Source organism: Lissotriton vulgaris, chromosome 7 (assembly GCF_964263255.1).
Source record: "Lissotriton vulgaris chromosome 7, aLisVul1.2, whole genome shotgun sequence".
Taxonomy (NCBI): Eukaryota; Metazoa; Chordata; class Amphibia; order Caudata; family Salamandridae; genus Lissotriton; species Lissotriton vulgaris.
This window is the reverse complement of record NC_141695.1, coordinates 771,967,527-772,255,884: the sequence shown is the minus strand read 5'-3', so window position 1 is coordinate 772,255,884 and position 288,358 is coordinate 771,967,527. Positions and strand designations below refer to the sequence as shown.

Sequence of the window (288,358 nt, the reverse complement as noted above, 5' to 3'; positions counted from 1 at the left end):
TGTCCCTTGCTGCACCAAAACAATCCTGACCACAACACAGGCTCCTTCGCACCATGTTACAAAGGTGCCTGCATTGGCACTAGGCAGTCCAAACTGCACCAGCACTACTAGAGAGCAGAAGTATGCCATATCTTTGTAAATATGGTGCAGTTCTGCTCTCTCCCTTTCATGCAGTGTATGGCAGCAACTTCTCTTGCTGCATTGCATGAAGTTAATCTCCCCCTGAATGTCGGGCCAACAGGTAGAATACAATGAAGTTTTGACCCCAATCAATTAATTAAGAGGGGGTATTCATCCGGACAACAAAGTGAAAGCATCCTATAATATAATAAAACACTTATTTCCAATTTGTAGATAACCAGATGTCTGTCTCCTGCTGTTTTCCTTTTCAGCTGCTAGTTCATCCCCCGACTCAGTAACTGCTATTTCTTGTGTGTTCTGTCTGTTCTATCTGCCCCTGTCTCTGTTTATCTTCTCCTTTTTGCTTCCTTTGTTCTTCTTAACTGCCCCTTTTTGCATACTTTTCTCCTCTCACTGCTCTATTTTGCATCTTGGTCTCTTCTGTCAGTTTTTGCCCCCGACTTGCTCCGCCAATCACGTTTTCCCACCTTGCCACTCCTGCTGGACTTTCCCACTCTCCTTGCCAGACTTTTTCACTCTTGATGAGCCTGCCCTGAGCTCCTCCCACTCCACTCCAATCTACCCCACTCCACTCTTCCCCAATCTATCTTGACTCCATCCAATCTACCCAACTCCACTCCACCCACTCCACTCTACCACAATATACACTACTCCAATCTACCCACACCAATCCACCGTATCTACCAACTCTACTCCACTCCACTCCATTCCACTCTACCCAATCTACTCCCTCCACTTCACTCTAATGTACTACACAACACTCACATCGACCACACTCCTGTCCAATCTAAACCACTCCACTCCAATCCACCAACTCCATCCCACTAACATCTACTTCACCCACCTCACTCCACCCAAACCTACCCTACCTAAATATACCTCACTCCAAATACCTCAATACTATAATCACCCAATATATCCCACTCCGCTCTAATCTACCCCACTCCACTGTACCCTAACCCACCCAACTCTTCCCAAATCCACTTCAGTCTACCCCAATATATCCCACTCCACTCTACCCCCAATACATCCCACTTCACTCTACCCAAACTACCCCAGCTTACCCTACCCCTATCTACCCCACTCTGATCTACCCCACTCTAATCTACTCCACGCTACGCCTCTCCATTCTACCCCACTCCACTCCAATCTACCCCACTCCACCCCAATCTACCCCAATGCACTCTACCACTTTAATCTACCCAACTCCCCCACTCCAATCAACCCTACTCCAATCTACCACAATCTATCCCGATTCACCCACTCCAATATACCACATCTACCCAACTCCATTCTACCTCCACTCCATTCTAAGACAATATATCCCACTCCACTCTACCCTAATCTACCCCATTCCACTCTACCCCAATCTACCCCACCCCACTCCACGCCATGCCACTAACTTTTAGTCATACTAGAACACCTTGCCAATTCCAATAGCTCCCGCATAGGTGAGACCTATTGGCTTTGCCAATGGTTGTTGATTGTAGTAAATGTACACTTGTAAATTTGACTCCCCCTCCTGTTTCAGGGGATAGAGACATGTAAGTCTACACAATTGAGTAACTTTATACTCATTAATGGTGAATAGCTCAAAGGAGTAAAAGTACTCAAAAGTGTAAAGGTAAATGTACACATGTGGATTAAGTCACGGGCAAGTTTTCCGTAGTGATTAGGACCCTTTGTGTGCAGCGAAAGCCTCAGGGGTAGGGCTGAGGTAGCACTGGCAGGTGTGGTGCCTGGAGCCGACTCACTCACCCTAGGTCCATGTAGACAAGGTTTGGGGCCAAGCATGCTCTTTCAATAAATCCTGTCGGCCCCACTGCCTGGGCCTCGGTACCATATCTGAAGACAGGATGTGCGGATCCGGTTTTATGTGAAGGGGAAGGAGGTCGCATCCATCCAGAGAGCAGCCGATCTGTCAGGGGCTGAGTTATGTTTGAAGCTTCTGTTCCCTGCGAGGGCCACGGACTTTGGTGTTGAAAATACAGTCAGAGCGGAAACGGGCGCGAAATCAGAGATGTGGGAAAAAGACGGACATTGGCGTGGAGGGAAACGAGCTGTGTGCCATTACAGACAGATTGTGCCTGGGAGAAGGAGTTACGAGTGGTATTATTCTAACTTTCATACTGTCGCTACTCAGCTCGTGCAAAAATATATGCCAGACATAAGAATAAATGCAAGCTCATAAAGTAGCTCAGTTGGTTAATAAGTCTGCTGCTGACAGCCTGTAGATTAGCAGCTCGAACTTTGACAGCCTTGGCTCAGCCGTCCAGCTTTCAAGGTCAATAAAATGAGTACTATAGAATGTATTAATAGAAACATATAAAAGTTAAAGAGATATGAAGCTGCAAGTACGTACATGAATCAATGGAGTGGTTCTGCAACATGTGACCGCAAAGATAAGATAGCAGGGTTGTATTCTCCTTTAGGGCTCTGGGGCTGCGCCCCCTGAAATTCCTTCACATTCCAGTACAATTATAAAATAGATTGATTTATTTAGCGATTTGATCGCCTCCAATGTGGAGTAGAGGTGAAATGGGCGCACACACACACACACACACTCTCTCCTACACACATGCACACACATACTGATAGCCCTCCACGTAACACTCACCCACACCCATCCATTCAGAAGTACCCACGCACACAACCACAGTTCAAACGCACATACACAGGCACACACCCCTTCACATCGTGCATACACAAATACACAAACATTCATGTATACATGCACCCAACATTAAAAAAAAGTACCAAGCTGGGAGGTGTTTTCTGGATGGCAGGAGGGAAGCCTTGGTGGTTCCTGAAGGCTATGAGGAAGGGAAAATAGGAAGATACGCCCCCCTCCTCTCATTGGCTGACCTTGTCATGCATCAGCCAATGAGAGGAGACCCATCTCTTTCACGTCGCTGAGTTGGATGGAGTCAAGAGACTTTCTGACCCGAGTCCACTCAGTGATGATGTGTCACGGATGGAAAGTCGGCCCTGGGTACTTTAGGGCTTAAAACTGAAGGGTCCAGGCCCGAGTCTTTTGGCTACATGGCCCCTTGTCATGGTGGGCGGACCTCGCTACATTGTGGTGTGATGAGGAGGTGTAAAGCCTTCAGCCCGACAAATGAGCAGATAGGTGTCTGCTCATTTAGTGCATGTGCAGCACCTGACTGCCTGACCTGAACATGAAGAGTGTCTTCTGGCGACACTATACCGGTTGTGGACCCAGCCATGATTGGGCACCCTTCTGGGCAAACTCAGTTTTGAACATAGAGCTGCATCTGCTTTATCACGGTGCGGAGGATCTTCTGGCTCTGCGTTTGGATACTTGGAGCCTCTTGTACAATTTGACAGTCTCCTGAAGGTGCTCCCCTGACCCCAGATGGAAGAAGTTAGCCCATTGGCCTTAACTTTTTTGTTATAATCCAGAGGTTTTAGCCCCCATTCATGGCTACCTGTGTCCTCTCCAGGGGAGTGTATACTGCCTTGGACTACAAATATTGGTATCACTAGCTTTGTCTCGTGAGTACATTGGCATAGACATTCTGCAAATACTTTAGACAGCCCCCCATCCTCTGCCATGCCTTACTACCGCACCCTGAAGAAGGTGGTGTGTAGTTTAGTATTTCACAGAAACACGCATCTGCGCTATAGCAACCTGGAATTCAACCAGGCAAAATGACTACAAATTATGTGAATGATTATAGGCATATTAAAGTGACCACAAAAAGTCTAAATTGTGTTGTAATGACTAAATATAATCTCTTTTCCTGTTCAGTTGGGTATCTATATTCCACTATGCAAATCACAAGGCATTCCATCCTGAAGTCAAGGATTTGATTTGGTGTGTTAAAGTGCTGTGTTTTTAATGGGTTATGATGTGATTGAGGTAGCGTGAATGAAGTATGACAGATCACAGTATGGGAGTGCATTTTTAGTATGAGTGGAATGTTGGGTGTCCTGGTATGAATTTATTTATATTTGAAGTATCTTAAAATATGTTTTGATAAATTGAATTTGTGATGTATACTGTTGTGAGATGAACTATGATAATGTCCTTATGCTTTATAAAATATAAAAACAAAGTGTTATATAAAAAGAAACATTTCTTTAACAATAAAAGCATTTTTTATGAATATCTTATTCATGAATACATATAATTGAATGAAATAGCAGGAGTTATACCAACGCTTTTGTGTTAAGTTGGCATTTTTTGTTCTTCTGTTTTTCTTCTTTCTCCTGGCACTGCCTCCTCCAGATTCTCTTTTCAGGGGCCCTTGTATGTTTAGAAGTTGTCTGCCAGACTGACCTTTACTCATCCTAACAGACACTCTTCATGCGTTGGAAAAAGGTAGGTGGTGCACAGCCCCACTGCCCTCAATGACAGGCCGTGCCTGACCCGCACCAGGGGTTGGTGCTGCAGCTCATTTCCAAGGCTGATTTTGCAGCATGCACAACATGTAAAGCATATATACAGGTGAGGAAGCTGGTTCTGTATCTCATATTCTTAGGCCAAGTGCTTAATTCTACTTCACTGATACAGATCATGGTGTTGTAACTCATGCAGCACATGAAACAGTCACGGAATAGCACTACAGTACATGCAATCACGTGGAGACCATGGCAATGGTAAGGGTGTTAGATCTTCTGCTCATGACCACAGGGAAAGGGGCTGGTTCTGATAGATGTCCACAGGCAGGATCTGGATTCTCAAATATGTGACCCCCCGGCATAGTTCGGAGGGGCAGGTTTTTCAGCCTGTGCATAGCCTAGGAGGTTGGTTCTGAAGCTTATGCTCAAGGATTGGAGGGGAAGCTCATGCATTCCATGCAACACAGTGATTGGTTCTGCAGCTCTTATTAACAGTAGGGGTCGTGGAGGTAGCCGAATTGCACTATGTGAAATAGTGCCCACACCGCCATCCGCTCCCCCTCCACGTTTTACATTTGCCCATATAATGATTACACTGGACACATTGTTTATGGGAAAAGAACTGCTGCAGGTTTATTTTCATAGAACAAAAGTATGCCGTTTTGTGGGTTATCTTACGGGCGATCCAGGGCAGGCAGCCCCTTGCTGCCCCGCCCGCCTAATGAGCCAGCCGGCACGGTGGGTCGACGCCCGGACAGTGCAGCACCTTTGTAGATCCCCTTCTGGATCACGTGATCATGTCTTATACTCCTGCCCCTTTTCAGGGTGGAGCGTGGTATGGCACACCCCCTGTTGGTCAGGCTCCCCAACCACCCAAAGGACTAACGGGGCGCCGTCGCGGTTTTCCCGGAACCTCCCTGCGGCTCCAGGTCTTTGGCTCTGGCAGCCTTACTGTGCCAGGCAGAGGTACCCTTACTGTACTCGTCTGCCGCAGAGGTACCCTTACTGTACCCGTCTGCCTCCAGATCGCCCTGTAACTATGCCACAGCTCTGGAGGAGTCTGCCGTCGATGACAGAGCCCCCCACTACAGAGTTCCCTACTTACATCCCGCAGCTTCCAGTGCCTTCCACACATCAAGGAGAAACTTATCCATCCCGACTTTGCCACATTGACCATACAACTTCATAGTTATGTTCAAATTATCCCTGGTGCCCACAGCAATGGTGTCACAACAGGTATGATGGAATAAGTGTAGAGTGTCCATCCTTAGACACTGCACATATCACGAAGTGCCAACCTACAGATGGCCGGACCCTGTTATCCACCTGTGACCCTTGATACTTATACCGGTGTCGAACTACTAGATAGTGGGTCACATGTTTAGCTATAGTCCTTTTTGGTGGATTCGCTGGGGACCCATCTGTGTCCCTGCCAAAGCTGTTTCACCCACTTCAGCCCTATAATGCCCTAGCCCGTCCCTTAAAGACACCTTACCCTGACTTTGTGAGGGGATTTTGGGCCCAGCACCCCCAGTCTATGTTTCTAACCTTTATCTCCCTTAAAGGCTCCAGCTAGTGTGAGCGGCTATCCCTATACTGGCGAGGCACAACAATGGCCATTTCCCACCTTGGGGACTATCCTGCCATGGGATAAGTGACTTAGAAACGGGTGTCCATGTGTCCTTGTCATATAAAAGGGGGAAGCACCTGAACGCAAAACACTCGTCCCTTTTTGGGCAGTCGGAACACCAAAACAACCTTCTTCAATCATTGTAGCCAAATTATATTGACCCCACGTTCTCCACAGGTTATTGCACCGCAACCCACAATTAACTGGCAGCTACCACCACTGCCTAGCTCCTGGCTCTAGCGCAGGTGTTATTGTCTGTCTTGGATGGGCTTGAGCCTCCATCTCTTGGTGCATGCTTGCAACCTTATTGTAATCACCTTAGTTGTGCAAGCCCCTGCCTGGCCGCAAGATTAGCTAAGCCCCTGCTCAAATCTCCTGCCTGTGTATGCCGACCAAGCTATCTACCTAGGCGTCCTGTCCCTAACACAAGGCTTACCTTTATAGGCATGTCACTAATTGTCTCCATCCTGCGTTTAACGCTATTTTGAGACCTACTTAGACAATCACCCTTCCAGTACACCGTGCAGAGTAACTATTATGTCTGTCTCGTGACCAGTCACCCCTATTGGGCATTCGTTGGACCCCAGGCGGCTATTTAACAAGCACCCTATCCAAATGAAAATCAAGTTGGGGAACTTGGAACACTATTACTTTCTCACTATGCACTTTTGGGCATGGAAATACTGCCTAAGATCTCCCCACCTTAGAACCTGAATAACTACTAAATAAATCTGACTCAGGCCGCACGCTTACTAGTGCACCTATCCCAGGGCCCTCCACTGCGTGTGAACCCTGCAGTTTGAATTAAGACTGTTGTTATTACCTTCCCACATCTACAAAAGGAGCACTACATCTTCAACCAAGCCAACTGTTGGCTTAGTCCATGCTTCGTAGTTGCATAAAATAAATAAGCTACCATATAGCTTCCTTGCCTAGCCAACTGAGAGCTAGCCACCCCCATCCATGTCTGCCCAGGTCTCAACTGCCCTGTGTGACATTTCCATCCTTTCGATGCACTATGAGTGACATTAAGACTAAGAATGACACTTTATCGCTGGCACTAAAACAATGAGGATGAGGGAGACCCATTACAGTAATTACTCCCATTTGACCAGCAAGAAACTCTAAGAAGACCATGGTTTGGGGCAGCCTTTGTGAGATAATCCCGATCTTGGAGTGTGCATGCGTGAGACAGACATATATACAATATTTTGGGAGACAAAATGCCTGGTAAGGTATGAGACTGACGTAGCTCAGATGGAGCAGAGTATCACAAATATTCCACAGTCAGTCCGAAAAGCCTGGCACCGTAAGTACAGGAGATGAGTGCATGCAAACTACTCCTTGCGCGATGCACAATCCTTCACGCCTTCGCCTCCTACTGAGCATGCCAATCACTGACACATGGTGTCATCAAAAGGTGCCCGAAAGGCCTCCCACGCAGCAGCTGTACCTAGAGAGAGGCCTGCCCTCCCCTACCCAGGGACGGGATGCCCGGAACTGCCCCTCTTGCGCAACGGACAACAGCCGGGCGACCAGCCCCAATATGCCTTTGGTGTAGTAGTAAAATCAAAACACAACGGATCTGGGGTGGTGGCACATCTGCTTGCGAAAAAACCCAGTCCCTTATCAAACTGGCGCCCCCAGTCCAAGTCTCTTTATTCTTCTCAACCTATGAGAGCAAAACAAACACCAATGGTCGCCCTAACGACCCACAGCGGTCTGGTTACCAAGCCCAGTAAGCCTCCCTGCAACACTTCCCCTTGCACCCTGTGTTCCACCCTTACAACATCACTGAAAGGTTTCTTTTGGATCAAAACAAAACCTCCTATCTGCTAGTTGGTAGAGTCACTTACTAATTTCATTACTATTAGTGCGCTGCTGCTGTGTTAAGGCATTGCAAACACGTCACCATCCCCGAATATTGTATGTAAACACATTTAGAAATTGGAAGTGTATGCCCATGCACTGTCAATAACTCTTGCCAAAGTGGGCATGAAAGAGCTGGACTGTATCAAATCAAAGCTGATCCAACTTAGGGGCCCCAATTAAGTTTCTACAAAGGGCAACTGATAGTCATACTGCCTGTGCTGAGGTGCACGAGAATGCATTCCTCACCTCAAACCTTACGAAATGCATTGTTAAAACGTGCCAGAGCCCCCCAAACATACTGAAGGTGGCAGTACATTGCCAACGGAGAGGAGGTAATAATCAACATGCGCCCAGGCAACACCAGTCACGTCTGCATCGCCAGCCGGCCCATGGCATTTTCTGTTCAAAAAAGGCCTGGAGTGAATCAGAACAAGTGCATCCCTGTGACTGTTTGGGCAGGGTGGAATACATGAATGTATCCCTCCCTCTGCAAAATTCCAATCCCCCTTGAATATCAGCAAAAGGTCTGACGGTGACAACTGCGATAGTCATCTTTGTACCTCTCAATGCAGAATTAAGGGGCAGGCGACTGAGGATGAAGTCATGGCACATTTGTCCTCTGTCCCCCTATTCGTAGAAAACCCCCTGTATTTTCGTGAACTTCACTGCCCTGGTCATGCCGGTCGTAATACCTTGAAACGTGCCATGCATTGTCGACCGAGACCTCTCGTGTGTACTTGCACACCGTGACTCCACATGAGTAAAGCACCCGGTGTTCCCTCTTGTGTACTTGCAACGATACACCTGGTGTAAACTTGCCCCAGTGACACACCCTGGATACCTGCACCCTGTTCCCCTTGTGCCTGAGGGAGCCAATCTGCCGCCTGACTGGCATTTTGCTGTTTTTGTCATTGTCCCCGGGTATGTGATGCAGTAAGAACATCATTGACAAGGTCGAGGGAGTTGGCTTAGTCAATGTTAGTTGCAGAGTGACAAAGTAGCAACTGAGCTTGTACAAAGTATTGCAAACTATCCCTTGAGCGCGCTGACACAGACCATATTGCTTGTGATGCAGCAAACACACCCGCACGCACACCCTCCTGACGTGAACATACTGCCCCCGTGTGCTATGAAAACGGCTGTTGACTGTGTCAGACACAATCATAGATAGTCCTTCACTGTGGATAACCGGATATGAGAACAAACGCAATGATGATAGATACCCAAGAGTGGATTGCTATAAGTGACATTTACATGATGTCTGTGTGCCAAGTGTAATTTACTGATTCGAGAGACACTTACTTGTGAGCATATTCGAGGAAAGAAGGAGATGAAATCATGGAGCTATCAGACGATGCCCCTAATGGAGAATAAAACCCTTACGGGAATCGTAAACTGCTAGAAAGCACCACCACAGGAGGGCCCTTAGTGCTGCACGTTTGCAGGGATAAACTCACCTCAGCCTTAAACTCAGCCCAATGCTGACCTGAAAGACTTTTAAAACAAAACTTTATTGGCCGGGCCTATCACAGACATGAGCGTTCCCTGAATATAGCTCAACCTGTAGCGCAGCCTCTGAGAAATAGGCCCACGAGAAGTGACGGACTAAATAACCAGTAAGGAAAAGTATCAGCTATGGAAGCCTATGGGAAATGCACAGCACTCCAACAATGTTCCTCCCCTGTCCCAGAGTGATGTATGCATGGTGCACGTTACTGTCTGTTGGAGTTAGGCCTCATTCCATGTGAATCATTGATATAAATGTTTAATTTATGGCTTCCCTACAAAATGCCCCAGAGGTACAGAAATGAGGGCGAATGAGGAAACTGTTCCCCAACGTGAATGTTGTGGTTCAGGAGTCAATCATCACAGATTTAGACAAAAGCTAGCGGAGGCATTGCACTCGCCCCCACCATGTGCATTTGCAAGGGGGTGCCAGATAATGTACTACGGAACGGCAGGGGTTGAGCGAAACCCAGCCTTTACCATGAGAGAGAATAGCATAATAGGAACGGCCTCATACAGAAATACAAGAATAGAACCACAAGGGGTTAAAAAGAACCCTCACATTTTCTATTTTTGCATACTGGCAGTGTGGCTGCTGAAGAAGTTTGGCAACAGTCATGACGTAGTTCAAACAGTAGCTTGTACGCTGTTTTGCGGATTACATTTATTTGTAGGAGTATGCTCGTCAAGCTTGGAATGGATTAGGACTTATCGACACTGTCCGCCACAAATCACAAACTGAAGCTTTCCCTGCTTCCAAGAAATGCTCACCGCTGAGATGGAGGTGCAGGAGTGGAAGGGGCAAGAGGACACGGGCCGTTACTGGCTGGAGCGGGGTGAATGCGGTCAGCAACCAAACCATGGGAGAGAATATAATAAACAGGAACGGCCCACACTTCCAAATAGGCCCCCTTTTTTATTTATTTGTATTTTATTTTATTTTGAAAGTTTTATATAGCGCGAACAAGATCTTTGCAGATATCAGAGCGCTTTACAAAGCAGGGTCAAGGATTGCAGTGCGTTGGCCCCTATGGGGGACTCTGTGGCCCCCGGGCAGAGTGCGTACAAGGTCATTTGCGCTGCTTCGCCATGTTTGCCCTCGCTTATAAAATTACCATCTCCTGCCCCTTGGAACGACGATAGTGTAACACCGGGATAGAACCCTTCATTGAACTGAGAGTCCGATCTCTATCCCCAGGCCAAAATGACTCGAGACAATCATTGCCTCCTGCGTGCACCGATGGATGATCGATCTCCCGTCTAACCCCCTGGTGCACTGCCCCTCGAGGAGAGCCTGGGCCGGTCCTCCTCCTAACAGTCTTGATATCATGCTTACAGCACTCCCAGCACAATATCAGCACTCCCTTTATAGCCGTTGGAAAGCGCTGCCCATTAAGGGCCAAAAGACGATGTATCTGATGCCTCGCTCCCCCAAAGAGGGCCGCAACATAGCCAACAAATGAGGTGTGCACAAGGGCTAAAAAATTAGCGTTAACCCTCAGATAAAATGCTACCATAGCGGCCCCACAGCTACCCTGGTTGCACGCTGTCCCCGGGGCTCCTGCACGGAGGGTGTGCCAGAGATAACAATCGTCCCTTCATGGCCCTAAAGAACACGCTATGTCTGCCAGGGCCTGTTGTACGCCACAAGACACACTCCCTGCGACCGCTCGAGAGCGGGGGGGGGAGTACCCGTTGCCCTAAAACTCCCTACTCCCCTGCCCGTGGTCGCTGCTTGTCTAGATGAAAGGGCGCTGCAATAATCGGCAGAGTGCAGCACAATCACCCTTTGTTGCCACCCGCCTCATGCCGGGCAGGTGGCTATCTAATATCCCACATGCCGCCATCATTGGATAAGCGAGTGGGGGGGGGGGTCGGTGGTGGAAAGCACAGCCTCGTCACCTACACACGACCCCGAGGCCCCGCCTCCAAGTGCTGGAACTCCGGGCACAGAGAGAAAGGCCCGTACAACGTAGTTACCCCCACGGAGCACCGAGGGCGCTGAGGGATCAAAAGGAGAACGAAAGGCACTGATTGTCTCCCCCACATTAAGGCCCGGACAAATAAAAACGCTGTGATATATCCAGGCCCAGTGCACACGGTCCCTGATTACCAGACCCAGTGGCGCGTGTTCCGTCCGCCCCACCACCGCTGGAGAAGAGGAGCGCCCAAGTCCCCGGCACCAGAGACTAGTGTGCAGGACAAGTGGACCAAAAAAGCCACTTGTGTCCCTGGGAACCCACAGCAGGTGCCCCCGCCGACCGGGGGCAGCTCGGAGAGATACTATTCGTGAATGAAGGGTGCTGCTCTCCCCCCACCCCGACGACCTCGAGGCCTGGCCGGTCGCCATGCCCATGCTGCAGCCAATGGGCGCTCGGGCAAAGGGGGGGGGCTCGGGGCATTGACGCACTCCCCGTACACCGTACCTTATACAGCAGCATGTGAGTGCGGCTGGGGGCGACGGATGACAGAGGCCGAATCTTTTGTGAGGCGAGCATAGGCCAGCCGCCCCCGCTCCCACCCTTGGACAAATTAAAATGGCGTCAAGCCGGTTTTGAACCGCTGGCACCGGGAAACTGCTTGAACGCCTCCGCGTGTGGGGGGGTAAGGGGGGTATGTGCCCTCCGGCCGGTATGCAGCGCTGACCCCGCGAGTGCACCGGCTGATCATGTGGAGGGAGAGGGGGGCTCCCGGATCTCCCAGTGCAGCCCCCTGACCACGTTCCCCATCCACCCGCCCCGGGCAACTCGCCTGCCTCCCCGAGGGGCCCGCCTGCCTGCGCTCACCGAGCTCTTCCCTATCTGGCCACACCCTGCATCCCCCCCCATGGCAACTCGTACCTTAGGCCCCTTTACAACCTGGGCTTAACCCAGGGACGGGGCAGGGGGGGTGAGAAGTGGCGGCACTCACCAGGTTCTGACGGACCCGGACTAAACAAAGATGGCCACGATGCAGTGCAGTGAGGCAGGCAGGCAGGCAGAAGGACGACAGAGGTCGATCTGAAAGCGGCAGGGGCCTAAGTATCCGGCCCGCCCCCAGGCGTCCCCTCCCCTGGATGCAAGTCACTGGTGCACCCACCCACGGGGAGGGGCTGGTGAGGCAGACGAGAGCCTCCCCCTCCTAGGGGACCCGAGGGGGGGGGGCTCTGACTAGTCGGCATTAGAGGGCTGCCCTAGCTGATGTCCGCCTGAGGGGGATGCTGGCAGCTGCATTCCGAGGAGTTGCATAAATACTCAGTGGAATTCAGCGGAGTTCTGCGAGCGGATGGGGTTGATCCACTTGCCCGTTGCCCACTCCTAAAATGTGCTGATACATGGGCCAGGACTGGTAGAGCTGGTAACAAGTTTAGAGGCGGGTACTGTAGGAACAACGTTTCGCCCACAAATTGAGACCACTCGCTTTCTCATAGCAGAAAAGGCCACTTTATTCAGGATATGTATATTCATAAATTTCCCAACAGATCATCAAACATGTAAATTTGGCAATTGAACCGAAACCATTTCTTTATTTATTTATTTAATTTCATTATCAATTTATACTTTATACCAAAACCATCAAATAATCTCTTTTCTTGTATTGAACTCATCATAACTTCCCCAACATTTCTTTCCATTTTTCCCCTCCATTTTTCTGTATAATTCCACCTATCTAACTAATAACTGGAGGAGCCCGCTCTAGACTCCTCCTCCCTGGGAATTTTATGCCATCCAGGAAAACCAAGGAGTTTTCCTGGCCCCACCCAAAAGAAAACAGACTTTCTTAATAGTCTCGAATTGCACCATAGATTTACCTGTAATTCTTGTGCTAGCATGTCTCTGATTTCCACCAAATAATATGCCATGCCTAATTGAGACAAATGGACTCCGTCATCCCGAAAAAGATGACTCTCGTTACTCGAGATGTTTTCATGTTGCAAAACCCCAATCTGCATCACTTTACAAAATACCCTCATAGCCTTGTTTAGTTTCCGTCTGGCCTTTTCAACTGCTGTATGAGACCTGGGATGTCGCCAAGATTGTCTGTAGATGAACTGTCCAAAACAGGCGAGTGGTCGACCAATTCATTCTCAGCACCGTCAAATCAAGTTGCATCTGCTTGATAAGCGCTAGTCCTGACATCTTAACCAAATCGTTCTCACCTACATGAATGATAAGTTGATCCGGACAACCTCGCATGTGAAACATCTGAGTTAATGTTGAAAATAGATCGTTCCACTTCATGCCTCCTTTACCCTTCCAAACTACTTCGTGTTGCGCACTAGGAATACCCAGTGATTGTCCATGGATCTGCTCCTCTGCAAACAGGGCTGCCCACTTTACAAACGAATGGCCTACTATCCAGGTCTGCCGTTTCAACTTTGAATTTGCACCCCGTTCAGTACCTGAAATGAAACGAGAATTAGACCAACGCACCCCAACGAGGTACCCAAACAGCAAAGTCATTTTCGCACATAACGTTTGTAACTGTTAGACTTCCATCTGCCAATGTGTTTTAGTACATCCAGCATCAATCCCAACCTGCCGGCCTCCGTGGCCGCCCCTATACGAAAAGAGTGTGTGGCAAAAAGGTTTGGATTTTCCCCCAAGCCTGTCAGAGCCCTTCTCAAAACCGCTAAAAATTGTGAACTAGTAATCTTCTCCCCAGATTCATGAAGGACAATATGTCCTGTTGTAAGCGATTCCCTGGATACAAAACGAATCCACTCCTGCACAGGGCAACAGTGTGCCATCCCACTACTATTCAGAAAGACCCACGTACCTCGGCCTAGCTGATCGGTTTTAGACTTTCTCACCCATATCCCCAATCTATTGTCTTTTAAGGAAACCTCTGCACTAGATAAACCTGTCACTTCCCACACCCAACACCTCAGAGACCCTGAAAGCCCCAAAGAACATCCAAATCATAGCTAACCTAACACGCCCAACCTCCCACAGATTATAACAACACAAATCTAACTGTTCTAATAACGTCTGCAACAACTCAAATGTGATAGGAGCTCGTGGCCGCTGTAAAACCAGTGACTCCCTTTGCAAACCCCTCAACATTTTCTTTACTAGCTGGCCATCCACCAGGTCAAAACCCCACAACAATTGACCATAGAAAGATAAACCAGACCATTTTCCTGCAATTGTGGTGTGAGACAAACCTTTATCTATTAGAGTCAAAACAAAATCGCAAATACTACCTTCGACCTTCCCCACTGACTCTGATCCGCCCAAACTCTGTTTGTAATGTAAAAACTCCTGCCATGCTTGCACATAACTTCTCCTAGTCGAAAGGGGCAATGGACTGCTCGACTAGCTGAACGATCCTCACTCCCCTAGGGCCCAAAGTTCTTGTGGCACTTCTGTTTTGTGGAGATCCGCCCCTGGCGCCAATTCGCGGAACTTCTGCCACTGAAATCGGGAAAGAGCATCAGCAATGCAATTATTAACCCCTGGGACGTGTCTAGCTTTGAACAGCATGTTGAATCGTAAACTTAACAGCATGAACATTCTCAGCAATTGTAAAACTCTAACATCCTTCGCCTTCTGGTGATTGATCAAGTTCACTACTGCCATGTTATCAACATTAAATAACACCGACCTGTTCTGAAATTCTTGGCCCCACACTAGTAATGCCACAAGAAGCGGAAACAGCTCTAGAAAAGCGATGCTTCTTCCATGCCTGTTCCAATGGTCTGGCCAACTCTCCGCGCACCACCTCCCTTCCCAAAAGATACCAAAACCACTGGATCCCGCAGCATCAGAATATATTTGCACTTGCCAAACAAACTTGTCATCCACAAAACGTAAAGGAATGCCATTGAAATCATCCAGAAAACACAACCACACTCGCAAATCCTCTTTGATGCTCTTGGTCTCTCGAACTCTGTGATGTGGGAGATATGCACCAGATAAAGCCATGCCTAGACGCCTGCAAAACGTCCTTCCCCCCTCACAACTCTACATGCGAAGTTCAAATAACCCAACAATCGCTGCACCTGTCTCACTTCGATCTTATTTGAGCTCATGACTGTGAGGAGAAAAGCCTTAATCTCATCAAGTTTACTCTGTGGAAGGCGTGCTGTCATTTGAGAGGTATCTAATTCAATGCCCAGAAAAATGATGACTGTATCAGGGCCTTCGGTCTTGTCTGGTGCTAAAGGGACCCCCAGAACCTCAGCAAGCCTCTGGAATTGTGTCAGTGCTGTTCTACATTGTCCTGTATTCGCCTTCCCTATGAACAGGAAATCGTCCAAGTAATGACAACTGACACCCTCTGTACACATCTGAGAAAAGATCCATTGTAGGAAGGTGCTGAACATTTCGAAGAGCGCACAAGAGGCCACACAGCCCATTGGCAAAACCCTGTCAACAAAATAATGTCCTTGAAAGAACATCCCCAATAATTCAAAATCAGTAGGGTGAATGAGCAGCAAACGGAAAGCAGATTGAATATCACATTTAGCCGTTTCACCTCCTTTCCCCACCTTTATCACTAGCTCCATGGCTTCATCCACTGTTGTGTAAGAGACCGATGTGTCCAATTCAGATATAAAGCCATTTATAGATCCCCCTTCCGGCCAGGATAGATGCTGAATCATACGATATTCACCAACAGCTTTCATGGGAATGACTCCAATAAGGGACACAATCAAATTCGGTAAAGGACAATGTTTGAAAGGGCCTGCTATTCTACCTGCTTCGATTTCAGCTCCCAGTATTTTACTTACCACCTCCGGCATTTCCTTAGCCGAACGCAGGTTGTCAGCCCACCTCTCATGTCGTGGTCCCTGATATCCCAGTTTGAAACCTTCCCGAAACCCCCAGAACAAACGAGATGCTGACTCAGTATCGTGATATTTATTCAACCAGGGCACCAAACTATTCAGCTTAATTGGAGTAGGCGCCTTTTGGGAAAGTAGGGAAAGGTCCACCTCTACCTCTCGCTGCCCACCCACCCTGCTCTGGAAATCTCTGTTGATCCCCGACTCTGTGCCCACTGAAACCCCCCGCTGAGGAATTACAGTGTGTGAGCGGATGACGCTCCCCACAATTGGAATAGTCATGCTTGAAACGGCACAATGGTCTGTTGCACATTCCTCTGTTATAATTCCAACAGGCTCCCGTACCTGACGAAAAACCTCTTCCCCATGTACCCGCTCCAAAGTGAGCGGGACGCCATAGAAAGGGCCGGTAGGGTACTGGCAAGCCACTAGCCGTGTGTGTCGTAGCCGCTGGATGCGATGTGGACATCCACTGAAGCCAAAGCTCCGAATCTACGTCCCCCCAAGGTTTCTCCACACAAAGACTGATACGGGCTCGAAACTCCTCATCATAGTTAAGCCAGGAGTATCCCCCGAAATGTAACTGAGCCTTCCTAACTATGTCCATGTACTTGTACAGCGCCACAGACCTTTCCGGATACTTCTCGTAATAAATGCTTGCGTAAATCAGGAAGGCCGAAGTCCAGTTCTCAATCATACGAGGCACCCTGGGACGTCGCGCTAACTCCCATTCCTCCTCTTTTGAACCCTCTTTGGCCTGTACATCTCTATGCAGCAACTTAAATATGTCCACGAACTCGTGATTCCATATCCGCTGCTTAGTTTTTTCTGACAAGTGGGACCCCAACGGCATCGCTAAACCCATATAAGGAAGCCGCTGCCGAACATTAACCGCTACCCTCTGCTCCGATGCTGCCTCTAAAGCCTTCCCTCCTGTGATAACCTGTAACTCCTGAGGTAAAATTCCAGTATTCAATGCATTAATCGGAAGCAGCGTACCAGAAACCGTCGAGGTACCTGGCGCAACCTTTCTCCCGCTTTCCCCTCCCCCAACAACATTCACCACAGGTAGCTCTCGAATATTCACCCTGTCCTCTCTTCTGTCATCCCACACCGCCCACCATTGCTGCTTACCGCATGGTAGCTGACCCGCATGTTGCTGCAATTCGGTCGGAGACATCCGCTCTTGATAGTCCCTCGGGGTCACATTCACTACAGAAGAGTCCGCACTTGACCTCTGAAACAACAAAGAAGAATTTGTTGCCCCCCCCAACCTTGCCCCCTGTCCCCACCTTTGCCACAACACTCTGTTTGGAATGGACACTCTTTTTGCCTTTCTTTGAATTTCCAACCTGACCCCCTGCCTTCTGACTAAAATCACCCCTCACTTGAACTCCGCCACTAGTCCCTGGACAAGCTCCATCCCCCACTCCCCTATCCAAATTTGACCAAAGCAGCTCAGAACTCCGCTCCTGAGGCCTGTCTGCTCGCAAAAAATTTGCTCTAGATTCGCTGGAATATACCTTACCAAGCTCCGCAGTATACCTTGACACAGTATGGGCAGCCGCCGGAACAGCTGGCGCGTTCTGAAAACTAACCAACAGCGCCTCAGCCATACCGCGTGGTACTCGTGAGGTAGTAACAACATCCATGGAATCATGGCGCAGAACTGGATTGTCAGTGAACACGGGGCGCTCGACCCAATGCGACTGACCGTCTCCGCTGCCGACCTGTGCACGCCCTGGTCGTGGTGCTTCATATGGTGAAGGGCGAGCCTGTGGAAACAGGTATTGTGTGTCCCACCGCCTGGCCCCTTGCGCCAGCATCAATAGTTCCAGTCAGCATAACACTATTCTGATGTAATTGTAAAGGAATCCTGTGGAGAGGGGGGGCATGTGTGGGCTGCGTATCATAAACCACTTCGTCATCACTGTCACTAGAATAAGCCACCAACGATCCGGTCCCCCCTCTCATAATGAACTGCTGACTGACATTGCTCTGTCTATTGTCCACACCCGTTGCATCATGGACAGGAATACAATTTGCGTGATGAGGAGGTAATGGAAACCCCTGCCCACCTACACTTTCCTGAGTAAAGGCCACCTTCTTCACAGCCTTTTCTTTCCCCTTTCTCTTCAGGGCCGCCTGCGTACCCTTCTTAGTGACTCCCAAAGGATTTCCCGCCACTAGCATATTTACCTCAGCAGCGTTCGGACCGTGGTCGAAATCGCTCACTGGCTTCTGACGTGTGAGGGAAGACGCTCTTCGGACTGTCACGACCTTACTTGTCTCGCCGGGACGCAAAGACGCCTCTAAACCCGTACTCGAAGAACGGGCGCGCCCATTCCGTTTTCTGACAGAAGCCAGTTGACAGGCTTCAATGGCATACTTCACTTCTTTTGCCGCTTGTCTCTGTGGTGGGCGCCTCGGAGGAAGCATTTCGTCGAGCGCTGCTTGTGTCAGCATGTCTTCTCTGCCTTCCCGTTGTATCACCCTCAACGCCGCGACCAGCTGTTCACTCATCTCCATGTTGAGTAAATAAACTTTCTCTGACTAAACTATCCTTCTCTCGTATATCACCAAAGTGATTAACCTCCTGAAACTCCAATTTCGCTAAAGAAAGAATAAACCCCTTCTCTAACTACCTGCGCCTAATCTCCTCAGAAACTACGCACTGACACCTGCCCTGACGCTCCCTCTATACCACGCTCCTGGACCCTACCATTATGCGCGAAATCCGCAGGGGGAGACGCCTCGCGCCGCTCACCCCTGCGGAGCCATTCCCCTCACAGAACATGTGCCAAATTTCTGTTCAACTGTCTACTTGCTGCCCTGTGACTCAGTCCCTCGTGGATGCAGAAGAAGCACCTTCTGCTATCTAACCTTTCCAAAGTATCTGGAATTGAAAACAGCAGCGCTCACATGCGGTGTGAGAGCATCATAATATTGACCCAGTTTAGAAACATCTGCCTGTTTTTTTTCTTAAAGTGATAGTGGCAACGAATAGGCCTCAGTCTAATTCTATGCTCTTTCTCCCCTACATTTCTTTCACCAGTGTGGCGATGCCTTTTACCTTTTTTGACTTCCTACACCATTGTAAACAGTCATGTGATGCAGAGGCTCCGTGGGCACGTAAATGCAACCTGAGTGGAATTTGACAAATTAAATTGCCTGGCACTGATATTTCTCTGAGAGCTCAAACCGCTGAGATTCACGTTGCTGCTGGCTGGGGCGTTAGCAGGCACACCTTTAATATGTATATAAAGTGATAGAAATGTTGGCAGCATGTCAAATTTCTACTGCTCTGGCGAAGAGTGTTGTGTCTCTTTATCAGTGATCGGTGCTCTGCTAGCAGAGTGGAAAACAAAATATTAATAAAATAGGAAAAACATTAGCAGTGTGGGAAATACAAAAAAGTGTTCGATTTTCCTTCTTCCTCACACACTTAGCTTCAAGTTTCCCTTGCAGTTAATATGGGTGGGAAGATCTGCATTTGAGCCTCACTCTGAAATATCTCAAAGTCTTGCAAAAAAGCTGACTGACAGTAAGATAAATGCATAACTTAACCTATCAGGCCCATTTCTTCACTTAAATTGACAGCATGTGTGCTCCCTGCTCAGAGTAAAATCCTGATTCAAATTGAGAGCTGGATTCCATATTAACTCACTTTAAAAAACAAGCATTGGAAATGCAATAGGTCTCGCATTAGGAAAGTTTGAGCTATTGGTCTTATAAATGAATTTTTTTTTATTTATGTGTTGTTTTTTAAAATAGCTAAATTAATAGCTTTGTCATTTACAATGCCAATAGTTATAACATTCGCAAATGTGACACCTATAGCATTTGTAAAGCAACATGTTTTGTATTTATGGGACTTAGATGTATTGATATTACAAATAGCAATGGCTTTTAACTTTTTAAAATAATTAATACTTAAATAAAAGTGATTGTAATTTATAATGGCAATAGCTTAAACTTTTGTAAATAACTTTAGTGAAGATTATGTTCAGTGTATTTTATTGTGACGAAAATCCAAGAACAGAAGTGAAATATTAACATCTTTTTTGACATTTGTAATAAAGCTTGAAACATTGAGAGAACATATTTGAACCAGTGATGCTGTGGTGATGCTGAGTGATGCTGTGGTTGCGCTGAGTGATGCAGTGGTTGAGCTGAGTGATGCTGTGGTTGCGCTGAGTGATGCTGTGGTTGGGCTGAGTGATGCTGTGGTTGTGTTGAGTGATGCTGTGGTTGTGCTGAGTGATGCTGTGGTTGCGCTGAGTGGTGCTGTGGTTGCGCTGAGTGGTGCTGTGGTGGTGCTGAGTGGTGCTGTGTGGTGCTGAGTGATGCTGTGGTGGTGCTGACTGGTGCTGTGTGGTGGTGCTGAGTGATGCTGTGGTGGTGCTGAGTGGTGCTGTGGTGGTGCCGAGTGGTGCTGTGGTTGTGCCGAGTGGTGCTGTGGGGGTGCCGAGTGATACTGTGGTGGTGCTGGGTGGTGCTGAGTGATAATGTGGTGGTGCTGAGTGATAATGTGGTGGTGCTGAGTGGTGCTGTGGCGGTGCTGAGTGGTGCTGTGGTGGTGCTGTGGTGGTGCTGAGTGGTGCTGTGGTGGTGCTGGGTGGTGCTGTGGTGGTGCTGAGTGGTGCTGTGGTGGTGCTGAATGATGCTGTGGTGGTGCAGAGTGGCACGTGGAATCTGGGAGTACAACTGACCTTCTAAAGGGACGTTTTAGTTGATTCAAGTGCTCCTCGATGCTTGTTAATTATGACTCGTGGTATCTGTTGATTACAATAGGTAATTAACAGCAAAGTTTCAGACTTTTTTACTTTAACTATGAGGAACGTACATGAGCCAGCATCCAAAGCCTGTATGCCACAACTGGATGTCAGAGACCCTTTGTAACTGGCGAACTGGGCATGTACTTACTTGGGTTAGCGTCATAAGCCTGGTATGTTTTGGAGCTAACAGCCTGGTGCCTCGAACTCCCCCTAAGTGGTGTTAATTAACTCCCACCATGAAATGTGTGAGGTGCTGCTCGATTTTTTAAAAAAAATAGACGAGACTGGAAACGAATTCTGAAGTGTTGGGGAGGGCTGTCGACTTTGAAACAGATAAACAAGCCTGGAGTTTAGGCGCCGGCTCAACATTCAGCGATTCTAGGGAAACCACTTAATCCCCGTGCCTAAATATGAATGTGACTTGTGTAATGTAACTGATGCTCAACTATGAGGAACGTACATGAGCCAGCATCCAAAGCCTGTATGCCACAACTGGATGTCAGAGACCCTTTGTAACTGGTGAACTGGGCATGTACTTGCTTGGGTTAGCGTCATAAGCCTGGTGTGTTTTGGAGCTAACAGCCTGGTGCTTCGAACTCCCCCTAAGTGGTGTTAATTAACTCCCACCATGAAATGTGTGGGGTGCTGCTCGATTTTGTTTTTTAAAAAGACCTGACTGGAAACGAATTCTGAAGTGTTGGGGAGGGCTGTCGACTTTGAAACAGATGAACAAGCCTGGAGTTTAGGCGTCAGCTCAACATTCGGCGATTCTGGGGAAACCACTTAATCTCCCGTGCCTAAATATGAATGTGACTTGTGTAATGTAACTGATGCTCAACTATGAGGAACGTACATGAGCCAGCATCCAAAGCCTGTATGCCACAACTGGATGTCAGAGACCCTTTGTAACTGGTGAACTGGGCATGTACTTGCTTGGGTTAGCGTCATAAGCCTGGTGTGTTTTGGAGCTAACAGCCTGGTGCTTCGAACTCCCCCTAAGTGGTGTTAATTAACTCCCACCATGAAATGTGTGGGGTGCTGCTCGATTTTGTTTTTTAAAAAGACCTGACTGGAAACGAATTCTGAAGTGTTGGGGAGGGCTGTCGACTTTGAAACAGATGAACAAGCCTGGAGTTTAGGCGTCGGCTCAACATTCGGCGATTCTGGGGAAACCACTTAATCTCCCGTGCCTAAATATGAATGTGACTTGTGTAATGTAACTGATGCTCAACTATGAGGAACGTACATGAGCCAGCATCCAAAGCCTGTATGCCACAACTGGATGTCAGAGACCCTTTGTAACTGGTGAACTGGGCATGTACTTGCTTGGGTTAGCGTCATAAGCCTGGTGTGTTTTGGAGCTAACAGCCTGGTGCTTCGAACTCCCCCTAAGTGGTGTTAATTAACTCCCACCATGAAATGTGTGGGGTGCTGCTCGATTTTGTTTTTTAAAAAGACCTGACTGGAAACGAATTCTGAAGTGTTGGGGAGGGCTGTCGACTTTGAAACAGATGAACAAGCCTGGAGTTTAGGCGTCGGCTCAACATTCGGCGATTCTGGGGAAACCACTTAATCTCCCGTGCCTAAATATGAATGTGACTTGTGTAATGTAACTGATGCTCATGTAAAGGCTCCAATACCTCTGGGTCGAGTTTGCGCTATATAAAACTGGGAAAGAAAGTTATTTTGTAATTTCGGTCTAAATGTGCACACAGTTGCAGTAACTCTCATTATTTCAACCCAACATCCTACATTTACTATTCGCGACATTTAAGAATAAAAATATATTAACACTTTGGTTATTTATCATTCAAAGGACCATCTGTACTCGTTATGCAGTTTTCAAAATCTTTGATAATGAAACGTATTTACCCCACACCGAGCCAACCTATACTTTATCAACACGTTTGCAGTATTGTTTATTAAGAAAAAACTAAGAAACAAATGCGAAGTACACGATGATGTTATTACCTAAAACACAGAAATAAAAGATAAACGCATTTCATAAACACCGAGCTGCTCATTCCGAGTCTACTCAAACCCATTACACCATTTATAGGTTATATTACATGTATAAACAAAGTGAACTTTTTCCGAGGTTACTCCAAACAATGTCATTAAACTGTACCGGAAGCCATCATTCTTGGCAGGCCACAGTGCACAGAGCATTAATCCACCGCATCTAGAAGTTACTGCTGCAGCTTAAAGGGGGTCTCTGTGATATAAAGGGCTGTTTTACATCAAAGTTCTCTGAAACGCATTAGGTCAACCCGGCCAGCTAGTGGCTCTAATATCTAATGTGGACCCCGTACTATCGAAATGAATACCACATGCCGTGTGCGTGCTTACATACAAATACATTATACCGCCCACATATATCTTCATTATTTCCAGAGTGATTACAAACTGGTGTAAACTACAAGGCACACGAAATGCGGCTGGGACTGGATGCTGTACAGAAACAGGCTATCGCGGTTCAAGCTCTAAGTGTGTTTTTCACACCCGTTGATAGCAACAAAGCCGTCGAGTGTGTGTTTAGATTGCCCAAACTCCGCCGGGCAGAGTGCCTAAGTGCATTTTTTAGGTTACAAAATATGATTACATGTTGCATCTGTCAGCTGTATAAGTTATGTGCACTTGGGCGGGACATGTTTTTTAAACCAAAAGGCGCATTTAAAGTGTGCTGTTTTACAATGCCTCCCAGGCCTTTCCTACCGAGCTTGTACTAACTAGAAGTGTCACACGGCACATGAAAAGCATCACAAGGTACATGAAAGGAGAGCGAGTTGTGATCCGTGTGTTTCTTGGAAGAACTGAGTTTCAGTAAATTGAAGGGAAATCAACATGGAAATATAGGATAGAAAACATACATGTAGTCTTATTAGTAGCGGCTTCGAGAGACGATGGGGCCTCGTTTACTGTCTTCCTGGCTCGATGCTGTTTGGGAGGTGGAAACCATGGCGATCATGGCCTTTCCCACCCTAATTGCAATCACATCTCATTTTGACATTAACTAGGCCACCAACAAGTACAATTTTCGCATGGAATCCCTTACAAATGTGCACACCGGAAGTGCAAATTATCCTGGCCAAAACCCTCTAGGCCCTGGTTCTCAAAAGAGCTTTATGAATAAAGAAATCTTATCAGAAAATGCGAGGAAGAATGGAGACCAACACTATCTCACCTGAGTATGATCAAACTTCGCAAAGCGAGAAAACAATACAAAGACCAAATCCTCCATATCAGTGCCCTCATGAATTCTGAAAAGAATAGGCCGAAGAGACTGTTTGAGGTCATTGCACAGTCTACTATCCCCTCTATTGCTTTGCCTCCTAATGCACCCGTAGCCTGTTGCAACACCTTGATGGATTTCTTTAAGAAAAAAGTTAGAGATATCCATATTTTGCTTCCCATTACCGACCCCCTTGAAACGGTTAAGTCTATACCATGCAAGGCACTAAAGTCATGGTCATTCTTTTCGCCAATCTCTGAGCAGAACCAACAACAAACTATCCCCAAAGTAAAACCTCAAAACATCATCCGAGCGCCATTCCAGGCACGATCAGCAAATCTCTTGCCACAAGCCTACTCTTCATATGGACGACCATGGTCAATTCCTCTCTCAAACAGGGCCTCTTCCCAGAATGACAAAAAATGTGTCAAATAATTTCACTCTTAAAAAAACAATCTCTCGATCCAGAGAACCTGAACACCTGAACAATCACCCAACATTCTCCAGGCTCCCATTTTTTAGGCAAAGTCATCGAAAGGTGTGTAGCGTCCCAACTAACCTCACACATTCGTACAAACAATCTCCCGAACACTCTCCAATCAGGTTTCTGCCAGGGTCACAGCACAGAAACTGCGATCCTCTAGATAGTCGATGACTCCCTTAGAATCCTCGACTCCGTCAACTCCTGCCTCCTGATCCTCCTAGATTTAACTGCCACATTCGACATGTCAACCACCTTAACCTCCTTCTTATTCTTGAACTACGCATGGGATGGGGAGGCCCTGTCCTTAACTGGTTCTCCTCTTACCTATCCAAACATTCCCAAATTGTGAAAATTGGCAACTCGTTCTCTAGACCAGACAGCTTTCACCAAGAGGTTCCTCAAGGTCCGATCCTCTCCCCGTCCCTCTTCAATCTCTACCTAGAACCACTATATGTGATTCTCAGAAACCCTGAGATTTTCTTTCATCTCAATGCAGACAATACCTAAATGTACTTGAAAATCCCAGCCCCGGAGGACGTGCCCTGCTTTCAAATACAGTCTTAAAGATTCAAAACTGGATGTCCATGCACGATTTAAAACTCAACCCAACTAAAACAGAATTTCTTTTGATCTCACCTCCGTAAGCAAAAATTCCAGTACAAGAATGGATGGACAACATTCTCACCTTTGGTGGCTACCCGCCATTGTTACGAGTGCCAGATCACTTGTCATCACCCTTGATAATCATCTCAATCTTCACAGCCACATAGCTGCCATGGCCAACAGCGCACGCTCCCAACTTAGCCAGCTTTGGGCATCACCCAATTGATTCTGGATCAAGACCTCAAAACAGTGGTTCAATCTCTCCTTCTCTCTAGAATATACTATGGAATTCCCATTCTCTCAGACATTCCCAAAGTTCACCTACGCCCACTGAGAGCAACACTACATGCCGCAGCACGCTTCGTCTTAGGTCTCAAGAAATTTGACCACATTTCCCCTGCCTAGCCAGCTCTCCAATAGCTCCCCACTGAAGTGCGCCCAATTCAAAATCAATTGCACTATGCACAGAGTGCTACACTATTCCTCACCTATCTATCAAAATGAGAAATTGAAAATCTCCAGAGCAAATAGGGGTTTCAGAAATGCCAAATCCCTACTCATGGAACCTTCAGTTGAGAACGATACATGAACCAGTCTTTCTCGGATAGCGCCACTAGAATCTTGAACTCCATCTAACCACCTGCGTATCAACCTTCAAAGAGGTTCTAAGCTCCTCCTATTTGGTAGATATCTTGGTTAATAAACCCTCAACCAGACCTAATTACTTTTTCTACTGCCCTCGATCTTACTTTGTGTAAATGTGTATGTCCTCTGCCCAATTGTTGTAACTGTCTCTTGTGGTAGCTCTTGCACACTGATGTAAACATTTGAGTTTAACAAGTGCGGTAACCAGCTGTATCCCTGTATCCTGTTTGTTGCAAAGCACTCTGATGCCTTCGGCCATGTCCACACTATATAAAGCTGAACAAATAAAAGAAATACAATATTGCACTGCTGTCTACGTATCCTGTGCATGATGGAAAGCTTGCCCTGGCCTGCCTTTCCTTCTCTCTGCAAGCAGGGGAAGTTTGCCCTGATGCTTTGTACGCTGTTCCTGTTCTGTACGAACGAATCATTTACTGCAGATGCCCACGTGCTTCCTGTTCTGTGTCTTCTTGAGGCTGCTGAAAACCTTTTCACTATACAAAAGCCAAAACTGTTGACTTTCTCCTGCCTCCAATATACTGAACTGTCAGGGCATTTTTGACTAAGTGTAGACGCTTTTCAGAAACAGTAAATGGTGCCACTTCTGGAGTGGAAGCATATTTTGCAAAGGCTGTGCCGTTCTAAGGGAACAACTTGCAAAGGCACTAGGTACAAAAATGGATGCCAATGGATCCAAAGGCAAGGAAAAGCTTGAACTCTGACCTAGAAGATGAAGGCCCTGGGACATTAAAAAGGACGCAATGCGAATAAACAAAGATCCGAATGAATGCATTAGTCCTTGACATAAAAACAAAACCAATTGCTTTGCACATCGATTATGTTGTTCATAAAAGATAGCCCCCGCTCTCCTTCCATACCCCCTTAAAAGAGATGTTCCTTTAAATGAGCCAATACTACTCTGCTGGGTGGTAGTGATGTGATGCAAACCTGCCCTACAGGACTTGCGCTTCTTGGAAATCATCTGCTCCTTTCAATTTTCTTAAAAAACGTAAGTCTCAGATTTGTTCAAAATTACGCCATGACTTCGCTCACTTGAAGTTCGCAATGAAAACATAACAACATCTTTATTAGACTTCGGAGTGACCAAGCCTTCTTCCAACAAGTGTTATCGTTTTCAGATGATCCGCCAGAGAAGAATGAGTAGTTTACTAATGATAATGGAACCCCTCTCGAACTGCTGGTTTGTCTTCTGACCGGATAGAAAGCGAGCCCCACAGAGGAATTCCTGCACCAGGGTCTGTTGTTTTTGTCTGACCTCGCCGGACCCGCTTCGCGGGTCCCGCAGAGCCTTGTGCCCCAGAGCCTGCAGTCACTGTGGAAGCTGAGAACCGGAGGCGCGGGCAGGTAAGAGAGCCGGCGGGGCTGCGAGCACGCAGGCAGGGACTCCAGTGTCCAGGAGCCCCTGCGCGCCCATTTTACACACCTGGGCTGCTCTCCCCTCTGGCCACGCCCCCCGCCTGTTAGCCTGAAAAGCCGGTTACCTGCACAGACCCACGGAACCCCTCTCGAACTGCTGGTTTGTCTTCTGACCGGATAGAAAGCGAGCCCCACAGAGGTATTCCTGCACCAGGGACTGTTGTTTTTGTCTGACCTCGCCGGACCCGCTTCGCGGGTCCCGCAGCGCCTTGTGCCCCAGAGCCTGCAGTCACTGTGGAAGCTGAGAACCGGAGGCGCGGGCAGGTAAGAGAGCCGGCGGGGCTGCGAGCACGCAGGCAGGGACTCCAGTGTCCAGGAGCCCCTGCGCGCCCATTCTACACACCTGGGCTGCTCTCCCCGCTGGCCACACCCCCCTGTCCGTCAGCCAATTAGCAAACATCTTCAGAGTTTAAAACAGTCCATTGTCCCCGCTCCGCGGGAGCGTGCCGGGAGAAGCCCGGGACAAGGGCGGGACCGTCTGTGGCCGTCAGGGGCCGAAGGAGACCGGGCTGGGCCAGTCCTCTGATATTCACCTTAACAGATCGTATTGCATTAAGTGATAGCCAAGTGCTATTCATTGTTGGTGACCACAATAACAATGTCTGCCTCCCCAAGTAGTACTATTCCGACGGCCCAAACTGTTGAGACTGGATCACCGGTAATCGGACCGCTGGATAAATTCTTCTTTAACCGCCCGTCCCAAAACATTGACAAAGAGATAACACTTGCAGAGAGGCGCGCTGAGCGCAGATTGTCTATTGAACTACTTAAAAACTCTACAGACAAGCACCCTGCTCAAATCTATCCTGCATTGGTAACACCGTTATCCTCAGTAAATCTCCCTGTTGTAATTGAACAATATGATGTACCCCCAAAGGAAACAAGCAAGGACAGTGTAACTGAACTCATTTCTCGAGGTGTGAGTCACATTGATCCTATGATCCTTCCAGAACCAGGTGCCCAGGTTACTTTGATCCAACCCAAGCACGGATCAAAAAGGAAAAGGTCTACTGTACCAAGAAAATGTCAATTTGTTAAACCCCCACAAAAACATAGAAAGGTACTCAAAAGTACGTGTACTAGAAAGGTTGTCACTGAAGCAAGTTGCAGTATAGGAAGTGTTCAGGATGGGGATGTTGTTATATTAAGCAGCCTAGATCCCGGAAGCAATAATTCCCCAGTGAAAGGTTTACCAATGGATGACAAGCTATCACCCCTCCATAACTTGATCCCTGAGGTAGAAAAGCTGCTTAGATTAATTCTTTCCCCGATAGAGGAACGAATTGGTAAGCTCTCTGACCGACTAGACCATTTTGAACAGGTAACGCTAGACAATTTTTACTCTACAAAAGTGTTGATTAAAACTCATGTAAGGGTAGATGTAAGCAGTAAGTCCCAGAGCAATACCCATTGTGCTACTCAGGAAAAGGGAAGAAGGCAACAAACTAACCCTTCACAGCCACCTAAGCCAGGTAGTGCGGTTGAAAAAAGACCTTCCAAGCCTGTTGAATTAGCTCTACCAGGTCCTGCTGTAAATCCCACTAACACTGTAATTCCAGCTCAGACTGAGGCGCAGCAACCGCCTCCAATACCAAATCCTCCTTCTACCACTGGACTAGGGGGTAACGTGTGCTCTACAGTAGGCAATGCTCCAGTACCTACCCAACTAACTAATACCCAGTTAGCAGCAAATAAACCTGCACCCCGCCCTGTTCCTATAGTTACCAAACCAATCCCAACACCCTTGATAAAGCCACCACATAGGAAACCCCCCATGAACCTTACCCCAGATTCTTTCCCGTATGTGGCAGTCCTCATAAATGTTCCACCATTACCAGTAGGACAGAGGGAAACCTTCCAGATGCTTAAAAATAAGATCATGCACTGGTTAAGGGTGGATCGGCCTCTACCAGGAGACGTCGATGGTTTAATCCTGGGGGTAAGGAGAATAGACTGGATAGGCTATACAACCAAAAGCCTGGGAGGGGATTGTATTGTGGTTAACGTCCAAGATCCAAGGGTGGCAGGTTGGATAACTAGACAGGGATGGGGCATAAACAAGGGAGGAATTGGAATTGTCGACCTTACCTTCTTTTATCCCCGTCCAACCAGTGTATCGACTAGCCTGCTCAATGAACACATAATCCCTCCCAATCTACCATGGCCGATGATTCCCACACCAGCTCCACCACCACAGTGTCAAAATTACATCACCGGCACGAATTATAACCCTCCGGTTGGATGGCAAGAGCAAGGGTGGGGATGTTGACAAACACCTCAATATTTGTGCGGTAGTAGAGGAGGAAGTACTAGTGATTTACAAGGGAGTTTTGAAGAATTTGATGTCAATGCCGGTCCAATCTCAAATGCTAGGAACACTGGAAATGGGAGTTTGATTGTGGGGGAAGGAGGTGGGGTAGCAAATATTAATGCTGGAGCAGGGGAACCATCCACACCCACAGTAAACGAGGATGATGACACCGATGGTGGTTTTGTGAGGGGTATTGATAGTGTTGCAAACCCAATGATTCCTCAACCATGTCTCAATAATAATAAACTTAGTGGGGGCGAACTTAGTCTTGGTATGTTTCTATCTTGGAATATTGCTGGGCTGGGAAGTAAGCTAGACTCACAAACTTGGGTAGAATTCATTAATGGGTTTGATGTGTGTTGCTTCCAAGAAACTTGGGCTTGTGACCCCGTTTTCCATTGTGGCTACTTAAACTTTTCTATACCGGCCGCCAGAGGAGGTAGAGGTCGGCCAATGGGAGGGCTCACTGTATGGATAAAGCAGGACCTGGATATTTCTATCAAAGTGTTGGATTTGGGAATTAGTGATTTACAATTGTTAAGAATTTCATCAAAAAAGGGGGTCGTAATCGACCTGTATAACGTCTATGCAAGAGGCAGTAATTCAGCTAATTCTCCCACCCTAGAGGTGCTGTCCTCCTCCCTAGAAACCAAGTCCCAAGACAGTAGGGTATTAGTAGCCGGGGAACTAAACAGGACCTTTGAACCTCTTGACAGTACAAACGATCCCTTAGGGAAGGAAGAGGACACTCTCTGGGGAGTACCATCTCTATGCTTAAATCCTGTCAAGCGGTGGACGAAGGATATTCTGCTACTAAATGCCATCTGTATGGAGTATGGCCTAAGAGCCCTGAACGAGAGAACACCAGAGGATAAGGAGGGCAGTTGTACTTTTGATAATGGCCATAGCAGGAGTAGAATAGATTATGTAATATGTAGTCTCCCGCTGTGGCAGGGAGTTCTTGATATGGTCATTAAGCCCAGATTAGAAAGTGATCACAACCCCCTTTGTGTGACCCATAGGTGGTGGAATGTTGGATCCCAAAATATGCATTCAAGAAATGACCAGATCCCAGTAATGGCTAATGACGCACGAAGGCTAAAATGGCCAAGGGTATTGGCAAATGAAGTAGCAATGACCTACATTAATCTTGAGGTGGATTAGGCAATTTCCACTATGGAAGCGGCAGAATCTATAACCCCCGGGTCTAGGGATATTACAGACATCCATGATAAGCTATTTTCCCTCCTTAAACCATGTTTCATTCAGCCAAAAAACAATAAAGGGAAAAAAAACCCGGAAGTTGCTAGGTGGTTTAATTGCCAGTGCAGATCTCCCCTATTGAAATTGGGCCAAGCCATTAGAGAAAGGGACAGTGCTGCAATCAGAGCAGCTAGGAAATTGTACAAAATAGCCATCTCCCAAGCAAAGAGGAAATGGGATGAAGACCACTGGGTAGAGTTAAAGGAGGCTTCTAGTAGCAAGGACTCTAGGCTTTTTTGGAAAATCATTAAGTGGGGCAGAGGAGGTACCCCCGCAAGGCCCGATAACAATGTAGCCGAAGAAGCCTGGGTTGAGTACTTCAGACCACAATACGCGGAAGCAAAGTATCCTGGGATGGGGGAGGTCATACTGCCAGTCTTTGCTACTGACAATTTGTTTTCCCTCAAAGATGTAGAGAATGCAATTAGTAATGTCCAATGTGGGAGGGCACCGGGGCTAGACGGGATACCCTCGGATGTCTTCAAGCACGACATGAAGAGATGGGCGAGGTATATTTTTTTGCTGGGAAATGCTCTTGCCAAGGGTGGGGTGGTCCCTAAGCTATGGCAAGGAGCAATTATCATACCCATTTACAAAAAAGGAGATCGGTCTCTCCCAGCCAACTACAGGCCCATAAGTCTGATAGCAACCATACAAAAAGTAATGGGGAAAATGGTTACAAATCAGCTTATGGATTGGGTGGATGATAACAACGCTCTTTCCCCCTATCAGGCAGGATTCAGGCGGGCAACCAGCACAATTGACCAGGTCTTCCATTTTACTATATTGAGGTGGAGGACGGTTTTGCTTGGCAGGGGCTGCCTGTATGTCGCATTTGTTGACCTACGGGCAGCATTTGATTTGGTCCCTAGGTTCAAGTTATGGCTGGTCCTGCAAAAGCTAGGCATTCCGGTTGAATTGCTCACCCTAATCATGCGACTGCATGAATGCAATTTCGCAAGGGTTCAGTGGGGTGGGAATGGTGAGTCAACATCGGACTTCCCGGTGGAAAGGGGGGTCCGCCAAGGCTGCGCCATGGCACCCTTACTCTTCTCATTATTCATTAATGGGATTGTCGAGCGAATGTTAGACGTGAGCATAGATGCACCATCGTTAGCGGGTGCCAGGGTCCCGATCCTGATGTTCGCTGACGACACCCTAATCATGTCAAAGACTCCTGCAGGGTTACAACGTGCATTAAACATATTTGATGTATTTTGCAAAGAGCACGGCTTAGAAGTAAATGTGGGTAAGACGAAACTAATGGTCTTTTCCCCACGCCGTAAAATTCATCCCAAGGTATCTCTGAATAAAACTAAGCTAGAGGTGGTCAAGGAGTTTACGTACTTAGGGGTCCAAATAGCAGAGGGCTCGGGTTGGTCCCATCACCTGGAAAAAACGGCCCTAAAACAACAACAATTATCAGGGGTATTGCGGGGGGAACACAGAAAATCCAAGACTAAACCGATTAAACCTGCCCTTATTGTATACGATGCAAAGGTCCTAGGTGCGACCTTATATGGTGCAGAGTTATGGGCTTGGGAGAACCTTTCGACCTTACAGATATCTGAAAATAGGTTCCTCAGAGGTATCACATGTCTCCCACAGAGTACCCCCTTAATACCATTATTCCTGGAGCTGGGTAGACGGTCAATTAGTGATAGAGCGCGACTGCGCCCTGTTCTCTATTGGAGACGTCTTTGGACAACCCCAGAGATTAGGCATTATGCCGATGGTTTCTTGGCAATAATCAAGGAAGACAATTTTCACAAGATAAAGTGGCTAAAAAATCTAAGGGCCATGTTAATTAATTTGGGGCTTTCTAACCTTTGGACCAACCCGCAGGGGGAAGTCTTCCCAAGTAAGGAAGCCCTCAAGTCCCAATATTGGGATTGGGTGGATAACAACCTTCTGAGAGGCACTAGGTCTGATTCTATGGCGGGTCGCTTCTTGGAAGTCAAAATCTGCCCTGTCTTAGAAAATTATTGGGACAACATCACATCCCCACTGGACAGGAAGTTAGTCTGCCAGTTGAGATCTGGATCCCTCCCGCTAAAAAAACTAACTGCGGGATGGCAGAGGCCGACCACTATGTTATGTCCAGTGTGTGAAGCAGCTGTTGAAAGCCTAGGCCACTTTTTATTTGTCTGCAAAGCCTATTCGTCACCTAGGAGGGTATGGCTTACCCCAGTATGTAAAAATCTTGGGACACGACATAGTGCAGTGGCAATGAGAATTTTATGTACATCCACCCAGGAGTCGATAGTTCTAGGGGTAGCCAAATATCTGGGCTGGGCTTGGGCAATCAGGCGGAGGTTGATGGGTGGGCTTAGTTAATCTGGTTTATATTCGTTTTACAAATCCCAATGTAATTTGTTATATATGTGTATTTTTATATGTTGTTATTGTATGAGCTTGCACAAACTGTTTTACAAGAATATGTATATGTCAAACGATCTGTTTTCTTTATATGTTAAACGATCTGTTTTTTATCTGTTATGTTTGATTTTATGCTGTGCTTTTATGAGAAAATATCTCGAATAAAGCTTGTTCAATCAATCAATCTAATGATAATCACTGTCTGTTAAATAAAGCAACATATTTCCCTTAAAGCAGACTGCTTATAGGACCCCGAGACAGTTTCTTGATAAATTGTTTCAAGTAAATTTGTGATTTGCAAAAACTATGGAAAAGACTGTAAACAATGTGTTTTTTTTAGCCAGAATAATAGATATGTTTGACCCGTGTGTAAACTTGTTTCGTAAGATTTCTAGCTTACTCAAAGCTTTCAGTTGAGATGTGTTCCTGTACAGCTTCAATTTCCAAGTGTTGGCAAAGGATTGAGGAAGGAATGTGTTTCTAAGGAGAGTAGTGACGTAGATGCAGGGGAGTGATGAATTTAATACCACTTGCTCTTGTTCAATGTGAGGTTGTTGCGGGTCGAAGGTCACGTCCCGGTTAGAGGACGATGCTGGGAATGCAGACGTTCTGCCACAGTCATCCTATGTGACCTCAAACCGTTCTTTTTTACTGAAGCCCTCCTTCTTTACGATTTTTTTCCACTTTTCGGATGACTGTGCGCAGGACCAAATGATAATATACTGTTTCCTTTCCTCAGCATCGATTTCCTCTGGCAGTGAAATTCAGTTGTGGGAATAGGAATGTTTGGGAAAGAGACAATGTGTCCTTGGATAGCTATGTCCTCTCCTATAAGCACGTTGAAGCTGTAAAAACTGGTTCCAGAAGAGGATCCATCTGCAGTGCTTCGTGCAGTTCTGAAGATCAAGTGCAAAGTTATGTTCATGTTTTTTATTACACTATTGTGTTGATTCTGGTGACATCCTCTGGAGCCCTGGAGCCTGGTTCTGGGGGGATTCACCTGAAGTATTGTGTCCAGTTCTGCTACTACACCAAAATGATATGAAAGGATCCACCCCACAAATCATAGCGTGTTTTGCTAAAAAAATAAAAGTGGACCAGTTTTTTAAGAAAATCAGGGCTCAAGAAAAAAATCTCTTCACTAGGGTACCACTCATGCTCTGAAAAGGTCCAATAACGCTGCACTTTGCTTTACTGCCAGATCGCAGATATCCACGATAGCTTCAATGCCACAACTGCCCGACAAACACTGAGATCTCCGCCCCCACGACCATCTTCCGCACCAACTGCCTGCTCTCCTGGACCAACATCAACGATGACGACACCATCAAGATCATTAACGCTATCCACTCCGGATCTCCGTCAGACCCATACCCACACCACATCTTCAACAAAGCCAGCACATCCATCGCTCCCCATCTACGGAAAGTCATCAACACCTCCTTCGAGACAGCAACCTTCCCGGAGAGCTGGAAGCACGCCGAGATCAATGTCTTACTCAAGAAACCCAAGGGGGACCTCAAGGATCTCAAGAACTTCCGGCCCACCTCCCTGCTTCCATTCCCGGCAAAGGTCTTCGAGAAGACCGTCAACGAACAACTGACCCGCTACCTTGAGGAGAACAACATCCTGGACCCTTCCCAGTCTGGGTTCCGCAGCAACCACAGCACTGAGAATGCCCTCATTGCCGCCACCGATGACATCAAGTCCCTGCTGGACAATGGAGAATCGGCGGCCCTCATCCTCCTGGACCTGTCAGCCACCTTCAACATGGTCTGCCACCACACACTACAAACATCCCTCCACAGCGCCGGTAACCAAGAGAAGTCCCTGGGCTGGATCACCTCCTTCCTCTCTGGCAGAACACAGAGCGTCCACCTTCCCCCCTTCTGCTCCGAAGTCACCGAGATCATCTGCGGTGTACCCCAGGGTTCATCCCTCTGCCCGACTCTGTTTAACATCTACATGGCACCACTCACCCACGTCACCCGTCTGCACGACCTCAACATCATCTCCTACGTCGATGACACCCAGTTGATCCTCTCCCTCACCAAGGACCCCCACACCACCAAAACCAACCTTCACGAAGGAATAAAGGCCGTCGCTGAATGGATGAGGAACAGCCGACTGAAGCTGAACTCGGCCAAGACGGAGGTCCTCATCCTCGGATCTACCCCTTTGGCCTTGGACGACTCCTGGTGGCCGACCTCTCTAGGAACCGCTCCAACACCCACCGACCATGCACGCAACCTAGGGGTCATCCTCAACTCCACCCTCTCCATGACTAACCAGGTCAACGCCGTCTCTTCCTCCTGCTTCAACATCCTCTGCATGCTCCGCAGGATCTACAAGTAGATCCCCACTGAAACCAGAAGAATGGTCACCCAGGCCCTCGTAAGCAGCAGGTTGGACTACGGAAACGCCCTCTACGCAATAGCCTCGGCCAAACTCCTGAGACGGCTCCAACGCATCCAGAACGCCTCTGCACGCCTGATCCTCAACATCCCTCACCACAGCCACATCACACCCCACCTGAGAGACCTGCACTGACTCCCGGTCCACAAGAGGATAACCTTCAGGCTCCTCACCCACGCACACAAGACACTCCACAACACCGGATCAACGTACCTCAACAGACGACTCAGCCTCTACACCGCCACCCGCCAGCTCCGCTCCGCCGACCTTGCCCTCACCACAGTCCCCCGCTTCCGAAGAGCAACCTCCGGCAGCAGATCGTTCTCCCACCTCGCCCCCAAGACTCGGAACACCCTCCTCATCCACCTACGGCAGACCCAAGACCAGCTGACCTTCAGAAAACTCCTCAAGACCTGGCTTTTCGAGCAGTAGCAGCATTCCCCACCCCAGCGCCTTGAGACCCTCATGTGTGAGTAGTGCGCTTTACAAATGATATGATTGATTGATTGATTAACTGGTGCGGGCTCTACGGAGTGGACCAAACGAACAAGACTCCAGAAGGAACAGTTTGTACATATGCCCAAAACTGCTAGTTGCTGTGAATAGACCAAATGACAAGAAACATGTTGATTAGCAATTCTTCCTATTTATAGCATTTATATAATCCCAGACAACGCAGTCGGAAGGGGGAGAAAAATCTTCAAAGCAAACCTTCAAGCTCTACCAGTCTGGGGTCCTCAAACTTGCTTTAATTGGGAACATTGGTCTATTGTTGAACTTTAAATTGCCCTGCAGATGATACTGATTTTTCTTTTTAATCTTTTTAATCTTTTTTATCTTTTTTTCACTGTAATAGTCTTTTTAACTATTACAGTGATTACACAATGTCTTAAGTAAGAAATGTCTTCCAAGTGAATGTTAGGTTTTACTAGCTTGTATTGCTGAAACTTACCCTACTGAGAACACCTTTACATCTATGCACTTTAACTTTAGCTGCACAAAAATAACCTCATAGATGGTTCAGATATAGATTTTATCCTTGTCGTTTAACATTTTTGCTACGGTTATACAAATGTTGGAATATTGAAGAATTAACAATGCTTGTCGCTTTCACCTTACAATTCCAATTGTATTTATTAACTTTGCAAATAAATAAAGAACACAATCGGACTAAACCAAAATGAATGTGTCAAGTGCTTGAGGCATGCTCTGGAGTATTGCGCTTAGTTCTTATGACCATATCTGGATCACTGTGACACCTTCAGGTCATTTTCACGCTATATAAAATCGCAATAAATAAATAAATTAAACGGTGCCCTTTTCTGGTGGTAATGTGTGGAGTATTGTGCACAGTTCTGGAGGTCCATTTTTAGCATCAGATCCAGTGTCAGTTAACCTTGTGGAGCGCTTCTATTGAGTTTTGTGTCCAGCCTTTATGTCGATTAGTGTGACAATTCTGAAGGCCTCCTGTGTTGCTTGTGGTCAGTCTGGTGACCTCACTGGAGTACAGACCCAGATCTGATGGCCACAATTGGGTTAATATATCCATTTACTTGACATTCAAGTTGTTTCTGGTGTCTTTGGAGTTGTGAAAGACTCCTCCCTCTCTCAATTATATTTATTTTGGCTTTCGATTTTACTCATGTACAAATGAAAAAACATACTATTCTGGTTGTATAGGGATACAGGATCCTGATTTCAGGGTTGACTGATTGCAATCAATGATTAATTGAGTGATAATGTCTTTAAATTTAACAAAGACACATTTATTTCAAAACAATTTATTTATGCTTAGTTACTAAAATCCATTGCATAAAATTCGCAATAAAAGTCATCATTGCAATCCCAATAAAAATCAGTGTGAAAAGTCGCATGAGTGGATGCACTAGCGGTCACAGGCAAAATTCCTCAGAGGGCATAGGATGCATAAATTACAATAAAGTTCATGGAAAATTCACGTGTCTAAATAAGCAGGGTACATTCTCTGAATTTTTGATTCAGTTTTTCCATGGCTTGTGTCAGAAATCTAATTGTCTGCACATTTACATTTAGAGCTAGATGTACAAACAATACTAATAGCGTTTTTTTGCAAATCGTTATTTGGTAATCGCTATCACTAATGTACAAAAGGGCTATTTAAACCCTATTCATTTAATAGCGATTCGAAGTGGGTCCAAGATAGTCCTATCTCATGGACAATAATGAGGTAGGTTCCAATTTGTGATCAACTACGATTCGCTGCCATCAAAGTAATGGTAGCCTGCTGCAGTCAGCAGACCACCATGTTTGTGATTGCTTTTAAATAAGGAAATCTTTTTTTTTCAATGCAGGATGTGTTTAAAAAGAAAAAAAAAAGAAACATTTAAGTTTAATTTTTTAAGGGCAAGCACTGCCTGCTCTAAAATATTTTTTCAACCATTATCAAAGGGGAAGAGGTCCCTTGGGCCGCATTTTGGAAGCAAAACATTCATGCATATCAATGCGACTCTGTATTTGGAAGGGACTCCCTAAACACGTCCCTTCCAAATTGTGATTCGGTAACAGGTTACCGAATCGTAATTAGGGCTTTGTATATTTGAAAATGCCTTTTTGCGTTCCATTTGCAACCACAATGAAGCTTTGTACATCTAGTCCTCTGTCTTATGTTTCCTCCATTAAGGCCTGCTATTACTGCTTGCCGACATGTTTGCATGTTTGCACTCCTAGTGTATTGAAGCAGCAGCACAATAAATATTAATGCTGAGTCAGGAGTGCTGGAGCCTGATAGTTTCGGGGGGTTTTTAGCAGCCTCTGCAGGAGCTTTTGTTTCCTGTCATTAGTCATTTTGGCATAATTCATGTGTTGGAAAATGTCCCAGGCACAGATACATTCGTTTTGTTTTCATGTGGAAGGAGTAACAAGAACCCAAGTATGCCTGCTATGCTAGCGTTTTGTAGGAGTGCAGGATGATCCAAGAATGAGCTTGCTTTGAAAAAGCATCCTGATCCTCCAATAAGGATAGTTCATGCATGACTTTGTTTACATGTTTCTTGAAAGCTTGAAAAAACATTGGGGGATCCCACAGCTCATTAATTTGTAAATTCTCTGTGCAAGACTGTATGTAGTCTTTATGTGGGCAGTGTCCTTTATCGGATGAAAATTCAGTCCAAAGCCTTTGATCTAGTGTGGTTTCCTTGGTGAAACTCAATGTGTGACAGAATTTGATGAAGGCACCTAACTCTAGAGCAATTTGGGCTAGAGGAGCATTACTGAGTAAATGGAAAAGCAGCTTATAAATGTTGAGGTTTAACGTTTTTAACCATTTTGATTCACAACCACAGAGTGCTTCACAGGCACAGGCCATGGTTGGCAGGAGTTTTGTTCTAATGACCTCTAAAATTGGGAGGAGCGAGTAACCTCCTTTCCTTTTCTGTAGAGATAAAAAGGCAGCGAAAAGGGGCCTTGCTTTCCGGTTCATTTGTTCCTTTTGTCATAGGAATGCACCTTTGTGTCCATTTTAATACCCTGATACCTGTAGACTTGTTTTTCAATAATTTGTGATCATTAAAGGTACCAAGGTTGGGTTCCAACAAATAGTGACACGCCCCACACACAAAGCAGGACACACCCTGGGCCTAAACTTAGAAGAGAACTCCCACTACCCATTACGTGGTTGGATCACTATTTGATCAAACTACAAATCCCAAGAGACAATTAATTTGCCAAGCCCAGTAAAGAGGCCAGCAGAGTGAGGAGAAAATGAAAAGTGGTGTCACCCGACTCCTTCTCAGAAATCTCTGCGACCACACCGCACACTGATATGAACCCTGCCTTAGCAGTGTACCACGATTCCCTTACGCAAGTTTTCAATAAGATTGCACCATTTAAACGGAATACTTTCACCTTAGCTAGAGACCAAGCCCCCTGGTACTAAGATGAACTGCGCTTGGAAAAATCCAAGTGCAAACGCCTGGAACGTAGTTGGTGTCTGACCAAATCCCTCCCCTGACAGAGAAGCTTATAAGGTAATCCTCTACAGTTATCATGAAAAGAGTAAATCAGCCCATAAACACCATATAACAGGAAAGTAAATGAAGCAAGAAATTCTGCAAAAGAACGCTTTAAAGCCCTAAATGAATTTGTGAATATTTAACCTTGCAACCATGCCATCCTGGCCTCACATATACTATGCGACTCTGGCAGACTTTTTTTTAAGGAAAAATCAATACCATCTATGAGAACTTTCCTGTCAACCATGGACAGCGCGAGGATGAAGTCAACTTCAATCTGCCTCCCCCGAATATTATCTCTGCCTTAGACAAATTTGAGACATGCTATCAGGGACAGGTACAGGAGATGTTGGCCTGTGCCAAATCTGGCTCCCCACTGGACTTATTCCCCCCCACTATCACTTCCTGCCTATCCCAAATAATTGCTACAACTATTACAACTAACTATAACCTCTCTCTAGATTTAGTTAAACTTTCGGGACAATGAAAGTTTTCCAACATGTCTCCTATTCTAAACAAGCATTGGCAAAGCCAATAGGTCTCGCCTTTGGGATCTTATAAGTGTTTAGTTATCCAGCACAATATCCTTGGTGCAACAACATCACTGTTGCATGACTAAACAATTATAACGTACTGAAAGGGAAGACCTATTGGCTATGCCAATGCTTGTTAAATCTGGGGATTGACAGCGCAGTTGTCAAGCAACACTATTGCTAAAATAGATAGGGGTTGGCTTGGGTCTCCCCCATTCAACTTTTCTTTCTTTTTGACCAGTCTCTTTCAGCCATTTGCGTGAGACTTTTATCAATCACGTCTTGACTCCGCCCATTAGAGTATTCATCTCTCACCTAAATCTATTGTCAGATCGGTTGTATCCTTCCACCTCTACTCCAATGTTTGCATTGAACTATATGAGGGGCGGTTTTACAACTATATCCCCTCTCTGTCCTTTCCATGTGTATCACTCTAATTGCTCAAGTCACATGCGTAAGCACAATAAACCCAGAATATTGGCTTCATCAATACTGATTTTTTTTTGTTTTTTAGTGCAGTAGGCTTTTCTGATGTTTTAGTCAGGACTCAGATTGCAAGCCAGGCTTATTGGCTTTACCAACTTTTGTTGATCTTCTAGCATTAGGTAGGCTACTCTTCCTTCCCCAAAACTAACAAACTAGGTGAATAGTGGAATGTAAACCTGGCTACCAATTGACCCTGCACCATTTTCTTGTGTAGTGTGACTTGATCCAAAATCTATAGCTGAAGTAGTGGCAACATAAGTCATTGCCTACCGGCTGATGTGCCAATGCAGACTAAGTCTGTCCCTATGGGCTCCTCTTAAAAGGGGTGAAATGTGTATTAGGACTTTGTAATTTCCTGGTAATTCTGCACTCCTGTTCCAATTGCAAGACCCCTCAAGGGTATCCACGCACTGAACACATTGAGGGGGACATATCTGCAGAGACGCAGGGAGAAAGGCAACAGCTTAATGCTCTTGTTAAGATCTGTTTGAAAAAGACAATGTGTAAGAAAAGATGATGGTCTACCTTTCCAAACAGTCCCCAGTTTCTAGTGATGAGTGGGGAGTGGGGAGACTGGCCACATTTATAAAAAGCAAAGAAAGCTTGGTAAATCAGATTTTAATCTTTTTCGAATTCTGCATCAAGTACATGTACACAAAACCACTCTTCTTCCCCACAAAAGCACCAGTAGACTTTCCTAGGACAATTTTCAATCTGTCTTTATCATTTTTGAAAAAGGGTCTTCAGAACTAGTCACGGAATCCCACATTTAACCTCATATCTTCTCTTGTTCCTTGGGGTTCTGTGCTCTACCTGCGTTGCTTTGCACCTGGTCGTATGAACTCAAGTTAACACCTACACGCCCGTTTCACAGCTCTTCCGGAGGGCACCTCATTGAATGGATTCCCTTTTAGGAGTGACAATAAGTGTTCCTACTTTAGATATTTGTCAGGGGCATGGGCCTGTACATGAAACTTTCATGTGGCATTGAATAGCCACCAGAGCTGTCACAAACATTTTGAACATGTGCAACACAGATGATTCTCCCTCACAAATGTATAGTATTTTCCAATCCAACGGCTGAGTGCATGCTGTTTTGATTTCAATTATTTCCAGTCTCTAAATAATAGCATCTGCATGTGACAGTAATGTACAGGTGTATTCCTAACTCGAAGACATTGAAAATTATTTCGCACTATTCCCAAGCTTTTAAAACACAAACAGTGGGTGACTTAAACAGAGTCTGGTGTATCTTTCCTTTAGCGTCTGCATATATTTTGTCAGAACCACGAGTACTATCTGATATCGCCGACACCTTAAAAAAAATGTTTAATTCAAAGATGTGATTTATGACCCAACATTGTCTTCACACATCCTGCCCATAAGTCCAGCATTACTTTGCTAGACCGGAAGCAACGGGACCTGCAGCCTCTGCGCTGCGGTAATTTAAACGTAATACCTGCTTTCTGGAGCATGGGCCTTTCAACTTGGGGCACCCATTCCACTGAGGGAAAAGCTTACAGTGTCCAGTGAAATATTATTGCGGGACCGCGAAAAGTTCTGCACTGTACAGCGGCACCTAAACCTTAACAAAAACATATGCTTGCGTGTGAGAACGTAAAAAAACTGCCGGAAAACAAAGCGCAGGCTGGGTGTTATTAACAGAAAGCTACAAACAGGGTAACAGGGCTGTGGCCAAGTCATGCAGGGGAATGGACTCTATTTACAGCGCACCGTCTGCTTTTGCCATACCTTGTACAAATCCTGCAATAATCAAGACCCATGAGTTCCGGTCGGGTCCAGGGCTGTCATCCCAGGGGAGTTAGAGTCTGGGTCTGTATCTGCCATGTTAGAAGCCGCAGTGCACTGAGAGAGTTAGAGTCGGCGAGGCCCGAACCGCGCTCTCACAATGACGACCGGAGGAGTGGCCACAAAGGTAGGGGAGGTTAGCGTGGCCCTGCTTGAGTGCCCAGCTGTACTTGTGAGGAGAGAAGACCACTGGCTGCCACAATACTCTAGAATGCATGATGGCGGCCGGCAACACGACTAAAAAGCCAGCGGAGGCTGACACTGCCAGCACAGGGAAGATATGAGCATCCAGATGGCTGGGCTCCGCCAACATGACCAGCAGTGCTGTTGAGCGCTGCGAGACCTGGGTGGGGCACTCAAAATGATGGCCGAGGGAACGCCGAGAGGAGGTGAGCGACTCGGTGAGTGCGGCCAGTACTGATAAAGCTCAGGGGTGTATGGCTAATTAAAAAAAGCTTTCGCCATTGCGCAAAGGCAGCCACTTGCTTATATTTGCATCACGCTTTCACTTTAAGTGTAAGCGCAATGCAAAAATAAACTCGCGGCTGACTTTCCCAACACAGAATGAGAAGAAAAAAGTGCATACCGAATAATGAAGGAGAGAGTGTCACGCCGCCAGAAAAGCATCCAGTCCAGATGGGTGGGGCTAAAACTGGACAGGGTGGTAACTAGGAGGGACTAAAAAACATCCCAAACAATGGGAAGCCGGGGTTTAGCATGCACAATGACGCTAGCGAATAGAAACAGGGGGCGGAGCCTACACTCCACTTCCAAAACTGTATCGATTACAAGAACGCTCGCATGGCGAGAGCAGCGCATGCGTGCTGCTAACGCCAGGCGAGACCTAAAAAGTTCACATTCGATCCCGAAATTCTTTCCAACTACCAAACTATTGTGCTGCTTCCTTTGTTAGGAAAATGTTTAGAAAGCCATATAAATAAACAACTTGCCTCCTTCCTTGAAGATCATAAGATCCTGGACTCCTCACAATCGGGATTTAGAGGGATGCATAGCAGTGAGAATGCACTAGTGGCAGTCACTAACACCATCATACTGTCACTAGATGTAGGCACACTAGTGAGGCTGGTACTGCTGGATTTATCAGCGGCTTTCAATACGGTCTCTCTTTGGATCCTAATTGCCAGACTACTTGATGAAGGCATACATGGCAGAGCACTGCACTGGCTCATGGACCTTCTCAACAACCGGACCCAACCAAACTCTCTAGACTCCCTCAAGTCTCGAACAATGCTAGTCAACAGGGTTCTTCCCTGAGCCAGACATCATTTATTATCTGTGTGACTCCCCCTTGTGCAAATTGTCAGATCATGCAGACTTGAGATCGTATCATACACTGATGATACCTAAATAGTTATTTCCTTATTGCAGGATCCAGATAAGGTTAAATCTCAGTTTACAAACTAAGTGAGACAATTGCTGATTGGATGACTAAAAACCGCCTCCAATTAGTCGGTGAAAAAACAAGATAGTGTTGTTTGGTAAGGCTCAGTAGCTCTGGTCCGTGGACTGGTGGCCTGCTGAATTACGCCCAGCCCCATGCCCAAAACATGTGTCGAAAAACCTTGGCATCAAACTGGATCAGACTTCATCCATGAAAAACCGGGTAAGCGCAAACTCCAGCACTTGCTTTGCCACAATGCGCCTACTAAGAAAAGTCTTTCCATGACTTCCCTCCACGCCAAGAAAAATCCTAGTCCAAGCATTGATCACGAGTCACCTGGACTGTGGGAATTCACTGTTAGTGGCAGCAAATGATACACTGCTGTCTAAGCTTCAAATTATGCAGAATACGGAGGCTCGTCTGACTTGCAACCTCCCTTCACGTTCTTTCTCCGCACCCATTTTAAAAGCCCTACTTTGGCTGCCAGTCAAAAAAAGTGCCATCTTTAAACTATGATGCTTGACTCAGAAGGCACTAATTAACTCATTACCAACTTACCTGCACACCAGACTTTGCCACTACCAGCCCACTAAATTGCTCAGGTTTGCAAATAAAGTTTTATTAAGGACCTCTTGTATCCACATTTCCATATCCAGAGGTAGATCCTTTTCATGTCTTGCACCACTTTACTGGAATAAACTTCCTCAGCAAAGTTGGATGTGCCCAGATCCTTCCAAGTTTAAAAGATATTTTAAAAAGTGGATGTTCTAACTGCACTGTATCGATTCCGAGCAGCAAATCACAGAGTTACACCTTTGGGTGTGAGTCGCTGGGATATAGCAAGTGCCCATAACATAATATAACATAACATAACATGACATAACATGATAAAGCATTAGATAACATAACAGAACAGAACATGATATAACTGTTAGATCTCTAGTTGGCAGAAGTATGCACCCTGTCCAAGTAGGGACCACAATCCTAGTCAGTGTAAGCTAGATACACAATAAATGATGAAATTGTGCTTACCCTCTGGTAGCTTGTCACACAACAGTCAGGCTAATCCAAAGAGGCAGAGTGTATGATATGTGTGAAAAACACACACACACACACACACACACACACACACACACACACACACACACACACACACACACACACACACACACACACACACACACACACACACACACACACACACACACACACACACACACACACACACACACACACACACACACACACACACACACACACACACACACACACACACACACACACACACACACACACACACACACACACACACACACACACACACACACACACACACACACACACACACACACACACACACACACACACACACACACACACACACACACACACACACACACACACACATCCAATAAGTAGAACCAGGCAGCCCTATCTGCTAGGATACCAGTAGGGGTTAATACCTATGTGTGGGACACAGGACACTTTCTATTCAGGTGTAAGGGCCAGCTCTCTCTCCCTCTCCCTTGCACAGGAAACGCTATCAGAATGTAGATGAATGCAGACAATTTCTCTGTCACACCCACCCTTCCTATTTTTTTTGTCTGTATAGAGGGAATGCACAAAGTATAGTGTCACCCATCCCAGAAGTATATTGGAGGCAGGCTGCAAGGCACACAGAGCAGATAAATATCCACTTTCTAAAAGTGGCATTTCTAAAACAGTAATGTTAAATCCAACTTTACCAGTAAAGCTGATTTATCATTACTATTCCAAAGATGTGAAACATGATGCAGCCACTCCTTTCTAATCAGGAATTACATCTTTAAAGTGTTTTAAGGAGTTCCCACTGCTAGCCTATAGGAGGAGTAGGCCTCTTAGCAGTGAAAAATGAATTTAGCTGCCTGTCGTTACCAGAAGATGTAAAACTTAAAAGTACATGTCCTTCTTATTAGTTCCACAGCACCCTGCCCCCAGGGCTACCTAGGGTCTACCTGAGGGGTGACTTATGTGTAACAAAATTGGAGTTTAAGGCTTGGCAAGTGGTTTTAAATGCCAAGTCAAAGTGGCAGTAAACTAACTACACATATAGGCCTTGCAATGGCAGGCCTGGGCAGGCTTGAAATGCTACTTATGTGGGTGGTGCAACCAGTGGCGTAACAAAACCTAAGGGGCCCCCCTGCAAAGTACATGGAGGGGGGCCCCCATTCTCCGCTTCAGTCAAGAGCTCTCAGACCAGCGACCCGCCATACTGCAGGGGCTCACCTCAGCCATAAAAAAGGATTCTGGTTCATCTATTGGTCACATCGACACTTTCATCGGGCGATTTACATACATCAGTAAATACTGCTGCTGCGCCCTCTAGCAAAGTTACATAACACTGCCTTCAGCCGGCCCACCAAACACATTCTCCTACTTGATGACCCACCTTCAAGCGAGGCCCACTTAGTTGACCACCTCCAAACATAGACAACTGCCTTCGTGCCTGCTACTAACGCATCCATTACAATCTACTCTCACCCGAACAAAACCCGCAGTTATGCTTTTTGGCCCACCTTTAAAACCACCCCTCGGATGTCACTGTGAACCTGTGACCGCCGCCCACTGCTCCCCTGTCCACCTCCGACAGAAAAACTGATGGCCGGTCCCCATCTAACCACTGCCTACCAGTAAAGACAGAGCCTTTCAGTTGCTGCCCTCCCCAATGCCACTGTAGTAGTTTAAAACATGTTAAACAATCTCTTCAACTGGCCACCCCAAAACATTTCTTCCTGCTAGCCTCTATGGCATCAAAGCTGTTCCTAGTACTTTTCATCCTCTGCAGGCTGCACACAATAATATTAGATGTACTAAGCGTCCGATTTTAGTTTCCTCACTCCAACATTAATTTACACTACGTATTCCACTAAACCTTACCTCCTGTCAAACCCAAACCTGATTCCATGTGTAGCACCAGTCAGCAAGTACACCAAGGACAAACACCAGAGAGAACGCGCGGTTCTTGTAATTAAACCTACAGTGACCCGATTTGGGATTTATCGGGACTAGCGTCACAAGAAGCAAACACGGTAAAAAGAGTCTTGCTAGATGAAGGTATCACACAGTGGGGCGATCTCCTGGTGGAAAAATCAATCATAGATTGGGAAATTTTTAACTTCAAGGTAACATCATCATTCTCTTGGTTAGTATACTTGCAATTAAGTAGTTGGCTTCGGATTCAATCTAAGAAGAAAGCAATGATGGGAGAGTCTATTAGAAAATATTCTTGTCGAAAGACCTCCCGGGAAAAAGGAAGTAGCACTCTTCTACTGGCATATCATAGAGGATGGAGAGAGGGAGCTCAACCCCCCGGAAAAAACTTTGAGGTCAGGAGGGAGAACCACATATGGAGGACATATGGGAGGAATCTTTTACCCTGCTCTATAAAATTATCAAGCCAGCATGGCTGAGGCGCAACCACCTTTTTACACTTCACAGAGCGTACTATTCCCCTAAACGCCTGTCGAAATTTCAACCCGCGAAGTGTTGTTGCAAATGTTCTCTTCTAGCTGCCTCAGATCTTCACATGTTCTGTGAGTGCCCGGGTATTGCTACCTTCTGGAACGAAGTTAGAATAACACTTGAATCCATTCTTGGTTCATCTATCCCGTGCTCATGGCTTTTAATTATTTTTGGAGTAAATGACAATATCAAGGGATTAGAGAGAGAATTTCTGTTTTACGCCATTTTATTGGCAAGAAGAGAGATCTGTAAAAACCGGATCAACATAAACCCCCCAACACATGCAGAGTGGCTGTCTTCACTATATGCAACGTCAAAGCAGGATCTATCTAGAACATGTAGTCCTCGTTCTTTGAGATTTTGGGACCTTTTGATTAATTGGAAAAGGGACAGTTAGTCAACCCGGGTTTTTTTTTTTTTTTTTTTTTCCCGGGTCCGATGATTAAGCCTAAAATCTCTCTGTCCAAAGGGAGGCACCCCACAGCTATTGGACAACTGGCTGAATTGGTCTGAAGCAAGAATGTTCGTCCATGCTCTGCTAGCGACATGGGGACTGACTCTCTGAGTACTTGGAGCTTAGTATTGGGCTTCTTGGTGCTATAGGGGGGTCGGGCCTCTTGTCTGTGCGGAAATGAGCACAGTTGGATCGACTAAATGGCTAATGAGGACACAAAAAAAAAAAATTAAACCTACAGTGACAACATAGCATTTCGCCACCCACTGTCAGCCTAGCGAAGCCTGCAACCACACAGTAGCCATCAATACCGACAACATCTAAAGCGCATTTTGACTTCCATTCAATGGCAGCTTCTGATACATATACCTATGACTTCTGGGTGGCATCTACCACAGACCACAGCATTCTTTGTCTCCCTAAGACTAACCGAATGCTGTTGGTGAACGCTTCTCTTTGCCTTGCTTACTAATAACTAATGGAGGATAACAAAAAAAATATATAGTATTTTCTTCTGCAAATAGCGTATCAAACACTTGCTGCCAGCAGTCCTTACCTGCTCCACACGTATTAATATTCTGCTATCGCACCATCCTGTCAACCTTATTATTATCTGGAGATGTCTTTTATTTCTTCTGTGAACTGGGAAAAGCAATATCTTGCATGAAAACAAGTCCTTTTAAAACCTTTGCGACTTATAAAGGCTCGCAAAGCACTTACTTCTTTTACTAATTGTTGTAAAGCCAACAGGTAACTCATTCTAGGATTGGAATTACTGCTTAGAAGTGTGGATGTCAATACTAAGACGTAGGATGCTTTTTTGCATGTCTGCCAGACACTTATTCTTTCCTGCATGCGCACACAATTCTGCAATACAATTTAGCTTAACAAATTGTTCAGAAATGTCCCGGAAGGTAAAGAAACAGCCCATGACATTTTTACAAAGTAAAATAGACAAATGTCCACTTTATACTTCTTGACATAAAAGCCGTAGCGTGCACAGCTTGCCCAAATTCCCGCCACCTAATTCAGCCCTGCCAAGTACTACGCATCTGGCGTTAGACTTACCCATTTCAGTGTGGTGATCCGCCTCACCGCACTGAAATACAAAATCAAGCATTACAGGCATTGCGCCTCCTCGGGTACCAGTGCTGCTAATCAATGCTGGTGTAGTATTATTTCCATGTGGCCGCCGTCTGCTTTCTGCTGCTTCCGCTGTCTCCTAAACGCAATGCAGTAAATTTTGTTATGCAGTATAGCTGCCTGTGTGGTAGTCCTGTAATGAATGCCCCTTTTCTATGCTCACATCAGTTTGCCGTATTTCCATAGTGTGTTCATAAAGTTAGTTTTCAAGAGGATCTGTTGCAGGCGAGCGAGCGCCATGCACTGGCAGCCCTATGATGTCAGCCGCATCGAGTGCGACATCTGCAAGGACTGGTTTCTGACGGGAGCTAGGGGCTTGAGAGGGGCACCAGAGCTCTGGGGTGGGTGATGTGAGCTGGGATAAACTCTGCCTCCCTGAGGGGAACGATGTGCAAAAATGGCCACTCTGCATGGAGGAGCTGGGATCTAAGATTCCAACACGATGACACTACAGCGCTGAAGTGCCCAATTTCATTGCTGTTTTGTTGTTAGGGAATGGAAATAATGATGAGTAAGTATTAAAGGAATGCTATACAGGAGTCTGTTTCCAGGCTGATTCCTACTTGTTTTCTTCTAAACTTTCACATGGCGGTAATAACTACTTTCAGCGGCAGACATACCGGAATGAAAAACAAAAACGTTAATTGTGAAGGTCCTGTAACTCCTGTGACCTAGGTTTATTGGTAACTCTTACCTGTGTCAAAGCGTTGATTTCTTCAGATGCAAGATAGATATAGACACACTGATTAGGGGTGTTACATTGAGTAATTGCTAAATGCGTGACAATGGTTTCCAAAAGCGTTACTGTACCCAGGTGACATTGTATTGATATCGCACATTACACTCTCAAAGTGCATAGACATAACCTCCCCTTCCCTTATTGCTATGAATTATTGCTCCTCAGAGGGTTAGCGCCTCCAGTAATCTCTCGTAGTTCCACCTGTTACTGTGGTCAGTCACCTCGTAGCCATCCAACGCCTGTTTGCCCTCCCAAGGTCCTCAATGCTCCTCTTTTGACTAGAATCCATCGAGAGGCATACTCTAACAGTCTACTATATTGCCTCATCCAGCCTCTCAAGTTCGGGCCTCTGCCTGCTGGTTGCAGGGCCATGAGGCCCAATTTACACACACACACACAGAAGAGGCATCTGGTTCCCCTCGATCCAGCAGGTGTTTTATTAATGCCCCTACAGACCTTGCTCCGCAGACGAGCTGCTTGCGCCGAGGGTCTAGGTACCTACCGTGGTGCTGGGAGATGTGGCCTAGCTCTAGTCTGGGAGCATCAGAGGCACCACTGCACATACTGCTTCAGGCTCAGATCTCCCCTCCTCTCACACTCCCAGCTAACTGGACGAAACACTCCAGCCCAGGGCAGTCTAGACCGCATAGTCCTAAAACATGTTAGATCCCAGTCCCCCCACCTCAGACAGAAGATCACTGAGGAGGCACTAGAGATAGGTCACTGGGTCTTACTGTGATTTTAGCATCTCAGAAACTGACTGATTACTCATAGATGAAAGCAATTCTTTTTGGAAGGTTTAATCTGACCATTAAACAAAACTTTGCTGCATTTCTACGCAGAGTAACCAGACATTATGGGAGGCCTGATTGGACCTCGAATGAACTGCCACTTTCAAAGTGATGGAGTAAGTTTAACCTGGTGCAGGCAAACCTCTGATTTCTGAAGAGAACATCCTTTGTATTTATTTTGTAGAGTTACATTAACATGTAGCTGATGAAAACTACTTGGCACTTGCACGTTTGCAAAGACACCTGGCAGGCTGGTCACCTTGAGGGTGCAGAGGAATACACCTCAATTAGAGCACATTTTCACACTGAGTCACTCATAGATGCCAAGGTTTCAGATTGGTAAGAGTGACGTTTTCATAATTTAACTGTAATAATGGGTGACATTCATGCAATCTGACTCTGCTCAGTTTTCAGTAGCCTGCTGTTAGCACAATTTAGTTCTGTGACTTTCTTAGAGTTTCTAGTTGCTCAAATGGGTGTAATTTCTGATATTTATATTTTTCCCTCCTATTCATTGCTTGATTTTCCTCACGAGAATGTGTCACTCATAGTCGTTGAAATGTCACTCATAATTGCACTGAAATTATGAAAATGTCACATATAGAAATCTGAAACCTTGGCAGCTATGCTAATTCTACCACACACAGCACATTTGAACATCTCATAATTCCATGCCACACAAATTAACTATAACTAATGTAACCCTGCAACATTCCATACCTCATAATTACAATCCTACAAATTTAAAAAACACATATATCCACTTCACTCCATGCCACATAATTCCACAACACATAATAACATTCCACAAAACTTAATACCACTCCAAACCACATAATTACACTCCACATAACACAATTCAACTACACATATTTCCACTTCAACCTATATATTTATACTTCATACAACATATTTACACTCAACTTCAAAACACACAATTACCCTCCACAAAATACAACTCTACAACATGCTGCATAATTCCACTTTGCACGAGTATACACCTCACCATGCCACATAATTCCACATGTCACACAAGTCCACAATTCATCCCCACACAATTCATCACACATAATACCACTCAGCACCACATAATTTACCTCCACATAATTATGCTCTACTCCATATTGCATAAATACACTCCACATAAACCCAGTCTATGCCACGTAGCAACATTCTACATAACTACACTTAAAACCATGCCTCATAATACCACTCAACACAATTTTTTTCACTCAACAGTGCACACTTCCACATTGCACACATTCAATTCTACACATTTCCATTCAAGACCACATAATTCAACAACAAACTACATAATTCAAACCAACAACAAAATTACACAACACACCACATACATCCAATATACCCCACAACATTCCACATCATGCTACAATATTTAACAGCACATCACACAAGTAAACTCCACTACATACCACTCCACAACACAAAATGCCATTCCAGATAATCTCCCTCCAAGACACACAAACCCACTTCATGACACACAATCCCACTCCACATAAATACAGCACACTCAATACTACACAATTACTATCCACATAATTACACTGCACACCATGCCACATTTTTTCACTACACAGATCCAATCCACAAAACACAATTCCACAACTAAAAATTCCAATCCAAACCATATATGTCCACTTGACACCACACACATTCACTCCGCTCCAAACAGAAAAGGCATAGGTAAAATACATTGTCCTTTACAACGTCAATAGCTCTAACTCTCACAAATGCGAGACCAATTGCATTGCAAACGCTTGTTTACCTTCCAATGCGTCCCAGCATATCCTGTTCTTGGGGCTGCAATCCTTCTCCTGCCCCTGTCAGCTCTGGGCTGCCTCCTCGCTTCTCAGAGAGCAGTGCCCTGTGGAGAATGCTCTCTCTGAGGGCCCCCACCCTCATCCTTTTTCCAGGCCTCAACCCCATCCTTTTTCCGGGCCTTGCTCTGACTGAAGAGAAACAATGTAACTTGTTACTTTGTTTCTCTTCAGCCCTGGGTCAGCGGAGGAGCTCAAAGCAGGCTACACCCTGCAGCTGCTTTAGAGCAAGCCTCTCACAGCTCTCTACAGATGAGCTGAGAGGGCCCCTTCATATACTGAAGACTGCCCCCCGCACCGCGGGAGCTGTAGGGGTGTATGTTACTCCCCTGGGTACAACTAGTGCTGTAGGCCCACTAGTCGCATTTAGATTACAGGCTCTCGGTATACGATAAACCACTGTACAAGAGTCTTATAAGTGAGCTGAATATGTCAATCAGATATAAACCAATTTCACCCTGGTTAGGGGAGAAAAACATACATGATAGCACTTGTTAGCAGTAGTAAAGTGCTCTGAGTCCTAAGGCCAAAAAAAAGATACTGCAAAGAGAGGAGGTAAGCAGGCAAAGCGTTTGGGAGAAGGCCACCCTAAGGATGTCTTTAGTTTTTTGCTGAACATTAGCACCATTGTTTTGTAATGCCTGATTTCCAGCCTTTTAGTCGTGGTATGAGCTTAACCTCATCCGTGCGGTGCAGATTTACCGCCGGTGCTGGGCCCTAATGAAAATGGGTGTGGTCATGACGTAACGGTTCCGTCATGAGCACAGCTCGACCGATGCTCATGACGGAACCGTTCCGTCATGAGCATCGAAGGGGTTAATATATGCAACAGCCTTTGTAGGCCCACCTTGGTTCTATTGAAGAGAACAATGTCGTCTGCATATAACATGCTTGTCAGTTATTTTTTTCCCAGCTTTGGTGCATGGGCATTCGTCTGGTCCAGATTTTGTGTAAGGTCCACTAGGAACGGATTACACAGCACTGGGACAAGCACACATCCATTTTTGAGGCCTCTTATTTTCAGGATCCTACAGGAGATCCTTGTTTCATATCCTGTTTTTATCCGAATCCAGGTGTCTGTTTTTACTAGCCGGATTTGCCTCCAGTAATTTCACCGGTATCCCTTAACTGGTGAGTTTGGACCAGAGCTTTATCCTATCAACATGATCACAGGCGGCCTTCAGGTCCACAAAATAAACATGCAGGGGGCTTTTGAGTCCTGAGTCTTTTTTATGGTCAGGGCTAAAACCGTCAGGTTGGTCAAGAAAGTTCACAGGGAGGATCAATGGACTATGTGCTATCGGTGAAAAATCCAATGTTGTGCCTCAAACTCTCTATATGAACTGTTGTTTTGCATAAAGAAGTATTCTTGGTACAGAGAATTTTTGTTACCCACTGCAATTCCGTTCCTGTGATATTCTGTATCAGTGCTATTTCCAAATGCCATTTTTGTGGGTGTCCCCATAAATGACAGTTGTCCTACAAACAAGGTTGCCCTAATGGTATTCCCTAAGGCAGTGGCGCAACAATAGCCCCCGCAGCCCTGCGGTGCAGGGAATCCCCCTCCGGCACTGTGCACGGGCAGTGGGTCCCTGGCCAGAGAGATCCTGACTGGGTCCAGAGCCTGGGCGGCCCCCTCCATTTGCAGAAGGACTCTTCAAGTTTCATTATGCCACTGCCCTGCGGGGGTGGGTGCTCTCTGAAGCATGTCTCATGCTTGCATCTCTTCAGACTTAAAAGGGACAGCTGAAACCAAACCCAGAAAAGGCTAAGAGGCTGTGATATTTCATTTTAGTAGAAGTCTTACAACTGACTATGATATGCAGGGCCGTAGCTTGGTCAGTAAGACTGGAGGAGTGTAAGCTTCAGATTTTCTGACAATCACACTGGCATATCATGTTCATCATTATATGAGAAACAGTGCATGGAGGGGGGGCTCAGCGGCCAATGGAAAGGGAAAGGACTGCAGATTGTGAGGTGTACTTAAAACACTTACCCCCACATGCATCAAAAAAGGCAATAACGATCCTTTATTGCGATTTTTAAGGAATCGCAATTAAAGATTCGCTATTGGCTATGCCTGGAGGAATTGCTAATATATTAGCGATTCCTACAAATTCCTTAATTCCCTTTAAGGAATTGCTTCCCATTTATTCCTATGGGCCTAGAGGCCCATAGGAATGAATGGAAATTGCATGCGCAATTTGTGAGTACCCAATAGATACTCGAAAATTGCGCATGCAATTTCAAGAGTGCTAGGATGCCAAGATGACACCCTGTAGCACCCCTGAAATTGGTAAGTGAACCCATGTTGCACACACACATGTGTAACCTTGAACTTTGAAAAATGTACTTTAGTGCATTTTTCAAAGTTTTCAGTAATTTCCATCAAGTTTCATTTGGCGGTAGTTAGCGTCCCCTAATAGTAAAATCGCTATTTTAAATATCATCATGCATTGCATTTGAGGCATTGCAATTTGCGATTCCTTAAATGAGATCTCAATTTAAGTAATCGCAAACTTGCAATTACTTAAATTGCGATTTATGCATTTGGCATCCCAAATGCAAAAATACCGGTCGCAAAGGGGCAGATTCTGTGAATCTGCCCGTGTGCGACCAGTTTTTTTGTTTGATGCATGGGGCCCAGTATTTTGTAAAATACCCATGTTTTAAAACCGACAAAACAGAAAAGTGCATGTATGTGTTTTTTCCTGAGTGAGTATTTAAAAATCCCAGGTGGAATCTGACAGACACCTTACCATAGACAAATGAAACTTCTTGTACCCAACTATTTGCTACATGATACATTTATTAGGGGCGTGTAACACCCCCCTGAAGCCACGCCCCTGATGATATGCAACTACCTGTGGGCCTCTCTTCTGGCTTTCTTTCGAAATGTCTTGTTGCCTTCTGCGGGGGCAACAAGACATGGGCGTTTTTAGTATGGAAAATGCAGCACTCTGTCCACTGCACCCATCCAAGGCCATCAGCAATCCTGTACGACATAATATACACTTTTGCTTTTACATTTTGGCCATACCTGCTGCTCGCCAGTAAATTCAGGGTCACCCCTACCTTCATGCACAACACATTCATATAGCTCCATCTCTCACACAGGGGCGGCTGGTGGAATTTTAAACTGGTGTGGCGTAAGCAGAACAAATCAACGTATACGAGCGAGCCCAGAGAGCGAGCCTGACGGCAATAAGGGGATTCAGAGATCTGTTCACCCCCATCCCCCCTCTCAGTATTCCTGAGCCACCCTCTTTCGGTCTGCACCCCACAGCCCCAGTTGGTATCTCTATGTCCTACATCTGAGCCTGTAACCCTCATGGCCTCTCTGTCAATGTCCGTATGCACTCTTCACAGCATCTGTCAGTGTTAATTTGCACTCTTCATGGCCTCTCTGTCACTATGCATTCCTCATGGCCTCTGTCAGTGTCTTCAGTCGGATGATTTCAGCTTCCTGCTAATACAATATTATAATTCCTGTGTCACTACAATCAGCTGACTCGCCGATTCAGAGGGCTGCCCAGCCTACAGGAGCACCGGGCAAGCCTCAGGAGAGCCACCTTCACGACTTAGCTACACTTTTTTAGTCCATCATTGTGTCCCTCAGCAACCATACGATCACCCACTGAACCCCCTCCCCCAACACTGCCCTTTGCTTTTCTTCATATCTTGTCAGTCTACCATTAAGTCTCCAGCCTCCTGTAATACTGTGCAGCCATGTAGTTTACTGTGCATCTCTCTACCCTAAACCTGCACTGCTAGTCGAAAGAAGGCAGGGAGACTGGTACTGGAAAGCGCACACAAAAGCACCCCCTGGTCCCCCTCCCTTCCTGATTGAAACTGTCCCATTTGACAAACAGCGCGTGACTGCTCATCACACATTGTAGTGAGAGCCATGGGTTTGGGAACTATTTATCTGTGCGCACGTGTGCCTGGCAGAAAACACTGGTACAAAAGGGGGGGGACAAAAGGGGGTGGTGATGGACGGAGCATCTGAATCAATCAAACACTCACACCCAGTCAAAAGATCTGGGTTTAATCCATCACCGTTCTTTAGCCCACTATGCCACCCCAGTACAGACATGGCTATATGCAAATCAGTCTGACCCTGTGCCTCATGGGAACAGTACAGCCCGAACTGCCAAGCCATGTCTTCCCTGGACCGGAACCAAGCTTCTGAGGACCGGTTTCTGGCATTCCAGCCGTCTTCAGCCCGGCTTGCTTGAATCCAGTGGCAAAGTGAGCAAGAGACTCACGTCTGGCAGAAAACACTGGCGTAGTTCACACCCTCATCTCAAATCTTTCAAGGGGAAGAAAACCGCGGTTCCAGGGGCGTAAGTAACCCCTCCCCCACCCACTCGCGCGGCTTAAGCGTGCGCTGCCACCAGGCTCTATCTGCGGGTCAAATGGGTCCCCCTAAAACGTTAATTCGTTTTTTATTGGTCTCTTCTATTTGCAAGTCTGCCACAAAATACTCAAATAAGACTGTTAATAAATACCATGACAAAGGGTGTTTATAGGTGACCTGACATGCACAACAGAGGAAACAGAGAAAAGAGAGGTGCGCAAATTATGAAAAGAGGGGGAAATACAGAGAACAAATAGAAAAAGTCAACATGAGAGAAAAAGGTAAGAAGGAAAAAGTAAGGATGGCAGGCAACAAACTAAGCGGAAGAGGAATGAGGATGGATACAGTTTTAGGTAGGATTGAAAAATAAAAGAATGAAGGGATGGAAGGGTGAACGGTCCAGGTACAAAACAGTGAAAACTATGGTGTTGATTAAACTGGGCCAGATGAATAGGATATCCGCGCGACGCTATTCACTACCGGTCTCCACATTACACTGAACGGAAGACTGAAGCGGTAAAAAGGCATTTACTGTATGAGCAGTGCTGGTCACGGTACGGGTCAGATTCAGTTGCGGCTCGCGGGTGGGGGGGGGGTAATCACGCGGTGCTGGGTGGCAGGATATTAAATATAATATTAATATAAATATAAAAGAAAACTGTAAAACTTACCTTCCTCAGCCGGTCGCGTCACCTCTCTGCTGCTCCCCTTGGCGCCTTGTTAACGAACGGCCCTGGAGTGGCCCCTCTCAGCCAATCCTGGCGCTGCCAGCAGCGCCAGGTGAGGCTTAGGGGCACGGCTAATTTTCGCCTGTAGCACGCTCATTAGGAGGCCGAAGGGCTCCTAATGGGCATGCGCAGACAAAGGCAAACAAGTGCGCATGAGTGGGCATGGTGCAAAAATTCACCCTCCGTCCCCACTCATGCGCACTTGTGTTGTGCTGCTGCTCCTGGTGACAGTCATGTCAGTCAACATGACGCCAGACCGCCCACCCCATTCGTGGGCGGTCCGACATCATGCTGACTAGTTCTCCCTCGGCGTCTTTGAACTTAAGTAAACTGAAGTTTACTTAAGTTCAAACGCCGAGGGAGCTGCTCACACACTACAGGTGCGGCCAGCTCCTACACACATGCATCAATGCTCTTTTCTGCCTCTAGTCTCGTCAAAAACAAATGCATTACATCCATGTATCCATGCTTTATGCGATGTGAAGCGAGCTGCAACACAACTGGAGCTCCATTGCAGTGCTCCGCAACCACTCTTCAGTCGGCATGCAGGTCTCTTTGAGGATGAGGTGACAGCATGTCTAAGCTGCACTCGGGGTAGGAGTGCAGTATGAGTGTGACAATGGCAATTACATCATTCCACAATTTAGACCAAGCACAGCCGAGTTCTTTCCTAGCAGTGGAGGGAGAACCTTGTCATCCGAGAGACTTACTATTCCCGAGAGATGAATAAACTGCTACAAACTTTTTTTAATGGATTAAGCACCATGGTCATCGGTATCAACTAATTATGGTGCTTGGGGCATTCGTGTATATGCAAACAAAATGAGCAGAGGTGGTGAAAAACGTTATCAGTGTGATAATGAATTATATAGCGAAGGTATAACAGCAGGGCCTCTGATGGAGTCCCAAAAAGTATTGTAACCTGTGATGACTGAAGGGCTGATTCAGCCATGCCACACTCTAACCTGCAATTTGCTTTTTAGGTCGAGCCTAGAGCAGCACATGCGCTGCTTGCTCGACTTTTAGCAAGGGGGTTTTCAAAGTGCTGTGCTACCACTGGCCTCAAGCTTGCGTGCACGCGCGCAGCCGCCGTGTGGGTTTCTTTCAAGGCTCATTAAGCCTTGCATGCCTCTCTCCGCGCTTCAATTCCCTCCCCCTCCCCCACCACAGATCATGTCACTCTGCTTTTTCTGCTTTGCTCATCCTTGTTGCTAAGAACTGTCAGATGGTTGGGTAGAGGGGGCGCGTGGGGAGCAAGGCATGCTTTTTCCCATTGAGAGCAGAAACTCTGTGCTGACATTATGTATGCAACCCATGTTATTTCTAAAGTCATTATCAGCTGTAAGCTAACAAATGCCAAAGTAAAATATACTCCTCCCCTTGTGTGTTCTGTTCACATCAATCTCCTTTGTGTTGATGGAAATATTTAAATAATGGATAGGGTGGAAAGATATAGCTCCCCCCACGCCCCCAAGAGCATTTCTAGACTGAGACCACCTATTATCTCCTTTGCTGAGTGTACCTTCCTTGTGTTGGGAGTGACAAATTAGTGAAAATGCCTGATGTTTGAGCTGTCTTGGCTGGACCAAACCGACTGGACCTTTCACTCTCACCAGAACTGATCCTGTAGTCTCAATAAGAGAGGTTGGCCTGTCCGTTAAATGTCAGTCGAGGAAAGGACATGGCAGTTGTTTCTTCCTCAAATTTAGCCAGTATCTTCTTCAGATGTCCCAGCAGCATTAGCAAAAGCTCCTTCTGTGCTTCTAGGGGCTTCAAAAGCCAGTGTGTGCGTGCAGTTGATACAGCGCTTCCACTCACACACATCTTTGCAATTTGCATTAATACCAAGTTATTCTTCACATAGTTTTGCAGTTATCCTTGCAATTCATGCCTCAGTTGCCTTCATTGACTCCAGTGACTGCACTGGTTCCTGTATATCTAAAGCCTTATTGCTAACATCTCTCCTCAGCCCAAAAATAGCTGTGGGCCAGATGTATTTGCTGTCCCAAAGCTGCAGTAATTTTCTGAGATGTGATCCTGTGACTACAAGAGATGAAATGCCATAAACCGGAAATCTAGAGTCCAGTTTGTTGCTCTATCCTGCTTCGCCAATACAGATGCATACGTTTGGCACTTGGATAACTTCATGTTATTTGAGCCATACATGCTCTGAAGGTGCATGGCTAAACAATTATGAGGTCCCAAAGGTTAGACCTATTGGCTATGCCAAAGCTTGTTTTCCCTGTACTGTGCTTCCAGCGAAATTTGCATGGTGTGCGGGTCCACATGGTTTTTTTTATGCCATTTTTAAAGCGCACTGCAACCCTACGGGCATCCTGGCGCTGTGAAAGTGCGACTAAGAACTGTGCATCATGGGGCAGGATGGGGGAAGTGGGCAAATTACTCTTGGGGCAGTTAGACTTTGGGGAAGAGCCATGTCTTTACCTTTTTGCAGAAAGGCATCAGTTTGTTTGTTTTCCTGATTGCAATAGGGAGGCTATTCCAGAGGTGGGCTGCTGCTATGCTAAAGGCTCTGCCACTGTGAGTAGCTTTCCTGATCCTAGGTATACTAATGAGATTAGTGGATGAAGAGCGGAGGGTCCGTGTGGGCTCATACCATTTGAATTTGTTTTGTAGAGGTTTGGGACCCAGACCATGGGCTGCCTTAAAGACAGTGCATAGAGATTTGAAAAGGATCCTCTGATGCACGGGCAGCCAGTGTAGCTCGGCCAGTGCTAGAGTGGTGGAGGATCGTCGTCCTTGAGAGAGTGCCATTTTTCGCTGCTGCCGCCTGGATGCTCTGGAGTCTGGAAATCAAATATGCAGGAGATTCCAGTAGCAGAGCGTTACAGTAATCCAGGCGGCTAAGAATAGTGCTCCTGACTACGGTTGCTCTAGTCTGTGCTGGGAGGAGGGGCAGCAGCTTTCGAAGGCCTCGCATTAGGGCGAAGCAGCTGCTCACCTGTTTGTTGACGTTGGTCTCCAGATTCAGGTTGTCATTAAAGCTGACCCCCAAATTCCGCACCGTTTTTACTGGTCTCAGTGGCTCACCTGAATGCAAGGGCCAAAAGTCAACAGGCAGGTTTCTGGCAATTCTTCCCACTTTGCATTGCATTATCTCAGTTTTGCCGCTGTTAAACTGTAGTGAGTTACTTTTTAGCCAAGTTGCCATTTCCAGCATGCAGGTGTGGAATGTCTCAAGTGATTCTGCATGGGCACCATCAAGAGAAATCATCAGCTGCGTGTCATCCGCATAGTTGATTACGCTAATGCCGTGAGCCTTGATGATGCCCATCAGGGGTTGCATATAGACATTAAAAAGGATCAGACTGATCGCAGACCCCTGTGGAACCCCATGTGGAACTATGGCAAACTCAGACTGGTATGGAAGGAGTGCCACTGCCTGCCATCTATCTGTCAGGTAAGAATGAAGCCAGTCAAGCGCCGCTCCCTCTACTCCAAAGGTTTTCAGCCTTGTCAGCAGGATGTCATGACTCACCGTGTCGAACGCGGCGGACAGGTCCAGCAGGATTAGAATTGCTGATTCTCCCCTGTCCGCCCTCATTCGTAGGTTGTCCAGGACCATCAGCAAAGCTGACTCGATCCCATGGGCTGGTCTAAACCCAAATTGCTCCTCTTCAAGGATGTTATTTGTTTCCAGGAAGAGGGACAGTGACCTACTGACCAGCCGTTCCAAGATCTTAATTGGATACGGCAGGAGCGAGATGGGTCGGTAGTTTTTGTGGCAACTGAGGGCCAAAAATCGATTTCTTTAGCAGGGGTGTGACAACTGCCTGTTTCCATTCTCTCTGTAAAATACCTGTGCCGAGGGATTGATCGCATAGCTGACGGAATACAGGGAAGAATTCAGCCCCAAATTCCTTTACTACTTTGTGGGGTAGAGGAGCCAATGGGGATCCAGATGTTATGTTAAGGGCTGTTTGCGCAAACTCTTGTTCTGCGGGAGTATCAAATTTGTCCAGGATAGCCTTTGGCATTAGGTGTCCCTCCATTCCTTCTCTCTTCTTCCCATTCCCCATGCTGCTCTTGTGCTGCGCTAGGGAAGTGGGGGCATCCTCCATGCTCTCTATTAGTTTGGTAATTTTTTCCTGAAAGAAGGAGGCCAAACCATCACATAATTCCTGTGAAGGTTTGATACTGCTATTGGCACACTCAGGGTGGGACAATTCTTTTACTATCTTAAAGATGTCACGTGACTTATTAGAGCTTTTTACATGTAATCGGCACATGTGTGCCGATTACATGTAGTACTTTTAGAGGATTTCGAGCCAGGGCGGTTTCCAATTCCTTACTTACCTCTACTCAATTGGAAGTGACTGAAATGAAAGTAAGGTCTAGTGATTAAGTTGATGGCAGTGTATCCAGGAGACCTGGGCTCTAATAGCAACTTGATCAAAGACATTTTATCATTTTAAGTAACACACTTTATCTCGCTAGGACTCAAATTGTAATTCTGGAAATATGTAAAAGCCAACTTCTAGGGGGCAGCTGACTATCTGACTCTGGCTTACCCGAAAGAGTCGAGCCTAGCATTTCAACGCTGTACTTTGCTTAATGAAATTTTAAAAGACAAAAAAAACAGACGTGGGATAGCAGAGAACGAGAAATTGTGCAATAACTGTATTCAGAGGTCATACTCTACAGGAAGTCAGAGTAGCCTTTGTTTTGTAAATCTACGTAAGTGCCTCAATAAGGTGGTGACCCTCTCTACTATTAGTTATGTCATCACAAGACAGTGAGATTGACTTAATATAGTCTCCTTCCTCATCTGACTCTTACCTTTATACTTTTTTCAAAAAGACATATGACTTCTCGTATTTCTATACTTTCAGGTTGAATAAACAAGAAAAACGTGTATTTATTGAACATACTGAACTAATTATGTCTTGAAATGAATAAGGACAAAGCATAGTCCTTTGGTTAGAAAGAGTGAAGGATATTTCCATCTATTGGTTGAACTGCACACTGCGTAACTAGTAAATGTGGGTTCAAATCATGGCCTTACTAACTTGACCAAATTGTTTGATCCAGCGCAAATCACAGCACCTTACTGTGTATATTTTGTCAAATCTGAGACCATCTTGAATAGAAGCAGTTCAGGATTTGTGATACATGAGAACCAAATGTTTTAATGTTTAATACAAGATAATGTTGCTCCACACACAGTAATTGTTGGACTTGGCCCTTCTGGCAGGTTCACCCCTAAACTTTTTGCTTTTTATGGTCACCCAGTGTTAGTGATTTTTGGCTTCTGCGCACTTTACCACTGTGTCCCAGGGTAAAGTGCGTGCGTGTATTGAGGTTAGCCTGCCCTCTCATAGGAATGCATGGGGAATGTATGTGTCCCTGGTAGTGCCTGATGCGTGGGGAGTGCAGGTACAAGTTTGGTATGTGCCGACTTGTGTGATTAAATGCTGCGCGATGATGTGTGCGGCATGATTGTGTCTAGTGTGGAAGTGCCACTTCTAGAAGTTGGCCTGTCTGTGTAAATTATGTGAATTGGCTGTCTGGCTTGTGATTGGCTGGAGCTGGCTGGTGAGGCTGGCTCCAGGAGTCAGGATGGGTCTGCCCCGGTGGTGAGTGGAGAGATCTGCATGAGTGTTGTTAGGGAGGAGTGCACCTGGGACCTGAATAGGGCTGGGCTTTGTTATGTTATGTTATGTTATAACGTTTTATTGAGCGCGAACAGCTGCCCCAGCAACGAGGCGTCCCGGCGCTAAACTATAACAAAACCAAAAGGGGGAGATGGAGCGGAGAGGGCAATAAGAAGTTAGGATGGGGAGAAAAGGAATGTTTTGATCGCTTTGCGGAAGGCGAGCAGATTAGTTATGGAGCGAATGTGAAATGGGAGGGAGTTCCAGAGCCTTGCCCCCAGGACTCTGAAAGAGCGACCGCCCATTCTGCTTAGCCTTATACGTGGGGTGACAACCAAGTTTTGACCCGAGGAGCGTAGGGCCCGCTGAGGGGTGTAGGGCTCTAGGAGTGGACGCAAGAGGCCAGGACAGTCAGTCTTGAGAATTTTGAAGACCGTAGTGAGGGCTTTAAACTGGACTCTGGCTTCTATTCGTAGCCAATGTAGTTTCTGGATGGTGTTTCTTGCGGAACACCTTCGGGGGAGGCCTACAATTGCCCTGGCGGCAGAGTTTTGAATACGTTGAAGCCGCATCATCTCAGCTTTATTAAGGCCGAGGAAAAGGACATTGGCGTAGTCCAGTCGAGCCAGGATGGTGGATTGGACTATTAGTTGACGCGTATGGCGATCAAAAAAGCCAAGAATAGGATGAAGGTTCCTCAACAGGCCCACACAGGTGGCAGCCAATTTCTTAGTGTGGGTCTGGAAGGTAAGGGATGCATCCACCCAGACACCAAGGTTTTTTACCACGGTTTTGGGGGGGGGGGGGTCGGGCCCAATGCGGACGGCCACCAGTGATCAGTCCAGTAGTCAGGGTTTTTGCCCAAAAGCAACACCTCTGTTTTGCCAGCGTTCAGCTGGAGGCAGTTGTGTGACATCCAGCGAGCAACTGCCTCTAACCCGTTCTTGAATCTCGCCGCTGAGATCGAGGGGCCCTCAGTCAGGGAAATGACGAGCTGGGTGTCGTCGGCGTACGACACTAGTGTCAGGTCCCATTCTTTTGCTATTTCGGCGAGAGGCTGGACATAAAGATTGAATAGGGACGGGCTGAGCGCCGATCCCTGGGGGACGCCTTGCTCTATAGGGTGAGGCTCTGATGTAAACGGGGGGGCAGAGACCCGGAAGGACCTGTCAGTTAGAAATGAACGGAACCACTCTAGTGCAAGGTCTTTAAAACCAATGGCTTCGAGACGTTTTAATAAGATGGAGTGGGAGACCGTATCAAAGGCTGCGCTGAGATCGAGTAAAATCAGCGCAGCACTTTGACCGGCGTCCAAAATGTTCCGTAAGTTTTCAATGGTGGTCAGCAGGGCGGATTCGGTGCTGAATCCTGGCCTAAAGCCATTTTGTGAAGGGTCTAGAATTTGGTGTTGCGTCATGTAGTTGGCTAAGACCTTGTTCACATGGGCTTCTGCCAGTTTGGAAACCCATGGAAGCAATGAAATTGGTCTGAAGTTTCCTGGTTGTAATGGGTCTAGGTTAGGTTTTTTTATAATTGGAGAGACCCAGGCCTGCTTCCAACACGTGGGGACCACTGCTGAGGAGAATGATAGGTTAAGTAGGGTAGTCAACGAAGGAAGGAAGAACTCGAGAGATTCTAGAAATTTGGCGGGTCTCATGGCGTCTGTGGGCGAGCCGGATTTGACTTTGGCGCACAGTTTGGCGAGTTCGTCAGAAGTTAAGCTGGGGATAAGAGACAGACTGGGACTGTCTGACGAGGGCTCACGTGGCTTGGAGGTATCCGGAAGGATCTGAGGGAAGGAAGTGTAGATTTTCTTAACCTTTTCCGTAAAGAAGGTGGCAAGTTCCTCGCATTGTTGTGCGGAGGTTATGCCCGAGGTAGGAGTAGGACTGTCTTTAAGTTTTTGAACAAGTTCAAAGATAGTTTTTGAAGGATTCTTACTGGAGCTAATTGCTTCCGCATAGAAGGAAGCACGGGTGGTGCGCACCGCCTTGTGGTATAACCTCAATTTTAGCAGGTAGGCAGCTTTATCGGTGTCCTTGTAATCTCTCCTCCACTGGCGTTCAGCCCTTTTGCAGTCTTTCCGCATGGTTAGAAGATTTTCGTTATACCATGGGTTAGATGGCGTATTGCGGGTTTTAGTCCATTTTGCTGGTATGAGGGAGTCTAGTCCTAGGTTAATCCAATGTTGAAAGGCCGCGTATGCGGAGTTAATATCTCCGTCTGAGAGGTTAAGGTGGAGGTTACCTAGTTTGCTGGTAAGGTCACTAGGAGCCAGTTTATGCCACGGCCTCTTATATCGGGAACTGGAGGTGTTTTTCGCAATCGAGTCTCTGGTCTTCAGGGTGAATTTGATAAGGGAATGGTCAGTCCACCCCATGGGTTTAGGGGGGGCAGCTGAGGCATCTGGAAGATTGGAAAACACAGGGTCCAGTAAATGCCCGGCCGAGTGAGTGGGAGTTAGAATGAGTGGGTTTAGCTGAAGGGCCGTGAGGTCCGCCTGAAGGTTCTTAATGGTATGGTCAGTCAGGGAGTCGAAATGTAAATTAAGGTCTCCCAGGATGGTAAAATTGGGAGAGGATATCACTAGAGTGTGAGCGGCATCTAAGAGTTCCTCAATGAACCTGGCAGTGGGGCCAGGGGGCCGATAGATATATAGTCCGGAGAGGGTGAACTGGGGATTGGTGGAGATTTTAAATCTTGCACTTTCACAGCCCCAAATGGCTTCCTTTTCAAAAGTGCAGTTGTAAGACGATTTGTAGACAACAGCTATCCCCCCCCCCCCCTGGAGTCTCTATTGATGGTTTTTATGGAGAAACCCTCGGGCAGCGAGAGATTTAGGATGCTGTTTTGGTCATCGTGGAGCCAGGTTTCACAGATAAACATAATGTCCGGATGTTCCTCTGTTATGAGAGTGAACACCTCGGCGTGGTGTTTCACAAGAGATCTGACATTAAGTTGGAGAATGGAAAGAGAGTGTTGCTTATAAGCAGTGGTATTGTGGCTAACTAGCCCGGGTGAGGGTATCTGAAAACAACATGACTTACAGTACAGACCTGTTTGTCCCAGGCAGCCTTCAAGTTTGTTGCATCTTGAGTCTGGTTTAAGTGCAAGGAGGGATTTGCTATCGTACTGGAGTTTAGATGGTGCGAGTTGAGCAGGGGGTCTGGCGAGAGGCGATGGTCTGGCGATGACAGGCGCAGACGGGCTTGCCTTAGGCGCGCCTTCGGCGCGCAAACGGCGCTCCCGCTGCGCTCGTCCGCTGCGCTTGCGTGGGAAGCACATTTTAGGGAAGAGGAGAGGTGGGCGTGGCCTATCAGGTGGGCGTGGCCTCGCGGCTGGCGATGGCGGCAGAAGTCAACAAACACCACAAAACAGCGCTAAAATCCGCTGCAAGTGGAATGCTTTAGTGGCAGGCAGCCCAGCACAGAGCTCAGGGCAGGAAACAAAGTTTTAAAATATGTGAAACAAAAGATAACAGATTAAAACAATTTGCGTGTATTTCCTCCGGCTTCCGCCTCAGAGGTGAAGTTATAGAGAGCGCACACGTGAATCAGCGCGTTCTTATTGGCTGGAGAGGTGGGCGTGGCCTATCAGGTGGGCGTGGCCTCGCGGCTGGCGATGGCGGCAGAAGTCAACAAACACCACAAAACAGCGCTAAAATCCGCTGCAAGTGGAATGCTTTAGTGGCAGGCAGCCCAGCACGGAGCTCAGGGCAGGAAACAAAGTTTTAAAATATGTGAAACAAAAGATAACAGATTAAAACAATTTGCGTGTATTTCCTCCGGCTTCCGCCTCAGAGGTGAAGTTATAGAGCACACAATGCTGGCTCCGCCCCCTGTGGTGCGACTGATGACCCTAGCCTGGCCAGTGAATAGTGAGAGGTGCTGAGCTCAACAAGGTGCTCCAGAGCAGTACTTAACTTGCACAATGCTGGCTCCGCCTCCTGTAGAGTTTCTGAGGTCCCTACCCTGCAGCCTAGACAAAGGATTTGAGTGTATAAAAGAGGGGCTGTGACCCCATGAAAATGTTCTTCTCTTGCTGATACTAACTTGCTGCTGCTGGGCACCAGGAGGAACCGCCACTGGGACTGCTGCCTCCCTGACTAGGAGGACCCTGTGAGCTGGCCCCTGGGCCCAGCCCTTGCCCCCCCTCTCCTGCCTTACCTCTTGGATCTTGTCCCTGCACCTTTGGGGCTTTTGTGGCCTGCCAGCGCCTAGGGAGTGCTGCCTCCCCCCCCAAGAATAGCGCGTGGCGCCTCTGGTGCTGGGAGCCCTATCCCGAGGGATTCCCCGGCGTGGGGATCCCCCTTTTGGCCGATCTGCAGCATGGGTACCAACCCTGCACCGCCTGCCGCCTATTTGCAGAGTGTTTTTTTTTTAATATATATTTACAATACGGGTGCCCACCCCGTTGTTGTGTCTGGACGCGGAGGGAGCCTACCCCTGGTTTGCCTTCCCGTGTCACCCCCGCAGCCCTGGAGTGCCAGAAACATAGCCCGGACGGGAAGTCAGGCACTCCTGTCCATGACGTCGGGGAGGGGGCCTGAAATCCGGCCGGAAGAGGACGCAGCAGCTTGGAGCCTCGCCGGCTCCACACGGAAGGCCCGGTCCCGAGACGGGGGACCAGGGGAAGCCGGCGCCAGCAGTCTCGCCATAAGGAGGGGGCTCCCCCTGAAGAGAGGAGAGCCCCGTTGCAGCCTTCCCTGCCACCCTGAGACAGGAGTCACCAGAAGGCCCGGTGAGTGTGGGCGTCTCGAAGCAGGGGCACCAAGTCAGTTGAGGAGCGACCCCGGATGGTAGCGGGTCGCTCCCCCTGCGTAGTGGGGCATTGTTATTTTGGGCCCATGAGGGTCCAGCGGGCATTTGTGTGCTAGAGCCCGTGGCTCCAACGTTGGGGGTCACATTTCATTTAGAGCCCACGAGGGCTCCGGGGGCATTTTGTGATTCCGAGTCCCCTGAGCGGGACTCCAACGACCTGGGCACATTTTGTTTTAGAGCCCAAGAGGCTCCAATGTGTGGGGCATATTTATTCAAAGCCCACGAGGCTTCCGGGGACATTTATTGATTTTGAGTCCCCCGAGAGGGACTCCATCGATTAAGGAGCATCTAGGGTGGTAGAGTGGCCCCGGCTGGCAGCGGGCCGCTCCCCCCCAGTGTAGGCAGCATCTCTTCTTGAGCCCACGAGGCTCCCCCGTGTTCCTGGGTCCCCTTGTTTACTCAGAGCCCAGAAGAAGAGCCAGGAGGCACGCTGGTGCCAGGCTCAGTTCCAGCTGCCCAGCACTTAGTGGGTAGCTGCTTCGTTTAGGCTTGCCCCTCTTGCGCATTCTTCTTTGGCTGCCTGCGTAGCCTGCCCTGACTTTGCTGGACACAGGGCGTTTCAGCCCCTGAGAGGCCAAGTTGGCCTGGGGACAATTCCATGTGTTGTACCCTTGCGTGGGGTACGCGTTTTTGCCCTTTGTGATCCTTTTTCGCAAATGTAATTACCTGTTACAATGTGATTTCTGCATCATGTATAATGTCTTTGTGCCAATGTCTCTGAATGTGTTTTTATGCTTAGCTGGTTGTTTTTCCTAGTATAGTTATGCTAGTGAGTTCATGGTTCGCTGCGTGATATTTTCCTAAGGTGGTTAGGGTTGCATAGGTGGTACTTACCTCTTACCAGTGGTTACTGGTTGTGTGCTACATTTGTTATTTGGTGCTACAATTATTATATGTGCTACGTGCTAAGCATTATTCCTACCAAGTGCTAACTCTACCAAGTGTTCGGTTAAAAAGTGCTTATTCCTGACAGTGACCCCTGTGGCCCTGTCCCATGTATATAATCGCCTGTATATTCTGCCCGTTTCTGTTGGCACATTGTAAAGTGTGTGTTTATTATCTAAGGTGTTTGGTTTAATACAAATGCTATTTTCATATATAACCTTGTGTGGAGTTTCCTTTGTGGTGGGCCTTGGGTGTTGTTGCTGGGTGCGTGCGCAAATACTTGACCTACATTGCCTCCGAGATTAGCCTTACTGCTAGTGTCACGTTACCTAGAGGGTGAGCAGGGGTTATCTTTGGCGTGTAACTCCCTTGCCCTGACTAGAGGGGTGGGTTCTGCCTGGCTTTGGCGCAAGCCTTAGCCAACTGGAAATCCCATTTCTAACAGTAATGTTGGCCATAAAAAAAGTGCACATGAAATCCTGTCAGTCCGTTGGAGGTGATTAAATGTTCCTCTTTAAAAACTATCACTTTTAAGTAATGTCAATGTAGTTATATAATCTTATACACTAAAATGAACATGGGTGCTAAAGTAAACCCCTATTTCTAAACTGAAAGAGTCTTTCTCTTATTTTTGATACATTTGTAGTACCATTTACATGTTGAATCTTTTTATGGCTTGAATGGTGCTTTGGCTCTTAAAGCCAGACCAGACGCTTGGCTCAGCTCTGACTCAGCTCACCTTAATAATTTGCTGGCATCCACTTCAGCCATTACATGTTTCCATCTCTTCATATACTGGCCACTGTATGTGAGTACTTCATTCTAGGGATTTCCCTGCTCTGATAAACAGTTTTTCTGTAATTGTGTCCCTTGTCCTTGGAGTTATATATGTTCTACAACCAATACTTCAAAAACGTAATCAAACTTATTAATGCTAGTACCCACTCTTGCATGGCTGATCTTTCATCTAGGAATAACAATAACTCCAAGCTCATTCACTTAGCTTATTGTAAAAAATTGGGCTACTGGTTGAGAGGGGTGAAACCCTACTGTCTGGTGTTGGGGATGGGTCATGCAGCTGCAGTTCCACTACGGAGCTGTGAGGGAATACATAGCACTGTATTGGTTCTGCCCAAAGAACCACAGCTGAACTGGCAGCTCACCTTCACGCCCACTTTCAAGAGCCCAGGAATGAGGTGGCAGCAATTGGTGGAATAGAACTCACAGCATACAGAGGCCAGGTACTTAGTTCAAAGTAGTTGGAGCCTTTTCTGTTCCTGAGTCTCTAATTAGGAGGCCAGCCAGCCAGCCCTGAGAGTCACTCTTGTGGTCCTGGGTTCAATATTTTGGTCCAGCTCTACTCACATAGACACCAGGACATTCGGACAGTAAATTAGAAGGGCAGTAGAGTAGCGAGGCAGCAAAGCAGCAGTCCTTTTTGCGGCAGAGCAGAACTGCAGTCCGTCTGAGTCTTCCACAGTTCTGAAGGTGTACTGAAGAGTTGGGACTCAGGATCAAATATTTATACCCGGTAGCAGCATTGAAGCAGGAGAAGGCTCTGGAGGTCTCCAGCCCCAGATGTGTTTGGAATTCCCTGCCTACATGCTATGGCCCCAGCTTGACTGGGGACACAAATTAATAGGGTCAAACCTTTTGTGATTGTGTGCAGACAGAGTCTTATGAAGTGCAAGTGAGGTAGGTGGTAGCTCCTCCCCCGTCAAGTCACAGATGGCCTATCCTGCAAACACATATTAGTCCTTTGTCTCACTGCTTTGGGAGCAATACAAAAAGACACCTAGTCATGTGACCCAGGATACAGAGTGCAGGCACCAAATGGCTAGAACAGAAAAATGCCAACTTTCAAAAAGTGGCATTTTCAGAATTGTGACTTAAAATCCGACTTTACCATAGAAGAGGGTTTTAAATTACAGTTCTTTAGACACCAAACTCGACATTTCTACTTGCTCTGAATATAAAGTTATCTCACTGGTTAGAGGCGGCAGACCCGAGAGCAGAGGACGGCCCGGGACCAGGGTTCGATTCCCGACGCGGCAGGTTTCTGGACCAGGGTCAGCGAACTCGATAATTCTCTCGCCTCGGTGCCCACTCTGATCAGCGTTCACACTCGGCAACTCTGGGCATTAGCTTGCCTCATCTTCACTAACGGCCCCACCAGACCGCCGGGGATGCCTGGTCTCACCCTGGAGATACCCATTAAGGGACCATCTCTCAGGGAAGCCAGGAAGGGTTTCGCAGCGGTCGAAGGGCCTTGGGACCCTCCGGGTAAGTAGTGCGCTATATAAATGCCTATACATACATACATACATACATACATACATACAATCCAATGTTACCCTCTTGAGGAGGTAGGCCTTGCAGTAGTGAAAAACAAATGTAAGTGTTTTTCACAATCAGGACATGTCAAACATAAAAGTACATGTCCATCTTTATAAATACACTGCACCCTGCCCTATGGTATATGTTGGGCTTACTGTAGGGTTGACTTAAATCCATTAAAAGGAAGGTTCAGGCCTGGCAAAAGCTTTCTTTCGTTCCTGATAAAATGGCAGTTTAAAACAGCACACACAGGCTGGAATTGCAGGCCTAAGACATATTTAAAAGGCTACTGATGTGTGGTACAATAAGTGTTGCAGGCTCATTAGTAGCATTTGATTTACACTCCCTGGGTACATATAGTGCCACCGCAGCAGGGACTTACAAGTAAATTAAATGTGCCAATTTGGTATAGGTTACTATGTTAAAGAAGAGGTCATAAACACTTTAGCACTGGTTAGCAGTAGTAAAGTGTGCAGAGACCTAAAGCCAGCAAAAACAGGAGGATGGAAGCTCAAAGGCTGGTGAAAAACCACACTAAGGATGTCATGTCCAAAACCTATGTTACACATGTGGACGCTTTCTGGGTCATCTGTGCTCCTTGGAGGAATAGGTGGATGATAGTTTGGCAAAGAGCTGTGATCACTACATTCTGTTGCCTTAATACGTGCAATCCTCCTTTTACAAGAAATACGGTAGTGCTTTTTACACTGACCTTTCAAAGACGTTGATCAAATGTTTATAGAAAAAACAGAACAGTAATGGGCTCGGGGCGTTCACTTCTGCCACACCTGTTCTAACACAACTTCACAGACTCACTGTGAAGAGAACTCTCCATTTTGAGCACCTGGCCGTGGTGCAATGTGCTCTAAACGCAGCTGTTCGCAGGCACAACAGAAGATGTCTCTGTCTGATCCTCAGAGAAATAGTCGTTCGTAAATTACGGCACACTACGGGTTAACACCCGAGCGCGAGGGAGCAGCGGGCTCTAGCTGACTCTGGGCGCCGGACTGGCACTATTTCAGGCTAGGTCCCTAATGCTGGGTTCATGCAATTCGCATGTTTATTTCATTAGTTTGGGAGAGAGAAGAGGGGCCTTAGGCACAGGAAAGTGGTTAGGGGCTTCTTAAGACCTGGGGCAATGTAAGAACTAAAGTCTGGAGATGCCTGTCACAGCTGCCCCTCCTGTGTTTCACCCTTGCCATGACAGGTTCCCTTGTACATGCACGTGAGGTCTCTGACAGATTAGGCCACTCAATCAGAATTCGGCTTTGATGCTTCCAAATTCAGCTCTCGGGGCAAACCCAAAAGGCTTTTTTACTGCACCCCCACCGCAGGGGTGAGGCAGAAATTCCACAGAGGCCCCCCAAATAGGGCCTTTCTTCAGCCACAGGTGTGTGAGAAGATTGAGTTAATGAATGAATGCGTGACAAGTCTAGCCTTGTGGATTGTTTTCAAACATCCCAGTCTCCTTGCCAACTTGTTAAACTTGACTTGACAGCTCTGGTATGAAACAATTAGGGGCTTATTTACAAGCCCCTTTCACCACTTTTGCGTCATTATTATCAAAGGAAAAGTGACGTACGGGTGGCGCAAGGGGCTTGTAAATAAGCTCTTTAGTGTTTATTTCAAGTATAGTAGTAGTAGTCCAGCCACGAGCAGCCTTTGGAGTCTGGTCTGGAATGTTGGGCACACGCGTTCGCACCGAACAAAGATCGCGGTACTTGAAATACGTAGATCACAACATGGATGAGGGCGGCCCCTGCCTCTTCGGTCATACCTGTGCGTGCTGACTGTAGTATGCTTGTAATAGAAATCAGAGAGTTGATCCAAGAAGTTAGTTAACCATAGGAGGTTTATTAGATAAGAGTAAATCAACCCACGACCAGTAAAGTTGAGTAACAGGCTTGCAATGGTCATGACATAATATTATGGCATTCTAAGAACATAGAATAAGAACTCATGAACAACATTCCTTAAAGAGCAAGTATAACAATGTGCAGTACATACTACACATCCTTCCCCTAATAAATAAAGCAGAATTGCAGATAAAAAATACAGTAAGATAAAAATACACATACATAGGAAAAGAGAAAAAAAAACACATTAATTCAAAACATAATCATGGAGTCTCACAGGAACAGATCTGATCCTGCGACTGAGATCCCTACCATCCCCGGCACCAATGGAATTGGAAACAGGTTGTAAAGAGGGCAGAGGCGTAAGATTATTTGAATCACCATATGCTAAAAGTGAATCAGGGCCAGAACGATTGACAGGAACAGATGGAACAGATGGAGACATTGAGGACTCTCCAACCCCAAACCAATCAGTACTAAGATCATCGGATAAATCCGAGGTCTGCTTGTTGGAAGAAATAATCCTTGCTTGTTGATCAGAGATCTTAATGAGAGCATTTTTGTTCCACCAACCTCTTTCAAATAAAAGAGCTGCAGATCGAGAAACTTTTAACACTTTGACAGGAGCAGAAAATTTGGACTGACCCTTAGTGATTTTAACAGGTTTCTTAATAATAACCCAATCACCTGAAACAAGAGGCTTTTCAGTAACATGCATACGTTTGTCGTAATTGCCTTTGTAACTCTCCTGTTTCATTTTAACACGTTCACTAATCTTAGCTAAATCAACATTGACTAGGGAACTCTTCATTAACCAAGAAGGATTCAGTCTAGAAGTGGGAATCCTACCACGAAGTAAAACAAAAGGAGATACTCCTGTGGTACTGTGCGGGGTACAATTATAATTCCAGATTTTCTCATACAGAAAATCAGAAATATTAAGTTTGTTAGCACAAGCTGTTTGAACAGCTTCCTTTAACAAACGGTTCGCTCTTTCTACAAGACCATTAGATGCAGGGCTGTAAAGAGGAACCAAAATATGCTTGACATCTAAATTATTTAAGAACGTATTCACATCTTGTGAAACAAAGTGTGAACCGTTGTCGGAAACAATTTCATGTGGAGTACCATCGATAAAAAATAAATGCTTTAAAAATGAAATCACAGCACAAGAATTTGGATTCTTGACAAAGGAAAAATATATCCATTTAGAAAAATAGTCAATGGCCACAATCAAAAATTTAAGGTTAACATTAAAAACAGAAAATGGGCCAGAAAAATCTATTGCAATTTTTTGCCAAGGAGCCTGAGGCCATTCTACAGGAACAAGTGGTGAATTAGACAATTTCCAATGTTTATCTGAGCATAGACATTGTGGACATTGGTTAACAAATGATTTAACCTGATTATCAATTCCAGGCCACCAATAAGTGGTTTTGATTTTATTTGTGGTACCAGTAATACCGGGATGAGACTCGTGAGCCACAGAAATAATGGATTGTCTGATGCTAACAGGTGGGACAAATTTGTCTTGCCTAAACAACATGTCACCAGACACAGACAACTCAGATGCAACTTGTGCAAAATGTTTCTCCTCAGTTGACATACTTCTATCCCTGGGCCAACCTTTAATCAAAAATCTCTTAACATTCAGCAGGCAGGAATCATTATCCATTCCGTTCAACCAGTCTTGTTTAGTGATCTTACTTCCTTGAATAGCATCATCAACAGCAAAAACACACTCTAAGTCAGAATTAATCAATTTACCTGTGGACAAAGGAATACGTGATAAACAATCCGCGCGGATGTTTTTACCACCAGGTAAATATTTTATCTCAAAGTTGAATTCTTGAAGACGTGCCAATAGTCTGACTAAACGAGAAGAAGCTCTATTGGAGGAACTTTCTCCCAGCATATAAATTAAAGGCTTGTGGTCTGTGTATAAAAGAAACCTGATTCCCCAAATGTACATTTTAAATTTTTCGACAGACCATGAACAAGCTAAAGCTTCTCGCTCTATAGTACTGTAATTGACTTCAGCCGAAGTCAAAGAACGAGAAGCAAATGCAATGGTGCATTCTTCACCATTAATCATTTGACTAAGGACAGCTCCGAGACCACGGGAGCTAGCATCAACAGTAATGATGCTTTGAATGCCATGGGAAAAGGGCTTGATTGCAGGAGCCGAAAGAATCATATCTTTGATGGAGTCAAAAGCAGATTGAGATTCAGAGGACCACACATATTTTGCATGTTTTTTTAACAGATCTCTAAGAGGTTGGACTACAAGTGCATAGCTCCTGACAAAACGAGCGTAATATTCACTCAACCCCAAGAATGCTCTCAACGAGTCTTTATCTAAAGGAGAGGGAGCATTTTTAATAGCTTCCAACAAAGAAGATTTGGGTTTAATACCATCTTTTGAGAGGTTGTGGCTTAAATAATCAACCTCATTAGCCAAAAATTTACATTTCTTCTTGTTGATGGTAAGACCATGACTTTGTAGTGATTTTAAAACATACTCCATCAATATATAGTGTTGATCCAGAGATTCAGAATGAACTAAAATGTCATCCTGGAACGCTTGAATTCCTGGACAATTATAAAAAATGGAGTCCATTAATCTTTGAAATATACTGGCTGCAGAAGCGAGCCCAAATGGTAACCTTTTATACATATATACACCAAAAGGTGTAACAAACGTTGTAAGGGGTTGAGATTCTAAAGATAATGGAATTTGGTGGTACGCTGAGCGCAAATCAATAGTGGAAAAATATTTGCTACTACCAATATTGGCCAGCATGTCATGGATTTTTGGCAAGGGGTGTACATCAATGACAATATTACGATTGAGCACCCGTAGGTCTGCACATAAACGAATCTCCCCAGAAGGTTTTCGTGCTACGACGGCAGCAGAAACCCATTCTGAAGATTCAATAGGACAAATAATGTCTTGAGCAATAAGGGATTCAATGTGCTTTCTTAAGTCCTCTCTAACAGACAGAGGAACCGGACGTACCTTTTGGATAACAGGACAAGCGTTGTCTTTTAATTTAATAATATGCTCAAAATTTTTTACCAAACCAATCCTGTCTTCAAATACAATCTTGTATTTTTCTAACACATTGCAAAGAATGGAATCATTACAATAATCAAAAACAGATAGTATAGGCAGATCACCCAAGGCCACAGGTTTAGGATGACCAGGCTCTAAAATAATGCCAAGTCTGGCCTGATCTTGCCAGCCTAAAATATCTCGGCCATTCTGTGCAACATAAATTTTTGTATAAACCACCCGCCCTTTAAAATCAATGTTATCAGGAAAATATCCACGCATGGTTATATCAAAACCCCCAAAAGCTTTGGGATTAACATCAGTAGCAAGTAATTCTTTGTTATTCCAAGAGCACTGAAAAGTAGTCTCATCCAAAATGGTAATAGGTGATCCTGAGTCAGCCATAACCTGTATAGTCTGAATGCCAATTGAAATTGTGCAAATAGGACCCTTAATACTGAAATCACATAAAGCATTAATCTGAATGAAGGAAATGGAAGAAAGATTTAACGCATCGCAAATTTCTTCTTCAGAATAAACCATATTGACTTTAGACTTATCTTTAGGTAAACGACACGATGCAGCAAAATGACCTATACGTTTACAATTTGAACACCTTTTACCTTGTGCAGGACATTTAGGGTTGTTTCCTACATGAAATTTTGAACCGCACCTGTAACAAAATACATTAGATTTTGGTTCATAAACTTTTTTGCCAGTATTGCGGTTAGAAACAACATTAACATTACAATTATCACCAGATGCCTGCGAAACATTACAAACACTTGAAGAAGCGGCATGCTCAGCTAAAATTTTTGAGGAAACAACGGAGCACTCAATGCTTTTCGCAATTACAATAACTTCATCCAATGTTGGATTTTTACAAGTCAAGATCCGCTCCTGGATTTTCTTATTGAAGCAATTAAATACTAACTGATCTCGTAGAGCAGTTTCTAAATATGTACCAAATTCGCATTTTGATGCAAGAACACGTAGAGTTGCCACATAGTCTTCTATAGACTCTTCTTGTAACTGTTTCCTTTTAAAGAACATATGTCTCTCAACCATGACTGATGGATCATCTTTAAACTGTTTGCCCAGACGCGTTAATGCCTCGGTGTACACATTCCATGAGTCATCATCAGCAGGAGCTTGAACAACTGCTAAATTGTCAAATAATTGTTGGCCAGCATCTCCTAAATGATTGAAAAGAATAGCTCTTTTTCTGGATGCAGGATAATCTAAAGCATCTATAGCTTCCAAATAGTTTGTAAATACTCGTAGCCATTTATGCCATGGTGTTGGAGGCTTGCCAGGAACAATTAAAAAAGAAGGAGGTGCTACAATCCCATTGTTGTTATTACCTGAAGTAGCCATATTAAAGTAAAAATATATGAAACAAAACGATTTTAATAAAATTCTTACTTGTCAGCCTTTGAGAGTGAATTGTCCGGTAAACGATCTTTTAGTCCAGACAGGAAGCGACTATAGTCTTAATAATAGCGTCGCGTTGACAAGAAGTTCAGTTGAGAAATGGCTGTCGGGGTTTTGTTGAGTTGACGCTGAGCGCTGAAAGCGACGTTTTTTCGAGTTGACGCTGAGCGCTGAAAGCGTAAACAAAGAAGGAGCGCATTCAGATTACGGAATACGATGGGCGCATTCCAGAGTGACGTCGTATTAGTCGACGTGCTGCGCGTGTACCAGAAGCGCGTGAAGAAACAAGCATTCAGCTTGGTTCGCGAGAGTAGAACGCTTCTCGCATTTGAAAAAAAAAAAAAACGGTAAGATCCGGGCAGAGTTTCCAATTTTAGGAATAAAAATAACTCACAGTTTTAGAAGAAGTGGTCTCAATGAATGAGAACGAAGTTTCGAAGGCAAAATCCGATTTTGCTTGAAACGGTGGAGCCAGTGACTATAAAGTTCACGGGTCGAACTGCTCACGTCGGTGGGTTTGACTCTTACAAGCTTCAAATCGTCGCCAATAAATGTAGTATGCTTGTAATAGAAATCAGAGAGTTGATCCAAGAAGTTAGTTAACCATAGGAGGTTTATTAGATAAGAGTAAATCAACCCACGACCAGTAAAGTTGAGTAACAGGCTTGCAATGGTCATGACATAATATTATGGCATTCTAAGAACATAGAATAAGAACTCATGAACAACATTCCTTAAAGAGCAAGTATAACAATGTGCAGTACATACTACACTGACCGAATCAGGAGTTGTTTTTGAGATGTCTCTTTGAAGCAGCGCCTGGTGTTGCTTTTAGCGTGGCCATGGTGGAGGTGTGAGTGGGTTAGCGTGTGAGATTTTCTGCCTTCGCTTGTCAGTTGGCACTTGGCTCCACCAGTTGTATTTCCTTGAACTCCAATAAAAAGGTTGACTATTACTCACCATACCAGGAGTTCTGTTTTTTTCTGGCACTTTTACTCCTTTCGCTTGAGCAAGCCAGTTTGCCTAACTCAGCAGGAATGCATAGCAGGAGATAAGGCTCCAGTGTTGCTATGCACACCCCTTTATTCTCGCAGACTGGTAATCTCCTTGACATAAATAGTATTTGTTATAAATAATTTGCTTTGCAAATTTTCTACACCTATACCCATATCTATTTTGAGTGATATTTATCCAAATTCTTTTTCAGATCTGTACAACAAAGACGTTGAAGTAGTTTGGTTCCGAATGTATTTAACCATTTAATACACGCAAACACGTGGATACCTGCAGAGCATTGGTGCTAATATTAGCCGATCGCACTACAGTACAATGGCCTGGGGTCATTACACTGCTGTGCTAGCTTATCTGTGCATCTACTTTAATTTCAACTTCATTAAATTACATCCTCGTTTAAATTCCTAAACCCACGAATCTGTACCACGAAAATATTGTGCTGGCAGGAAGACAATGAGAGTCACTGTAGACAACCAGCAGTATTTTTTCAAGTTCAAGTTTAAGTTTATTGCTTGATTAATTAAAATCATCACAACCCCCCCCCTACATAAAATAAGTGAGATTCATATACTCGAACAGCAAGAAATATCATTATTCAAGTGCTCATTTTACATCCGCACTCTTTCTCTCATACATTTCAAGTGTATTGTGTAATGGCACCCGTTCATTGACATTAATCCTGGTTTACCCCAGGTTCTGTTTTTTCCTTCCCTTTCCTGCCCATGCGGGCCTCCCAGTTGTCTGTGTCATTTCCTGCAGCCATTTCACTCTTTTTATCTCTGCCAGAAATAGGGTCCTCGTCTTTCTTTCTCCAGTCACATTTCCTCTCTTGTTCCTACAACAGATACCAGCTTGAAAACATTTGGGAAATGGGCCGTATTCTGAACTTTTGACTCGACTGGATTCTTGTTTTTCACTCTTTACTCTTTAGACCCACTGCTAACTATTTTTAGTTCTCCTACTTCTTCAATGGCCACTCTTCCTTTTCTTCCTTTCACTCCTGGCTTCTCCCTCAGTGTGTTTGTATTACATTTGAAGGTACCCGTGTGTTGCTCCATCTTCCTAGCCTTTACTCATGCCAGTCAATGCTCTTGGCTTCATCTCTACTCTGATACTCAGTTTTTTTCTACTATCCTTGTTGCCAATCTTGCTCTCATTCCATGTCCTTGCTAGAGAACAAATATGTTCACCTGTCCACCTGCCCTCTTCCTTTATTGTCTTCCTCCTCTGTGTTTCAGTTTCTTTCTATGCAGAATCTTACTTTTTTTCTTGACTTCCCTGGTGTAGATTCCTGGTGTTTCCTTTACAGTGTGTCCCTTATTATTTTGTTGTACAGCGCTTCTGTGAACGTGGTTTATACAACCATTAAAAAGAAATTACATAAAAGGTATAGGAATTTCTTCAGATAAAGGTGTATGGCTACAACACGTTTGAAATCTATCATGGCTTGCCCACTGCAAATAAAATCCAAGGGTAGTGTCAACCTGTGGGATGGATATAATTCAGGGGTAACTTTAGCCCAGTTTCTTCACCTGTGACACTTTGGTGTCAGAATGTAGTTGTAGGCCGACGCAGAAAAATCTGTCTAATTTGCTTTTGTGCAATTACATGGAATTTTGGGGAAATTAGCTGAAATTACACATAATCATATGAACTCTCAAAATGGCATTTGGCTCTCTTTTTTAGTGTGAAATTTGTTATTGCATCCTCTTTGTATGTGAGGATGATTTCATACTAATGAAAGGGAGCAAAAAGCGTAAGCCTCACGTACAACAGTCACGCTTGCTCTACTATCAATCAATCAATCAATCAATCAATCAATCAATCAATCACTGCATTTCTAAAGCGCGCTACATACCCGTGAGGGTCTCAAGGCGCTAGGTGGGGGGGCCGCTACTGATCGAAGAGCCAGGTCTTGAGAAGTCTTCTGAAGGTCAGCAGGTCCTGAGTCTGTCATAGGCTGGTAGGGAGAGCGTTCCAGGTCTTGGCGGCGAGGTAGGAGAAGGATCTGCCACCCGCAGTGGTTTTTCGGATGCGAGGGACTGTGGCGAGGGCGAGGTTGGCTGAGCGGAGGCTTCGGGTGGGGCTGTGGAAGCTGAGTCTATATGTAGGTCCGGTGTTGTGTAGTGCTTTGTGTGCGTGGATGAGGAGTTTGAAGGTGACCCTCTTGTTGACGGGGAGCCAGTGCAGGCCTCTCAGGTGGGGTGTGATTTGGCTGCGTCGGGGGACGTCGAGGATCAGACGTGCCGAGGCGTTCTGGATTCGTTGCAGTCATCTCAGGAGCTTGGTTGTTGTTCCTGAGTAGAGGGCGTTCCCGTAGTCTAGTCTGCTGGTGATGAGGGCCTGGGTGACGGTTTTTCTCGTGTCGGGAGGGATCCACTTGAAGATCCTGCGGAGCATTCTGAGGATGTTGAAGCAGGATGCAGAGACAGCGTTGACTTGCCTGGTCATAGAGAGGGTGGAGTCGAGGATTACCCCCAGGTTGTGTGCGTGGTCTGTGGGTTCCGGGGCTGTGCCTAGCGATGTGGGCCATCAAGAGTCGTCCCAGGCTGATGGGGTGGGTCCGAGAATGAGGACCTCCATCTTGTCTGAATTCAGCTTCAGTCTGCTGTCTTTCATCCAGTCGGCTACGGCCTTCATTCCTCTGTGGAGGTTGGCTTTGGCGGTGTGGGGGTCTTCGGTGAGGGATATGATCAGCTGGGTGTCGTCGGTGTAGGAGATGATGTTGAGGTTGTGTTGTCGTGCTACGTGGGCGAGCGGTGCCATGTAGATATTGAACAGCGTCGGGCTGAAGGAGGATCCCTGTGGGACGCCGCAGATGATCTTGGTGGTTTTTGAGCGGAAGGGTGGTAGGCGGACGCTCTGGGTTCTGCCGAAGAGGAAGGAAGTGGTCCAAGCTAGGGCCTTCTCTTGGATTCCGGCGTCAGGTATTCATATTATACCCGTATATTTGTTCTACATTTTTACTACAGATGTTGTATTTGCATGAAATATTTACCAAGAACAGCACGTCACTATCCAATGGGGCATAGTAGCATAATACATGGATTTCACATGACAAGAGTAACTACCAAATGTATTCTACTTACAGTAGCGTTACACACTTTTTGCCGAGGCCTAATGCAGAGGCCAGTAGTTCAGTGTGCTGGAAGTACATCGTTTTGGTATCACACAACTCCTGTGGGTATGCTTGCATTTTGAGGTTTTCCTTTGTAGTCCAATGTATTAGTTCCTTAATGACCAGATGTGGCTATGTAGGTGGGTAATTAGACATAAAATGTACTGGGCAGGCTGTGAACTAATGAATTCTGTGTAGTGTTTCCGGTATGCCATTGATCTGTAATTCGCTGGACTTTTCTGTGATGTTGACATCTTTGCATAGATCTTGCCAGCTGAATTTTTGTTCTATTTCCACACAACAGCATATGAACTTGGGTTTATCTTATTTTGAGGATCATCCTGGTGATTGCCTGGTGGTCTCAGGTGCACGTTTTTTGCTTGCTCAGTCGCGTCCAGTAAATTTTTGGAAGTAGTGACTATCCACTGCATAACCATATCCCTGTTAGGACAGCAGATGGCGTTCTCTTTCACATTGCTCTTACCCACAACAAAAACAGAAAAATGTCTAACAGTCTATTTGCACCTACTCTCCAACCATCCTTGCTGCTCCCTGTACTTTCTTGTTGACAATTTTAAAAGCCAAGTGCAAGCGTTTGCACCTAATTACTTTGAGATTCCCCAGCTGGCTCATAGGTAAATCCTGTCTCCTGAATTTCAAAAGACTTTAAAAATTCACAGATTCTTATACGTCTTCAGAATTGTAATTAATACATAGCAATATCCAAGCACCTGGACACCCATAAACTTTATTAACATTTTTAATCTTAGCTTCACCTACTGGATAGTGCTGTAGAAATAAAGTAATCCGACTTTAACAATACATTTACATGTTATCAAACTTCCCCAATTCAACACAAGTGATTTAAGGCAGGCATTTTCCATCTAGACACAATCTGGAGCAATATCCCGATCAACATCAGCGTGACTCCTGTAATTTAGAAACAAATTGAAGGCCTGTCTCTTCAAAGAGCACGACTTACCTGCACAATAGGATCCTGTGTACATTCTGCTTTTGCAACCAATCATGTCCATATCGTCCGACCCATGCCCTCTATTGAATGTCCTGTTGTCAACCTCTGCACACCACTTTTTCAAGGTTCCCTGAGCTAGCAGTCTTAATGCTAGTTTGTTTAGTCCAGACACTCAGTGCTCCAGTCTTTAGTTCTCTTTGTCTATCTCTTGTACATGTCTCCTGAATGTCTTCTTCACCGTAAACCAAAGTCTCTCCTTTGTTAAACGCGGAGTTGCTTTCATTACCTTTACTATTGACTGGTTTCTGAGCATCTGACATCTCAACGACCACTAAGATATGAAATATTCTTGCATAGTGCCAAAATCCAACATATTAGACGTAACAGCATAAGGCGCCAGCGCCTCGTAGTTCACTTTCTGCCCTTGGTTGAGGTTAGCCTGGGATGCCAGAGAAGTAATGGAACATTTACATTTGTTAAACATTAGCTACATGCCGAACTACCTTGGCAAACTGCAATAAGAATGGTTTGTACTATTGTCAAGAATGCTTTACTTGCAAACAAAGTAGTGAAAGATTGCCTCTACCCCTCAAGCTCTCTCTCTTTCTTAAGCAAAACTGAAGCATTCTAGGTGCATGTATGATATTTTACAGCGTGTGCAAATACCTGGTGCAGGAAATTGGGTTTTAGATAGAGGGGGTGAAAACCCTTCTCAAGCAGCAACCAAAGTCCTTGTCTGATGGAACCACAAGAGTAACTAAATTAACCTGTGTTTAACCCTCTGGTAGTTTGGCATAAAAACAGTCAGGTGCAACTTAGAAGCACTGTTTAAAGTATTTATACTGCACATGTATAGTAATAAAATGAAAACACAACACTAGATATATCCCACACCAACTTAGAAACATAGAGTAAATTTAACGAAACAAATGAAGAACAATATGACAAAAATCCAATCAGTTGAACAGGAGATATGCAATTTTAAAGGTTTAAGTAAAAATAGAGCCAAGAAGCAGAAAGCAATATCTGTGCATGTCTGTGCTAGACCGAGACAAAGTCACAATCTCAGCATGACTGCAATGGAGTGCGGGCCAGATTAGTCCAGCCAAAAGGCTACCTAATTAAAGTCCATTGAGCAAAGTTAAAAACGTGAATATTTCGCAGGATCAGTTTGTAGTATCCTGCTATTCTCAATGTGTTGCCTTTCTACCACCAATGGAATGTTCATTGGAACAGCTGTCAGAATGTTGGTGTTCTGCCTAAGTAGTGACAGTTGGATGGGCTGAGCACCTAGATGGATGCTCCTGGTGGGGTCTCCCTAGGGTCTCCCCATGGTCTCCTATTGAGCTTGTACATGACTTAACCTAACTGCTCAATAAATCTACTTGAGAACTACCTACTAGCGTGGACTCAATTACTACACAGTTCTACTGATGCAGTCAAGGGTCAAGGACTTGAGGAAGAAGCTCTTGGGGATTAGGAACTCACTTAAGCCGAGGGCAGCAAGGTTCAGGCAAGTCCCGATACAGGTCCAGGTGCATTAGGTCAGCTGGGCAGCTGCAGGGAGACCTCTGGAACTTGTTGTAACTCGGAACAGAAGGCCAATAAACTGGCCATTTTCGTCACTCGTGTTAGCCTGGACTGAAGGGAGCAGATTCAGTATTCCTTCTCATAGAGTAGGGCAGGCCTCAAGCAGTAGGGGAGTCCTCTGTGGAACAAGGCGGACCTCAAGCAGTAGGACAGTCCTCTTGGAAACAAGGCAGGCCTCATGCAGCAGGGCGGTCCTCTGATAGCAGCAGGCCAGTCCTCTGGCAAGGCCTCATGCAGGAGGGCAGTCCTTTGGGGAATAAGGAAGGCTGCAAGCAGCACAGCAGTTTTCTGGGGAACAATGTAGTCCTTGTTCTATGATCTCCACGTGTCCAAGAGTTAACTGAAGAGTTGGCCTAACGATCCAATATTTATACCTGGTGCCAGCCTTGGAAGTGGGAGAAATATCTAGGCCCTTATACATCTAGTCCCTGGAAACTTACTCCCTTACTCTGCCCAGGTTACAAGAGGTCAGTGGTGACTAAAGACTGGTGTGAAGTTCTTTGTGAGTGTGCAATTGGGGCAGGGCACAGTTTGTCCCCACATATCTTAAAAATATGGTCCATCCTGCCACACCTAGTCCCCCTTAGCCTCACTGCCAACTAGGAAACAAGCTGAGACACCAAATAGCTAGGACAAGAAAATGCCAACTTTCTAAAAGACTGTGTAACAAAAGAGGGTTTTGGCAAGAGCACAGTAAGGCTGTGCCAGATACTAAATGAACAGATTTTAAATCACAATTCTGAAAATGCCTCTTTTAGAAAATTAAATGAACAAAGAAATTGCCAGTACTGTGCAATAATTTGTACTTTTAACACGGTGTTGAGCAGAAATTTACTCAACCCAAAGACCACTGATTCAGTCTGAAATTTTTATATGAAAAGTGAATTTATTTCATTTTATATTTTTATTTTCTTTTTCTTTTTCTTTTTACTTGCTTTTAAAACAAAGTAGACCAGTCAATTTGAACAAAAGATTAATTTGGATGAGTGTTGACAATGAACTCATCTAATGGTCAACATGTGAAACACGCTTGTTTTAAATGGTTAATTCAATCCACAAAAACAAAAACCAAAGACAATAAGGTATCAATACCAAAAAACACTGATTCACCAATACAACATAAAAAATGACGCTTTTAGACAACAATCAGACAATAGACAACATATAAAAGTGATGCAGTTAAGAACCTGTATTTTCAATTCAAACTATTTGAACTAAGGCCTATTGCAGAATCTCTGCACTGATCTTAGATAAGCCTATACATACAAATGAAAACATGCCTGTGTAGATATATCTTTTTCATATACGACCACACATTGATTTTATATTTACAAATTTTCAAAGAAGAGACGGTTGGTCGCAAAACAGAATAAATCAGATAGGAAGGGGGAGGGGGGGGGTCGACGCGTTTCGAATCCCTGCTTAATTTCAGGGATTCTCTTCAGGACCAACAGACAAAATCTGAAAAACATAAATAAACAGACACTCAGTCAAGACCACACATGAGAGACCTTCAACTCACATACTGATCAGCACGATCTATTGTACCTGTGTTTTCAAGTAACGGTGTCGAAGTCATAAAATCTGAAACAGAAAGGGTGGGCCATTCTGAGTCAATTGCAGTGTTTATAAGGAAAATTCAGACTTTTTATGCAATGAATTTAAAAGGAGAAGCAACTTACATGATTGCTTGTTAGGATAGTCCAAAATTAATTATGATGGAATCAGGAATTTGTGACCCGACTTTTCAGTCAATTTGTAGGCGATTCTGAAAAAGAGCAACCGAGTGTGTGATTGGCATGGCGTATAAGCCGCAACACCATTGATTCACATAACTAACGAGAAAGAAACCAGTGTTCTTGTAGGATTGGTTACTTCTATAACCGATTGGTTGCACACGGGCGGGATGTTAATTTGTGAATAACAAGCGGCAGACAGCGTGAAATTAAAAAGGGTCTACCAAAGCGAGTCGCGCTCGTGCGAGGCGTCGTGGAATAGGGCGTTAGGTGGGAGCATCGTCATTTACCTTTTACAATTGCTCTGTCCTCCTTCACTCGCTCCTCGCTTTCTCGTACGGAAGACGCCGTAAACTTTGGCATGTTCGATTCCGCGTTTAACCGGAAGCGGATATAAAGAGAACCCGGTATTCATGGGAGATGTAGTCTCCACTGGTTATTGAAGTCCCATAAGTGCGGGAGTAATTCGCGGTTACTTATTTAAAAAGGCAAAGGGCCAAAGTTTGATTCATGTGCAAATCGGACGCCCAATTTTTAATTCATATAGCACATGTTAGATGTTTCATTATAATTTCGTCCGTGGTTGTTAACATATGGTTACCAGCTTCTTCATGGGAGTTGTGGTTCTAACCCATAAGAACCAATTACAAAGAAGTGTGTATGTCCTTGATTGCAATAGCGACTCATTGAAGTGCCTAAAATACCACTAGATAAGGGTATTTTAATTAATCCAAAATTATTAAATAAAATGCACATCTTATATACTCGGTTGGTCAGAAATTGAGTGCTGATTAGCCTATAAACGATTATGCAGTTGGGCTCACAAGTGATACAGTTCAGACATCTCATTCAGGCCGGTAATGGTGGTGTTAAACTTAAGAATTAGCATAGCTTCTCTCTGTCTTAACTTGGCCTCTAGATCACCACCTCGTGGATCTGGTTCTATTTTTGATATAATTGTCCATTTGAAATCCTCATCCCCATGGGATTCATCAATCCAGTGTTGGACAAGTGGAGCTGTTAGTACTTTCTTTTTTATACGAGATTTATGTTGTGACATTCTATTCAGCCAGGATTCTATGACATAGAATGTCACAACATAAATCTCGTATAAAAAAGAAAGTACTAACAGCTCCACTTGTCCAACACTGGATTGATGAATCCCATGGGGATGAGGATTTCAAATGGACAATTATATCAAAAATAGAACCAGATCCACGAGGTGGTGATCTAGAGGCCAAGTTAAGACAGAGAGAAGCTATGCTAATTCTTAAGTTTAACACCACCATTACCGGCCTGAATGAGATGTCTGAACTGTATCACTTGTGAGCCCAACTGCATAATCGTTTATAGGCTAATCAGCACTCAATTTCTGACCAACCGAGTATATAAGATGTGCATTTTATTTAATAATTTTGGATTAATTAAAATACCCTTATCTAGTGGTATTTTAGGCACTTCAATGAGTCGCTATTGCAATCAAGGACATACACACTTCTTTGTAATTGGTTCTTATGGGTTAGAACCACAACTCCCATGAAGAAGCTGGTAACCATATGTTAACAACCACGGACGAAATTATAATGAAACATCTAACATGTGCTATATGAATTAAAAATTGGGCGTCCGATTTGCACATGAATCAAACTTTGGCCCTTTGCCTTTTTAAATAAGTAACCGCGAATTACTCCCGCACTTATGGGACTTCAATAACCAGTGGAGACTACATCTCCCATGAATACCGGGTTCTCTTTATATCCGCTCCCGGTTAAACGCGGAATCGAACATGCCAAAGTTTACGGCGTCTTCCGTACGAGAAAGCGAGGAGCGAGTGAAGGAGGACAGAGCAATTGTAAAAGGTAAATGACGATGCTCCCACCTAACGCCCTATTCCACGACGCCTCGCACGAGCGCGACTCGCTTTGGTAGACCCTTTTTAATTTCACGCTGTCTGCCGCTTGTTATTCACAAATTAACATCCCGCCCGTGTGCAACCAATCGGTTATAGAAGTAACCAATCCTACAAGAACACTGGTTTCTTTCTCGTTAGTTATGTGAATCAATGGTGTCGCGGCTTATACGCCATGCCAATCACACACTCGGTTGCTCTTTTTCAGAATCGCCTACAAATTGACTGAAAAGTCGGGTCACAAATTCCTGATTCCATCATAATTAATTTTGGACTATCCTAACAAGCAATCATGTAAGTTGCTTCTCCTTTTAAATTCATTGCATAAAAAGTCTGAATTTTCCTTATAAACACTGCAATTGACTCAGAATGGCCCACCCTTTCTGTTTCAGATTTTATGACTTCGACACCGTTACTTGAAAACACAGGTACAATAGATCGTGCTGATCAGTATGTGAGTTGAAGGTCTCTCATGTGTGGTCTTGACTGAGTGTCTGTTTATTTATGTTTTTCAGATTTTGTCTGTTGGTCCTGAAGAGAATCCCTGAAATTAAGCAGGGATTCGAAACGCGTCGACCCCCCCCCCCCCCCCCCCTCCCCCTTCCTATCTGATTTATTCTGTTTTGCGACCAACCGTCTCTTCTTTGAAAATTTGTAAATATAAAATCAATGTGTGGTCGTATATGAAAAAGATATATCTACACAGGCATGTTTTCATTTGTATATATAGGCTTATCTAAGATCAGTGCAGAGATTCTGCAATAGGCCTTAGTTCAAATAGTTTGAATTGAAAATACAGGTTCTTAACTGCATCACTTTTATATGTTGTCTATTGTCTGATTGTTGTCTAAAAGCGTCATTTTTTATGTTGTATTGGTGAATCAGTGTTTTTTGGTATTGATACCTTATTGTCTTTGGTTTTTGTGGATTGAATTAACCATTTAAAACAAGCGTGTTTCACATGTTGACCATTAGATGAGTTCATTGTCAACACTCATCCAAATTAATCTTTTGTTCAAATTGACTGGTCAACTTTGTTTTAAAAGCAAGTAAAAAGAAAAAGAAAAAGAAAATAAAAATATAAAATGAAATAAATTCACTTTTCATAAAAAAATTTCAGACTGAATCAGTGGTCTTTGGGTTGAGTAAATTTCTGCTCAACACCGTGTTAAAAGTACAAATTATTGCACAGTACTGGCAATTTCTTTGTTCATTTAACTTTCTAAAAGAGGCATTTTCAGAATTGTGATTTAAAATCTAACTTTACCATTAAAGAGGATCTTACATTGGATTTGTTTATAGACCAAACATACTTATTAAATGTAATAAGGTAACCCTATGTTATCCCATGGGAGAGGTAGGCACAGTAATGAAAAAATAATTTTATAATGTTTCACTACCAGGACTTGTAAAACACAATAGTATATGTCCAACTTTTTAAATATGTTGCACCATGCCCTCTGGGTTGTGTAACCTATCCTAGGGGTGGCTTATATGTATTGAAAAGGGAGGTTTAGGCCTGGCAAAAGGTTTAGTGTAAAAGATTCACAATTGATGGACGGAATACAGAACAAATCAAAACATTCCCCCGCCCAGTCAAGAGATCTGGGTTAAATCCATCATTTTATCGCTCACCATGCCACTCCAGTTTAGACCTGGCCATATGCAAATCAGTCCAGCTCAAACTGTCATGCCAGGTCCTCCGTGACCCGGAAAAAAACATCCTAGGACCAGTTTTGGGGTTTCACCCCTCTTCAGCCAGGATACCTTGATTCCAGTGGCACAGTGAGCCCAGGACCCATGTCTGGGCAAACCTGATGCACTTAGGGTGAGAAAGCAAAAGACACACAATTCATGGACCGAATGCAGAACAAATCAAAACATTCACCCCCAGTCAAGAGATCCAGATTAAATCAATCATTCTTTTGCTCGCCATGCCACCCCAGTTTAGACCTGGCCATATGCAAATCATTCCAGCCAGAACTGCAAAGCCAGGTCCTCCCTGGACCGGGAACAAGCATCCTAGGAATGGTTTCAGGGTTTCACCCCTCTTCAGCCAGGATAGCTTGATTCCAGTGGCACAGTGAGCCCAGGACCCACGTGTGGGCATACCTGGTGCACGAAGGACGAGAAAGCAAAGACACACAATTGATGGAAGGAATGCAGAACAAATCAAAACATTCACCCCAGTCAAGAGATTTGGGTAAAATCATCACTCTTTTGCTCACCATGCCACCCCAGTTTAGACCTGGCCATATGCAAATCAGTCTAGCCCGAACTGTCAAGCCAGGTCCTCCCTGGACCAGAAACAGCTTGATTCCAGTGGGATAGTGAGCCCAGGAACCATGTCAGGGCATACCTGGCGCACTTAGGGCAATAAAGCAAAAGACACATAATTGATGGATGTAATGCAGAACAAATCAAAACATTCACCCCCAGTCAAGAGATCTGGGCTAAATCCATCATTTTTTTAGTCACCATGCCACCCCAGTTTAGACCTGGCCATATGCAAATCAGTCTTGACCCTGTGCCTCATGGGAACATTCTAGCCCGAACTGCCAAGCCAGGTCCTCCCTGGACAATAGCTTGATTCCAGTGGCACAGTGATCCCAGGACCCACGTCTGGAAATACCTGGCGCACTTAGGGTGCGAAAGTAAAAGACACAATTGATGGACGAAATACAGAACAAATCAAAACATTCACCCCCAGTCAAGAGATCTAGGTTACATCATTCATTCTTTTGCTCCCCATGCCACCCCAGTTTAGACCTGGCCATATGCAAATCAGCCCTGACCCTGTGACTTATGGCAACAGTCCAGCCTGAACTGCCAAGCCAAGCCCTCCCTGGACCGGAAACAAGCATCCTTTGACCGGTTTCAGGGTTTTACCCCTCTTCAGCCAGGATAGCTTGATTCCAGTGGCAGAGGTAGCCCAGGACCCACGACTCGACTAGGTAGACTGGGCAAACCTGGCGCACTTAGGGCGAGTGAGCAAAAGACACACAATTGATGGACGGAATCCAGAACAAATCAAAACATTCACCCCAGTCAAGAGATTTGGGTAAAATCATCATTCTTTTGCTCAGCATGCCACCCCAGTTTAGACCTGGCCATATGCAAAACAGTCCAGCCTGAACTGCCATGCCAGGTCCGCCCTGGACCGGAAACAAGCATGTTAGGACCAGTTTCAGGGTTTCACCCCTCTTCAGATGGGATAGCTGGATTTCATTGGCACGGTGAGCCCAGGAACCACGTCTGGGCATATCTGGCGCACTTAGGGCGAGAAAGCAAAAGACACACAATTGATGGATGGAATGCAGAACACATGAAAACATTCACCCCCAGTCAAGAGATCTGGGCTAAATCCATCATTTCTTTGCTCACCATGACACCCCAGTTTAGACCTGGCCATATGCAAATCAGTCTTGACCCAGTGCCTCTTGGGAACAGTCCAGCCTGAACTGCAAAGCCAGGTCCTCCCTGGACTGAAAGCAAGCATCCTAGGAAGGTTTTGGACTTTCGCCCCTCTTCAGCCAGGATAGCTCGACTCCAGTGCACAGTGAGCCCAGGACCCATGTCTGGGCATACCTGATGCACTTAGGGTGAGAAAGCAAAAGACACATAATTGATGGGCAGAATGCAGACCAAATCAAAACATTCACCCCCAGTCAAGAGATCTGGGTTAAATCTATTATTCTATTGCTCACCATGCCACCCAGTTTAGACCTAGCCATATGCAAATCAGTCCAGCCCGAACTGTCAAACAAGGTCCTCCCTGGACTGGAAATAAGCATCCTAGGACCGGTTTTGGGGTTTTACCCCTCTTCAGCCAGGATAGCTTGATTCCAGTGGCACCTTGAGCCCAGGACCCATGTCTGGGCATACCTGATTGCACTTAGGGCGAGAAAGCAAAAGACACACAATTGATGGACGGAATGCAGAACAAATCAAAACATTCACCCCCAGTCAAGAGATCCGGGTTAAATCCATCATTCTTTTGCTCACCATAACACCTCAGTTTAGACCTGGCCATATGCAAATCAATCCAGCCAGAACTGCCAAGCCATGTCCTCCCTGGACCTGGAACAAGCATCCTAGGACATGTTTCAGAGTTTCACCCCTCTTCAGCCAGGATAGCTTGATTCCAGTGGCAGAGGTAGCCCAGGACCCACGACTCGACTAGGTAGACTGGGCAAACCTGGCGCACTTAGGGCGAGTGAGTAAAAGGCACAAGTGATGGACGAAATGCAGAACAAATCAAAACATTCACCCCCAGTCAAGAGATCTGGGTTACATCATTCATTCTTTTGCTCACCATGCCACCCCAGTTTAGACCTGGCCATATGCAAATCAGCCCTGACCCTGTGACTTATGGCAACAGTCCAGCCTGAACTGCCAAGCCAGGTCCTCCCTGGACTGGAAACAAGCATCCTTCGACTGGTTTCAGGGTTTTACCCCTCTTCAGCCAGGATAGCTTGATTCCAGTGGCAGAGGTAGCCCAGGACCCACGACTTGACTAGGTAGACTGGGCAAACCTGGCACACTTAGGGCGAGAGAGCAAAAGACAAACAATTGATGGACGGAATCCAGAACAAATCAAAACATTCACCCCAGTCAAGAGATTTGGGTAAAATCCTCATTCTTTTGCTCACCATGCCACCCCAGTTTAGACCTGGCCTTATGCAAATCAGTCTAGCCTGAACTGCCATGCCAGGTCCTCCCTGGACCGTAAACAAGCATGTTGGGACAGGTTTCAGGGTTTCACCCCTCTTCAGACAGGATAGCTTGATTTCATTGGCACGGTGAGCCCAGGAACCACGTCTGGGCATATCTGGCGCACTTAGGGCGAGAAAGCAAAAGACACACAATTGATGGATGGAATGCAGAGCAAATTAAAACATTCACCCCCAGTCAAGAGATATAGGCTAAATCCATCATTTTTTTGCTCACCATGACACCCCAGTTTAGACCTGGCCATATGCAAATCAGTCTTGACCCAGTGCCTCTTGGGAACAGTCCAGCCTGAACTGCAAAGCCAGGTCCTCCCTGGACCGAAAGCAAGCATCCTAGGACCGGTTTTGGACTTTCACCCCTCTTCAGCCAGGATATCTCGACTCAAGTGGCACAGTGAGCCCAGGATCCATGTCTGGGCATACCTGATGCACTTAGGGCGAGAAAGCAAAAGACACATAATTGATGGGCAGAATACAGAACAAATCAAAACATTCACCCCCAGTCAAGAGATCTGGGTTGAATCTATTATTCTTTCGCTCACCATGCCACCCCAGTTTAGACCTAGCCATATGCAAATCAGTCCTGCCCAAACTGCCAAACAAGGTCCTCCCTGGACTGGAAATAAGCATCCTAGGACCGGTTTTGGGGTTTTACCCCTCTTCAGCCAGGATAGCTTGATTCCAGTGGCAGAGTGAGCCCAGGACCTATGTCTGGGCATACCTGATGCACTTAGGGCGAGAAAGCAAAAGACACACAATTGATGGACGGAATGCAGAACAAATCAAAGCATTCACCCCCAGTCAAGAGATCCGGGTTAAATCCATCATTCTTTTGCTCACCATAACACCTCAGTTTAGACCTGGCCATATGCAAATCAGTCCAGCCAGAACTGCCAAGCCATGTCCTCCCTGATCGGGAACAAGCATCCTAGGACCAGTTTCAGAGTTTCACCCCTCTTCGGCCAGGACAACTTGATTCCTGTGGCACAGTGAGCCCAGGACCCACGTCTGGGCATACCATGTGCACTTAGGACGAGAAATCAAAAGACACACACTTGATGGACGGAATGCAGAACAAATCAAAACATTCACCCCCAGTCAAGAGATCTGGGTCAAATCCATCATTCTCTTGCTCACCATGTCACCCCAGTTTAGACCAGGCCATATGCAAATTAGTCTTGACCCTGTACCTCATGGGAACAGTCCAGCCCGTACTGGCAAACCTGGTACTCCCTGGACCGGAAACAAGCATCCTAGGACAGGTTTCGCGTTTTACCCCTCTTCAGTCAGGATAGCTTGATTCCAGTGGGATAGTGAGCCCAGGACCCACGTCTGGGCATACCTGGCGCACTTAGGGCGATAAAACAAAAGACACACAATTGATGGATGGAATGCAGAACAAATCAAAACATTCACCCCCAGTCAAGAGATCTGGGCTAAATCCATCATTTGTTTGGTCACCATGCCACCCCAGTTTAGACATGGCCATATGCAAATCAGTCTTGACCTGTGCCGTATGGGAACATTCCAGTCCGAACTGCCAAGCCAGGTCCTCCCTGGACGATAGCTGGATTCCAGTGGCGCAGTGAGCCCAGGACCCACGTCTGGGCATACCTGGCACACTTAAGGCGCGAAAGTAAAAGACACAATTGATGGACGAAATGCAGAACAAATCAAAACATTCACCCCCAGTCAAGAGATCTGGGTCACATCATTCATTCTTTTGCTCACCATGCCACCCCAGTTTAGACCTGGCCATATGCAAATCAGTCCAGCTCAAACTGCTAAACCAGGTCCTCCCTGGACCGGAAACAAGAATTCTTGAACCGGTTTTGGGTTTTTACCCCTCTTCAGTCAGGATAGCTTGATTCCAGTGGCAAAGGTAGCCCAGGACCCACGACTCGACTAGGTAGACTGGGTAAACCTGGCACACTTAGGGCGAGTAAGCAAAAGACACACAATTGATGGACGGAATGCAGAACAAATCAAAACATTCACCTGAGTCAAGAGATTTGGGTAAAATCATCATTCTTTTGCTCACCATGCCACCCCAGTTTAGACCTGGCCATATGCAAATCAGTCCAGCCTGAACTGCCAAGCCAGGTCCTCCTTGGACCATAAACAAGCATGTTAGGACCGATTTCAGGGTTTCACCCCTCTTCAGCCAGGATAGCTTGATTTCAGTGGCACGGTGAGCCCAGGACCCACGTCTGAGCATACCTGGCGCACTTAGGGTGAGAAAGCAAAAGACACACAATTGATTGATGGAATGCAGAACAAATCAAAACATTCAACCCCAGTCAAGAGACCTGGGTTAAATCCATCATTATTTTGCTCACCATGCCACCCCAGTTTAGACCTGGCCATATGCAAATCAGTCTTGATCCTGTGCCTCGTGGGAACAGTCCAGCCCAAACTGCCAAGCCAGGTCCTCCCTGGACCGTAAATAAGCATCCTAGGACCTGTTTCAGGGTTTTACCCCTCTTCAGCCAGGATAGCTTGATTCCAGTGACACAGTGAGCCCAGGACCCATGTCTGGGTATACCTGATCCACTTAGGGCGGGAAAGCAAAAGACACATAATTGATGGACAGAATGCAGAACAAATCAAAACATTCACCCCCAGTCAAGAGATCTGGGTTAAATCCATTATTCCTTTGCTCACCATGCCACCCCAGTTTAGACCTGGCCATATGCAAATCAGTCCAGCCTGAACTGTCAAACCAGGTTCTCCCTGGACCATAAACAAGCATCCTAGGACCGGTGTTGGGGTTTTATCCCTCTTCAGCCAGGATAGCTTGATTCCAGTGGCACAGTGAGCCCAGGACCCATGTCTGGGCACACCTGGTGCACTTAGGGAAGAAAGCAAAAGACACACAATTGAGGAATGCAGAACAAATCAAAACATTCACCCCAGTCAAGAGACCTGGGTTAAATCCATAATTCTTTGGCTCACCATGCCACCCCAGTTTAGACCTGGCCATATGCAAATCAGTCTTGATCCTGTGCCTCATGGGAACAGTCCAGCCCAAACTGCCAAGCCAGGTCCTCCCTGGACCAGAAACAAGCATCCTAGGACCTGTTTCAGGGTTTTACCCCTATTCAGCCAGGATAGCTTGATTCCAGTGGCACCTTGAACCCAGGACCCACATCTGGGCATATCTGGCGCACTTCGGGCGAGAAAGCAAAGACACACAATTGATGGACGGAATGACGAACAAATCAAAACATCCACTCCCAGTCAAGAAATCTGGGCTAAATCAGTCACTTTTTTGCTCACCATGCCACCCCAGTTTAGACCTGGCCATATGCAAATCAGTCTTGACCCAGTGCCTCCTGGCAACAGTCCAGCCCGAACTGCCAAGCCAGGTCCCCCCTGATCGTGAGTGTGAGCTGTGTTTTGTACTGCTATATGCTTATTTGCACACCGCATTTTGCATTTGTAACAAATGTTTAATATAAAATTATTTTACTGTGTTTTTATATCCTCCGTAATAGTCCCTCTTCTTTTGCCTCTGACTCGGCGTTGTCCACCTGTGAGAGCGGGCTCTGGGGTCAGCTTTCTAGTTCTTTTCACAGTTTGGCCATAAATAGTCACACTACGCGACTGCGCAGCATGTGATACGTGGTGCTACTGTTGATCGCAAGTGTGAGCTGTCTTTTGTGCTGCTATTTGCTCATTTGCACTCTGCATTTTGCATTTGTGATAAATTTTAAATATAAAGTAATGTTACTGTGTTTTTATATCCTACGTAATAGTCCCTCGTCTATCTGCCTCTGACTCGGCGGTGTCCACCTGTTAGAGTGGGCCCGCTGTGTTTCCTACGCAATAGTCCCTCGTCTATCTGCCTCTTACTCGGCGGTGTCCACCTATTAGAGTGGGCCCGCTGTGGAAGGAGAAAATAGTAAACTGTAAAAAAGAAATCGCCACTGCAAAGGCAGAGTACTTTGCAGACATCATTCTGAAGGCACCTAACAACACTAAGAGTATTTTCAAAATTGTGCATGTTGTTGCTAGCCCAGATTGCCTAAAACAAGATTCTTTCCACGCAAGATCTATGTGATAGCCTAGCAGTCTTTTTCTAGGACAAGATTAACAAAATTATTGAAGGACTGAAAATGGATGATACAGTCATCTCTGGCGGTGTGATTAGCAGGCCACTACCAAATAAGCAGGAGGGTTGGGTAGGTGTGACCAAGCCATCGGATCAGATAGCTCTTTTAGATCATTTTGAGATACCTTCAGAGGAGGACTTCAATAAAGTAACTCTTTGTGTCTCTTTGGGTTCCCCTATGGACCCCCTTCCCCATAAAATAAGGAAAGAGCTAGGCTCTGAACTCTTCCCGATACTTCGGCAGATGTGCAGTCAATCATTGAGTAGCAGGTTGGTACCGACCTGCTGGAAACAAGCAATAATAACTCCACTTTTTGAAAAAACCCACGCTTGATCCAGCTTCCTCTAAAAGCTATAGGCCCATTTCTCTTCTACCTTATCCAGTGAAGATTACAGAACATTTGGTAAGCAAACCAGTTCCTGGAGGTTAATAACAAGCTGGAGGATGTGCAATTTGGCTTCCGTCCAGAACACAGGACGGAGACTGCCTTGTGACTGTTTTGGACGATCTTTGAATGCGAGCAGACAGGGGACAATCAGCTATATTGATCCTGCGGGACCTGTCTGGCGCATTCGATATGTCAACCACACGGTCCTTCTGGCAAGGCTGGAGGGAGATGGGGTGGTGGGCGTGGCGCTGAAATGGTTTCAATCCTATCTGGCAACAGACGACAGGCAGTAGCTCTACCCCCTTATCAATCAGATTTCGTTGATATACGGCATGGTGTCCCTCAGGGGTCTGTGATTTGCCCGATATTATTCAATGCTTACGTGAGTCCTCTGATTGCTGTCATTAAGTCACATAATGTCAGCCTTGTGAATATGCTGACGATACACTGCTCATCTTGTTGCTGGAAGGGGATCACTCCCTCTCATTTGGAAAATTCCATGCCTGTATGCAGGATACGGTACACTGGCTGAAAAATAATTCCCTGCAATTTAACGGTGACAAAACGGAGATCCTATGCTGTGCCGTTGGGAAAGTGCCCTTTTTACTGGTTTTTGGCCTATTCCCATAGGTACACCATTGGTACCCTCTGAGACAGTACGCAACCTGGGCATCTGTTTCAGCGACAAGCTGTGCCTTGAAACTCAAGTTAATAATATTGTTGGGAGCAGTATTTCCCTTAGTAGAGTACTTCGGAAGATTCTCCTGATGTTACCAACACAGGCCCGAGCACTGGTAGTGAGGAGTGTCATTTTGAGCCGGCTGGATTATTGCAATGCTTTGCTGCTGGAGTCTCCCAGGTACCAGATCGGGAGACTTCAGAGAATCCAGATTGTGGCGGCTAAGCTTGCTTTAATGAGACCACAACGGTCATCAGCATCTCAGGCTATTGCGGAGCTTCACTGGCTCAAGTGTTACAGAGGATACAATTTAAATCGCTCTGCATTGTTTTTACGGCTCTGCACGGTCTTGGGCCCAAACCGTTGCAGAGCAAATTTGGATGGTATGTCCCCATCCGCAGTCTTCACTCTTCCTTGGCCAATCTGGTGAAAGTGCCCAGGATTAGATGAACAAAATTGGAGCGAAGAGCTTTTAGCATTGCAGTAGCGCGGCTTTGGCATAGTCTTCCCATTGATCTGAGACAGATGAAAGACCCGTTGCAGTTTAGAAAGGAAATAAAAACCAGGCTCTATCCTAGAGCATAATTGTAGTATTTTATTACTTCTAATGTAGCACGGTTTCCTTTATAGCACTTACATTGGCAGGGCACACGTATCTCACAGTGCACGTTACCAATATTGATAACATTAAGATCAACAAGGTAAAACAGATGATTCTCCCAGCTGGAACTATAAACAGCTACATCATCAAGGTAGGCTGCATTGAAGCCCTCCATTCCAGCCAGGACCCTGGTGACCAACCTCTGGAAGGTGGCATGGGCATTCGTTAAACCAAAGGGAATCACCCTAAATTGGAAATGGCCCTCTGGGGTGGAGAAGGCATACATCTCTTTAGCCCCCACAGCCATGGCAATCTGCCAGTACCCTGATGTGAGATTGAAGGTACTCAGGAACTTGGCAGCTCCCAGCCTGTGAATGAGCTCATCAGCTTGGGGGATGTGGTGAGCATCAGTTTAGTAACGGGAACTTAACCCCTATTATTGACACAAAACCTAAGCTCTGAGGTGGTGCACGGTGGGACGTTTTTAGGTACCAGCACTACAGGGCTGGACCAGGGACTACTGGAGTGCTCAAAAACCACCAATTCAAGCATCCTGGACACTTCATTCTTGATGCTAGCCCTCACCTTGTCTGATAGCCTGTGCTTTTCACAGGCATACTGTCTTCTATATTAATGTCATGGTCACATAAATGTGTAAGCCTAGGGATGAGGGAGAACAGAGAGGCAAAGTGCCCCAACAGCTAGTGACAGCCCACCTGTTGCTGTGAGGTCAGAGTAGGAGAGAGATTGACACCTTCCAATGACCCATCCGGCTCCTTTGAAGATGGGAGGTTGGGGAGAGGTTCACTTTCCTCTTCCACCCCATCATCCTTCACCAGGAGTATGGTGACTTCAAACTTCTCATAATGGGGTTTAATTGACATTGAATATCCTTGAGGGGCTCTTGGGGGTCTCGAGGTCTACCAAGTATGTGACCTCCCCCTTTCTCTCCTTCACCTCATAAGACCCTGACTATCAGTCTTGTAGGGCCCTGGTGCCCACTAGCTCCATCATCCACACTTTCTCTCCAGGCTGAAACTCGACCAGAGTGGCATTCTTTTTATGCCAGAGTTTCATCACCTCCTGGCTGGCCTCTATGTTCTCAGAAGTAAGCATGAGCGAATTTTGCGAATCTGGCGTTCGCGAATTTTGCGAATTTGCGAACTCGCAATCCGCAAAATCCGTGTTTGCAAGGATTTCTGCCAGTTCGCGAGGGTTTTGTACCAGTTCGCAATTGCGAACTTACATGTCGGCTCGCAACGGTCGCGATTATGTTGTTTCTACGTCTGGTTCATCATCACAGATTCCCAGCACCCTCTGTTTCACCCCTGCCACCCTCTGTTTCACCCATGCCACCCTCTGGTACATCAATGGCATCCTCTGGTTCATCATCACTGTAGATTATGGGGGGGAAAAGCAAGCACACCAGCCCTGCTTCAACTGACATGAATTAATTTGGGGTTGATTTATTAATGTGTCACTGTTTTAAAATTCCAGTCTGGCACCTGCTTCCTTATCTGTAATTTGCTTTCTGTTGCAGTGCAATTTTTTTTTCCAGGACCTTTTATGGCCTACTTGTAGCTATTCTATGAGCCTGCTGTGAGGGTCAGAGCAGGGTCATACAATTGTTGCAACTAGCAACTGAACTCTGGAGGGGCCCCAGGCAGGAAGCACGACAGGGAATGGGTACTAATGATGAGTTTGAACTTTTGAACCTGCTGAATGCTTTCACTTTTGCAAAACTCGTTTTTCTGCAGAACAGCATTACAGCAACTGTAATGCCCCAAACAAGCTTACTTGTGAAAGTTGATTTCTAATCCAAAAGTGATCCAAAGAAAGTCAAAAGGCCTCAAATCCAAAAAAGTGCAGGCAAATGTCAACCTGAGGAGTTATTCTGATAAAAATCATCATTTTCATAAGGTCTATGCTGCTTGCTAGTGGATTTCTTGTGCAGAAGTGCATTTTTTGTAATTTCGCGAGTGCGAGATTGTTGCTGCCTACATGTTCGCAATTGCGAACTTACACCGCATGCCGCAAAATTGTATCACCAAGAAAAAAAAATCCGCTGCGTGCAAATTTGCGGATTTTCGGTAAATTCGCGAGCGTTCGCGGATTGCGAATTTACCGAAAATCCGCAAAATTTGCGAGCGGAACGGATTTTCCGCCCATGCTTACTCAGAAGCCTTCTCCCAGAAGCATTGCATATGGTTTCTGAGAGCCAGCATGTAGCTAACTACATTCTGGGATGGATTTTTGAGTGCGTGCTTCTTTACCAGACTGCCAGGTCCCCTAACAGGGTGACCATAAAGGAGCTTGAATGGGCAAATCCCAAACACCTTCCCTGTAGGCAAAAAAACAGGCATGGTAAGAAGACATTCCACTTCTGCCTCATGGGCTCAGACAGGCCCATAATCACACCTTTGAGGAGGGTCTTATTGAACCTCTGAACAAACCCCTTAGCCTGACCCCTTGGTCTAAGGGTGACAGGGTGTGAATAACCTGTGTGACCCCACACTGATTCCACATTGACTTCATGTATGCAGACATACATTTTGTGCCCCTGTCAGACAATACAGCTTTGGAGAACCCAACTAGGGCAAAAATCCCCATCAAGGCTCTAGTCGCAGCAGGTGAAATTGTAGTTCTTAGATGGTTGGTGTCTGGGTGCATACTGGCATGATCCAGCAAAACCGGAATAAACCTCTCCACTAAGACAGTTTTGCGGTTCAACAATGTCGATGCCCACCTTTCAAGGGGGGTGTCAACAACAGGTAAGGGACCCAGGGGAGCCTTTCACTTTTCCCTGACTTCCCACCGTTCTGGCAGATGGGATATGACTTGCAGAATGCATCAGTCTTCATCCATGGCCAATAAAAGTAGGTGAGAAGCCTGGCAATGGTCTTGTCCTGCCCCAAATATCCTGCCAGGTCTATATAATGAGCCTGACCTAGTAGAAAGGCCCTGTTGTGCTTGGGGACCACACCACCAATATACAAGTTGCCCTAGGCTCAGGGACCTTAGGCTCACTATATAGGAAGTCATTTTCCAAAGGCACTACCAGGCAAGTCCTGACCTGGAACCTTCAAGGATAAAGGAAAAGAGGTAGGCCAAGAAACACCTGACGCTAAGGCCTCAAGGCTGACTCAAAGATAAGCCCAGCGCTGTGCTGGCTTGAGAGTCCTGGTTGATGGCGTAAACCCAAATCTTCCAGTCGATGAGGTGATCTGAAGAGGTGCTCTCAGCTGCCTGGGCCTCAGCTTGCCACCTCAAGGCCTCTACAGAATTTCACCCTCAACTTGTCATCCAGCAAGCTCAGTCAGGTCTTCCTGGGCAGAAATGTTCTCCTCTCTAGGTTCTGGGGTGGCGCCCTCAGACTTAGCATCCTCCTGGACCGTGGAAGTTTTAGAGGCTGGTTCCCATGCCCCTTGTCCTTCCTCTGATAGCTGCCTGAGTCATTTTTCTAGGTTACAGGCCTCCTTGACTCCCCTCTTGGACTGCCATTGACCTTGTGATCAGGCACACCCACTCAGGTAACCATAACATCTTCAGGTGGGACCTGAGCTCGATTTCTTTCCAAACAGTGTGATCTATGACATTATCTTTCAGTAAATCAATGAGTAGGGCAGGACTCACAGTTATTCTAAGAGGACCTGAGAATTCCCCATCCCCCACTGAAAGGGAAACAGAGCCACTGGGTAGTGCATCTCATAGTTGTTTGCTACAACAACCTGGTGGAATGTGTTGGGGATTACCTGCTCTGGGGACACCAGACAACATCCTACAGTAGTCATACTGGATCCTATGACCCTAAGAGCCTCCATCCTCTGCCCATTCATGGTGATGTACTGCCTATACCTGGAAGTATTAGCAGCCATGTGGACTTTGGGCACCATTCCCTTGTCAATCAGACACACTAGGGTTATCCCTGCCCAACACCCCATACAAACTGGGGCATTCTCCTACCCAGGTGTTATACTGGCCAACCTTTGCGTCTGCCCAGTAGTGGGATGTATTGCCCTATTAGGGCACTTGGCATTTCCCTTCACATGCCCATACCGGTAACATTCATAGCACTTGGGGAAAAACTTTCCGGTCTTTGTGTCCACAAACCCAATCTTCTTTTGATCAGATTGTGTCTGGGTATCATTCCAATGTGAACTGTTTTGTGGGTCCTGGGAGAACTTCTTACTTTTATTTTTGTCTACCCACTTCCTTCTTCTGTTGAGGACCCTGAACACCGTCTTGATGCATTCTTGGACACTTGGTGGTGACTCACCAGGTCTGCCAGAAAGCTCCCTGAGGTCAGTAAGCTTGCTGCCAATCAGTTGTTGGAGCAACTATTTAAAATAATTACTGAGCATGTGATCTCTCAAAATTAGATTGTACAGTTCATTAACATCACTCACCTTACTGCCCCATACCCAACCATTTAATGTCTTGCTGGATTAGTCTAATAAATCCACCCAAGACTGGTGTGGCAACTTCTGATTGTCCCTAGACCTGATACAGTATTTCTCAGGGGTCAGCCAAATCTTGGTGAGTAAAAAGGCCTTCAATGCAGTATACTTCATCTGAGCGCCTACCTCTAGTGTAAGAAGGGTGCCCTTCCCCATTGTGGGCGTTTGTTTCCACAAGCTTGCCACCCCCCCCCCCCCCGAGTCCTCCTCTGGGACCCTGTGCATCCTCAGGGCTATCTCATATGCAGAAGAAAGCCATGTATCTATATAATTCCTCACCAGATAGCTGCGCCCCCGGTCTTGGAGTATGCAGACCCTCACCTCTCCATTGAAGACCGGATTTCTGTCACCATTTCTGCTGGAATCTGCTGCTTGCTTAGATTTAGGGTCCAGCTCCTTCAGATTCATCTCTCGAGCCATTCTCTATTAACCTGTAGCCAGCTTCTTCTTCTCTAGGGCCCTGTCTGCCTCAGCCTTCTCCTTTTCCAAGGACCTCTCTGCCTCTGTCTTCTCCCTTGCCAAGGCTCTTTCTGCCTTAGTCTTGTTAAGGCTCTTTCTGCCTCAGTCTTTCTCCGCTCAGTTTTTAGCTTGGTTATCATCAGCCTGAACTCGCTTTCTGCCTTAGTGTCCTCTAGCTGATTTTGGGACAGGTTGTGGTAGGAATTACTTCTGCCTGCTCTGGATCTGGCAGGGGGCCTCACTCTTGTGGGCCCTCCTCTCTCCTCTGATGCCACAATCAGGGGGTTGTCATCCTCCCATTCCATTTCCTCCTTCTTCTCCTCCTGAAAGTTGATCTCCTCAAACTCCTGTGCTGTTATCTGGTATTTGTTCAGAAAAGGGGCTGGTATTGGTAGGCCTTTTCCTAGGCCCTGTGGGCGTTCTGGAGCTCTTGCTTTTGGATTTTGTGTTTACGTGAAGCCCTTCTCACTACAGAACCCTTTGAGGTCAGCCACAGAGCAGCTTTCCAGCTGTTGAACTCAAACTCCATTCTTGCAGCAGGCAGAGACACAAATGCACAAGTCAGGTAGAATGTATGTAAATTTGGATAAAGCAAAAGAGGACAATCAAGGAAAATTTAAATAGAGGTTGAATCTGGTATCAAGTTATGTAAATAAGATTTTAATGTTACACAAAGTCATTTAGTGGCACTGCACAAATACATGTAGTGTAACCCACTATTGGGCACCAATGTAGGAAATTGCGTTTTTGATTGATGGGGGTGAAAACTCTTCTGAAGTAATAACCACAAATCTTGTCAGGGTGAACCACAAAAGTCGCTAAAAGCCTGTGCTTAACCCTGTGGTAGCTTGGCACAAAAGCAGTCAGGGTTAACTTATCTCACACTAATTTAGGAAAATAGAGAAAAATGAAATCAATAAAATTATACCAAAATGCAAAAAAACATACAGAATAGGAGATGTGCAATTTTAAAGGATTATACTTTTTTGAGACCAATTGTTTTAAAGTTGAACTAGATCTTTCTATTTATAAATCCATATCTGTTATAGCTCTATACCCATACCTACCCAACGCTGGCTCCTCTCTCCCTTGCAAGTTCCTCTTCTCAAGCATAATGGTTGCACCCAGGGAGTACTTCCTGGACCGCTTTCACTTTTAATTGAGAAGATTCAGGCTGAAATCATTGCATTTTTTTAGATAGTTTTTAGCACGTCAGGAGCGACTTCTACCTGTCCATGTGCATAACAAAGAACTTTGTTAAGGGTGAGAGGAGGGGATGTCTGGGGTATAACTGAGCAGGTGGCAACTCTACAATTTCCACAACAAAATTACATTGATTCTTAGGCAGGAAATTTGAAAAGACATTACACCAAATCCATGCTGTTCTTCTGGTCAGAGTAAAGGAAGCAGGATACGTTTCTAAGATACAGCACGGTTTTCCCACTCTTACTATATGTTGTGCCTTCTTTTGGTCAGTGCCCTACGAAAAATGAAAGCCAAAAGGTTACAATGAAAGTTTATCCCAGTAGAGGGTTTTTGTCATCCTTTTTACAGTAGGGTCAGTGATTGTATTTGGGGTCTGAAAATATGTTGTACCTGTCATCAGACCCAGGGTAAGGAGAGTATCAGAAGAGGCTAAAGGCTGCCTGAAGAGACCTTTTCCAGGTTTCAATTGTCACATTGACATGTGCAGAGTTTTTCACTGATGGGGCTACCTCGTAGCCCTTGATCATCTGAGTATATTCGTAGTCCCAAAAAGGTGATCCCTTAGGGAAATTGCTAATGAATGTTTTCAGCTATATGAGACATCTAAAATCTAACTAGATCTTTATAAATTTATAGATCTGTGTCAGTGATATTTCAAAATACTCAGAAATGGACACTATGGGCCACCTATATCGACCAATTTTCAGTTCACAAATGGCCGATTGGCAGAATCGGTCTGTTAGTGAATGCAATAAAGTCTTTTTACATGCATCAAACCATATTTTGAGATTCGGTAACCTGTTACCGAATCGCAGAATGGGTTTGCGATTATGTATTTGGAAGTGGTGTGTTTAGGGCATCCCTTCCAAATACCGAATCGTAACGGTATTTATGAATGTTTTGTGTCCGTGAATGCGGTCGCAAAACATTCGTAATGTGCCATCAACATATAGTCAGTGGTAAACCATTCGCACATGGGAAGGCATCCCGAAGGGGAAGGGACCCCTTCCCTTTGGGAAGGGTTGGAAAACGTTTTTGAATAGAAGGCAGTGGTCCAGTGGACCACTGCTGCTCCTAAAAAAATGAAAAGAAAAATGTTTTCATTTTCTTTATTTAAATGCAACCCGTTTTCCTTTAAGGAAAACAAGATGCAGTAAAAAAAAAAAAATGATTGCTTTATTTAAAAGAAATCACAGACATGACCCCAGCAGACCACCATCCCAGTGATTTTAGCAAGTCCTAGGGGGTCGCAAATTGTGATCTACCTCATTAATATTAATGAGGGAGGTCGATTTGCGACCCACTAGGAATCGGTATGTGAAACTCTTGGCCAGCTCTGGATAAAGGATTTTCAGTGACTCAGGAGGTATGGCGCTCTGCTATGTAAATGTAACCGTTTTTCGTGCGATCAGTTGGGTATGGTGCAACCAGGCGAGGGGATATTCCCTTACACCCATAAGTATATGTAGGGAAAACCCTGCACTATGTATGTAAAGTCGAGACCTGGGCACACGTAAAAAGTTATATGCAATAAAGGTGTAATTCAATCAAATTGGATAGCATGAGGACTGTCAATGTTCAGCTTAGGTTCATTAGTTCTTAGTCTTTATTTATTCATAAAGCGAGCAAAAGAAAACCAACAAACACATGTTTCGTCGCTTATGGTAATTAGTCCTGCGACTTCCTCAGGGCTCGTAAGGATACAAAAGGAGTAATATGAACACCATGTAAATAAAACAAATTTAATTTGGGCAATAGGATTCCATTCGTCTTGGCGGTGACTAAACACCTAATGGTGGAAACCATAGATGTGTCGACATTGTATTGGAAAATTAAACACTAGATCAGTCATAATGGTGACTTGACACCTTAATAGTGAAAACCCTAAAAGTCCGAAACTTTTATGCAACAACAAAAACATGTCAAAGTGCAAACAAACTGACTATGGTTCACAATAAACACAATTATAAAAAGAATAGATTGATATAAAATGGAGGACGTCGGGGGGGGGGTCCTGAAACTGGAGGGGAAAAGGCACAGAAGAGTGTAAATGCTACCTAAAGATGAAGGTGAAACTTTGTATAAATCTGTGAAGGTAAATGGAAATAATAGACACCATGAGGTGGGTAAAATGGAAACCTACGAGGAGGCACACAGTTACAACTGGGTAGTATAAAACTAATAGGAGAGCGATTACCACTCCGCCTGTGATAATTCCAACTCGGCTGGGTAAGGGTAGCCTCACTTGATCAATATATGGTGTGGTAGATGCTGCGAGGAAAAAACACCTATTTCAAAAAATATATAAAAAAAATAATGATGATCAATAGTGCTGAACGCCAAGCATACAAAACTACAGCATACTTTCGGATCACCATTACTGTGATAAGATGCGGTCCATATTATTGTGATGCTATGTCGATAAGGGGATGCCCTAGCCCTCCTAACTATTGCACAGTCAGCATGCTGGAGGGACAGAGTACTCTTTTCAATTTGTGGTGACCAACCCAGCCTGTCACTAATTCGCACTTCCAAGTAGTCAAAAGCCTTGACCTGCTCCAATGTTTGCTGACCCAGCATTAATCTACCTTTATGGGATTTATTGGGGTTAAATGTCATGTATTTGGTCTTTAAACAATGTATTTCCAATCCCCTGTCCTTGCTATGAGAAGTATATCGTCTGAGAAAAGCAGAAAAGGCACAGAGCTGCCTGTTAGTTTTGAAGGGTCGCCACCACAGTCATACAGCTCTCCTGTTAGACCATTTATATATAGGGTAAATAATGTTGGGGCAAGTACACAGCCTTGGCGTAACCTTTGTGCACAGGAATATCATTTGTGAGACTACCATCAGAATTCCACCTGACCTTTGCATAGGTGTTATGACGCAGGAAGATTAAGATATTTAATAAATATGATGGGAGTCCTAGTTCTCTTAGGGCAAGCCATAATTGGGTACATTCAATAGAATCGAAGGCCGTTTTTAAATCCACACACACAACATAAAAGTGACCTCCTCTTATGGTCATTTCCTTCCATATCAACAAAAGAAATCTGAAAACTTGTTCTATGGTACTTGTGGAGGCCCTAAATCCTGCCTGCAGGTTTGATAAAACGTTATTTTTCTCAACCCATATTTTTATCCTGGTTAAAATGATTTTACAAAATATCTTTTGGGAAACATCTATAAGGCTAATAGGCTATATTTTGCTGGAGACCCTTTGTCTCCCTTTTTATAAATAGGGATCATTTCAGCGCCCCTCCTGGTTGCCGGAATTTCACCACAACACAAAATAGCTTAAAGAGCACTTGAAGCAAGGGTCCCCATATAGCAGGCTCGGCCTTATACATGTCTCTCAGAGCTTGTCTAAGCCCAGGGCTTTCCCATTCTATAATTAATTGATGGCAATGGTTGTTTCATCTACTGAGATATAAATATCCTCCGTTAATACAGGATCTGAGGATCTTTCGTGTGGACCTGATTCAGAAACAACCCTTTAACCTGCATTTAGTTGCCCAAAATACTCCTCCCATATATGGGGCTGTGGATAAAAAACTGTTTCTATTTTTATTTTTGGTGACCCCTTTGAAATAAGATGCCAAAACAGTTGGCTACTCGTTTGCTTTGGCGCCTCTATGAGTGAACACCCTTTTCCTGACTCCCAATCTCTTTTAGCCCTCTCTTGTTCTTGTTTGTACTGCTTCCTACTAAGTTTAATGTCTAGAGGAGATTTTGCTTTTACCGCCACAATTAAGTCATCTTTTGCTTTCTTAAGGGCCTTATTAAACCATGGGGCGGTTTTCCGCGTAAGTAGATCTTCATTGTACTGTTTGTAAAAAAATGGTCTCATTGTAGTGTTCAATTGCTGGAATATGGCAATGATTTTGTCTATACTGATAGCAGTAGTACTCAAATCCAGGAGAATCTGCTCTACCTCAGAATAGATTTGGGGGAGGGAGGTTTAATCAGCCAGGATTAGTGGCCATTTAACTCTTTTATTATTATTTGTGGTGATTACGGGGGCACTCTTAAGCCAAGATGGACCACATAAAAATACTGGGCCAAACAACATAAGAGCCAGGGCATTATGTTTGCTGTCTTCCCGAAGTAGTATGACCATATCTTTGACCCTTGACCAAAGTTCGAGGTTGACCATAATATAGTCAATCCTGGTCTTGGTTCCTCCCCTCTTAAATGTACGGCATGCTTCTTTATCCGAGCGAGTCCGACCGTTGCAGGCTGGAACTCCATAAGTAATAGTAAATGATAGAACCCATTGACCCACCCTAGAACATTTCTTAATGGGGGGAATCTGAAGCTTCTCAATTCCTATGGCCTCATCTCCATCTACTATTAACTCCTGTATATAATCTACGGGTTCGAAAGTTATATTAAAATCCCCTGCAACTATAAGTTTATAATTCCCCTTAGCTACATCAAGATAGTTTGTTATTGTAGTAATCGTATCAGATAACCTATGGGGTTATAGATATTGAATAACCTGACTTGAGCTTTCCCTTCCAATGAAATCAGTTCCAACCCAAGAATTTCCTCAGAACCAAGCTCCAGCACCTTTATTCTACAGGATAGCGTGCTTTTTAACCCAAATTAGAAGACCACCAGCTAGGCGGCCAGCTGCGGATTGCCTGGCTTCAATACTATAGGTGGTGAACCCCACCCTGTGAGCCTGCTGTACCACCCAGGTTTCCTGTAATAAGCATACGTGAAAGTCATCCACAAACTTACACCAATCAGGATCAGTTAGCTTGGGCTTTATACCTGCAATATTCCAGGATAAGAGATTCAAATCATAGAAATCTGGCGAGGGTTTCTACATGTATCCTGGGGTGTTCATAACTCCCTCAGGATCTACTTGTTGAAAGTGGTAGCAGTTCTTAAATGTTGAACTACAATGGGCAATATCACTATTAGTATGAACCTCAGAGGGTTCTTCCAACTGTGTGTCCGGTTGCTCCCCAGATGTCATTTGCGAGGTGGTAGTTACAATAAATCGTTAATCTGGGGCATCTAGGGCGGTCAGTGGTTGAAATCTATTTCTCATTTCCAGGAGGGGATACGCCTGTCTCATGAGGGGCTTCTAAATAAGTGGCTTAGAGATTAGATCATTCCAACCTCCACATTCAAGATGCCTATAAAATAACCCAAGCGCTACGATGTCTACCCCTAGGCATGACCTCTGACTTATTGTGGTTGACACCCACCTAAGCAGTTGGCTTGCTTGCATTGGAGACTTGCAGTTTATAATAATACAGTCTCCAGCGTAGGACTTACATAACGGCTCACCCCAACGTACCCGCCTTAAAAAAAGAATGTCATTGTACTTAAAATTTGAATGATTTGTGTTCCGTGTTAGCCAATAACAGACTTTGTTCTTCAACTGGTCCTGATTGTTTCTGATTTTCCTGTAGCGAGGGAACAATAACAAGAATTGCCACATAGGGGCAACACTAGGGGGGGAAGATGGAGAGCCGTCTTAGATACGCCCTCGGTCAGACCATTTTGAGGCAACATTTCACAGGGTACTTGTTGATTGACACCTGACAAATTCCTAGTATGAATTATGTGAGGGGAACTACAGCCAGTTTTGCTTAACGGCTGGCTTACATTCCCCAATTGTCTAGCGCAAAGATGCCCTAACTTCCTTTGTGGCCCTGCACTAGTAACATTCTTGTCAGGATCATTCAACACATTACAAGTTAATGAATCAGCATCTGTTGCAGAGGTACCCTCACCAGGGTTTATACCCCTAATATGATCTGCCCCCCCTCCAACAATTTCATTTTTGCCCCAATCCCTGTCGATATATCGACAACCAGTGTGTGTATTGTGTATACATTTGACTCCAATTTATCAAGCCTAGCCAAGATAGATGAAAAATCTTTGGCAATGCTTTGTTCTTTACACGATGTATGTGTCACAATAAATTGCGCAGATAGTTCCTCGGGATGGGAAGGTAAAGTTAAATTGGGGCCACTTGAGGGGGGTGGTGTATCAACAGGAACTTCAGGAGTTGGGTCCTGGATCTTTTTCCTAGATGTAGTCTTTGTGTAACATGGAGGCTCCACATGTTTGGCCTTTTTTTCCTTTTAGCAGCGGTTTCACATGCCGTAGTGGCCATATTAGGTGAACAATAATGCTGGGATGCAGGTGAGGCAAGGGGAATTCTAATGGCTACTTCATTAACCTGAGCTGAGTCACTTGATTGTGCAGTTTGTACGATATCCACACCTAATCGTTCAAGTAGAGGACCCACCGATCCCCCTCCCACAGACAGGCAACGTTTTGTAACCTGGATCTCTTTGTCAATAGCCTTTGTGGGCCGAAGAAGAAAGCAATCAAGTGTAGAGTTTGACAGGGCTTTTGGGGTGACCGCCTTCCCTCCCGTGGGTCTCATTTTCCCCACCATTGCAAGAAAATTAGTTGCAGATATGAAACACACTTACTTAAGCAGGAGTGATTGATTCTTATCCCTAGAGTTACACGTCCACTGTTTCAATTATGTAGTATACCCGAGCCTAGAACCAAGAGACCTGGGCCCGCCCCGCCTCCTCCTGCCGCTGATGGGCACAAATGGGCCCACCCTTGGCCCGGGCACGCCCGCACGTGTCCCATGCTGCGGGAGCCCGCGCTTCAATTAAAGTGCCTCCAGGCGCTCTGATTGGCTGGCAGTAGTCGGCTCCTGCCACGATGATGTGTGGGTCTTATAGTGCCCCAACTGCCTGGGGGACACGGACTGGTGGCATCTGGTTGCTGGATGCCAGTCTAGGTGAGGCATGCAACAATAAACGCCTTTGGAACTTTAAGTTTTAGTAGGGCTCAGTAGTGCAGGGCCACAAGCTCAAAACCAAAACATGACTGGCAGAATCGGTATTACCCATGTCGCCAGCTGGATTACAGCACCGATTGATGAATTGATATTGTATTCTATTGATGTAAAACTGAAAAGTTTATTAATTATCTCCGTGATCAGGCTAAGGCTATTAACAAGTCTTTCATAAAATACCAATAAACATACCATATAGCAAATTCAGATTACTCCTAGGTGTCTGCATCAGTCCTGCCAAGTATCACGCTTCACATGTGACACTAACGCATTTCAGTGTGGTGCTCCTCCTCACCCCACTGAAAGGATTTGTTACACAAATGTATGTGCTTCAGCAGCCTCACTGTAGCACTTCCTAAACTATATCATGGAGTTATAGGCAGTACGCTGCCAGTGGCAGCGCGCGCCTTTGGCGAGCGCGCTGTTTCCATGCAGGCTTGTCTTGCAGTGAAGGCTGCTGGCAGGCACAGTCCAACAATGTTTCAATATGAATACTTCCCGTGGCGATGTACTCACCTCATGACGTCACGGCAGTACCAAGTGTAATGACACATCCATTAGTCTGGTGCGGTGGTGGGGGGACCTCGCGTCCTGCTACCAAAGGCGGGGGAATTTGTTTATGGAGGAAGCGGCTTGGGCTGGCTCTGCGTGCCGGAGCCTCCCCTATTATGGAGCTCAAAGCACTGTCTGCTGCATACACCTGCCAGGGCAGCCGTCGTGTGCTCTCCCAATATTCGTTACCGAGCTCACATCATGGAGTTGGTGAACGGTGGTTGACGTTGCAGAGGTCGCTACGGACAGTGACAGTCTGTCACTCGACAGCTATACTCTGAGGACAGCCCTGGACTAAGAAAGCTGAGGCAAACAACTTGAAAGTAAGTACCAGCCACCCAAATTTCTATTAACACCATGCAGCTGCAGAGCTACATGATCTTTAAAAAGTTATCAGTTACAGCTGTTCCCGGTTCTACCTAACGTCCTTGTGACCAGCTGTTGCAGCGGCCCGGCCCCCCAGGACAGCCTGACACAGACTGGCCAACAACAGACTTCAGGAAAGCAGGCCCCTGGATTTAGGAGGCGAGTGGTAAACCTGAACTGCCATGGTGACTCGAAGTCTGCTTGCCCTGTGTGTTGTGCTTAATTGATCCAGCGGAAATACGTGCTGCAGTGCTGAATATTTGAATAAACCACAAGCAATCTGTTGTGTCCTATAGTAGGAAAGTGAGTGCCCTAGGGGTATCAATCTGGGACCTACACTCCGGGGCATCTAACCCTGACTAGGCCTAATACGTGGCCCTAGAATTAACTCAGTCGGACAGTGGGAATAACTTTGTTGCTCGGTCTGCGCGCCTCAGAAATGCCTGCGTGCGTGCGAGACCTCTTTTTATTATAGGGAGTCACATGACTAGCGCGCCACACGCCCAGGGCGTCGGGGGAGTGCCTCCAGGAACATAACACAATCCAAAATAAGTGATAATGGTGATTTACAAAATGACAAGATAAGAACATTGATGCATTGTAAACATTAACAAATGCCATGAGTCTGCCTTTTTATTTCAAAATGTTTTGATTAGCGGGTTTTGAGCATGTAAGTGCCTTTGGGGGACGTGTGAAGCTTATTTGTCATGGAACCTCATGTCCGGTTCATGCCCTCACGCTGTGTTTCGATCACAAGTAGCTCCTTTTGTGCACGAATACTTTCTTGGGCGGTTTTTCTCGCACCCTGTTGAGATTGTCGTGAGTGTGATTTTCAGCTCTCAAACAGATATCGAGTAACCCATAAAAACAGCAGTTTGTGTTCCCAGATAATTTTGAGCCAACCATTGTGTTTCAGTGTTTCAAGTGAAAGTTACTAGCACGAAAATGTAACATGCATGTAGTTAATACGCTATTCTGTCTGTGCTCTAAACTGCAGAGGTAGGTGAAAGTAAAGGCCTGTGCCTGTTTTTTTTTGGGAATAATAGTAAGTGTGCAAATCCTATTCCAAAAATGCATCACAGTGTGTGTGCCATCAGGACTGAGCATAATCTTTACCACAGAGCTCAGCTGGCTCTTCGCTTTCCCCAAAAGAAAGTGTTCTCAAAGCCTCCCACCTCCGCTTTCTAATGCAGCCCTGCTTACAGCTCATGTGGTTAGTGTGAATCGAGTGAGTCTGCGAGTCACTCATCTGATTATAAATTATGAACGTCTTCCAGACTGCTTGATCTATTTTCCGCAATTTTGGCTGATAACTGAGTTAACAATTCTTTCTGATGCTTTGAAGCAGTTAACTTAGCCTTTCTAGTTGCTCAAATTGGTGTAATTTCTGATTTGTATATGTTTCCCTCCTCTTCATTGCTTTATTTTGCTCGTGAACAAGCGTCACTCATAGTCGCTGAAATGTCACTCATAATTACACTGTATTTATGACAATGTCACACATAGCAATCTGAAACCTTGGCAGCTATGCTGCATGGTGCATGAAGGTAGCAGTCAGCGTCAGCCACTCCATGTAATGGAAGTTGCCTTGGGAGACGTATTTACTTCCACATCATTTCTTTAAACTGGATGCCATATTGTTCAGAAATGCGCATTTTTCCAGAATCTGACAGGAGGAAAACGGATTTTAAAGAATTTATTTGGGGAAGGAAAAGCAGAAACTAAACTGTTTCACACATCTCGAGCTCATTTTTAAAGAGTAAGTGCATATTATTTTACCTCCAAGAAATATTTCATTTGAAAACTGTTCAGGGTTTCTATGATACTAGTAAAACAACACAACGGTTTTAGCTTTAAATAACAATTTATTCATCTGTACATATTCACACAAAAGCATACAATCCCATTTTCTCCCCGAATTGTAAAAATAATAATAGATATATACATCATGGTATCTAAATACAACTGGCACAAAAATCATGATTTGAAAGTCATCCAAAATGGCAGCTGTGAAGGCCACATTATTGTAGGTCATCTGCATATAGTATAGAATAAATATATAATAATGTCTATGTATATACAAAGGCACTGCATTGGAAATCCAGTGGTGTGACTGAGGTGCCAGAATAGGTGAGAACTTGAGACTTAACCCTTCCTGCACCTTCTTTTTTTATATGTCGATCTCTTGTCGTTGACCTGCATCCTCCTAAGAGAATAAGACCCACAGGATGAAAAGGAACGAGTCATCTGCTTTGGGTTCTGATTCAATGATTCCCACTCACCTATCACTGGAAATGGCCCTGCCCAGTGCACCTTGCATTAGCTGGTCATCATTTATTTCTTGTCCTCAGTTAAGGGCTATGTATTTGACGATGTCTTCATGCATCGATCAGAGCTTAACTCTTCACCCTAGATTGCTTAGTTTGAACATTGCCAGCCTGTTCATATTTTTATTATTAAAAATGCTAAGAAAGCCATTTTATTGCAGGCCAGCTGTATATGCTATGTTTGAGAAAATATTGCATGGAATATGTCTTGATCATTAGAGAACATCTATTTACTTTAGTCTATATAACTGTGCCTCAGACATTCAGCAGCTGGCTCTTGGCGCTTAATCCCTGAGGGCCTGCATTCGACCTCATGGTCACAGGTTCAAATCCCAGTGGGTCCACTCAGCCTTTCATTCATCTGAGGTCGATAAAATGAGTACCTTTGAGCTGGGTAACACAAAACATCGTTTATTCAGTGCCTTGATACCCTTGGGTGGAACGTGTGCTTTACAAATACACGTGTTATGTTACACCAGGATTACGATGTTATAGTCGGAAATGCAGCACACCTTCCATCAAAATGCATTCAGTTCTCAGGTGTAGTGCCTGAAACATCTATTAGCATCAGTGCTATGCATATCCATTATCCACACCACAAGTACATCAAGGGCATTGAGAAGGGAAACTGACTTCCCGACAATGCCCCTTGTTGGAGTGCATACATGCGCCATCAGAGAAAAAAACAAAGGGAGTCCTAAGACACAACAAAATTCCTACCAAGTGGATTGATATTTGATTTCATAGGGACCTCCCCGATTACTCCAATAACCAACTGCTTCTTTTTATTAGTCACTGTATAATATGTCACTGTTGGTTTTGGTCACTATCCTGGGGCACAAAAGTCACTTGGATCACTTTTTATCTTGTATATAGTATGAATACACATCAATTGTTTTACTCTTTTTTCATATGATTGTTCTTTGAAAAATAAAAGTTATGCCCATGTTCGGCTGAAGTGGGCTTGATAGAAATTCCTTTGTTTCTGGGCTTCAATTTCAAAACTTTAATTCCATATTGAACCAATATAATAACAGAATTAGAAGGGCAGAACTCCCCGTTCTAACTACAAACTCTATTTTGGATACAAGGAAGTAACATACCTTGCTTTATTTTCACATTTGTTGTTCAAATGCGTTCATTGTGAACATTGTTTGTTGGCTGACCAGCTATACCGAGTTCGCAGGGACATATAGGTTGCTCTTGTTAAAATCAGATGGGGCGGCATATGATGCCTGGAAGCAGAGGAGGACCAGCCGGTCTGGGGTTCATTCCATTTCTCAATGGGCATGTCCTTTTGTACGTGAAGAAGGTCCGTGCCACAGAGAGTCATATTATGTGCCTCAAATATGGGACTTCATGCTCCAGTGATAAAGTGAATAAGCCATACCAATGCTGGAGATATTGGAGAGAGGGGATACTAGAAAATTGCCTTTGCCCTCAGAATAGATGACCACTCTTCTGGAATGAATTAGAATCATCTCCTCACTCACCAGATGCTAAATGTACTTTTCCTGCACCCTTGCAAAGTAGGGTGGAACCGTTTGTGCAAATCGGCAAACAGCAGCCCAGCTACCCTCACGGGAGTGCCATTGGAGCCACTTACGCATTTCCTATGCATCAGATTCCTTTAAAATGTATTGTCTTTATTCAGTACTTAAGATATTTGTTGGGCCTATATTGGAAAATATCTATGGTTAACCCATTGGAATTGGCACCTTAGAGACTTAGTTTGCTCGGCTCAAGGCAGCTATGCCCTGTTAAGAAAGAAGGGATTAAAGGTAGTAGTTTGACTTACAAAGAAAGGGTCAGAATAACCTCAGGAGGTGCTGGAAAGCCACTGGGGGTGCCAGAGGCAGAAGTGAAAGGTAGTGTTGGATATGCAGACACACTTATTCACAGTGGAGAGGATGTAGCCTAACAGCTAGGGCGGTCAATCTCTAATCTGGGGAACCACGTTCGAGTCTCGGCAATGAAGCTCAACGTTCTGTGATTCTGGGCAAATCACTTAAGCTCACTGTGCCCGGAAAAAAACATGAATGTGTCCTTGTGTAATGCAACTGGTGCTCATGTAAAGCGCTCTCATACCTTTGAGTCAAGTTTGCGCTATATAAAAAAAACTGTATCCATTGTAGGCCTGATGTAACAAAATGGGGGAACAACATATATGATGTTTCATATTTGAAAACTTCTATGAAGGCAATGGAGTGGGATGACAGCTCTCTTCTGTTTTCAGTCGAAACCTCCAACACATATAAAAGCCAATTTCAATGGTCATGTAGAACCCCATGGACCAGGAGGGTGCTTTTGAGTTCCCTCTGAAATGTTTTCTCAGAGTAAAGGGCAGGAAAAGGAATGCTAAAGAAGGTAGGTCCTCATTTACCTGGACCCTCCACCAAGAACCAACCCTGGGGCGCCTACAGCTGTGAGGGATGGTGCAGGGGTAGTAGAGCTGACTTTTATAGAGGACTCCCAAGTTCAGAGCAAAAAGGTGAGCTCATTACTCAATCAGAACAAAGGCGTGGAGCTTCACAGTCGAAACGGACTTTGGGTGGCGCCTGGTGGGCGTTGCGCCGCAGCAAGGATTCTCAGAGAGAGATGCGACACCATCAGCTTGGTCTCTGTTAATAGCCTCTCCCAGGACACCTGCTTGGAGTCAGATCAGTCTTTAAATAGCTAGGCGCATGGGAGAATGGGTGTAGAAGCTGGAACGCTACAGCAGAGGGCACTACCCCTCACCACCGGGCATTGGGGTAGGACTGGACCTGTAGCAAGAAGAATAGAATAAAAATACAATTTAGTGAAGTCATTTTTTCCAAGCTCAAGTCAAACTCGTATCAATTACAATTACAATTTCCACAAATTCTTAATGTAAAAAACTGAATTCACACTACTAACGCCTACAACATTTCAGGCTCTTGAATCGTGAGCTACAAGGGTGCCTTTGGTGCCACTATTTCTGAAGATGCATCGGCCATCAACACAATGAAGATAGTTTCCAACCGGCCAGTGTGTTCCAAGTATGGGCCCAGAATGAATAGGTTGCATTGGACATTCAAGGAGGAGAGATGCAAAGGCTTAATATGTGTAGTTTGGGGGAGATGGAGTGATGAAAGAGTCATTTAAGTACCAGGATCGATGAGCACAGCTCAAACATTGAACATATTAGGGCAGAGTGGAGGTTCTGGAACAATGGATGATGAAATAAGTGTTACAGGAGGTGGAAGGGGCATCTCACGAGAACCGAAAATGGTGTTACAGGCTTGAATGTCTTTCATTAGTGGTAGTAGGGAAAAGTTTGCATCATAATTGTTAAAGGTGCAGGTCACTCAGGAGGGATGTTAACGATAGTTAAGCAAAAAAACTAGAGCAGCGACTAAGGCCCCTATCCTGACAACCACGCAATAGTGCAGCCTGCCACGCAGACACTGAGCATCCAGTAAATATGATTGTGCGGGGTTTTGGGAAGTGCAATTTGTGCATTTACCATTTGGCAACAGCATCTAACAAACTATGTTATTACCCATTCTCGAGTTAACAAAAAGCAAACGTGTTCTACTTTCCGGCCTGATCTGCCCAAGGTTTGACTAGAGAGACACTCAGGAGAGTAAAACCTTACAGCGCAAACTCAAACATTAAAAAAAACAAAAAACCTTACAGCTCGTTAAGTTTGCCCCCTGGTTGTGATAACGAGTCATGTACAAATTGGAATTTTCAACCTAGTCGGTATTTTCAAACCCTACGTGATCGTGCCCTTTACTAGCGACTTTGACATAAAAACAGACAGAGAAATATGCAGGCTAGGTGGGCCTGGCAGCCCCTGATGTCCCATCTACAGGACCAGGCATTTTGCCACCAGATACTGAATAAATTGTTCTGATCGATTGAAAGTATCTAATAGTCGACCAGCTGCTCCACTGGCCTTTGCCCATGCCGCCCTGCCAGCGGGCACCAAGAGCTTCCCTGCTTTGGAAACTCTATGGTTTCAGGAATGAGGATGAATGCCAGCTGGCACATGGATGGAGAACTAGCAATTATGTCATATAATGTGATAGCGACTTTAATCAGTGCAGACCCTCGCCTGATCTGAACATAAATTAACAGAGTATTTATAACTCTACATGAGAAGTGTTTGCAAAGAGCCAACAATCTCCGTTGGCCTGGACTTTGGCCTAAGAGAGCCCTGAGTGTAATGGAAAAACAACAGTTGATGGACAGAATGCAGAACAATGTCATACATTCACCCCAGTACAGAGACCTAGGCCTAAATCCATCGTTTTTTTGCTCACCACACCACACCAGTTCAGACATGGCCATATGCAAATCACAACACATGCGGAGAGAGTAGGGTCCAAGGGAAATATTTAGAGACCCAATTACAGTTATAGCCCCTTAGCAAAACACTGTATACAAAAATAATAACTGTGGGTCTAAGGAAACTCAAAACTCTGTGTGGCTATATGCAAATCAGCCTTGACCCTGTGCCTCATGGGAACAGTCCAGCCCGAACTGCCAAGCCATGTCTTCCCTGGACCGGAACCAAGCATCCCAGGACCGGTTTCTGGCTGTCAGCCATCTTCAGCCAGGATAGCTTGACTCCAGTGGCGTGGAGAGCACGGGACTCACGTCTGAGCATACCCGTCCCACTCGGGGTGACAAATGCAAAAACAACAGTTGATGGACAGAATGCAGAACAATGTCATACATTCACCCCAGTACAGAGATCTGGGCCTAAATCCATCGTTTTTTTGCTCACCACACCACCCCAGTTCAGACATGGCCATATGCAAATCCGCCTTGACCCTGTGCCTCACGGGAACAGTCCAGCCCGAACTGCCAAGCCATGTCTTCCCTGGACCGGAATCAAGCATCCTAGGACCGGTTTCTGGCTTTCAGCCATCTTCAGCCAGGATAGTTTGACTCCAGTGGCCATCACCACCCCCTTTTGAACCGCTTTGTTCGCCATAAGTTGGCAGGGTATGCTCAGACGTGAGTCCCTTGCTCACTTTGCCACTGAATTCAAGCAAGCCTGGCTGTAGAAGGCTGTAATGCCAGAAACCGGTCCTAGGAAGCTTGTCCATGCATCCTCAAGTTCTCCCAGTGTAATGGAGCCAGGCAGCGCCCTGCCCAGAGGTCAATGCATCCTCGAGCTTTCCCAGTGTGATGGAGCCAGACAACGCCCAGCCTAGTGGACCGTGCATCCCGACCTCTCCCAGTGTAATAGAGCCAGACAACACCCTGCCCAGTGGTCCGTGCATCCCTGAGCTCCCCTAGTGTAACAGAGCCAGACAACGCCCTGCCCAGAGGTCTGTGCATCCTCGAGCTCTGCCAGTGTGATGGAGCCAGACAATGCACGGTCCAGTGGTCTGTGCATTCCTGAGCTCTTCCAGTGTAATAGAGCCAGACAATGCACAGTCCAGTGGTCTGTGCATTCCTGAGCTCTCCCAGGGCCAGACAACGCTCTGGTGCGTTCAACCCGAGCTCTCCCAGTGTGATGGAGCCAGACAACACCTGGCCCAGTGGTCCGTCCATCCCCGAGCTCTCCCAGTGTAATAGAGCAAGACAACGCCCTGCCCAGAGGTCCGTGCATCCCCGAGCTCTCCCAGTGTAATAGAGTCAGATAACGCCCCGCTCAGTGGTCCGTGCATCCTCGAGCTCTCCCAGTGTAATAGAGCCAGGCAATGCCCGGCTCAGTGGTCCGTGTATCCTCGAGCTCCCCCAATGTGATGGAGCCAGACATCGCCTGGTCCAGAGATCCGTGCATCCCCGAGCTCTCCCAGTGTAATAGAGCCAGTCAACGCCCTGCCCAGTGGTCCATGCATCCCCAAGCTCTCCCAGTGTAATGGAGCCAATCAACGCCCGGGCCAGTAGTCCGTGCATACCCGACCTCTCCCAGTGTAATGGAGCCAGGGAGCGCCCTGCCCAGTGGTCTAGGCATCCTCAAGCTCTCCCAGTGTGATGGAGCCAATAACGCCCATCCTCGAGCTTTCTAAAGGCCTTAGGCCACCCGCCCCAGGTTCCTCTTACTTGTGATTTCCTGCCATCCTGTGCAGCATATGCGTCTTCAGCGCGGATCGTCGAGTTGTTGCTGTTCACCTGAGTGTTTGCAGTGGCTCGAGGGATGATGACATCATAGGGAGTTTCCCCCTAGGAGCATAAAATGAAATTCAATTAAAAAACTGATTTAGAATGTACGGGTGAATCCTCATTTTTATCAGGGCTATAGTATTCTTCTGCGGGTGAAGGGCTAGTTTTCAATGCAACATGAATCAGTGATCAGGTACCAATGAACATCTGTTACTCAGTGACAAGATACCCTTCTGGGTAAAGGTGAGCTTTACAAATACACATGTTATGTTATGATATATAACTAATGTCAGTCTCAATTTGTGTAATCCACGCCACAAGAGGACATATTTATCCAAATTCAAACTCAAAATGTTCTTTATTCAGCTGTAGTCACAGCCATAAAAGTGCACTTTCATTAAACAAACAAGGTTATTGTAAAAACAATATAAAATTGTAAACATATATACACATTCACTGCAAGACAATATTTAAAGCAGACCGAATAAAAATATTAATGCGTCCCGCTGTTATCAGTCAGCCTGATTATGAGTTTGGCCGTGTGGGAGCGGGTCGCCATGCCAGTGCCCCGCTCCCGCACCGCCAAACTCATTCCCCGCTTGCCCGCCAGATTTTGCTCCTGGGACGGTGCTTTGGCGGTCCCAGGTGGCGAGCATTAGAAAGGCACCGCAATCGGAACGCCAAAGCAAGTTCCTGCACAGCATGGACTATTAAGTTCATGCCATCTAGGCACTGGGGCTGCATGCATACAGGGGGGCACAACATGTGCCCCTCTACATGCATTCCCTGGCACTGCGGCAACAGGGGGCCCTGTAGAGCCCCTTCATTTCCTCATCACCAAAACCACACTTTTCATGGCAGGCTCACCACCATGAAAACTGTGGCAGTGAGGAAACTTGTAATGTGCTTGGTGGTGCCACAGCGGCACTGCCAGCATATTGTGGCTTTACACTGCTGCAACATCACAGAGGGATCATGGATCTCCGGCGGTTGCAGCGGTGCTTTGGTGGTCTGACCACCAAACTCATAATAGGGCTGTCGGACTGATGGTGCGGGTATGGGTTTGATGGTCCATCAGACTGCCAAATTTATAATTAGGCCTATAATCTGTTCTTAGTACGCAGACAGCATGTAATACAATTTAACACAGCGTAACAGCTCAAGAGTACCTAAATGTTGCTGTATGCGAGTGAAGGCCACCTTCGACAATACACAGTAGGTGTAGACTGCATTTCAGCCAGATGCCTAAGTATTTATCTGTGCTCAATATTGTGCAAGGGGCTGACATTCGTATACCCCCAGACACCAGCCCCAAAGTGTCGTCTAACATGCTATAATGACCAATCTCGGTTTTGCAGATAGGGCCACTAGAAATCTCTGTTCACACTAGTCGTCCATGCAGGGGGGGATTGGCAAGGCGGGCATTCGGGAATGGGCCGAAGGGCCGGTGTCTCCGTGCCCTCTGTGGGCCGTTTTTTTCTCCCCTGTCCCAGTCCACAGAGAGTGGACTAGGAAAGGGGAGAAAAAAAAACGGCCCACAGAGTGCACGGAGACAGAGACTGAGAAAACGAAAGCAGCCTCGCTGTGCGGCCAGACAGCGATTGTCAGCTGTGGGCTCTCCTTCACCCCTACCCTGCCAAGCAATCAAGCTGAGGCTGGGCATGGGTGATTGTTTGCAATAATCGGCCTCCCTGGGGGCCAGGTGTTTCTCAGGCCTTTGAGCCATTTGCACCTCGGCCCCCTGGCGCCCATGCAGCCCAGAAACGGTGTTAGTCTTAACACCTCGCCCACAGCCCTTCACATTCAGGGCATAGTGGGCGAGGAAGAATGGGTCTTGCTGTGGGGGCCTGGTGATGTTTGGAATTTTTTGGTTTTATTTATTTATTTATTTATGCGATTTTATATAGCGCGGACTTTACCCAAAGGTGTCAGAGGGCTTCACACTAGGAACAGCAATAATACATGAGGAGAAAATTATAAGTGGACAAATTACAAAAGCAAACGTTAAGTTACTGAATCAAAAGTGACAATAGTGAGCAACCAAAATACAAGAGGAGCAAACGATACATTACAGGTGGAAAAAGAGATATGTGTGCAGGTTACAAAAGTGTACAAAATACAAGTAGAGGTATAATACTGCAATTAATGGCAGACACTCCAGCACAAGAACAAACGTTACGTAGGCAATGGTGGCACTTGTGCAAGTATCTAAAGCAAACAAAAGTGAGAGGTAGCAAACAGTGTGTTACAAGAGAAAAGTGAAGTGTGCAAGTTACAAAAGGGCACCATACACAGGTACAAGGGTAATACTACAGTAAATGGTAAATACTCAAACTGCCAGAACACACTGGGAAGGCACTTCCCATGCACCAGCTTCACCTCAGCCTCCCCCCTGGCTACCTGGCTACCTTGGATGACCCAGAAAGCTGTGTTTTGTGCTCCCCTGCCAGGACATTTTCCCAAGGCCTGGAGGGTTGATTAATTTACTAATTGCATGGGCCTTACCTCTGTTCATGTGCTCCTGAGCTGGAGGTCTGGGGAGGGCTGAGTAGGTTAGTGATAGCAGGGGCTTTGCTGCTTTTCAGGTGCTCCTGTGCTGGAGGGCTGGAATAATTTTGTGACAAAAAGGGGCCTTGCTATTTTTTTTAGTTGCTCAGCATGTAGGCCATTGTCACCTTGGCCCTGTGTCCTGTGCAAGAATAGTATCCTCCCACTTTCATTCTTTGTCTGTGCAAATGGTGTTTCATGAAAGGGCACACCCCTTGAATGTGGGCCACGCCCCTTAAATATGGGCCACGCCTCTTGAATGTGGGCCACTTTTTTCCTCAGTGCCCGGGCCGAATTGTGATCCCAATCCGACCCTGGTCCATATGTCTCAAATTCCACACAGTGACTGCATATGTTCCCCAGGGAATAACATCAACCTTGGGCTTCTCACACGGTATGCCATTTACAATAAAATCCTCACAAGCTCCAACCATGCACACCATAAATATCAGAACCTGTTCAGAAATAACGCAAACCACTCAGTAGTAATGCAATCCATTCAACTCTCCTTAGAAGTCATCCTACTCTGTTCAGCGCAGGAGTGATTTAATTCATGCAACCCTTGTTCATTCTAGAGTATTGTGATCTATTCGATTTTTCTTTCCTCTGGAGTATTAGAATCCATCATTCTCACCTCTGCTCATGAATATGTTTATCCATGCAACTCCCTTTCGCTCAAGCGTGTTAGAATCCACCCTACTTTCCTTTGCTTAGGAGAAATGAAACCAATATTACTCACCTGTGCTCAAGAGTAATGGAGGCTGTCATGCTCTCCTTTGCATTCTCGCCTCCATTTAGGGGTTATATAATCCACCCACTCTCTTCTGCTCAGGCATAGCAGACGTCATGCTACTCTCCACTACTGAAGAGTAATTGTATCCATGCTAATCTCCTTTGCTCAGATGTATTAAATACTATCCTGCTCTCCTTTTTTCAGGAGTACTAGAGTCCATGGTACCCTCCTCTTCCCTGAATGAATGTAGCCCATCCAATTCTCCTTTACTCAGGAGTATTAGCAGCGAGCCGTACTCCTCTGCTCAGGAGTCATGTGATCCATGCTACTCTCCTTTGTGCGGAGCAGTGGGTGTTTTCATACTCACTTCCACTCTCAGGCATAAGGTGAGCCAACTTCTTTCCTTTGAGTAATGGAAGACATACATCTCTTCTCTGTTCAGGAGTAAGGGAAGTCATACTATTTTCCGTAGTTCTGATATAATGGAAGTCATAGAACTCTCCGCACCCAGAAGTAATGGAAGTCATACTACTCTCCCCCAATCAGAAGTAATGGAAATCATACTACTCTCCCCCAATCAGAAGTAATGGAAATCATACTACTCTCCCCCAATCAGAAGTAATGGAAATCATACTACTCGCCTCTACCAAGGAGTAATTGAATCCATCGTACTCTCCTCTGTTCAGGAGTAATGGAAGTCAAACTACTCTCCTCCAGCCAGGAGTAATCGAAGACACACTACTCTTCTCTATTCAGGAGTAATGAAAGTCATACTATTTTCTTCATTTCAGGTTTAATGGAAGTCATAGAACTCTCCGTACCCAGAATTAATGGAAGTCATACTACTCTCCCATAATCAGAAGTAATGGACATCATACTACTCTCCTCCACCCAGGAGTAATGAAAGCCATCGAATTGTCTTCTGCTCAGGAGTAATGGAAATCATACTACTCTCCCCCACCCAGGAGTAATGGAATCCATTGTACTCTCCCCCACCCAGGAGTAATGGAATCTATTGAACTCTCCTCCACCCAGGAGTAATGGAAGCCATCGTACTCTTCTCTTCTCAGGAGGAATGGGAGTCATACTACTCTCCTCCAACCAGGATTAATGGAAGCAATCGCACTGGAAGTCATACTTCTCTCCTGAACCAAGGAGGAATAGAAGCCTTCCTAGTCTCCTCCGCTCAGATGTAATGGTGATTGCCTTCATCTCCTTCACTCAGCAGTGATAGAAGCCACGGCCCCGTCCTTTGCACAGGAGTATTAAAAGCTATACTACTCTCCTCCACTCAGGAGCAATAGAAGCCTTATTTTAATTCATATTTTGCCACCAGTACCCGCAGTCCCCTGTCCTTATTTCTATTTTTGGATGTCTATTTGTCGCTGACCTCGCATAGGGTGGCGCCAAAGTTCCCTTTAACAATGTTTGCCAGGTGTTAACCATTATATATGTCTCACCTGAAACAACGCGAACCACGTGCCCCTCACGCTAGAGAGAGGTGCAGCGCTCTGACACAACACAAGGGCATTGTGTGGCGTTTCGCAATATTTAAGAAGTTTACACATACTTGAGTGACAAAGGGCCTCTTGAAGCTAGCTCCGTGCCCTAAATGGAACGATTTATGTGTTTACCTGCTGGCCTTGAAAGGGTGGCACCCTCTGTACAAACGGGTCGAAGTGCCTGCAGATACCACTAATCAGCGTTCCAATGGAAGGTGTGAATCCGGGAGCGTCGGAAGGGGTGGGGGGCAATAAACCACGCGGTCACCCGTGGGCTGCTCCTTGACCTCATTTCTCAATGAAGGCATTTTAAGATCTGATCTTCGTGTTCGTCATAACTGTGAGGCGGCCGCACGACTCATAAAACCTCTTGAAGGCTGCACCCAGTACGGTGGTGAATGCACAGTTTGCAAGAATGAGGGGAGCATGCCACCGGGATGATACCACTTTACATTCCGGAAGAGGGGAGTGGGGAGGATATCCACTGATGAAAAAATTGATTACATTCTTAAAATCAATCAAACCGTAATGCAAGGCTCTAGGCTACTGCGTTGCTAACGCACATTGGGGGGAAGACCCAGAATGCCTTCAGAAACTGTCACCTCACATGCTCGAACCTGAAATCGTCTATCAATGCCCGCCAATGAATGACCTCGGAAGAAGATGAAACGTGGAGGGAGAGGTCTCGAGTCGGATGCCACTACCAACATTCGGGACACCCTTACCCCTAAATTGTGGTACTAATCCAATCATAAGGGCTCCAGGAACTGGACACCGGGCTATTTATACTAAACTCTGTACATAGCAGGTGTGGCGGCAAGAATATCGCATTCGTAAGCTGTTGGAATGGTTCAGCCACAGGACAGCCGTGGGACGAGTAATGTAATTTTCTACCATGGCAAGATGAGTGATTTGTGTAAGCATGAGGAGGGAGGGTAAGCAAATGGTGAGTAAGTATTAGGAATGAGTAAGTAAGTTGTTGCAGTGCTCTTTGTAGTCAGATGATTCTTCTAAGGTGGAAGAGTGTCATGGACAGAGGAGGAGTACAGAGACATTGCAGAAACAAGAGTGAGCACAAGACCAGCTATCCAACTCATTTTCAGTTCAGAGTGCTAAAGGCACACCTCTCCCGCTCTGAAGACGCTGTTCTGAAGGCGCTATGCCCGACTCCCAGTCATCTTCAACACCAGGCCTCCACACCACCTTAGCATAGTCTGCATATTTCATACACCTAAAGTTGGCTTCTCTTAGAATTTTAAATTACGTTTTCAAATAGAGCCCAGACTCCCGCCAATAGACCTTTCTTTTGTTGTGATGCGCTACTCATTAATTATGACCAGCATAAAAATCTCTAATTGAACATCTAGATTTTTGTATATTACTTTTGCCTCAGAGTATCAAGTTGTCTTTCTTTATAAAAGGCTGCACATTACATCTCAGTTATTTACAGCAGGAGGGGTCAAGATCTAGAGGAGATGAGGGTGCAAGAATGCAAGTGCCCCACCTCAAGGGCTCCTTTGACCTCGGGTTCTGGGGTGAAGGGGCGTCAGGGCTTTCCTGAGCACGGTCTGTAGTAAGTGACTGCCTTGACTCCAGCTTTAAGTTGGGTGAAAACATCAGCGTTGTGTCAGACATGGCTCCAGTGCTTCTTATTTTCTGAGATGGGGGAGGGATGTCCCAGAGCTTAAGAGCCGTGCCAGGTGAACCATGTTGGGGAGAACCTCACCTTCATCCTCACGCCCCATTCCAAGATTGCTGTTTAAATTCATTCATGCAGAGTAAGTTCTCTTCCTGCTTTGCCATGTATACTGTAGAGGAAGCAGGGGTCCTTGTCAGCCTGAACTAGAAAGCTATAGGCGGCTGGACAGGTGCTTAGTCTCTCTGCGTTGTCCACCCCGTACCATGGCGGCCCAGTAAGGAAGGTGCTAAAGGGTCACTGCAGAGATCGGGGAGCGACTCCCAGATCGTAGAACCATAGCCTGGCATAATAACAGATTCCGTGGTAAATGAAACGAACACTAGTGAGTAAATAATAATGTTTGATACTATCAATGTGCAGAGAAGCATTTCAGTCTGTGCCAGGCACTATACAACTGACCTTCATACATGCCACACTTGAAATTGTCAATATACAGGAACCCAAATACAAGGCGTACAGAGTGCTTTGCAAAGGACAGTGCAAATATTTAGGCACGGGTGCCCACAAGAAGTCGGGAGGGCTGGGTCCATGAAGTCAATCTTTCTGAGTATCCATGTAAAATAGACATACATACATAGAATCTACATAAAACTAATTTACATAATCAGAGATTAATGTGACACGGATCTAGCCTCACTAGGCCCATGCTAGACACCCCTAATTTTGAGCACTGCCGAGCGCTGTTAGAAATAATGTGTCAGGATACTTTACAGGCAGCCTCCCTAGGGAGAACACGTGTCCCCATGTGGGACACAGGGCTAGGATTGCAAACGTGTCTTCCTCCTGTGTTGCAATCGGGTGGATTTCATCCACAATTCTTCATCCTCTGCCTGGACTTGCTGCTGACCTTTCTGAGAAGCTGAGCAACACCTTGACGCAATAATCTCATGGCAGCACCAGGCAGGAAGACAGGGATAGAAATATCGACGATTTCTGACTCAAAGCAGGCAATTAAAACAGGATTTACAGAGGCAGCCAGCTAGAGGGAAGGTTGCCAGGAGAGTCATGTGTTTTTTCTTTGCTCTTGGGTCTTGAAGCCCTGCCCCTTCTCCTCTCAAAGGCATCATTACTTGTATTCTTTTCCTTTCACCCAGATGGCCTCTTACCCTGGACAAGACTGTAGGTCCAGTGGCAGTGGCTTGGCAAGGGTACTTAGAGCCCTAGGGCAAGCATTTGAAATGGGACTCCTATTTGCAGTCTGGTAATGAAATGCAATACTCAGGATTCAGTGACCCTTTCGGCTTCTGGGCCCGGTGTAACTGCACCTGCTGCACTATTGAAAGCTAACCTGGTGCTCAGAGGTGGCCTATTTGAGCCTGGTTTCATTACTCACATGGCATGGATGAGAAGATTCTGCCATGGCACTGGGGATCCCCTTTCACATGTTTTAGATGTGTTGCCTTTCTCGCCCTTTCCCTGCTGTTGCTTGAAGCCTAGAAGACATTCCTGCCTCCAGCTCCTCGGAGCACAACGCTGCCTGATGTTGCCTGGGAGCAGAAAGCATCGGCTGATCTCACAGGACAGGCCTCTCTAAACCGGGTGGTTTCCAGTGTGACCGCGCCGCTCCCGCCTCCAGGACTGGAGGGTCAGCTTGGTCTAGGATGCTTATTCTGAAGGTAACACATTGCGTGATGAGCACCGAAACCATAAAACATTCTACAAACGCTCCCGCTGCTGTGTACAGTTACAGATTGCTTGAAAGATATCTGGATGAAAAATGATCTGTTTCCTTAGTGACCAGGAACCCAGGGCAAAATGACCGCCAGATCTGGTGGCAGAAATAAGTAAATGCAACAACTAACTTATCCTTAGACCATTGGGAAACAAAGACATCAAATAAAGAAAAACCTATCCTTCAGAACCTGAAGTTTTATGTGCTATACATTAGGATGCTGCCTTCACCTAGCTACCCCGCCATATGTGACATAGACGCAGCTCACAGGATATCACATACACACACTAAGAGCAAGCCATGCAATCCAAGCTAACGTGTTTTGCCTAGACCTGACTAACAAAAACCAGCTCAGGTCTTGCCGATGAAGTGCTGTCCAAAAATGTCTATCAGGAAGTCCTTAAACAAGTCAATAGAATGACACCAAAGTAGAACATTGTAACGGGTCGTTGCTTAAACGTAACTAACAACACATACTCCAAAATCTGGTTACTAGAAAGTAATTGAAGTCTGACCAGCAGGAAGTCAAGCAGACTAGCATCTGCAGAAGGTGGATCAGCTAGGGTCACAGGAACTCAACTACATGTGTTTAATACTAAATGAACTTCATCCAATTAAAAGTAAGTTGTGTGAGGGGAGAGCCAGTCCCTCAATCAATGTAAAAGTACATCATATATATACGCCTAAGTCGTGGAGGCTTACTTAAAAATAATAATAATTCAAAACCTTTATTAAGAAATTCAAGTCAGACCCATTACACTGTGCAACATAGCAGCTCAAATTGTTACATTAAAGAGCAAGTCAAGCATTCGGACACAAGTAGATTACATCTTGCAACAAGCAGGTATATGTTATTGTTGAACTCGCAGCTCAACTACACAGGGGACCCTCCCCTCATGGGGGTCACATACACAGCAATAACGTCAGTGGGGAGTGACGAAAGGCGGGGGAGCCAACAAGGAGGGAGGAGGCATTCACTGATCAGCACCGGCAGCCGCCGCGGGCACAAGGCCGGCGGGGAGAGCGGGAGAGGCAGCGCCACTGGGGTGGGAACGGGAATGTAGATAGGTAACAAGAGGGCCCCAAATGTCAACAGGTCGGGACTTGGCGGGTGGTAAATCCCAGAATTCCAACAGCAGGGTCTGACACTGAGAAGCGTCCTCCAGCCAGTTCTCAACTTCAGGAGCAGGCCTATAACCCCAACACATGGCCACCCTATGCCTAGCCAGGACCCGCAGCATCACCATCAGGCACCTGCTAGCAACAGGACAGATTTTGACGAAACCAAGGAGGCACAGAGGATGGTCAGGATTCACTGTGATACTAGTAATGTTGGAAATAGTGGAGCAAACCACCCTCCAGAATTCGGAGACCTTGGGGCATAACCACGCTAAGTGAGCGAAGTCCGCGGCAGGGGCAGCGCAACGCATACAAGTGTCCCTTGGAATTATCCCGAGCCTGTGGAGTTGAGCAGGGGTGCGGAATAACCTGTGCAGATACTTAAAATGTATCAGACGGAGCCGGTAATTGGGTGACAGCTTCTTCGTCTGATTACAACAGTATAGCCAGTCAGCCTGAGCACTATCCATACCTAGATCAGCGCCCCGCTCCTCCCACGCTCGATCCGAAGAAATAGAGGTGGACGTCAGGGGAAAAAGCGTACAATTTGGTGACTAATTTGTGCGGGGACGGGGATGTATACACGAAGTCCAGAGCCGGCATGGCGGGTGGGGTCTGAGGGAATGTAGAGTGTAGCTTCCGGCAAATAGCATGCAGCTGGTAGAATAAAAGCGTGTCCAGCGGGCCAGAGGAGTCAGGGAGAGAATAAAAAGCGTTCCCTGGGTAGAGGTCCGCCACCGTCCGCAAACCCAGCTGTGTCGCATGCCTAGAAATACCAGAAGGCTGGGGTGGGGGAAAATCTGGGTGGTTCACAATTGGCATAGCATTAGCGGAAAGTAGGGGAAGATTGGAGAGCCGGCGAAGGCCGGATCAGGCCCAGCGCAATGTTTTGACTGTGTCGACCTCAGCCCGCGGGCCTACCGCTGGTGCGAACAGGGCAGTGGACAAAGGCCAAGGGGATGCTATATCCGTCTCAACAGCAACGTGAGGCTGATATGGAGTAGGATGGATCCAAAAGTGCAGAAAGCTAGCCTGGGCGCACAAGGTATAGATCTTGAAATAAGGAGCACCCTTACCGCCGACAGACATGAGAAGAGTAAGGATGTCGTACGCGACTCTTGGCTGTTTACCTACCCAGACGAGCGAAATGATTAGGGAGCGTAATTTGCAAAAAAAAAGAGAAGTGAGAGGGATAGGGACGTTCAAGAACAGGTAGACAAATTTAGGCAAAACCACCATCTTACGGTTGCGATCCGAATAGCCAGAGAGAGTGGGAGCTGGCTCCAAGATGGAATCCTAGATTCCAGCCACTCATCTGCACAACCGAAGTTAGATCTCCACAGATCCCTACTCAACCAGATGCCCAAATAGCACGTGGGGCTAGAGGCCCACACAAACTGGAAATCCGGTGTAAACGGCATGGTGGCGTCAGTCAAGGGAAACAACACAGACTTGCTCCAATTTACTTGAATGCTGGAAAGGCCACCGAAGCGATTGTTTTCCCAAACTATGGGGCTGAGGTTTTCCTGAGGATGACGGACATAAAGGGTTACATTGTCCCCGTACATGGAGACGAGAAGGGAGCGGGCCAAAAAACCTATTCCCCTGTGAGTGTGGTGTTGCCGGAGACTGACAGCCAAGGGCTCCATTCCAATGGCAAAGAGCATGGGCGATAAAGGACACCCCTGCCGGATGCCACGAGCAATACTAATGGGGTCAGAGATCTGGCCATTGATACGGAGACGTGCTGAGGGCTTGGTGTAGAGGAGCTTGATCTTACGCATGAACATCTCGCTGAAGCCCATGCGATGCAATAGATAAAATTAAAAGGACCACTCAAGCGCGTCGAACACCTTTGTAGCATCCAGCAGAGCAGCCACCGCCAGAAGATTAGGATTAATTTGATGCAAAACCCAAAAAATTGTGTGGAGGTTATGCGAGGTAGCCTTACCAGGAATAAAACCAGATTGGTCAGGAAGGGCAATGAGGGGCATGAGTAACACAAGATGGGAGGCAATCAGTTTTGCGAACATTTTGTTATCATTGTTGATTAGGGAGAGGGGGCGGTAGTGATGGAGCAAGGATTCGCACGTAACGCGACTTGCTCTCTTCATGAACCGCGCTTAAATCATAACTGTACTAACTCCGATTGTTTGTCATTTATTTGTATTTCCCCAACACACGGGTGTCCCTAGGAGGCTTGCCTATGTGTTTTTCATCGTAATCAAGCTTGCACATTAATAAAATGGCCGCTTTGCAGAAATCCAGTCTGCGCATGCGTCGGTCATACCCATGTGATGTGACGCACTCGCAATCTGGAGGGAAAAGTTCGCTCATGCGCAGTGGTGTTAAAATGGCCGCTTGTCACTAATCATGCTTCATGCTATCTTAAGCCGCTTTTGTCTATGCATTTTTTTCTGCACTAACTCTTAATGCTATAAGTATTATAAAATAAGGGATTAAGAGTAGTTGGTCATGGTGTACAGTGTATTCATTTTATTCTGTGTTATTAATTTGTTTTCGCTTACTTTTCATGTACCGCGTAAATGAGGGCCTTGAATTGGGAATGGAATCCATTTTGCAGCTGACGTATCCCTCATCACGTGATCAAAGATCTGGGACGTGCAGCAAGGGAACCTGGCCGGTTGGCCATTGAAAAGGGGACTGTCCTTTCCAGGCGCACCTTTGCCCTTGAAGATGTGCTATTTATATTCTGAAATGCGCAACAATGTTGCAAACCTTTTCTTCACTATTGTACTTTCCCACACGTATGCCTGGGAACCCAGATGTTAGGGGGAGGGTAATGTCACGTGAACTTACGTAATAGAAATATAGGTGGTGGCAAATGTCTTAAACCACCTCCCTTGACCAATCAGAAGATGGGACTTTGTCATTTTGCAACATTTATGGGTGGTCTTGGGGATCTAAATCTGTATAAATAGCCTAGCTTAGCTTAGAGAAATTGTCCGACTTGTCCGACTAGCAGACCTGTCACTGACCCTACGAACTCTATAGGTGCCTGATACAGAGTGCTGCGGAGCATTCTGCCTGAAACTTTCCACAAACTCCAAGGGGTGGAAATTAGTCCTAAGTGCTAAGTGAAGCACTTTGTTGGGAGATTCGAAAACCCAATCGGGGTTATTGGCGGATTCCGTGCAGAAGAGGGGGTAACGCTGGCGTTGCATCCGATGCTGTGAGGGGTTGGTCATGCCTTGGTGAACCCAGTCCTGACCCAGACCTGAGGGGTATCCTGTCCTGACTGTCCATGAGCTGTACCTGCTCACCTTCTGGTATTCCCTGAATCCTTGAGGGTCCTTGTCCCGTTCTTTCCCAACTGACCCGTGGCCAGGGTTAGTCCTCATTCTCACCTAGGTAAATATTGACATAGGTGTCTGTCTATACTATACCCTCAACTTTTCCTCTTCTGATTAAAGCAATCTTGCCTGTGATATTCTCCATATCTCCTTTGACTGAAATTTCATGCAATTGAGTATTAGTAAATGTTCCACTTTTACCCTTCCTATAGGACATTGTTAAACCCGACTGTTTATCTAGCTTGTTCCACTTATTCCCTTTCCCTTAGTATGGTTGCCGTGAAGTTAGAAAGATAGCATAAGGTTTAGGAAATAGTATAAAATTATTAGGTCACACATTAGGTTTTCCTCATGTCCTTGCCCTAGATTAAACTGTATTAGATAAAGGTCCATATGATTCATGCCCTATAGTGTTCCCTTTTACTCTATGATACTCACTCTCCTCCATAGTTATATTCTGGTTCTGATTTTAATTATTGATGTATTACTGTGCATTTGCCTCCTTGTAATGGCATTTTCATTCTAAAAACATTCTATATAAAACCCTTAAAACCATCAAGGTGTCTGTGGTCATTATACATTAAAGTAAATACTAAAGGTATTAAATGTGTAAAGTAGAATTTTCTCCTTTTTTAGGAAAACCCTTATCACCTGTCCACTGCTAGCTCCTGATCTGTCAGGAGTAATGTGCCTGTGGTAAGTCAGGTACATGAATAGTGAGTGGTGTAAGAGTCACCCACCCCGATTACTGATAGTAGCGTGATAGAGGTTTCACCCGGTTCATTTGCAAAACACTGTCATCATATGCACGCCAGGGCCCAGTGCGTGGAAAATTCGGGGATCTAAGTGACCCGGGTGACCCGCGCGCTCTATCAGTAATTTCTGGTAAGCAGAGGAATGGTTAGGACTAGTAAGATAGGTACATAAGATAGTTAGAAAATAAACCGTGAAAAATAAATGTGCTGCTAAAATTGTTTTTTTTAATATTGATTATGTTACTTAATATTTTATTGCAAAAGAAATCGATTTCAAAATTATTTTAAATGATTTATATATGTATTGCTGCTAATTATTATATGTTTTATTAACCAATTGTGTGTGCTTGTTGAGTGTTGTCTGAAATCCCCGGGGAATTGTATAAACGGATGGTGAGTAGAATCCATCGCGTTCTGAGGTCATTTGTAGGGAGGAAAGGTTAGTGCATGGTTCAAGTGGAACTGGAAGCGCTAATTAGGTCTTTTTCGGAAAACTGTATGAATGACAGTAACGGGACTGCTGATAGAAACCTTGGTCTGATATCACCTAGTAAGGTTCACACTAAGGGAGTAATAGAGTCATCGGAGCTTGTATGATAGCAAAGGGAAACGCTGACGAACCCCAGGCTTAGTATATATCCCGGAAAGAAGTGGATAAGACTGGGTAATAGCAGGTTTTCTAATGCTTGCGTGAGGGTAGGCAAGAGAAGTCTATCCGAAGTGTATGAAAAGTAGACAGAAGTGGTTTACTTGCAGTAAAAGAAGAACTTTCTATCTCTTTAGAACACTCCTACACAATGGCGAATGTTATACGTTGTTGACTAAAATTAACAATAGCACCTTAGAGAAAATACAAAGTTTCCGTTACCTTGTAAAGGAGGGAGACAGCCGAAGGGCTGCTCTGACGTCACTCCGTGCCGCGCTGGTATTGGTTAAACCAGCGGGTGTGTAGTGAAGCCGAAATTGTAAGGGAGGGGTGAGTGCCTGAGCGTGAGAACGCGTCTCGCGAAAAGGCCGCACACCCATTGGTCAAGAACTTTTGCAACCTCTGCACTGATTGGTTGTTGAGAAATTGGAGTCGCGCTAGCATTGGAAGCACAAATGAAGTAAACATTTTCCGCACCGAGCTTATAGATTGTTACGAGCGGTGTATGTGGTACCCTGATTTTCTGCCTGATCCACGAAATCTAGGGTGTCATAAAGAGTTGATGAGCAAAGGCAGACCTCACAACATGTACGGAGGAAAGAGAAAAATGTCATTTGCCAGCAAAATAAAGAATTTCTTCAAAACTGACAAACCCGTACGAACTAGGGAGGGCGTGATCATTCCTCCGCCAAATACTCCAGCCTCTTTCATGATGTTCGAAAAAGGGTATCATACCTGTGTATGGTTAGAGAACTGGGTAAAGTACACTGCGGAGGATGGAGTTTTAGCCTTTCCCATTGATGGTACTTTTAACGGGAGAATCCTATTTAACCTAAGGACCCGAATGAATGAATTACATCTCAGACCTAGATTAACCCAGTATGAAGCTTTAGAGGAATGGGAAATTGAGGCTCTAGAGCGAGACAGACCCCGGATGGACAAAGGAGTGACCAGATGGTATCCAAAAATGGTAAAAGAAACCAAGGAGCAGAAATTGAAACAGTGGAGACAAAATATGATGGTAGAAGGGTTATTCCCCATGTTCGGAGCTAATGAAATGGCGGGAGGGAAGAAATGTACTGAGAAAACCCGACACATGATGCCCCTGGGTGAATCGGAAGATGAATTTTTAGAGGACTTATTTATGAAAGGTCCCCAGCCTTATAATGAAGAAACCAGATCTCAAAGCTTAACTACTCCATTGAGACCTTCAGGAAGAAGAAGCACTAGTGAAGCCGATTCCACAGGGATAGAACAGAAAAGAGCGGGAGGAGAGGGATTTGGTAGACCCGACCCCGTGGTTCCGAATTACAACCCCTTTGGCGAGCAAAGATCAGTTTTATCCACTCCATCTGCTCCGAATTTATATCCTTCTCTAGTACCCCAAATGATACAGGATCCCCCCATGAATCGAGTATTACACGAGCAGGAAAGGGATGCCCTGAGAGGACAGCGGAATGATCTCATACATGCCATAGCTCAGATAAATCCAAATCCTGAAGCCCTGACCATTCCAGTAACCATTGGTCCAGTTTTTCCTCTATATGGGGACAGAATGAATACTCCTAAAACTCCAGTCATAACCCCGATGATGCCCCCGCCCAGAAGGGAACCACTCATTATTGATGACCAAGCAAGTGAATGTGAGTCTATGGCTTCCCTGATGGATCTGCCTAACAGGGAGCAGGGACCTAGTATGTCTCGAATGAGAACTCAGACTGGGAACAAAGACGTACTAATAGAGTCCTCATCAGGAACTCAGAGTGCGACAGTGGTAACTCCCGAGGAAATAGAAAGATGGACCCGAGAATTAGAAAAGGGAACCCCTCATCCGAAACCACTAGATATTTATAAACTAAGAATAGAGCTAGAGGAACTGAGCGCAGGGAATGTGGGTTTGGAACGATTGAATGTCCGGGAGGAAGATGAGTTGTTGTTCATGTGCAAACACCTTACTCGGAACGCAAAAATATACTATGACAAATTAATGGACACGGCAGTATGTATGGGAATAGATATCAGCAGATCCAAGGTACTACAGAAATCCTACAGGGTAGAATTTTCAGACAAAGATCTAGAAAACCTGAATACCGCAGGGAAGAAGACGCAGATTAAAGAACTGATAAACTTAGCACAGAAATGGGGAGATCTAGACAAGTGGAAAGCCAGATGGGCGAAGAAAAAGGAAGATAGCAAGGAGAGACCACGGACTGCTGAGTACGTCTTACAAGAAGCTGACAAACCAGAAAAATTATGTCCCATGAGAGAAGTCCCAGGGGGAAAATATGTCCATGTCCCTTGGTCCAGACAAGATATAGTATCATTTACCAATGACTTTCCAAAATTACGGGAGAAACCAGTCGATTGGTACCGACAGGTCGAACGCTTCATAAAAGTTCAGAAATGTCTTCTGAAAGACCTGGATGGTTTTTTCGACATTGTGGTCCCTGTAGATTTGTGGACCGACTGCAAAATTGAAATTGATTGGCCTAGCGAAGAATATGCGAGAGATGAGATAACAGGAGCTCCCGCACCTGAAGTAATGAGGAAGTATGAGCAAGTCATACAGTACCTCAAGAAGAAGGTGCCCGCAAAAGAAACTGATTGGACCCGTATAGATAGAACTACCCAAGAGCGTGATGAATCAGTCCACTCTTTTTATGAAAGGTTGCTGCAGGTCTTCAAAACTTACAGTGGAATCGATAATGTGGACCTGAAGGATATGACACATTTCTGTTATCGATTCGTGTTAGGATTGAGACCTGAAATATCCCAGTGGATTAGGGATAACAAAATCAGTTGGCAAGGGAAACCCATTGATGATGTTCTCAAATATGCCAAATACTGCGAAGATGAGATCGAGAACAAAAAGAAAGCCCTAAAGGAGAAAGTTATGTGGGCTCAGGTGAAATTAGCTGAACAACAAGAAAAACAGTTAAGTAAAATGACTAACAGTAATAATGCTCCAAATCCGAATGCTGGGGGTGGAGGCAGGCCCCGGGTAAAAATGAGTAGGGAAGAGGCTATGGAAAAATTCCCCTGTCACGGATGTGGTCACATGGGACATTGGAGAGATAAATGTCCACACTTGCAGGCTGGTAATGCCCCCGTAAATGGTTTAAATCCACAGGTGCAGAAAGAGGGGATCCGAAAGACCCAACAGCAGGTAAATCAACCCCCGGTGCCACGCGCTCCTAGACAGAATTTTAGGAAGCAGGGTCAACAGAATGAAAGGGTCGAAGTGTGGGAAGGAGAGAATGAAAGAAATGCACCCATTCCACAGTACCTGTTAAATGATACTTTTCTCTGCGATGATCAATACTGACGGGGCCTGAGAGGGGAGGACAAGGAGTGCGTGCTTGGTGCCTCCTTACCGGTAGACCAGACTGGACCATACATTGAAGGAAAAGTTGAAGGGACAGATGTCACCTTTCTGTTGGACACTGGTGCTACCCGTTCCACTGTGAGAACAGCGGACGTTCCTAACCTACCCCTCTCGGGAGAAGCTATCCAAGTAGTGGGAGTTTCAAATCAGATAATCAGTACTCCGGTAACAGAACCTATGGAAATTTCCATAGGAAATTTCAAGGAAATGCACAGATTTGTGGTCTGTGATTCCAGTCCTGTAAACCTATTAGGACGAGATTTGCTATGCAAAATGCGTTGCACCATCTTTTGCTCACCAAATGGTGTTGAAATTCAGACCCCAGATGAAGATGGCCTATATAAATTGATGTTGCTAAGGCCCGACACAGACATTAAGCCCATGTCCATTGAAAGTCTACCTGAAGAACTCCAATCAAGCGTAACACCTGAAGTTTGGGATTTTACTGGGAAAGATGTAGGCTTAATGGCAAATGTAGACCCAGTTAAAATAACTATAAAAGCAAATGCTGTATACCCTAATACCAAACAGTATAAAATGAGTGCAGAAGTGAAAGAAGGAGTCGCAAAGGAATTAAACAGATTGCTCAAAGTAAACATCATTCAGGAAGTGATGAGTAGTCCCTGTAATTCACCCATACTTGGAATTAAGAAGCCTAGCGGAAAGTATAGGGTAGTGCAGGACCTGCGCAAGGTAAACCAAATTGTAGTACCTTGCTGTCCCATAGTGCCTAACCCCGCAGTAATACTGTATCAAATTCCTTGGGATGCGGAATGGTTCACTGTCATAGACTTGTGCCATGCGTTCTTTTCCATCCCATTGCATCCAGAAAGCAAATTCCTTTTCAGTTTTGAATTCAACAGCCAGGTCTAGGTCTGGAATCGTGTCCCCCAGGGGTACACTGAAAGTCCATCGATTTTCAACCAGATTCTAAAGAAATGTCTTGAATCCTTAGTACTGCCTAAAGAGTCTGTCCTGGTACAATACATAGATGACCTGCTGGTAGCATCCAGAAGTCAAGACGACTGTGTCACTGATACCATTGCCCTGCTGAATCACCTAGGAAAGGGAGGACATAAGGTCTCACCAGACAAATTACAGTTCTGCAAAACCTCAGTAAAATATCTGGGGCACCAGATAGAGAAAGGGATCAGGAAAGTCACTACAGAAAGAATTAAAATAATTCGAGAAATGTCACTACCAGTAACCCAGAAAGAAGTAAGAATGTTCCTAGGGGTTGTTGGGTACTGCAGACAATGGATCGTGGGCTTCGCGGCTATAGCTAAACCCTTGATTAACATGACAAAGAAAGGAGCGGAAGACCCAGTTTGTTGGAATGATGAATGCATGACTGCTTGGGTAACCTTGCGAAATTGTCTGTGCACAGCTCCAGCCTTAGGAATGCCTGACTATTCTAAGAACTTTGAATTGTTCTGTGACACGAGAGACAATTGTGCGCTCTCGGTCCTAACCCAGGAACATGGTCTGATTAGACGTCCCGTGGCCTACTTTTCAGCCGCCCTAGATCCAGTGGCTGCTGGATTACCCGGGTGCCTGAAAGCAGTAGCTGCTACCTGTACAAGCCTAGAGCAGAGTGAGAACATTGTGATGGGACATCCTGTCACTGTATTTGTTCCACATTCAGTTGTGATCTTGCTCACCCGAACCAAGACACAGTATCTCACCCCTAGTCGGCTGACTAAGTATGAGAGGATTCTCATTGGTGCAGAAAATGTAATAATCTCCCGATGTAATATCTTAAACCCCGCCACTCTATTGCCCCTTCCCATTGATGTAGAGGCAGGAGGTGAAATTGACCATAGCTGCATAGACTTGACTGAATTTAGCACAAAACCCCGTCCTGATATCAGAGAAGTGGCCTTGGTTGATGAAGACCTCAAAATGTTTGTGGATGGTTCATGCTTGAGACATGAGAATGGAGGTTTGAGTGCTGCCTATGCTGTAGTCACTTTGGAAAAGACCCTGGAAGCTTCCTATCTATGCGAAGTTAAATCTGCTCAAGTAGCGGAGCTCATTGCTCTAACAAGAGCCTGTAAAATTGGGAAAAACAAAAGAATAACTGTTTATACTGACAGTCAGTACTGTTACGGGGTTGTTCATGACTTCGGCCAGCTTTGGTTGCAAAGAGAATTCATGACTTCCTCAGGTTCCCCTATCCGAAATGGAAAACCAGTACAAAACTTACTAGAAGCCATCCAATTGCCCAAAGAATTGGCTGTGGTCAAGTGTGCGGCTCACCGATCTGGAAATGACGAGGTGACAGCCGGAAACAGATACGCTGACCAAATTGCCCAGTACTGCGCCCGACACAAAATGTCCCTCCTAATAAAATTATGGGGAGGTGAAAGCAGCTGCCAACTGATGTTGTTTGAAAGATTGGGAACATGGGATGAATTGAGAGAATTACAACAGACAACAGACAAGAAAGAAAGGGACATGTGGAGGCAGGATGAATGTCGACCAAGGGAAGGAGATGGTGTTGTGGTCCACAAGACTGGTATGCCTGTACTACCTGAACGACTGGTTACCGCCATGGCACGGATAATACATGAACCAACACATATTGGGAGGGATGCCATGTGCCGTATGTTTGAAAAGGTGTTCTACAGTTCAAAATTCAGGAGCACAGCAGACAAACTTTGTCAGAGGTGTTTAGTGTGTCAACAGTTCAATGCAGGAAAGAAGACAGTAGTGGAACAAAGTACCATTGGGAGAGCAGAAGGTCCCTTCATTAGGATGCAGGCAGACTTCATAACAATGCCCATGTGTAAAGGATATCGATATGTCCTGGTCATAGTTTGCTTGTTTTCCCGGTGGGTGGAGGCTTACCCAGCAAAGAAGAATGATGCCCTGACTGTAGCTAAATTATTACTTAGGGAACTGATACCACGCTTTGGAATTCCAGAGACAATTGAAACAGACCAAGGTGGACATTTTTCAAACGAGGTCCTAAAGGAACTCTGCAGAGCATTCAAAATGGAGCAAAGACTGCACTGTGCCTATCATCCAGAGGCTTCTGGGATAGTCGAGCAGATAAACGGCACTCTCAAGTCCAGGCTGGCAAAACTGTGTGACTCCACAAAAATGAATTGGATAGAAGCTTTGCCCATGGTGCTGATGAGCTTGAGAAGTATTCCAAACAAAAAGACAGGCCTGAGCCCCCATGAAGTGCTGATGGGAAGAATGATGCGACAGGCATGGGTACCTGGACACAAACTGCTAAGTATTTCTGATGATATGGTGCTAGAATACTGCAGGCAGTTGGGTGACCAAGTGCGTTCTATCTCTCACCAGATTGGAGAGACTGCTGTCGAATGGCCAACAACTCCAGCACACAATCTGAGACCAGGTGATTGGGTGGTGTTAAAGAAACACACCCGGACGAGTTGCCTTGGACCGCAGTGGGGCAGGCCTCGACAAGTGATCCTTGTCACCACAACTGCTGTGAAGTGTGCTGGTGTACCAAAGTGGATCCATGCAAGTCACACGAAGAAGGTGACTGGAGAAAACGCGACTGAAGCCGAAGGTGGTCCAGCTGAGGAGACTCCAGAAGAGGGTCCGGATCCCGCTGACATCGAACTACCAGGCACAAGTCAAGAAGTTGAATGGTTTCCTGCTGATGACCAGGTTCTTGATCCAATAGGAACCAGAAAATACTCTTACCTAGGTAGTGAGTGGGACAGTGCAGGTGAGTCAGAACAAGAAGGAGAAGGTCAGATCATCAAAGACATCATAAAATCTGACCAGGGAAAAGGCCAAGTAGGGACAGATCAAGTCATCAACACTCCTTTCGAGACAGAGGAGACCGTAAAGGGACAGATAGTAGTCAAAGCAGAAGTTCATGCGGAAGAAAATCAAGAGGTCGAAGAGCATGAACCAGGCCAGTTAGTAATAGATGAACGTGTTCAGGAAGAAGAGTCCAGTGAATCACTCACAAACGAAGATCAAACACAGTCTAAACCTGAACTAGGTCAGCTTAAGGACCAGGCAGAAGAAATAGATGAAAGACCTGGAACTAGTCAGACAGGAAGGGAAAAAGACACTGCTAAAGCAATAGTGCGACAAAGAAGAAAAAGCAAAAGAGTTCACGAGGAAGAGCAAGTTTCCTCGACTACAAACAGGATCGAAAAGAAGGATGAACCCCGATATGTAAAAAGACTAAGAATAAGAATAAAAACAGTCGAAGAAAAACTAAAGGACCAAAAACGGGCTGAAAGTGAAAGGAAAGAAGCCCGAGGAAAGTCCATCCGAAAGGGCGGCAGAGTAAAGAAACAGAACAGACTGTATCGAAGCCCTGAGTGGACCTATTTGGTGTTGGAAGAAATTGATGAGCCCGAAGCTTGTGGCAAAAGCGACGAAGGGTCCATTGCTGATCGGAGTTCTGACGAAGACCCTCCTTGAGGTGAAGCGAAGTAAAACCTCAGCTGAGAAGAAACGAAGAGGGGTTGAGAAAGCCACCTGTAAGATAAAATGTCTGATTCAAATGTCACTGGAAGGTCCAGATTTAGTTGTTGCAAGACATGCTGTAAAATATGCATCTGTAGTGTAGTGATGCTAGTAATGATATGGATAGGATTAACAGTGTTTATACCTTTTATGATAAGCAAAGACCCTAACATATATCCTACAGACTTGACGACACAAGACGCAGAAGTTGTACATACTGAAGAAACACCACGAAGAGTAGAAAGACGTGACAATGCAATGAGTCTGAGACATACACGACCCGATTTAGAAGCATCAGATGAGGGAGAACTACATTATCCCCAAATGAAGAACAGGACACACTTAAATGTTTTCGCAAACCTTTTAGTGCACTATGTAGAAGCTATGGAAATAGAAGATTGCTATGTCTGCATGATGCTACCTACTTCAGTAGCCGAAGGCGTGACATACCACCATTTACCCCTGACCTATGGAATTTCCTGTAGTATTTTAGCTAGTTTATTTTATAGAAGCACTTTACAGTATTATTACTCGAACACTGACGTTATCTTTTCAGAACTTCCTATTAGAGGGAATCTGAACCTTGTACATACCCTTGGTGGAGTGACTCGCTACATGGGGGAATATTTCCTGACTATAGGTGACATAGATCTGAATGAAGCTCGTAGAGACAACTTGACGTGTTCCTTACATGCTCAAGAGAAAATGTTCTTGAAAATGGCAGAGAAGAGAAGGGAAAAGTTTCAGAAAAAGGCAAATGACGAACAGAACAGAACCCCTAGATGGGCAGAAAACATGGATAACACCTCACAAAGCGAAGTTACTCCTGCTCTGTTGCTGGATTTTGAACGGAAAGGAAAACTCTGTCTTCATAGAGAAAAGACTAGTTATTATAACAATGTATTCATTGGTTCCAGCGAGTGTGAACATAATTACAAGGTAATTGGAGGTTGGGGTTTCAAAAATGGGTCAGAACCTGTGTTTCCAGGAATTTATTATATATGTGGAAACAAGGCTTATTTCAAATTGCCGGATCACTGGTATGGAAGCTGCTACTTTGGCATTGTCTTTCCGAAAATATACCATGTGAACAATGCAGCTGGAAGCAATGAGATTACTAATGGCTTAGTGCGTAGAAAACGTGAAAGTGTAGGAGAAATTATAGGTGATATTTTTAGTGCACTGATACCTGGAATGGGGGTAGCTCTGAATACTCATAGAATCTGCAAATTATCTACAGTAGTGGATCGGTTATCAACTGACACTGCTGCTGGATTTCTGATGATCAATACCGAAATGGTTGCGATCAGATCAATGGTTTTACAGAATCGCCTTGCTCTTGATACCTTATTGGCAAAAGAGGGCGGAGTCTGCAGGATGCTGAGGGCACAACATTGTTGCACTTACATTCCTGATAAAAGTGTCGAAATTAAGAAGTATATAAGAAACATTACTAATTTGGAAAAAGAACTCAAACCATTAGAGGTTGACAGTGCCTGGAAGAGACTGACTGATGGTCTCTCCTCTGTAGGTAGTTGGTTCTCTAACCTAGGTAAAAGTCTTTTATGGAAAATACTGATGCCAATAGTTGGAATAGGTGTGATTGTTCTGATCATATTCATCTGTTGCAAATGCCAGAAATGTAGAAAATATGTAGTGAATAAAAGAGGAAAGCGAAAGGCTGAAGACTTAGAATTAGAAGAATTAAGAAACCAGATATATAAGAAAATAAAGAACAATCATACACACAGAGAGGCGGAGAGAAAGCTCAACAATAAGGTCATTGAGGTTGAGATGGACGAATTTGATGAATGAAGTTGGCATCTGTTTTCATGTGTAGTGATGATAGTAAATATCATCAAAGAGGGGATTGATGGAGCAAGGATTCGCACGTAACGCGACTTGCTCTCTTCATGAACCGCGCTTAAATCATAACTGTACTAACTCCGATTGTTTGTCATTTATTTGTATTTCCCCAACACACGGGTGTCCCTAGGAGGCTTGCCTATGTGTTTTTCATCGTAATCAAGCTTGCACATTAATAAAATGGCCGCTTTGCAGAAATCCAGTCTGCGCATGCGTCGGTCATACCCATGTGATGTGACGCACTCGCAATCTGGAGGGAAAAGTTCGCTCATGCGCAGTGGTGTTAAAATGGCCGCTTGTCACTAATCATGCTTCATGCTATCTTAAGCCGCTTTTGTCTATGCATTTTTTTCTGCACTAACTCTTAATGCTATAAGTATTATAAAATAAGGGATTAAGAGTAGTTGGTCATGGTGTACAGTGTATTCATTTTATTCTGTGTTATTAATTTGTTTTCGCTTACTTTTCATGTACCGCGTAAATGAGGGCCTTGAATTGGGAATGGAATCCATTTTGCAGCTGACGTATCCCTCATCACGTGATCAAAGATCTGGGACGTGCAGCAAGGGAACCTGGCCGGTTGGCCATTGAAAAGGGGACTGTCCTTTCCAGGCGCACCTTTGCCCTTGAAGATGTGCTATTTATATTCTGAAATGCGCAACAATGTTGCAAACCTTTTCTTCACTATTGTACTTTCCCACACGTATGCCTGGGAACCCAGATGTTAGGGGGAGGGTAATGTCACGTGAACTTACGTAATAGAAATATAGGTGGTGACAAATGTCTTAAACCACCTCCCTTGACCAATCAGAAGATGGGACTTTGTCATTTTGCAACATTTATGGGTGGTCTTGGGGATCTAAATCTGTATAAATAGCCTAGCTTAGCTTAGAGAAATTGTCCGACTTGTCCGACTAGCAGACCTGTCACTGACCCTACGAACTCTATAGGTGCCTGATACAGAGTGCTGCGGAGCATTCTGCCTGAAACTTTCCACAAACTCCAAGGGGTGGAAATTAGTCCTAAGTGCTAAGCGAAGCACTTTGTTGGGAGATTCGAAAACCCAATCGGGGTTATTGGCGGATTCCGTGCAGAAGAGGGGGTAACGCTGGCGTTGCATCCGATGCTGTGAGGGGTTGGTCATGCCTTGGTGAACCCAGTCCTGACCCAGACCTGAGGGGTATCCTGTCCTGACTGTCCATGAGCTGTACCTGCTCACCTTCTGGTATTCCCTGAATCCTTGAGGGTCCTTGTCCCGTTCTTTCCCAACTGACCCGTGGCCAGGGTTAGTCCTCATTCTCACCTAGGTAAATATTGACATAGGTGTCTTTCTATACTATACCCTCAACTTTTCCTCTTCTGATTAAAGCAATCTTGCCTGTGATATTCTCCATATCTCCTTTGACTGAAATTTCATGCAATTGAGTATTAGTAAATGTTCCACTTTTACCCTTCCTATAGGACATTGTTAAACCCGACTGTTCATCTAGCTTGTTCCACTTATTCCCTTTCCCTTAGTATGGTTGCCGTGAAGTTAGAAAGATAGCATAAGGTTTAGGAAATAGTATAAAATTATTAGGTCACACATTAGGTTTTCCTCATGTCCTTGCCCTAGATTAAACTGTATTAGATAAAGGTCCATATGATTCATGCCCTATAGTGTTCCCTTTTACTCTATGATACTCACTCTCCTCCATAGTTATATTCTGGTTCTGATTTTAATTATTGATGTATTACTGTGCATTTGCCTCCTTGTAATGGCATTTTCATTCTAAAAACATTCTATATAAAACCCTTAAAACCATCAAGGTGTCTGTGGTCATTATACATTAAAGTAAATACTAAAGGTATTAAATGTGTAAAGTAGAATTTTCTCCTTTTTTAGGAAAACCCTTATCACCTGTCCACTGCTAGCTCCTGATCTGTCAGGAGTAATGTGCCTGTGGTAAGTCAGGTACATGAATAGTGAGTGGTGTAAGAGTCACCCACCCCGATTACTGATAGTAGCGTGATAGAGGTTTCACCCGGTTCATTTGCAAAACACTGTCATCATATGCACGCCAGGGCCCAGTGCGTGGAAAATTCGGGGATCTAAGTGACCCGGGTGACCCGCGCGCTCTATCAGTAGGATTCGCAACGGTCAGCAGGTTTGACGGGTTTGAGAAGCAAAGTAATCATTGCCTCACGGAGCGACAGCGGGAAGAGGCCAGTATCGAATGATTCATTATACATAGCCGCCAAGTGTGGTTATAGGAGATCGGCATATGTTTTGTAAAATGAGGCCGGTAAGCCATGCAGGCCCGGGGCCTTTTCCCCGGGTAAGCTACTAATGGCAGCGTGTATTTCCTCCCTAGAGATGGTTCATCTTGAAATTTCCAGTGATAGTCCTCTAGCCAGACCAGCGCAATAGGCTCAAAGTATTGATCAAAGGCCTCCAGTGGTGAAGGAGTGCCGGCAGAATATAGCTGAGAATAAAAGTTCAAGAAACGGGACTTGATTTCCTCCGGGGAGGTGGTCCTACACGAACCCCCATCGATAAGGGCCGTTATATAGGAAGAAGCACGTGGTGGGCGGAGGAGATTGGCGAGAGTACGTCCCGGGCGGTCACCCTCACCGAAATGACGAGCCCGCCCTCCCTACCCAAGAAGGACAGCTCGCGGTCCGCCACTTCAGAGAATTCCATGTGTTTTTTGATGAATTAATGCCAGCGTCTCAGGACAGGGGTGTGCAGCCTGAGCGGCATTCAGATCTTTGATTTCCGCCTCGAGCTTAGCTGGAGTGGTGCGATGGAGCGGAGGTCACCGGCCTGTTTGGAAATACATTCACCACGAATGACGGTCTTAAACCCCTCCCATATAACTGAAGCTGAGTCCACAGATCCTGTTGAAGTGAAAATAATTAGTTATAGCTGTTTGGATGTTCACACAAAAGACAGTGTCCCGGAGAATGTTTGGGGAGAAACGCCAGGTAAATGCACGTTGCGGGGAGTGGGGAAGATGGAGGGGGATCTGGACTGGCGCATGGTCGGAGAAGGTACGTGCCATGTGTGCTGCGTCGGTGAGCCAGGTCAGGGCATCCGGGGAGGTCAGCCAAAAATCTATGCGCAACCAACAGCCCCTCGCACTGGTAACACAGGTGCCCTCATGGGCATCAGGCCGATGGTGGCACCGAGCATCGTAGAGAGAGTTAGTTAAAATGGGCGTAAGAACTGCGGTGGCGCGCGGGTGTAATGTATAGGAACCAGACTGATCAAGGGCCTACGATAGGGTGACATTGAAATCCCCTCCCCAGACGACAGCCGCAGGGCCGCAGGTAGAGATGAGGTGCCAAATGTGATTTAAAAAGTCTGGATCGTCTGAGTTGGGACCATACACCGGGGCAACCATCACAGGCTGGGCAAATAGTGAGCCGTGGAGGATAACAAACCTTACCTTAGGTTCAGTGATTACCTGGGCGGTGTGCCAAGGGAGACCCCTGCGTATTATAATCAAAACCCCCTTGCATATGAAGAGTAGGTAGAGGAGTGGATTCCCCCCAGTAGCGCGCCTGGAGTCCGGAGAGGGATCCGGCTATCAGAAGCTTCTCCTGTAAAAGGCATATATCTAACCTGTGTCGCTGTAAGTGTGAGTGGATCAGTCTGGCCTTACGGTGGTCATTCAGACCCCAGACATTCCAGGTCCAGCAAATAATGTCAGTCATGAGGAGGTGGTGCAGAATGTAATGCTAGCAATGCAGGCGGGGAGCGACACAGGGAGGCTCAGCAGGCAATAAAGAGTGGCCAAAGATGCAGCGAAATGCAGCGCAGGTGGGGGCTCCACAGACAGGTGTAAGCAGCACATCTGGGACGTCTACTAACAGGGTAGCACGGGGAGAGCATGCAGGCATCAAACTGGCAGATGTGGCACTGAAGTGCAGAGCGCGCCGGCAAGAGGGGGTGGTGCCCCGTGCACTCAGACCCAGCGAGTGCAGCAAATAAGGAGGAGCAACAAGATCACTGATAATGAATAACCATTGACTTGAGGCAAAACGAGGCAGGAAGCACAGAACAGTGTCGCAGACAAGACCTGAAGGAACAGCACTCAACAAACATACAGTGGTGAACTGAAGCCACCACCCCAATAGAGAAGCTAAGAACCCCAAATGAGATGGCCTAGCCCTCCCCAACTCAACCCCCAACCCAACCCCACCACACCGAGCAAAGAAGAACCCACCAACCCCACACCCACTCCAACCCCCCAATTAGGCTGAGAAACCCACCTGCCCCACCCTAGGGACCCACAACTGGGAGGTGATACAACAGCAGTTTCATTGGGAATTATCCCGTGGGGGCATGGCAGGGCTAGACGAACACCCCTGCAGTAAAGTAGGGTGGCCAAGCTAGAGGGAGATAAGGCATCAATATAGAGAGAAAACCTTAAACTAGGCATAATAGTTCAGTCATTGTCACTGAGACGGTCTGCAGCATCAGATAGTGATTTTGATGACGGTGAGCGATCCGACTTCTCAAGCTTCTTAGAGAAAGCCAGGGTCTCCCTGGGGTTGGGGAAGACAAGAGTTTTTGCGCCCTGGCGGACCCTCAGCTTGGCCGGATATGCCGTTGTGGAGGCTTATTTAACAGAAAGTGACTTAAAACTGCCGAAGAAGATGCTCTATACATCTAGCTTACTGGCTTATAGGCGGCCGCATGGAATGGACTGACACTCAGTAATGTGCTGCTGGTAGCACTACATTTTCTGTACGTTGGCAACAGTAAATGTCACTTAGAATTGGCTAGTAAAATGAAGCATACCTTCGGCTTATGGTAAATTGCTCAGATCTGTGCAGTAGGCACATTTTGAGTCATGGGAGTGTCATCCATGAAACGGTGTGACAGTCACTGTATCTAAAAAGTGTGGTTTTCGTGGCTTGTGTTCCAAATGTGATATTTAAGAGCTCTACAGAAGACAACATGAAACATCTACATTTGATTAACATTTGCGTTTAGTATGACTCGCTTAGCTGATATATTGATTAATGTTATATAGTTTAGTGCCCCTAAATGTTTAGGCCAATGGCTTTAAAAAGTTTGACCATCGGAAAGAGCGACTGATCTTTATGGTAATCAGATGCCTATTTGTTAGATCAGTGACCCTGAAGGAATCCTCAGGCTGGAGTGGAGCCAGGCTCTGACGAAATCTGTTTGTAAATTGACAGCTGTGATTCTAAAAATATTTCAGAGAACATCTAGACAACTGGAAACTTCTATCAAGTTCTTAAAAGGCAAATCTCCCTGTGTGTCCTCGTGAGTCTGCCCCGCTTGAGCGCAAACCCAGGCTGGCTATTACTGCTTTCGGGTGGTTGCAGCTTGTGGTGTTGTCCACTGTGCACAGTGTAGTGAGTGGTAAACACTGGCTGCTGAGGCTGATGAAGGTTAGATTACAGAGTCACAGTATCCTCTACATATGTAGACAGAGAGAGAAGCATCATGTTTGCAGCCACAGGAGGCCCCATTACTAGCAGGATACATACTCACAGGCTCTGCCCCAGTGAGGTCTGGGTGACAACCCACTGCGGGCCCCACACTGCTAATCTTCTGAGGACGTCATTGTTTTCGGAGGGGGCTGCCCCCACCTCAGACTCCACTGATCAAGCTCCACTAATCCTCTATTTAAAGGGGCTTTTCATTCCCAGACCTCTTACAGTGTGAACCTAAAATAAGCGAGAACAACTTAAAGTAAAGATAGATAATTAGTGAGATTAAAGCAGGTTTCTCGGTAGTGCACAGAGGTGTCTTTCAAGGTCTAGTCCATATTTTCTACAAACACATGGTCTAATCTGTCTAATCAGCTTCTCAAGTGGTCCTAAATTAGCTGTGCTGAACCCCACAAGAAGAAAATCTAACAGTTTTATGCCTGAAAGCATGATACACACCTGAACATCGGCCTAGAGTCAAAACTCTCATAAATTAATGCATCACTACCGAACCCCAACCTGCTGCAAAGCACAATCCTCATTCGATGACATCGGCGTCCCCCTTCATGCCAACTGTGACACAATTCGTATAGTGATGAGAGGACTACTGAACTCCTGCTAAATCCAAATGACAGCACACTTTGCATAATAAAGATATTGCCACAAAAGTCCTTACATCCAAAACACACGCAATGCAGTGGCGACAGCACCAGCAAACTCCAGCTTGCTCAAAACAAGGATAGGCATATCATAGTGGTGACAGCACCACAAAGCACTTAACTAAGACGAACCACAAGACGTATTGCAAAACTGTGAAATTGCCACCAATCTCTATCTTTCAAAAACACATCAAACTTTGCATTTTATGAAGAGTTATGAATATTTACCTGTTCCCACCCACAAGTAGTATTTTTGTGGCATCACAACAAAATTCCAGTCCTAACACACATAACACTAACCACTATACATCAGTCCTTTTCTAACTGTTTAGCCACTTATAAGATACTAGCAGCCCGCCCCAGCGTTGCCCGGGGCAGAAGGGGGCTGGGGGCAGCATTTCAGGCTTGCGTGCACTCCCGCCCCGGCCCCCGCCTGCCACGACATTGTCTGTGTACTGGACAATGTCGTGGCGGGCGGGGGCCGGGGCGGGAGTGCACGCAAGCCTGAAATGCTGCCCCCAGACCCTGAGCCTTTCCGCAGTTGTACCGGGCCAACCTCCCGCACCCTCCCGTCCCGTGTCCCAGAGCCTTACCTGAGCCGCCGCTCCTCACCGAGCTCCTCACTTCACCGCCGCTCCTCCTCGCAAGCCTGAAATGCTGCCCCCAGACCCTGAGCCTTACCGCAGTTGTTCCGGGCCAACCTCCCGCACCGGCTCCCTCCTGTCCCGTGTCCCAGAGCCTTACCTGAGCCGCCCCTCCTCCCCGAGCTCCTCACTTCACCACCGCTCCTCCTCGTCATCACGTACGTTGTGGCCAGCGCTACGTCGTGGCCGTCAGCGTCGCGGCCGGCGCTACTTTCGGGGCACTACTTTTTTTTTAAGATATATTTTTAAATTTACGTTTTTTTTAAAATTTTCTATAGCCTTTATCCATCTGCACACCCTGAGGATTACAACAATGTATTGGGTGTGGGGATTGGCGCTGTGGTTCCCGAGTTTACCTTGCCAAAAGGTTTGTGTTCTCTCTTTATAATAGTAGTATAGATTACGAAACTGACAGCAACTACAAATAAGAACATATAGGCATACTGATGTCCTCCACATCATACCTCAGCCTTCTCTAAATAAACACTGCTAATGAAAAAGAATAGTAGCTTCAGCAGCAAACTAATACCCCACACAAACCCCAAAACATTGGCACATATTGATGACATCGCCAACAATACGTCATGGCTTGGAATAACACTACTGTGGAGCTCTAACTTTCACCAAACCAAAACACAGTGTCACCTATTGATAAAATCACCGACAAAACCAAACCTGTCTCTGAAGCTGAAAACACTAGAGCATAGTGAAAAAGAAAATAGCATACTACGGTCACCTCCAAATCAAATCAGACTGTCTCATGACAACATAGTCAACAAATCAGCCTTCAAGACAGAAAACACCACTAAATGTGAAGACCCTGATGTCTAACCATGACCCACCACCTACCAAGAGCACAGCACCATCCCATAGTGATGACACTGCAGTAAGACATGATCGGCCCCAACCCAACTCATCATGTCCTGGAAATCAGAATCCAAAGCAAGCCCCTAACTCTAGCAAAACACTGGAGAGTGAAAATGTCACCAATGTGTGAGTGATTTTCTGATTAGAATCAAAATGTGCTTATTAACATTATTCATTCGTAATTTAAACGAAAAGACTGATGGATACAACCCGTTTTGCTGACCTAGATTAAACTAGGCCTCAACTTGGCCTCCACTCCATTTTGAAATAACAAGGCTGCTGTTTAATAATATTTCTTGGGTGGTTATATTTTCTTATTGACACCACAAGTAACAACATGAGCACTGTTTGTAATGACGTGTTGATCTTGAGGAACTCTGGAAGAAACCTTGAAGTACTTTCAAGCCTCTTTCTGCTCTCACACTGTATTGCATTCATTCATTCACAAGTCTTTGCATTGTTCATGTAACTAATTTGAGTGGTGGGTTAAAAATTCCATTCCACCGGCTGTGTTGGCAGAGTTTTGGCCACTCAGATTTACGCATGTAACGTGGAGTTCGGCCATATTCAGCCAACAGCCGCATGGTGGAGTTTTTCTCATGCGCGTCTTGCCAACAGTAAATTAGCACGCTCAAGAGAGATTTGGCGTCCCCTAGTGAGATTTTTAGTCACTAGGAGGGCACCTGGCGAGATTTCCCCATCGCAGGCAGTTACAGAACGTCACGACTGTTTACTGTCAGGAAGCTGCCACTCAAGTAGAAAACCTACTCGAACATAATCGACCATCAGCAAAACCAACTCAAAAAGCAGATCCTTCTGGCACGCCACATGGTGCCATTCACTTTGATATTTCAGTGCGGTGCAAGTTCTCAGTGCAAAAAATCAGCGCGAACAGTGCAACGTGTCTAATTCCACCCGCACACGGAATATTGCAGATTTTTTATGTAACTTAGTGGAAATTTGTGGAGTGAAATTCCACAAGTTCCACCCACCCCTAACTAATTTGTTCGGTCACCTTGGATGACATTAGGTCAGAAGGGGCAAATGATTATTCGTATTAAGGAATAATGCTAGAATGGTGGTATTATATAACGTTTTAAAATGCTGAACTGTGATTTGTTACCATAATGATGCACTTGCTCACCCCATTCTGATAAAGTGACTTCTATTACTTTCTATAGTTAACGGACTATAAAAAATGCTTAATTTGGGGTATTTGGAAAAAATATTGAGTCATAAATATCGAGAGACACTAATATTGATTTTTTAATATTGTGCCACAGAAATGTCATGATGAAGGAATACCAGTGACAAAAATATGGATTTTTTAAGGTAAGTAATATAATTTCAAGAATATCATTGATGTTTATATTGTTTACAATAACATCATGGTAAAAAATATAGGGGGTCATTAAGATCTCGGGCGGATCGCTGGCGATCGGTGGCGATCCGCCCGAGATCCGTCCCCACCCATTTCCCCCCGCCTTATTACTATGGCCGGGGGACCGTGGCGGATAGAAAGACCGTCAGCCGCTTTTCCTCCCAGTCAACAGGTCGACCAGGCGGAAAAGAGTTTAATATGGTGGCGGTGTCTGTTAGACACCGCCAGCCTTATCACTATGGGGGCGGAAACATGCCTTTCGGGAATTGCTTGCGGGGGCCCGTTGCGGGCCGCCAGGGACTCTGGGGGTGGAGTGCACATGGGGGGGTACCTATGATACTCCCCTGCATTTCAATAGACGACGTGGCAGGCACCATGCGGTGCCTGTCACATTGTGCATTGAAATGCGCGACATGCATTTTTAGCATTGCATTGCTTTCAGTACCGCCAGCCGCAATGCTAAATACGCAGGATGCGCCGGCCACTGTGGCAGGCGCATCATACTTGCCCCCACGGGACCCCCGCCCTTATGGCGAGCGGTCCCTCTTCACGTCGGGTTGGCGGGCGGACAAAATCCGCCCGCCATCCTAATGACCCCCATAGTTTTAAAATTATCTTTATGTGTTTTGAATAATATTGTAATTGTATATGTTACATATTGTTAATGGTTTTCAAATATAGTTTGTAATTTTAAGTTATTTATAATTTTGATTTAATTGTTAATAATAATTTATGGTGTTGAAGCAGGTTGTGAGGTTTCTAGGGGTACAGAACGGGAAGTTAATTAAATTTAATTAATTAATAATGAATGACCTTTTTTATTAATTATTTATTGATAATTAATTATGCAAATTGCATAAATATGATCTTTTTTTAAAGTTATATTTTAGGTGCGGGTTGATGGGTTTGTAGGGGTATTGAGGGAGAAGTTAAATTATGTAATAATAATTTATGATTGATTTTTCTTATGAACTAGTTAAATGATAATTAATTATGTAAATTGTGTAATTACTATAGTTTTTTAAAGTTATATTTTAGGTGTGGATTGTTGGGTTTGGAGGGGTATAGGGTGGGAATTTAATTAAGCAATAATTGATGTAAAATTAATTATGAATTAAGTATTTAAGTGATTATTAATTATGTGAACTGTTTAATCATATTTTTGAAGCTATATTTTAGGTGCGTGTTGTTGGGCTTCTGGAGGTATAGGGTGGGAGGTTAGTTAAGTAAATATTACATTATATATTTTAATTAATTATTAACTAAAATATGTAATGTGTTGATAATTATGTAAACTATTTAATAAATATACATTTTATGATAAATATGAGATGTGCGTAGTGTTTTAAGGGGGATTGGATGGGAAATTACTTAAGTAATAATGAATTAACGATTCAATATTTATTTATTATTAACGATTGTATTTATTACTTAATATGTTAATTAAGTTATAATGTTTTCTTTTATTTATATTTAGAATTTGGGCTGCTAGGTATGTGGGAGAATAGTGTGGAAAAGTAATGAAATAATCAATTATTAGCATTTTATATTTGATATTAATTATGTATAAAAGTATAATTATGTAATTGTTTAATTGTTTTCAAAAGTGTATATATATATATTTTAACCCCCCAGTCTAAAATGTAATAGTTTTGTAATTTAAAATAATATAGATTATTATGTTGTGTTTGTGTATTTAATTGCATATATTTTATGTTAAGAAATATATGTTATTTTAAAGATAATTTTAGTGAACCATATTTTTTTCTATTGTTTACTTTTCATGCATAAATAATTTGGCAATGTTTTTAAAATTTCTTCCAGTTTATTTGTTATAGTTTTTATTTTTAATTTATATATATAATAAATATCACTTATAATATACATATTATTTTATGAAATAGTTATATATAATAATGTATTTTAATTTATAGACATACTTTTTATATGAGCAAATTCAAAAATATAGAAAAATATAGAAAATCATAATATAAATTAAAATGAACATTTTTAATTATAGTTTTACATTATATTTGTGTACATAAACATACACACATACATATATATGTGTGTTTAAATAGTATATGTTTATATATATTTGTAAATATTATTTAAACATATGTAATTAATATTATATTAATGTGACAAATTAGAATATTTAATATTTACTATTTTTAACTATATGTATATATATATATATATATATATATATATATATATATATATATATATATATATATATATACATTTTTTATATTTGTTTATATTAGTGTAAAACACATTTTTTCCAATATTTTTGACCTTGCCTTTTTTATGTATAGAAAAACAACATTTTTGTGATCTGTTTTTGACACAATATTTTGGTAGCACGATATTTATGGTTTTGATATTATGTTTTTGAACCCAAATTGGGGATCAGCTAGACACTTTTCTGAGGCTCTAGAGATGCTGCCCGTTGCTCTGTCGATTTGTTTCACTTCCTGAACTTAAACTGTGTTTTTCAGTGTTTGCTCATTGCTGCATCTCTTTAAATGCTTTGGGCCCCATTAGAATGGCAGGCGGGCTTTGCCCGCCCGCCATCCTATCGGAAATCGGGACCGCCCGCCCTAAGGGCGGGGGTCCCGCATGCACCATCAGGATGTGCCCGCCACAGTGGCGGGCACATCCTGTATTGATAGTATTGTGGCGGGCGGAGCTCTGTGCTCCGCCCGCCACAATACTAAAAATGCTTTGCAGCATTTACATAATCAAAGCGACAGGCACCGTGCGGTGCCTACCGCTTTGATCATGTAAATGCAGGGGGGTACCACAGGTACCCCCGTGTGCCACCCCCCTTTGGCCTTCACTCCGGGGGCCCACAGGGGGCCCCCAAAGTGAACACCGCCTGCCTTTCCGTGGCGGCATTGCCGCCGCGGAAAGGCATTGCACTCGTGCCATTGTAATATGGCTGGGGGTGTCTCATAGACACTTCACCATATTAATCATTTTCCGCCCCGGCCGCAATGCGACCGGGGCGGAAAAGTGGCGGCCGGTGTTTCCCTACGTTGCGGTCCCCCCGCCATTGTAATGTGGCAGGGGGGAAAAGGGTGGCGGGCGGACATTTCTGTCGGGCGGATCGCCACCGCCACCATGGCGGTGGCGATCCTCCCGACATCCTAATGGAGCCCTAAATGTTCATGGAGGTTGATAGCATGAGCTACTGTGCAACATGGCTTGAAGTGAATGAAAAAGGCACAATGACATGGGAAGCATTGACCTTGTCATAGTGTTTTTTTAAGCCATATTCACAGCAGCCCGTACTGCTGTGCAGTATGATAATAATAAAGCAGAGGGGTGAGTGAAGCAACACCGCGCTACTCTGGAACTTTAACCCCATGATTAGTTGATTTGGTGTAATGAAATATGAAAGTAATTTGAGAGTGGACATGTTAGAATATTATTTGCACTGAAAAGGAATAGTGGGGGATATGTGGAGTTGGACAAGAGGAAGTCATTGGGCCTCTTTTCATATTTAAAACCTATGTTTTGTTTGAAATCATATTTTTAGTATTTCTACTGCAAACAGCGTGCCAATCGCAGGCAGTTTAGCCTGCTTTGAGGTCACTTAACAATTGATTTAACGTCTTCCTCTCTTTAAGTGTCTTGATCTATAATGCCTGTCAGAGTAGTGTGTATGTGAGGGGGTTGGGAGCGCAGCTGTTGGAAAACGATTCCTTGCACTGTTGTAGATTTAGGTTTCTCTCGAGTTTTCCAGATCCAAGCATGAGGAGCTACCTCAGTGAATGTTTTTTTCCTTTCCATTCTGGAACTTGAAGTGTTGGGTTTATGATGGGATGAACAGGACTGGAAACCCCTGAGTGCAATGAAAACATATGGATGGGATGAGCTACTCAAGCTTGGAAATGGAGAACCTGAGAGGTCTATGGTTTATCAGAGGAGCACGTGCCACCAGAAACATCCCATTCCAGTCCTGAGCTTTCCTTTTAGAAATCTTTGCCATTTTATACTGTAGTCCAGTAGGCTCAATTGAAGTGAATCACGACTGCGACTCCCAGCATTCAATAACTTGAGACATATAAAGCAGAGACCCGAACATGGTGTCTAACGTTATGATGTAAAGCATGCCAAGAATGTCAGTACACAAAAGCAGTGTGCAATTTCTCTATGTCACTAGGCCTTGTTTGAAATGAACTTCTATATATCAATAACAAGCTAGAGGTTTTTGGCGTGACAAAGCCAAGCTACATGGTTGACTTCATTGGGGGCTCCGGAGCAAATACGTCCTATTTTTCTGCAGCCCTCTCCCCTACCCCTCCCCCTCCCACTATCAGCCAGGGGCGGCAATCGGAGGGATAGCCCCAGGCGGCAGAAGCTCTAGCTATGCCTCTTGGTTCGACCTAACCACTGCAGTAAAACAAAACAATGATCTCTTGATTGGGAGACAGGCCTCAGCCTTTACCACTGGCCCTTACTGGTGAATGTGCGCTATCACTACAGGGCGAAGGCTGCAATTTCAGAAGCAAACAGACGGTTTAGTTATTGGGACTATTAATTTTGATAAAATATGCATGAGCGCGCACCTTTAATTAAAAATAAACACACCCGCAGATCTGTCTCTAGAGCCATGTTTGCTTTTATATACTGTGCAGAACTCAATAACCTATTATTGTGTGTTAGAGGCTCGGCGGATAGAGGCAGAAAGCGAGCTGCGATGGTAAACACGATGTATTGTTTGAGCTTCGCTCTGGTGAATGCAGTGCCTCAGAGCCAGAAGCCTCCATTACTACCTGGTGATAAAAGATGGACCCACACTCGGGTTTTTATTCTGGCAGTGCTGCGCAGGGCGGTGCACCATGTTTGCTGATAATACGGACAGAGGCGGTGTGCTACACAGGGGCAGTTATTCTCTTAAGCTGATGTCACACGGTGGCACACGCTGACTGCTGCTGATATGAAATCAGGACATCCCAGCAGGTCAGAAATCTCCCTGATGGATATTGACCACTGCTCTAGTGCAGGGGGGTATGGGGGAGGTGGGCTAGACAAGTGGTCAGTAGCCGGCACCCTAGTTAAACAATGCAACAGATGCCTTCGTTTTTTTTCCATTTAAACAGCTTTCCGTCTTGCAGATTATTGTTTTTCGAAAATGCGAGGCCATTGAGACAGCTCTAGCTGTCTCTCTAGACTACAGTTTTCCCAAAACAATTGTGCATAGTATACGTATATAACGTTTTTTTGTTTTTGTTTTGATCAGTGGGCTTCAACCCTTGGTCTGTTAACCTCATCACTGCGGCGCGAATTCCGCCGCAGTGCTGAGCATTCCGATCGCGGGCGTGGTCATGACGGCTCCCGGCCGTCATCAGCACACGCCCACCGTGACTCATGACAGCCGGGAGCCGTCATGATCATCGAAGAGGTTAACTTGTTATTCACATTTTGCTTCCACCTACCACAGTATACAGAATGGGGCAAATGGTCAGTCCACTTTACCTGTTGGTGCCTTTACTTTCAGTGATTGCACAGAGCCTAGTGCACATTGTTCACAAATGGGTAAAATTTAGAAGAACATTATTTCTTCAGTTGTAAAGCTGCTTCAAAGTGTGCTTTTTAGTTTATTGATATTTAAATGTACTTTAAGTACCAGCTATTTATTTTGCTTGCGCTCCTTTTTAAAGTTCACTCCACCACCCCTTGGCCATATGCAAATCAGTCTGACCCTGTGCCTCATGGGAACAATCCAGCCCGAACTGCCAAGCCATGTCTTCCCTGGACCGGAAGCAAGCATCCTGGGACCGGTTTTGGATTCCTAATCCTCATCAGCCAGGCTATCTTGAATCCAGTGGCCAAGTGAGCAAGGGACTCACGTCTGAGCATACCCTGCCAATTTATGGCGAACAAAGCGATACAAAAGGGGATGATGGACTGGACTGTTCCCATGAGGCACAGGGTCAGACTGATTTGCATATGGCCATGTCTGAACTGGGGTGGTGGAGTGAGCTAAAGAACGGTGATGGATTAAACCCAGATCAGTTGACTGGGGGTGAGTGTTTGTATTGTCAACGCTCCGTCCATCACCACCTTTGGTTTTTCTTTGTTCGCCCTAAGTTGGCCGGGTATGCCCAGACGTGAGTCCCTTGCTCACTTTGCCACTGGAGTCAAGCAAGCCCGGCTGAAGACGCATGTAATGCCAGAAACCGGTCCTGGGAAGCTTGATTCCGGTCCAGGGAAGACATGGCTTGGCAGTTCGGGCTGGACTGTTCCCATGAGGCACAGGTTCAGACTGATTTGCATATGGCCATGTCTGAACTGGGGTGGTGGAGTGAGCTAAAGAACGGTGATGGATTAAACCCAGATCAGTTGACTAGGGTGAGTGTTTGTATTGTCAACGCTCCGCCCATCACCACCTTTGGTTTTTCTTTGTTCGCCCTAAGTTGGCAGGGTATGCTCAGACGTGAGTCCCTTGCTCACTTTGCCACTGGAGTCAAGCAAGCCCAGCTGAAGACGGCTGTAATGCCGGAAACCGGTCCTCGGAAGCTTGATTCCAGTCCAGGGAAGACATGGCTTGGCAGTTCGGGCTGGACTGTTCCCAGGAGGCACAGGGTCAGACTGATTTGCATATGGCCATGTCTGAACTGGGGTGGTGGAGTAAGCTAAAGAATGGTGATGGATTAAACCCAGATCAGTTGACTGGGGGTGAGTTTTTGTATTGTCAACGCTCCATCCATCACCACCTTTGGTTATACTTAGGTGAAGGCATACTTTCTTTTTTTCCTTTAAATTTTTGTTGCACTAAAAATCAAATAAAAACAAAAATACATTACACCAGCTTGTCTACGGCAGACATATTGGCTTTGTCAATGCTTGTTTGATGTGACGGTTTTCCATAAATGTGGCACCATAGACACCTTAGCACCTTAGGCTATAACCTAATTTTTCTCTATGGATCATACACAGCTCCTTGTGTTTGAACGGCTGTGCGTTATGTTTACTGCTGTGTCCCGAGCTGGTATTTAATCTCCCTTGGCAGAGGCGGGCCTGGCCCGTGGCACCCAGGCTATACTAATCATTGACCAATTGGAAAGGTCAAGCCGCCTCTTTGTCAATAATTTACTTGAGACTTGCCCAGCTCAGTACACCTTAATAATGTGTCTTCAATGTGTAGAGTGTGTATGTTTCTGCACCAGTGCTCCTGAGTAATTAACCTTAGCCTAGCGATTAATGAATACCTTCTACCGCAAACACCTTGATCTGTACATCAGCATGCCCACCCTCTAGGACACTGGATCTAAAGCACAGAATCTGCTCTTATTGTCATGGGTTACGCTGTGTTAGCATTGTGGGAGTGTTTGAGATAATACCTATCAATGATGGTTTTTAGCGAGCTGAGTTGAAATCTTAGCTTCCCCAATTTACCACATTGTATGATCCACACAAATAACTTTATTTTGAGTGTCTTTATCTGTCAGATTTTGAAGCACCTAGAAGGACTGTTAACTAACATGTAACAAGCTTTGGTTATGGCATTGACTATCCAGCCTTTTGGCACTGCCAATGCTTGTTTTTAGTCATGGTTTTTGGAAAACTCTATTGTTGGGAAAGCTGCCAAGCCCTCATCAATTAAAAAAAAAAGACTACAAAAATAAATATTATTTGGTCTCAAAAAACAGACATTGTTATAGTAGTAGTCCCTGGAGCGTAAGGGAACTATTTTGTGTGCCAATGTGCTTCTTGTGAAAGTACAGAATGCCATCACTCAAAGCAATTCTAGTCAAATGCTAAAGTGGGTTGACCCATTGCCTAATACCATATGCTGTAGGAGGTAGAAGAATATTGAGAAGGACACCATATCAGAACTGAAAAGAGTTGTGTGAATGTACCCATAAGTAAGCATAGTATACATACAATTTTGGTAAAATAAAAAGGTCTTAGCCAATTGCAGACCTAAATATGAACATGTGACACTACCCCAGCTTGAGAATTATTCTTAATGGGCAGTCAGTGTACCTCACTGAAATTGTATTAACTACCTTTGTTTAAGCTGAGCAAAATAATGAATACAATAATTCTGTGGTTGATGATTAACTGCTTGTGTATTCATATGGCTGTTTATTTAAGGACTGGGGTCCGGTTTGAGAGTCCCTCACCAAGGCAAATCTAGGGTCATATTAAATAAAGAGCCCCACAGGCTCCCACTTTCTGCGTCTCTGGGGAACTTGCGTAGCCCCTTCCCAAGAGTCCTTGAGCATCTGAAGTGAATTATGTAGAGGGTGCACCACTCTGGTCTGTGCTGTGGTGCACCTTTAACAAGGTGCGCTAGGCACAGACCTGGTCTCTGTGCTCTATGAGAGATAATGCACTGCTACCTGGGCAACATAGCCTGTTTTTTAAATGGTGTCACAGAGCCCCTGCAGGAGAGTGCAGGGGGATATCTGCAGGGGGATGTCTGGGGTGACCAGGCGACCTCCTCGCCCCCCTTTCAAGGGACAAACTTGTGGCACCCTGCTGTGCAACTGCCAAGTGCCCCTTTACCTTTACCTCTGTGCCCATGTCTGTAACATCTGTAATATCAAAGTGCCTCAGGGGTGCACAAACCTGGAACACACACCTATTGCGCCCCGGGCACTTTGTGTAATACAGCCCCAGAGCTCGGACACTGTCTTTTTTAATGAAACAATGAGGAAACTTGTATGTTTCAGCACAGCACACAAAATGAGCACTAGAGCAGATTTGCCACATCGATTAGGATAGGTGGATGTGCCATGTTAATGTGTGCTTTGGATAATTATACTCACCACAGCGCTGTGCTGCAACTTACAAATGAGAAGTAGCCTGGACATGCACAGAAACACAAGCACACACACAGAAAGTAGTACTGAACAATGTATTGTTTTGCAGCATTTATTTTTCAGTTACCAATGCTATGGGGCTGAATACGATCTTGTCCGGAAAGCATTCCAACCGAATTGGCCCCGGGATGCTTTCCGGATAACTCGGATTGGGTGAGTCTGACTGAGTGACTTTGATGAATCCGGATGCTTCCAGGTATGATTCGGTTGGACTCCCATTGACTTCAATGGGAGCCTGTGTTCTGAACAAGAACGCAGGCTCCCATTGACCATCTCACTGTCCACAAGTATGATTTACAGATCTAACAGGTTTATAGTAATTTTTATGAAAACATCTGAAGCTTGTGTTATGATGTTTTTCTTGCCGTTTAATTAATAGCAACCAGTTTTAAACAGTAAACCATGAAAACTGAGAAAAAAGACGATGATACCCAGAGCGGTCAGGTGCTCCAATACTACTGTTACTTTTACATGTGCAGCTTTAGTCCTCAAATGTCTTCTCTCTTGCTGCTGGCAGTCAGCTGAGTCAATTTAAATTTTCTTTCCTTTTATCTGCTTTGGCTGGGTACAGCAGTAGATCAATGCTAGTACCTACACTGTTTCATATTGGCATAGAGTACTGCCAAAATTAATGTGTTTCATTTGCACGTAATATGTACTGTTAATTCCTTGAAATATTCCAGGGTTAACTTTCCATTTGTTATTAAGAGGTTTCTTCTTATCTGCCATTTGTAATTATAACCTTAGGCAGCTCCTGGGGTTCGTGGTACTTTGCGAAAAAGCCTTTCGAGCCCCTCAAGAGCTGCCGTATGAGTCATGACTGCTCACCTGTTTTGAGCGCGTCTTTTACTTATTCTGCTTTAGACTAAGCATGGGCGAATTTTGCGAATCTCGCGCTCGCGAATTTTGCGGATTTGCGAACTCGCAATCCGCAAAATCCGCGAATTCTCGCGAATTTGCGGATTTTTTTTTGTGTTCGCGCGGGTTTCTGCCAGTTCGTGAGGGTTTTGTACAATTTCGCAAAACGCGAACTTACCTGTCGGGTCGCAAGTTTCGCGAACTTGTTGTTTCTACGTGTCCAGCCTGTTTGGGACACTCTTCTTCATCACTGCCACTCTCTGTCACCACTGCCACTCTCTGACTACTCATGCCACCCTCTGGCCCACCCATGCCACCCTCTGTTTCATCACAGCACCCTCTAGTTGTCCAGTCAGTGTACATTATTGTGGCAAAGCAAGCACACCTTCCCTGCCTCAAGTGACCTGAATTAATTTGGGGCTGATTAATGTGTCACAGAATATTTTTTTAGCTGGCACCTGCTTCCTTAGTGCTTCCTGATTAGTGATCTTTTGCACTTGCTAAGTGCTTTCATTGTTGCAAAATTAGTTACAACACCTGCCCTGCCCCAACTGACAATAATGAATTAGGGGCTGATTAATGGATTTGAACTTCCAGCCTGGCTCCTGCTTGTCTCCCTTATCTGTAATTCAGGACCTTTGTGGCATATGTGTAACTATTCTGAGGTTCAGAGCAGGGTCACATAATAGTTGCAACTGGCAACTGAACTCTGGAGGGGCCCCTCAGGAAGCACTACAGGAAATGGCTACTAATGATGAGCCTGAACTTTTGAACCTGGTAAGTAGTTTCAGTTTTGCTAAGATCGTATTTCTGCAATTTTGCGCTTATTCGCGGGGCGCGAAGTTGTACTGGGAAGCCGCGAACTCACGCGAACAGTGCGAGCAAGCCATAAAATCCGCTGCTCGCGGATTTGCGGATTTTGCGGGAGATTCGCGAATTTCGCGGATTGCGAATTTACCGAAAATCCGCAAAATCCGCGAGCGAAACGGATTTTCCGCCCATGCTTACTTTAGACTCTGGAAGGTGCGATAGCGGGCTGGGGTATGTGAGCATTTGTTCATTCTTTATTTCCATTTCTGCACAATGTATCCTTTCAGCCTCGGGCCAGGGCCAGACTGGGAACCAAAACTAGCCCTGGCAAAGTGCTCGGCCAGCCCCCCGGGGGATTGGGGTGTGGCCGAGCTGTTTGCCACGGCCGGTTTCGTCCGATTTTGTTTCAGCGGTCGATATTGCAGCTATCCAGCAAAACCGGCCATGTAACAAAATCGGCCCCCAACCCTGGTGGCCCACCTGGGAAATGCCCGGTGCCTGCTACGGCCAGTCTGGCCCTGCCCCGGGCCCACCTTACCTCACTTCAAAAAACAACTCTATTGCCTTTCAGGAGCTTTCAAATAATTGTACTCTGTGGATGCACAAGATTGACATCATATAATATCAAGAGACTTTTTGTATAAACAGATATTTGGCTAAAATAATGACTGAGTTAGGACAGGAACAGGATGATATGGATGTGAGTGCAAAGCAGCTCAATGATAATTTAAAACAATTAATAAAACTCTTATGTTAAGACAGCGGTGAGTGCTTTTTTTTAAAGAAATTGTTCAAGGGGATTTGAGAAGTGTAAAAGAGGTTATCATATCATATCTGATGATGATTCCTTATGTTCTTAATTATTCTTCTGACACAGATTCATTGAATTTAATTGGTGTGGCCAATATAAGAGCACACTTAAAAAATGTCAAAATAACCAAAAGCAATGAAAGAGAAATGTAAGACTCTGGTCCTTATTACGATAGCAGTCGCACAAGCGTCTGACCACCATCGCAGTGGGAGTGGGACTCCCAGACAAGTAGTCGGAGGTCCCACCCGCCAGATTATGATGCGACCACTGTGTAGGGGCTTAGAAACATCCCTTTTCCTATTGCGGCTTGTGCTGCGGCCCCGAAAATCAACTATTTAGAGCTAATTGCAGACTTCGTTTTCATGCAATGTTTCACAAATAACACACTCGTATGGTTATACTGAGAAGGGACAATATCACAGAAGTCAAATACATCACTCACTCATGAGGCTCTTAGTCAAGCATTTTAGCAAATTTAGCAAAACAGTTTTGGAATCTTGCCTTCAATATCATAATTTAGTCAGTGCAGAATATCTACCCATTTGTATCAGTTTAGAGGCAGAATGGTACTTCCACCCAGAAGCGATTGCTGTTTTTGTACCGCGCACAGCTGCCCCAGCAAAGGGGCGTCCTGGCGCCAAAAGAAGGTATACACAACATCGCAATAAAGCCGCAGAATCAGAGATTTTTATTAAAAAGAAAGGTTTTAATAGCACGTCTGAACTGGAATAAGTCTTCCAGTGCTCGAATTTCAGCAGGAAGAGAGTTCCACAGTTTTGCGGCTACTACTCGGAAGGAGCGTCCGCCAGTCCTACTCAGCAAGAAACGTGGGACAACAGACAGGTTCTGACCCATCGATCTCAGGGATCGAGAAGGGACATAAAGGGTCAGTAAATTCATCAATATAGGGGGGGGCGTGCCTTTTAAAAATTTAAAAGCCAGGCAAAGCACCTTAAACTCGATCCTCCGAGCAACAGGCAGCCAATGGAGCGCCTGCAGTGCTCTTGAGACCGAACAACGCCTAGGCAGTCCTACCACCGCTCTTGCTGCGGCGTTCTGCACTCGCTGCAGCTGCATGAGTTCCGCCTGGTTTGTTCCTGCTAGCAGTGCACTGGCATAGTCTATCCTAGATAGTACTGAGGCCTGGACCACAAGCTGTCTAGTGGGGGCATCGAAGAATTTAAGTACATGTCTGATGCCCCTGATAATGCCAAAACAAGAGGCAGCCACCCTCTTAGTATGGCAGGTGTAACTGAGGGTAGGGTCCAGCCAGACCCCGAGATTTTTTATCTCCATTACAGGAGAAGGGGTCATTCCTAACTCGGGAGGCCACCAGTTATCATTCCACCATCCAGGCTGCTTTCCGACCACCATGACCTCTGTCTTCTTAGTGTTCAATTGGAGACAGTTCTGATTCATCCAATTGGCCACCACACGAAGCCCCTCGCAAAACTTGAGGGCCTCCACAGCTGAGTCCCCACTTAATGTGACCGCCAGCTGCGCGTCATCCGCATAGGAAACCATTGTCAGGCCCCAGCCAGCGGTCTGACGTATAGATTAAATAAAGTGGGGCTCAAAGATGATCTCTGTGGGACCCCCAGTGTAAGCGGGTGAGAGGTAGATTTACCAGGTGGGATCGCGACCTGGAATAATCTGTCAGAGAGGAAGGAACGGAACCAACACAAAGCAGACCCCCTAACGCCTGCTTCCTCTAACCGCCGCAACAGGATCTCGTGGGACACCGTGTCGAACGCGGCACTCAGATCTAATAACAGGTGTGCCACTGTTCGTCCAGTATCCAGCACGGAGCGCAGATGTTCAACCATAAACAACAAAAGGGTCTTTTCCATAGCCAATTACCTGGGGTCGCTTGCAGCTCCAGGGAAATTTTATAGAACAGTGAATACATACGGGTCTGCAATTTTGCTGCATCATTTTTTTATAGCAGGGAAGACGATAGGGAAATATCTAATCTAATTTTCAAACTACTCGTATTCCTTCTTCTCCCAGATCTTCCCATTTATGAGATGTAAATAATGTTATACAGTTGTATCTAGCTAGAGCTGATATCAGGGAAATTAACAATGTTATGATTGATTTCATTTAAAAAACGCTTTGGATTTTTGACTAGCAAAAAAAACAAATACTCTATTATCAGCAGTGGAGTATTCTGCTTTTCCAGGCTATCCAAAACTTTGTGTAGTTCGATGTTTAAAAGAATATGAATCAAGACAGCTTCTCTCTGGACCTCTAGTGGTGAACTTCTCATTTCCAATGTTAAACCCCATTCTCAGTTTTTTTCAGCAAGCCTTGCTCATTGGGTTAAGAAGGTTATGCCTCAAAAGGGAATCGATGTGTCTATCCCTACTCCTACAGAGGACTCATGGTTTCTAAGGCCTGCTGATATGGAGCCAGACTTTAGGACACACTGAGAGCAGCCAAGTGGACTTCAGATTGTACGTTTAACCTCATTTATTGTAAACCCGCTTCTCATGTATCTTTTGTTATATTCATGTAGAAAAGTCCTAATTTTATGAAAGACATGGAGGCGAGTATTATCCCACTACTTTGGATCTATAATAAAAGTTAACATTACCCTCCCACTGTGGGAGTTTCCTACATGAACATTTGGAAAATCCTTATGATTGGCCAAGTGTAAAATTAAGTGAATACATCCATGTAGAAGTTCATAGTTGTAAGAAGTAAGTTTAATCCAGAGAATATAAAGTCCCATCCATCCTCAAGCAGGATTCAGGTGCAACTGACTCATCACAGAGAAGTAACATTCCATCTCTATGGTGCTAATCAAAGGGAAATACAAGCATGCATAGAACATGCACAAGGAATCATAGGAAACATAGAGTTACATGAGAGACACAGATTAAGCACTATATTACACCAAGTATATCTCTGATAAGCACTAATATTTCCCAGAGCTATGAAGAACAAATATGGAGCTAAAAAATTCGTATTTTTCCAAAGCATTAGCTACAAATGATAATTTTATGATACCATTGGGTAAGGACTGTGGGTCTACACACGGGGAAATACTGTGTGTTATGGCATAAGGCAACGATACATAATTCAAAAATGCCTGGAAATAACTTTACATCTCTGCGGAGATTACCTTGCAAACCTTGTCTCAAAGAGTCAATCAACGATGCCACTTTTGTTAAAAAGCCTTGTTCATTTACTGAAACAAGATGTGAGATTGCTGACATGCTCTCGGAGTTTCTTTGCACATCTTCACAACTGCTAGCTGACGACGACACCCCACTATCTCCATGCTAAAAACACAATACATGGTAACACTTGGCTGTATCACGGTTTGCTTATCATTTCGAGGTATTTCCTGTTAAAAGGCACCTGCATTGCACACTGCTGAGAAACTTTGAGAGTAAGAGTTGCATAGGAAAGTAAGATCTGACACAGCCAATCATCTTGGAGAAATACAGCATGGGAAGCAGCAGTGCAAACTTCTCCCAGACATAGAAACAGGTTCAGCATAGGCAGCAACAGCAGTCGTCCAAGATTCTCTCATATACAGAGAACAGTTATAGCAGAGGCAGGATCAGCTGTGTACCTTTCCCTTGTCTTTGAGCATCTCGGAGTACTCATCATGGTGTATGACTTCAAAATGGGTAAAAAAAAATGAAAGGCAGTTGGGAGAACAAAGGGAACTTTGCGATTGGTAGGAGAGATAATAAACTAGTTGGACATGGGATTTTCCTACTGTGCCATGCACACAGTAGTGTAAGTCTACGTCTGGAGTACTCAACTAAAGAATTTCTACAACGTTTAGAGGTCTCATATGCCATACTGCCCGCTTTTCTGAAGACCACATTGGGTGTATTTTGTTCAATTCTCATTTCCTCACCTGGGGTATTGCTTCTACATTTAAAGTCCTCTAGCATATTCAGTTCAGCACGGAGGTCACGACTAGTATAATTTGCCTAATTTTGAAGAATACCTTTTGGAAGTGGTCTGTTCTATCCTGGAGGCCTCACGGGAAGAGATGTGGTAGGTTCTGGAGCCGATTCATCTTTTAGGAGGTCACCTCAGGTGTACTGTGCCCTGTCCAGAGGGCGAACTTTGGAGATTAGTATTCTGTTCAGGAGGTCTCTGTTTTATTATGTCCAGTTTGAAGGTCTTTAGAACTGTGTGTGAAGGCATAATTTCTTGCCAAAAATCTTCATGTTGAAGAATGTTCACACAAGATATTTGTGGGAAAGAATTCTCCCATTGAAAGGTTTTTTTTATGGAGTTTTGTTTTGCAAATCCTACTTTAAGAATGTCTTTTGAGGTCAAGGTTAAGACGAGAATGTGAAAAAGAGGGTGAAATAAAACCAAGAGTAAGCTAAAGAGTTACCTTTATAGCACATATTCTCTGCAGTTACTTGCCCTTTAAGTGCTATTCACTTCGGAGTATGAACTTTTGGCTGTAGGCTTACCAACATAAGTTCTTCCATTGGTAGTTGTCAGTAGACCATACTTGACCTAATTGATTAAACGTGGCGTGGTGACGGGTATTGGGTTTACCTAGCTTTGTGTTCCATTTAGACAATGGGTGGTGCAATCTGCCTGTCAAAATGTGTGGTGACAATGTTAACTTTGAGTTGCCATTGTGTGATGAATCACTGTGGGGTCATGCATGGGTCTTATGGCCATCTGCTGAACCGTGTCACCTATGGTTATGTAGCACATCAGTAGTAGTGTTATCAGGCTTGAAAGTTAACTTCTTAGTTATTTTTCTTTTCTAGGACCTGGGTTAGTGAGTGTGGAAATGATCACTCTGAGGGGAATGTGGTTGAATCTGTTGGTCTCATCACACATGCACTGGACCATCACAGGTGGAGGTCAGCAAATACATTTTGGCGATCCACTCGAATACAACAGGTTTTTGATAATTAAAAAGAAGGTGTTATATCGCCCTTGTATGTTTTAGTTTATCGTTATTATTCTTTTATTGTCCCTTTCCCCATTAAGTACTTTGTGTTTTTTTAACTATGGCACATGCTCTGGCATATGCTCTTCAGTTACTCTCATTCTTTTTAGAATGTATATCTGGTCATTCTGTAACTGCACTTTGGACTTAGCAGTACTGTGCCTCCAAGATTAAATCTTCATCTTCAATTCATTTGGATTTTGAATCTTGATTTCTGAATTTAACATTGGCAACGAGAATGGAGCCCTTGAGAGAATTAATAAGGAAGAATACAGAATTTACTTGGGATAAGAAACAACAAACAGCTTTTGACAACATTAAGAAAGAAACGATTTCTGCCCTCACCTTGAGGCCTTTCTGTATCAATAAAATGTGTATTCTTACTGTTGATGCTAGCCTATACGGTCTAGGGTGTGTTTTACCTCAACAATCAGGAAATCAAGAGTGGAACGTAGCATTTGCGTCCAGAGCACTCAATATGACCGAAAGACGTTATGCGGTTATTGAGAGAGAGTTACTAGTGTGTGGGTTGTTGAACATTTCCATAATTATATTTGGGGTGCACGTTTTGTTTTGAGAACGGTCCACAAACCTTCGGTTTCGATTTTATCTCCTGGGGGTGGTCAAAATGCTACTGCTCGCATTGCCAGATTGATGTCTAGGTTGCAAGAATATAATTTTTCAGTGGAATATGTTCCAGGGAAAGTTAATGTAACAGCTGATTGTTTGTCTAGGCTTCCTTGTGGAATAAGTGAGGAATGTGAGGTGGAAGAGATTGTTGCTAGTGTTGATGAAATTCTTTCTGGAAGTTTTAATTCAATTTCTAAAGAAATGTGGAACAAAGCTATGCAAGAAGATTCTGTTTTATCAGATGTCATACATTTTACGAAGGTTGGATGGCTTCTGAAGACTAGGGTGTCTGCTGAACTTTCTCCTTATTGGAATGTTTATGATGAGCTTATAGTGGAGGGAGGTTTAATTTTCCGTAAATGTAAATGTATTCCTCCTGTGTCACTATGTGAACATATCTTAAAGGTGTGTCGTGAGACTCATTTATGTATTTCTTCAATGAAAAGATTGATTAGAAACGATTTTCGGTGGCCGGGAGTAGATAGGTTTATTGATAGGATTGTGAGAGAATGTTCTCAGAGTGTGAGTAGTGAGAAGATGCTTAAGTGTAATCCAGCTCCCCTTTTACCAATTCGTTGGCCAGATTTTCCATGGCAAAAGGTGGGTTTTGACATTACTGGTCCTTTTAATTTTTTACCTCAGGATTGTAGGTTCGCCCTTGTCATGGTTGATTACCATTCTAAATGGCCGGAGGTGAAGTTGGTACCACATGCTAATTCTCCACCTAATATTTCATTCTTTAAAGAAATTTTTGCTCAAGAGGGATTTCCAGAAGTGCTTATTACTGATAATGGTGTGCAGATGAGATCATGTGAAATGTCTGATTTTCTTAAATTTCTTAACATTCGTCACATCACCACAGCTTTATAAGAACCGCAAGGAAATGGGCAAGTGGAGAGGTAAAATAGAGTTCTTAAGCAAGACATTTTGTGGGCGAGAAATTTTGGATATTTGTGGAAAGATAAATTAAGAGAGAAAGTGTGGTTATACAGAATAACACCTCAATCTACAACCCAAGTTTCTCCTTTCCGTCTCCTTAAAGGAAGAGAACCTGTTTTGAAACTGTGTCCGTGGTGGTTTAAAAAAGTTGTGGAAAACCAAAGGGATATGATTGACAAAGGAATCGTAGCACAGAGGGTTGAAAGAAAACAACAACAAAGTAAAATTGGGTATGATGTTTGCATGAAAGTGAAGGAGCCTAGTTTTGTAGCGGGAGAATGGGTTAGGATTCGGAAACCTGGGATCTTATTAAAAGGTGAAGGAAAGTTTGGGAGACCTATGAGAATTATAAGAGTTTATCGTAACAGTGTATTGACCCAAGATGGAAAAGTTTGGAATGCCAAACATGTTGCTAAATGTTATGCTATGCATAATAGTTTAAGTATTTTATATGCTATGTTCTCTACTGTATAATTTTCTCAATGGGAGAGATCTGTTATATTGCCCTTGTATGTTTTAGTTTATCTTTATTATTCTTTTATTGTCCCTTTCCCCTTTAAGTACTTTGTGTTTTTATAACTATGGCACATGCTCTTCATTTACTCTCATTCTTTTTAGAATGCATATCTGGTCATTCTGTAACTGCACTTTGGATTTAGCAGTACTGTGCCTCTAAGATTAAATCTTCTTCTTCAATGCATTTGGATTTTGAATCTTGATTTCTGAATTTAACAGAAGGCCTGATTTATTTCTTCTTAATGCAGCTAACAGCACCCCCACTAGGTGGGGACAAACTCCCCGTTTCCACTTTTCATAGAGTACGCGCTTTACTACTTATGAGCTGCTTCTTGGTTCAGAAATATAATGCTACAGTTTTGACCCCCATCCTCACCAAAGCTTCTGAAATGCCTAATTTTCGTTGGTCCTCCTTAGTTGAAACATGGTATGGAGACGATGTCACTGATTAAATGGCCTGTTCTCTTCCTTGACTGGGGCATGAACTGACTTGCATGTCTCATTCATAGCTCTTACAGCCTTATTCATCAAGGCCAAATCGGCTCGCAAAGGGCCAGATTCTGAGAATCTGGCCCTTTGCGAGTGCGATTTTTGCATTTGGGATTCAACATCCCAAATGCAAAAATCGCTATTTGCTAATTCGCATATTTGCGAGGATTTACATTTAAGGAATCTCTATTTGAGATTCCTAAAATGTAATTCATCATCCATTTTACAATTGCGAAATCGCAATTTCGGGCCCCAATTTACCGCGAGGTCAAACCTCGTGGTAAATTGCGAAAACTCAGAAAAATGCATTTAAATGCATTTTTCTGAGTTGCACGTTACACACACACATGTCCTTTGGCCATGTGTGTGTGCAACACCTGTGTTAATTTCCATTGCAGGGGTGCTACAGGGTGTCCTTTGGACACCCCTGGCACCCTTGTACTCGCAATCTCATTTGCGATTAGCTAATTGCTAATCGCAAATGAGGAATGACTCCCCATGCATTCCTATGGGCCTTTTGGCCCATAGGAATGCATGGGGAGTTATTCCTTATTTGCGATTAGCAATTAGCTAATCGCAAATAAGGAATCAGTGGGAATCGCAATTAATATTGCGATTCCTACATGATTACCGTTTTGCGAGTCTCAAATAGCGATTCCTTATGATTCGCTATTTGAGCCTCGCAAAACGGCCCGTTCATGAATCAGGCTGTTAGTTCCTTGCTAGTGTTGGTTATTGTTGATTAGGCTTAATCTTATTTCCTGCTGTGCCCCCAATTCCAACTATGTCTCAATTCTTCTGTGTTTCTTTTCTCTTCTGACAAAATGCTGTGTCCCTATTCTCTGTTACTATGGGTCTTTGTCATCTGAGTCTTAGTTAGTATGGTCTATGTTGAGCTGAATGTCAGGAGAAATAAAGTTGAGGTGAGCTTGAGGGTTCAATGGGAAGGGGTGACGCTTTGGTTGGGGTCAAATTGCGGGAGGCGGGAGAGTTTGAGGAGAGGGTGACTTCTAAAAAGGGTAGACTTAAGGATGAGGTTGGATTGAGGTGAGGTTGAGACAACATTGGGTGTGGCCGATCTACGGTTGAATTTAAATAACTTTATAGATGAGGTAAGAAAGGCGTAGAGCTGAGGGGAGATAGATGGGAGCTGATGTTCAGGGGGGGTTGTTACTGAAGGGCGAAAAAAATGAGAAGGCTGAAAATGAGAGGAGATTGATAGTGTCAAAGACTGAGATGAGGTTTAAGTGTGTATGAATTTGAGGTGAGGGTGAGGCTAGAAGCAATGAGTCTGAAAATTGAATTGGGGTGAAGATGAGTTGAGGCTGATTTTAAGGTTGAGATACAGGTAAGTTAAAGTTTATTTGAGGTGAATGAAGTGGGAGTGATGTGAAGAAGGGATGTAGTTGAGGTGAGGTTTTGGAGTGAGGGAAGGTGAGTTGAGGGTGAGGTGCGGTAGAAGGGAAGCTAGGGTAACTTTGAGAGTGAGGTGAGGTTTAAGTGAACTTGAAGTAAAAAGAAGATGAGGTTGAATTGACTTGTAGATGAGACTGGGATGATGAGGGGCAAGGTTGTGCAGGGTAATAGGGCCTCAACTACGCATGCTGTGGCCATGTGGCAGCCACAGTGGAGCACACATTATGAACAGATTTGCTGCACTACCGGTTCCACTGGCCTCTTTCCACTCCCACACCCCTAATCTCTATTTCCTTTCAGTTGTTTACCATCGGTATAGGAAATCAAAGAATGCTAACCCTGTTTGCAGGATGGCACAGGGGCCATCTCAGTGCTTAACTTTTGCCAGTGTTTGCCAGTGTTCGACAAGGATACTCATTTTTGCGGACGTAAACACCTTGGGCGATAGCTTGCAATATATGGACATGTCAATTCAGTCACAAAAGTAATTTCATTATTATTGTTATTTCTTTCACATAAGAATAGTAAATAAGTTGAAGTGGGTGGGGCCAAATTAGGTGGGCTGGGTCTGGACAGGGCATGGAGAGTGCCTTAAAGGTAAAATAAAAGGTCACCCTTCAGGAAAACGTTCATTCTACGTTTATACGGGTATCTGCGGAATTATCCCAGGGTAAAGGCCATCTTTATTTCTATACTGTTGTGAGTAGCGATTATTTAGACCGGCGTGCTTGAGACCCGCGTGACAGTAACCGAGATTGGACGTGCGCATTGTGCACAATTATCAGAGTAGATCATTTCACTCGTGACTGGAGTATTTGCCACATTTGAAAAAGAAAAATTCAGTTATGAACTCAGCTAAAATTTGAACTATATGTCAACTGAATCTTTGTTTAGGTATTTCCCCCCTGGGCCTGAACCATGGCTTTTTCTAGCCCAGTGCTCTTGACACGTCTCTGCCTAAGCCATGGCCACAGGGTAGAGAGAGCCTACAATAGCATGTGGAAAATATAGACAATGTCTGCCCAGTTTAGGAGCTCTGAGCATGACCCGTGCCGCAGAAATGCCTGCTGAATGAGTGCAATAGTCCTAGGGCAAGCGCAGGTGCGTCATTGTCACGCCATGCTTTCTTCCCTGTTTGCTGAGCCTTGCTCTTTACCTAACTATGCAATGGGGAGAAAGTAAGGTGCCTTTGAAAGAGAACAAAAAACATTGTTCCATTTTTCTTCATACCCTTTATACATCCTATATCATAAAAATGTTTAAAAAAATGGCAGGAGGCTATTTTAAAAAAATCAGATTGTGGAATCTTTATAATGAGTGAAGAATGCAAATGCTCGAATCAGTGTGACCCCCAGGTAATTTTCCTTGGCGCGCCCCAGTCTATCTTTTTCTTTTTAACATAAACTGGAGGCAGCGATCAGAAATATGCAAATGATTCTTGGCTCTCCCCCAAAAAGGAACTGTCCTTCCTGAATTCAAGCCATGCACCTCTAGATGGAAAATGGCAACAAACCTGCAGACATTTTAGCACTATTGGGCCACATTGCTAAGCTTCAGCTCGGCTCCCCCTGGCACAGGGAGCACAGCGTCTGAGCATGGGCCGCCCCAGACCGCCCTGAAAGCTCGAAAGCGGTAGATCGAAATGTGGGAATGAATTCGATCTACCAGTAATCGCACAGGGCACCCTGCTCCACTCATTTGTTTGTAGACCCTGTGTGCCAATACAGACTGCAACCAGTCATGGGCATGCCTTTTTGGAGTGACATAAATTCCTGATATTATTGCCCCTTTGTAATGTTTTTGCAGTTATTATGTCAGTGCCACAGCTCAAAAAGTAGGTACTTACTTAAGACATCTGTATGCAGACTTTAGACTATAAGTTTAAAAAGCAATGGGGGTCAACACAGCAGTTCGTCTTTTCCTGGTCAATAAAATGAATACTGCGGAGAGAGGCAATGATGGCGACTACAACTCAAATGTCAAATCAAATTGTGGTTTGCACCTAATAAGAGGTCAGACTTATTTATGATGATCTAAACATTTTCACATTGAAGAAGGCAAAAATATAGTTTCTTACCGGGCCTTTGTTCATGAGTGCCATCTCGGTAGGTTGGTACACGCTAGACCGCATCTGTCCGTTGTACCCGCTGTATGGAGAGACGGGCTTCTTCGCTGTAAAGAAAGAGAACATGTTCAAGCAGCGCCAGCCTGCGGCGAAGTTATAATGCCATGCAGGATGTCAATGCCGGCGCACTCCACCCCTCTTGAGGATAGACACCAACCCTTGAAGCCTGTGCTGCTGTACTCCAGCACGGGAAAGCTGAATGCCAACTACTTCTTGTGCCTAGAAGCTGAACCTGAGGGTTACCCAGTGCATGAGGCCTGATATCAGCATTGTCCAATTCTGTGAACCTTAATACTATCCCTCTCCTGCACCTAGACACCAGATACAAGCAAAGACATATCACTTTTGATTGTTGATACTTCCTGTTCATACATGTTGCATGTCATCCAAGCCATTGCACCAAGGCTTGGAGTGTACACTCTTTCATGCAGGTACGCCTTGTACCTCTTTGAGATCTAGTGTGTGCACCTTTGTTATTGAGTAGTGTGCTGCACAGGTGGTCTTGCTTGGCTGCCCTGGTTTGACCCTAAGTGAAAACTATACTCATATGTACAAATTACAACAAAACAAATCATTTTTTGTTGACAAGGATAAGATGATATGATGCTCGAGATATAGGTTCCTTGTAGCATCCTCATGTTTCTTTTTTAATCCAGCCGAGGGTACCCAAGAATAATGGAAATCCCGGCTTACACTGAGGTTGTTTAAGACAAAGATCTGGAACCCGTTTAGGAACAGACAAAAATTCTTCTTATCTCCCTCCCCATTGAGGTTGAGACCACCATGTTAGTATCATCTTAACATGGTGGGTCAGACTGGCTGATGATGAAGCATGCCAAAAAAGAGTGGGTGAGGCCTTTACATCCAAAACATTTCTGTTTTTGATTTTGATCTTTTTGTAAATATAGTTCTCTTCTTCCAGTAATGAATGTAGTAATACAGGTCTTGCTGTACCTGTTTTGAGTTATGTTTTATGTGTGGAGGACGAATGGCAAGTAAACCTCGAACTCCTTTGTGTTATTCAGCATAAAACTATTACCCTTAGGCTATTTCTAGCGCCATTTCCAACGAAACACACTAGAATAATTATCATAGCAAGAACCCAATCCAATCCAAGTTCTATATTCCCACTGACAATCGCTTCGCACCCCATGCATGCCTAAACGAGAATAATTGATTTACTCTTGATGCAAAGAGCTTATCCTAGGATCCACTCCCCTTCAGTTTTGTCATAATTAAAGGGACACAGCTAATTTCTCTTTTATTAACAGTGGATTTAGTCCTTTATATACAAGAATATAAAAACAGATACTGCCTGGCTTTAATGGTCAGGCCGACCCCGCCACTTGTAAAAGTGCTCACGCACAAAGCATACTGGCCACAAGCGCTAACGGACCTGACAAGCGATTGGCATCTAGAGAAGGATTATCAAATATTATATCCCCAGTATATGTGACCTGGCCCCAGATACAGCTAGAGTCGAATCTGCGAGAGTCTCTCCTGCTGTGTCCCAGACTTGGTCTATCCCTCCCTTCACATGAAACATGTAAAGGTCTGCAGGTGTTTTTCCTAATATTTATTGTACCTATTACTTTGATCCCCTCTTCTGCTTCACCACCACTACCGGAATCTTATGTTAATCAGCCAATGTCAACATCAATGCTAAGTTGGAGTTTGACAGGAAGTAAGACAAAGCTTGAAGAATGTTTATAGGAATGGCTACAAAAGTTGTTTTTCTTTCATTCCTGCAATTAGTTCATCTGCTGGGACACCGTCAGTGTGTTTATTAATATGGGTGAACATTAAATTGAAGTGTTTTATAACAGAGTTGTCAGTGCACTCCACTGATCTACAGGAGCTTGTCATAATGCACAATCCACATCTACTAAGACTCCTATCCTTCAAATCAATATCTGTAATTGAAGCATGTGTAGGCAGGAAGAATCAAAAACCATTGCTCTACTGGACATGATATTATCCTCGTATGTAGCCTCTCACAATGTCATCATAGCAGAGTATTTAAATCTAACCTTCGAGCCCAATCATATTTCACAAGTTCTATGTGCAGAGGAGGATGCAGTATGCCACATTCCCGACTTGACGTCTGCCTCTAGGAGCAACTTGTCTAGGGCCACTCAGCAAATGGTGAACCTTACTTTTACTCATGGATCATGTGCTTGTAATAGTCATTCCGTTTCGGACCTAAGACCTGCTCCAACATTTCATAGAGGCAAATTTACCAGCTCTATGGACTATATCCTCTTAGATATCCGCATCTGGGGAACCATGTTGAGCATTTACGATAACGTGGCTGGCCACATGGGAAAGATACTCAATAACTGGGATTCCCCAGATTCTATCCTTAAAGAAAATAGCCACTTATTTTAGGAACTCAAAGATTATGAAGGATTTTAAACAAGCCATCAAGAATCCAAAATGCCAGGAGTGGTTCTCAGCTACCTTCAGGGAGGCCGGGAGAAATTTGGTGGCTATCCTAAAGCCTAGGCAACAGGGCTGCTATCGGGGAATCTAGAGCAGCATATAGGAAGTCCGTCAAATTTGCCAAAGCAACGTGGGAACAATCAATCTGGGGAGATCTTCTAGAGGCCTCAATTAAGAAGGACTCAAAAACATTCTGGCAGATAGTAGGCCAAGGATCTAAAGGTCGGGTTAAATATCCCAAATCTAAACCAAGGGAAGGGGAAAAAATGTTAAACGTCTGCACAACAATCCCGTTCAGCCGTCAACAGCTGGCCACTTCTTAGTGAGGGACGTACAGCCGTTCCATGCCTTGTGAGACCACCACTCAGCTTTTCCCTTGAAGAAACTTTGGCTGAAATTTGCTTCCAAAGGCAAGGGAAGACCCCAGGGCTAGATAAAATTTCTTCAGATATGTTTTACTCTAACCTCTCTATCTGGGAGACATATTCACATTGTTTCCAGTACAATAGCTGTAGGTGCACCCATTTCATATATGTGAAAGGTGCCAAAATTGTGACAACTCATCAAAAAGGGTGTCATAATCTCCAGAGTATCTACCATCCTATTAGCCTGTTAGACAACCTGCAGAAAAGTTTGTGCAAGCATGTTCTGGGCCACTTAAAATTTTGGATAGAGGAGAAAAATGTCATCTCCCATCTACAAGCAGGACTTGGGGTATAAATGGGAGCTACTGACCAGGCCTTTAGGCTCCTTAAAATAAATGGAAGACTGTAGATGTTAGAGGGGGCTCACTCTTCGTCACTTCATTGGTTTGTGTTAAAAGTGGCGTTTCTGGTTGGCTAGGGTACGCACCGCAGCCAGGTAGATCCCACCACTCTAGTCAGGGTATGGAAATTACACACCTAAGATAACCCCTTGGTAGCTTGGCCGAGCTGGCGGGCTTATTCCAGAGGCAATGTTTAAAGCGTTTGCTCAACACCCACACACACACACACACACACCAGTGACACCCAACATACACGACAAAAGATACTCCACACAAGGTTACATAAAAATATCCTTCTTATTATATCTAAAACACATAGGCCACAATCACATAAATCAATTTGCCATCAGGCAATTGTCTTAATAATGCATAGACTATAAATTACTATGCCCTCTGCACCTCGCTGAGGCCATTATCAGGACGTCAATAGAGCTCTCACCACTCGCTTCCTGCTGGCTTCCTGATGAGGAACACGTGCTGGACGGCAACAAAGAGCGTTTCTCTCGCGCTTTCACTTTTAAGGTTGAAAATGCATCGCCCACCACACACTGGTTTGAAACATGGGTGAAACATCAGTCCAGTCCGTTCCCTGTCCCAGACAAGAGCAGCAACTGAAAACCATCCTACCTCAGACAAGTCAGGGGCAGCCCTCCTCACACAGTTTATCTAGCACTCCTCCCACGCAGGACACTTTAAGATCCAGCAAGAATCTTTCTTGAAATCGTTTGTCTCACTGATATTTCCAAAAGGGAACCAGCACACACAAGCCCTTGGAGATTTTTCTTCACAAGCAGGATACCCAGCAGGGCAAAAAGAGTCAGTCATTTTCCTTCACCACCGACAGAAGCAGCAACTACAGGCCAGCCACACTTCACACAGAAAAGGCAGTGCTCCTCACACAGTCCTTCCGCTCTTCTTCTTACAGGGTCCGCTTGTTTCTTGAAGTAATCTAAAGCTGTGGTATTTTTCTGTCCAATACTTACACCCCATTTTGTCATTACTCTCTTTGTGGCAAGGGTCTCTGAACTCAGTCCACACCAGTCCTGTCCCCCCTGGTGCAGCATGACCACATGGGGCAGAGAAAGCATTGTGAAAATGAGACACAGCTTATTCAGGTGCTAGCAACACTCCACCCACCACTCTAAATGCAGACCAGATCTATTTAGCCCAGCAATGAGTCACCCAGGCAAGGCAGGACACACCTCCACCCCCTGGTGACTGTCTAGAGTGAATGCCCATCCCCAGCTCCTGACACTCCAAAACCAGACGCTGAATACAGAAATAGTCAGAGGCACACAGTATGGTAAAGCAGGAAAATGCCCACTTTCCAAAAGTGGCCTTTTCAAACACACAATTTAAAAAACACCTTCACTAAAAGGTGTTATTACATTATGAGTTCAGAGAGCCTAAACTCCATTTCTCTATCTTGTCCCTATGGAAAGTTACACATGTAAAAAAGGTTTCAGTGCGGCCCCAGTGATAAGCCTTTGGGACAGACACTCTTTCAGTAGTGAAAAACGAATACACAGTATGTCACTATCAGAACATGTCATACACACTAGTACTTGTCTTACCTTTTACATACACTGTACTTTGCCCAAGGGGGTATTTTGGGCCTACCTTAGGGGTGCCTTACATGTAGGTAAAGGGAAGATTTGGGCCTGGCAAGTGGATGCACTTGGTAGGTTGACATGGCACTTTTAAACTACATGCACAGACATTGCAGTTGCAGGTCTGAGACACATTTACAGGGCTAATCCTGTGGGTGGCACAATCAGTGTTGCAAGCCCACTAGTAGCATTTGATTTAGAGGCCCTGGCACGCTTAGTGCACTTTACTAGGGTCTTACCAGTAAATTAAAAAAGCCAATCATGGATGACCTATCATAATCACAATTTACACATAGAGCATATGCACTTTAGCACTGTACAGCAGTGGTAAAGTGCCCAGAATCCTATAGCCAACGAAAACAGAGTCAGAAAAATAGGAACAAAAAGGCAAAAGGTTTGGGGATAAACCTGTTAAAAGGGCCAGGTCTAACAGTTTGTGAGCAGCATTTGACATTTGATAATTTCTCAAGGGCAAGACTCTGGAAGGTCCTTGCAGATATGAACCTCCCGGTCAATTTGTGGAACATAATTATGTGATTGCAAAAGGAGAACTATGCTAGGATCCAATGAGGACCACATGGGTATTAACGGAATGGTAAACGTAGCAAAAGGTATTCACCAAGGTTGTGTTTTGTCCCCAACTCTTTTTCTCATATTTGTAAACAAAAGAATAAATTACCCACAAAATTGTGATAATGACTCATCATCTCTGGCCTGCAAAAAGTTGCCGCTTTGGTTTTTCGGCAACAACACTTTGCCATTTTTCTACAACAGGCCTGGGCCTTTAGACGTTTATGAACAGGTTCATATTTTTTGTGACATATGGGTTAGAGATAAATGCTCTAAAGACTAAATTCATGGTTTATTTTGAAAGACTGGGTAGTACTATTAGATTATGTGGTGCTCCTCTTGAGATAGTATCAGAATTTGACTATTTGTGGATCAGATTGTTGGATAAGGAATCCTGGGGATCCCAAATCCAAAAGAGCTGTGAACTTATCAACAATAGAGCATTTGCCATCTTAAGGGTTGCCAAATAAACTCCACCCTATCTGATCTGCCCTGTGATACAGATGTATAATGCCCAGGTAAAGAACATAGCTGTGAACGGCGCTGAGCTGTAGGGTCATAGATACTGCTTGCTTCTTGATGTGGGCAAAACATACGTTTTTATGGGGCTTTGCCTGCCTTCAGCATGGGATTCCACTCCTGCCACTCTGATTGGAACTCATCTTCAAGACCGTTATAGAAGAAGCTGGATTGTCACCTTGAATGTACTGCCTTTCGGTATGGTCAACAGAGGCCTTAATGCCATATAGAGAAGCCCTAAGCGAGGTCCTTGCCTTAAAAGATTCATATAAAATCCATTGGCTGATGTACATTAAACAGACCTTTAAGAGCCTAGGGCTAGGTAGCCAATGGAGTGCCCCTTCAGTTTTCAATAGCATGTTAAAGGTGTCGTCAAGCGGGCATACTGGACAAATTTTAATGCACTTACCAAGTCTTCAGTCTCTACAGATAGCAGAACCAAACACATTTTATGCACAAAAATGTATTTGAATTTGAGTATATCCTGGATTACATTAAGCCGCCCTGGGCACGTTCACTGTACCTGCGGCTTTGTTATGGCATCCTCCCACTGGCTACTTACACCTCACAGTGGACCTTGTCTTCTGACATGTCTAACCTCTGCCCGGCCTGTCATTTCTCGTAAGAGTCAGAGGGGGCCTTTTTAGGTCTCGCTAGCCAGTGCATGCGCTAGTTTAGCGAGGCATTTAGTATCATCCATTTTGAAGTGCTACCAAAAAGGCTTTTTCCGGCCACCAGCGAGCGGTTACGCGTGGGGGCGCGCGCTTAAGAGCACAGGCGCCATCTCGTGGGCACCCTTACAGCCGCGATTACTTCGTGCGGCCAATGCTTGTTGTAAACTTCTGCAAGGTTAGGTTCCGCAGTTAATAAAACATAGGAGTGGATAGCAGCGGCGGATGGTTGCTGAGGGCTTCTTGGCGTCTCCCCTGCCTGCACCGTGCTGGCTATCTCGCGCCGTTTTTTCCCATTCTCTGACATTTGTCCAGTTTATGCTGGCTTCCTTCGAGCCCCCCCTAATCTCGTTACATTATAGCCAGCTGATGCAGAGAGCTACTTTTCGACCCCCCACTGCTTGAAATATTGTTGGCTCGCTCGGGTTGTTATTTTCTTCCTGTGATACGGTGCCAAGGATCGCTGCTGTCACTGTATGAATCGTACGCTGCAGAGGCCACCGCGAGCCTGTCAGCCTCCGCGGCCTTAAAGTAACAGAGGCTTCTTTAATCATTTATTTTATTAATTCTACTCAGGACGCACCACAAAAGAGTTATTGGATCCAAAACTAATACAAATATCTAATATAAATTCTGACATCTGTTCCTGTAGGATGACTCATGTGTTTCACGGAGGTATCTAATTTCCGTGTGATTCGCCATCAATCACATAGTACTTTTTAGCAATCTACATCAGTTGTAGATTTGCAAATGTGCAATGTGTAAGACTAGTGCCTGCCGAATTTCCACCTGAGGTTAATTCTGCATGTCAAAATGTGTATTAGCAAATATACATTTTTGTACCTAGGGAAAACATGCCGTCCTCCATGGAGAAGTGCTACATTTCACACCATCACAAGGCACTTGCTCCCTTATTTGACAGGACCAAATGTATGTCCATTCCGATGGTGGTAAACCTGAAGAGATAGGTTAATACCTAAAACCTGCAAGTTTGGATATCGTTTCCCTACTTCTGTAGAGTAACTCATGCAGAAACACCCGCAGTGCCGCCCAACTCTAGGTTAGTAACTGCAGCAAGTGCACCTTACAAACATTAAAGGCATCATCAGCCCTGTTTCTGTGCTGCATGGTTGTCCATGAAGTTATTTGTGTGCCGGTAAATTTCAGATGCAAGTCAAAAACAAGCATTGGCATAGCCAATAGATCTCGCTTTTGGGACCTTATAAGTATTTAGTTATGCAGCAAAATATCCTTGGTGCAACAACAGCAACTGTTGCATGGCTAAACACTTTAAAGGTCCCAAAGGCGTGGTCTATCGGCTATGCATATTCTAGATCAAGGCTTAAGTGGATTGCTTCAATTTGTCAGGTTTCAGTTTTGATGGATCTATTAATTCATCGAGGATATGTAAACGCATCACATGGATAATCATGGTCTTACAGTACCCACATTTATTATGTCCGCATAGTTGATGCACCAGAAGATTTTAGGCTCTATTAGCTCTTAGATCCTGTAATAGTAAGGTCGTTTTTGTAAACCCCTTCACCTGTGAGCCCGAAATTAGAGTTAGAATTAGAAGGAAACTGCTGATTTGAATATTGTCAATATTTTATTTTCATTGTTTTTAACTTGATATTATAAGTCAATGACTGTATTCTATGGGAATTTTTTTTGTATTTTGCAGAGGAATTTTTTGATTTGAACTGACAAGAAATGTGGAATTTGGAGATTGAAAAGCAGAGGCGCCAGAGAACAGCCCTGTTTCAGATATATGTGTTATGATCTTCTTTGAAACATTGGAGCTTTGTGTTAGTTTATGTCTGACACATATCTTGGTATGCAATTAATGATTGGGTTCAAGAGGGAGTCTGGCTGGAATTGCCCAGTTTCTGAGCTTAGACCATAGTAAGGACCTATCAACTGCTTCTGAGGGAAACTGTAACAGATGAAACAGCTTTTTATAATATCAACTGCATGAAGGATCAATTGCTGTAACGCCAAAGCAGCACCCATTCTATCACAGTTTGGCCTGATACCTGTATGTAGTGTGATTATGTTTTACTAGCAGCCCGTCCCGACGTTGTCCGGGTATGAATTGCTGCCGGCCAGTAGTATATTGTTTTGTAGGAATTCGTTTTGATAGCATTTCTTTTCTGCGACAGGCCTATGAAACGCTCCGATTCATAGTGCACTGCTGATGCACTTAAGACTACGTGTTCAGTAGTGTGTGAACTCGTGTTTCCATACTTTATTTTTCCTTGCAATATTATATAGCGTGAACTCGACAACATGTCATGAGCATAATTTACATTACAGAAGAACACATTCATTTGTGGTAGGCATGGGGAGACAAAGCGATTTGCCTGGAATTACAGGATGTTGAGCTGATGCCGATATTCAACGTAGCTCCCCAGCTCTAAAGTTCACAATTCTAGAACTTGTGGCGGGAGGTGTGTCTAAAAGTGTATGTCAGTGCTAGCCATCAATGAGAGAGACCTGTGCATTTTTCAAATGGGTGGTGAAAAAATATGAGTATGTTGCTAGAGATGTGGACCGCCGTGCCACCAATGTACTTACCGGGGGAGGGTAAACACCCATTATTCCACAACTTTCTTTCCGCATACCATTACTCCGCATACTTTCATTACGAAAGCACCATGACTCAGCAATGCCATTATAACGGATGGCATTACATTTTATATGCTTTTACCACACATACATTTACAACGAAATTCGTTGTAAATGCATGAATGGTAAAAGCATGTTTTTTTTATGTTTGGATAAGGTATGGGTATAGGGGTATATGTTTTGGGGTACTGAGGTATATGTTTTGGGGTGTTTGGGTATTTTAAGGGTTCAGATATAGTTTTGGGTTATGGAGTACAGGGGTAAGCGTTCAGGGCTAGGTTTGGGTTTTGGGGTACAGGGGTATTTTAGGATTCAGGGGTAGGTTTGGGTTTTGGGGTACAGGGTTATTTTTAGGGTTCAGGGCTAGTTTTGGGGTACAGGGGTATTTTTAGGGTTCAGGGATAGGTTTTGGTTTTGGGGTACAGGGGTATTTTTAGGGTTTAGGGATAGGTTTGGGTTTTGGGGTACAGGGTATATTTATAGGGTTAAGATGGGTTAGTGTTTAAGGGTGTTGGGGTATTTTAAGGAGTAAGGGTGGGTTATGATTTTGGGGTGCAGGGGTATATAAAGGGAGCACAGTGGGATTAGCACACGATATGAGACATGGCATGAAGGGCGGAACGTACCACACGCCCCCAGGGTTTGTCACGCCCCCAGCACAGGCCCAAAGCACAACGCAGACATGCCCACAAGGGACTACTTTGCTGGCACGGTTCTATTACATGTATATGGTGGGCATCTGCATAGCCTATGTCCTTCTGCGGCAACTGCCCTTTCCAACGCTGTATTGGGTGTTGTGATTGGTGCTGTGGTTCCTGAGATTACCCGCCTCAAAGGTTTGTGCTCTCTCTTTATTATATTAGTATGGATTAATTTTCCATCTTTCGAAATCCTTCAATAGACGTTTAGCTAAAAATGTTCCTTTAATATTATTAAACTATGCAGTCATATGGTAGTTTGTTGGAAGTCCAATGTCACCTCTCTTAGGTATTGGTTCCAATATGGAGCCCTGCCAAGCTTGCTTTCAATCACGCTTTAGATTAAGGGAATAACAATGCTGCCGAGAATGAAGGATCAACTTTAAAGAGAGCATTGGTAATGCCATTTGGACCTAGCACGCCATCTTTGTGTGCTATTTCGTTTAACTCGGCCACATCCTCCTAGGCGAAGAAGCAAGACCCTATACCTGTCATAGTGCTTATTTATAATTCTTCATATAGTTTTTTAATGTGCACAAATATTCAATACATCTTGCCTTCCTGAATGAAATTAAAATCCTGGTTTCGTGGATCCAAATAATGTAATACCATGACACAAAGTCACAAGCCGCTGGATTGGCTAACAATCTGGCCATCCTGACACTTTCCAGGGCAACAATTTAATTTAGTCTCAAAAAGGGAGACATTATAGAAGCCTAATGGGTGTGACATTCATTTCAATCAACCCATGAGGGTCCCAAGACAGAAATGTCACTGTATATTACCAGTATAACCATGGCCATTCATTCGAATTCCATTTAAAATCTACTTTATGAGAATGATTTAGGTGTGTAGAGATAGATTGCACTGAAACACCAGCAATCATTTCAAGTGTTTTCTGGGTGTTGTGGGGAGATAGGGTTGAGCCCTGTGCACATTTCAATAAAGATGACTTGAGAGAGGGCAAGGGGTTACAGTTTTGGACTGGAAGATCTAGCCTTCAAATGTTTAAGGGTAGTGACTGCTGTGCATCTTCTTCTGAAAGCCCCATGATGCAAAGCTTTGTCTCTGTGCCCCAATACAATCAAAAGCAGCCACCGACTTTTTAAGAAAACCTAAATTGTAAACTGAATTGCATTCTATCAATGCCATTGCAGGTCCCATGCTGCACCGAAGTGACAGAATGGTATAACCATTATATATATTACATGGGATTCTACAACCCCTTTATAGAAACCTGTCTCTAATTTCTTTATAAAATCTAAAAAAGTTCCAACAGTTCCAGATGGAACTTTCAGACCATCCAGTCGCCTAGGATAAAGCAATGATGTGGCCGCTCAACTGCAATAACTTATTATAGTTAAGTTCCAAGGCCTAAGAGCCAGCAGCAGAAGGGAAAGGGTGGTCAGGTCATAGAGCATAATTAAAATCGATGTAAAAATGGGACATTTCTTTCTTCTGCTCTGTTTTTCTAGCTGTACAGTGACAAGCAGAAAGGAGATATTTTTGGCAACATGCTAATTTCTTGTACTCCTTGGGTAAGTGTTGAAAAGTTAGAATCGTTCTGCTTGTTTCCACACATTCGAGCTTCTGTGCCTTTCTTTATTTGTTTAATTTTGAACTACAGATTTAATTTTTATTTTTCATGTTTTCAAACATGCTCCCTCTTTCATATGAAAGAGCTACGCACCAAGAATTTAAGTGGTTTGTAGGAAAGGTGATGTGTGACCACGTGCTTTGCATGGTGATGGACATGGACCCTTCCCTGAGTGCTCCAATTGTACGCAATGTTTTTGTCATGGGGGAACAAGGAGCTTGTGCATGCGCCATGACATGTCTGGATTGTGTACTTTTTGGAACAAGAGGGGCGCACAAAGTGCTACCCTCATAATGTTGAAAAGGTACTGCTTTTAACAGGAGTTGAATACAAAATGATAAGTGTACAAACAGTGATGGCTGGACTCAACGACGGCTCGTGGAGGGAGTTACGGTGGGGCAGGAGGGCGGGGAGGGGGAGGGGCAGGGCGGAGGTTGCTAAAAACCGGCATATGGATAATTGCAGGTAAGTAAACAATGTAATTAATAAAACGAATTTCGTAGCTCGCACTGCATTGCATTTTGCGATGCAAGGCGCACTACGAAATTCGTTTTATTAATTAAATTGTTTACTTACCTGCAATTATCCATATACCGGTTTTTAGCAACCTCCGCACTGCCCCTCCCCCTCCCCGCCCTCCTGCCCCACCGTAACTCCCTCCACGAGCCGTCGCTGGCTGGAATGCTTGAATTAGTCTCAGCCACTGGCAATCACTGGGGCCACAACCCAATCAATTGTTATTTTTCACATCCTGCCACCTCAGTTTGGACCCAGTCATATGCAAATCTTTCCTCCCTACACCGGTATGCAAGCAATCCAGAATCAGTTTCAATGTGGGCCGCAGGAACACTGTGTCACTGGACCAAGCTGTACCCGGCTGGTGTGCCCATAACTAAGGCGAAACCAACCCTGGCTGCTTGTGTTCTGGTTGAGGAAGGACCTTTCTGGGCAGTTCGGGCTGGACTGCTCTGATTGGAGTAGGGTCAAGACTCATTTGCACATAGCTGAGCCAAACAGAGGTGGCATAGTGTGCAAAATAATGATGCATTGTGATGTGGCTCGAGCAATTACCAGGGGCTGAGATTTATTCAAGAATTTCATCCATCACTATTTTGTATACTTATTTTGCCAGGAGTTGAACAGCAAGAGTGAACATTGTGCAGTGATCAGTAGGAATGAATAGGCCCTTTTTACCTACGCTACTAGAGTGAGACCTTAAGGCGCACTCATTTAAAGTTCTGCTGTAGGGTGCTTAACTCACGCTTGGCCTACATTGGTTTGTAGTGCTGCGTAGTGCGTGTGTGGTATATATGTACTGGGTGTATTTGGGTCTGCGAATGGTACACTATAGGGTTAATAGAGTGCTGTACATTGTGTGTATATTATATGCATGTGCTGGGTGAATGCGTGCATGTGAATGGTACAATACATAAATGATGTAGAGCTGTTAAGCAAATTTTTTCTATACGTATGTGCTGAATGTATGTGTGCCATTGAATGGTACAGTACATGGAAGACTCTGGGTTCCATTTTGATAGACGGAGGGCTGACTGGAGGAACGTGAGGAAAGGAGATAGAAGAATCCCCCAGGCAGATTTGTGTACTGCTGCATTCCTGTAAGCTGCTGGAGGAAGGGAGAGGCAGGCTCTTTGTATACTTTAAAGGGTGCTCTGTGCTTCAAATAGGGGTGACTGGGAGGGGGCCTGGAGAGATCTCAGGGAGGATATGGGGCTGATAAAAGAATCATAAAGAGTTGGGTTGAGACCCTGGGATAATGTTTTGATACATATATGTAAGGCTAAAGGGGTACTTGGTCCAGTTGCTCAGGATCCATAGTCAGTCGAGTCCTGAGATGTCAGGAATAAAAGGGATCTACCCCCATGGTTGGGGCCAGTAACTCCAGCTTGCACCATGGTATTCTGAAAAGGGTTCTGATACAATGTATTATAAGAAATAAAGCACTCCTTACATACATGATAAGTATATTGTAAATCATCTTGGAGTTCCACAACTTTATAAAGGAACTCATTCCTCTTTAGAGTCATGGAATTCCAAGGTGACTTGCAGCATCCTTATAATGTATGGCAGGAGTATGTTTTCCCTTATATATATTGCCTCGATTAAGCACGTAATGTGACCCCCCTGGAGTAATTTGCTGGAGTAAAAAGCAAAACTAATGAATGAAAATCCTGAGACCCACTCTCCTACTTCCCACCAGCATCTCAGGCTTTTTACTTTGCAAAATAAATTGTTAAATGTACTTGGGGAGGATCAACACAGTGGAATTATGTGAAGGAGCTGGGGCAGGATAAGCTGAGCTCAGGGGTGAGCCTTTATTGTCCAGCTGTGAGAGCCCTGGAGCATCATCCACCATATGTGTATATTGCAACTTTATATAGACGTGCATCATTTTCATTCGACTGCGCCTCCTCAATATGGTTATGTGCTTTGGATTATTTATATTTTCATTATATTTATTACCCCTGAAATTTCTTGTTGCATCTCTGTTCCACTTTTTTGTCACTTTATTGGTATCCCAAGTCGTTGTGAGGTAAAATTAGGCACATGTGAATGGGTAGACGTGGTGGAATGGAGGACACAGATACTGGCGTGGAGGGAGTGGAGTGTCCATAGATGGGACACGAGACAATTGAACATTAACTGCTTAGAGTTTTGGAGAAAAAGGGTAATTGAGGGATGATCGATAATTAAAGTAAACAAACACAAAAAGGCCCTGTTAAAAACGAATACAGACAATTTCATATAAATTTCTCAATCATGTCCTGGTCTTTGCAAAATGTTTTAAACATGTTAAAACAAGAACTGAAGGTCAATATTATTCCTTAGGAAAGGTGGCAACACTATTCCGACCGGTACCACTGCGCCTTCTGCACTATTGAAAGCTGATCTGCTTGCGGCTGGCCCTTGAAACCCTCTGCTTGAACTCTACATATAAGCACAGATCAGCGCAATTTCCACGTTCTAATTCTCCATATTCGCTTTCGTATTTGGCTGTCGCTGGCCGGTAGTATTCCATGCTAGCTGCCTGGTTAGAAAAGAAAACAATCTTTTGGCACGCCAAGTTGTTTTCAATAACACCTTTTCGTACAAGCCAGTTGAGCTGCAGGAGAATGTTCTCATTGCACATTTTCCTACCAAGAACAGAAGCTTTGCATTTAATTTTCGTACTGACAATCACTTTCTCGTTTGTTCATGTTTTAAGGAAGTATCACTATATCAGGCATGATATTGGTTCATTTATCCACCAACGATAGGCTCAGATTAGGAAATAGGTCCGTGCACTCAATCAAAAGTGGCTCCCATTAGTGATTTAGAAAGCTAAAATAATTTGCAAATTGTTTGTAAAAATGCTTGCAAATTGTGTCAGTTTTGAACTTGCAAAGACACGCTGTACAACTGTTTTGTAAGGTATGGAGAACTGCATAAACTTGAGCTTGCTGCAATATTTGTTTTAATATCAGGGAAATCAACAATTAAACCAACCAACCAACTGTTAAACCAACCCAGCAGACCATAAACAGCCCCATGAACATCCCAAAAACCAGCCCACGCACTGACCTGTCAGACCAGCCTTTCAGGCACTGTCTGATAGCCCTACAAGTCAGTCCCACCCGGCCCACCTGCATGTTGAGCTCAGTCTTTTATTGGCATTCCAAAGTTGTGTCCTCTAAAAGTAATTGAAAAGAATCCGCTGCAGTAGAGATATATTTATCCATTCCTATGTCTTGTAAAGTGCTCTTCCTCATAGCTCTTTGACAAAAAGAAAAGCGTTATGTAACTTGGAATGTGTTAATCAAAACTCAACTTTGATAGGCAAAACGCAGAGCCAGTTTAAGAGAATCTGGGAAAAACTATTTTGATGGTGCTCTTTGAGTTGTTGATGCTCAAACATGCATTGGTAAAGTCAATAGGTCTCACCCTTGGGACCTGGTGGCTTTTAAAAAAATGGTTAAGCCATGTTGCATAGCGTCAATGATGCTGTGCAGGACGACTAAAGTTTTTTAAGCCTTTGAAGTGGCCGCCTGCATCATTTGGTTGGCAAGTGCACCAAACATTAGAAGATGAACTGTTAATATGAGAGAAAAAGGTAGTGCTTGAAAACTAAGTAGTGGCAGCAGAGATGCCAGTCAGTCAAAGTCATAGGAAAGAGGCAATGCTAGGGACAAACATAAGATTGACATATTAGGCCACAAATAAGAAGCAGGCAAATTAGGGTGATAGAAAAGCCAGCCAATGGTAAGCAGAAGGGGCTTCAGATCCCCTATGTGTTCCTGGTGAGCCACAAAATGTCTTGCAACGGACAGTGCATGTGCTCTCTAGTAGGCTTGACTTAAAAATGCTAGTGTAGGGGTATGCAAATGATTAGCATGCATTATTTTTAATCTCAGAAGCGACAGACATATGCTTGTGAATTATTTGCAGAGCAGAAAAGCCACAGTCTCAGGATTAGTGAAGATGTGCAATTGCACGTTTATTTTTTCTTCTTTCACATTTGTATTTGTATTTGTACTGGGTTTTATATCGCGCCAGCTCACCGACAGGTCTCAAAGCGCTACTATGGATAACATGGATAACATTTCCCATGTTTAGAAGCACCTTCACCTACACACTCTGTAAATAAGCTTTGGCAAAACCAATAGCTTTAGCGTAAAGTTGCACATATATGCAATCAGACATTCGTACAAGCTGTTCGCTTGTCTTGCACACAAAAATGCTGTTTACCGCATCAGAGCCTCACCTACTGGTGTTGCTAAAGACAGATAAAAAAGCAGCAACAAGGATTGCTTTCTATATAGAATATAAATATTTGAATGTGACAATCCAGTGTGATGAATGAGTTACCTTTCGAGATGTAGAATAGCCCCTTACTCATTTCAATGAAAGCTCTTCATAGAGGGTGGAATGATACACCAAACAGCCAATAGCATAAGGCAAATAATATAGTCCTCTGGGTGTAGCTAAAGACCTCTCTCTGTATTGTTTAAAAATAATTGGTAAGAACAGATCTTTGCAGACAGCTATGTTGCTGTGTATTGAAGCATGTATACATTCTGAAAGGAAGGATGAGTTTACAAATTCTGTGAGAGTAGTCCAAGACTTTTGCAATGTCAGTGTTTACCCACAAAGCTATTACTTTGTGTCTGTTCAGCACAGTTGCATTTTCTACCTTTCATTGTGCACTTATGTGGTCATCTCTTAAACCACACACACACACCTGTAGAAAGTACAGCCACATTCAATATGTGCCTTCAAACATCTGCAGTGCCTGAATTGATGGCCCGAATATTGTATTCTGTGCAACAGGTCCACGTCCTTTGCAAGCTGAAAAAGTTTAAGGAATGGCCCCAAGATGTTTCTTAAGCACAGTCAATTTGAGAGAAATAATGCCTACTAAAAGGAGCTGCCAGGTTTTCACAGTAAGCAATAATAAGGCATTTTGTAAACGAATAAAGCATTGAAAGTGCACAGAAAGTTCATGCAATAAGTCAAGGAGAAACTAAGCAAGAACAACAGAAGCCCTTTAGAATGTGTCAGAAGGCTAAGGAATGCATAGATCCAAAAGATAAGGAGGAACCAATGAATGCAGACACTCAAGGACAATGCAGAGATGAAACTAAAACAGGAAGCTGGCGATGGTGGAGGAGATAAGAGCACCATGGCAAAAATAGATAAGAATAAATAACAGATGCAGAAAACTGAAGTCAGCATTGCATTAAGTAAAAGAGTCAAAGAATATAATTGGACACCCGCACAAAAGGAACAATATAATTTAAGAAAAATTCAACCAAATTTGAACAAGAGTTTGAGACAGAAGTTTTGGAGAAAAGGATAATAACAAAGAGCAGATTTACTTCATATTGTATGGATTAAATCGTCAAAGTAGAATACAAAAGGAAACCTACATTTTATCAGATGCAGTAAGAGTGGAAGAAGAAGCAGGAATGAAAACAGATGGAGAGGAGACAGTAAAGAAGATCGTGGAAAAAGTATCTCAGACCTGTAGACATTAAGACAGATAAAAGGGGCATTTACACAGACGAGAGGAAGATGTAGTCCAATAAACTTGCATCAAAGGAATCAGCAAATAAGAAACATAGAAATGCGCTTGACTCTTGTCTGCATAGTAGAGCACATGAAAAGCAAAGGAAAACAAACGTTGACAAGTAACGAACAATGAACACACATGCTTGAATTGAATTCTTAAAATTCTGGTCTCGCAGGACACCCTTGACTAGAGATCGAAGCAAGGGACAGACAAGGACAATTACTTCACCAGTTAGAGCCTGTCGGGACCTTTTGAAGGCCTGTGGGCGAGAATCCATGCATTCTGCACAGAACGGCAGCTCCACTCATCAACAACACGATGTAGCTCATCGGCAGCCATACTTTACAACCTTGCACACTCACTCATCATTCCAGCTGTAACCCAACTTCATCTCATTTAGGCTTTCACCTTTCACCTCATCTACCATCCACTTGATGCCAACTCAACTTTCAACACCAAGATTTCCAACCTCGTCACTGCAACCCCAATCAGATACAGAAGGAAAATATTCGGGAATTCCAGGCTCCAAGTGACGCATCTGCAAGGCCATGAAGGTCGCCTATTTTATCCTGCTGGTCACAGACAACATAGCTCAGCTTGTCACTGTTCACACCATTTGACTCACAGAGTCATGAGCACCTGCACAGACCACTCAATGCAACATGTAGAATAGACTGACAATGTCACCATCACCTTTAACCCGCTAAACATGACTCCCAGCCACCTAGGTCAGCCCAAGTCATCAAAGACAATTAACAGAGGCTTCAAGCACTTTCCGACAAATATTTTCTAAGATGCCCTTGTGTATCTGACAACCATGTCTGACCCTAATGGTGATTTTAAGACCCTATTATCTAGCTTCAGCCACGCCCTCCAGATGACATTAGATGGTAATGCCTCACTCAGTCACCGTTCTGTGAAGGCCAAGCACTTCACACTATGGTACTGTGAAGAACTAGTTTGCAGCAAATCAGCAATCAGACATCAGGAGAAGAAGTGGCAATGAGCACAGATACAAGAAGACCTAATGACCAGAAAGGCCCTCCATGAAACCTATTGACAGCTTAGCAGAGGTCGCAAGCCCTCCTGCAGGTGCAGGGCCCTACAGGATGATCCCGCACTGCTTAAATCCCACGCCTAATCACCTCTTGAAGACTCCAAGATTGAATGCATAGCAATTTAGAAAGACATCCCTAACAAACTCAACAGCCTTCTTCAAGACTACGAGTATAGTTTCAGATGTTAGTGCGATACATAGAGCAACTTTCCAAGTGCTTCTTGCACCCTTGATGCTTTCTATTAGTCTATCACAATTGTGACTCCTGTCTCCTCATCCTGCTTTACCTCTCCACAATGTTCCACACAGTAGACTATTGAGTCCCCTTTGAAACCCATAGATGCCAAATGGGCTTTAATAGCTCTGTTAAGCAATCAATTGAGTCATAACTGCATAAACATGCTCAGCAGGTTCATGTGCACATCTCTCGATCTAGATCAGAGCACACTCCTATTTCCTGCAATGCACACCAAATGTAATAGTCTCTCTAATGATCTTTAACCTGTGCACGTACTGCCTAGGAGTCATGCTAACCAACAAGGACTTAAGAAACCACCAGTGGGCTTCGGCGCTGGCTTCATTGGGTGGGTAAAGCTTCTCTACTTTGCCCCTCTGGCACAAGTAATAGTTAATAACAGGAAGTCGGACACATTCACCCTTAGTCGAGGGACTCGAAGGGGCTGTCCACTCTCACCTTTGCTCTTCGCTCTATGCCTTGAACCGTTAGTGGCCTGGATACGCAGAGACCTACTAATCAGGGGACTCAAGTAGATGGAGGGATGGGAGGACCGTATCTCCTTGTATGCAGACAACGTTCTCCTATATCTTGCTTCTCCCCAAAAATCGCTTCTTGTCGTTCTTTATATTTTCATGAACTTTGGAAAAAACTCTGGGTATAAAATCAACTGGAGTAAGTCTTTGCTCTACGTTCTACATGGGGATCCTCCCTCCCTACCTAGGGATTGCCCTATACAAGTAGCACAAGAGGGGTTTAAATATCTAGGAATCTTCATTACCTCTGACGCCAAACTCCGCTACGAGTGCAACCTCCTCCCCACTACAAAGATTAAAGTGCGACACCGCGACCTGGAAGTCACTGCCGCTATCACTACTGGGAAGAGCAGCGCTCTTCAAAATAATGTCCCTTCCACGCTTCCTCTACATCCTGCAGAACTCCACAGATCTGATCCCAGCTAGGTTCTTCAAGGAAATAGAGAGCATCCAGAGAGAGCTGCTGTGGGATAGTAGACCCGAATTGCAGTACACAAATTCACACGTGGGTGGTACGATGGAGGTATATGGCTCCCAGATATTAGAAAGTACTACTGGGCAGCCCATTTGGCAGCCGTGACCACTGCACCTATCGTCTCGGAGACGACCCTGGATACAGGATGGACAGATGGTTACTCTCCGGGGGGAACTTCAACAGAGTACTCCACTCCAGACCCCGCAGATATTTACTAACAGGAACAACAAAGCAATCAGTCCAAGTCTGGCACGCAGTGAACCGTAGCTTAGGTTGGGGCCAAAAACTCACACTGGCCACCCCGCTATGGCACTCGGAACAACTGAGCACCCTGGGGAGGACAAAAGGGTTTGACAAATGGGATCTCATTGCGTTGTCACAGATCGGCGACCTATGGGAGGCAGGTAAAGTGCTGTTGTTTGCCTCGCTCCAGCATGCACATCAATTGGCAGACACTGAATACTTAAGTTACCTGCAAGTCTGACACTCTCTCCAATCTAACCTTTCAGTGGGGCCCTTCCCCCAGAATTCTTTCCACTGTAGGACAGACTGCTTGATGGCTACCTGCCAGATAAAGTCATCTCCATTACATATAAAAAACTCATCAACAACATTCTACGTCCTCTTGCACCTCTACGGGAGCATTGGGAGAGGGATGGGTTAGAGCTGGATGATAGGAGTTGCAAGAGGCAGTTTCCTCCCCACGGGAAGTCGTGATTTCCTCTAGATTACGCCTCATTCAACTAAAGATTCTGCATAGAATTTATGGCTCTGGACCCAGACTGGTGCAAATGGGTAGGGCAACTAATGGGCTATGTAAGAGACTGTGTGGCCTACAGGGCTCTTTTCTGCACATTATATCGGAGTGTGGTCTGGTCCAGAAATACTGGAAGAAGGTACATGAGTGCATGAGCGAAGTATTGGAAATTGTGATTAGGCCTGAAGCCAAGAGGTGTCTCTTGAACGTGTGGGAACCCATAGATCTTAACAGTAAGGATAAACTATGGGCAACTTTGGGTCAAATGGTGCCAAAAGAAATATCGCACGACTGTGGGTGGCAACAGCATCACCTAAGCTTGAAGCTTTGTAGGAGGATATGGACTGGTGTATGGTCAGGGAAAAAACTGTTCATGTCCCTCGTGGCTGCCCCGAAAAATGGATTGCTATGATGGAATGCGTATCATGGATACATACGTGACCCCCCCTGTTCTTCCTTCCCAAGGTGATCCAACATCACCATAATTGGAATAACTATCATGTCTCACTGTATAAGGTGTGTTATGATATGTAACTGTCAAGTCTCCATAATTGTTCTACTTGATTTAGGTGTCTATGTAAAGTTGTGACCAGTATGGTTTAATAAAACGAATTTAAAAAACAGAAACCACCAGTGCATTGGTAACATGCTTCTCTATCTGAAAGTCTCATCTAGCAATGACATTGATCACACGAAGGACTCAGCTACTCTGATCCAAGCCTGGATGCCCAAGTGCTATCTGAAACAGAAACCCATAATTTGTGTTTATGGCTAGTGACTTCAAGCAATAAGAGGTACATACCTAGCTCATTGAGATGAATATTGATGACTTCAACCCCCGACTCGTCCACATGTGCCAAGTTTCTGGGATTGTACATTAAGCCAACCTCAGCTTCAAGGTCAAACCACTCAAAATATGACAACTACCTGTAATGAATTGACCTTTCTCTGCAGCATGAAACCCCTCCATACTGAAAGCAGACATAAGAACTGCACTAGACTTTTCAAATCTTGACAGAGAGGAGGTGCTCTGATGGATGGCATCCTTGAAATGCAGCTGACCACACTGAAGAACACCCTCCTTCCAACAGCATGCCTCATTAAATGTCTGAAGTAAGAACAAGATCACTGTGACGTCCAGAGAACTAAGACTCCCTCTAACCTCAATCCTCACCTTTAGGGCCAGCTCTACTGTCTACAAGGCAGTTAAGCCTGGTGTCCCTCTCCTGTATAAGATTCATTGTGTACAGCACTCTGTTGATTCCTAACTATGATTAGCAAGGATTGCACTTTATAATATTTCTCATCTATATTTATCTATCTCTGGCAATTGGCGACTTCAATAAAGTGCCATAACTGAAATCTTTGAGTGCTGGTGTCCTTATCTACACTGGATGTTGGGGTGAATGCTATGTTTAGCTATCTACACGTAACTATTCATAAATATAACCCGGCCCTGGAAACAACTGTTAAACATCAAATTCAATAGCACAGGTTCATCAGATTTGTCAGAAAATAACTCAGCTCACTTCGGAGAAGTTACATCTGCTGGGAATTGGAGAACAATAAAGCCGCTGTTGTAATTGAAAGAATGTCCGGTCCAAGTGGTATCTTCAAGTGGTTTATTAAGCAAGATGTAAGATGGTAAGAAGGATGTACAATGAACAGAAAGAAACCCCACCAAAAGCAGCCTCCTTGCTGCTCAGCCCACACTCTTATATGGAATGTTGGTGTGCTGGACATGAGTGGAATGCTTGGGTGCCTGGGTGTGAGTGTTGACAGTTGGAAGATGGGCTGAGCTGCTAGCAGGCTGCTCCTGGTGGGGCAGCTACCACAGTTCTTATGGACTTAATAAATAACCTAAAAGACACTACTCAGCTATGTCTACTATGTCACCTCTACGCATGGAACTTTATTTTTACAGCTGCAGTCGAGGATCAGGATGAATGAATTGAAAGACCTGCACAGCGCGCATAGCACTTAGTCACGCAAGACGCCAAAAGTTCTAGTTCAAGTAGGAAAGGTTGGAAGTGAGGTAAGAGAAACGTGATGCTACAGTGGAATTAGAATTAGTTCGTGGTAGCCAAGAGGCAAGAAGATCACACCATGTACAGAACTTCAGAAGGGGGTAAAGGCTGCCACTTGTTAAACTGTAGTAAACACGGCCTGGTAGAAACACATGTATTACTTGTTTTACAGACCCACTGAGGTCACTAACATATACCAACACTGCTCTTGGGTCATAATGCCTCAGATGAAGGTAAAGATGGCTGTGAGTGACAGCAAGAGCCGCTACAGGGCGTGAATTGTGGAACCTGTGGTATCTTTCCTTGACATTTCAAAATAGAAAAAGAGAAAATAAAATTAAATCAAGAGTAAACACATGCTTGTTAACGAGAACTCCAGCTGTGAATAGTCTGAATGCGATGTCTAATGTTGGAACCGGAGTACAGCGGGCATGTCAGATGTATTTGGTAGTTCGATCAGCAGTGGATTTGTAAGTCCATACATTACGCTGCAGGGGTTATTCCATACGTTTGCCCCTCTCTTTTGTTAAAGTCACGCTTTATTAGTACATTTAGCTGACATAAAAGGTGAACCATTTTTACCCTGCCCTCAAACCATAACTTCAAAAAATATTTTAACGCTGGATTGAAGGAGCGTTTACTCTTCAGCTATATAATCATAAAGGTTGTGAGCAAAGGACTTATACAAAGAGCAAAATACCGAAAGATATGAAGATTTGCCCAGCGACATTTCACCTAATAAAGTATGTCAAAAAACAATATGTCACTTAAAATGAAGTGCTCATTCTATGACACTCTCCTGTATTTGAACCTGCCTCGAGGAAGCATAGCAATCAAATAGGACAGACTCCAGAGTTACAAGAGGGCCTCCCTAAACTAAGCACTAAGTAAAAATGCACATCCTTGCAATTTTATAGCTGTGACTGCCTGCTCAAGGTACATGGTATCAACAATACAGCATTAACACAGTGTTCACATCTTGTTTACACCTTCTGTCTCATTGCATTAGGCACGTAACACAGTCTTGTAGGCCTCGCCTAAGAGACAGAATGCTGTTTGCGCACACTGCTTATTATTGGTTGGCTTTCTTGCCACTCACATTTGATCGCTTCCTATTCGTTAACTTTCTTGAGTTTTCCCTTCTCTTTTGGTATTTGTTCCTTTCCCTGGAGCATGGACCTATTTCTTGTGTCCTTCTACCTCTCCCTTTTACGGTGCTACCTTTTTTTTTTAGTGTAAGCATTCTATGAGTGCATACGTTTTCCATCTGTCTCCCTTGTGTACACCGTGCTCTTCTGGGTGTGTTTCTCCCCTATCTCTCTCTCCCTCAGCTGCTGATTTGCTATCTCCCCGCCAGCTCTCCTTCTGCTGTCGTTTTTGCTTCCCCAACCCGTTTCCATTGTCTGTGTGCTTCCCCCTTTGCCCACCTACCCTCTATTGTTCATGTACTTTCCCATCTTCATCAGCCCAATCAGCCCACCCTCCATTTTCCACGCACACCCCCATCTTGCTCACCCTCATTTACCCATGTGTTTCCACATACCGTACCCTCCATTATCTGTGTGCTTCCCCATTGTTGTCTCTAGCTGTTCTTCTCTCTCCCCAGCAATTAGCTCCTCTCCAATCCTCCCTCCATGTTGCCTCGTCCCCCAACTGCTCTTCATCCCAATCCACTTCCGTGTTTATTTTCTTAGAAAAAAAATATTAGCTCTATATTAACCAAGCGCATTAGTGCTATTTGAAAAAATATATTTTGCACAACTTTTTTTACTAATCCATCTTGGATTGGTAATAAAAACAAACAAAATTCTTGCCTAATTTTGTTGAAGTGTTCAACTGTGTTTTGCCACGTGCCTACCAAATGATGTGATGGCTCTGTCTTAGGGTCCCATTAGGATGGCGGGCGGATTGCTCCCGCCAGGCTGGCGGTAGCCACCTCCAGCCTGGCGGGAGCAATCCACCGGCCATCCTCTCCTGAATCCCCCCCGCCATATTAGTATGGCGGGTGGGACCGCGGCGGACGGCAAGACCGTCTGCCGCTTTTCCGCACCGGTCGCCTTGCCGCCGGGCAGAAAAGGTTTAATATGGTGGCGGTGTCTATTAGACACCGCCAGCCATATTACGATGGGCCAGGACAGATGCCGCCACGGAAAGGCATGCGGTCTTCACTTTGGTGGCCCCCATATACAATGCGGTAGGCACCGCGCGGTGCCTGCCGCTATGTGTATGCAAATGCATACATGCATTTATAGCATTGTGCAGAGAGCACCGCCCACCACAATGTTATAAATGCAGGATGTGCCCGCCCCTGTGGCGGGCGCATCCTTTTACCCCCCACAGGACCCCCGCCTTTATGGTGGGCCGTCCCGAATTCCGATGGCGGGCGGACTAAGTCCACCCGTCATCCTAATGACCCCCTTACTTATTTTTTTTACATTATTTTCATCTGTGCTGAACAGCAGCTGTGCTGTAGTACAGCATGGCTAAAAATCTGTACCGAAGCTAAAATATCTCATAGGCAAAACCTATTGGCTTTACCAATCCTTGTTACTCTAATGAGAACAACATGCAAATATTGCTGCTGCTTTTGCTGTCTGGCAGCGTTTCAGCCTAGCCTAAGCAGATGCTAACTAAAGACAAATAGTGCAGAGACTCTAGTCTAAAAGTGTGTCCATCTAATTAAGAACAGATACAAATAGCGCAGTATTCACTGCCTGTGTGCTTGACTACACTAATCAAATAAAGTAAGTTATACAGTATCCCTGTTAGCATTAATGTTATCTGAATAGTGTGGTGCTTGTTTGTGCATGGACTGCACTTTGCATATGACTGCAAGCAAATCTTTTTGCACTAAGTACTTATTAAAATGTCAGTGTTTGCAGCCTGAACATGTCTTTCCTAGCCCAAACACAGAGGTCGCGGTATATGAGAGTGCAAGCACGCCTGGTTTAAATAAGCTGGCGCAAAAAGGTCAGCATTTATAGTCAGTCTCTGTTTCAGCTGAGTTCTATATTCTTTTAAAAACCACTAACGTGCAAATGAAGATACAATGTAAGAGCACATAAAAATCACCAAACTGACTAATTAATTTGCTAGTAACTGGATCGTGGGCTGTGTCCAGTCTGACCTGAGACATGGTGTGTGTGAGGTGAGCACATTACTTGCAACATATCTGCTATGGAGCAAAGATTTCAAATTCCTGATGTTGTGATTGTTCATTCAAAAACAACTCGAGATCAAGGATAAAAGACCTGGGGGCATATTACACAAAGTGCTGTCGGGGAGTAACGGTATTACCCAGTGCTTTAAATGGAAAAAAATAAGTGCAGGTACTCATTAAATTGAGTTAGGGGCGTGGCTAGTGGGCCTAGTGGGCGGGGTTAGAGGCGGGGTTAGACATGGTGATAGAAACACTTCTGTTGAGTATTCATTTTTCCCTTGCATTGCCCTTGACAGTTGTCTCAAACTTCCATATGTGCAGATTAACAGGTACATATGCTAATAAAGGGTGGTGTGAAGTACTTCTGGGAGCAATGCAAGGAGCTTCTAAACCCTGAATGCACCAAGCCATCATCAGTTCATTTAGCCCTTCCAGGCTAAGAATCAATGAGGACCAGGACGAGAGAGACTGGCATAGCATCATTAATAACAAGCATTTCTTTTCAAATACCTCCTGGGTGTCCTGATTCCCACCCTATCTGATTTAGTTTCTCTCTCACACACAAACATACACACAACCAGGCAAACGCCCACAAACCAGCAGACAAATACTCTCTACCAATCTTCACATCTCTAATCTCGCAATCCCTCACCCACTCACTTCTCTTCCATTTGTATTGATTTCTCTTGCTGCCCCGTTCTCTTTACCCCTAAGGTATCCTATAATTCTCTACTATCACTCTTTCTATTTCTAATCTGCCATCTCTGTGCCTCTGTTACTCTTTCCATAGCCGTCTCGATCTCTTCCCCATCTCTATCTGCACTTACCCCTTCTGTCTCTTTTTTTCCCCTTTAAACTCTCCTCTGCTCCTTCTATCTCTGGCCCCTCACTCCTTACCTTCTTTCACCCCATTCTCCTTCCTCTTCCCTCGGCAGAAGGCCACACGGCAGGAGAGATTGCAGTGGCAGACAGTGCGCACTGCAGGGTCGTGAGCATATGCAGAGTCCAGTAGGGCAGAGGTTAGGGGAAGAACAATAGTGGCCTTTGATGGGCAGGTTAGTAGACCTCCTCCCACCTCACCTGGGCTCCAGGAAGGCTGCGTAGGCCATCTCCACCACCTCATCCATATCAATGTCCCAGCAGGTGGGCAGGGGTTGGGGTGGTATTGCCCATTGGCACAAAAAATGTCCCTCCACTCTTCTCTTTATCACACAAAATCCTCTCTTTTGTCACACCTACTCTCCAACAGCATTGATTAACCACACTCCCTAAATAGGCTGTCACATCCTCATCTTTCTCACCCTCCTATCCCTTTCTCTGTCTCGCATATTCTCCGCTTACCCTTACATCTATTTTTTTCTCGCACATCCCTTTCTCAATTTTTTGACACCTTCCTCCACTTCACAGCATACGCATGACTGACTCCCTTCCTCACTATCGTCACCTTTAGACTTTTCTCAAAACTTTCTTAAAATTAATTTTCCACATCATTTTTTACTGCTTTTCACCCCTTGTATCGTTCTCCTGTAACCACATCCTCTCTTATCAACTTGCTGTCTGTCTCACACACACTCTACACTGACTTTCTCACATCAGCACCTCACAAATCTTTGCCTACAGACACCTTCTCTTAAATCCATAAACATGGTTATTTACTTACAAAAATAGGAGCAAATAAAAATTCATGCCATTTTGAAATTGCTAGACGTGTGTATTCTTCCATTTTAGTTTTTAAAGGGTTTAACTTATGCAGTTGGGGCCATAGGGGTACAATCTTATCCGGTGCAGCCCAGCCACCTCCTCAGTAAATACCCTCCAGTCAGGTGGATAGGGGTGGGGGCGGAATTGCAGGAGCAAGTGGGAGGCCAAGCGTTTAATGACACGGTCACCTATGCAGGCTCTCTTTCCTCCCACCCATTCACGCTGCACACATCACTGTGCCCCTGGCAGCTGATGTTTAATACACTAACAACAATTCGAGCCAGCATGGAGTCCCGGTAGGGGGTGGTTGAGGACAATGAGAGCTTCAGGAGCAGAGGCCATCTTACCACTGCGGCAGGCCTCCAGCAGGCGCCAAAGCGGCAAATATGCTGTGAAATAAACGGGCCATAGCTGGCCCACAGGCACCTCCCCAGTATCTGATCAGAGTACCAGTACTCTCCTTAGCCACTGCAAAAGTGCCGGTACTCTGCTTAGTAAAAACAAGAAGTGCCGGTACTCAGTACCTGTGAGTACAGGCCCATTCAAAGCACTAGTATTACCGATATATATATATATAGTGCCAGCATGATCCTAAGTGGGCGTTCCCTTATTTGCATGAGGGTGCGGCTCCATGCAAAAATGGGAAAGAGTTTGGCTCTGTGCAGTATTATGGACATAAAGAGGCCGTCGGGGGCACAGTGACTGCAAGCCACAAAGAGGTGGCTCACAGTCACTGCACTGATAAGGTGCCCTCCGAAAGTGGTTAAAAGCGGTCCAATGGAACCCCCCTTTAGAGATCACCTGTAGTCACTCACTGCATCCACCTCCAGGTGAATCTCTGCCGACCCTTGAAAGTGTGCGTCGGGTGCCGCCTGTACTATGAAAGGCAGGCTGCTGGTTCAATCAGCCATCCGTCTTTCAATAATGCACTGCACCAGGGTGGGTCAGCGGCTACCCTGGGGGCAGCGCATTATTAGTGATATGGTGCACTGCCCAACTAGGACTGACTCAACTAGTTAAAGATGCACAGACAGCACAAACACCCTTACTGTAATATGGCCCCAGGTTTGTTGCAAACATGTTACTTGGAGTGTCTCTTGGTGAAGCTTCTGAATTTATTTTAGTGTAGTACTGCTTCTTTCAGGATTTATTTATTTTTATTTAGAAAGTTTTCTATTGTGCGAACATGCCTGAGGGTATCAGAACGCTTTACAGTTAAATTCATCCGGAAGGATACAAGAGGTAGAAAACACAACGCACAAATAAAAATGTTAACAGACTTGTAGGACTCGGCGCCCTCGGGAGCTTGGCAGCTGGGAATCAAACTTGTGAGGGTGCCCTCAGGGTTACAAATAAATAAGTGACTGGGAACATGGTGTACATGATCGATTTACAGCTGGACAGAACTGTACCATAGCCATAAGGCACAACTATGAGATAGCTAATAAAACTTTAATTTGACTATTACAGACTCTTTCTTACCTGCTGAAGGCTCATCCATCGAAAATGCCTTATTTTCCACAAACATATTCTGGGTCTTCTGCTGCTCCTTGAGTATGGTCTCATAGCCCACCCCCCTCGTAGGGTACATGTCTTCCTCAAAGGCCTGTTGCAAGCCAGGTTTTGTAATTTGGGATATCTCTGGGATGATGTAGAAAAAGAGGAAGGTCCAGGCATTGGACACCAAGGCGATGGCCAATGTTGGGTCATCCCAGAGCTGTGACCCTCTTTGCATGTTGCCGTACACATACATCACAATCCAGACAATCCAAATAGCTATGGACATGATTGAGGTGAGGAGGATGAAGATACCATGCTTCTTCCAATGCTTGTATTTCCCATCAAAGATGGGCCATGTGGTCAAAAATGTGGCTAAGATAAGGAACATGACATAGATGAGAGCCATCACAAAGTCCATGTTCAAAAAGTCGCACGGATCCGCATACGGAGGCCGGCCTATGGTGATAGTCAGCCATTCAGTGTTGATGATGACCTCCACCATCGCAAGCCCCACAGCGATGGCAAAGATCCACCATCCTCGGGGCCCACTGTTCTTTCTCACTAGGAAGTTTAAGCTGATGGCATGGGCCCACAAGCATGAGAAGCAGATTCCAAAGAGGACCCCAAAGAGGAACCTCCTGGAAGCACAGGTAGAAAAATAGGGCTTGACAATGAAATCAAAGACAATACCGAAGAGTCCCAAGGTGGCGAAGAGGAAGAAGACTTGGGTGCCAATCAGGCTTTTCTTTCTGGAGTCCTGGACAAAGGGAATGCTGGCTACTAGGATGATGAGAAGGATGAAGCTTGAGATAATGCCAGCACCGGCTATGGATTCTAGCACGATTCCCCATGCCGCATTCAGGTCACACAGGTTATAATACATGGACCAGAGGCCCGTCCCACATCCAGCTGGGGCAGCTGTTTGCCCTGCACTTGTAGCAAAGGTTACAAGAAGGCACAGAGCTGACAGAAGAATTGCCGACCTTTCCATCTTGAGCCTTGACCAGTGGAAGAGTCTTAACCACCTAGAGAAAGAAAGAAAGAAAATAAACGTTATCTCCTTGGGGAAAACAGTGCATTTTTTCAATTTAGAAATGCTGATGAGGTTTTCATTGAAAATGCCTAGAAATCATTGTAGAAAATCGCGAAAATTAAGTGGCCATATACAAATAGTTGTAGTTATTTTTTGTACCTTTGAACATGAGGTTTGCAAGGAAGACATACTTCAAAATGTATAGCACATGACAAAATGTTACAGTGTTAATATAATCCTAATGCTTTGTCTGGCTCCTCCTATACATGCGAGGATATTTATGAAGACTCAATAAACCCTTGCCATGTTCCCTCCATAGCTACACAACCACTGGGGTGGCGAAGTGAGCTAAAGAACGATGACGGATTCAACCCAGATTTGTGACTGGGGGTGAGTGTCTGAAAAGTGTCAGCGTTCCCTCCATCATCTCCTTGTGCTTGCTTAGCTACACAACCAGGAATGGAAATGATAGGCAGAAGCTGTGCTCCTTTGGTTCCCCATGGATAATCAACTCATTCCATAAAAACATATGCAGGCCTAGCCTTGGCCGTCTAGAATACCGATTAGAACTCAAGTTAGGCTGAAACCATTCCCCAGACATCTAGGTTTTCATTATTTTTCCATTCTAAAAGAACCCTCTGGTGGATAAGATTGCCTTATTTAAATATGGATTAAAATAGGTTAACCGACCTCCCGTTGCTTTGTTAAATGTCTTCACTTTTAAATTCAGCTTGTGATCAAACCCTCAATCCACAGAGGTGTTTTAGAGTATTTCCATACACAGCCCTGTACACACTTTGCCTCTGGATAAATACAGCAATCACATAATGAATCTGCCTTTCTAATTACTTATAGTAAATGAAATATGCTGTGTTAACTCACAATGGAAGACTCTATAGCTTTGGGGGTTGCAGGTGATTTGTGATACTCTCTCCACTGACTGATATTTCCTCAGTAATCAGCCGATTCCGTTTCATAGTTAAAGTTATAAAGAATGATCTGTTAAAGCTCAGGGCGCTCTCTTCTTTATCACTACTCTACAACCAATAAAAAAGGCGCAATATATTTAAATTAAAAAAGACCTTAATATAAATCTATTAGACTGGGTTTATTGTTGATTGATTCAGTTTCCAATATAGATGAGAATTGCTTGTAAAAGTACATCTTGGTTCCCTTGGAATTTTAGACTCTGCTGTGTCATTTACTGTCAAGCAATGAAAGCCTCTGGAGGGTGGTAACTGGGTTAGGCTCCTGTACAAAGGAAAACAATAGTTACTAACCCTAATAAAGACGAATGTCCATCGCAGCGTAGTTCTGTTTAGAAATACTTCCTAAGTATACATTTGGCAAAGCAAATAGGTCTCACCTGACCTGCTGAATGTGAAAATAAATGCTGAACAACATCAGTAACAAGAATTGTAAAAGCCAATAGGTCTCCCTTATGGTAGATATATTGGTTTTATAAGTGTCTTTTTTTCCATGTTGGACAGCAGCGCGGCTACTGTGCAGTGTGTTTGAAAGTAATGTGGCCAGCACTGATTGTATTGGTCAGTGATCCGTTTTCTTAGTATGGGATTAATTTCTTCCTTCACAAAAGTAAGAGCTTAAATATCTTACATCCGAGCTGAAGTTTCCCGCGCTGGACTCACAGGAAAGCAATGTCAAAGGGCCATGCAGAGCAGCGATTGCAGCACTGTTTGCTTCTCTGTAGAATCTTGAAATCCTTTGGGGTGAATTTTGAGCACTTTTTTTGTCTTGCGGGACGGGAAGGGGTAAGCAAAAGATGGAGGGGTGGAGATGAAGTTGGATGGGGCAAGCAACATCAGGGGAGGGCAATTTAAGGTCGATTTCAAGGTTTAAGCGTGGATAGAGGCAAAGGGAGGTGAGAATGCTTTGAGAGTTAACGGGTGGCTAGAGGTAATGAAAGGTGAGGATGACTTGAGGGTTCAGGGGTGGGTGGAGGTAAAGGGTGGTAAGGATGACTTGAGGGGTCAGGGGTGTTTAGAGGTAAAATGAAGTGAGGATGATTTGAGGGTTCAGAGGTGGGTAGAGGTAAAGGGAGGAGAAGGTGACTTAAGGATTCAGAGGTGGGTTGTAGGGGTGGGTGAACTTGAAGAGTTTTTACTCTGAGGAATTCTGCAGAGTTAAATGAAAACTCTGCGATATTCAGTGGAGTTCTGCAGAGCGGGCGGAATCGACATCATATCATGCTGAAATATGGAGTAGCAAGTGCTGTCCTAGCTTCAGCAGCAGTCTACCAACTTCTTTCACGAATCCACCAGAAAATGGTGCTCTGAGATTGATGCCTTGCCTGGCCAATGATTTCTCTGTTTCTGGACACACCTCGTGTCAAACCTCCTTGCTGTGTTTGTTCCTCTGACAGCACACATCTGCTTGCCACATTAAGTCACAGTGATACTCGATAGGTGAATGTCTTCAGACTCGTCGTTATGCACGTCCGCACTTGGTCCTGCCTTTCGCTCAGTTCAGCTACAATTACAATGATTCAATACTACATTTAGTGGTGGAGGTGTCTATGGACATTATTAATAGCTATAACTATGGCTCGGCTCACTGGTCACTGTTAGCTCACATTCCTCTATGATGATTCTCCACATTTTCCTACATGTATTTATTTGGGCATGAGTCTTTGTGCAGACCCGATACCTGATCTGCACACTGCATTCCTTCAAAACAGAACTGGTAGATGAAATAAAGTCATGTATTTTGAGAAACACGCAGGTTCTCAAGGATGAACTAAAAGCCCTAATATCAATTCCATCAGATCTGATATAAATTCATTAGGCACCAGGTTATGCGCGTAGAGGTCTGTGTCAAAATGTGGTGTTGGTGCCAGTGAACACTGCAGCTGGCACAGTTGTCCCCGAACTCCACACTTCAAGCAGAGCGCGGAGTAGGCAAACTCCACTAACTCCGTGGGTGGGTAGAGGTAAAGGGAGGTGAGGGTAACTTGAAGGTTCAGGTGAGAGCAGAGGTAAAGGGAGATTAGGGTGACATGAAGGTTCAGGAGTGGGCTGAGGTTAAGGGAGGTAGTGCTGAATTTAGGGTTCATGGTGGGTAGAGGTAAAGGGAGGTAAGGGTGATTTTAGGGTTCTGGGTGGCTGGAGGTAAAGTGAGGTAAGGATCAATTTAGGGTTCAGGGAGTGTAGAAGTAAAGGAAACTAATGGTCTTTTTAGGGGTAAGGGTAGGAAGAGGTAAAGGTAAAGGTGGAACATAAACCTTTTCTAATCATCGCATGTATGATGATGACTAAAACATCCTCTAAATTATAAAAGAGGTAACCAGTAATTTAGTACGAGTGAGTAACTGGTTGGATGAAAATTCATTTTTGACTAAATTTCAAGCCGGGTTCAGAACTAAAGTCAGCACTATAGATCAGTGCTTTAGATTCTGCTGCCTCTATTGGAAGTACGTAAAGATAAAGAAGGCCCACTTATATGTTGCCTTTGTTGATTTAAGGGCAGCATTCGATTTGGTCCCACGTGATCTTCTGTGGAAGACGCTGAGTGCAGCGGGTATGCCAAACAATATAGTAGCTCAAATTATAAAATTACATGATGGGAACTTTGCGAGAATTAGATGGGGACAAAATGGCGAATTATCACGGAAAATCCCAATTGAACGTGGAGTTCGCCAAGGATGTGTTTTGGCCCCCACGCTCTTTTCTATTTTCGTGAACGATATTCCCTCATACTTAGAAAGATGCAAAAATGATGCACCTAAATTGAATGGCGAAAGAGTAGCATCTCTATTGTTTGCTGACGATACTATTCTGATATCTCAAACAAAAAATGGCTTGCAGACTTTACTGAATACTTTTAATGATTACTGTAGTCAAAAGGGGCTAGAGATTAACGTAAAGAAAACGAAATACATGGCCCTTAATCCAACCAAACCTGACAAGAGTTGCCTAACCTTAAAAGGGACAAAGCTGGAATCAGTGTCTCACTTTTCTTATTTAGGGGTTAAATTGCAACTTTACCTGGAAAGCACAATTGGAAAAAAGCAAATTGTTATTTGCTCAGAACGTTAAACCAATACTCAGAGAGCAAAGCTTAAGCACCAGTAAATCGGTGCGTCCAGTTATGGAACTTTTTAAATTTAAGGTTCAGTCATCAGTGCTATATGGCGCTGAATTGTGGGGGCCAGGGTCCAAGGAGACCTTTAGTATCCACGATAACAACTTTATGCGAAGCTTGGTAAGGGTTCCGAGAGGAACCCCATTAGTACCTCTGCAATTGGACCTCGATTTTAAAAGAACAGATCATCAAGTTCTTATTAGACCGCTTATGCTCTGGGTAAGATTGTGGCACGTTTCTGAGCTTCAAGCTTACAGAGAAGGGCTGATAGAGATCATGGCGTTGGATAGTAACAAAATAATCCCTTGGCTTACACATGTTAGGACTTGGCTTAACCTTATAGGCCTGAAACATTTTTGGGTGCATCCCGAGCTGTTACCATCTAATCCCAAACTAGTCCTGAAAAAAGCTTTTTGGTCCTATGTAGCAAATATGACTGCAAACATCAGTACTAGTGGCTCATTAGTCTCAAAATTCTTAAGTTTTAAGGACGAACCCTTATATGAGTCCTTTATGGACGAAATAGAGCCCCCACTTGCCAAAACACTATTTCTAAAGTTTAGATATGGAAATCTTTTATTAAAATCAACTTTGGCTCGCTGGGCAAGGAACCGTGATCCATCGGCCGAGGTATTGGACGAAGCTTGCTCACTTTGTGAAAACAACCAAATAGAGAATGAGCAGCACATTCTTTTCTTCTGTCCTATCTACGCCCATGAAAGAAAAAGATGGATTAAACCGATATGCCTTCTATTAGGCTTGAGGTCCTGCCATCAGGCTCTGAGAATTTTGACTACTAACACTTCACAACAGATAATATTCAGTGTCAGTAGATTTCTACTTTCTATTTGCTACCGTAGGAAAAAAATGGGCCATCAGCTGTGAATCGAATTTTTTTATAATTTTGGTCTTGATTTATGGAACTGAATTTGTTCATATTAGCACTAATAGCACTACACAATTGAATTTGCTTATAGAACTACTGAGGTGTCCTCCAGTCTCATATGATTTTTATTGTCATGCTCCAAGTATTTACCAATATGTGTTGCACAGTTATATAGAATGTATTTTATTCTTTTAGTGATTGTCATTTATTTTTACTAAATTGTAATGTTTAAACTGTTCTTTTATGGCGTAATGCCGAAATAAAGATTTGAAAATGAAATGAAATTAGTGACACAACGGCAAAGGTTAATTCAACAAAAACACATACTCAATGGCAACAGTCTTAAATATAATGAGTATGTGTACAGCTTCATTACTAATAAAAGAGACAGGTGGCTGAAATGTATGTTTTGGAAACTGATCACATGCCACAAAATGTTCTTATTGCTAGTTGTTTGTGCTCAGCTCTTGCTAATACCAAGATGAGTGAGCTTCAACTGTGATTGTTTCAAGGTGCCTTGTAAGCAAAAGCATACATAAAAGTACCACAATCCAAGTACAAGCAGCACGGAAGAACACTAATGGCGATAGAACCGCTCCTAACAATGATACGAACGAACGAAGACATAGCAGGAGTGCCAATAGGAGAGGAAAAATTTAAGCTAGCGGCGTATGCGGATGATGTTTTAATAATGACTGAAGACCCTGAGAGATCTATCAAGGCACTGACAGACACAATTGAGAGGTACGCCCAGGTTTCAGGGTACAAACTCAACAAGGACAAATCAGAGTGCAAGCCCCTAAACATCCACACAACAAGTGCAGTACTAGGAACTTCAGGCCTAGCGTGGCAAAATAAACCTATTAAGTACCTAGGCATTCTCTTTGAGAGGGACCTGAGCACGACACTAGAACATAATGAACAGGCTATAATTCAGAAAATAAAGGCTAAAGTAGACGGGTGGTCACCCAAGTTCACAACCTGGTGGGGGAGGGTTGAAACAATAAAAATGATGCTCACACCAATGGTGAACTATATGCTAACAATGCTACCCCTAACCAACACAGACGACTTCCACAAGAAAGTAGACAGGATACTGAACGATTTTCTATGGAAAGGGAAGAAGGCCAGAATAAGCATGCAAAAACTCAGATTATCAAAGGAACAGGGGGGGCTAAACATAACAAACTTCAAAAGATTCCACGAGGCATGCATAGCTAGACAGGGACTGCACTGGCTGGACCCAAGACAGGACTACACACCGGCATGGCTAACACTCGAACAGGGGTTGCTAAAAGGTATGAAACCCATCACCCTCCTCACGGCCACCAAACACCCGGCAATCAAAAATAACCCGGTACTCAGAAACACAAAGCGAGCACTGCTGAAAGTTGACAAACTTCTAAACATGAGCATCAGGGGAGGGCCCTACGAATCCATCTGGCACAACCCAACCCTAAAATACAGGGGCAAGATCCTAGACATGCACGATTGGTACAGCCAAGGGATATCCATAGCCAGAGACCTTAAGAACAAGGGCGCGGACGTTACATTCGACACCCTGAAGGGAGAGTACAACCTAAACAGCATAGAACTATACAACTTCCTGAAGATAAAAGTCGCAATAAGGAAGGCGAACCTCAACACCCAGACACCCTCGATAATACAGCTGGCCAGCAGCCTGAACATGCTAGGACACCAGGTAGCACACATCTATAAGATCCTAGGCCCCAAACACACCAAACTTAATGACAAAGTCATAAACTTCTGGGGGGAGGCAGCAGGTCAAGCACTCAGCGAGGACGCTAAAGCCGAGCTATGGAGGTCCGCGAGTCGGAAAAAGGTGACAGCCACACTGAGCCAGACAAAATTCTGGCTGTTACACAAGGCATACTGGACACCAGCCCGATTAGCCACCGTAGGCATTAGGGACAGCGACGTATGCTGGAACTGCGGTAAAGAAAGGGGAGACTTAGAACACCTCCTACTAAAATGCCCCAAGATTAAGGACTTCTGGGGGAAGATCAGAACAATTATTCACGAAATCACAGGCATAGACATACACATAGACCTCACGAGCCTGGCCCTAGGGTTCACGTCCCAGGCAATCACAAAAGCAGAGGATCGGGACCTCATTGATCTTCTGCTAACAGCCGCAGTCAAAATAGTCCTAACTAATTGGAAGGACACATCAAAGGCGGCTCCACAGGCGTGGCTCAACTGGGTCACGTTCCTCAGGGGGGCGGACAACATCACAGCAAAACACACACCGAAAACGCACAAGCAGTCGACCATGTGGGGGTCCTTAGACCACTACCTGTCATCACACAAGCCACCGTAGGCGTGAGCAAGATACATTGGAGGGCGCTTGCTGAAACAGTTTTGTGATAACAGAACACCGTGCACATCTCCTACTCTATCTATACCTCTCTCTCTCCACTGTTCCCCCCGGGGCGCGGGGGCACAAGCTGATCGATCACAGAGACGTACAAATGATATGGAACATCAAAAGGACGGAATACGAACTATGAGACTACGAACTGGCGAACAATATCACGAGCACGGACTACCGCTCCCCACCCCCCCCCCTCCTTCTTCTTCCTGTCTCCTCTTTAGCCTACTTTCTTCTTTCTTCTTCCACTCATGTATAAACCTCGTCCATGTATGTAAATTTATATTTTTCTATATACAATAAAGAATTTCGGAAATTAAAAAAAAAAAAAAAGAAATCAGTCACTATTTGGTCCATGCTCCAGAGAAGAAACCACATGAAAAAAGTGAAGCCAACAGACATGTGCTCAGTGAGAAGGAAGAAAATCAAATTTATAAATGATGAAAATCAAATTGACAAACAATGATGTCAACCAATGGTAAAAAGCCCCTTTTTAGAGTTTTTGTTTTTTTAAACCATAGATCATCGGATATGACAACACATGTGCTTCACCTGTAAGACCTAAAGAGCAATGCTTTCTGTTGGTGCTGTTCAGTATTGGCAAAAAAAGGCACTGTGACAAGGCTACTGTTGATGGTTGCATCATTCTGAAGCATGGGTCATCACACGTGTGCATCCACAGAATGACGTGGGTGCCATTTTCTTTTATTTTTTATTAACTAATCTAAAATGGCGGGCATCACTTTCATCCCTCAATAAAAAAAGAAAAAAGAAATTGTAAGTGCACAAAAGCACTTTTGTGGAGACACTGCAGCAATTTGCTATGCAGCCGTCCAAAATAAAGTATTTTAAAAAATATGCTTAGAAAAAAAATATAATAAGTGGCGGCAAAGGAGGAGGGATGAGGGAAAGCAACAGGTAGCAGACAGGGGCCCAAGGGAAAGAACAACATAAAGTGCAGTGAGAAACAAATGAGAGAGACAGCAACATGAGTGCGGTCAGAGAAGCACACAATAAAGCCAGCGTTATGTAGGGAGAGGTAGAAATCTGTTGGGGAGTAGCCAGGAGAAAGAGTGAGCAGGAGAGAGAGAGAGAGGCAAGGAAAGTGATCACATAAGAAGCAAGCCAATGAGAGTGACAATAAAGCCTACCAATGGTAAGCAATGGGCAGACTAAAAGCTCCTGTAAGTTCTTGGTAAGCCTAAAAATCCAAGGAAGATGCCAGTTCTCTTTACAGGATAGACAGTCCTTTGACTGTGACTATCATATCACTTGCGTGAATGCATATCTTCTGGTGTGATTATGCATGTTTCTATTTAACCCCCTCTCTGCACACTATGCTAAGTGCTCTGGCAATCTTGCATAAGGTAGGTGGCCAGGGAGGTCGGAGCTAGAGATGCACAAGGGCGAGGTAAATCGCCTGTTGAGATGGGGCACACATTGGCCTTGTAATCCGCTTCCTAGTATTGGAGGGAATTTAATCACCGGCACGTAGTTCCTTGGATCCGCTGCTATCTGCTAGCTGTGCCCCATCTCAACAGGCGATTTACCACGACCTGTTTTACTCTGGACTGTCGTGCAACCCGTCCCAGTCTTGATAAAGACCCGCCGCGACCTCAGACACAGGCGTAGAAGGGTCGAAACGTCGACATCCTACAAAGGCCCATTACCTCTAGGATTCCACACAAACTTAAAGAAACTTTGTGAATCTCTAGACTCTCATCAGTACATGGCCTCTAACAAGGAAAAAGGAATTGTGTATATATGTATAGATTTATTGTACAGATTTTGACTCTTCAATGTACATATTACTTCACTATGTGACCACGATTCACTATTGTCACTATTTTTGCACTTTATATTCACTCTGACAGTCATTGTATGAATTGTTTGAAATATTTATTGAATGAATTCAATTCTGATAAATACAAAATTACAACGCATAAGACGCTGGGCCTTTATTCATTAATTGCGAGGTTCCTTAAATTGTGTTGTCTAATAGGGGGTTCTTCTTCTTTTCTATCACAATAACAGTAATTTGAATCAGTCTTGTTTCTCACCCGACAAACCATTCTTATATTAATAATTAATTACCCAGGTTTTTTCTTGAATTAAGAGCAAAATGTAGGCAAAAGAGAGACACAGGAGTGCAAGAACAACATGGGTGTGGGGACACAGAAGCACAGGGATGAAGAAAAGCAGGCCGGTGAGGCACAGAATAGCATGAGCCAGAGAAGCCACCATGAGTGTGGGTGGGGAACAGAAGCGTACTGGTGAGAGAAAGCAACACAGGTGCACAGAAGCTTATGGGAAAGAGAGGGCTACATGAGCCTAGGGAGGGGACAGAAGCACGCGGGTGAAAGAGCGAAACAGTGCCCGAGGGCATCGGCAGAGAGGCGCATGGGGGATACAACTGAAATATACATGCATTCTGATGAAGTACAGAAATAAACAAATAGCTCCAAAAACACGACTAGTGGAAGGACACGTGTTCTTCAGCCATGCTCGCTACTAAGTCCTGGAACGCCCTCCTCCTTCACCTCCAAATCTCATCCTCACCCTCTCTGCTGGAAATCAGGAAAGGACTCAAGACCTGGCTGTTCAACTGAACCCCACCTCTGCCCCAGGATTCACGGTGCCTGGATACCCTCACGGGGGATTAGCCGTACTTTACAAGTGATTGGTGCTCCAGGGACAGGCACAAGAAGAGGAAATAAAGCCCACAGAAGCTAACAAATAAGAAGCAAATGAGAGTGAAAATATAGCCAACCGATGATAAAACAATGCAGGTCTTAAGGTCAAAAGACCAAAAAAAATAAAAATGTAACATATACACCATCATATTGCCAAATGTCCTGCCCTTGTTGTCACATTGATTGAGTTTCACAAAGAAATGAATACATTAGCTACAGAGCTAACGGTGTGCGAAGACAGTAGCATAGCAAGGTTCCCATAGGCGCTATTACACGCCTAGAATTAAATGCCCCCCTAACTGCTTTATGGAAGAGTTTTAATAATTGGCAACTGCAATCGCCCTTCGTTGCAATGCTAAATCACCAGCTACTTGTGGATTGGTGCCGCACGGCAGCAACTCCCAGAACCTATTCCAGGTCCTACTGCTACCTTTTCTCTCTCACACCCGGCACCCGAGCTATCCTGAAGCAACCTAACCCTTTGATGGGATTACTGGACCATTAACATAGTTAAGCTTCATATAAACTGTCTTCATGTTTGGTACAAAAGTGATACTTTTCTTAAGGTAACACATAGTCATTATCATCATCATCATAGACTTTTTCGCATTACTTAAAATGTATAAAAGTACACATAAAAAAAGCGATTAAAAGAAACATCTGTGCCAATACATAGTTAAACATAATATCTAAAATATTTGTGTTCACTGGAAATTATCCAAGAATTAATACCAGCTCCAGTTATGTAGCTTTTTACACTTAAAATATAATACTCAGTTCATTTCAAATTCATCTGCTACAATTAATCAAATTTTTCTAAAAATCCCAATATTAATTAGTTTATTTATATTAAAAAGAAAAACTATTTTTAAGACTTGTCACAAAAGCTCCAGATTCTTTACAGCTGCCCATCAAAATAATTCAATCAGATAGCATATATACAGGGTTTCTAATTGTTGGATCAATGATGAGACTACAGATCTTTCATACAAAATTTTCGCAATAGTGGAACAATAAACGTTTTCCTCTCATGGGTATAGAAGGAACAGAAGAAAATAATGTGCAAAGTTGTCTGTATGGACTTTCCGTCACATGGACAGGAGGGAGCTGAGTGATGGTGTACAGGTTTGAGGGGTAGCCTTGCATAAGCAGTATGTCATTTAGGCAAAACATAGTTAAAATAAAACGATGCTGCAGATTCTCAACAAATGGCAAATTAGACCTATACATCACAGGGGGCAGTTCAAGATATGCCATTAAAATGCTTTTCCCCTTATTGCTCTCTTTCCTATTACTTGCGCTTTTTGCCCAAAAAATATCCTTTAGCATCGATTTCGAGAAATTGCCACATAAGCTTGGAGTATCATAAATTTGTATTAGCCCTAGAGAGATTTGAGTCGAACGAACATACAGCACCCATGGGATTCAATTTATATGCTCTAATTTCAGTATGGCTTTTAACACTGAATGATTTAATTCAACTGAGTTTCGTTTCCATATTGAGAGCCACAATAATAGGGGGGCCAATTAAATTCTGTTTAGCAGTAGCCGGGCCAGTCATTTGGCTGTACAATCTATTAGAGAGATAGGCCTGCAATTTTTGGAATATGGCCATCCCCCTTCTTGAAAACAGGGATAATTAGAGATTGTTTCCAGGAGGGCAACAGGCCTATTTCAGCTATTGCATTGAAAACTTTTGTCAGCAAGGGAACCCACATTTATTTGTTTACAAGAAAAATATCAGCCAGGACCCCATCCAGGCTGGCAGCTTTTCGAGAAGATGTCTGCACGATAGCAAACTCTATTTCCTCCGTCTCAAACGAAAGGTGTCGGTAATCTAGAGGAATCCAAGTTATAGCAGAAGAGTTACTACTCCTATTTTGAAATATGGTCCGATAACGGAGAGCCCAAGTGTCTTCCTCAATAGGTACATCTAATGAAGATCCTCCCCCTCCTGCAAGAAATGGGGTGTTGACCACCTTCCAACAGGCATTTCTATCACAGTCGTATGCTTTATGACTGTATATGCTCATTAATAAATTACAAATAAAGTATATTTTGAAAGTGAAAATGATAAAAATGAGCCAGGTTTGGTGCGAACGTGCCACCTGCAAGTCTCTGGAAAGCGTACTCAACTGCTCTCTGTAAGACTGCTGGCAAGTCACTGAATGCCCCTGCATGCTTTTTATTTTGCCGCAGTGAACATGACAATCTTGAATGTTCACCGAGGGCCGCCCTGTTAAACTGACTGAGACTCCAGAGCATGCCGAAAGCATAGCCTGCGCAGGGAGAATACCTACTCTCCTCATAAGTGGTAGCATCATTCATTTCTTGTGGAGAAGACAGGCTTTTTTACATATTGCTTAGAGAGAAGGGATGCTTACTGACCTCTCCTGTTAAAAGATTCTACACTTCTCACTTCAATGTGCCCTATGCTAGAGCTATGTGGGGCATGGATAGAGGGCAGGTGTACAGTGTGGAGCTTGTTTGTATTCTTGGTTGACCGTGCACTGGAAGCCATTTTAAGATTTTTTATGTGATTGGCAATTCAAGATGGTGGATTGAGGGATGAGCCTGCCAGAGCAGATCAAAAAGCCCCAGAGTTGATCTTTGACCAGGCCCTAGAACATTCTTCACTTTCTCCAGAAGTATGACTGCAGGTGAGCTTGAGCATCTGGTGATCTGGGGGATAAATGTTATGTTATGTTATGTTATGTTAAGCTGTTTTATAGCGCGCACAATTACTGCCGGAGTATCCTGGCGCGGAAGAAGGAAACAGGGGAAGTATAGCAGCCGAGCCCTGAAATAACATAACAATTTACACAGCTAATCTAAACAAATGGGTTTTTAGTGCTTTCTTAAAAACCGTGAAGTCCACCGTGCTGCGCAAAGAGACTGGGAGCGCATTCCATGCTCGCGCCGCTCTCACTGTCACAGAGTGCCCACCCAGCCGGGTGCGCCGGAAACGCGGTACTTGCAAGAGGTGTTGAGATGCTGAGCGCAGATCTCGATTGGGAGTGTACCGCAGGAATCGTTTCATCAGATAGGCGGGGTCACGCCCATTGATGGCTTTATGGGCCAAAGTCAGGATTTTGAAGGTAATTCGATGCTGCACCGGAAGCCAATGCAAGCTCTCCAGGTAACTCCTGACGCTGATCCGCTTGGAGATGTTCCCCAACAATCTAGCGGTGGCGTTCTGAATAACCTGGAGCCGCCCTATCAAGTAAGCCGGAGAGCCACTAAACAGAGCGTTCGCGTAGTCCAGACGCGAGAGAATTAAAGCTCTCGCGACTGACTCGCGAGCAGAGGCCGGCAGAAGCGGAAAAAACCTTCTAAGAGACTTCAGGGTCCCAAAGCAGCTTCCAGTGAGCCTCTTAATGTGCCCCTCGAAACGGAGGTCCTCCCCGAACCAGACCCCGAGGTTCTTGGCCAAGGTGTTTGAAGCACCTGGCATGGGGAAGCCATCTGGCCACAATAGTGACCTAAAGTCAGGGGGAAACTGGCCATAGAGCAAGATTTCCGTCTTGTCCTCATTGCACTTCAATTGAGATGACGCTAGCCAATTGAAGAGTGAGGACAGACAATTTTGGATCTGCTTTGTATCCAGTGCCTCACCTGGCCAAGTGAACAACAACTGCGTGTCGTCCGCGTATGCAATAATTTTGGCTCCCCAATGTTCGGCTAGTTCAATCAGGGGGGTCAGATATATATTGAAGAGCAAAGGGCTCAATGTCGAGCCCTGCGGGACCCCTGTACAGAGTGGTCTAGCCGAGGATGAAAACGGAGGGAGCCAGACCTGTTGAGATCTAGCCAACAGAAAAGAACTCAGCCAGTCCAAAGCAAGATCACAAATACCGATGTCAGCAAGTCTGGACAGGAGGCGTTGGTGGGGAACAGTATGAGGTCCTTTGTAGTTTTTCCACCTGAAATCTGCAAGGCAATCCAAACTCCACCTCCTCTTCCTCCTGCATCACCTTAACAAAAGATTTTGCTGGGCTACCTGGCATGAAAAAATAAAAAGTTGGGAATTGCCTGAAAATATTACATTTGTACCGAAAATGCACCAGAGATGGCAAGCTTTCGGAAGATGGAATTGTGCTCCTTGTGCTGGATGACATGCTACCCAGGTGGTTAAACATCCTTGCCACCTAGACTGCAAATGTTTCTGCCTCTGCGTTTACACAGAGTGGGGGCATTCTGGAAGCCACCGGGAGCACCAGGCAAGAAGAGCATCGGTATGACTGAGGAGTTCAGTATTGAGCAAAGGATTTCAAAATTGGCATTCATCTTCATGTGCCAAACTATTGCCATGAGTTTCATGAAAGTGGCATGGGTGAGCGTTATACACCACGCTTTCCCATTGGCGGTCTGTGAGGAGAATTCTGACAATTCCAGTCCAAAAGGAAACAGTTCCTGTTTGAATCATGCATATGGAGGCAGTGACAAGAGATGTTTCTTTGCCCACCTGCTAATATTTTTGTCCTTGCTTTTGCTATCTTGCAGTTAGGTCTTCTACTGCATCTACTTACGAATCTCCTTGCTTGACCCGTTCCTTGCTAATAACTTATTTAATAATATATATTTTCAACCAAGACCTACAAGATTACCAATCAATTTTTTTTAAGCTTTGATTGTTTTTTGCTTCTTGGTTTGGACAATCTGAAGTAACAATTGACACCTTTCATGTATACAATTAAGTGCAAAATGGCATATCGCTATTTTAGAGATTTGACGGTCATTTAGGTGATCGCCAAGGAAACTCAATAGACTTTCTCAGTCCTTCACGGCTGCCAACATTGGAAGGCTCTGATGAAAGACTCCAAGGCATATCCTGATCATGTATTGGTCATGCAGGGGGCAAGCAGAGTCTGAATAAAGGAGTTCACCAAAATGTAAACATTTGAAAGGCCTGATTGGTCAGGAAGCGAATCAATAGTAGGAAAAGCTCCTGATTCAGGAATACTCATCATCTGGAAAGAATCCACTCACAGGTATGGTGGCTGTGATCCAAGGCTAGTATCTCCGTTAGGTTGGCTGTCTTCAGGTTGGGATCAAACTTGGATCAAGAGCCCTGCGGGGAGGTCAACTGTCTGGAGCAGGGAGTGCTGCCTGCTGACGAGAAAGTGGCAGCTGTGCAAGGGATTCAGATCTCAGGCTCAGGTAGCTAGAGGTGCTGCCTTTAGCTGCTTTGAAGGAAGAAACCTTCCTTGCTCTGGAAGGGGTTGCTGAAGTCTCTTTTGTAGAAGTAAGTTCCCTAGAAGAGAAGACTCACAGCCCAGCCACCTGGAGGCTAAGAAGTGGCACAGAAAGAATGACAAATTATACATCATAAAAAAACAGTTTGTCCCCTTGGAAGGATAATCTCTTCAAAGACCTCTGTGGTGAGTTCTTTGCCTCTGACCCCCAGTGAGCCGAAACAGTATTCTGGTACCTCGATATTCCAGACTACAACCATAGGTGATACATGGCTGTCACCAGGCATGGGCAGCCACTTTGAAACAACACAAACACATGGACAGTTTCAGTGCACAGTGTGCATGCAGTGAGCTCAAGCAGCCATGGTCATGTGCAGACAGGCTCTCTAATGGTGTTGAGCTGCAGACCAAGCCCCCCACACCCCCTGGCTGCGCAAGCTCTAGCACATAAGCAAGATCTTTTATTTGCTTTTAGGGGGCAAACACAACCCCTTGTGCCAACATGAGAGGAGTACGCACCGAAGGAGCATGTTGCCAAGGCCAGTTGTGCATTTATGACAAAATGGCTGCTGATGGATACAGACCTATCAACACACATGGTGCCACCGTGTGTCAATATATCGGCTTTGATCCTGTTGAGGCAACAGCACCATGCAGTGGGAGATAGTGAGCTGGAAACCCCCGCATACAGTAGGTTTCCACTTCATGTTTGGAGTCTGGTCACAGCTGATGCCCCTGGTAAGGAAGGGTTGCAAACTCCTCAGGACAGCAGCCAAATCAGTTTTCTTTTTTTTTTGGGGGGGGGGAGGGGGGGAGTGGCGACAATACTTGACATAAACCTTCCATGGCCTCATCTCCTCATGCCTCATAAGAGTAATGGGTTCGGGGCTGCACTCCACCTCTGACCCCGCTCCTATAAGCCCCCGCCACCTCTCGCATAATGAGGTTTTATTTCAAAGTTGGAAGATCAGTGAACACCCGGGCACTGGCTACCTGCGGTCACCCTCACAGCGACGCCCATTGGCGGGTCTCAGAGGGCCGCTCGTTGCCTCTCCTCCTAAAATGCCTGGGATTGTTTCTGCCTGCTGCTTGTTTACAGAAGGCCGTAAACGGGTGGACGAGCCCAAGGCCTGACTACAGTGAGCCTTGGTCCAACTCCAGTAGCCTTCAGGGGATGTGTTGCCCGTGGAAACCAGGAGCGGCCTCCATAGCAACCACCCAAACTGCCAGAGCTGGACTGGCTTGTCGGCAATGATTTCCTTACCAGGCGTTAAAGATTACCCAATTCTAGGGCACCGCTCCTTCTCTGGAAATCGTGTAAACGAAAGTCCGAACCTATGAAATCCAGGCGAAACGAAACTATCTCGGCCCTTGCATGAATCCACTGAGCTCTCTTGCACTGCACACGTCCATGCCTCAACCTAATTTTGGCAATCTTGTTTGGTAATCATGCATTATTTACCGAAAATTTGCAAACATTCATTTTATAATTTCTTATCAATCATCATGGAATCCTTAATATGTATGAAAGACAGACATTCAATTTGCACCATTACCATGTGCTTTAGCATAGCGCTAGATCTATGCACACGTGTTATTATGTGGAGGGTGGCATCCGTCCATTCATAGATTGCTGGGTTGATGCACTCTAGAGTTCCCTCTTTATGCTGCCGAAGGCAGGTTAAAATGTTGGTAGGGCTGACGGAGCATTTCATCTGCTCCAGGCCAGTTTGTTGTTTCCTGTGCTTGTCCACAAGTCAGACTTTTCCTCTCATACGATTATTCCAAAGAATGACGCACATTTCTGACTTTTATGCAATGTTTATATAATTCCAGTTTCCACAAGGAGTCCTGGAAAACTACAAAATGTGTAGTTTTCTCGAGTAATCAAATGTGTACGCAGGCAGGAATTCCAGCATGTGGACATTTCCAGGGACGGAAAATTGACACAAGTGTGCGTTTTCAAATTAAAGATTTTTTTATTTCACCACTCCAAAAATATTTTCCCTATGGAGCAATTCACCACTCCAAAAATATTTTCCCTATGGAGCAATCTAATCCCTTCAACCCCAGCTAAATGTGGGGGGTTCTCTTCCTATTCATGCAATGAGAAATACAGTAAGCCTTTTGCTTGACATGAGAACATGTTATAATCTTTACAGGTAGAAAACTACCTGCATGATGTCAATGAATACTGACAAGCTTACACGTTTGTGGTGCTCATCTACTTTTGCTCATATGCTCTCTCTGGAACACTCACAAACTCACCTACAACCGTATCTTGCAAGTATATATGTGGAAATAACAACAGAGTTACTATATCCAAATCCCATTTGCAAGCATAAAACGTCTCTTTCCATTAATTACTTATTCGTCTTTTCACTAGCAAATGCTTGCACTGGCACACACGAGTTAAACGTAGGTGTACCAAAAGCTTTGTTCATTTTGTAATTATGTACAAAAATTGAATTGATTTTTAAAACAGTGGGAGTCCAAAGCCCTGAATCTGCCATGCTTAAATCTCTAGTGGCCGAATTGGGTCTCATTTATTCACACTGCTACATACTTTTCTGGAACAAAATTACTTTTCACCAGCCCTACTGGGGTTAGAGGCCGCAGTCTTTTGAGTTGTACATGTCTCTGACCCATTCCCAACCACAATATCTTTTTAATATACACCATCATTTTGTAGATGTAATGTGGATGACCCTTCCCCAGCCCTACTGTCTTTTTGGGAATGATTTCTCTATAGTCCACCTCTTGTTTAGGGAGTTGAGGAGAGACAGCTCTGGAATATATGTCAATCAGGACAATCTGCCTCTCCTTTCCTGGCAGCAAGGCGAGTGACAACAAACGCTCCTCCAAGGTGACCTCTGGGAGTAAACACAGCAGCTAATGGGCCCTGAATGACAGGATGGGAAAATTACAGCTCAGCAAAACCGTGAAATCAAGCTAACTACGCAGCAACCAGACTACGCAGCAGCCAGAGAGCCCGAGGGATTGGGGCTAGCAGCGGCGGCAGGGAGGGGCGGCGGGTCGATAGGTAAAAGGTGGGGAGGTGTATTAACGTGCGGCCTGCTGCTGATCAATGAGTAACTTACAATCTTGCACATATTGAGAGGTTAATAGCGTGGGAAGTGGTCTATCTTCTAAGACACAAACTCAAACGGCGAGGTTCTGAAAGGAGTGCGTCATTTAACCAAAGAATATGTAATGACCTGTTGCGAGGATAGCAATTGACATACTCCGCCCCAGCCCTGGTGGCTTTCAAAAATGTCCAGTGGAGCTGGAACAATATCCTGAATAAGGGTGTTGGTTACTGACCTGAATGCACTGAAATAAGGGGATTCAGAACCTCTGCGTGTCATTTATTAAGCTGAATTGTGTCATAAAAGTCCCTGATTTTTGGGTCTGCAAGTGTTAATGTCAAGTGAAAAACAAGTATCGGCAAAGCCAATAGGTTGGACTTTGGCTTCCAGCCTTCTGGCTTTGCCAATACCTGTTTTATGCCATCATTGCTTTTGCAAAACTTCATTATGGGAGAAACTGGTGGACCCTCGACAGTAATACAAATAATGACAGAAAGCACAAATAAGCTTTTGATCTAAAAAAGCAACCATTTTCAAAATAGCCCCCAACATGAAGGGAACTAATTTGTGCACAGATGTGTTCCTTGTGAAAGAGCAGAACGTTATCCCTCACAGTGAAGTTAGGCAATGGCTGAAGTGGGATAATTAACTGCCCCAGTGGCGGCTGACATCTATTAATAGAGGTGGGCAGGCACAAAATACAGGTGATTTAAAATATTTTTTTTAAAAAGAGCAACTTGCCTTCCTCACTTGCCATGGAACATTGTCCTAAATTGGGTGTCTCCACTCCTGGAAGCTCTGGACTGAGGAAACTGCACTACTCAATCCTGGTGCTACTCTCACAGCATGAGAGAAACCTTAGGAATGGAGGAAACAGCCTGTCTAAGACAGCTAGGTTAAAGACAGTTAAAAATGCACCTCTGGCCACTGCAACACGGCCGACCACAGGGACATGCACACTTTAAACATAAGTGCACAGATCCCTGCTTCCACTCAGCAGCAATTGGCCCTCTGCGTCCTGACATTTGGTTCAAGATGGGTTGCTGAAAAATAAAATAGTAATAAATAAACGTCATTACCATTTTATTTTTTAGCTGCTCTGGGCATTTCTTTAGTAGACCGACGTTCCTCCACACTCATGGAAGAGCCGGTGAGTATATATATATCCATGTTGTCACATTTTTCCAACACTCACTACATCATACAGAGTGGGGCAGTCACTGAGAGTGGAGGAGCATTGGTCCACAAAAATGATCAGAACAGTTAAAACAAAATGGTATTAAAGTTTATTTATTACCACTTTATTTTTCAGCAACCCATCTTGAACCAAGTGTCAGGACACGGCTGACATATATATATGACATATATATATATATATATATATATATATATATATATTCACTGAAAAAACCATAGGTTATAGACCATATATAGTTAGGAATTCGCATTTACAAAACCTTATTTTACTCACACAAAACCATTGAAATTCCATATATAGTTAGTTGCACTAACTATATATCGCGCACCCGCAATCCACTGCTGATGATGTCACATATTACATCATTCATGACATGGTCAGTGACATCACTGATGACATAACTGATGACATCTCAAATGACATCACTGATGACATCTCAAATGACATCACTGATGACATCACTGATGACATCTCATTTGACATTACTGATCACATCACTGATGATATCATTCATGTGATAATACGATGAACCTCTTCAGACTCTAATATAACCTTAGATACAATCAGTGTAAACAGACACTCACAGACTGTCACTCATCCATGGAGTTACTCACACACCTAGTCAGTCATGCAAAGAATCAATCACACCTCCATTTCCTCAACTATACAGTTATACAAACTTTACTTATTCAAACATATACTAACACATATTTACTCTCTTATACAATCCCTGATACAAGTTCACAATGATCCATACAGCCACTCACACATTCACTGGCTCTTATGCACAGTTATTTATATATGTCAACTCTCACATGTACTGTGTTTTACATATGTACTTACTTTGACATGTAGCACTGAGATATCCATTCACTCACCAATACACTCATGAACACAGTCAACCGCCCATACAGCTGTTTCCACATGCACTTTTGAAACCATACATCTAGTGAATCAACTGCTCACACATCTATGCACAGAGTCATACACCTCCCAGCCACCCACACACACACTCAGTCTCCCATACAAATACTTGGGCAACCAATCAATAACCCATATAGTTACTCATATAGCTACTTATCAACACATGCAACAGTTTACAGAACAACAGACATAATGATGCACAAATTAAGACAGTTTAGTCACTAACCCATGCACTCAGTGAGACACATTTAATCACTCACTCATACAGTCAGTCATGCACCTACTAAATCCTTCATCCAGACACTTATACATCCACTCATTCTTCAATATGTAAGACATATTTTAACTTTACAGAAACATACAGTCACTGGATGTTGTCATCAGTGATGTCATCAGTGATGTCATTTGAGATGTCATCAGTGATGTCATCAGTGATGTCACTGACCATGTCATGAATGATGTAATATGTGACATCATCAGCAGTGGATTGCGGGTGCGCGATATATAGTTAGTGCAACTAACTATATATGGAATTTCAATGGTTTTGTGTGAGTAAAATAAGGTTTTGTAAATGCGAATTCCTAACTATATATGGTCTATAACCTATGGTTTTTTCAGTGAATTTTCAAGGTTTTGTAAATGCTAATTCCTAACTATATATGGTCTATAACCTATGGTTTTTTCAGTGAATTTTCAAGGTTTTGTAAATGCTAATTCCTAACTATATATGGTCTATAGCCTATGGTTTTTTCAGTGAATATATATATATACATACATATATAAATATATATCATCTGTATATCTATATAAATACAAACATAAATGCATGCATACATATACTTATATGCATTTTAGGGTTGTTAGGGCGTTTTCGTGTGTATTATGTTGCTTTTTTAGGGCTTTTGGTTCAATTAAGTAGGGTTCCCGGAGCCTAGGGCTGAGGGGCCGGTTCAGTTTCGTGCGTATTGGTGTTGGCAAGGTTTTGAGGGATTTTGGCGGTTTTTGGTCGAGATTTGGCCGTTTTATGGCTTTTTTTTGTGTTTGCGGGTGGGCGCGTATTCGGGTTGAAATTCGTCCCCGTTCCAGTGGATGGATTGGGCTGATTTTTGGTGAGATGTTAGGGAATCGCCGGAACTAGTGTCCAGCCAAGTTTGAAGCGGATCGGAGCAGTGGAAGTGCTTTAAAGAGCAATTTTTGTGCGGAGTAGCGAATTGCCATGTTATTCAATGGGAGTTTTTGGTGCGCATGGAGAAGGTGAATTTGGGGTGTTCCAGTTGCGCTAGAGGGACGGGGCTTGGGTGAGCTGTAGGGAGAGTGGATCGGCAGGTGTGCCGAATTTTTGGGATTTGTTGGCCGAAGGGAAGGGTGTGCTTGGGCAAAGTCGATTTGGTGAAAACGGTGCGTTATTTACATGAAAGTTGAAAAAACACTAATAAAAGCAAAGCTAAAAAGCCACCTCATTACAAACAGAATGGCTTTAACTTAAACGAGGGCGAGATCTATTGCATTTTCAATGCTTGTTTACTTTGGTTCCATCAAGAAGGCTTTCGGATGTGTCACACATTTGCCATAAATTCTGAATGTTAGCACTCTAGTTGCACATTAGATCACTGTAGTAAAGCCACTGCTCACCAGGGACGTCTGCTGCTGGTATTCAAAGTGCATGTTTCAGTCTGCATGTCAGAATTTTTTTAATGAAATAGAAGAGGATTTGAAAAGTCACTCAAAATGTGCCCTAATTTTTCTTTCTGCAGCACTAATAATACCTTCTATTGCATAATATACCCCCTCATTTTGTTCCTTTTTAAATTAAATGTCTTAAGAGTTACCACTTTATTCCCATCACGATGGCTCCAGGTGTGCTATACCTTTGCAATAAGTAGGACTGTTAGCGCTCTAGTTGTTCTTTAGAACACTCTGGGACATTCTGTCATTGGGCTATACTTGGGCTACATCTGGGTGATATTTGGGCTACATTTGGGCTCTTTTGTCTCTGGTGGCCATTTTGGGAGACTGCATGTCAGAATGTTTTAATGAAATAGAAAAGGATTTGAGAAGTCACTCAAAATGTGCCCTAATTTTTCATTCTGCAGCACTAATCATACTTTCTATGGCAAAATATACCCCCTCATGTTGTTTCTTTTTAAATTAAATGTTTTAAGAGTTACCACTTTATTCCAATCAAGATGGCTTCAGGTGTGCCATACCTTTGTAATAAGTAGGACTGTTAGCGCTCTAGTTGTTCTTTAGAACACTCTGGGACATTCTGTCATTGGGCTATACTTGGGCTACATCTGGGTGATATTTGGGCTACATTTGGGCTCTTTTGTCTCTGGTGGCCATTTTGGGAGACTGCATGTCAGAATGTTTTAATGAAATAGAAAAGGATTTGAGAAGTCACTCAAAATGTGCCCTAATTTTTCATTCTGCAGCACTAATCATACTTTCTATGGCAAAATATACCCCCTCATGTTGTTTCTTTTTAAATTAAATGTTTTAAGAGTTGCCACTTTATTCCAATCAAGATGGCTTCAGGTGTGCCATACCTTTGTAATAAGTAGGACTGTTAGCTCTCTAGTTGTTCTTTAGAACACTCTAGGAGGCTGCAGTAGAACACAAAGGAATCAACTGACAGTCTCTGTCCTTGTTGGATGTACATGTTTTACTGAGAATGTCAGACTTCATTTTCACATGACTGAGAAAGATGATGTGAATTTACAGAAAATATGCTTTCAGTTTAGCTTATAGATCCCCTTCCAAACCACTGTGGGAAAATCATGAGATATTAGTTTTCTTTCAAACAATATTCATGATATCACAGCAGAAGGTTTTTTCACATGGTAAAATCACCTTAGAACCCACCACAATTCCTAAAACGAGTATGGTACCATCAACAAATGATTTATAATGTAACTAAAGTCCTAAAACCCTCTATTAACTACAATGCTTTTTAATGAGGTGCTATCATGTATATTGGTCCCAAGATGGCTGCCAACACTTCTTGGATGAAGTGCTGACAGCCAATCAGATCAGATGTGTGGTTAGGCTCCGCCCAGATATATATCTTGTTTTGAACCTAAATTACTCAAAATCCACTGGAGCACATATATTGAGACCTAGCAAAGGCACATCGGGCTAACAGTCCCTACAATTTTGCCAAGTTTCGTGCAAATCCATTTAGCCGTTCGAGCTAAAAGTGAGGCCAACCGCCCTATGGAAATTAACATGGGAAAAAAGCGTTTTGGGACCCCCCTTTTTTCTCGGCCCCCCCTTGATGAAACCCCCCCAAATTGTCAGGGGCTGCTCAGAAACAAAATGTTCCATTTTCCTGAAAATTTCAGCCAATTCCGTCCACAAACGCCAAAGGTATTAGACATAGAATTTTCAAAAATCCCATAGAGAAAAAATCCTAACTATATATACCTACTGGCGACCGCCAGTAGGTAATATATATATCCTGTCTATTTTTAGCTGAACTAACTATAACGTACACACTCGCAATGCACTGCTTATGATCTCATACATTACATCACTCATTATATGGTCAGTGACATCATTGATGACATCACTGATGACATCTCAAATGCCATCACTGATGACATCACCGGCCACATCATCTAGTGATTGTGAGTGTTTTCTAAAAGTTACTGAGTGTTAAACATATACACTAAGGCAATTGGCTGTGGGAGTGCCTCTACTGGTGAGTGAGTAATGTGTAAGTGGTGTAAAGAAGAGTGAGTGGGAATGTGAGAGACTGTATACATGAGTGAGTGGGTGTGTGAGTTTCTGTATGGGTGAGTGAATGGGTGTGCTAGTGGATGCATGAGTAAGTGAGTGGCTGTTTGAGTATCTATATGGGTGATTGAGCAGGTACATAAGTGTCTGTATGGGTGAGAGACAGGGTACATGAGTGGCAACTCTGGTGCATTACAGGGTGTTTAAGTGGGCATATGGGTAATTGAGTGGTTGTGTGAGTGGCTGTATGGGTGAGTGAATGGGTGTGTGAGTAGCTGTATGGGTAAGTGAGTGTGACAGAGGTTGTATGAGAGATGATGTGCTTGTCTCAGTGACTTTACAGGTGAGTGAGTACATGTGTTAGTATATATATGAGCAGGTGAGTGGGTGTGTGAGTATCTCCATGGGTGAGTGAGTGACTGTGTGAGTGATTTTGTGGGTGAGTGTATAGGTGTATAAGTAGCTGTATGGGTGACTGATTCAGTGTGTGAGTGGCTGTTTAGGTATGTGAGTGGGAGTGTAAGTGTCTGTATGGTGATGGATGCCAAGGCTAAAATAAGCCCTTGGAGGGGGCCCTGTACACCACTGCCTTTGTTTAAAAATAAAAACTAACATGCCCATGGAAATTCACCCAGCGGGTGGCTCAATTACAAAGAAGCTCGGGCAGGCGCGCTTTAAAAAAAAAAAAGAAATTGCAGATAAGCGTGACGTTGTTGCGAATTCACTGCGAAATTTAAAAACAAAACTTTTTTTGCCATGGCGGGGTCCCACGGGGCCCCAACAGCAAGGAATGGGTGTCAGGGTATTCCTACCCCTTTTTCACAGTCCCTGCTTCATGAATCACTCTGAATCTCTCCATGCACAACAAGACCTAACAACACATTCTTGGGGAAATTTGGTGAAGATTCGTCAACCGGCGCCAAAGTTACAGGCAAGACAAAAAATGCTTTTCCGATGGAAACATGCTCTTAACTAGAACTATCTACTGGGGATCACCAGTATTTAATTACTCCGTGGCAGTCACCACTGGGTAGCTATGGTTAGGATTGTGTTTTCCCAGGAAATGCATTTTTTGTGTTGCTAAAAACTTTGGCGAATTCCACAAAACTTTCCCGAAAAATTCTACTTTTTGATTCATTTGCAAATGAAAAGTTTCGGGGTGATCCGTTAAGTGGGGGATGGGAAAAGGAAGGGTACCAAAACACATTTTCCCCATTCATTTTTTCCATAGGAACTTTAGACACAACTACAGCCCAAACTGCTGAACAGATTTATACCAAATTTGGCAGTAAGCTAGATCTAGGTACAGAAAGAGTGCTTTCTAGGTCAAGCCCAGTCAGCGCATGTGTTGCTCTGCAAGGCATGCTATATGTAGAATATGGGCTTCAAGCCCCTCCCATCTTTTCTATTGGCTCCTCTTACTATCCTTCATATATTCCGGCTTTTGATTGGCGAAATGGCTTTTGCACTTTTGTAACCTCCCACACAGACTGAATATGGATTGCCCCTGTTACATGTTGTCTTATGCTTCATGTCATTTACAATACTTTTGGAGCACTTTTTATTTTGTTGGCCTGCCTCTGATCATATAGTGAGAAGTGAGAAGTGTTTGTGTCCCACCAAAGCCCTGCCTCTCGGCTCCTCCCGCTGGCAGTTTCACGGAAACAAACCCTCAGCTCTATTTACAATCACTTGTTTTGCGGTTGTTTCCTATTTCAAAGCTAATAACAGACTTCAAAAACTACAAGCACTGCCAAAAAGCATTAAAAAAGCATTCATATGCTCCGATAGAGTGTGCACTCAGCAGTCCCTGAAGGCATAAGCAGGCTTCTACTTCTGTGCTGCCTCGTAACAAGCAGTCCCTGAAGGCATAAGCAGGCATCCACTTCTGTGCTGCCTCGTAACATCAAAAAGTATGTGTGAATTATGTGTCACTAGGACTGAGAGGTTTCTTTTTGTACCCACTAATTTCAATGCACACAATTTTAAAAGAATGTGTTTTTTATTTAAGTAGCATTTACATTTTTTATGTGATAGTTTGAAAGGCAGTATAAGCACTGGATAAAGGCTTTGGAAAAGCATTCATACACTCCAATCGAGCGCACACTCAGCCACTTCAGTGCTGCTTCGTTGTTTGATCTTGCCACTAATCTTATGAAATTTATCTTTAAAAGAGGAGCCATCGCATTTCACTTGATTCTCCCTGCAGTACTATTTGCCATCTTGTGATCCACTTTCAGGGGGGTAGCTGATGGCCATTGCAGTGTTTTTTCTCTTTGTTTATTTAGGACAGAAGGGTGTGATTTCTTGATTCTTTCCATAATCATTCTCTCAGGGTCTTGGGCAATTACTTTGCAATTGGTACAAGTATTGTTCTTGTCACGCTACAGTATGATCAAATTTTTCCAAGAAACAGCTTTAGGTATTGTTTCCTATTATAAAATAGTGCTCATTTTCTGCTTGCTATAAGAACACGATATTCATGGTTTGTAATCTTTATGTAGCAAATGGTATACACACAGTTTGTTTTATTTTTGATGTGAACCAACTCAGTCATTGCAACCCTTTTAACATTGCATGTAGATATTAAGCACACATACTAAAAATGCGGCTCCTTCTGGGCGGGAGCAATTTTTTCATCTGTTTCCCTACCTGCTTTAGTGTGGGCACGGAAGCAGATGAAATGTTTGTTCCCATTGGCCCAGGAGCATTTTTCATGCTTTAGCCCGCTGGGAGCAGACCTAGTGTTTACACTTGCTTGGCGGGAGCTTCAAAATTACTCATGTCAAGCGGGAGCAATCATAGGTGTCCTGCCCGCGCCAGTGCGGGCAGGGAAACTGCTGTGTCCTACGGGTGTGCACTGCGAGATATCGAGGATGGGATTACCAGGGTCATTAATGGTTACAGGAGGGGGGCCTAACATGGCCCAGGTAGGGTGCTGAGCCACCCCACTTCCCATTTTTCAAATTGGCTGGGCCTCAGAGAATAGGGTCCCAGAAGACAAAATCAGCCCGGGAGTGAAGCAGTGTGGACCCCTTCCTGTTTTCAAAATCAGCTGAACTCTGGGGATGGGGTTCCTGGGGCCGTAATCGGCCTTTGAAGTGGGACCACATGCGCCCCCTCCCAAGAATATTATCTAATATATTCCCCGCGGACCAGGCCCACCCACTATTACACACGCTTGTTTTTCTAAAAAAACAATTTCCCGCAATTACAGGGATCCTCTGCGGATTTGGGGAAATATTTGAAAAAAAAAACTTTCTTGGTCCCCAACACCAGGCCTAGGGAGTCAGAGTATTACTACCCTATCCCCTTGTCTTATTTTTTAATGTTTTGTCTTTGGACTCGGTCGAATCCGAGTCCCAAGATGGCTGCCGACAATTCTTGGTGGAAGTGCTGGCAGCCAATCAGATCTCTTTTTTAGATCTGTCAGATCCTAGGAGAATTTGCATCCCTAGATATACTTAAATCTGTTTTCTTTAATAGCTTCAAAACTACTGAATGGATTTACACCACATTACAACAAGCATTTGCAATGCAATAGGTCTCGCATTTGTTGAATTTAGAGCTGTTGGCGTTGAAAATTACAATGTTTTTTACCTTTGTTTTTTCATTCCAATGGCAAGATTAGCACTGTGCAAATATAATTACTCCACTGTAAATAAAAAACAAAAGTGAAAAAAGTGTTTCAGAATGTATTATCTTTTAAATGAGTTTGATTTAGGGTTCTGTGCCTTCAAGCTTTGGATTCACAGCCTGGCTGCAGATCCTGCCACCAACATTGCTGTGTATGGACAAAGGTCATGCACAGCACAGATTGGGTGCATGGAAGGTGAATACTGTTCTTCAGAAAGAACGCCCAAGAAACTCACTGTCCACAAATCCGAAAATACACTGACACTTGCCCAATGTGGTATGCAACGCACAACTTGCATCATGCCTCCTGCTGCTCGTTCGGTGCCTTTCATTATATTACTCAGAAATTACAAACTAAAAGTACTCAACAGACAGGGTTAACTCTCATAGAACATTGCAGATTCCATTCTTGAGAGCATTTTTTGTTTAAATTTGAAGTCAATTCAGCAAAACAATACTTCAATATTTATGATTACCTGATATTGTGGCTCTTTTAATTAGCTTGATTATACATGCTTCATGAACAACTGCAGCATGTAAGATTTAAGCACCCAACTCCCACTAGGGAGTGGTCTGTAGATAATCGACAATTAGCAAGGCTGTTCCAGTTACCAAGAAAACTTACCAGTTTAGGGATATAAATCATGCTGGCAATGAGTGTCCATTTCAGGCAAAGAAAAGGCGGACGTGCTGCTGAAAGCTCGAGCCTGAACCCTGGATCTGACTTTGCTCGAGGTCCAGTTGGAATCTCGAGACTATAACTATCTGAGCTTTTGTGTGGCTTCTGCCTGCCCTACCCTCATGCACAAAGAGTTTATAAAAACAAAGCAAAAACATCTGATGCAAAAGGGAGAGGCAACTAGATACCTGTTAAGCAGCTGATTTGTACAAAGTGAACCAGAAAATTTGGCTTACTTGCAGCTTAACTAAATTGTGTGATCTGAGGCAAACATTTTATTTGACTGACTCTCTTTTTTCTTCTCTATTGCATATGAAAGTACCTTCAAATATCCGAGTTCACAATTGTCAGCTGTACAAAAACTGATATAGTGTTTGATTTATTAGACTAACGTTGCTCTATGAAAATGTGTGTCACAAACAGGGTTAACATAACTGTCTTATCATTTAGTCCATTCATGGCACTGCTCGGTATGGCTCCTTATAGTTTGTGTTTAAAAACTATCACTTTTAATAAGTACGCCATAGTGCAGTACTAGAATGTACTCAACACCTTAAAGAACTTCACCTTTCTGAATTCCGAAGACTAACATATTTTACGTGATTTGTTGTATGATTTACATAGCAAACCTTTTTCGAGCTCGGCTCATGCATGGGCCTTTAAGCATCAACCAGACGCTTGAATCAGCAAGCCCTGTGTAGTAACGAGCCACTACGCATATAAGTTTCAAAGTACGATTTTATTCAAGATATAAGTAATAGGTGCTTCCAGCTTGGCGGTTAAACTCTCACCTCGTGAACATTCTAACTCGCACGCTAAGGAGCAGTGCGGACCATACCAAGAAGGAGGGAGGGAGGGGGTGGGTGCGGACGGGTCCAGCTGGTGAAGTTACAACACACCTTCCCCCCTAAGGAGAGCAAGGGAAAGAGATCCCAAAGCCCCGGGCAAGGGGAGAGAAGGAAGGAGAGAGAGAAGGAAAGGACCCCAGGGAAAAGACAAATAAGGAACGGAGAAGTTAACAGGGGGGGGAGAGAAGATATACACCAGGGACCAGAGCAGGTAGGACTGAGAGGTGGAGAAGGGAGACAGGGTAAAGCGACCCCCATAAACTTGCAAAAAAAGAACAACATAGACGCTGAGACTTGGACCCCCCCAAAACAGGAGACAGGAGGCTCCCTTCACATTACCCTGAAAGGGAGGGAGGAAATCCCGCTGGGCGCCAGTCTAGTAAGGTAGGAGATACTTGCACTACAAAAGTTAGTAGTTTTAGCGACCCAGTCATCCCGGGAAAAGGTAACAGCCTCCCAATACTCTTCTGAATTTGGCTACTTCCGTCATCGAGGTGATGCTCACCACCGCATCCGGCGGCAGAGTTGCTGAGAGATGGGGTTGATGGTTCCACGTGGTCCCTGGCCACGTTTATTCCCTTCACGGAGTGGGTGACTGATCTGTTCAAAAAGATGCTTTTGTACGAACTGAGAGCACAACATTTGCCCTCCTTTGTGTTCCCTTTTTTTTTTTTTTTCTCTCTGGAAGTTTCCTGGACCATATTTCACTGCTTCTGACCTTGCCCCTGTGAACGGTTTCCTTCACATTGGTCTCCTTGTCGTTGTGTCTCTCATAATTTCTCTTGTGGAACGTCGTGCCTGTGCTTCTCGCACTTTCACCTGTACAAGCCTCCTCGGGAACTGGACTTCCCTCCAACTTCGCCCCCGGGATGAACCTGGTAAATCTGGCCTTGTCCTTGGTAAACCCTAACTCAACTTCTTCCCAGCCTTCTGGGAGCCAATGGACTCTTCCATCCAGACCTTCAGGGTACTGGTTTGGTCCGTTTTTGAGTGAATTCTCACTCCCTCCTTGACGATTTCCTCTTTCCAGGCTCGAGTGAGAGTCAGATCTCTTATACGGTCTGAGTTGGTAAACAACCCTAGCGGCATAGCTCCACGCTATCTTACCCCTTTGGCAGATTGGTTTGGACAGTTCGTCCACTCCTCTTGTGGACTGTGTAACCCCGTACGTTTTCTCCTTAACCACCTCCTTTACTTCCAGAATATCATGTTCCCTGTTCATTCTCACAAAGTTTTCTCTCATCCTTTTTCCAACATCCTTTTCCTCAGACATATTCAGCTTTATTTTGCGCTTGACCCTCGCGGTTTCTGTTTTCTTTTTGTTCCTCCAGGCTTTTCTTCTTCTTACTTCCAGGCCTAAGGATGGATACTTGTTGACCTTCAAATTCTCCCATCTGGTGAGTGGGTTACTTTTGTTTACAGCCAACCTTATCTTGGACTCAGCACCTTTCGGATTTTTATTTCTACTTAATTTCCCTCGTTCCATCTCCTCTTGTACTGCAATCACCTCTTCTGCATTATTCACTTTACATTTCATACTTCTCTTCATGTAATACCACTCTGTCTCTTCTTTTCCTTTCAATATCAAGTTTCCTCCTGCGTCTGCTGCTTTCACTTCATTTCCTATGGTTAAAGACAAATCGCTCTTCCACTTGTATTTGTCCATTACTGTACTTTGTGACTCTGAATCTGCGCCAGCTCCCTTTAATTCTCCACTTCTATTGATGGTATGCCTCAGTTTTGCTTCGTTTTTGTTTCTCACCACTTCGTTATCTCCCCTCTCTCGGCATATTTTCCTCCTTTGTACTTTGGCACTTCTTTCTCGCTTATTTTGTACATTTGCATAGTTCAAGTCCTTTTGCCGACCTTTCATTTCTGCGTCTTTACAGTCTCTCCCTTCTCTTTTAATATTCGCTATCCATTCTCCACCTTCCCCACAGGTAGTCCATTCTTCTTCCACTTTCTCTTTTTCCACGGGTTCCTCCTTCTCCTCAGAAATGGTTATGACGAATGCTATGCGTTTTTTCTCGTCCCATCTTCCTCTCCTCCTTATCTGGGGTACCAATCTTTTTTTCCTCTTAGTTAATAGCATATGATGCGATAATTTTCCCATAGTGCCTCTTCTGATGACTTCTTTATGCTTTAATCCTAATATCCTCCTTATGTTTCGAGCTTTTCTATCGAGGCTCTGGTGGGAAGGTCTAGTTACTTGCACTACTCTGAGATTCCTTAATGTGCTTTGTTCACAACTCCTGTAGCTTACTGATCCTTGACCCACACAAGTTAAGGATCCACGAAAGATATAGTAACTCACATGAGATGCTCTTCCTCAAATCTGGGTAAGACTTTCACTTAGAGTTCACTGCGCACCTTGCCCCTCAGAGATATCCTCACGCAGCTTCACCACGCTGCCTCCGTTCGGTTTCCAGCACAGGACACAAAAGTTTTCCACACTCCCTCACACAGCTAAAAAGCACTGCCTCAGCTCCGTTTCACGAATGGCACGAGTTAACTGCCTCCCCTGCTCTTCACCGATGATTAATACCGCTCGCGGTGCTACCTTTACTCTCAGTGAACTTGCACCTACACGCATGCATATGTAGAGAGATCTTCCTACTTGACTGTTCCCAAATGTCTGCACCAGGAATGTAGACTTCTCAGACTGGCGGTAGTGCCACTTTCAGCCACGCCGATTTCCTCAGAAGATAATTCTCTCCTCAAACGAACTAATGAGATTATTGGTTCTCCTTTATCCTTTTTTCAATACCACCACACGTCTTTCAATAGTTACAGTCCTTATCCTTTCTATTTTTTTTTTTTTTTTTTCCTTTATTTATTATTTATTTATTTATTTTATCCGATCCGGGATAGTGACGAGCGTGCGTTGGAAAGAATGGCCCACAAGGTGGCAGTGCACTAAAGCTCCTGTTCAAATTACTAACCGTAGCAAATGACACTAACGCCTGTCAAACTACAAAATTTTACTTCGCTGTTTAGGAGAACAGAAAACCTAAATCCCTTCTCAACTTCTCCTCACAATCAATTTCTTAGGGGCGCACCTCTCGAATTCCAAGAAACGTCACAGTACTCCCAGTTGGGAAATGCTTTCATCCAATGTTTCTCACACGGGTACACTCCACGTTACGCAGTTAATTACTTGAATACCTTTGTTATCTTATATTTCCAGGAAGTGCAGGAATAACTCTCTCAGATTTCATCTTTTTAACACTTTTCTTTTCTTATCTCACATTTTCCTCTTGTGAAAGACAAACACCTCACAAAGTCATACCTCAACTTCTTCAAGGGTGAGTATTCCAACCGACAGGCTCTCTACTTGGGACAGGTTCTGTCAGAGAACGCCTCTCGGTGAAACACTAACACTCCGTCTCCTCAGCGCAGCTCACAGCAGGGGCCGTGTTTCAACCTTTCTTTTTCCTCTGTTGATTTCCCCCCGCCGTTTCTTCTCCCTGAATCTCAGCTAGCTCTCCGTGCCCACACGGCTGGGGACAGCCACAGCTTGCCCTACACGCCTCTCCGCTTGTCACTTCTCACCTCTTCTTAGTGCCTTCTCCCACGACGACGAGCCTCCTTTGTCCCAGGTTCGGTTCACACACAGGATACTCCGCCACCTCCACCAGCTTAGACTCAGTCTGCGGCACCCTCAGGGACATTTACAGTTGTCCTCTTTCTTTGTCTTTGTCCTGCTTCGTGTTGCATGCAAGTGACGCGATAGATATAAGTAATAGGTGCTTCCAGCTTGGCGGTTAAACTCTCACCTCGTGAACATTCTAACTCGCACGCTAAGGAGCAGTGCGGACCATACCAAGAAGGAGGGAGGGAGGGGGTGGGTGCGGACGGGTCCAGCTGGTGAAGTTACAACACCCTGTTAATTTGTTGGCTCACCCACCTCTAAAGCAAGGTGAAAGAAATTGCATTATAGACCATAAACTGCCCCGTGCCTTGCAATCAAGAGTTTTAAATAATTGCTTGTAGACCAAACAAAGGCAACTGTGGCACGAGGTTGGCCTGCTGTAATCAATAACACGACTCAATTCCTGCCTGCTACTTAATATTGGTTCAACTCCTGCCTCACTCTTCTTTGCCGCCTCCCACCCGGTACAGGCAGTGATAGGTCACTTCAGTTTTTCAGCAGAGGAGCACTGGCTAAGTACAGTGTCTTACACTTGCAGTGCTTTTCTGTTGTTTTGAGAGAACATTTTTTTAAGTGTAGTTTTCTGTTCATCATTTTTCTGCCCAGTGCTGCTTCTTTAATTTGTTATAATTTCCTTAGAAGCACTTTTCACAAGCGCTACTCATTCTGCGTGCTGCCGTATGCTGTCTCCAGACTGCAATACTAACCCACACCTACTGTTATGACAACAGTCACTTGCGGACACACTGTTCTTGTATGCCGGGCTTCCTGGTGTTAATGCAATGCAGCGTTGTGATTGGTCTGAGCACCATGGTTCGGCACTCAGCGAGGGAATGGGAGGCTGGGCATGTTCTACATGCAAGCTGTAATGCAGCCTGCATGGAGAACATGGAAAGTTCACATGAATGTCCGGCCGGCCCCAGAGGGCTGGTCAAACATTCATGTGCACTTACGTAGTGCACACCACTTCTCCCCCTGCTCTGAGAGCAGAGCAGATTTGCCCACCCCACCCACGAGACGCCACAGCAGGGAATATAAACTGATAATAACGTAGAGTTATTATCATTTTATTTTTCCTTTTTTCCCCTGCGAAAAGCAGTAGAGCGACGCTTCTCTGCCTTAGCGGAGGAGCCGCCACTGATCAGTTTTTCAAATTGCTGACGTTTTACTGGGGGTGCTACAGCAGCTGCTGCACCCCTCCTTCCAGGGCCACTGAAAATGTTTGACACTTCTCCAGTCCAACCAGATTCTTGGGACGCTTAATATTTGTATAACTCCTCCATTGACAAATGAACTTGAAGGGATTGCAGGCATGTGCCTCAAAGCCCAACCCTGCAGCCCTCGGCCCGCAAACATGCCACAAGCCTACCAGACCTTCTGGATCACGGGCTTGAAACAGGGTAGGTGCCAGCGGCGTAGCAAAGGATGGGACAATAGGGGGGGTTGCCCCAGGAGCAAAATTCTTAGGGTCACAAAATGTTTAAAGAATACAAGCTTGGGGTTAAGAGTCTCAAAACTGGACTCAGGACGTGCTAATGGTCCACAGGTTAAGGGGTTCAATACTTGCCTTGCCCCAGGTGCAGACAACCCACGCAACGCCGCTGCACGTCACTGCTACCTAATGGTCAGGGAAGAGTACCGGCTGTGAGTGGCTCTTACATGATGCTGTGCTTCATGCATTGTTCAGCTGTGTTTATGCTGTGTAATTGCATAATTCGTCTAGTTATGTACTATATGTGTTGTCTACCTTTGAGTGGCATCCGTTGTGCATCAGCTGCATTGCTCTGCGTGCTCGGCATCAATGAGCTGCTTTTGACTCATGTCACAGTATTAGTGTACCTGAGAGAAGGTGGAAGGCCACTGAACACGGTGTGTAGCTCCATCAGGTGTCCATTTGTGAATGCTGTAGAGCGGCGTCAGTTGTGCATGTTGTATAACTGCATCGGTCGATATTGCTAAAAGAGTTGTCCAGTTCAATTGTGTACTCCACACAGCTACATCAGTTTTGCAAAATGCATCAGTTTTCTAGATGTTCGTGCTCTGTCTCCCTATCAGTTGTCTCGTTGTGTAAGCTGCATCGGTTGTTTAGATATTCATGGTCTATCTCAGCACCAGTTGTCTACTTGTGTAAACTGCATCAGTTGTCTAGTTGTGTATCAGTTACCCATCCGTGCATGTTTTGTCTCTGTATCACTTGTCTAGTTGTGTGCTCTGTAGAGCTGCATCATTTGCGTAAGCTGTATTAGGTATTTAGTTGTGAAAACGGCATTTTCAAGTTGCATTTCTAGTCTAGTTGTGACTGTATAGTAGCAGTACTATAGCTGAGAAGGCACAAGGACCAATGAGCTCAGTGATCTTCTAATTAACATAACTTGGGCAGTGTCCTGTGCTGGGTACTAATGAAGCAACCAAAAAGCACAGACGTAAAGACTGAGCCTTTCCCAAAGAAGGAATCAGCAATTAATGAAACACGGGTGAAATGGAGTATGAAAGCACCACCAATTAATGTAACACTGGTGAGATGGAGGATGAAAGCACCACTGTTGAATGTAACATTAGTGAGAAGGAGGATGAAAGCACCACCAATAATTGTAACACTGGTGACATGGAGGATGAAAGCACCACCAATTAATGAAACACTCGTGATATAGAGTATGAAAGCACCACCAATGAATGTAACACTGGTGAGATGGAGGATGAAAGCACCACTGTTGAATGTAACATTAGTGAGAAGGAGGATGAAAGCACCACCAATAATGGTAACACTGGTGACATGGAGGATGAAAGCACCACCAATTAATGAAACACTGGTGATATAGAGTATGAAAGCACCACCAATGAATGTAACACTGGTGAGATGGAGGATGAAAGCACCACTGTTGAATGTAACATTAGTGAGAAGGAGGATGAAAGCACCACCAATAATGGTAACACTGGTGACATGGAGGATGAAAACACCACCAATTAATGAAACACTGGTGATATAGAGTATGAAAGCACCACCAATGAATGTAACACTGGTGAGATGGAGGATGAAAGCACCACTGTCGAACGTAACATTAGTGAGAAGGAACATGAAAGCACCACCAATTAATGTAACACTGGTGAGATGGAGGATGTAAGCACCACCAATGAATGAAACACTGGTGAGATGAAGTATGAAAGCACCACCAATGAATGTAACACTGGTGACATGGAGGATGAAAGCACCACCAATTAATGTAACACTGGTGAGATGGAGGATGAAAGAACCACTGTCAAATGTAATATTAATGAGAAGGAGGATGAAAGCACCACCAATTAATGTAACACTGGTGACATGGAGGATGAAAGCACCACCAATGAATGAAACACTGGTGATATAATTAATGTAACACTGGTGACATGTAGGATGAAAGCACCACCAATGAATGAAACACTGGTGATATAGAGTATGAAAGCACCACCAATGAATGTAACACTGGTGAGATGGAGGATGAAAGGACCACTGTCGAATGTAACATTAGTGAGAAGGAGGATGAAAGCACCGCCAATGAATGTAACACTGGTGAGATGGAGGATGAAAGCACCACCAATGAATGTAATACTGGTGAGATGAAGACTGAAAGCACCACCAATGAATGTAACACTGGTGATGTGGAGGATGAACGCACCACCAATGAATGTAAGACTGGTGAGATGGAGGATGAAAGCACCACTAATGAATGTAACACTAGTGCAGTGGAGGATGAAAGCACCACCAATGAATGTAACACTAGAGAGATGGAGGATGAAATCACCACCAATGAATGTAACACTAGTGCGATGGAGGATGAAAGCACCACCAATGAATGTAACACTAGTGCAGTGGAGGATGAAAGCACCGCCAATGAATGTAACACTGGTGACATGGAGGATGAAAGCACCACCAATGAATGTAACACTGGTGAGATAGAGGATGAAAGCACCACCAATGAATGTAACACTAGTGTGATGGAGGATGAAATCACCACCAATGAATGCAACACTGATGAGTTTGGAGGGTTAAAGCACCACCAATGAATGTCATACTGTTGAGAAAGAGGATGAAAGCACCACCAATGAATGTAACACTAGAGAGATGGAGGGTGAAATCCCCACCAATTAATGTAACACTAGTGTGATGGAGGATGAAAGCAACACCAATGAACATAACACTGGTAAAATGGAGGATGAAAGCACCACCAATGAGCGTAATACTGGTGAGCTGGAGGATGAAAGCACCACCAATGAATGTAACACTAGTGCGATGGAGGATGAAATCACCACCAATGAATGCAATGCTGGTGAGATGGAGGATGAAAGCACCACCAATGAATGTAACACTGGTGAGATGGAGGATGAAATCACCACCAATGAATGCAACACTATTGAGATGGAGATGAAAGGAACCAGCACTGTATGCAACTCTGGTGAGATGGAGGATGAGAGGAACCAGCAATAGATGTAAAGACACTGAGAAGGATAATGAAATGTGCCAACAATGAATGAAACAATAGTGAGATGGAAAGAGAAAGGTGCCACAATTGAATACAATATTAGTGAGATGGACAATGTAGGGCATCAGCAGTAATGAAAGAATGAGTATGAAATGTGCCACTAACGAATGCAATAATGGATGGAGAATTGAATCAATGTAGTAATAGTAAGAAAAAAACACCACTAATGAATGCAGTAACAGTGAAATAGAGAATGACCAATGAATGCTATAACAGTGAGATGCAGAAAGAAAGGTCCTGCCAGTGGTTTCAAAAATAGTGAGATGGTGGATGAACGCATCATAAATCAATGCAATAATAGGTATAAGAGACCAGTGGAGGCAGAGGTTAAAGGGACCACCATTGAATGCAATAATAGTGACAAGGAGGATGAAAACCACCAATAGTCAATGTAATTATAGTGAGATAATCACCACCATTTAATACAAAAATAGTGAGGAGGAGAATGAAAGGCACCACCAACGAATGCAATAATGGTAAAATAGAGAATGAAAGGCACCGGCAATAACTAATATAATACTGAGATACAGAATGAAAGGTTTCAATAAAAATGCAATAATAGTGAGATTGGAAATGAAAAACATTATCAATAAATTCAATAAATACAATAATAGTGATATATATATATATATATATATATATATATATATATATATATGTATATATATATATATATGTATATATATATATATATATATATATATATATATATATATATATATATATATATATATATATATATATATATATATATATATATATATATATATATATACACTCCTACCCTTCTCCCCTTAACTGCACGGTAATATATATATGGCAACATCATACACACACCTTTTTTCGTAGCATACCTACTTTCTTACTTTTCTTTCTCGTCCCTGAGTGTTGCTTTTATTCGTCGAATTTGTTTTTAAGCGTTAAGTTACAGAATATATTAAGCATGCATCTGATTTAACCTTTACGGTATAGGAGCTAAACTATATATGCGTATAGTAGATCATATATAGTTTTACCAATTATTATTTGCTAACAATTTTTTCTAATGTATTAATATATTTTTCTAATGATAACAATGATAAAACAATAACATTCCAATAACATTTTGTAAATTGTAACAATAATAATAATAATAATAATAATAATATAGTTAAACACGAAAGAACATAGATTTTTAGCAAAACTCAACCGGCCTCTGAGATTCAATTGTTCATTTGATCAGATCCAGTGCTTCAAATGGGCCGGTTCTGTCAGGTGCTGAGCACCGGCACTTCTTCATTAGGGGAGTGAGAGAAATACTTTTAATTGTCGAGTGTCATCACTTCTCAGAAGGAAGTGTGTACTCTGGTACTGGATGCCTGCACTTTTATTTTTGCATTTCAAGTACTGATTTGATCGCTGCATCCACACAGAGCCAGAACGGGAGGCAGATCCTTCTCCTACATCGCGGCCAAGACCTAGAACGAACTCCCCCTCAGCATCAGACGAAGCCCCACACTGCAAGCATTCAGGAGGAACCTGCAGACCTGGCTCTTCAGGTGACCGGGGCTGCCCGAAACCACCCTTCCCCCAGCCTCTTGAGACCCTCACGGGTGAGTAGTGCACTCTACAAATGCCTGATTGATTGACACATTGGCAGCATCAGCCTCGCCCAAAGCACACACCCCGAACTGTCCACTCGAGACATGCTAGTGAAAAACAGTAGAGAGGTGAGACTTAAATCAGGCGTTATGTCTGTCGACCTTGCGCCCAGCTATCACTCTCGAAGCAGCTCATGCCACTGTGGCTCTCACTGCTGTTTACAATATCACATCTTTCAAACCTGTCTGTAGTATTGCCTCTTTCATATCCGTTTACGCTCTTACATCTCAGCTGTTTTCACTATTGAATCTATCACTTCACCTACAATATGCCCTCTCTCAGACCTACATGCACTATTGTCTCTCTCACTCCTGCTTGCAATATTACCTCTTTCACTCCTGCTTTTGGTCTTCCCTTTCTCAGTTCTGTTTCCCTATTGCTTCTCTCAATCCGGTTTACAATCTGATCTCTCAGTTCTGCATGCCCTACTTCCTCCCTCTCTCCTGCTTGCAATATTCCCTCTGTCTCACTTTCACTATCGCCTCCATCCTTTCTGCTTACCTCTCAATTCTGGTTATGCTATTATTTCTCTTACTTCTTCTAGCGATATTATCTCTTTCACTCCTGTTTATGCTGTCACTTCTCTCAGTTCTGCACGCTCTATTGCCCCCTTCACTCACTCGGGTTTGCAATACCTCCTCTCTTAGGCCTGTTCTCACTATTGCCTCCCTCACTCACTCGTGTTTGCAATACCTCCTCTCTTAGGCCTGCGTTCACTATTGCTTCCCTTACCCACTCGTATTTGCAATATTCCCTCGCTTAGGCCTGCTCTCACTATTGCCCCCCTCACTCACTCGGGTTTGCAATACCTCCTCTCTTAGGCCTGTTCTCACTATTGCCTCCCTCACTCACTCGTGTTTGCAATACCTCCTCTCTTAGGCCTGCGTTCACTATTGCTTCCCTTACCCACTCGTATTTGCAATATTCCCTCGCTTAGGCCTGCTCTCACTATTGCCTCCCTCACTCACTCGGGTTTGCAATACCTCCTCTCTTAGGCCTGCTCTCACTATTGCCCCCCTCACTCACTCGGGTTTGCAATACCTCCTCTCTTAGGCCTGTTCTCACTATTGCCTCCCTCACTCACTCGTGTTTGCAATACCTCCTCTCTTAGGCCTGCGTTCACTATTGCTTCCCTTACCCACTCGTATTTGCAATATTCCCTCGCTTAGGCCTGCTCTCACTATTGCCTCCCTCACTCACTCGGGTTTGCAATACCTCCTCTCTTAGGCCTGCTCTCACTATTGCCCCCCTCACTCACTCGGGTTTGCAATACCTCCTCTCTTAGGCCTGCTCTCACTATTGCCTCCCTCACTCACTCGTGTTTGCAATACCTCCTCTCTTAGGCCTGCGTTCACTATTGCTTCCCTTACCCACTCGTATTTGCAATATTCCCTCGCTTAGGCCTGCTCTCACTATTGCCCCCCTCACTCACTCAGGTTTGCAATACCTCCTCTCTTAGGCCTGTTCTCACTATTGCCTCCCTCACTCACTCGTGTTTGCAATACCTCCTCTCTTAGGCCTGCGTTCACTATTGCTTCCCTTACCCACTCGTATTTGCAATATTCCCTCGCTTAGGCCTGCTCTCACTATTGCCTCCCTCACTCACTCGGGTTTGCAATACCTCCTCTCTTAGGCCTGCTCTCACTATTGCCCCCCTCACTCACTCGGGTTTGCAATACCTCCTCTCTTAGGCCTGTTCTCACTATTGCCTCCCTCACTCACTCGTGTTTGCAATACCTCCTCTCTTAGGCCTGCGTTCACTATTGCTTCCCTTACCCACTCGTATTTGCAATATTCCCTCGCTTAGGCCTGCTCTCACTATTGCCTCCCTCACTCACTCGGGTTTGCAATACCTCCTCTCTTAGGCCTGCTCTCACTATTGCCCCCCTCACTCACTCGGGTTTGCAATACCTCCTCTCTTAGGCCTGTTCTCACTATTGCCTCCCTCACTCACTCATGTTTGCAATACCTCCTCTCTTAGGCCTGCGTTCACTATTGCTTCCCTTACCCACTCGTATTTGCAATATTCCCTCGCTTAGGCCTGCTCTCACTATTGCCCCCCTCACTCACTCGGGTTTGCAATACCTCCTCTCTTAGGCCTGCTCTCACTATTGCCCCCCTCACTCACTCGGGTTTGCAATACCTCCTCTCTTAGGCCTGCTTTCACTATTGCCTCTCTTACTCTGCCTGGAAATGTGACCTCTGTCAGTCCTCCTTCCTTTTTGCTATTACCCTTCTCAGTCCTTCACTGCCTCCCTCACTGGTGCTTGCAATACTACTTCTCTTAGGCCTGCTTACACTATCACGGAAAGGAAATTGATATTCTCTCTCAGTGCTGCTTTCACTGTTACCTCTTTCACTCCTGCTTACGTGATTGCTTCTCCTGGTCTCTCTCGCATACGCTATTGCCTCTCCCACTCCTGGGTGAAGTTACCTCCATTGATCCTTCCAATGCTCATACCTTGCACAATCCCGCTGGCACGATTGCCTCTCAAGGCACTGCTTGAAGCAATGCCTCTCTGGCTTCAGTTTGCGTTATTGCCTGCCGCGCCTGCTTGACGTGAATACTGGATAAGCACCACCAGGACGTCCTCGGGGCATCTCTCTTACAACGCTGCTGCTTGCCTAGGACCGTACTTTATCCTCCAAGTCAACTCAGTCCCAAAGAATGACTTCCACCCCTAAAATAGCTACAGGAAGTACTTCTCCCGTCTGCTGACTGTGGTGACTTTACACTTGGACACTGTTTCAGCTTGTAGACAGGGCTCCCGAAGAAGCCACTCGGTAACGGATAGACTTGAACATCACACTGCTTGACTTACATATGTCTACCCCGAAGGATAGATGTGACATGGTCCACAGTTCAACAACCAAACCTACTCTCAGGGTCGACCACTGGCCACTGCATCTGACACCCACTGCACTGGCACAATGCGCCACCTTCCTGCTAAGGTTCAAATAGGCTGGTAGCTGACCTCTCCATGTGCAGGGATTGCACCTCCCCTTGAGACTCAAAGAGGATTCTCTTAGGTTCTAAAAAGGTCCGAAAATTCCCTTCTTTCACCTGGTCAATGGTTGTTCACACATTTAAGCCTTCATCCTTGGTACGGCGTAGGTAGTGTGCATCCAGTACTTTAACCATAGGCGCTGGAAGTAGGGGCGCTGCAGCACCCCCAGAAATAACCATACCTAAATTCAGAAGGTGAACGAGCAATACAAATGCCTTTAAGGTTTGCTGTGCATTCAAAGACAGAGGTCACATGTCTAGCTCTGTCTTTTGTCAAATTGCTGCTTATTCCTTTAACAGGAGATTGGTGTTTACTTTTCATTCTCTGATACCAAATGAGGCGATTTTTTTTGTTCTAAGGGAACTATGTGACAATCTTTATGGAGTACAGGAAGCGCGACAGTACATAAAGGCTGTGAGATATTGTTTTTTAACGACATGTGAAATACCTGTGAACCTACTACACAAATATTTCAAAATATATTGACAGATAAGAAAGCACAAATGAAGTGCTTGTTTTTTTCATTAAGATGTGAGATGGAAACAAACATTTTAATAGGATCAAACAAATCAAGAAGACACTTAGTAATGTGCAAATGATAATTATTCTCAAACCTTATTTACACACGTTGTTTGTGGGCTATGTAGTTTTATCAGAAAAACTTCATGCCCGTGCAAATTTAGTGGACATTTCAATAAAAAAATGTTTCTGTCTGCAAATGGCAGTGCTCCCACACCATGCTCTGGTATTATATTTATGACAGTCTGCTCCAAAAGGCACCATCGGTTCGATACCACACCCTTATCACTCTCCTGCAGAATGAGGGCTCATTTGCTACACTTGTTTTTGTGTGAGGCACCACGACCAGTCTAAAACTTCTACCAGCACCACTGGGTAAAACGCTTAAAAACTGCCTCTACAGCGATGACCCCTATATGCAAGGCATTTCCAACCAATCTTACACTTATGACAATGTCCAGGCTCAGGATTGGGACTTGAGATGGGAAGCTTTAAATTGTTTCGGTGAAGTTGGGGGAAGTCAAGAAATTACAAAAGAAGATGACAGAGTGCACACCAATTTCCAAGTTTTGTCAAAAAGTTCTTTGGTATCCATTTGTAAGCGTGCTGGCCCGGTATCGTGGACTGCCCATGTCACGTGTTTAGAATACATCACTGAAAGTATGGGGCGTAGTGACACCCCACTCCAGACGCACAGCTTTCCGTTGTGCATAACAGATATGCCGCAAATGATTCCAATTAAGCCAAAGTTTTTATTTGAATTTCATCACGTTTTATTCAATGTTTTCCGTAATCGTCCTGTCACATGCAAGACACTCTAAATTTCCCTTAATTCCTTAATGTTGTCGACATGCCGGTCTAAATTTTGGCTTAATTGGAACAATTTGCGGCATATCTGTTATGCACAATGGAAAGCTGTGCGTCTGGAGTGGGGTATCACTACGCCCCATACTTTCAGTGAGGAAGTCAAGAAATGTCACCCTTTACAAAAGCAGACAAAATTTACAGATTATGTAAAAGAGGAAATATAATCTCACCCTGACCCTGGCTTGAGCCAGAAGGCCCATTTGGTGTGCAGAAACAGCCAAAGGCCAGACAATTTGCTGAAGCTGAATATTACACCCATGAAGGGCGGACTTCTTGTGACAGGTAATCAGTTGGTGCATGGATGTGTCTATGGCCTGAGGAGACATTCAGGCTGCCAAGTGGTGGCGGTTTTCCCGTTTCCCAGTTTTTTTTATTATGAGTGACGTAGACAAATCCATTTTATTTCGCTGCCCAAGAGATTCACAGCCTACAGCGGTGTCTGGGACCTTTTCCCACCACTGCACAGGTTCGCTAAGTGTCTTCCTTGCCAGTTTTTTTGTTCGTGAAGTTTTTTTTAATGTCGTGAACGTAGAAGACAAACCATTTTGCATCTTTGCCCCTCCCACCAACACTGGGGCGTGGGTGCTACTGTTGACACGGTAGGACTTCCTGCGAGGCTGCACCTACAGAGTTTACAATACCCCTGGCTACTTTCTTTTTCCTGCCTTTCTTCTGGGGTTTGAGGCGGTAGAACCGTGATTTGTGACGTTCCAAAGATCCCATATACATGAAATAAAAGGTGCACCCCATATATTCTCTCCTTGCAAAGAGAAGACGTAAATGTGGGGGTGAATGTGGGACAGACAGAGGAGAGAGTGTTATGCGCGTTGTTGTTGCAGTCTGCCTCTGAGGAGCAGCATGTGATTTTGGCAGCAGAATCGTGCGCCAGCTAATGTCTCTCGTGTGTTAAGCACCTGGCTGAGTCTGCCCTCAAACCACAGGTGAAGTCAGCAGAGCAAAAAAGTCCAAGTACGAGAAGTGTTTTTAAAAGTTACGGAGCAAAGCCAGGAGTGCTGGCTAAGTCACCTACAGCCAACAACCAGTCGCATGTCTTAGCATCAGCTTTGTGTGAGTTTTGGGGGTTGCGGTCAGCCTTCGGCGTGTCTCTTGTGTGCCAGGGCGATGTGGCGAGCCTCCGGCATTGATATTTTGTGAGTAGTCGTGTGGAGGGAGAGTCAGAGTCGGCTTGTTGTATCCATGGATATTTTGTGTGCTCTGTCTGTGAGTGAGATTATGACCTGGGGCCGGGACTCCTGAGCAGTGACTTCCTGCCTCGAGCTCTGGGGACAAGGGCTGACGGGCATTCCCTGCAAGGTGGGCTGACTGGCATGCCCTGGCTGCAAGGTGGGTTGACGGACATTCCCTGCAAGGTGGGCTGACGGACATGCCCTGGCTGCAAGGTGGGTTGACGGACATTCCCTGCAAGGTGGGCTGACGGACATGCCCTGGCTGCAAGGTGGGTTGACGGACATTCCCTGCAAGGTGGGCTGACAGACATTCCGTGCAAGGTGGGCTGACGGACATGCCCTGGCTGCAAGGTGGGTTGACGGACATTCCCTGCAAGGTGGGCTGACAGACATTCCGTGCAAGGTGGGCTGACTGGCATGCCCTGGCTGCAAGGTGGGTTGACGGACATTCCCTGCAAGGTGGGCTGACGGACATGCCCTGGCTGCAAGGTGGGTTGACGGACATTCCCTGCAAGGTGGGCTGACGGACATGCCCTGGCTGCAAGGTGGGTTGACGGACATTCCCTGCAAGGTGGGCTGACGGGCATTCCCTGGCTGCAAGGTGGTCTGAAAGGGTCGATTCTTCTTACCTGCAGTCTCGGCTGGAGCCGATCCGAGCTCAGCCGAAGCTGTCCGAGGAAACGGTACGGGTCCCAGCGAGAGAAGGCGCTGCAACCTCTTGCCAAGGTCCGATAAACTGTCCTTGCCCCGGCTCCGTCTGCCCCGCGGGTTCTGTCCACCCCTGACCGTGCCGCCTGCCCTCCCTCCTCTCTGCAGCTGTGCTGTGCTGTGCGCTGCTCCCTCCTCCCACAGGTGGCTCTGCCCGGCCCAGCCCAGCCCCTGACATCAGCATGACATCAGCGCTGCCTCCAGCCCTTATCGGGCGCCGCACACTCCCTGCCCGCCCCAGGTGCAGCACTCCCTGCGCAGGCACGGCTCCTGCCCTCCCCGCACCTCCCAGGCACGGCGGCGGCTCGCGCACCAGCCCACCCAGCGCCTCCTTTCTGGGCACGGCTCCAGCGCACACATGACCCACACTGCCCCTCTCCAGCATTGATTTATAGGGTCTTATCTCCAGCAAGTCAGAGGTCCTCCCAATCGGAGGTGATGTCTTTATTTCCACTTGGTTATCAGCCTGTGACACTCACACCAGCTCTTGGACGGGCTTTCACCCATTTATTTATTTCTCACCAGTCTGACTGACTGCCTGCCTCCCTGCCTTCCTTTCTTTCCTTCTTCCTTCCTTTCCTACCTTTCTTCGTTCGACTTCACTCCCATCCTCTGAATTGGATTCAATAACAGGAAAGACCATTCCCTGAGCCTAGTGGAAGGATAGCTGTCTCTGGGTTACTGCATTAGAAAAAAAGTGCTTTAAAGTCACTGTTTAAGCAATGACTGCCATCTCGCCAAATAATTGTTATCCAAGTTGTTTATCTGCCTTGAAATGTTTCCAACAGCGTGTAACACTCTCTCTCTCTCCTTGTCTGTCTCTCTCTCTTTTTCTGTCATGCACAATAGCACACAATGTGACCTATTCACAAAGGTCCACCTGCTCAAGAGTGAAACTACGTGTTTAAGTTTACTCTTACACTTTTAAGTAATTTTGCTCCGTTGGGCTAGTCACGATTTATGGGCCTGATTCTCAAAGGTAAATGTATGCTTCTGAGGATGTTTACTACTTGTAGGTATTCACAAACTATGTGCAGAGTTTCATGACTCCACACTTCCGAAACTTGAGTGTGTGGAGTTCTCCGCACCTGGGAACTCTTTAGTTGGGACAGAGAATGAACACATAAGTATAGGGAGTGGAGAGTTATAGAACTGTGCACGTAGTTTGCGAATACCTAAAAATAGTAAACTTACACAAAAGTGTAGGCTCACCTATGTAAATCACGCCCTCAGATGTAAAGTTCCTTAAAAGTGTACACTTATATATATTCACCCATACATTAGGGGGTGGAACTCAACATGAGTGTATGCTTACTACTGCCAAAAAAGGAGCAGAAGTAAATCCAACACCTCAAATGGCAGGCACTGGTACTGCAACACCCTCAGATTAAAAAATAATGAAGGTAGGGCGTTCAAATAAACTCCCCAAGAAATAATGTTAGATTGAATTACATTATTTAGTTAGTTAAAAATGTAAATATATTTAAATTAATATTAAGTTTAGTTACCCTTATTTCCAGACTGATTACATTTTTTTCTAGGTATGCAACTCAGAGCAAGGACTTTGGCCCACATGCATCAATCTCGGCTTTTGCGATTTCTAAATTGCGATAAAAAGCGATTCGCAATTTAGAAGTCGCAAAAGCCTATGCATGATTATTTTTTAAATATTTATGCAATTCGGTAGAAATCGCTATTTCTACCGAATCGCATAAAAAATGCGATTTTGAAATTGCGAATTCGCAATCCCCATTCATTCCTATGGGCCAAAAGGCCCATAGGAATGAATAGGAATTGCGAATTCGCAATTTCAAAATCGCAAATCCTGATTGCATTTCAAGGGTGGTGAGGGGGGTTCAAATGAACCCCCCCTGCACCCCTGAAATGTATTTTTCGCAGCATGTTGCACACACACATGTCCTAAGGACATGTGTGTCCGTAACATGAATGCTTTTAAAATGCGTTTTCTGTGTTAATTACACTTTTTGCAAATTTACTGAGTAGTTCAACTACTCGGTAAATTTATCCCTCTAATTGCGAATTCGCAATTTCAAAAGTATTCATGCATTGCTTTTAAGAAATCGCAAATTTGCGATTTCTTAAAAGCAATCGCATTTTTGGAAATCGCAAAAATGTTGCGATTTCTAAAAATGCTTGATGCATTCCAAAATCGCAAACGGCCGATTTTAAGGAATCGCACCGTTTGCGACTCCAAAAATGCTTGATGCATGTGGGCCTTTGTGTGGGAGTCACTGCGTCCTTTTATTTAACCAACAGAATGCGTCAAAGTTGTTGTACTGAATCTATTAAATTTGGAGCTCTCTTCTTCAGGACAAACATCCTTGTGCATAAACCACTTCGTATTACACAAAGGGCACCAAAATTCCTCTAAAACAATTTCCCCACCTTTCTCCTGAGCAAGGAGAAAAGCGATTGCTCAACTCTTAACTAGCGTTGAAAAAGATTTGTGGTCCTGGTTGAACTGAGCCTCTCTGGAACCCACTACCTAGTGACAACCTGACATTCAGGGAAACCATGAAGAACTAGTCTGTACTAAAGTGCCAGCAGCATTTTCAGCCCCATACTCATTCAGATTAATCGAAGACTGTCCATCCAAGAAGAACATCACAACTTGGACTGGGTGTAAAAGACAAGGATTACCACATACGCACAAGAACCTTCCCCTAAACAACCAAATATGCACGCTGGCGGTCAATGCATATTATCTAATCCTCCTTGACCACATGCAAGATCACTTGTTCTGCCTCACAAACTAGACCTCAGACTCCGCACACAGATTTCAGTGACACAACATTCATCAGTCTTGAGCGAGCACATGCATCGCAGTCACTGACAGACACTATCACCTACTAACATCAGAGCTGTCTCATTCCACCACCAATGATTGCTACTCACGTATGCCTACACCCCATCCACACCCAGCTATCCCACAGACCTTACACATCATGAAATCTGAAATCTATCATTGCACCTTGGAGTCGTAATGTTTTCCTTGACTCTTAGGCACCTTTCTTATCAATGTACTGTACACTTTTATTTACATATAAATCCCTGGAACGCTTGGGATATTTATATATCTTTATTGAACATTTTATATAGCATGTAAATCATCCTGGAGCATCACTAAGGGAAAGGGGAATTTAGTAAAACAATAGAAACGAGTTTAGATATATCAACATAAAAAGTATACAAGAAATAAGTACATAAAAAAAAAATTTTACAACGGTAGCGGTGGAAACGAGTAACAGCACATCCCTGGAACAATTATAAGGCTATAATTAACAGATCAAGTTCATGATAGGACAGAGAAAGTAAAGAAATGCGTAGTCAGACAGTACATTGATACCAAAAGAATTAAGCCCAGAAGAAATGCTAAGTAAACCGGAGTAATCCGAGTTAATTCGGGTACTATGCATTACTCTTTTGATGCTAAATTGCCCAAATTACATGATTATGTCAGCTTGAGTAATTAAGAGTAATTTGGAGAAAAATCATATTGCAGGAGCACAGGATCAACAAACTAAGAGAGACTGAGGGGCTGCAGGCTACCACTTATTTATTTTATTTTATTTTGTTTTCTTCTATAGCGCTGGACTCGACAACTGTGCTATTTTCTTAGCACAAAATGCACTAATGCACTAAGAAAATAGCATTAACCCTGTGTCTCCCCATTAGTGCAGTTACTTGAGTAAAATATCTACAAACTATATGAACTAACGTAAACAGTCCTTCTAAATAGCATTACAGTTTCTGCTTAAAATGAACGGAGGGCTCGGAACTAAGGGCCCGATGTAGGTAGCCCTTTACCCATCCGAATCGGCCGAAAATACCGATTTTCGGCCGTTTCCGATCGGTAAAGGGCTACCGAGATGTAGGGGCACATTTTCGGTAATTTTACCGAATCGGTATCATTACCGAATCGGTATATTTACCGATTCGGTAATATGTACCGAATCGGTAAAATAATTACCGATTCGGTAATATTTACCGATTCGTTAAAATTACCGAAAAAGCAATGTAGGTAGAAATGTTACCTTTGGCACATGGCTTACAGAATCGGTATTTTACCATGGAATACAAATCCATGGTAAAATACCGATTCCTGTGTACATGCACATCTGTGCATGTACACATGTGCCATGTGACAGACAGACGTGCCCTTAGGGCATGTCTGTGTGCCACATTGCACACATGCCCGTTTTGGGGGTGCTAGAGGGTGTCAAAGTGACAACCCCTGCACCCTTGTGAATTCTTTAATTACCGATTCGGTAAATACCGAATCGGTAATGCCTAATCATTCCTATGGGCTTCAAAGCCCATAGGAATGAATGGGCATTACCGATTCGGTATTTACCGAATCGGTAATTAAAGAATTGTTAAGGATTCGGTAACGAATCCAGATGTTGGGACCTACATCCCATTTACCGATTTTGAAATACCGATTCGGTAAGATTCGGTATTTCTAAATCGGTAAATGGGATTTACCTACATCGGGCCCCCTATTCCTATTCTCTTGAGCTGATAAGACACATTCTAAAACTTAAACTGGTGAGGCTGTATGTACACGATTTGGCCATTTAATCTAGCACTTGGATACTTGAAAATTCAACAAGTCATATCCTGTGATCTGCAGACGTAGGCCCAGTCAGTCACGATTTGAAATGCTGGAAAGTGCAGGCAACATCTAGGATCAGTCGTATACTCTACTACAATATTTACAATTTTTTTTGGTGGTGGAAGCTTGGAGAGGTTTAGTCTGTCAGAGATCTTTTTATCAATTGTACAACTGAAAATTAATCACACATTAACTTTTTGCAGAACTGTGAATACTTGTATGATCTGCAATTTGTTTATGGTCTTTCTGCATTGCCAGGGGTTAGGCTATCTGAGCAAACACTTCGAAAGGCTTTTGAATCCAAGGGATCATGGGATTTTACCACAAATAAGAATGCTGAACAAATGTACTTTCTGTAACATGTGCTTTCTGCTTGACCAATAGTACGAGATAATGGGATGGCTGCACATGAACAGAGTGTACATTTGAATTCATTTATATGCCATGCTTAGCTGGTGGACTAGTGGTAGTCTAAAATCAGTTTCATGTCCATTAGTGATTGGAAAAATGTGGGGCTGGTTTGTGTAAAAAAGTCAATTTGACACAGCACAGCTGTTCAACCCCAGACCTGCTTCTGTATGCATACATTCCCTTCTCGGATGAGCTGCACTCTCATCCAGACACTTTCCCTCCTCACAAGATATGCCCTGTTTCTATGACTTAAAACTCTCCATTGTCCTCATTCATGGCTGACATTTTTGGGTCTGAACTATCCCTTTATCAAGGGAGCACAATGGCTATGTTAGCGCCTAAAGGATTGGCCAAATGGTATTTAGGATTAAATACCCCAACTTACAGATTCAACCTTTGGAAATCCAAATGGCGCTTGACAGGTCGGATGGACCCTCGCCAGTGTGTTTCGAATGGAGCTGGAACGAAAACATAAGTCATGTATACATAATCAACTGCCAGATCCTTAATAGTCAGTCAATGATGAAAAGTTGAGGATGTTTTCAAAACCTTTATTTATTTTAAAGCATTAGTATGATTTTGCCATCTTTATTCAGATTAGTCCAATTTACAGAATTTTCAAGTAAAAGGTTGATTAGTAACAACATAAATCAATACAGAGTTTTCCAAAAAGAAGATTGTCACTTACTAGCTAAAGAGCCTAATCTACCCTAAAGTAGGACCCATAAAGAGTTCCTTCTAGAAAAGAGCAAGATTTTGGGAGCATAGATAGTGTCTTGAACTTCCCATAAAGAGTTGTTCTGGAAACTAAGCTGAGTTCCCCACAGCTGCAGTAGCAACAGTCAGAATATCAGTGATAGAGTTATGATCGTTGCACTAGCATTGATCAGAGAAATCAGGATAATGAAAAAATAAAGACACCTTTAGCAATAGGTGTCAGTAACAAAGGGCACGGTTGTAAAAGAGCAACTCTCCCATAGTAGTTTTATAAGGAATCTCTTCCTTCTCCCTAACCATTAACACTTATTATAATATAAAAACACACAATAATGTATTGAAAATTAGTAGGTGTCTAAGTCTTCCAACCAATGGAAACTACTCATCTGATGGTGTCATTGATGCAGCGCTACTCCGGAAATAAAATTTTAATACCATGTCACCTTTCCCTGAAGCACTAAATCATACATTTACTCATTTGGGGCCCATAACACTGCTAGTCACTCACAAAAACTCTTTCATCCTACCTCATTGATCGGTGAGATTCAAAGGAGAGCTGCTGTATCATAGCGGGTGTCTTAAACTTATAACAGAATATTTATTCTATTTACACCTGCAGTTTGAATGAGTTTACCTTGGTTTTTATTTAACAAAACATTTATTTAGACACGCCGCCACTGTGGTCGACGAATCTGCTAGTAAAAAATTAGGCGTAGGAAAACTCAAGACCAGCTTAATTCTTCATTTATCTAATTTTTATTAAAAGCAAATTTCAACATGTCTCAAAGTTTATTCACTTTATTTATTTCTTTACTTAAAACGACATTTTAAAAAGGAAAATATGGATTTTATTTAAAAACAGTTAATTCCATTTAATGAGGAAAGTTCAGAAATAGACATTTTATTTAAATTTCAGAAATGCAAGTATTAGCAAGGGACAGATAGTTCCCAAAATTAATTCTCTCCTACCTCCCTAACTTCCCTGACTAATAACCTCACCTAAAGTTTAGATCTCGCTCAAAGAAATAGAAAAATTATTCAAAGTCTTACAACTCAGGAAAATTAGCATTCCGACAGCATTTCTGGTGGAAATCGAAAGGAAGTTTTTTCTTCAATATTATCAGCACTTTTTATACCTTTTTCACTTACCCTATCTATCTAAAAAAGTAACTTTCAGATTAAATTCGAGTTCTGATTGGACAATTTCTGGGTGGATGAGCATCATGCTATGTAGAGGCCTAGCATAAGCTAGGTCTGAACTGGGAGCTCACTCCTAGTCCCTAAGGTTTCAATAGTATAAGTCCGTAGTAGAATTTATTCAAATATTTTACAACAGAAATGATGCAATAACATTGTTTTCTGTAAAATTAAAGCTTTTTTGGTTAACCATTGTTTCATAACATTTCAGCACAGTCTTTCAATACATGGATTCGTAAAGACGTGATATCAATTAAGCAATCAAATTGTTCTCTATATACGAAAATAAATCAATGCAGTAAACCAAAAAACTCAAACATTTCCCAATGCATTTCGGGTCATGTCCGACCCTTCCTCAGGGTAATTTTTGAAAGCAGAGACAAATCCGTACTTTGTTTATCTGTGTCATGCACATCAGTTCCGTTAACGGGCACTGTAAAATTAATAAAGAATGGTTGTATTCCTATCGAACATGAAGATTTGTACATTTGAGATATAGAATTAACACTAATTCCCGAGTGGAACATGCGGTATAAGGACATGTGTGGTTCAAAATGAAACTTGAAAATGTGTGAGAATAGTAAGGAAAAGTGCTTGCACCCTTGTGTAAAAAGATACTAACAGTAAAAATGATAAGTGCCTTCATGCATATCCAGGGTTGATGCTCAGTGCTTAAACTGCGGTCAATGTACCTGAATGATGCTTAAGACCGTGTGAACGGATCTAAGAGGGTCATGAATTGTGATCAGGACCGAAACTGTAATAAATTATGGGGAAAAGAGTTAATGACAAATCAGCTCTCCGTGAATTGCACGAATGGTGAAAGAAGCGAGGTTAATATCTTACCAAAAAGCCTCCAATGCCGATTACTAACTGGTTCTTATATGTTGTAAGCGAGTCTAAGTGAGTCCTCCACAGTAATCAGGTTCAAAACTATTAAAAAAATATATAGAAGGAGCCATCAATGACGGTGCTGTTCTACGTGGTTTATGGAAGCTGAAGAGGAAGCGGGTTGATAACTTACCGCAACTACGTTGCCGATCATAAACAATAGTTCTTAATGTGGGAATCCTCACCTGGTTCAAGGAAAAGAAGGGGAATAGTGAAATCTCCCCGTCTTCATTCTACGTGTAGCCATGTTTCAGCCAAACGCCATGAAGGCGCGAGACCCTACCTTGCTTGCGCTAGCGTTCCGTGACCTCTGACATCCCGACTGTTTCCAGTGTAAACATCCGGTTCAGCGCTACATCTTAAGTACTAGAGCGTGATGTAGAGGGACTGCCCGATGCATGACTGCGATACAACTAAAAGTATCTGGATTAAGTGTTAGATAAAAAATGGTAATGGTACAATAACGTCTAAAAAATACGCGGGTCCTATAACAAATAAATGATCTGTGTGACATCGGATACTGCTACCTGAAAAAACGAACAAGGAAAAAAGGGAAAGGGTGTACTGTCGATCCTGCAAACCTATTAAGGGTTTAGTAAGACTGGAAATAATATAAATGTGAATGACACTTACGAAAATTAAATATTGAGGGTTTAATAAAATTAGGAATAATGTTAGTGTGAGTGACACGGAAGAACAGTAAATAAAAATGTGAGGGTCCTTGGTTAGGTAGGTATTATCAGTGCAATATATATATATAAAACAGTGATAGGTCTAGAACGGTCATTGTAAGAAAAGTGGCGGGATGTAGTGTCAATCCTTTACAATACAGAAGAGGAATGTATAAAAAATGCTTCATAAGGTGTAAGAGTCATAATTGTAAAATCAACACTAATGTGATTAGGTGTCAACAATAGCCATATAATTTTCATAAGAAGCATACCATCTCATACTGATCATTGAGCCCACCTGGTGTGAGAGTGCCAAGTTTTTTTATCCAAAATGTCTCTCTCCGAGCCAAAGCTACATTGTGGTCTACGCCCTTGTGTTTCTCTACCACTTCTAAGATAGTGAATCTGAGTTGTGGTATGGTGTGACTTGACTTAGTCCAATGTGTGGCTAAACAGGATGTTGTAGCCCTGTTGCGTATGGTACTCTTGTGCTCGATAATTCGAGTCTTAATTTTTCGAGACGTTCTACCCACATAGGTGAGTCCGCATGGACAAAGTATAGCATAGATTACCCCTATAGTGTTACAGTCTCCACTATGTTTTAATCGAATTGCTTTTCCAGTGTAGGGATGTGTGAATTCTTTGCTCACCATTACATTATTGCATTGTCCGCAATTGTAGCATTTCCTCATGCCTTTGTAGTTAGTCTTTGGGTGCTGCTGAGGATTCTTCAGTATTTCTCTGATGTTTTTCGATCTTGTGTGTGCTATGATTGGGAAATTCTTGAATAGATTGACAAAGTCTGGATAGTTGGCTATCATTTCCCAACGTTTTCTAAGAATCTGTTTTATCCTTTGCGACTGTGTAGAATGTTTCATAACAAATACTATTCGATCATTCGAGGATTTTTCTGTCTTTCTCAATAGGGTGTTTCTGTCCATCCTAGAAACCTTTTGCACTGCGGTTTCTAATATTTCTGTTGGGTAACCTCTATCAATGTATTTTTCTACTTGTTCTTCATTCAAGTTGTTGCATCTGATTGGATCTGAAGAAATCCGTTTAATCCTTATAAGTTGGGATGTGGGTAGGTGATCTTTCAGGTTTTTAGGGTGGGCGCTCGTATAATGTAGCGCATTATTTACATCCGTAGGTTTGTGGAAGACAGTGGTTGTGATACCTTCTGGTGATTTGCTTATTTTAATGTCCAAGAAGTGTATCATTTGTTCCTGGATGTTGTAAGTGAATTGTATCCTCGGGTTACAGTCATTAAGTTCTCTGATACGTTCTTCCAGCTCTCTCTTTGTTCCTCTCCAGATTATCAGAATGTCGTCGATGAATCGTAGAAACAGGATTACATTTTTCGTCCACCTAGTGTTAGATAGGATGAATTGTTGCTCAAAATGCGCCATAAAGGTGTTAGCGTATGCTGGTGCCCCTGAAAATCCCATGGATGTTCCAGTTTTTTGCAAAAAGAACTTAGATTTCCAAGAAAAGTAACTGTGGTACAGAGAAAAATGCAAAAGTTCTAACAAAAAAATTCCCAATTGATGGTCAAGGTCTGATTGTAGCAATCTCCACTCAATGGCTTCCAAGCCCTCTGTGTGTGCTATTGAGGTATAAAGTGCAACCACATCAATGGTGCACAATAGTGTGGTTTCCCCGATGAGGTCATTGACTTCTCTCAATTTCAGTAAGCAATCCGTACTGTCTTTCAGGTATGTGTTCCATGTTTGAACCAATGGTTGTAAATGATGATCAATGTAGCGACCTACAGGTTCATGGATAGAACCACATCCTGCCACGATGGGTCTAAAAGGTGGATCGTTGATGCTTTTATGTATCTTGGGCAACATATATATATGTGGCACTTGCAGCGTGTTTGTTCTGAGGTAGCGGCCAGTGTTAGTATTGATGACACCTGAATTTTCGGCTTGAATGATAATTGCATCCAATGTCTTACTGAATTCTTCAGTGGGGTCCTGGTCCAATTGTATATATGTCTCGGTGTCCAAGACGTGCTCGTCTACTTTCTGATCATAGAAGGAAGTGTCCATCATCACTAGTGCGCCACCCTTGTCCGCCGGTTGGAATGTGATAGATGTGTCTTGTTTGAGGTCATTTAAAATTCTTTTTTGTTTTTTAGATAGGTTTTGTTTCTTGGGTGTTTCATATTTGATTGCCTCTAAGTCTTTTTTCACCAGAGTTTCGAAGTTATCCAATATTTTGTGTGAGATGGGGGACATAAATTTGCTTTTAGGTTTAAATTTTTCTTGAGTCCTAGTGGTTCCGTCCATCATTGTGGTAGAAAAAAACAATTTCAGTCTTAATTTACGTAGAAATTTAAAGAGAGCAACCTCTGTTTCTAAACCGTTTGATACGTAAGTCGGTACAAAGATGTCCCTTTATTGAGAACTCTCTCTTCTTCTGTAGTTAGTTTCCTACTAGAAATGTTAACTATCAAGTCGTTTTTTTTGTGACTTGTCTCTGTGGTCGTCCTGTCTCTGTGGGTTTTTTGTAGCTGGATGAGCATCATCCCATCATTATAATATTATGTTTCCATCCGTAAGCTAGTTTTTAATCGGCCCATTGTTTTGGGCAATGTCCGGCCCAGTCCTGTTATCCATTTGTAACTTCGCAGGATCTTCTCACGTTCTGAACCATTGTGCTAATCTTTTTGGCAGTCATCTATACTTCCAGGCTACACTGTCCTTGAACTGTGTTCACTCCAGGCACAAACAGCTCGCATTCGGACTCACATTCTATTCGCGCATGCGTATTTCTTTTATGACCACAGTAATCGAGTGACTCCATTTTCTGCTAGGCCTCACAAGTCAAAATTAGGAACTGTCATAGAAACAAACACAAATGAATGATAATTAAGAATTTTAGCCCTTCTGTGTACCTCCCCCCTTTCTAAGGTTTTCCCTATTAGTAATTACCTAGCGAAATAGCCACATTTATGCATATTATACTCACTTATCCTTCGGATTTTGCCACAAAATACATAAACAAAAGCACATTAATGCCGCATTCCGTTATCCCAAAGCTGCTTATTAATTTAGGACACAACAGAATCACATAATTAGTTAATTAAGATTGCAACATAAGCACAATTAGTTCCCACGTGTGTCTGTGTAGGTGCAACTTTTGTTCTAGGTTGGTTAGTTTCACATGTCATTCAATTAGTTCAAGTCTTGATTATGGAAGTGTGATTTCAAAAGGGTACACAACATTTTGTTTCTCCACCTTGCTCCATCAACTCCCCCCTTTGTTGATTTATCACCAAATATCTCCCAAAATTTTGCAAATTTTATCAGAACATGTTTCAAATTCTTCAGATTAGTATAGATCTATACTTTAGTATCCTTTTTTCTGGTCTCTTTAAAAATCTTTTCTCGGAACTCTTCCATTTCTATATCACCTTTTTCTCTCTCTCTCTTTTGTTTTTCTTGGATTATCTTCTTTAATGACTGTTTAACATTCATTTTTTCTGTATGTGCAACATAATCGTATCATTAAGACTACTAGTACTATTACTGTTACTGAAATTAATATTTTACCTATAATTGAACTTCCTATTACTTGAAAGTAATGTTTAACTGCTGTAAAACTTCTCCCAAGCCGTTCAAGAATACCATCAACCTCCAATGGTTCAATTTCTCTATGCAACTCTGTTATATTTGTAATGTACGTTTCAATGTTTTGACTTTTGTCTGGAATGTAGGTGCAGCAATGCTGTACCTTCAAAATTCCACAAACTCCTCTTTCTTTTGCTAATATTATATCAAGAGCAAGACGATTTTGCATTACCATAGTTCTCATGCAATCATTTCAGTATTTACCATTAAGAATCCACCTGCTGTGTCTGTTGACAAACGATCTACTATTGTTGACAATCTTCGAATTCAATTTGCATGAAAAGATATTCCCACTGCTGATATCAGTGCTCCAAAGATATCACCTATTATTTCTATAACACTCTCTCTTTTTCTACGACTTAAAGGTTTACCTATCTGATGGATGCCATTCTTACATCTATCTACATGAAAGATTTTAGGAAAGACCAAACCCACAAAACATGTCCCGTACCAGTGGTCAGGTAATCTGTAATAAGCCTTATTTCCACGTATGAAATAAACACCAGGAAAAACTGGACCATTTCCCCCTTTAAATCCCCAACCCCCTTGAATTCTATAAATGTCTTTACATTGACTTGCTCCTACAAAATAATTATCATACATGGTATTGTCTCTCCTAATACAACATTTCCCTATCAATGGAGTATCTATGTTTATGGCTACATTCACATTTCTTTCATCAAGATTTTCATCATCAAATGTCCAATATTTGGATTTTTCATACTTTACTTTTTCTTTCCGTTTAAAAGCCATTCTTCTCTCTTCAACCATATCTAAAAATGCTTTCTCTTCCACTCTCATTTTACATGTCAAATTATTCTTAAATGCATAATTGTGGGTCAATTCATCTACTTCTAAAAAATATTCTCCCATAACTGTGGCATACTTTTTCTTATTCAATGTCTTATCAATTTTTAATTTTGCAAAAACGTAATCTGAATTCGAATAGTGGTATTCTAGTTTGCCTGTTTGATAAAACAGGCTTTCAATCACACTGCACGTAACTCCATATGTAAGCGGAAGGTGGTGATATGTCACCCCTTCGGAAACAGATGCAGGTAACTTTACACACACATAACAGTCACTAGCATCCATTGTTCTAACATATTCAGATAACAATTTTGAAAATGTATTCTTCGTGAAGTCACTAATTGAACTATACTGATGTAATTCTGGCCCATATGCATGCTGCTTGTTTGATTTTGATTCTGCATTTTGTTCACTTGAACTCACATTATGTTTTAACTTTACTAAGCTATCCTGGAAAGGAATGACAAAGCTAATATTATCCATATCAACATTAGTAATCCAGTGCAAATTAGACATGACCTGCACCATTTTCTAAAAATGGAACATTTCGTTTTATGTTCATTAGTAATCGTTTTTTTTTTACACAGCAAATTTTTCTAACAGGATTTCTTCGACCTTGTGTCTCTTACAACTTTTTCTTATCTACTTAAAATGTCCTCCCTTTTTCAGAGTTTCAAATTTTAACTTTACCTTATCTTTTTGATCAATTATCACTTTTCATTTGCAATTCAGTCCTTTATTCACTCTTTCCCTTTGCCTTTAGACAATTAAAATTTTATTGACTACTATTTACTTCTTCAATTAGAGGTAAAACAATGTAGGTCCATTCAGGTGATTTGTACTTCTGATTTGGTCTTCTTACTCTTTTTGGCCTTTGGACAACTTCTATTTTCTTTCCCAATGTCTCTCTTTGACTGGTTATTTCATTCACCTGTTCCTCTTGGTTTCTTTCATTGTTAACCAGTTTAAAACTCAGTCCATCATTTCCTTTAGGCCAATTATCTCCTTTACAAAATCTTTTTGTCTTAGGTTCCGTGCTGCTATGTTCCACTCTCCAAGCCCTTTTTCTTGGACTTTTTCTCAATGAAGTTTCATCTGCACTGTCATCTGTCTCACTTTAAAGGACACTTATTGGATCCCATCTTTACAAACACCAATGTGAATAGCTGATAACCCAATTCCCTTACCCTGGAGTGATCATTATCTTTTACCCTTTACCTGGGTATCTAAAACTAGTTATCGATCGGAGCCCACTACAAAAAAAGGTAGACGCAATTGGGCCAATATTAGTGTCGAGTCCTGGTCAGACATCCTGAGTAACTCCCAACCATCACTAAAAGGGGATCCAGAATCAGCCAATCAGGATTTTAATGGCTGGCTTGAAGCATCCCTGGACCTGGTGGCCCCTAGGAAACTTAGGAATGAAAAGAAATGCCTAAAAAAGATAGCCTGGTACACTCCAACCCTTCGAGAACTCAGACTCAAGTGTAAACAAACAGAGAGACAATGGAGGAAAGATTTCTCAAAAGGAAAAAAAAAATCTACAGAGAGGCCATAACAATTTACAAATTAGAAATATGCTAAACCCAAGCGAACTACTACGAATCTAAAATCTCCTCAGCCGCTAATGCCCCGCGTGAAATCTTCAGAATTTTCAAAACAATCACTACTCAGGATTCTCCCTCACCTCCAGCAGAGAATACACTCAAACGATGTAATGATTTAGCAGAATTCTTCCACACTAAAATTCAATACATCTATCGCACCTTTCCTCCTCCTACCATTCCTCCAAACTCCACTCAGTTGGACACTAATGAGAGTAGGGCTGGAAAAGCCCTGGAGGCGTTTCAACCTATGAATCTGGAAACCTTAAAGTATTATCTCAACAATTTAAAATCTGGCTCCCCAGAAGACACAGCTACACCCAACATACTAAATCAAGTCTCTCACGTAGTGGGACCCACCATACTAGAACTCATAAACATGTCATTAAGTACTGGCAATGTCCCCTCACCCTGGAAATAAGCCATGGTGAAGGCATTGCAAAAAAAAGTAGAAAAAAAATGCTATACTTTCAGCATTCCTTGAGGAGAACGGTCACCTTCACCCTACGCAAACAGGTTTTAGACCCCAACAAGGCACAGAAACAGCTCTAATTGCTGTGACTGAGGAAACTAGAAAGATCATGGATGCCGGAGGTTCGGCAGCCATCCTTCTCTTGGACCTGAGTGCAGCCTTCGATACCGTTAACCATCATCTGCTTATCTCTAGGACTAGAGAAGCAGGGGTGACGGGGGTTGCACTGGGATGGCTGAAGTCCTTTCTGGAGGGCCGATCCTTCCAGGTTTATGAGAGAAACTGTACATCTAGGAGCTTTGAGATGTGCGGTCCCGCAGGGCTCTTCCCTGAGCCCCACACTTAACATTTATATGAGTCCTCTGGCCAAAATTGTTGAACCATTTGGAATTCGAATCATTACTTACACTGATGACACCCAATTGATAGTTTCCCTCAACCAACCAGGAAATAGTCCAGACAATGTAGCCAATTGTATGAAAACAATTTCTACCTGGATGGAAAGCTCCTTTTTACAACTTAATGGAACCAAAACCGAATTGATGCCCCTGGGTAAACCACTTCCGGAGGGGGCCATCACCCTTTGGCCTAAGTGTCTAGGTAAAGCTCCAACTCTGAAAGATCAAATTAAATACCTGGGAGTATGGCTGGACAACAAACTTAATATGAGAGTCCAAGCACTGAAAGTTGCAGGATGCTGCTTTGGATTAATCAGAATGATGAGGAAAGTCCTCCCGCTGCTATCATGGGATTTCAGGAAATTAGTGGTCCAAGCACTTATTCTCTCACGCCTGGACAATGCCAATGCTCTTTATGCTGGTTCACCAGGGTCCACAATTATGAGTCTCCAGATGGTGCAGAATTGTGCAGCTAGACTTCTCATGAACATCCCCTATAGAGAATCAGCCAGAGGAGCTATAGCCTCTTTGCATTGGCTCCCCGTGGCAGAAAGGATCCAGTTCAAAGCCCTCTGTGTCACTCACAAGATCCTGACTGCAAAATGCCCTCCAATACTTCAGGCAACGATTGTCCCTTACCATCCTCATAGAACTCTTCGCTCTGGCAACAAACGCCTTGCAACAATTCCCAAAATTTTGAAAACAAGAAGTGGAGGCCAGCGCTTCTCCTATGTGGCGTCCAGAAGTTGGAACACCCTCCCAGACCACATTCGACTGGTGGACAACCACCTGGTTTTCCACAAACTATTGAAAACATTGCTATTTCCATCAAGCTAAATGAAACATTCACAGTCCAGAGTCCACAGCGCTGGGAGGCCTCAGGGTAGCCAAGCGCTCTACAAATGCCTTTACAATTACAATTACTTTCAGTGTCCTCAACAGTTTAATTAATAATGACTTTTACAACATCTTTTCCTTTCTCAGAATAAGGTTTCTCTTTTGACAGCTCTTTCACTCTGGTACTTGGAATCTCATCTTCTTCATGAGTTATTTCCTCTTTTGCAGTGTTAGGATTTTCGTTCCTGCTTTCAGATCTTTCTGTCTGTCCTTCAGAATTTTCTTGTTCACCAGTTTTATCTTCACCTTGCTCAGTGTCCTTACTGGTGTCAGTCTTTACCAATTCTCGATCTTCAGATTGATCTTCAGAATTTGGTACCTTCAGATGCAGAACTAGTATCTGATACTTCCAGATGTCGACGTTCCTGTCGATCTTCAGTAGCTGGACTTCTCTGTGGTTCACCTTCAGAGTCAGAATCAGTTGTGCTTTCACCTTCTTCAGCATGGGGAATTTGATACAGAATCACTGCTGGATTTGGTACAATCGGACAACATGGGACAACTATTTTATTAACCTTTATCAAATCTTGTACAATACTAAATGTTCCGTTGGGCTTTTTCAATCCCATTATTGGTGAATTACAAGGACTACTCTCTATTTTGTCTCAGTATTCCTTGCTCAATCATTTTATTTATCACTGGAGTTATTCCTTCAATTATTTCTGCTGTCATTTTGTACTGGGGAATGTTTGGGTAACTCGCACCTTCTTTGATAGAAACTTTTACAGGATCTACATCTTTCATCAACCCAATATCTTCTCCTGTGAAATTCCATACTTTTTCTGTCACTACCTTTTTCAATTCATCCAGTATCTTTTCTCGATCAAACACAGGAAACAATTTATTTTGTTCGGCCTCAATCATAAGCATGGTAATTTTATACAGACTATCTTCATCTGGGGTTTGCAATTCTATGCCATCTGGTGAAGAGTATATGGCACAGTTCATTTTACATAGAATGTCTTGTCCTAACAGATTTACAGGACTACTATCACACACCACAAAGCGGTGCATGTCTTTGAAATTTCCAATCTCTACCTCAACTGGTTGTGTTAGTGAGGTTTTAATCTGTCTATTAGCTACACCTACAACTTGGATGTGGTCTCCAGAGATAGGAAGATTCTGGACTTCCACTGATCTAACAGTAAAACGGGTAGCACAAGGGTCCACTAGGAAAGTTATTTCTACATCATTCACTTTTCCGTTTACAAATGGACCAGACTGATCTACCTCAAGAGTGGCTCCAAGCAGACACTCTTCTCCCTCTCTCAGGCACCATCAGTAACTTTCATCCACCTCACTCCCATTTTCCTCTTGTAACCAATACTGGGGACTCACATTCACTGTAGGTGATCTATTTACCTGCTCGCCTCCGCTGAATCCTGTCTCTGCACTGTATCTCTGTTGATTTGCACTGTATGGAGGTGGCGGTTGTGGCACCTGACTTTGCTGAGTAACTATCTGCTGCTGTTGCAGTTGCTGTTGAATTAGCTCATGCTGCACCCGTGGATTCAATGATGTATTTTCGGAATTAACTTGTAGTGGATACTTACACTCTTTCCTCCAATGCCCTAGTCTGCCGCAATTATGACAAGGAAGCTTTTTCTTATGCTCTTCTATATTCCCTATCAATTTCATTTTGTTGAAATTCCCGTTAAATTTCCTCTGCATTTTTATTCTCAAATTGTGCTACTTGGTGTTCAGCTACTTTCACTTGTGCCCACATGGCTTTCTCTTTTAACTTCTTTTGCTTGGCCTCAATCTCTTCACTGCAATATTTAGCTTTTCTTAGAACCTCATCTACAGTACTCGATTGACATCCTATCGTACTATTTCTAATCATGTCTGCAATTTCCGGTCTCAATCCATACACAAATCTCTATACAAAATCACTCATGTCCTTTTCGCTCAGGTCCTCATATCCACTGTATTGCTTAAATACTAACAACAATCTTTCATAGAATGAATGTACATATTCCTTTAGCTCTTGCTTGGTTCTGTCTATTTTAACCCAATCTGTTTCTTTTGGCGGAATTTTATTCTACAAAAACACTATCACTTGTTCATATTTTCTCATCACTTCAGGTGACGGAGCACCTGTCCCTTTGTCTTGAGGATACTCTTCCCTTGGCCAATTCACAGATATTTTACATTCAGTCCACAAGTCTGCTGGGACTACTATTAAAAAAATCCATGTAGATCAACCCTTAGTATTAATATAGTACTTTTGAAACTTTTACAAACCGATCTACTTGTCGATACCATTCTACTGGCTTTTCTCTCAATCTGGGGAAATCATTTGTAAATGATAATATATCCTGTCTACTCCATGGAACATGCACATATCCTCCTCCTGGTATTTCTCTCATTGGAAATTCATTTACTGTTGCTTCTTTTTCTCTAACTGGGAATGCTAATATAGATTTATCCCTAGCCTCTTCTTTCTTCTTTGCCCATTTCACTCTCCACTTATTCACATCTCCCCATCTTTGTAACAGCACAATTAATTCTTTTATTTTAGTTATTCGTCCTGCTGTATTCATATTTTCAATGCCTTTCTCTCAAAAGTCTGCTCTATATGTTTTCTGCAATTATTTACATTTTGTGAAATCTACATCTAATTCACTTGCACATCCTTCCAGCTGATCATGTATAGATTTTGTTTTCCAAGTAATACCTTTACACATGAACATCAGTTCATCATCCTGATAGGCTTTTAATCTATCTGTTCCAATTGTTCTAATAATTAATTCTTCCATATTGACTTTTAATCTAGCGACATCTAATACTTTGGGTTCATTCTCTTTTAATTTCAAAGTTTTAAGCCAATCACTTAATTCTTGTTCCGACGGACCTATCGGGGTTTGTGTCAAATCTATTTTTTCAGTGCTCCTTTCAGGAGTAGCAGAATCAGATTCTGCTCCAGTTGCAAATTTATAAGGTGAGCTCTGATTGAAAGTCAAGTCAGGCGGATTTACATTACTTGCTCGTCTGACTTCTGACAAATCTGGATAAATATTTTCTTTTACTTTTTGTAAACTTTGCTGTAGAGGGATCCTTAAACTTGGCTCTTTTATTCTTTGGTTCTCAAACACTGGAATTACAGGTCCTATCGTTACTGGGACTGTTACCGCTTCTAGATTTTTCGTAAGTTCTTGTATCTTTTCTGTCAATTCATTTGTAGATCGTATATACTCAGTAGTACTAGTTTGTTCCTCAACTCATTTTTCTACTCTGCTCACATTTCCAGATAGTCTCATTTCTGTCATTGAGGTATTTGGGCTGTATCTCACGTCTACTCTTTCTGGTACATCTCTCAAATTTGAAAATTGTCTTGGGATTTCATTATTTCTAAGCATGGGCGAATTTTGCGAATTCGCGGTTTGCGAATTCACAAAAAAGTCTGCGAATTTGCGGATTTCCCCACGAAATCTCAGATTTTTGGACAATTGCACTATACTCAACTGGAGTACTTTCGACTGGTTAATCAGTAAGTGCTACCTCGTTGGGTAAATGTATCGTGCTTTTCCTACTCTACAGCAGCGTAAAGGCCCGGAAGAGTTGTCTTCAGTGACCCCGTGTGTCTGTAACTTTGTCACCGCGCCCAAAGGCGCCGAGGTCCCTCGAGTGAGCTGTTCATCACAGTGGGGGAAAGGGCGGGAAGAGGTTGCATAGCCTACTATGTGTGGGGCCGGGCTTCTGTGCGAGTTCACATGCCTCTTGTTTATAAAGGTCAGAGTCCGGTCAGAGCAGCAGATAAGGAGAAAGCAGTAAGTGCCACCTTGTTGGATAAATGTTCGTGCTTTTCCTATACTACAGCAGCGTAAAGGCGCGGAAGAGTTGTCTTCAGTGACCCCGTGTGTCTGTAACTTTGCCATAGCGCCCATAGGCGCTGAGGTCCCTCGAGTGAGCTGTCCATCACAGTGGGGGAAAGGGCGGGAAGATGTTGCATAGCCTAGTATGTGTGGGGCCGGGCTTCTGTGCGAGTTCAAATGCCTGTTGTTTATAAAGGTCAGAGACCGATCAGAGCAGCAGATAAAGAGAAAGCAGTACGTGCTACCTCATTGGGTAAATGTTTGTGCTTTTCCTACACTACAGCAGTGTAAAGGCCCGGAAGAGTTGTCTTCAGTGACCACGTGTGTCTGTAACTTGCCACCGTGCCCATAGGCGCCGAGGTCCCTCGAGTGAGCTGTCCATCACAGTGGGGGAAAGGGAGGGAAAAGGTTGCATAGCCTAGTGCGTGTGGGAAGGGGTCAAACGGGCGGGGCTTCTGTGTGAGTTTCCATGCCTCTCGTTTATAAAGGGTCAGAGACCGATCAGAGCAGCAAATGAGGAGAAAGCAGTAAGTGCTGGTCACTTGAAGTACAGGGGGATTGCGCTCGAGAAACTCGTGGATGCCTAGACCCTATCACGGATTACAGCTAATTGTAGACAGTAGATCTGGGGAGAAAGCACACCTGCCTAGCCTTGACCGTGCTCACTAGATTCTTGGGCTGATTATAATGCGTTACTGAATTTGAGCTTCAACTCGGCACCTGCTTTATTTATATCTGTAAGTGCTTCCTGCTGAGGATTAATTTTTGTGACAGGAGCCTCGTTGCTTAATTGTAACTATTCTATGACCCTGCTTCGAGGGTCAGACCAGGGTCAGAGAATAGTTGCAAGTAGGCAATGAGGCGCCGCTCAGGAAGCACTTACAGGGTTACAGCAGGTGCCCAAGTTGAAGTTAATTTCTTTGTAACCATTTTGTAAATGGTTACAAAGAAATTAGCTTCAACTTGGGGACCTGCTGTAACCCTGTAAGTGCTTCCTGAACAAAATTCGTCTTGCTCGCGGATTCGCAGATTTTCCGTGATTTTGCGCAATTTGCGGATTGCAAAATCGTGGAAAATTCGCAAATTCGTGAGCGGAATGAATTTTCTGCCCATACTTAATTATTTCTACCTTCTACTGGCGGAGAATTAGGTGTGGTCCATGAAGAACCTGGTTGATATGGTGGCGGTCTCCTATTTAATATTTCTTCTAATCCAGCATCCTTTGATTCACTGTCACCATAACCTGTTTCCACATTTTTCTTTTTCTCTGTACAGTTTTGCCCTTCATATTCATCCACACGTCTAACTGGATACATGCCATCACACATGTTAGTATTTCTCCATCTACGCATTCTACTTTCATGTGTTTCTCCCCACAAATTACCAAATCTACCTCTTGGTCTGATATGTCCTCTCAATCTTTCACTTTCCAATTCATGCATCTCATCTTCCCATTCAACTAAAGCTTCAAACTGAGTCGGTTTAGGTCTTGGTTAAAGGTTCATCACCTTTTCTCTCAAATTTCTCAAAACTGCCACATCAAAGGATCCTCCTTCTTGAATCGCTAGTACACCATCATTTCTGGTATACCTTGCCCAATTCTCTAACCAAACACATGTATGGTAACCATATTTCGACAACATATAGGAATCAGGCTTTTTCGGCGGTAAAAGCAAATTTCCCTCTCTTGTCACTATTGCCTTATCCTTCACAAAAACTCTTTCATCCTACCTCATGGATCAGTGAGATTCAAAGGAGAGCTGCTGTATCATAGCGGGTGTCTAAAACTTATAACAGAATATTTATACTACTTAAACCTGCAGTTCGAATAAATTTACCATGGTTTTTATTTAACAAAACATTTATTTAAACACGCCGCCACTGTGGTCGACGAATCTGCTAGTAAAAAATTAGGCGTAGGAAAACTCAAGACCAGCTTAATTCTCCATTTATCTAATTTTTATTAAAAGCAAATTTTAACATGTCTAAAAGTTTATTTACTGTATTTATTTCTTTATTTAAAACAACATTTTAAGAAGGAAAATTTGGATTTTATTTCAAAACAGTTAATTACATTTATTTAGGAAAGTTCAGAAATAGACATTTTATTTAAATTTCAGAAATGCAAATATTAGCAAAGGACAGATAGTTCCTAAAATTCATTTTCTCCTACCTCCCTAACTTCCCTGACTAATAACTTCACCTAAAGTTTAGATCTCGCTCAAAGAAATAGAAAAAATATTCAAAGTCTTACATCTCAGGAAAATCAGCATTCCGACAGCATCTCTGATGGAAATTGAAAGGAAGTTTTTTCTTCAATAATACCAGCACTTTTTATACCTTTTTCACTTACCCTATCTATCTAAAAAAGTAACTTTTAGCTTAAATTCGAGTTCTGATTGGACAATTTCTGGGTGGATGAGCATCATCCCATCATTATAATATTGCAAGGGATAAAGCCAAAATTAAGACCAAAAATAACCTGGTCTTAGCATGGTGAAATGAGGAGAAATTATGAATTTCTCCTTGTTTTTTCTGTTTCTTTGTGTGCACACATGGAAACAACAAATCACCATTAATGATTGTTTACGTGCAAGAAGGCGTCCTTTCCTGCACATAAACAATCATTTTTAAAAAGTGATGATTTGCAACTTGTTTGTGTGCTACGCAATGCAGCACACATAAGAGTTACAAATCACTATTAGTGATTGTCTGTGTACAGGAAGGGGCACCTTCCTGCCCATAAACAATCATTCCTTTAACGCAAGCACCCTTGCATGGTGCAAGGGTGCCTGTGGTGGAGCCACGCAGCTGAATTTAGCCCCTGCACTAGGGAAAACACGAATAAACTAAACAAATGCCAGTGCTGCACAATTATTAACCTCAGTCAAGATTCTTTATGGTTACAGATATTGTGTGTTCCTGCGTGGATACCAAGGTAAGAGAGCAATGCTGAGTGAGTAGAGAAGTTTGGTAAAGGTTACTAGAGAACAAGCGCAGTAAGAGACTATTTCATTTTTTGTCTTCCAGAATTGGTTTGGTCCTGAGGAGAATCCCCACAGAAAGGGAGATTCGAAACGCGTAGACCATTGTGACGTTTAGGCCAATCTGTAGTTATTAAATCTGTGCTTTGTAATGGAATTTGCATTTCATTGGTCAGATGGCCTTTTTGTATATTCATTTAGCATATATTTAATCTTGTACATAATTTTCAATTTGTGATGCTTCACCATAAATAAGGGTTTCTTAAAGGATTCCAGGGTGGGCATTGTATGAATGTAGTATGATAGAGTGTATGGATGGTTGTGAAGATTTGGTGTATAAGAGTACTAGCAGCCCGTCCCGACCTTGTCCGGGAGCATTTAGGCTTCCCCTACCCCCGCCTGCCCTGACATTGCACAGCAGCCCGTGCCTCCGCCCGCCCCGTCCCCCACCTGCCCCGACGCCCAGCTGCCCCAGTGTAAGGTGCGTTCACCTGTCTTCGTGGTGGGGTCTACTACCAAGTAGATTCTGACAGTGAATGGGAAGACAGATGAGGTGGTGATTGTTATGCCCCCGAGACTCTGACTTTCGCCTCTGTGCTCCATAAAGACACACATGCATCTATTCATTATTAAAGCGTGTTGCAGTAACCCCAAATGGTAGCAGGAGAATCTGTGCATCCCAACATCTCATCCCCCGCCTGGCCCGACATACTACAGCGTGTTGCAGTAACCCCAAAAGGTAGCAGGAGTATCTGTGCATCTTGTGAACTTTCCTCAGCCGATCCCCGTCCCCCGCCTGGCCTGACACCCGCCTGCCCCGACATTGTCCCCGGAGGCTTACCTGATCCGCCGCTCCTCAGTTTACCGCTCCTCGCCTCTCTGCTCCTCACCGCGGACCGACACCCGCCAGCCCTGACATTGTCCCCGGAGGCTTACCTGATCCGCCACTCCTCAGTTTACCGCTCCTTGCCTCTCTGCTCCTCACCGCCTGTCCGCCGCCGCTCCTCCCCCGCGCCATGTCCGCCTCTCTGCTGCTCGCACCGCCGCTGGCCTGTCCGATGCTCCTCAGGTCACCGCTCCTCCCCCGCGCCATGTCCGCCGCTCCTCGGATGCCGCTCCTCCCAGTGCTGCTGACGTGAGCACGCACGTCGCGGCCGGCGCTACTTTTGGAGGGACTACTTTTTTTTAATATAAATTTTCTAAATAACGTTTATTTTTTACATTTATATAGCTTATGTCCTTCTGCTTGCCCTGACGTTTTTAAACGTGTATTGGGTGTTTGGATTGGTGGTGTACTTTTCGAGTTTACCTGGCCCAAAGGACACGGTTCTCTCTTTATAATAGTAGTATAGATTTTTCCTTCCGTAAGCTAGTTTTTATTGGGCCCATTGTTTTGGGCAATGTCCGGCCCAGTCCTGTTCTCCATTTGTAACTTTGCAGGATCTTCTCATGTTCTGAACCATTGTGCTAATCTTTTTGGCAGTCATCTATACTTCCAGGCTACACTGTCCTTGAACTGTGTTCACTCCAGGCACAAGCAGCTGGCATTCGGACTCGGATTCTATTCGTGCATGCATATTTCTTTTATTGCCACAGTAATCAAGTGACTCCATTATCTGCTAGGCCTCACGAGTCAAAATTAGGAACTATCATAGAAACAAACACAACGTTAATTTAGGAATTTTAGCCCTTCTGTTTACCTCTCCCCTTACCAAGGTTTTCCCTATTAGTAGTTACCTAGCGAAATAGCCACATTTATGCATATTATACTCACTTATCCTTCGGATTTTGCCACAAAATACATAAACAAAAGCACATTATTCTAAAGCTGCTTATTAATTTAGGACACAACAGAATCACACGAATAGTTCATTAAGATTGCAACATAAGCACAATTAGTTCCCACGTGTGTCTGTGTAGGTGGAACTTTTATTCTAGGTTGGTTAGTTTCACACGTCATTCAATTAGTTCAAGTTATGATTATGGAAGTGTGATTTCACAAGGGTACACAACATTTTGTTTCTCCACGTGTAAGATTAGGGAATACCCCTGTGATGTATTGGCGCAAGTTGAAGCTTCAACTTGTGTGATATTACAGTGGTGCTCCCGACACTTAAGGGAAGAACACGTCCTTGCACACATACTGGGGGTTATACATGCCCAACCGGTTGATCTTAAGCTGGATGATCCTTTCCAGACGGTGACCTACACACCGCTTCCACATTCATTATACCGTAAACGCTGCTCCCCGCTCTGCCTGCCACCTGAAGTGCTTCTGCCTCCTCGCCTCGCTCTTTTGCCTGCCATTGCCTGCCTCGAAATCGCAAGTACCCATTAACGCTAGACTGCTTGAGAGGCTGGGACTTTGTTGAGCATTGTTTAACCCTAGCGCTCTGTTTGCCTAACTATGCTGTAATTTATATTTTAAAATTGCTGCGCTGCCTGTCTAACTAATTGCTGCCTGATTTCACCAGTGCCACTGCCATCAGAATCGCGTTATCGATCTCTGTGCCCCAATCCGGTATCGATTTTGGCTGAGGCCATTTTGAGCTTGCTGTTGTTGTTGTTGCTTTCTGTGCCTTCCCTGCCCAGATCCCCGCCCAGCTCCCGCCTCCCAGCTGACCATCCCTCGCCCCTCCCCCTCTTCTATCCGCATATGACAGATGTTTATGCGCGCAGCGTTCACGCGCAGCGGTCGCGCCCTATGCGCACCGAAAGTGCGCCAAAGGTAAGCCCGTCTACGCCCATCCGCGCCTGGACCGCGCCCAGCGCCAGACCCCCTGGCCCCCGCAAACCGCACTTCTCCCGCATAACGTATGACGCCGCCACCCTCTCAGCCCTTAACCCCGGACGCACACCACAATGCAACAAAGCTGTCCCGGGACGTACCCACGGTCCCTTCACCTGCCACTCCTGCAAATTCACCAGCATCAAGACCCATATCACATCCACTAACCCCATACACAGCTCCGGCTCTAACCACCTGAAGTGCATCCTGCTGAACACCCGCTCAGTCCACAGACACGCCACTGAACTCTGAGACCTACTCGACACTACATCACCGGACGTCGCCTTCCTTACTGAAACATGGATGAACGCATCATCAACACCCGACATCGCCATAGCCATCCCGGACAATTACAAGATCATCCGAAAAGACCGCATCGTCCAAACAGGAGGAGGCATCGCCATCGTCCATAAGAACACCATCAAAATCACGTCCATCTCCGACGATAACCTTACAACCGCCGAACACCTCCACTTCCAGATCCACACCGACCCTAGGACCACACTCAGAGGCACCCTCATCTACAGGCCTCCAGGAACCCGCAAACAATTCAGCGAAGACATCACTGACTTCATCAGTCCACACGCCCTAGCCTCCGAGAACTACATTCTACTAGGAGACCTCAACTTCCACCTGGAAAAGAAAAACAACAGCAACACCACCACCCTTCTTGACAACCTGACCAATCTCGGCCTCAAACAACTTGTTGACACCCCCACCCATGTAGCCGGACATACGCTTGACCCAATCTTCACCTCCAGCAAACACATCTCCTTCGATCGCACCACAGCTCTCCATTGGACGGACCACAGTTGTGTTAATTTCAGCTACAAAACCACCTCGACCCACAACCCCCCACAACCTATTCCCCGAAGAAAATGGAACAAAATCACCACCGACCAACTCCTCACATCGCTCAACCAAAACCCACCCGCCCTCTCATCGGACCCAAACCAAGCTGCCATCAAATTCAAACAATGGATCACTCACAGCGCTGACGAATTAGCACCCTTGAAAAACCATCACACCAAACAAGACAGCAAAAAGGCCCCCTGGTTCAACGATGACCTTAAGAAATCCAAGAAGCTATGCCGTACTCTCGAGAAAACATGGAGAAAAAACCCAACCACCGACAACATGACCACCCTCAAGGCAGCCACCCGCAAACACCACCAGCTGATTCGATACACCAAGAAATCAGCGTTCAAGAATCGACTGGACAAAAACGCCCATAACAGTAAGGAACTATTCAACATCGTCAAAGAATTCACCAACCCCACCGCAGCCTCAAACGACATCACTCCCTCCCAAGACCTCTGCGATTCGTTATCCTCCTTCTTCTACAACAAAATTGCCGACATACATAACAGCTTCGAAAACAGTTCCAACGAACAATCCTCTCCACCCCCCTCAGAACCTAAACCGCCCTCTAACAACCTCAGCGCCTGGAGCCCAATCACCACTGAAGACACCATCCGCCTAATGAATTCCATCAATTCTGGCTCGTCAACCGACCCATATCCCCACCACATCTTCAACAAAGCAGACTCCATCATCGCACTCCATCTCCGTGATGTCATCAACTGCTCCCTCAACTCTGCTACCTTCCCAGAAAGCTGGAAACATGCGGAAGTCAGCGCCCTCCTGAAGAAACCCACAGCAGACCCCTCTGAACTTAAAAACTACCGCCCCATATCCCTCCTCCCATTACCGGCCAAAGTAATTGAGAAAGCCGTCAATAACCAACTCGCCGCCTTCCTCGAATCCAACAACTCCCTCGATCCCTCACAGTCCGGCTTTTGAGCCAAATACAGCACCGAAACCGCCCTCATCGCAGCAACAGATGACATCCGAACACTACTGGACAACGGAGAAACAGTGGCCCTCATTCTACTCGACCTCTCCGCCGCCTTCAACACTGTATGTCGCAGCACCCTCATACAACACCTCAGCAACATCGGCATAAAAGATAAAGCCTTGGACTGGATCATCTCGTTCCTAGGTGGGAGAACTCAGAGAGTCCGACTTCCCCCATTCAAATCAGAGGCCACCGAAGTCATCTGCGGTGTACCACAAGGATCATCACTCAGTCCCTCCCTCTTCAACGTTTACATGAGTCCACTCGCTTCCATCGCGCGTCAACACAACCTTAACATCATCTCCTACGCTGACGACACCCAGCTGATCCTTTCCCTCACCAAAGACCCCAACACCGCCAAAACCAATCTTCACGAAGGCATGAAAGAAGTAGCCGTATGGATGAAAAACAGCCACTTAAAACTTAACTCAGACAAAACGGAAGTACTCATCCTAGGATCACCCCCCTCTGCCTGGGACGACTCATGGTGGCCTTCGGATCTGGGCTCAGCACCCATACCCACAGAGCACGCACGTAACCTTGGCTTCATCCTAGACTCCTCACTCTCTATGACCAAACAAGTCAACGCCGTCTCATCCTCCTGCTTCAAAGTACTTCGTATGCTCAAAATAATCTTCCATTGGATCCCCGCCGAGACAAGAAAGACTGTCACCCACGCACTGGTTACGAGTCGACTAGACTATGGGAACACCCTCTACGCCGGAATTACAGCCAAATTACAGAAAAAACTCCAACGCATCCAAAATGCATCAGCGAGACTCATTTTAGACATCCCTCGCCAAGATCACATTACCGGCCACCTGAAAGACCTCCACTGGCTTCCCGTCAACAAGAGAATAACATTCCGTCTCCTCACCCATGCACACAAGGCTCTCTACAAACTAGGGCCCGAATGCCTCAACACTCGACTATCCTTCTACACACCCACCCGCCAACTAAGATCCTCCATTCAAGGCCTCGCCGCAGTTCCGCGCATCCAAAAATCCACCATGGGAGGTAGATCCTTCTCCTACTTGGCGGCCAAGACCTGGAACTCACTCCCAACTCACCTGCGCCTTACACAGAACCACATCTCATTCAGAAAAGAACTTAAAACCTGGTTATTTGATAAATAATGAACCCCCTCCCCAAGCGCCTTGAGACCCTCTGGGTGAGTAGTGCGCTATATAAATTCTTGAACTTGAACTTGAACTTGGAGTGTTTTCCTTCTACTTAAAGTATTTTGGAAGAGGGTCACCAATACATCACAGGGATATTCCCTAATCTTACACGCTTCCTCAAGACAGCTCTACGCAGTCTATACGCCGCACTGTGTGAAATAAGGGGTGGACCAGTATAGTTTATAGACCGTTTTAATCTTGGACAGTTCAGATATTTACCTTTTTTGAGCTCTGAAGAAGTTCCGCAAGGAACGAAACGCGTTGGCTGAGGCCTTTTAAGAATTTTGATAAAATAAAAATGACTTTTTTTAACGTAAAGCTCTCTGGACTTATCTTTAGTGCACCGTCTCTGTTCCAAAAAAAACCTTGTTTCTGTTTCTACAGTATAGCTTTGGTGTGGCAAGCTCGAGACGTGGTTGTGCACAAGCAACAAAAAAATATTGGACTTACTTTGAAACAGAGGTGCTGGACCCTGGTCAGCCATACTGTTCTTCTTTCTAAAATCGATTTTCAAGACATATACACCTATTGCTTAGCAAGCAGCCGTGCCAAGTTTGCACATCTGTTTTCTTGCTTTGCAGCATTCACTTTCTTACATATGCCCATATATTCACCAAAAAGAAGTGAAAAAGGTTCTGCCAGACACTTCCTGCACCGTCTTTTGGAGCTACCCCCAGTATTCAGAAAGATGCAAACAACTTCAAAATACCTGAGCGACATCCACTCCAGCCTGATGACACCTGGGACACTTGCTAGGAACAGTAGCATATATTTAGAAATTTGTGCTGAGTTAGATATTGTCTGTGAAGTATTTTAAATTTAATCAGTTTGAATCTGAAGTTACACCAGACCTTGAAGATGTATTCAGTTATCGTAGACCTTAGGGTGTCAATTGCCTGTTCAAGTTGTGTTCCCACAGTTCCCTCAGTGAAGAGAAGTCTGTTTTAGATTGTAATGCAGCCATAAAGAGACGTTGCTGCTTTTTTGGTCTGCCGTATGTTAGCATATGTTGCATTGTGTCATGCATGGGTGGTTCAATGTGCCCCTGCTTCCAAATGGATTTTGTCTGGTTAATGCTCCATATGGCAAAACATTTACAAACTTGTATGCTCCATTATAGAGAGTCAGATTTTAGTAGTCTATGGTTGTCAAAAAAACATCCAAATGTAGATATATTCGCATGATCCCAACTCTCTCTGCCAGACACAATACCCTTTTTCAGCTGCTCGGGATGTAGTCACAAGGGAAGTTCAGGAGAGCATGCCCCCACTATTTTGGTGCAGACAAGGCTTTTTTTCCAGCAATGATCAGCTTCTCCCAGTAACCTGGATTGTTGTTGTGTTTCTAGTCTAGGGTCTATTACGTCAGACAACAGCGTTCCCATTTGTGAATTCCCAATCCAACCAGCCACACACTGCAGCTGTGGCGCCAGATAGTAATTTCCATAGCGAGTAGCCGTCAGCCCCACCCCAGTCATCAGAATTTCCAGCGCCACTTTAGTCCTTTGACCCCCTATATCAAGTCTAAAATCTGCTTATTTCCCCAAAGATCCTGCCAGGGAGCACATCTGGTACATTAGCAAAAAAAAGCGTCTGAGATGGTGCAGGATGACCATCGTAGAAAGGGCCAATCTACCCATCTCTGACAGTGGCAATTTGATCCACAAACGCACAGACTGCCTTGCCGATGTTATCATCCCACTCTGACTGTCGCGATCTACATGAAACATCTCGATTCCCAGATATATAAAAGATCTTGGGCACCACCTAATGGTTGAGATATCCTAGAAGGTCTCTCAGTGGTCTGCCGAGGCATATCAAAACTTTCCTGGCCATCTTTTCCTTCTGAATGTGGCTGCCCTTTCTAGGGCAAGTAATAAGAGGGGTAAAGGGCATCCTGATCCTGCCTCATACCCTTGCACACCCTTCGAGCCTTGGAAACAACTCTATACTATGGACTCACTGTTGAGTTTGTGTACAGCAGTCGTACCTCCCACACCAACCTAACTCAATTCCAAACCCCATTTGTTCCATTACCACCTGTAATAAATCCCAGCTCAAAATGTCAAAGGCTTTTTCCATGGTAGCCACTGCCGAGACACTGGCCCCAGCAAAGCGTTGTTGACCAGATGGGAGATGCTGCTTAGATGCTCATGATGGATTCCTGCCCAGGATGAAACCTGATGAATCCAGGTGAATACGTTCGGGCAACAACAGAAAGAGTCTAATTGCCAGTAATTTAGCCAATATTTTATAATCTAAGCAACATATTTATGAGAGGGTTGGGTCACGTTTGCACAACGCAACATGGTACATGCGTGACGCAAACTCAAAGTCAGAGTTTTGAAGACTTCGAGTGGCCCCAAAAATCTGGAGTAACGTAGCACAGTGCAAATTACTGAGTTGCGTTACTCTGCCCTGGGAAGGTGTCCCATGGGGGTTACCTGGATCTTGCCACACAACTCCTATGGTTTTTGAGGCAATCTAAGATTTACAAGACCTATAAATCTGGGAATGCGCCATAAAGATATGCCTCCGCAGGAGAGGCATATCAAGGAGAAATTTCTTTATTTCTCCTCGTTACTGCCACTTTCTATGTGTGCTGGATTGCTTCTATGCAGGAAAGTACCAATTCCTGCACAAAAACAATCCTGCATGCCACACAGGCAACTATGCTCAATGGTGCAAGCGTGGCTGCTTTGGTGCTAGGCAACCAATTGTGCGCCAGGGCAGGGGGGAAAGTCAGGAATGTGCAGTATGCCTTAAATACGGCACATACAGCACATTCCTGCCCTTTGCCAGTGACGCAGTGCAACAAGGTGACTTGCTGTATGGCACTGCACCACGTTTTCATAAATTTGCTCCTTGGTTTAGCATGAATAGATGGCAGTAAGATCGCACTTTCAGGGTCTCCCTACCTGGCTTCAACAGGCCAATTATTAATGCGTCGGACATAGTGGAAGGCGGCAAATATACTACATCTTCAGATGTTAGAAAAACCTCCAGTAAACGAGGGAAATGTATGTCCTCCAGTAAACGAGGGAAATTTATGTCGTTCTAAACAGCGTACAGTTCTAGTGGCAGACCGTCACTACCTGGGTTGTTGCTCGTAGATAATCACTTCACCACAGGCTCTACCCTCTCAGCCATTAAGGGAGAGACGAACTGCAGCTTCTATTCAGGCGTTAGCTAGCCTCTTTAGCTGAGTGGTGCAAACATATGCCTGTTGACCCTCTACAGTGTATGTTATAGATTGATCATAAAGCATAGAATAATAAGGATGCCGAGTTCTGTTTACGTCAAATTGGGTATAGATACAGCATTATCTGCGGTACGCAAGGCAGTGATTGGCAGCTGTGTTCTGTCCGATCTAATCAGGAGGCAGTTCTCCAGAACAAAAGGGGCAACCCAGTAACCCAGAGACCTGGGCTGGACAAATAATTTTGAACATAAATCCCTATGGGGGAAGTGCGGCCCTTGACTTCCATGGCAATAGTATTACACAAGGGATAGGAGAACACCTCTCAATCAAATCAGTTAAGAATTTGGTGCATTTATTTATACATATCCCATTACTAAATATACACAATGAATTTTAGCAGTTTAAAGGAATATTTATATTTTTCTTAGAAACAAGGCACTCTTCAAAGGTGACAGCACAGAGAGTGTGATATATGGTGAATAAAAAGTGCATACATGCTATATACAAAATAAATGCCGTCGCTGATAGGGATGATAGAATGTTTGAAGTCAACACCTGTACAACAAGTGTGGATCCATTTTTTTAAACACTGTCCCCATATGTTATTTGTCGAAGTCTCGACCCCTGAGCATAGGTATTTATAGCAGGGTCATCATCAGGATGCAAAATATATACAGGAGAACCAAAAGATTAGGGCAGGCAGTTCTACAATCAAGCGAATGTCAAACATTATTTCTTGAAGTAACTTAAATATGGGTAATCACACTCAAGGGATTGAGGCAAAAAGGTCCCACAATCGTAACAGTGTCCAATCTTATTTTAAAGGACAATCTCTGTTGTGTAGTTCCCACTAATCCATAGGATCTGTGTGTTGGTGGACTTAGACTGATTCCATGCACTCTGCTGTGTATGTTGGCCAGGAGACCAGGTAGCACACAGTGTCACCATAAGCCCCCCAACCCAAACAGGGAGCAAATGGTTTCTGGAAACCACTGAACATGACAACCCTGTCCCCTCAGGGATTGTGGTAACAGATCTATAACTCTTTCACTTAGTCACTCATGCACTCGTGTTCTCAGAGAAGTATAAAGAGAATACACAATAGGACTTTTTAAATATATTTATTGAAACCAAGTTATTCTTGTATAGAATACATGTGCTGTGATAATCAGTAGACAAAAGCATAAGGAAGTGATTACAAGCACCAAAAGAGGAAATAGCAGATATAGTTCCACCATGGTACTAAAACAGTGAATATATGCAGGCATATAAAACAAGGTAGTAATCAGGCATACTCCTACTATGCAATCCCTACTCTATGTGCATCCAGAGTATGTGTAGGTGTGTGCATCCAGAGCCAAGATTCCCACCACAAGAGGATCCAACCTTATTACCTGGTGGGAAGGAATGTAGGACACCTTCTTCGACACCCCTCACGGAGATGTGAGGCAGTTGCTTGGCGAAGCATCAGCATGCAGAACCCCCTCAATGTCAGCTGAAGTGTCTCCTCTGCTAACCCTCGTAAATGCTTCTTTATTTATAATAATAATAAAAGCATCCTTGTGATGTATATGCAGATTAATATTCTTATGGGAATGAAGATAGCCCTGTCACCCTGTGGATGAAGATAGAACGACATTTGTACAGCGTGCGTAAAGGCATTTCACTCAGTGTTTGAGGCTCATGATAATGTTACCCAAAACCAGATGTGTAAGCAAAGCAGTTTCAGAGAAACTAATCCAACATTGTCACAAATGCAAATATGTGCAAAAGGTCACAGTAAAATGCTATTGTCCAAAAAGAGGACAACGTAAGAAAAACGTGCAGCGTTGCTATATAGGCCTAAACTAAGCATGGGCGAATTTTGCGAATTTGCGATCCGCGAGTTTGCGGATTTGCGAATTTGCGATCCGCAAAATTCGCGAATTTGTGCGAATTTGCGGATTTTTGTTTTTTTGCGTGTTCGCGGGGTTTTTTTGCGTGTTCGTGGCGTTTTTTGCGTGTTTGCGGGGCTTTTTGCGTCTTCGCGAGCCGCTTGCATAGCGAAGTTACCCATGCAGTCGTTTATGGGAGAGGGAGAGAGAGATAGATAGATAGATAGATAGATAGATAGATAGATAGATAGATAGATAGATAGATAGAAAAAGAGAGAAAGAGAGGGAAAGAGAGAGGGAGAGAGAGAACGAGAGAAAGAAAGAGAGGCCGGATCTCTGAAGGGCCAGATTCCTGAGTTGCCCCTACAGAACATACAGCTTTTTATTTTTAGCAAAATGCATATGAAAATTGTGCTGTAAAGGTCTCTTTTAGTTTAACCCCTCCTGACAACTCAAAATGGGTGTATTTGCCATCCTCTCCCTTCTTCCTGTTTTTTATATCTGTAAGTGCTTCCTGATGAGGTTTAATTCCTTGGACAGGTGCCTCGTTGCCTACTTGTAACTATTCTCTGACCCTGCTTCAAGGGTCAGAGCAGGGTCAGAGAATAGTTGCAAGTAGGCAACGAGGCGCCAGGAAGCAATTAGCAGCAGGTGTCCAAGTTGAAGTTAATTTGTTTGTAACCCTTTTGTAAAAGGTTACAAAGAAATTCGGTTCAACTTTTGCACCTGCTGCTGTAACGCTTGCTTGGCTGAAAATTCGTCCCCGATGATTCGCGGATTTTACTGCGATTTCGCGAGATTCGCAGATCGCGAAATCGCGGAAAATCCGCAAATTCGCCCGCGAAACGGATTTTACGCCCACCCTTAGCCTAAAACGGGCACATAACACCTCAAAATGGAATTTAACCCATTGTGATAATGTGGCAAGCAGTCCGTGTTCTGTTCTCGGAGGCAGTGACTGGCAACTGTGTTCTGTCCGATCTAACCAGAAGGCAAGCATTGTGCCTGCCTTATTGCTTTCACTGTGTTTCTTTGTGATGTATGCTTTATAGTGGTGAAGTCCCAGCCTATTCAATGATTCCTTTATAGTCTTTTCTCATTTGTGTTGACTAGGGATGTTTTTTGAATTAAGAATAAGGTTCAGACTGTAAGAGCAGTGTTTGGACAAAATATCGTGTTGTAAATATCAGAAGACAGAAATATCAGAAAAAAATTACTGATGTACAAAATCATCATGATGCAGAAATATTGTTGTCAAGAATATCCTTTTTTCAGATAAGTAATATTGTTCAGAATATCATTATTGTACATATTATTTTCAATTATCCAGTTGCAAAGAATATCGATTTTTAGTTTTTTAGTTTATATATTATTATTTTATATTAGTATTGATTGTATAATTGTTCTTTTTTACATACAGTTTGTAACTTTAAGTGATTTTGAATATTATTTATTTAATTGGTAATAGTAATTTATAGTGCCCTAGCTGGTTGTTAGGCTTGCAGAGGGATAGGGTGGGAAGTTAATTAAGTAATAATTAATTATTAATTCATTAATCATTTTTAGGTAAGTATGTGATTGATATTTATAATGCAGATTATGTAACTGATTAATTATACTTATATTTTAGGTGCAGGTTGATATGTTTGTTGGGGTATAGGGCGGAAAGTTACCTAGGTAATAATTAATTAACAGTTTAAAATGTATTATTATTTATTTAATTGATTATTAATTATGAAAATATCTTTGGTATATTCTAGGCAGAGAATGCTGGCTTTGTACCGGTATATGGTGGCACATTAATTAAATAATATTTATTTAACAATTAATTAATAATTTATAATGAATAATTTAATCGATTATTAATTAGGTAAATTGAGTAATTATATTTTTTGTTACATTTTATGTGTAGGCTACTGGGTTTCTAGGGGTATAAGGTGTGAAGTTAATTAAGTAATACTTAACAACAATTAATTATTAATTAGTAATTATTGACTTGCATTTTTATTATGTAAATTATGTAATTTGTTGTTATATTTTAGGTGTGGGCTTCTGGGGTTGTAGGGTTATAGGGTAGGAACTTAATTAAGTAATCATTCATTAACAAATATTGATTAATTCATTATGAATTATTAATGTATTATTAATTATGCACATTTTGTAATAACTTTATATTTTTGTTATATTTTAGATGTGGGGTGTTGAGTTTGTGGGGATATAGGGTGGGGAGTTAATTACGTAATAAGGAATTAACTATTAATTATGTATTTATTATTAATTCTTTTGTTGCTAATCGTGTAATTATGTAACAATGATTTATGTCAGTTATATTTTAGTTGCGGGTTGCTTTGTTTGTAGGGGTTTCGGGTGGGATGTTAATTAAGTAATAATTATGAACTGTAAATAATTAGTTAATTGATTATCAATTATTTTATTTGTGTTATACTTATTCACTTTAGTTATAGTTTAAGTGTTGGCTGCTGGGTTTGTAGGGGTATGCTGTGTGCAGTTATTTAAGTAATAAATAAATAAAAATAATAGCTTATTAATTATTACATTGTTTAATAAGCCTGCACATTGTTTAGTTGCTTTTTATTTATTATATATAATTTGTTTTTGGTTAACTAATATTTCTTCATATTAAGAGTTTAATACACATTCTAAATTAATAAGGGATGTCAAATATGTAATGTGTTTGAAGTGAAGTACTTTCCCTACTGTTGCTTAGACTGGAGTGGGAATAACAAATGTAACCCTGCTGAAGTCCAACGCTTTCCCTACTGCTGTGTAGACTGGAGTGGGAATAATGAATATAACCCCTCTGAAGTCCAATACTTACCCTATAGTTGAACAGACTGGAGAGCAATTAGTAAATGTAATCCCTTTAAAGTCCAAAGCTTTCTACACTGTGGGGCAGACTGGAGTGGGAATAGTAAATGT

General features: G+C 44.3%; 1 protein-coding gene across 1 annotated transcript; it reads right to left on the bottom strand.

Annotated features, from left to right (window-relative positions):
• Positions 1-114,190: 114,190 nt before the first annotated feature.
• Positions 114,191-251,671, bottom strand: GPRC5C (G protein-coupled receptor class C group 5 member C). The gene is made up of 5 exons (XM_086931000.1): positions 251,297-251,671; positions 204,850-205,892; positions 175,804-175,898; positions 120,700-120,819; positions 114,191-117,437 (listed from the first exon to the last, which is right to left on the bottom strand). The coding sequence occupies exons 2-5, from the start codon at positions 205,856-205,858 to the stop codon at positions 117,408-117,410; spliced, it is 1,254 nt and encodes a 417-aa protein (XP_086787126.1). The 5' UTR covers positions 205,859-205,892; positions 251,297-251,671; the 3' UTR covers positions 114,191-117,407.
• Positions 251,672-288,358: the final 36,687 nt, after the last annotated feature.

Bases quoted from the DNA above. Each gene is read 5' to 3' on its own strand.
- GPRC5C (XM_086931000.1), bottom strand. From the start codon at position 205,858: ATGGAAAGGTCGGCAATTCTTCTGTCAGCTCTGTGCCTTCTTGTAACC. The intron at 175,899-204,849 runs GTAAGAAAGAGT...CTTTCTTTACAG, and splicing joins GATGGATGAGCCTTCAGCAG to CGAAGAAGCCCGTCTCTCCA. The intron at 120,820-175,803 runs GTAAGAAACTAT...TTATGCTCCTAG, and splicing joins CACTCATGAACAAAGGCCCG to GGGGAAACTCCCTATGATGT.